The following is a 264,060-nucleotide window of genomic DNA, read 5'->3' on the forward strand; positions in this document are numbered from 1 at the left end:
TATGAGATACAGGACTCAGAGGGCAAAACTCACAAAATAAGAAAAACAGAATGTCTTAGAATTCTACTTAATGATGCTTATGTTTGGTTGGCTAGCTGTTTTAATTACAATTTCAAGTCTTACAGATACAGAAATTCTATTTTTTCTAGAACAAACATGCATATCCTTATAATATAATAGGGATGAAAACAAACATTCAATTTTAACTATTGAACCCTTTTACTTTTTGAGCTTAGCGGTCAACATTTTTTTTCTCTTCACAGCCTGGCATTCATCTGATTCATTAGTTTCTCCAATTTGATTGCTAGGGCCATGTTTCCTTTAATCTTCAATCTTCCTGACATGAATGCTATTGTTGGTTTTAGTTTCCCTAAAAAGAGAAAATGAGAGAGGAAAAATCAGCCATTAGTGCCCTTAGGGACGTATCGCTTCAAGAACATGCTTATAAAAAGAATCTCTGAGTTCTATAAACCTCTGAAACACAGAAATTTCTTTTATAGCATCTTTTTATCAGTATCTTGGGAATCCCAATTCCTAGATTTAGATGTTAACTATATCTTGTAGTATGAGAGATAATATAAAAGCAACAATCAACAAAAGATTACACCAAAAAGCAGAAGATGCAACATGCACAGTACACTAAAGAATAGATGGCCCTCAAATGAATTGTAGTAAACAAATACTATCTATTTTAGTTATTTTCCAATCTATTATAGTTCATTAAACTCTTAACATTTCAAGTTGAGTCAAAAAGTCAAATGGTATAAATGCATATAATTTTCTTAAGAAATGACATTAAAAGTATAGTGTATGGACACAGAAGTACGTCTTAGCAGTATTTTAACCACAGAAATGCCAGAATGTAAAATGGGGCATTAAAACAGAATTGTAGCTAATAACAACATATAATAAACAGGAGCTCCATGAAGGGAGGGAACATTGTTTTTATTTGCTACTCTCATTTCCCAATCTTTTCACTGTTAGGCTTCAGCTAAAAAACTGGCTCCTTGCTCTCTCACTCTGCAGTGAAACCCACCAGTCCACAGCCCCACTCATGCATACACAGCTTCCAATCAGCTTTACATAGCCTTGCTTGTTAAAGATGAATGGGCAGCAAATGGAGACCAGAAAAAAAAAAATCACCCCAAAACCAAAAACAAATCAAAGCAATTTGGGGGAAACAGAGACTGCAGGCATAGAAGAAACAGAAATGAAACAAATGAACAAATTAAAAGTTCTGTAATTCATGTCCTCATTGATAAGACAAGCTGTGACAATGTATCAACAACAGGATGCTAAGAAAAGGGGTGAGGAGGAGAAGCACAGGAAACGGGTATTGAAGAGCGAGGTAGTGGGAGAAGCAGGTGAAGGTGAATGGAATGGGGTAGAGTGAGGAGGAAGAAGGGGGCAGTAAGAGAAGAAAAAATAAGCTGAGAAAACATGAGTGAACTCTTGGAAATTAAGATTTTGATATATCCACAATATTAGAATGTAATAGAAAGGAGACACTTGCAATCTTCTGGTCACAGCAGTCTCTCTATTGCAAAATTCCCCCTCCCGCTATTACAAAAGGCTCTCTCTATGAACCAGCACCCCCCACCGCCACAATAATCTTTTGAAATAAAATTTTCCTTACTATATATACATATTTTTTTTTAAAGGAAAGAATAAGGCCCTAAATGTAAGGTGATTAAATCAGAGATTTAAGTTTTCTTCAGAAAGTGAGAACTGAGAAAACTGAGATAGCTATCAAAGAAATCATATAAGATACATTCCCAAAGAGCCCATCAAGTATCCAGGAAGATGAATGAAAAAAACCTTGTATCATTGTGAAATTTCAGAACACTACAGAGAAAGAGATCATTTTGATTCCAAAACTTTCAGAAAGGGGAGTGGTGGATACAAAAGATTAAGAATAGTATCAAATCCTCCATCGTAATCTTAGAAGGTGGAACAATGACTTCAATGACTTCATTTTCTGAGGGAAAATGAATTGCAACACAGAAATCTCTACCCAGACAAATAATCAATGTGTTGGGAGAATACAGGTAGTTTTAGATACTCACAAAAATTGCCTCTTATGTATCCTTTATAATGAAGCTACTGGAGAATGGGTGCCACCAAAATGAGGATGTAAACCAAGAAAAAAGAAAGGGATACAGGAAACAGGAGATTCAATGCAGGAGAGAGTTACAGAAATTTCTAGGATCACAGCTGTGTAGCAGACTTAATGAGCTATCTGTTTAGAACCCATTTCTTTTTCTTTTCTTTTCTTTTCTTTTTTTTTTTGGCTGCACCACACACCTTGCAGGATTCCTGACCAGGGATTGAACCTGGGGCCCCAGCACTGGAAGCATGGAGTCCTAACCACTGGACCACCAGGGAATTCCCCATGAGCTATCTGTTTGGATTGTAATAAGAAGACAAAGAGCTCCAGAAAAAAAGTACACTGACAGGTAATCTGACACAGGGAGAATGAATTCTTAAAACTCAAAAAAAAAATTAAATTAAACAGATTAAAAAATCCAGTTACAATGGGAAAAGGACCTGAATAGACATTTCTTCAAGGAATATACACGTATGACCAATAAGCACATGAAAAAAATGTTGAACAGCATTTGTCATTAGGGAAATGCAAATCAAAACGACAATGAGATATTACTTCATACTCACTAGGATTGCTATTGTAAAAAAACAAAAAACAAAAACAAGTGTTGGTGAGGGCAAGGATACAGATAAATAGAAACCCTCACACGTTGCTGGTAGGAATGTAAATGTTCGGGTGCTATGGAAAACATTTTCGCAGTTCTTCAAAGAGTTAAACGTAGAATTACCATATGACCCAGCAATAAAGAGAAATGAAAACATAAATCTACACAGAAACTTGGACACAAATGTTTATAGCAGCATTGTTTATAACAGCCAAACAAAATATCTTTCAACAGATAGTCATAAAAAGAAATGAAGTACTGACACATGCTACAACTTAGATGAACCTTGAAAACATTATGCTGAGTGACAAGAGCCACACACAAAAGGTCACATACTGAATGATTCCATTTACATAAACTATCCAGAATAGACAAATCCACAGAGAGAGAAAGCACATTAGCAGTTCCCATGGGAGGTGGGAAGCTGGAATGGGATGTTACTTAAATGGTATAGGGTGTTCTTCTGGGGTGATGAAAAAGTTTTGAAACTAAAGAGAAGTGGTGGTTGCATAGCATTGTGAATGCACTAAGTTAAATACCATTGAACTGTACACTTTACAAGGTTAATTGTATGTTATGTGAATTTCATCTCCATTTTTAAAGAAGAGAATTAAATACTGATACATGCTACATCAAGAATGAAACCTGAAAACAAGCTAAAAGAAGAAACATACTGCAAAGAAGCCAGTCACACAAAAAAATTCCATATATATGATTCTCTTCATATGAAAGTCCAGAATAGGGAAATCTACAGACACAGGAAGTAGCTTAGTGGTTGCTTAGGGCTAGGGGCAGGAGATGGGGGATATGGGATTAACAGTTAATGGGTCCTGGGTTTCTCTTTTTGAGGTGATGCAAATGTTCTAAAATCAACTGTGGTGATGGTTGCGAACATTTGTGAATATGCTAAAAAAACAGTCAATTGTTTACTTTAAATGGATGAATTACATGGTATGTGAATTATATATCAATAAAAAATTTAAAAAGCTATTGACATAGAACAATAAGTCAAATTGGTAATTAAAAATTTTCCCACAAAAAAATCCCAGGCCCAAGTAGCTTCACTGGTTAATTCATAGGATATAAAATTTACACAAAAGTCAAATGTATTTATGTATACTAGCAACGAATAATTAAAAAATAAAATTAACACAATAATTTCATTTACAGTAGCATTAAAAAAGAATGAAATACTTAGGGGAAAAGAGCATGAACCATAAAAGAAAAAAATGACACATTAGACTATCAAAACTAAAAACTTTTGTAACTCAAAAGATACCACTAAGAAAATGAAAAGATACGTCACAGACTGAGAGAAAATATTTTCAAGTCACATGCATCTGGAGTTTATAAAGAACTCTTACAACTTAATAATAAAAAGACAAGTCAATTTAAAAACAAGCAAAGGGCTTCCCTGGTGGCGCAGTGGTTAAGAATCCGCCTGACAATGCAGGGGACACGGATTCGAGCCCTGGTCTGGGAAGATCACACATGCCAAGGAGCAACTAAGCCCGTGCGCCACAATTACTGACCATGCGTGCCACAACTACCGTGTGCCAAGAGCCCGTGCTCCGCAACAAGAGAAGCCACTGCAGTGAGAAGCCCGCGTACCGCAACAAAGAGTAGCCCTCGCTTGCCACAACTAGAGAAAGCCCGCGCACAGCAACAAAGACCCAACACAGTCAAAAAGATAAAATAAATAAATAAATAAATAAATAAATAAATAAAAATGAGCAAAACATTTGAATAGACAGTTCATCAAATATAAACAGCTATTAAGCACATGGAAAGATGCCCAACATTATTAATCATTAAGAAAATGAAAATTCAAAGCACGAGATACCACCACACACCCGCTAGAATGGCTATGATAACAAAGACACTGCCATTTGTGACATCATGCATAAACCTGGAGGACATTATGCTGCATGAAATAAGCAAGACACAAGAAGGCAAAAACTGTATGGCCTCACTTATATGTGGAACCTAAAAAAGTCAAACCCACAGAGGCAGAGAGTAGAATGGTGTGATGTTGGTCTCAGGGTAAAACTTTCAGTTATAAGGTGAATAAGTTCTAGGGATCTAATGTTCAGCACGGTGACTATAGTTAATAATACTGTACTGTATACTTGAAATTTGCTGAAATTTGCTGAGAGTAAATCTTAAGTGTTCTCATGACAACAAAAAGAAGGTAACCATGCAAGGTGATGGATGTGTTAATTAGCTTGAGTATAGTAATTTCCTAGTGTATACAAATACCAAGTCATCATGTTATATACCTTAAATATATACAGTTTTTATTTATCAATTATACCTCAATAACACTGTAAAAAAATAAAAGGCACTAGTAAGTGCTGGTGAGGATTTGGAGAAACCTGAACATTTATACAATGCTGACAAGAATATAAAATTAGTGCAGCCACTTTAGCAAAGTTTGGTGGTTTATTAAAAAGTTACATATCAACTTACCACATGACCCAGCAATTAGACTCTTAGAAATCTACCCAACAGAAATGAAAATATATATCCACACAAATATGTGTATGAAAATATACACAGCAGCATTATTCATAATACCCCAAAACTTGAAACAACCCAAATATCCACCAGCTGGTGAGTGGATAAATATGAGGTATATCCATACAACGGAATACTACTCAGCAATAAAAAGGAACTGAACTACTGATACATGCTACCACATGATGGATGAATCTCAAAAGCCTTATGCTAAGTAAAAGAAGCCAAATACGAAAGACTATATACTTTATAATCCCATTTATATGAAATGTCCAGAAACAGCAAATCTATAGAGACAGACAGCAGGTTAGTGTCTGGCTGGCTGGGCAGTAAAAAAGGGGGATTGACTGCAAAGAGACAGAGAATTTTGGAGGGAGTGATAGAAATGTTCTCAAACTGGATTATAAGTGATGGTTGTACAACCCTATACATTTACTAAAAATCATATATACTTATAATGGGTAGATTTTATGGTATGTAAATTATACCTTAACAAAACTGTTCTAAAAAATAACTTTAAAACTACTAGTAAGAACAATTTTATATGTATGTGTATGTGTGTATATTTCTCTTCCCAATATATTAATCAGGTAATCTTGTACAATATATTTTCTTTCTATTATAATGCTTTACTATACAGTGGCCTCTACTGGCCAAAAAGAGAGATTTTGATTAGTTGACAGTAGTTGCTTTAATTTTTTAAATTTATAACATATCCACTCTATAGATTAGGTCACAGAAATGGCTATGGCTTCTTAAAAGAGAATGCTTAGGATATAAGGTCTAAATTGCGCCCATTCAAAGGAGAGTAGATGGGATAAAGAATAAGAATGAAAAGACATAAGAAGCAGAAGCAAAGTTATTTGCTCCCAATCTGAACTGCTGCTATAAAATAAACCTCATAAGGCACTTTCCTGGCGGTCCAGTGGTTAAGACTCTGCGCTTCCACTGCAAGAAGTGTGGGTTCGATCCCTGGTCAAGGAACTAAGATCCCACGTGCCACTTGGCATTGCCAAAATAAATAAATAAAATAAAATAAACCTTATAAGAATATATATATATATTTTAATCACTCATTTAGCTGACTGACCTCCCCTAGCCGATCCAGGAGCACATTCACAGAAAGATATAAATGGAAAGCCCCTTACAAGTTTATGCTACACAAATAAAACGTAAATTAAGGAGGTAACTTGATTCTTTCACCTTCGGAGGGCAAAATAGCATAATGATTTAGAAGTGTATGAGCTGGCGAGTTAGCTTGGATTCGAATTCTAACTCCAACATTGACTCACCCACCAAGTGACTCTGGGTTTATTATTTAATTAAGCAATACTTCAGTCTCCCTTTTTATAAAATAGAGAAAATCTTTTATCTCAAACCATTATTGGGAATATTGCTTAACTCAATAGTAATCATATACATATTAGCTAAAATTACTGTTATTTTCTGTTTGGAAATTGACAATAATTTTTTTATTTTTAAAGGTCTTTAAGTTCAAAATATTGCATATTTATAAGGTTCAAATTTACCAAACATTTATTTAGCATCCAAAGCACTATGTTTAAGCCCTACAGAGAAAGAGATTTTGAAACACTAAACAAACACTAAAGAAACTATTAAAATGATTAAAGAGGGGCTTCCCTGGTGGCGCAGTGGTTAAGAATCCGCCTGCCAATGCAGGGGACACAGGTTTGTGCCCTGGTCCAGGAAGATCCCGTGTGCCACAGAGAAACTAAGCCCATGCGCCCCAACTGCTGAGCCTATGCTCTAGAGCCCGTGTCACAACTACTGAGCCTGTGCTCTAGAGCCCGCGAGCCACAACTACTGAAGCCCGCATGCCTAGAGCTCGTGCTCCGCAACAAGAGAAGCCACTGCAATGAGAAGACTGTGCACCGCAACAAAGAGTAGGCCCTGCTCGCCGCAACTAGAGAAAGCCTGCACGCAGCAACAAAGACCCAAGTCAGCCAAAAATCAATCAATCAATATATTTATTTTAAAAAAATGATTAAAGTGATAACTATTCATTATCATTAAAAGATGTTGTAATGTACTAAGTACTTTTAATGTACTTTTAAGTACACTAGTACTTTTAAGTACTAAGTACTTATAATGTACTAAGTACTAAGTGAAAAAGGTTACCAAACAGCAGCAATGCTATAATCTTGTTTTTATAAGCACACTTATATATTTATATACATTCATAAAAATATATATATGACTTTAAACCAAAAATCAACTGATGGTTCTCTTTCAGTAGTACAATAAAAAATAATTTTATTTATTTTCTTTTTTCCTAAGCATATTTTCTAATTTTTGTACCATGAATATTTAGCACTACTGTTTAAAAAAAGGGGGGGAAAGTTGAAGAAACCTCAGTCATTAGTAACATCACACACAAACTGGCTCAGGTAGTATGTAGGCCATTAGCATCCTGGTTTAGAAATGGAAAGCGAGACTTACAGGGCACAGAATACACTATGATCTTCAATTTATGAAGATTAAAACAGAATAAAGAATAAATAATGTTTATAACTCATTAAATGAATCTTTAGGATCTTCAGATTAAAATGTTACAATACTTTTGTTTAAAGTGCTGCTTCTGGGACTTCCCTGGTGGTGCAGTGGTTAAGAATCCACCTGCCAATGCAGGGGACATGGGTTCGATCCCTGGTCTGGAAAGATCCCACATGCTGAGAAGCAACTAAGCTCGTGCGCCACAACTACTGAGCCTGCGCTCTAGAGCCCGCGAGCCACAACTACTGAGCCCACGTGCCACAACTACTGAAGCCCACACACCTAGAGCCCGAGCTCCGCAACAAGAGAAGCCACTGAAATGAGAAGCCCACCCACCACAACAAAGAGTAGCCCCCTGCTCTCCGCAACTAGAGAAAGCCTGGACGCAGCAATGAAGACCCAATACAGCCAAAAATAAATAAATTAAAAAAAAATTTTAAAGTGCTGCTTCTAATAAGTACATGTGTTAATTATCTTACCATCTGGAGTAGTGTTTTAAGAGTAGAAAATAGAAAAAAATTACCCTTAAAATTTTTCTGGCACATTTAGAGATACATGGGCAAAGCAGAAAATTATGCAGATGCTCTTCTTAGTGATGGATTCCACAGAAAGCAGGGTCACTGGGCCACGGGAGATGGCTGCAGTTTCCTATTACAATAGTTGGCAAGACTGAAGCACGATCTTACTCTTGATAAACAAGCTGCAGCTAAGTTCAGCACCTCTGGTAACCAAGGTGTTACTGGAAATGATATCTTAGTCCAACTAGTAGAAATGAAGCCTACCTAATAGAATTTTCCTTGAACAATCAGTAAACAAGTAAAGTTAAAACTCACCTGAAAACATTTTTACAAAATCATCAGTAGACATACTCATCACCACATCTGCCCGATCAGAGGGCTCTCCATATCCGACATTGCCACCCTTGCTTTTAAGATCAAGAAACCATGTTCCACCATCTTCACCTACACAGAAAAGAAAGATGTAGAAATCAATGTTAAAGAAGCCCTGTTTTTCTTAAAGTTAATAACTGTACAATTAGAATAATCATATATAATGCTGTTACCCAGGTTGAAATCCCCAGGCCTCTAACAAATTCAGCCAATATTTATTAAGTTCTTATTATGGGCCAGGCACTCGGCTAGGCTCTGAAGACTCCTCAATAACATGGTTCTTACAAAACAGGAAGTGGAGGGTGATGTGGAGTCAGGAAAGCCCAGCTGAGATTTAAAAGTTAAGTAAGAATTTGCTAGATGGGGGACTTCCGTGGTGGTCCAGTGGCTAAGACTCCGTGCTCCCAATGCAGGGGGCCCAGGTCTGATCCCTGGTCAGGGAACTAGATCCCACGTGCCGCAACTAGAGTTTACGTGCCTCAACTAAGAGTTCGCGTGCCACAACTAAGAGTTCACAACTAAGGATCCCACATGCTACAACTAAAGCTTCTGCATGTGGCAACGAAGATCCCACATGCCTCAACTAAGACCCAGTGCAGCCAAATAAATAAATAAATAAATAATATTTGCTCGATGAGGAACTGAAAAAAGGAACAGAAGGACTGGAATGTACAAAGAGAGTGGATGGTGGCCTCAGATGAGCCTGTTAGGCAGTCCAGATGCAGAGCACAGTAAGCCATGTAAAGGGTTCGCTGATTTCATCCATATGCCATGGAAGGAGAATGACATTAGGTTTGTATTTTAAATAGATCAGCCTAACAGCAGTGTAGAGAAGATATTGAAGAGGGATAAAGAGGATACAGAGGACAATTTAGGAAGGTACTGGGGTTGTTCAGGAGCTTGAGGATGTATGCCTGGGTCAGGATTGCAGCAGTGGAAATGGAAAAAAGTCCGCATATTTGAGAGAGAACTTCAAAGCAATATCACAAAACTAGGTAACTGATTGAATGAAGAGGAAAAGGTAGGGAGGGTGCAGAAGAATGATCTGCTTTGCTAGTTTTTGGCTTGGGAAGCTGGGTAAATATTGCTGTGTTTTTTACTGAGAGGACTACTGAAGAAGAGCAGATATAACAAGTAGTGCCAAAGGCAGGTATTGGGAATGGTGAGTTGTTACTGACATTTTCAGATTGAGGTACCTTTGTGACAGCCAAATGAAAATGTCAAATGAAGTCTGACTGGACTAGGAAGATAGATACATAAGGAATCAGCCCCTATGGTCACTAAAGCTATGTGAGGGGTTGGGGTTTTCCTAGACAAAGGCTGTAGAGTATAAAGAGTGCTAAGACAGTGACCTGAAGAATATCAACATTTAAGGAAAGGATGGAGAAGCATCTAGCACAGGAGACTGACAAGACATGATTACAGACACAGAAAAAAGCAATGGAGCGTTTCCAGAAGGAAAGAGAGGTCAACAGCATCAAATGTTGCAGAGTGGCGACAAGGTAAGAATGACAAATGCCCACTGGTGACACAGAAGCCACCGAGGACCTTGGTGAGAGCAAATTCAGCGGAATGCAGAAAAATGACACCAGAACAGAGTGAACTGTAGATGAAAATAAGTTTGGCTCTGAAAGGGAGAAGAAAGATGGGGGGTGGGGGCTGTGATTGGGAAGGTTGTTATTGCTGGGTTTTTTTAAAAGATAGAATAGACTTTGGGAATGTTAAAAAACCACTGGGAAGGAGGCTTCAGGATGAACAGGTGGAAGAGACAGCACACATTTCCTGAGGAGACCAGAGGAAATGGGATCTAGAACTTTGCTACTCAAAGTGTGATCCATGAACTGCAGTACTGTCATCACATCAGAAATGCAAACTTCAGATCCTACCTCAAACCTACTGAATCAGATTCTGCATTTTTAGCATGCCCAGCGGTGATCAGTATGGACATTAAAGCTTAGGATGCACGGATGTGGAGTTGAGCTCTGCCTGTTGGGAGAGGAGGAAGAGAGGTCAATGCCTACAACAGTTTGGTATCAGATGGCAGGAAGCTGAAGCAATTCCTGTCTGTAGGCTTCCCTTATCTCTGTGAAAGAGGAGGTCACTTTATCTGCTGAAACTGGCAGGGAAGTGGTGAAGGGAGAGATGGGAGATTTGAGGAACACTGAGAGGTTTAAAACAGTCACTGTGGAAAATGAGGCAATAAGCTGACCACAGAAACACAGAACTCTGACATTGGAGAGGAGCAGTGATGAATTTTTACTGGTACAGATTCACTGGGTGGTGTGATTCCACCCCCCACCCCCTGCCATTTCTCCAGCAAGACTTAGCAACCTGGATGCAAGTGTGGAGCAGCCAGAGAGTTTGATCATCCAGGACTAGGATTTTGAAAGCTGGTGACATAAGCACCAGGTCAGGAAGTTTAGGATACAGGTAAAAGAGTGATTGAAGCAATGGACCATGGGTTCTAAGAAAAGGAAGTAAAAACAGGAAGATGCAGATGGATTAAGATAAAATAGAGGTGACAAAGGATAAAAGAACTGATAATGTCAAAGTTTGCGTACAATGGGACTGTGGTAGCTAATTCTTAAAACTCTTGTTAACATGCATTAATACTAATGCATTTTTTTTTGAGAAGAAAAATACTGAGAGGTTTTAAAAGCTGACTGCATTCAGAGTGACCTGAATAATATCAAAGATAAAAAATGGCAAGGGAGTTCCCTGGCAGTCCAGTGCTTAGGACTCAGCACTTTCACTGCTGTGGGCCCCGGTTCAATCCCTTGTCAGGGAAGTAAGATACCATAAGCCCGTGGTGCAGCCAAAAAACAGGCAAGGTGCACATGGTTGATAAATGACTGTATTATACTATCTGTCATGATCCATATACCCTTCTAAATAGGATTTTCTCTCAATTACATACACTAAGGAGTTACTTAACACTGGAAGTATCTGTAAGGAAATTTTATTTTACATATGTCCATATGCACTGATATTAACTTAAAAATACAAATCAGTAGAACAGAGAAGAACTACAAAAACAAGTAGAAAACAGGTCTATCACTTATATGTGGAAATACCAGTTTAAAACAAATAGATATAATTATGGGTCAACATATATGAACCCCATGGTAACCACAAATCAGAAACTTAACAGATGGACAAAAACCAAAAAGAAAAGAACACAAAAATACAAACCAGTAGTTATTTGCTACTCTTAAATGTCTACATTCTCGGGTAAGGGTCTGGATATAGCCAACTATTCCAGGTTATTACTACTGGAGGCTGATATACTTTCAAGGGAAATATCCTACTTTGTTTCATAAAAGCTCCAGATTATCAGAAGTAACCCTTACCTGAGAGTTCAAACTGATAGATTGCTTGAGTGGCTTTAACAACATCATCACTGAGAGAGTCCTTAACAATTCTAAATGTTCCTTCCACAGCTCCAGAACGTGGTTTTGGTGATGGCTGCGCCTCCTCTTCTTTCAATTCTGGAAGAGCACCTATAAAATGTTATTGATATAAGTACCTTTAAAGCCTAGGCAATGTAAGGTCACACACAAAATTAATTAGCAAACAGACTTGCTACCAATTAGACCCATTTAACCAAAATGACCTTAAATACATTCAGTGGCATCTTAAAGCATAAGAGCATAAATCAAACTGATGGAATAACAGCCAAACACGTCAGTTACGATTATAAATGTAAATGGTTTATACTCTTCAAGTAAAAGACCACCTCTCAGATTAGCTTTTAAAAAACCCCACTAATTTATACAGTGTTTATAATAAACAGATTTAAACAATCTATTAGAGTTTTAGTGGTAACAATTAATCACTCCTTTATCATCGTCCCTGAGTTCCAAAACCAAATGAGAAAAGAAGACCGTGGAGTCAGAAAGATGGAGATCAGAATATCAACTGTGTAAATGAGTGGAAATGAATTGGCGACTGTAGCTTGAATCAACAGCCAAGTGAACTTCTCAATAACTTTACCTCTAAATTAAACATATTCACCTAGTCTTTTCATCCCTGGATTGAACCTGCCTCCTCCCATCAAGGAATGGAAATGCCTCTGTAAGTAAAGATCACGTGAAAACTGAGGATAGTCTACTCTGAAAGAAAGAAGGCTCAAAAGGGTCTAAACCACACTAACTCGTTTCTTCTCCCAATCTCAATCAGATTGGTCCCTCCCACTAGATGAAGAGGTAGGTCAAACCATGTATTAGTCTCATGAAGGCCCCACTACCTAGAAACGCAAGGTCAGGGGAATAGAGGTTGCAACATTTTAAATTTTGTAGTCACTTAAACCATTGGCCATAACCATTCAGCATATGATGAGCCAGGGGAGATCTGCAGTGCATAGGACAGTTCAAATCCCATAGCATGAAGCTGTCCCCCAATACCAACCTCTGTGTCTTTATTTATCCTCCTGGAATTATTTGTGGGCAGTTTGGCTGCCCCCAGAAACAGCTGAGAATAATTTGTTATTTAAACTAACTCAAAGGACAATCTGTACTCTAGGCTGAAGATTAACTCTCCATCTATCTCCCAGCTCAAATTATACCCAGCCATCTTGTCCAATATAACTCACCAAAGGTTATTAAATAAAATCTAACTGACAGCATAAAGATACTCCAGAGTACAACATAACCAATTCAAAAGTATCCTAAATTTATTGAATATAAACTGCCTTCCATTATGATGTTTCCAGACACAAATAAACAGTAAAACCCTTCTCACAAAGTTCAGCAGATATTAAAGATGAAATACTTAAGATCCAATGGAGCAAAGAATATATTATTATTATGGTATTTTGAAGCCAGTTTAAAAATTCAGATATGTATTTCAATATTTAATGCTGACAGTGTAGTGAGGGAGGTACTCATATAATGCCAATATTTATAATTCTGGAAGGAAGTTTCATAGTATGTATCAGGAACCCTCCCATTGCCTGATTATCCACTTTTAGTGATCCACTATAAGAAAATCCTGTAACATTTATAAAATGAAACAATTACAAACCACTAAAATAAATATTATGCATGTGATACAATACTAAGTTGCCAATTTCAAAAATTTGTTTTTGAAGACCTGGATAATATTCACAATATAATGTTAAGTAAAACGAAGTATATACAATTAAATATAATATGATCCAATCAGGTAAAGTATATATTTGTGGATATGAATTTTAAGTTATATTTTCAAAAAAATAAAAGAGACTGTAAAGAAATAAACCAAAATACAGACAGTATTTATACTTGGATGGTGGGTTACATGTGATTTAAAAAATTTTCTTTATGCTTTTCTGTACTAAGCTTTTCTATACAAATTATTTTAAAATGGTATCAAAATTGATTAAATTACATTACGAAATCTATTGGATGTGGCCAAAGTTATATTAAGGGGGTAAATGCACAGTCAAAATTATTTTATTATTTTTAAAGGAATAAAAATGAATATTAGCCTAACAAGCAAGAAAAGGAACAAAAACATGTGACCTCAAAGAAAGCAGAAAAGAGAAAATAATAAAGCAAAAATTTTTCAAGTAATGAATCAAATGGTTGCAGAATTTTGTGAATATATTAAAAATCACTTAACTACATACTTTAAAATGGTGAATTTTTGGTATATGTAAATTATACCTCAAAGCTGTTATAAAAAGAAATAATGAATCAGTAAAGAGAAAAGCAGTAGAATGAAAAATGAAATAAAATTTAAAATCTGGTTCTTTTGAGAAAAAACAATAAGATACAGTAAAATTGGGCAACTTTCTGGAAAATTTAATCAAAGAAAAAGGGAAAAAAAAACTTTAAAAAGAGAAAAGGGATAAAATAAATATGAAAAAATTTTAAATTATAAATGAATACTACATGTCAACCCTTAAATAAATTTTAAAACTTCAAATGGATAGTTCTGGTTTTTTTATTTTAGAAAAAGCCAATAATTGAATGACAAAATAAAAACATTTTCAAAGAAACAACTTCAGAAAAGACTCAAATAACTTAGTAGGTGAGATATGTCAAACCTTCAAGGAAAAGAACATAGAAAAAGGAAGTTACCCAATTGACTGCCATACTCAAAATATAACAAAAAATAAAATATAGAAAATATATAATAAAAATGTAGACATTAATCTAAATAACTGATAAAAAAATCTTAACCAGCATCTAATACCTTACTTATGGGTAAAATCTAAAGATTTTCCCTTTAAAATTAAGAATAAAATAAGAATATCTAAAATAAATAGTTTCAATAAATATTTCCAAATTCTTCTGGAAGTTCGAGTCAGTATATTAAGATATATGCCAGAAATAATCCTGTAAGATACTATTATTATATGTAGACAGTAAGTTTGGGCATTTAGGAAATTCAAGATAATTACTCAATGATAATTACATCAACTAACATTTATAGGGGACTTACTATATAAATTTCACAATATGATGCACTATCTATTATACTTAATCCACATGATACTCACATAAGGAAAGTGAGAGCTGAGAAAACTGTTTCAGAGAGCTGAAGTGACTTGTCCAAGGTCACAGATTTAAGTGACAGGGACAGGACTTGTACCCAGATCTGTCTTATCCCAAAGTCTATGCTTTCAGTAACTGTCTCTCTATTAGAAACTATTAGAAGTCTAAAACAAGACAAAAACTCATGAAGGTGACCAGATATAAAATAAATATAAAAAGTTAGTTTCCCCCTTCTTATTTATAATGTGTCTTGTTTCAGAAAGCATTTCAATATGTTTAATAAAATAAACACAATTCAAGACTAAAGTAAAAAGAAGTGAGTGAGGTTTTAAAATGGCAACTGGAATACTCAGTGACACACCTAAGGTTACATGGCAGTATGTGGCACAGCAGGAATTCCAACCCAGGCAGTCTGACTGGGTAATGCTTCCTCTACATTTTCTTCTATGTCTAACTATGTAATTTTATATAGCCAACATAAACGCTGGGCAGAGAACCAAGACCTAAACTCAGCAGAACTGGACCAAGCAGAGGCTGCTAAAAGTGAGGAAAGCAAAGACACAGGCTTCCTTCAAGTTTGTGGAGGCAGGAAATATATAGGAATGTATTTGGTTTTAGTAGGTATAATACCAGACAGAACTAAGTTTGTCATATAATAACTGCTGGAACTCCTACTTCAGGTGATGTGTCTATTAATCAATATATCATCTTTATCATCTGAGACGCCAAGGAGATGGCAGCAAAAACTTCAGTGTAGCCTTTAAAGACACTTGCCAAGAGATAAACTGCATCATTTATCACCTGAAATATTTAGACATAGCATGATGACTCTGCCCAAGAGAATAAAACTTTAGGAGACAACAAACAAACCAGTAATATATTTGAAAGGTACATTCAGTACACAACAAATATGGAAACTTTTGGGAAACAAATGAAACCAAGTTCCCCTAAAACAAGTTTACCAGGTTTATGATTAGTCTCTCTATCTAAAACTTTATTCCCTTTTTTTTAATGATATTTGTCTTTCTCAGTCAAGCAGTACTTTCTTTTTTCTTTTTTTAATTAATTTATTTTATTTATTTTATTTTTGGCTGCGTCGTTGGGTCTTTGTTGCTGTGCGCGGGCTTTTCTCTAGTTGTGGTGAGCAGGGGCTACTCTTTGTTGCGGTGCAGGGGCTTCTCATTGCAGTGGCTTCCCTTGTTGCAGAGCATGGGCTCTAGGCACGCGGGCTTCAGTAGTTGCAGCACACGGGCTCAGCAGTTGTGGCTCGTGAGCTCTAGAGTGCAGGCTCAGTAGTTGTGGCACATGGGTTTAGCTGCTCCTCGGCATGTGGGATGTTCCTGGACCAGGGCATGAACCTGTGTCCCCTGCATTGGCAGGCGGATTCTTAACCACTGTGCCACCAGGGAAGCCCCAAAACTTTATTCCCTTGCTTGTCTCCTCTGACCTTAGTGCCTTTCTTGTCCAGTCTGACCTCAATCCTATGCTAATTGAACACTAATCAACCAGAGTCAGATGACTAAAACTGCTGTTGTCGATAACATCATTGATGTACTAAAACTGCTGCTGTAGATTGCATCATTACTGTACAAACTCAGAGCAAGATGAATTAACAGGCCCCTGAGCCATGGACCACCTGGCCAGAGAATCATAAACCAGAGACATCATGACTCCCAAAACTATGATTAAGAAATGTCACAGAAATGTCACAAGAACTCCTTTACATGAAAACTAATATAAAACAAGGGCAGAAAGTCATATATAACTGGCTGAGATGAAAAAACAATAAAATAAAATGAAAAAGGAAATGGGAAACATGACAAACAAAAAGTATAATAGCAGAATTAAACATTAGGGGCAATATGGAAGAGAGATGAATGTGTCTAAAATCTTATCAGTAATACAGAGTACAAACTTGAAAAGGTCTCTCAGAATGCAGAAGAAAAGAACAAAAATATGGAAACAGTAACAAAAGATAGTGAAAACTACAGGGGAAAGGGACAGGGTAGCCAGACTAAGTGTTTCTGAGGGGAATCCAGAAAAACTGGAATAGAAGCAATTAAAACTATAACTAAAGAAAAAAAGAAAAAATAAACCGGAGGTTAAAAAAAAAGACTGAGTGAACTCCCTGTGTTGCAATGGGCAGGAAAAATCAATGAAGAGGGCTTCCCTGGTGGCCCAGTGGTTAAGAATCTGCCTGCCAATGCAGGGGACACGGGTTTGAGCCCTGGTTCGGGAAGATCCCACATGCCAAGGAGCAACTAAGCCCGTGCGCCACAACTACTGAGCCTGCGCTCTAGAGCCTGCAAACCACAACTACTGAGCCCGCGTGCCTAAAGTCCGTACTCTGCAACAAGAGAAGCCACCACAATGAGAAGCCCACGCACTGCAACGAAGAGTAGCCCCCACTCACCGCAACTAGAGAAAGCCCGTGCACAGCAATGAAGACCCAACACAGCCATAAATAAATAAATTTATTGAAAAAAATAATAATTACATATATGTTATACAAAACAAATACACAAAGCACGAATACCAGAAAAAGTACAAGGCTGTCAATATTTTCCTCCCCCTTTGGAAATGAGGGATACACATTGACCTCTGGGAGAGACACTGTGAAATCAACATACAATAGATCTGGATATGGATGTAAAAAATCACCTGGAAGAGTTAAGTTAGATCTCAGGCCAGAAATACTGAGCTACTACCTATATGAATATATTAATGTATCTACAGAAAATGTCAAGTAGAATTACAGTTGACTGAAACATCACTTCTCCACTTAATTTTTTGCACAGGGAAGAGAGGTTTTAGCCAAAGGAATTTGAGAATTCTGACCTCAAAGATGAGGGCATCCCGCCTGTAGAGATGGATATAGGGATTGCAGTCAATGCACCTGACATATTCTGATCCCAAAGACAAAAATCACTCCTATCAAAGCCTGATGTCAGTAAACATTTATCTTACATTCTGCTTATCTAACCCATCTTATTCTGAGTCCATGGTCATGAAACAATCTTCTGACTATGATTCTGTTCTCTATGTCATTATGCCCAGAGGGAGAGAACGAGCTGCTCACAGCAACTCCATGTTTAGTCCATGAGATGGCAACTCCTCATTATAAAATAAATTGGATTACTGGGGGGAAAATATGCTAATACTTCAAGTATTCAGGAGTTAGGAAATTAAGTTTACTGGTTAAGGATATGGCCTTTAGAATCAGAAAAATACGTATTTAAATTCTGGCTCTGCCACCTGCCAGCTCTGTGATCTCCAATGTAAAATGAGGACAATGATACCTGCCTTGTAGGATTGTAAGTATTAAATGAGACAATGCATGCAAAGTACTTAGCACAGTGTTTGCCATATAGTAGGTGCCCAATAAATATTTGTTGAAAAACAACATGAATGTATGTGATTGATAAGTGGTTCTTATTATTTAAATTTGGTATTTAAATGAGCTTAGTTTATACGCATCTTCCTCTAAAACATAGATCCAATCTTAGGGTACTGGGCAAAAATCTGGATTTCGGACTTGCCTATCTTGAAGATAGACTCTTCTAGACTTTGATAAGCTCTCTGACTAACTTCTGCCATTCTGTATGAGGCCTTTTGAGGAAAAGATTGACAGCCTTGTTTTTTTTGTTTTTGTTTTTGTTTTTTTTAATTATTATTTATTATTTATTTATCTATTCATGGCTGTGTTGGGTCTTCGTTTCTGTGCGAGGGCTTTCTCTAGTTGTGGCAAGCGGGGGCCACTCTTCATCACGGTGCGCGGGCCTCTCACTATCGCAGCCTCTCACTATCGCAGCCTCTCTTGTTGTGGAGCACAGGCTCCAGACGCGCAGGCTCAGTAATTGTGGCTCACGGGCCCAGCCGCTCCACGGCATGTGGGATCTTCCCAGACCAGGGCTCGAACCCGTGTCCCCTGCATTGGCAGGCAGATTCCCAACCACTGTGCCACCAGGGAAGCCCGACAGCCTTGTTTTAATACTCTGATATATCCATGTGGCAACCAAATCAAAGATCTAATCTTTAAAAACTTAAATTTTAAAAGGAGTTATCTCTAGGTGATGGGATTATGAGTGACCGTTTTCCCTTCTATATTTTTCAAATTTTCTATAATACAAAAGAAAAGTTGCCTTTTTTGTTACGTAATTTTTTGAAATTGCCTCCAAAAATTCGGACAAAGAAAAGATAAAGATAGAAAAGATAAGATTAAGCTAGAAATAAAGTTTGTCACCGAAATGCATTGTAGTAAGGTTCTATAGGTTTCCTAAAGGTACAGAAGAAATGTTTGCCTAAACTTTCTAGCCTCCACCTAAAGAATCTATGGTCACTAAGGAGATTCACAGAGTCTATAATATAAAAATAAGGTAAGGGCCCAGAAGAAGCACTGCTATTCTTGTTAATAAACCATGAGAGAGGTCTTCCCTGGCGGTCCAGCAGTTAAGACACTGCACTCTCACTGTGGGGGGCATGGGTTCGATCCCTGGCAGGGGAACTAGGATCAGTGCAGCCAAAAAAAAATAAACCACAAGAGAAATTCTTCTCATGGGGTTTCACTGTAGAGTGTTTCTTCTGACATCTTTCAGTAAGTTAGTGGCATCATGCCAGAACACAAAGATTAAAATGTAAACTCTGGACCAATTCAAGAAAGCTATTGTTTCTAAACTACAAAAACAAAACAAAGCAAAACCCAAACCTCCTTTGCAGGTAATTTCTCCCATAAAGTAGTCACACAGCACAAACTCTGAGAATGGTGTCAGATGTATTTTGATGTGACACATTTTTCCTCAAAATAAAGTATCAACACAAAACACCTAAAAACAATGCCAAGGAAAAGAAATAAAACCTTTAAAAAGGTGTATTTTAAAGACAACTTTTTTTTTAAATCAAATGAAAAGAATACATCAAAAACTTCTTACTGGTAGAAGGAAAAGACAACCTTCCCTGGTGGCACAGTGGTTGAGAATCCGCCTGCCAACTCAGGGGACACAGGTTTGAGCCCTGGTCCGGGAGGATCCCACATGCCGTGGAGCAACTGAGCCCGTGTGCCACGACTGTTGAGCCTGTGCTCTAGAGCCCGCGAGCCACAACTACTGAGCCCACATACCACAACTGCTGAAGCCTGCACGCCTGGAGCCCGTGCTCCGCAACGGGAGAAGCCGCTGCAATGAGAAGCCCGCGCACCGCAACGAGGAGTGGCCCCCACTCGCCGCAACTGGAGAAAGCCTGAGCACAGCAACAAAGACCCAATGCAGCCAAAGATAAATAAAAATAAATAAATTTATAAAAAAAAAATTCTTTGCTAGAATTAACTAAGACATTACTTGTCTAGTTTAAATTACAAAATAGGGAATTCCCTGGCGGTCCAGTGGTTAGGACTTGGCACTTCCACTGCCAGGGGCCCATGTTCTATCCCTGGTCAGGAAACTAAGATCCCACAAGCCTCATGGCACATCCAAAAAAAAAAAAAAGAAAAGAAGAAAACGCTTAAAAGCAGAAGGCAGAAATGTTCAATTCTACATTTTGGAAGAAATACATAAGTTAGTAACTTTATTTTCCTACAGAAAATATGGTCTACGTCTTACCATGTGTTTCCGGTTTCTTGGTAACTATAACTGGCTGTTCATCCAGGAAGAAATCTGGTAACAAAGGATGGCCTGAAAAGTTGACCCCAAAAATAATCAGGTTAATGTAACAACTTCAGTATATTAAGATTTTAACACCTGTTTAATAAACGTTACATTTTTATTTTATTGATCATTCTGGTGCTGTGGAAAAGACTCCCATGAGAAGTGTCAAACTATCTGACCTTCATTAAGCTAAAACACTTTTCCTGTAATCCAGTTATCCTCCTCGCCTTCAACAAATTTCATCTTTAAGATCCAACCAAAGAGTTGCCTGTTATGTTAAGCCCTTAACTGCTCTCCCAAGAGCTTTTGCCCCTTCTCACCTATCCATGAAACCCTTCTGTGCTACATCCCTCCAAAATGCTCTGGACTCATTTCCTACCTGGCACCCCAGAAAGAAGGGGGTTCTTCATTAAGAAGAACTTGTTTCCCATCTCTGTCAATGTGTGTCTGTCTTTCCCTCTCAGAAGATTAAAAAAACTAGAGGGCAGGAATGCACCAGTCTTTGTTATATCCTAACACTTAATCATAATTCCATACTCATATTAAGTTCTCAACACTTGATAGGATTTTTAATTTAAATCAAATTTAAAATTTTGTGCACAGTGACATTGTATCTTTAAAACCTAAAGTGATAATTACTTCAGTACTTATATAAATATTAACTACTGAGTACTATGATTGTACCATAAGCCAGGTACCGTGCCCAGCACATTATATACATTATTGCATTTAGTTCTCACAAAAATCCTGTGTAGAAATTATCCTTCCCTTATTTTAACCAATAAGAAAAGTGAGGCTCAGAGAAAACAGGTGACATGCCTAAGGCCGCCCAGCTAGTGAGCTGCTGAGCAGAAATGGGAACTGGGTTATCTCCTCCCAAACTCCACTTGTTCCTAATCACTATACAATATTGCTTCCCTCACAGGATTGCTATGAAGGCTAAACAGATACTGTATATAAAAGTGTTTTTTAAAACTGCAAAGAGCTATTTAATTCAATTCAGTTCAAACTGAAGAGACAGGGATGATACAAATAGAAACGTGGTTTCTGTCACCTAGAAGCTCAACCTAATGAATAATACTTAAAATACACTTTTGCACAAATAAATACGACTCCCATTTGGGGCTATATTGTCTATTATATAGTATACTTTATACATAAAGTAAAAATGCATTATCATCACCATCATCACCTACAGTTACAACAGTAAGAATTATTTTTGAACAAGGGGCCTTCTGAGAACTTCTCAAATACCCCCTGTACATGGGGTAGACCCTGTTCATTCACCTTCACCATTCATCATGAAGTTACTCTCAGACTGCACTTAAGAGACAACATTTGGAAAGCCCATAATCTTAAAGAGTTTTTGTAAAAAACTCACCACTGTATCATCTGTTACCATATCCTTGAAGGAAATCTTTACTGTGTGATTTTAAGGCCAACTTTAAAAACTAATTTTCATTTTTGGTTTCAAGATTTGGAAATGGTTAGAAGCTGATGTGACCTTCTCTATCTGTGCATCACTTAAAAAGCCTTCAACTCACTTCTATTTTCCCTTTCTCTTTTTTTCCAGTTGTGTTGGTCTGGGTTTTTCCTTTCACTAGGAGGACAGCTTTTAAAAGAGCATATTAATTTTATAATCACATAAACATGCACGCAAAACAGATGTATGTCCATTGCAGAAAATGTGGAAAAACACATCACCACTTTTGAAAACTATATGCATTACCTGGTGTAATGGCATAGACATCAAAATTTTTTATTCCTTCTTCTTTTAAGATATTTTCATCAATAATAAAGTTGCCAGTAAAACTTTTTGGCTTTTTGAAAATGCAATATGCAGCATCTGCAATGATATCAACTTTTCTACATTGGTTTTCGATACCAGATCCTCCCAGCATATCCATAGCAGCAGTGTGTATGGCTGTAGAGAAAACAAACATACACATACGTAACTCTAAATCGAGTAATAGGACTATGGGAGTAACAAGCAAGACAACTAATCTCTTTATAACTCAGGTGATAACAAAAAGGTCCAGAGAGCTTAAAGGATTTGAAAAATGTTTTACTGACATAACTGGGTAGACAACACATGTTCCTTGCTCTACACAACACTGCCTTATACAGTACTCCTTCATGAGACTCATGGCAAAATTCAATTAGATTTCTGATTAAGAATGCTCAAAGAATTTGCATACCATTCTTGAGAGACAAGAAAGCCAGTGAGGAATAACAGCAAGAGCACTGAGCTGTAAATCAGATGACTGACATTTTTATGCCAACTATGCCGTGACTTTCGGCAAGCTACTTTAACATCTTTCGGCCTCAGTTTCCTGTCTCTAAAATATGGAGCTCCTTTCCTAAGCTTATTTTCTCTTTTTCCTCTACTAGAATATAGAGACAGTTTTTCTTGTTCATCACTGTATCCCTAGTGCCTAAAACAATGACAAATATACCATAAACATTCAATAGATACTGGCTGGACATGGGGATCCCTTTTAAGTTCAGATACTACTTTCATTTATGAAATACTAGAAAATAAAGAGAATTAAAAGGAAGAAATTTTTTTTTTTGGCCACACCCTGCGGCATGCCAGATCTCAGTTCCCCGACCAGGGATCAAACCTGTACCCCCTCCAGTGGAAGCGTGGAGTCTTAACCACTGGACCGCCAGGGAAGTCCCAAGGAAGAATTTAAAAATTATCTATAATCTCCCTGCCCAGAGATAATTACCTTTTTTTAAAATAAATTTATTTATTTATTTGGTTTTAGTTTTGGCTGTGTTGGGTCTTCATTGCTATGTGCAGGCTTTCTCTAGTTGCGGCGAGCAGGGGCTACTCTTCATTGTGGTGCGTGGGCTTCTCATTGTGGTGGTTTCTCTTGTTGAGGAGCACAGGCTCCAGGCGAGCCAGCTTCAGTAGTTGTGGCACATGGGCTCAGCAGTTGTGGCTCGCGGGCTCTAGAGCGCAGGCTCAGTAGTTGTGGTGCACGGGCTTAGTTGCTCTGTGGCATGTGGGGTCTTCCTGGACCGGGGCTTGAACCCGTGTCCCCTGCACTGGCAGGCGGATTCTTAACCACTGCACCACCAGGGAAGCCCCTAATTTTTAAATTATATGTTTTTTATGAAGTAACTTGAAACTCTACCATTAATACTACATTATTAATTACACATTGTCACAGTTGTAAATAGTAACAACTCAATTTACATACGTATTTTAGCTTACATTTAAAGCAATGAAAGTCAATTTGTTTAAATGTACTTTAGGTGTCAGAGTTTCCAGTAATTTAGATAAACTCTCCATTCCACTATTAAACCATATTGAAATCATTACATACTGGAATAACTTATACAATTCAGTCCACAAGATGAAAAGTTTATAGCTTTTAAGAGCCACTGACCCTTTTCACTCATTCAAGAAATAGTTATTGAGCCTTACAAAAAAGCCAGGCACTATTGGAGGTACTGGGGACAGATGAGTGGACAAAACAGACAAAAAGTCCCGACTTTCATGGCAATTACATCCTAGCACACATCGCTCTTTCAAAGAGTGCACATTAACTTGGGGAATTTCCTAATAGCATTGAATTAGAAGATACTTCTCCATATTGTAACTAAAATGTCTTTACTAGGAATAATTTTTTTTACTTTACCAATAGCTCAAGAGCTCTGGCCTCACTCTTGACATGGTACCTTATTAATAAAAAATAGCAGGAACTTCCTTGGTGGCGCAGTGGTTAAGAATCCGCCTGCCAATGCAGGGGACACGGGTTCGATCCCTGGTCCGGGAAGATCCCACATGTCGCTGAGCAACTAAGCCCATGCGCCACAACTACTGAGCCTGTGCTCTAGAGCACACGAGCCACAACTACTGAGCCCGCATGCCACAACTACTGAAGCCCGTGCACCTGGAGCTTGTGCTCTGCAACAAGAGAAGCCACCACATGAGAAGCCCACGCACCACGACAAAGAGTAGCCCCCTGCTCGCCGCAACTAGAGAAAGCCCGCACGCAGCAACGAAGACCCAACCCAGCCAAAAAAAAAAAAAAAAAAAACAGCTAACATTTATTATGTGTGTCCTGTGCTGGGCATGCTGCTACATACTCTACGTACATTATCTGAATGAATTCCATGAGGTGTGTACTATTGTTATCCTCATTTTACAGATGACAGTACTCAGGCACAGAGGGGTTAAGGAACTTGTCCAAGGTTACAGGACCTAGAATTCAAACACGTGGCAGCTTTACTCCAGAGCCAGGCTCTTAGCCACCATGTGACTAATGGGCATACTTTGTTAACCAACAGTTTTGAGTTCAGTTATCATCTTACTCCCATAAACTGCAGAATTTTTCTGTAAATATTTCAATATAGTCTACAATAAGACTATATGTATACATACACACTCCAGTCTCACTGTAGACTATATGAATGGCATGCAAATTCTTAAAAATTATTAATTAAGAATACGTCATGTAAGTACATACATGTCATGCATGTGTGTGTGCATCCATACACACACACACAATGTAAGAACAAGGAATGGAATTCCCAAACAACCTACTGTTACTTTAATGACCTTTCTACGGAGGATACAAAGAAGGCACAAATAAACCCCCCAAATCAGGAAGTGAGCCAAATAGTTATTCCCAACAAAGTTTCTACGATGTGAACAGGCCAACCCAACAGGTTATAAAACTGACCATAAAAACAGATTAACAACATGATCAATCAAGTCAAATTCCCTGATGATTTCTGGCAAAAAAAAATATATATTCAAGATTTGTAATACACCCTGGATCACAAGAATCCTAAAAGTAGCCCTAAAACTTAAGTCTTATTAAGGAATAATTGGAAAAGTATCTGCTACCTTTTGAGTGGTTCTCCTGATTACAGCTTGTTTGTTTTTTTTTTAAAGATTTTTTTGATGAGGACCATTTTTTTAAAGTCTTTATTGAATTTGTTACAATATTGCCTCTGTTTTATGTTTTGGTTTTTTGGCCACGAGGCATGTGGGAATCTTAGCTCCCCGACCAGGGATCAAACCTGCACCCCCTGCATTGGAAGGCCAAGTCTTAACCACTGGACGGCCACGGAAGTCCCTGATTACAGCTCGTTTTATGTGAATAAAAGTATGTGAATAAATTTCTTTATGTTTTCTAAGTACAAGAAATAATTATGGCTTTTCTTTTTTTTAAAATTTATACGTATCCTCTCTACTTTATTCCCCTTAATTCAGTCTCCTCATTTGTAAAGTGTGGATAATAGCAATAATCTCACTGATCCACTGGGAAGGTCGGATGAGAGACCACAGGTAAAAACAAATACCATATGATTTCGCTCATATGTGCAATACAAAAAACAAGCAAACAACAAAATAAATGAGCAAATCAAACCAAATAAAAACAAACACGTAGACACTGAGAACAAAGTAGGGGTTATCATAGGGGAGGGAGAAATGGGTAAAGGGGAATCAACTGTATGGTGATGGAAACTAAATTTTTGGTGGTGAGAACACTGTAGTGTATACAGAAGTAGAAATATAATGTTTTTATACAGGAAACTTGTATAATGTTATAAACCAATGTTACCTCAATAAAATATAAATTAAAAACAAACAAACACATTAAGCCTCTTGGTTTTTGGGAGGGATCCAATGAATTTTTTTTTTTAAATCAGTCATCAATTTTATACACATCAGTGTATACATGTCAATCCCAATCGCCCAATTCAGCACACCACCATCCCCACCCTACCGCGGTTTTCCCCCCTTGGTGTCCATACGTTTGTTCTCTACATCTGTGTCTCAACTTCTGCCCTGCAAACCAGCTCATCTGTACCATTTTTCTAGGTTCCACATACATGCGTTAATATACGATATTTGTTTTTCTCTTTCTGACTTACTTCACTCTGTATGACAGTCTCTAGATCCATCCACGTCTCAACAAATGACTCAATTTCGTTCCTTTTTATGGCTGAGTAATATTCCATTGTATATATGTACCACATCTTCTTTATCCATTTGTCTGTCGATGGGCATTTAGGTTGCTTCCATGACCTGGCTATTGTAAACAGTGCTGCAATGAACATTGGGGTGTATGTGTCTTTTTGAATTACGGTTTTCTCTGGGTATATGCCCAGTAGTGGGATTGCTGGATCATATGGTAATTCTATTTTTAGTTTTTTAAGGAACCTCCATATTGTTCTCCATAGTGGCTGTATCAATTTACATTCCCACCAACAGTGCAAGAGGGTTCCCTTTTCTCCACACCCTCTCCAGCATTTGTTGTTTGTAGATTTTCTGATGATGCCCATTCTAACTGGTGTGAGGTGATACCTCATTGTAGTTTTGATTTGCATTTCTCTATTTTCTTTTTTTAAGTATTTTATTGTGGAGATAAATATATATTTTAACCATTTTTAACCACATGTATATACATTTTAACCATTCTTTTTGATGGCTTGGGTGCATTTTATTGGTTTTCAGGTTAACCTTTTTTTTTAAACATTTGGCTTAACTAGCCAAGAGTTTTGTTTTTAATTGATTTTTTTTTTTTTTTTTTAATTTTTGCCTGTGTTGGATCTTCGTTGTGGCATGCGGGATATTTCGTTGCGGTGTGCGAACTTCTCTCCACTTGCTGTGTGTGGGCTTCTCTCTACTTGTGGTGTGCAGGCTTCTCTCTAGTTGCAGCATGCGGGTTTTCTCTCTCTCGTTGTGGCACACGGGCTCCAGAGCACATGGGCTCTGTAGGTGAGGCGTGCAGGCTCAGTAGTTGTGGTGCACGGGCTTAGCTGCACCGTGGCATGTGGGATCTTAGTTCCCTGAGCAGGGCCTAAACCTGCGTCCCCTGCACTGGAAGGCAGATTCTTTACCAGTAGACCACCGGGGAAGTCCCAGATTAATGATCTTTAAGTGTACAGTTCTTTGGCATTAAGTACATTCACAATGTTGTGCCACTATTACTACCATTCATTCCCAGACTTTTCAAAATATCTTTTAAAAAATTTACTGGGTTGGCCAAAAAGTTCGTTCTGGTCTTTCCATAACATCTTAAATAAATTTGTTTATTATATTATAGACGTTTCAGGACTTCCCGGTGTTCCACCGCAATGAAAAAGATCCCGTATGCCTCAACGAAGATCCCACATGCTGCATCTAAGACCAGACACAGCCAAAAAATAAAAATAAAGAATATAAATTTTAAAAAATTATAGACGTTTCATGTGTTTAACATTTCGACTTCTGTATACACTATACTATGTTCACCATCAAAAGTTTACTTTCCATTCATCACCATATAGTTGATCCCCTTTACTTACTTCACCCTCCCCCTCCCCTTCCCCTCTGGTACCCACTACTCTGTTCTCTGTACCCACACACAAACGTACATTCTTTTTTTTTCTTTTTAATAAATTTATTTATTTATTTATTTTTGGCTGTGTTGGGTCTTCGTTGCTGCATGCGGGCTTTCTCTAGTTGCGGCGAGCTGGGGCTACTCTTCGTTGCGGTGCGCGGGCTTCTCATTGCGGTGGCTTCTCTCGCTGTGGAGCACCGGCTCTAGGCGCGTGGGCTTCAGTACTTGTAGCACGCAGGCTCAGTAGTTGTGGCTCGCAGGCTCTAGAGAGCACAGGCTCAGTAGTTGTGGCGCACGGGTTTAGTTGCTCCGTGGCATGTGGGATATTCCCGGACCAGGGCTCGAACCTGTGTCCCCTGCATTAGCAGGCAGATTCTTAACCACTGCGCCACCAGGGAAGCCCCACACGTACATTCTTGTATGTACTCACCGAACCAAAGATACCATTGATTATAAAGTGTACCACTGAGAGGGACTTCCCTGGTGGCACATTGGTTAAGAATCTGCCTGCCAATGCAGGGGACATGGGTTCGACCCCTGGTCTGGGAAGATCCCACATGCCTCAGAGCAACTAAGCCCATGCACCCATAACTACTGAGCCTGCGCTCTAGAGCCCATGAGCCACAACTACTGAGGCCATGCACTGCAACTACTGAAACCCATACACCTAGAGCCCGTGCCCTGCAATGAGAGAAGCCACCGCAATGAGAAGCCTGCGCACCGCAACAAAGAGTAGCCCCCGCTCACCGCAACTAGTGAAAGCCCGCGCGCAGCAACAAAGACCCAACGCAGCCTAAATAAATAAATAAATAAATAAATAACTTAAAAACAGTGTACCAATGAGGAAAAAAACCCTGCCAATTAAACTACAATATATCAACTGTAAGAGCAACCTGATATCAAAGATGTAAAAATATGAAAACATGGGCATCTCAGAATCAATGAAATATGGTATAAACTGCTTAACCTTGTTGGTATGTAGGTCCCTTGATAAACGGAAACCAGTTTTGGTTTCTAGTACCAAGAGAAGCCAGCTGCCACCTTGTCACCTTGACCTCCCTGGTTAGCTGAGTTCCCATGTCTACGTGTAATGTGGTCCAGGTGACAGAGGGCTGCAGCTATTCTGTGATGCTTTTGTTATCTTCCTCTCCACCGCCATTGCCAAGATCAGGAGCCACCAGTTCCAGACTCCCCACCCCAGCTCACATGAAACCTATCCAAAAGTGGACCTTTGGGACTTCCCTGGTGGTCCAGTGGCTAATACTCCGCACTCCCAGTGCAGGGGGCCTGGGTTCAATCCCTGGTCAGGGAACTAGATCCCACATGCTGCAACTAAAGGTCCAGCATGCCGCAACTAAAAAAAGATCCCACATGTTGCAATGAAGATCCCGCACGTGGTAATGAAGATCCCACGTGCAGCTACTAAGACCCAACACAGCCAAATAAATAAATATTAAAAAAAAAAAAGTGTACTTTCCTCTTCTACCACACTTGTTCTGACCAATCCAGATGCAAGACGCAGCAGGCGTTTTCAAGAGCAGCCCTCATCCCTCCTCCCCTCCCCACCCTCCACATCCGCAGAAACTATGAAATGGGTTTTGTAAAGAGAGAAAATTATATTTTTGAAGGTGACATAGTCGGGGGCCTGAGATCCTCATGTTGTGGAACTACTAAAGGCATGCTTTCTAGTCCCTTTTCTGGATGTGTTGAATTCACTGGTGTGAAAGTTCTAGACCCAGAAGGGGTAATGTAGCCAGTGTAGAGAAGGAACACAGAGCCAGAGAGGACGAACAGTGTGGACCAGGACACTGTTTTGATTGTAGATAATATATGTCACACTGTACTCATTTCATTAAGTGCAATAAATCTCCTCTTCCTGGAAGGGCAGTAATGTTGGGAGATTGCTTCTGGTTCCAGCAAGCATAAAGAAAGAACCACTCTACACAGTCCAGAAAGAAGAGATGTGTTTTTTAAATAGAGGCCTCCCAAATAGCCAGGAGCATGAACACCCTCTCAAATCCATTTTCATTGCCTCCATCATGAATAAAGCAATATTCTAGCTAGGTTTCCTGCCTCCTCTTTCCACAAACTTACAAGTCACCCTATATTCAGATGCCAAATTAAACTTCCTAAACCTCATCAACAAACCACCACTCTTCTTTTCCTTCTTATTATTGTTCTCTTGCTTCTAAAATTCTAAAGTGGCTCTCTGCTGAATAAATTCAAGCTCCTAAACCTGGCAATCAAGCCCCATGGGCTTAGTTTGTCCATCTTCCCCACAACCTCATACCCCCCCAACATCCAGGCCAATATGAACCCATTTGCAGATGCTCAAGTTCAGAGGGAAATAAGCAGCCCACACCCCATCATAGGTACACTATTTTAAACTCCTTGTAGTTCCACCAAACACATGGTATTTTCCCATACTGCAGGCTTTTTTGTTCCCTCTGCCAGGAATGCCTTGCCCAGTCTCCTTCTTGCTAACTCCAATATCCTCTTGCGGTCTCATTTCAATTGTTCCATTAGAAAACAACCTTTCCTAACCTTTAATCTGAAATACATGGCCCTCTTGCTACGTTTTAAAAGTATCCCGTACATAATTCATCATGCCGTGTATCATGTGGAACATGACCGTCAACTGAATTCACTATGCTATACAAATCTAGGACCCAAATGATACCAATGGTTCCAAGATGTCTAGTCAACCTAAAACGAACATCTCAAAGCTAAAGCAAAGTCTCAGCAGTCAGCTGATTTCTTCTTCCAATCCTGATACTGTCCTCCACATTCCCTGTCATACAATGTTCTCCCCCTTCCTTATATAAGCTTTGTTCAGAATGCCTATCTTGGACCTAGGTAGAAGGAAATCATAGTGCACATTCATTCATTCATAAAATACTTATTTAATGTCTACAATGACTGCAATAAAATGAACAAAACAGATACTGTCTCTACCTTCAAGAAGCTTTTCTAGCAAGAAAGACATTAAACAGGGACTTCCCTGGTGGTCCAGTGCTGAAGAATCCGCCTTCCAATGTAGGGGACGCGGGTTCGATCCCTGGTCAGGGAAATAAGATCCCACATGCTGCGGGGCAACTAGGCCCACGCACCACAACTACTGAGCTCATGTGCCTCAACAAAAAAGGCTGCGTGCCACAAACTACAGAGCCCACACGCTATGGAGCCCGCACCACAACCAGAGAGAGAAAACCCACACACCACAGCTAGAGAGAAGCCCGCACGCCGCAGCTAGAGAGAAGCCCACGCACCACAACTAGAGAGAAGCCCATGCACCTCAAAGAAAGATCCCTCATGCCTCAACGAAGATCCCGTATGCCACAATGAAGATCCTGCATGCCACAATGAAGACCCAACACAGCCCCCCAAAAAAAGACATTAAACAATTATAGTTACAAAATCAGCAATTTAATTTCAAATGTTATAAGTGATATGAAGGAGATGTCCAGATTACTAAATCCAGTGGTCAGTCCCCATCTTGTAAGAGCTATGAGCAGCATTTGACACAACTGATCCCTCCTCTTCTTCCTTGAAACACTTTCTCCAATTGGCTTTCAGGACATCATACTCTTTGATTTTCTTCCTACCTTACTCTCCTATGTGGATTTTTTCCTCTTCTTCCCAACCTCTTAACATTGCAATGGCCAATGATCCTTTCTCTTCTTCTATTCACTCTCTAGCTGACATCATCTAGCCTTGTGACTCTATATGCCATCTATATGCTGAAAATCCACAAACTTCCATCTCCAGCCTGGACCTCCCTCATGACCCCCGGACTTCCAAACCCAACTGCTTACTGACCATCTCCACTTGGATGCTCAATCACAATGCCCCAAACTGAATTTGTTCCCCAACCTCCCCTGTCTGTAGCATTCCCTCATCTCAGTTGACGGCAACTCCATTATTCCAGTTACTAAAGCCAAAATAATTTTGGAGTCATCCTTGACTCTTCTTTTTGTCTTATATCCTATATCTAATCCATCAGCACATCTTGTTGGTTCTAACTTCAAAAAATATCGGAATCTGACCACTCTCTGCCTCTGCTATCACCCTGGTCACAGCTACTATTATCTGTGCCTAGGTTACTCCAATAGCCTCCAAACTGGTCTCCCTGTTTCTCCTTTTGCCCTATGAGAATCTATTCTCAACAGAGCAGCCAAAGAGATTCTTTTACAAATTTAAAAGAATCGGGCCCCTCCTCTGCTCGAAACCTTGCAAAAGCTCCTCATTTCACTCATAGAGTAAAAACCCAAGTCTTGGCAAGAACCTTACAACGTCTGACCATTTCCTCATAAGCATCATCTCCTCACTTCCTACCACTCTCCCCTCACTCCAGCCACATTGGCCTTCTGCCTGCTCTTTCATCATTGCCAAGCAGGCGCACCTCAGAGGACCTTTCAAGGGCCTATGTCTTCTGTCTTCAATGCTTTTCCCTCAAATACCCCATTGACTAACACATCCCCAAGGCGAACTCCATCACCTCCTTACTTGAAGACTTCTACACTCAAATGTCACCTCAAAAAGGTCAAACCTTTCTACCCTATTTAAAATTGCAACTTTTCCTCCCCAACACCTGGGACTTCTAATCTCCCTTACCTTCTTCTACTTTTTCCATAGCATTATCACCTTCTAGCATATTATATAGTTTGTTATTCATTATGTTAAATGTCTATTGTGTCTCTCCCAACTATACTATAAGTTCCATAATGGCAGATATTCTTGTCCACTTTGTTCTCTGCTGTATCTTAAGCAACTAGAACAGAGCTTAGGACATAACAGGTGTCCAGGAAATATTTGCTGATGAGTAAAATCTCAAATTTTTAGCATTAGACTAGGCTTTTTCTCACTTTGTTACCCCAGAATCCCAAAGACCTAAAGGTTAGAGGAGTGGAGGCAAGGAAAGAAGGACAAAGTGTAAATGATGGCAACAAACTCTTCCATCTCTCGCATTAAGTGGTAAACTCTCTGAAGGTAAGGACTGCATCACATTCATCTTAGTACCCCCAGGTACCTTGTGCATAGTAGATACTTAATAAATTATCTGTTGAATACATAAGGAATAAATAGCGCAGAGAACTGTGCCTGGCATATAAAAATGTTTGGAAGATGAATGAATATAAAGCGTCAAGTAACATAATAGAGGTACCAAGAGGGAAAACACTATGCTCAGACTTTATCTCAGAGACCTCCCTTTCTAACTAACTGCCTGACTCTCACTATCTATCAACTTTAGTAACAGCAATGATTAAGGTAGGGGGAAGAGGTTGAGAAAGGATGAGAGAAGGAAAAGAAGTTGAAAAAAAAGAGGCACAATAAAGTGTGAGCTTTTAAACTTTTTTACTGTGATTCACAAGTAACACTTTTTATCAGCATGACTAAAAACACATAATACCTACACATATACACTCACAAACATATACCTATTTCATTTATATATGAAAAAAGTTTATGAAACAACACTGACTCTTACTATATGCAATGCTCTCTAATAGTTTCTATTTTATTCAATTAGAAATAAAATGAAACAACAACAAAATTCTGGCTGCTACCTAGTAGATTTCACAATCCACTAAATTGATTTCATGCCTCACTAAATTGATTTCGTGACTCACCAATGAGTCTTGACATGTAGTTTGAAAAATATTGTAGAAGCAGTTTTTTCACTCTCATCTTTGCCTCACTGCAACAAATATCACTCTCCAGAAAATCTTAAAAGAACTGTGTCTGCTACAATAACAAGGGAAACGAAGAAGCAGTAAATCGTGGTTCTGATCCCACAGTAGGTCAGGGCATAAAGAATCTTAGTCAAACTTCAGATGGAATTTTAAAAAATTGATTCCTCCTTAAAAAATTAAAAATAGAACTACCATATGATCCAGCAATTTCACTTCTGGGTATTTACCCAAAGAAAACAAAAACACTAATTCAAAAATATATATGCACACCAATGTTCACTGCAGCATTATTTACAATAACCCAGATATGGAAGCAACCTAAATGTCCATCCATGGATAAATGGATAAAGAAGATGTGGTGATACACACACACACACACACACACACACACACACACACACAATGGAACATTACTCAGCCATTAAATAAATTAAATCTTGCCATTTGTGACAACATGGATGGATCTAGAGAGTATTATGCTAAGTGAAATGTCAGACAAAGACAAATATCATATGGTCTCACTTATATGTGGAATCTGAAAAACAAAATAAACAAAACAAAATGAAAACAGACTGATAGATACAGAGCACAAACACATGGTTGCCAGAGGAGAGTGGGGTGAAGGGTGGGGAAAAATACGTGAAAGGGATTAAGAGGTACAACCTCCAGCTATAAAATAAATAAGCCACAGGAATGTAATATGCAGCGTAAAGAATATGGGCACTAATACTGTAATAACTTTGTACGGAGACAGATGGTTACTAGACTTATCGTGGTGATCATTTCACAATGTATGCAAATGTCAAATCACTATGCAGTACACCTGCAACTAACATAATATTGTACATCAACTATATTTCATTTAAAAAATGTTTTTGATTACTGGAGTTCTTATTAGAAAAGAAAGATAGTGACTAGAGAGCTGGCTGCAACGGCTAAATTTTCCTAAGAGTTGCATTAGCAACATATCCCAGGGCTCCATAAATTCTCACCCACAGCCCCTTGTTCTCCCAGCTTCAATACCATAGACCATTAGGTCTTTCACTCCTGCCTGGAGCTGAGGAAATCTCCTCACCTAGTACACAGCAGATGGGAAGCAAAAGAAATCCCTCATTTGTTTCTAAGCTACAACTCTGGGTACAATTCACACTGCTATATGAGGCAGTTCCATTCAAGAGTACCTCTAGGGCTATCATAATTTGCAAAAATACTGAATTAAGTGTTCTTCTAACAGACAGCAGTGTTTGTTTATTCTTCCTGTGTCTGTATATTGGATCCCCTTAGCTGCACTGCACTTTTTGTCTCTTCACTGCTCTACTCACCCTTAGATAATTTAAACAACGGCAACCTTGGCAGCAGGGGCAAGTGCAGTGGTCTCTGCCCCACGGGTGGGTAATACAGTAGATGTATCAGTTACTGAATCCATTTGGAGGCCTAAAGGAGAATTCTCCCTGGTCTCCTCACTGTTCAGCCTTAAGGGTAGGAAATACTTATCTCACCTGTTGAATCACTCAGGTGAGGGCCTCAGATCTCCATGGGCTGAGCTCCCTCCAGGAACTTCTGAGTATTAATTCTCCCTCCAATGCTCTCTACTGGCCCCATTCTGTCCTCTGGCCCAGAGGGGAATAACCCCCTTCAAGCTTCTCAGTTACTCCTCTTACAGAATCAATGTCTTGCTCATTCCTTCCATGTCCTGCCTGCCTGCCACCCCAACACCTGCTCCACTCCGGGGAGTTTGCTGGTCGTTGGAAAGGGTAGACAGAAAGGCCATAAGTTTCAACAGTCACCTTCTCAGAAACCCCCTGTACCCTCAAATAAGTGAAAATATTCCAGTCTGCAACCTGTATGTTTCAAGGAATAAAATGAAGAATACGAAGATACTTTCAAAGGGAATCCAAAATATCATTCATTCAAAAAACACCTAAGTGACCACTGAATGGAGGGCACTGTCCTAGGAGCAGACACACCAGTTTGACCCCTAAGGAGTTTCCTTGGAAAGGGGACACACTAATTTACATGTTGGAGTACTGATGTTAGTGCAACAAAGGTTCTGTTAAATACATAAAATGAAAAAGTGATTCCCACTACGTTTTCCCTTTATCATACTTTTGTGGGGTAGGATTGTCATTTAGATTTAAGATGAAAGTAGTTAAGGTTTTCACAGGCATTATCTATTAAATATATGAAAAAACGTATAATAGACATAGTTTGTCTTTTCTTTTACCTCCTTTAAGCTGTTCTGATATATAAGTGGAGAATAAGAACCCACAAGGACAAGCTTTCCCTTTCTGCCATTTTTACTGACTTTCCCTCATGTTTATACAACATATCCCCTAGCCTGCACCCATCAGCTTCCATCATACATTTAACTCTAAAGCTGCATACCCAGCCATATGCAGGTTGTTCTGTCACCTAAAGGGGATCTAGGCACTCTGTGAACTCAGAACTCATGTGAAAGTACAGAAAAGTTGGTTTTTCATAAAGGAAAAAGACAAAGTAGTAAGAATACCAGAAAGTAAAGAAGCATTTGCTGGGATGTGTGAGGAGAAAACAAAAGTATGAGAATCTGTAGAATTTTTTAAGGTACCAAAGATAGCGATGGAAAAAAGGTTAGGGAAACGCAGATGGCTTCCTGTTGGCTTTAATGAGACTCTTCAAGTGTTCCTGGGTTCAGTGTTTCTAGTACAGCAATCATGTAGTCATGTAGATCAAGTCAAGGCTAGAAGATGATTGAAAAGGGCCTTTTATGCACAATAAGAAGTTGAACTTTTTTCCCAACAGACTGAGGTTACCTTTGACCCCACCCCACCCAGCAAAGAGTGTCAAAGACAATAAATGAGAATCCAATAAATGGATTTTTTTGTAAGTACATACCTGTTTTAGGCCACAATGCATTGACTGCAATTTCACCTTTAAATTCTTCTGCCATTCCAAGCACACACAGAGACATACCATACTTAGCAATGGTGTAAGCTGAAAGAAACCACCAAGAATTTAATTAAGGAAGAAATTAATCTGTGAATTTAAATAACCAATTTCTTTCTATTTCTATTTCTTCCTTGATATATTTTTTCAGAATTATTTAATAATAATACATAACATAATTTTAATTTACTATTTTTAAAAGAAGTTTTTATAGAAGTAACTGTAGTTTTATGGAAATGGTTTTTATATATATCAGGGATGAACCACTTATACATACTTCCATCCTAATACTAGATTCAAATAAAAAAGACGGTAATAAACTTTCACTTCTCTTAATATTATGGGAGTAAGTTACATTATTGTTTCTTAATCTGTTTTTTTTCCTTTTCTTTTTTAAAAAAATGAAAGTGACCATTTAAAGGAAAACTACTACTAGTAAAACATAAAACAAAAGGTTGCAAATGCATTTAACCTAGTCAATTAAAACAGAACTCCTTTTAGTTTTGTTCTATGGGTTCCTACTTCAACTGCCTTCTTTTCCAAATTTTACTGAATTATGTTGAAATAAGGACTAAGTATCTGACACAACTATTTCAAAGGAGGCACCTATACATAAATCTTGTTATTTAGCATACTCACCTTAAATCACTAGTTTTCTGTGAAAGGTAAAGTATTCCATGGATCATTTTCACCAACTTTACTGAAGAATAAGTTACATACAATAAAACACACCCACTGGGACTTGAGAGAGCTTTCTAGGACAGGGATATCCATATCTCCATTTGAGTATTGGTTATACAGGTGTATACGTTTGTCAAAACTCATCAGACTGAACCATTAACATCTGTGCATTTTATTTAATGTAAATTATACCTCAATTTTTAAAATTAAAGATAAAAGATTAAGAATCTACTTACAAAATGCTATCGATTTCTGCATAGAAAATTTAATGTTGAACGCTATGTACAAATTGTGATTACATCATAGATACACTGGTTTAATACAAAACAAATTGACTAAACAAGCCATCCCCTCATCCTACCACCTACCACAGTGCTGTTTGAACCACAGTGGATTTAGGTTCAGCGGTGGGCTGAGATTGAGGATATGAGCAATTTTACTCTTTTTCAAATAAGGAATGCATGCTTTAGATCTGAAAGCAAAAGAAAACACAAGTCAAGTTACTAGCTTTCTAACAGCTTCATTACTTTCTTAAGTTATATTTTAAACTACTTCTACAGAGCAACTGAATTTGTTCAATAACCGGTAGGGTACTTCTGTTGGTTTCTTTTGTTATTGTTCCCCCACTTACCCGGAATGTAGATAGGAAAAGCAACTAATATTCATCCTTTGAAGCTATGCATAATGGCCTGACAATATGATCTGCTTGATGAAAATAATCAAATCCGTGGCACACTAGCCTTAAACCCAACTTAGATTATCTTCAACTACATCCTTCCAAGTCAGACAGACCTGGGTTCAAATCCTCTTTCTGCCCTTCATTGTGTGATCTGGGGCAAAATATATAGTATTCTAATTCTCAGTTTTCTCATTTGTAAATGTTGGTAATACCTGCTACTATCTAGGATTGACCAAGGGATTAAAATGAGATGAGATACTTAGAACAGTGCATATATTAAACATGAAATAAACAGCTGCTATTATTAGTATTACATATTCTGATTTTTTTTCACCTTAGTAGGTATAGTATTCCTACCACACTGGAACTGTAATTTAATAACATGAACTCCCAATACATTACCAAATTTAATTTGTACCAATATGCAATGCAATGTTCCTTTGCGGGCAATATTAAGTTGTTTGTTTTTTAAACCCTTTCAAAAAGGTAGATAATTTATTTTACAAAAGATACAGGTCCAATATTTGTAAATGTTTAATTATTAAGCTATAGTATACAGCTTAATAACATATTGTAGCTTAATAATTTTATAGTTTTTAGTTTTATTTCACATTCAATAACTTCTAGGACTTGAAACTAGTCCATTCTTCTTAAGTCTGTTTCTTTATTACCAATGTACAACATTCTTGTTACCATCTGCAATGTCTTTTTAAGTTTATAAACCAAAAACAATATCACTAAAGGGTTTTTGTACATATTGTTTTTCTGTTACAAAGGTGCTTCACTTTTATGGGGGTGAGGTAGAGAAGGGCAAACAATATTACAGCTGTTTGTCATTAGAACACTGAAGCTGCACATCAAAGCATCAACAGGAAACAACCTATTCCAAGCAATAAGACCATATTTCACACTCAAGGGAAGGAGTTCATCTCATTTACATTACAAACATGAGCTTCTCTGATCTATTAGACAAAACCTTTCCACCTGCACTTTGCTTGCCTAACCCTCAGTGTTACTAATCCTAATCAGGTACGTTTTCCACGGCAACATGCCCTATCTTACACATTATATTGAAAACTCTTAGCACCACGCTTAGATACTAATACCTTGAGCTTAATCAGATAGCTAAGTTTACTAGAAACTTACTGTATGCTAGGCACTGCACTTATTAGTTATCACCTTCACATGAATTATTTTACTTAATCAGGGTTGTAAGCTCCAAGGCCTATAGGGCATTTGAGTAAATGAATAAAGTGAGCTGGGTATAAGAAAGAGCAACGGTTCAGAAATACAATTGAGCCTTATTACTGAATTTCTATAAGCATTTAACATGATACAAACACATATAATACTGGAGATTATATATTTAATTAAAACTTAGAAATACAAATAAGGATCTGCATTCTACCTCCTGTCTTCCAACCCTTTTTCTTTAAACCAGTAGAACACAAGACATAGGCCAAAGGGCCCTGGGCACCAGGGATCAGGAAGCAGCTCCAGATCCTTGCTGAAATCTCCAAATAGGTCAGTTCTTTGGGCTTTCCCCTACTCTCTCCCTGAGGATGCTTCTCTGGCTTCCTTGAGAAAACAATCTGTACTTATCTTCCAGGAATGAAATGAGTGTCACTAAATAAAAAACAAAACAAAAATTTAAATGGAAATGTCTCATTATGAGTTTCTCTTTTATAACGTATGCCTTTCATAGAGGGCCAAAAACCTGACACCCTTTTTTTGGTTCAAAGGTCAATGTCAGGTCTTTCAATTGGCATTGTAAAATGCCTTTAACTGGGAACAATTTTATTTAAAAATAGCTGTTAGTAGGGACTTCCCTGGTGGCGCAGTGGTTAAGAATCCGCCTGCCAATGCAGGGGACACGGGTTCAAGCCCTGGTCCAGGAAGATCCCACATGCCGCAGAGCAACTAAGCCCCTGCGCCACAACTACTGAGCCCACGTGTCGCAACTACTGAAGCCCGTGCTCCTAGAGCCCATGCTCTGCAACAAGAGAAGCCACTGCAATGAAAAGCCCGTGCACGGCAACAAAGAGTAGGCCCCGCTCACCGCAACTAGAGAAAGCCCTTGCGCAGCAACAAAGACCCAATGCAGCCTAAATAAATAAATAAATAAATAAAATTTATTTTAAAAAAATAGCTGTTAACAAATATAGGAACTTTCAACAGTGAATAGAATCTTTGCTTTAAAAAAGGGTTTTATTTTAGGGTATCTATTCCTGAGATATTTGTAGATCTATTACTCCAACGTACTCATATTTAGTTTTTAGTACCTTAGTGCCCTACAGCTTATGTATTCCATTTGTAGTTCTTCAACTACACAAATAGTTTTCATTGATAAAGTTAATTTTAAAAGGTTAGTTCATTTTCCTATATCGGGATTTTCTGGTTTTGTTTTGAAACAAATCTACAAACAGGAGTGTAGTTTAGGCCATCACTTTCATTTTTGGAAAATGACCTTGGTATAGGAAAGGGGACAAATTATTCTTGACAAATGGGTTTTCCAAAGACATAATTTCACAAGGAATGAGCAATGAGAATCATATACTTGTGTTTCCATAAGTCATAATGTCAGCTAAAAAAGCCAATTCTTTGACCCAATCTTTGCTTGGGAACTGAGTTAGGAATTTTCTCTTGGGTGACAAAAAAGAATTGATTTCTTTCTAATCAAAAACAAAATCTCTACAACAATACACCACAACCAGACAACCTTGTCACAGAACCGACAATCACTTTGTATTCAACATGAGTAAAGCACTGAACAGTCTGTAGTTCAAACCACGGAAGTCTATTTAATTCTTAGAATTCATAATGGCCCGTTTTTAACTTTTTAGCAAGACCAATTCCTAGTGAACAACACAATGAACAAACTTAATTTCTATACCTCTGTGAAACACTTCTACATTAGTTTAGACTTGTATAAGTTTAAAGTTAACCCTGACCATCACAGCCACACTGTCTATACCACTTTTTTATTTTTTTATTTTGGGCTGCATTTGGTCTTTGTTGCTACGCGCGGACTTTCTCTAGTTGCAGCCAGCAGGGCTACTCTTCGTTGAGGTGTGCAGGCTTTGCATTGCGGTGGCTTCTCTTGTTGTGGAGCATGGGCTCTAGGCACACGGGCTTCAGAGTTGTAGTGCGTGGGCTCAGAAGCTGTGGCTCGCGGGCTCTAGAGCACAGGCTCAGTAGTTGTGGTGCACAGGCTTAGCTGCTCCACAGCACGTGGGATCTTCCAGGACCAGGTATCAAACCCGTGTCCCCTGTACTGGCAGGTGGATTTTTTTTTTAATTAATTAATTAATTAATTTTTTGGCTGCATTGGGTCTTCATTGCCGTGCGCAGGCATTCTCTAGTTGCGGCGAGCACGGGCTACTCTTTGCTGCGGTGTGCAGGCTTCTCACTGCGGTGGCTTCTTTTTGTTGTGGAGTACAGGTTCTAGGCACGCGGGCTGCAGTAGTTGTGGCTCGCGGGCTCAGTAGTTGTGGCTCGCGGGCTCTAGAGCACAGGCTCAGTAGTTGTGGCGCACGGGCTTAGTTGCTCAGCGGCATGTGCGATCTTCCTGGACCAGGGCTCGAACCTGTGTCCCCTGCATTGGCAGGCGGATTCTTAACCACTGCGCCACCAGGGAAGTCCTGATTACCACTTTTGATAAACCCACATTACATTTTCTAAAACATTTCTCAATCCTCAAGTCATTTCCTGATGTTCATGTCATAAGTATCCAGTCTAAAAAACGTTAATCACATCAAAATTATCCTGACACCATAAATAAATATAACTGGGTGGGTGGACTATTTATACCTGTGGCTTCATCATCTACAATAGAAACTGCCACAAATGATTTAAGTTTTTCATGCATCATGCCCTTCTAACCCTTAATTCAGCAGGAATAGTATTCCTGGTTAGGTTTATATTTTTAAACACTTATTTAAATGAGTATTTACATTCAATCAAAATTCTTTCACAAAGTTACCAGCTGTAAAATATTTTCATGCCCAGATAATTTCTTCTTGTAACACATAACTGCATCACACAGCAGCATTGCTTATTTTATTTGAAAATAAACACAAACCTATTGAAATGTTAGTCCTTTTTCTAGTTCATTATGTTTTTCACCACAATCTTTTCAATATGCTTGCCACAGATTTTACTATGGTTTGACTCTCTATGGTTTCCATTCAGGAGAAATATAGGTTACACATTGAATTTATAGAAATATGCCCCACATCTACAAAGAAGCAAGCTCTCAACCATTTTACTTGCACATATGGCCCTCTTGGCATATGTCTCATTTTCCCACTTCAGATAGACATGGGTATGAGAAATATTTTATTTTCTCCTTTAATATAAGAAGAAAAAGTGCAAGCACAATGATAAGTGGCAACTTTTTAGCCTGCCCTCAGCATCCAGAGACAATTGTACCCAGTCCCCATCTGATAACGCAGTTGATACTCTGCCACTGGGCTATGGTAGCTAACTGTTGCCATGTGGGAACGCTGTCTCTATGTGGCCAATGTTTCAAAAAAAGCCAGAAATCGGGATTTTTGTGTAAATCTCCTGATTTTTTTCATGTAGGCAACTAATGAAATTATGAATATAGGTAACTAATAAAAACAAAATGTTTAACACTGTCAGAGCCAAGTTTTGCAGATCCAAAAAAAACACACCCAAGGGCAAAGTTCAGAATTAAAGACAAATTTTACATTTAACCCTTATTACCAATCCTATGACATACTTCTCTATTATCCCCATTTTACAAATGAGAAAACAGACTCTGCAAGAGGTTAAGTTACTTGTACAAGGTCATGAAGATAGTGAGTCATGAAGGGTGGGGGGTGAGATTTGAATCCTCAAAGGAGTCTGCCTCCAAAGTCCAAGCTCCTAACCACCTGTTCTATGCAAACATATAAGGCAGATACACACAAGTACATATAAAGCAGATAAGAAAGTTCTGTGCTGATCTGTTCTTATATCCACATGAAAAATGGTAGAACCCGAAAGTAAATAAACAGATAAACAAATGGACAAATAAACAAGAGTGGACTAGGTCTGACCAATCCAGAACACAACAGGACTACATTTGCTCTCATTCTATATTTGATATTTTCCCTGACACTGCCCAAGATAGCATTAGCCTTTTTCAATTACATTAAAATGGGATTCATAATGAGCTTCTTGTTATTTACATAACTAAAACTCCAGTGTTTTTCAGAGGAAGAAGAGACTACTGCAGGTTTGCCAGAAGACTTGGTATGCATATATATATATATTTACTCATGCAAATGTTTGAAAATGTTTGAGCTATACTTTAGTCTTTATTAGATTCACAGAGAAAAGGCACTCTGAATAAAACTATTTAAAATACTATCTACTGACATGGAGCACTTTTAGGCCTTTATAAGGGTTGACTAGATTTTAAACTGTATTCCTAACCTATTCAAATCTGTTTACAACTAGTTCTCTGACAAAACACTGCAACACTCTCTCCCACAGGTCTTTAACTTACGTAAGATAGGTGCCTCTGGTGTTGACGTTCATCATCAAATCCACTTTCTTTGTAGGTGTTTCCAATGTGTTGGTCAAGCTAATAGCACTGGCATTATTCACCAAAATATCAATTCCTGTATTCAAATAATCAACTTCTTAGTAATGTCATTTAGACTTTAAAACAAAAAAAAATAAAAAACATTTACTCTATATAGTTGAAGCCCGAGTTCACAAACACTTCTTTTAGATAATATGACTGACCAATACACCAATGCAAGACTCAGTAGCTATGTCAAAACAGCACCCAAATGATTTTCACTGGCACATGGAGACCATCACCAGGGCTCCACAGGAAACTGCAAGGAAGCTTAGTCCTTAGTGGTTTGTAGCTCCCATCATTATCTGTTCTCTTACTTCCTGGTCTTCCCTCCTTGTCTCCAAGAACCTTAGGTCAATTTCCTTAAAGTTTCCCCCCCATCATCTTTCCAAGGCCTGTCTCCCTTCCAAGCACACCGGTCTCCCTCCTCTCGAAGGCCCTTACTTAAATGGAAGAGCTCCTTTCTGGTCTTGGGAACTGGGAAAAGAGAAATGACCTAGAGTTTAAATTCCAGGCAAATCATGAAAATAGATCAAGTTTGTTTTGGTAACTTATACACAAAATAAATTTAGAATAATGATTATTTCTGCATATCCTATCCAGTCCTTATCCATATGTAACATTTATGGTTACAAGCTTAAATAATGTTAAATGAAAATGGTAAAATACAAAAGCATCTCAAACACACTTCTGCATTTCTACATGGCCTTCACAATTCTTTTTCTTTAAATTGAAGTACAGCTGATTTACAATGTTGTGTTAATTTCTGCTGTACAGCAAAGTGACTCAGTTATAGATATATATACATTCTTTTTTATATTCTTTTCCATTAGTTTATCTCAGGATATTGAATATAGTTCCCTGTGCTATACAGTTGGACCTTGTTGTTTATACATTCTATTCAATATATGTAATACCTTGCATCTACTAACCCCAAACTCCCCATCCATCCCTCCCCCCTCCCCCTCCCCCTCGGCAACCACAGGTCTGTTCTCTATGTCTGTGAGTCTGTTTCTGTTTCGTAGATAAGTTCATTTGTGTCATATTTTAGATTCCACATATAAGTAATATCATATGGTATTTGTCTCTTTCTGACTTATTTCACTTAGTATGATCATCTCTAGTTGCATCCATGTTGCTGCCATAATTCTTTCTAAAGAGCATTTAATATTCTATCAAATATGACAATTTCTACTGCTGGGGTTAGACTGTTGCCATAAACGTCTTTTATTATCCTCTTAACTTTGCTTTGTCCCTCTCTCACAATATGTGGAAAATGGTTTAAATAAGGGTATTATACTTACAACATATTAGTCATAAGCTCCCTTTCTTCATTTATAGTAACATTATAAAATTCTGATCACGTCCTCATTCCTCAATTTCCATATTCTTTAGCATAGTGTTTTCACTACTAATGTTTTCTTAAAACGTGTCCTTAGAATAACTTTGGATTCAACTATATTACATTTTATAGCTTCATTATAACAAAACTCAAACTCAAGTAAATCACCTGTATATATTGGACAAGTTTCACGTCCTGTGACTACCAGCTTTCCAGAATAAACAAAATGATGATGGTTTGCCTTCACAAGTGGCAACGACCAGTGAGAGGAATTTTTAAATCCACAACATGCTTCTCAATTCACAAAATTAGATATTGCTCAATCTCATCACTAAGAGATAATCACTGAGGGGCTACTCTGTATAAGGCAGGCTGCTAGGGCCTAAGAGACAAGGAAGATAATATTCACTAAAGAAAAAGCCAGGTGGGAGCAAAGCAAATTGAGTGTGGGTCTGGGTGAGATGCTGGACTGATGGGTATGCAAACCACCTGTGTAGAATTACCCTAATTAAGGCGATGAAGCTAATGAGGGTTGATCCAATCAATGGATTCCTTGGGCAAATCCAACCTTTATTGACTTTTTCTCTCACTATGTGATAATAAGTGACAGCTATGTTAGCAGAGCAAACATCTGGGCCCAAAAGCAAAAGAAAGTAGATGAGGAATGAAGATATACTGATTGGGCAAACTGTATTTGACTTGCCTGTGATAAAGAGAAAAAAAAACTAGGTCCAATTAAGAGATATCTTAAAATTTCTGAACTCAGATGGGCCAAATTAAAATGGATCAGGGAACAATGGTGGGAAATGATACAGAAAAGGCATATATGTAGGCCTGCTGCAGAAAAAAAAGGTGGCAGGAAAGATTACATCTGTGGTTTATGAAATAGCGTAATTTATTCAAGGCCTGAAACACTCTGAAGATGAGGGAAGGCAAGGTGATAGGGAGTACCATGTGGCAGAGGCCCCCCAGGGCACAGGTCACAAAGCACCATCCACTGTGCAGGACTTTGTTAGGGATAATTCCCCAGCAGACAGAAATAGCAGGACAAAGGTAGAGTGTTCCCTAAAAGGCAGACTTCAAAGGCCTACAAAACTCCAAACCAGACCATATCAGTAGCAACCACAGTATGGAACTAAAACCAAACGAGCAAAAAATAAAGACTTGGGAGATCTCTGGAAAAAAAACACAGAGGAAAAAAAAAAGCAGGCTATGAATCATCTCATAAATGTGGCATACCTCCTGATTAGGAGACAACAGAAGCTGAGATGCTGAACAGAGCTCACTGAAGAATTAAGAATTAAGATTCTGCATTGTTATGCCAGAAAAGCAGAAGTTAATGGGCAAATGGAAAGCAAAACACTTTAAATACATCAAAGTGGATCCTAAGGAGGAGGGAAGGAAATGTTAGGATAGATTCCAAAATAAAGGTAACTCCACCACCAATTTCTAAATTTAGCAAGAAGATAGAAATATTTCAGGGCTTCCCTGGTGGCGCAGTGGTTAAGAATCCGCCTGCCAAGGCAGGGGACACGGGTTTGAGCCCTGGTCCAGGAAGATCCCACATGCCATGGAGCAACTAAACCCATGTGCCACAACTACTGAGCCTGCACTCTAGAGCCCGCGAGCCACAGCTACTGAGACCGCGTGCCACAACTACTAAAGCCCGCGTGCCTAGAGCCGGTGCTCCACAACTAGAGAAGCCATGGCAATGAGAAGCCCAGGCACTACATACAATGAAGAGTAGCCCCTGCTTGCTGCAAATAAAGAAAGCCCACGCACAGCTAAGACCCAACACAGCCAAAAATGAAATTAATTAATTAATTAATTAAAAAAAAAAAAAGAAGTGTTTCAGATGCCCATCTCAACAATAGGTAGCAAAATACATTGGGAGATTTTTTTCCCCAAAGATATGAAAAGCATACCTTCTTAACTGAAGATTTCTAGCAACTGAGCTAAGTTCTAGGACATGAAGGCCAAATCAATAATCTGGATCCACTGGCTTCTGAAGAAACAAAAACCAAGATTTGCTTTTGTCCTTATAGTTTTCTCTGTCTACTCCTGGAAAAGTAGATCACATGATAGACAAAGGTGAATTAATCCAACACTGAAGATGCTGAAGGAATGATACCAGGTTCAATGGAAGACAATCTAAGCTACAGTGGCTAAAAAAATGCAGAGCATCCATGCACCTGAGTGAACCTCCTTGGCTGGGACAAAATAGAGTTAGAAAATTGGAGAGGAGAGATTTCTGGGTCTTAATTCTTCCAAGAAAGAGATTTCAGTTTGGCTCTTTAAATTCTCTGTGGCAACAACAGGAGAAGAAATCAATTTGTGAGACTTCAGTTTATTCTGGAGGATCCCAACTCTGGAAAGTGGAGCTGCTTCACATTTTGACACGAACAAATTTTTGGACTATGCTGTTATTAGTACATAATGTGTAACTATTTCTGGTGAACCAGATTAGACAATGCAGCTAGAATTCAAGACGGGAAGTTAAAAGGCGGGTGAAAACTATTATATATAAGATGGATAAACAACAAGGTCCTACTGTATAGCGCAGGGAACTATAGTCAATATCCTGTGATAAACCATAATGGAAAAGAATATTAAAAAAAGAATGTATACATGTGTATAACTGAGTCACTTTGCTGGACAGCAGAGATTGGCACAACTTTGTAAATCAACTATACTTCAATTAAGAAAAATAAAATTAAAAAATAAAAATGAAAATAAAAGGGGGGACTTCCCTGGTGGCGCAGTGGTTAAGAATCCGCCTGCCAATGCAGGGGACACGGGTTCGATCCCTGGTCCAGGAAGACCCCACATGCCGTGAAGCAACTAAGGTTGTGCGCCACAACTACCGAGCCTGTGCTCTAGAGCCCGTGAGCCATAACCACTGAATCTCGCATGCTCTAGGGCGCAAATACTGAGCCCACGTGCTGCAACTACTGAAGCCCGTGTGCCTAGAGCCCGTGCTCCGCAACAAGAGAAGCCACTGCAATGAGAAGCCCGTGCACCACAACGAAGAGTAGCCCCCGCTCACCGCAACTAGAGAAAGCCCGCGTGCAGCAACGAAGACCCAACACAGCCAAAAAATAAATAAAAATTTTTTTTTAAAGTTTAAAAAATTAAATTAAAAAAATAAATAAATGGGGGGTGAATTTTGGGCCTATATAGTATGGTCTTGAGTATCTTTAACTAATGTCCATCTTGACTCATTTCAGAGGTTTCTTGGGACAATACCAGACAACAGCTGAACTGCTGATGTTCTCTAACAGAATTACAGGACAGAAATAAAGATAGAGAATGGCCTCAGACAAAGCTGGTAGCAGCTCTCCCCAATATTCTGATGATCTCATTCTCCAAGAAGGATAAACTTGCCCTCAGTTGATAAACCCAACGGATCAACAGAAAGAACTAAAACTGGATGAATACAGAGAAAGGAAAAGCTCCAGTCTTCCACCCTCACCCACCTTATCCCTTAATTCCTCCCTAAAAATGAATGGCTAAACTAATTAGGTTAAGTCCTAATTGGCACTAATTGCTCACTTTTACTAGTAGGTGAAGTCATTTTAGATAAAAGGTCCTGCACATGAATGTGGCTTCCTCTCCTTCCTCTTTCATATTTGCAGCCCGATCAGTAAGAAAACAAAAAACAAAAAAAAATACCCAGTAATTTTGCATTCTCTCTCCTCTTCTCTCATGGGCATTCACATTACTTTGGGAAAGGCTGCCAACCAGGAGTAAGATTTTGGATTTAAAGGAAGAGACCCCATTTGAGCCAAAGCTTTGTGCTCCAGTCCAGAATAACACAGCACTCCACACTGGGAGTTATAAGCATGAGCCTTGCTAACAATAAAGCATTAACCTTGTTTCCCATTGGCCAATATCCTTTGCATGTACATATAGTCTCTGGAATATTATAGGGAGAGAGTGGTAATAGGGCAGGATTTGGACATGGCTACGTGCCTTGCTATAATGCCATCAAAGTCTCAGTTCAACTCCCAACACTTGCCTTCTAGAAGCTTATGAACCAATTGGGGAGAAAAAAGAAATACTAAGATCTAAAGTCGTACAAGATGAGGATCAAAGGAATGTTTTCAGAATTCAGAGAAAGAAAAATGTACACTTCTGATTAGTTGGCATAAGTCAGGAAACTGGCTTCGTGAAGGAGATGAGATTAAAGCACAAAAAGGTAGGATTTCAAAAGACAAAGAAGGGAACATTTCAGGAAGGATCAGAGGTGGAGAAGTGGGCACTGGAGGAGCCTCAGGAATAGTAAGAGCAAAAGCTAAGAGACAAAAAAAATTCAAGGTAAGGAAATGGATGTAAACAATTTTGGCTGAAGGAGGGAGTTTACATAGGGGTGTAGAAGAAAGATGAAACCAAAACAAGTCTGTTAACAACAGAATGTGAAAGATCTTGAATGCCAACAGGTCATCTGCACTTTATTCAATTAATATTAAAAAGTCATCAAATGATGGTTACATGAACTGGGGAGAGACAAGTGGATGGGATCTGGGGAACCACTTGGCTAGATGTATGTTATTGTCAAGGTCTTAACTTTATTTTGGATGGTAAATTTGTTATACTATCCATAATGATTTTTAATAATTATTCAATTAGTCATCAGATGGTTTTAAGCTGTGCTTCTATATGAACAAATACCCATTTCTGGTTATACTCAAAAAGACTCAGTAAAAAATAATCAAAAGAAAATTAAATATAAAATTATAGTTACACCTATACTTTACCAATATTCAATAATTATTTCAGAATGAAGGCTCTACCTCCAAATTTCTCAACTGCTTTCTCCACTGCACTGCTGATTTGCTGTTCATCTCTCACATCAACAACACATGGCAAGGCCTTTCCTCCAGCTGCTTTGACTACAAAGGATAAACAAAGAAACATTAAAGCATTCAAATATTAAACCTTTCATCAATATCAAACCTCTGACACAAGAGTCAAAAGAAAAAAGTACCCCATTTTCAGAAAATCAGTATAAGTAACTATGTCTTATAACTACTAGCAACTCTGCCCTACAGTAGGACAGACTGATGAATCCATATCCAGCTGCAGACTAGCTAGGCCAACTCTATTAAAAAACCAAAAAGGAAGGTAATTAAAATGGGGAAGGTAATTTAAAAGACCTTTATTATGGAAAATTTCCAAAAATGTACAAAAATATAAAGAATATAAAGAATAGTATAATGAACTTTCATGAATCCATTTCCTATCTTCAATGGTTGATAATGTTTTGCCAGTCATTTAATTTGTTTATCTACCCCCAATTTCATTTTGTTTTTTGCTGGTGTATTTCAAAACAAACCTCAGGCATCATTTCACTCATAACTGCTTCATATGTATTCCCCTAGCATAACCACAATACTATTAACATAACTAACAAAACTAGCAATATCAACTGAAGCTGAAATTTAAGCCATTACTCCTGGCACAGTGCCTTGAATATAAGCACTCAATAGCTATTTGTGAACTGCAAGTATTAAAATAATGACTTGCGAATTATGCAGAGAACAAGTAACATGGAGCGCTTTTTCAAAGTGTTCACACCATCCACCTCTCAAATTCTTTCCTCTACTTCCACTCCTCTACTCTCTGCTCCCATCCAAGAACCACTGCCCTCATGAGACATGATATTTAACGGGAGTCTCTCCCATCACTTAAAAGTGCTGGGGAGAAAAATGGTTCCCAAACACTGCTCTAAGGTGACAAAATATTTCTTTAACCAGATAAAATTATTTTTAGGGTAGACTTCAGATAGATATAATTAAACTTTCCAGCAAATTCTCTATGTATTGAAACTCACTTTCTTCAGCAGCACTATAGATTGTGCCTGCAAGTTTGGGGTGTGCCTGGGCGGTCTTTGCAGCAATGACTATATTTGCTCCATCCTTTGCTGCTTTCAAAGCAATAGCTTTGCCAATGCCACGGCTCGCGCCTGTGATGAAGACAGTACATCCTGCTAGCTTCCTACAACAGAACAAATGTGACCTTATTAGAAAGCTCAATGTTTTTATTTACTTACCAGTTTCAGGAATTCATGCACATAGTCACAAAACATGTTTCCTCCTCTATCAAACTTTCTCTAAACCCTCCTCCCTCCCCATCTGATAGCTAATAACTCTACTTTACTCCTATTGTACAATGATTTACAAATTATTACAACTGCAGCGGCCAGATTTGCTGTGACTTGGCAAACAAAATCTGCTCAAATGAGACGTAAATCTTAAAGAGAAATGAGGAATTAATAAACTACATAAACGTATTTTTCCGACAGAAAAAGTGTTAACAAAGCTTATTCTTGAAAATTTTTTAAAAAGAGCTTATTTTTGAGTGGTGGGATTATGAATAAATTGTATCATATTCTTTATATTCTTCAGGATTTTTCAAGTTTTCTGCAATGAATACACACCACTTAAAAGGAATTATGTAAAAGCTAATAATTGTTTAACAGATGCTCATCATTGCTTATAATAGCTGGAGTGGAAACAACATAAATGTCCATCAACTGATGAATGGAAAAATAAAATGTGATATATACATAATACAATGGAATATATTCAGCAATAAAAAGGAATGAAATACTGATCTATGCTACATGGTTGAACCTTGAAAACATTATGCTAGTTGAAAGAGTCACAAAGGACCTCATATTGTATGATTCCATTTATATGAAATATCCAGAACAGGCAAACCTATAGAAACACAAGGATTAATGGTTGCCTAGGACTGGGGGTGGGGGATTTGGGGGTTGACAGCTGAGGGGTATGGGGTTTCTTTTTGGGATGATGAAAATATTTTAAAATTGATTGTGGTCATAGTTGCACAATTCTGTGAATATACTGAAAATATATAATATACCACTTAATTGTATACTTTAAATGGGTAAATTGTGTGGTGTGTGAATTACATCTCAGTAATACTGTTAAACAAACCAACCTAGAAAGCTGGCAAAGAACTCAGGGTATTGTTCAAAAGATCCTCTGATCCAAATGTACTTAGGAAAGTTCTCTGTGTCCATTAATTTTCTTATATCCACCAACCTTAAATTTTAACCTTCTAATTATTCAATTGTTAGATGAGAAGAAAACCTGTATAAAGTCAGATAACAGAGAGGGAAACCTACTTTCTTGTTTACTTTCTAAAGGCAAATAAAAAGCTTGTTTAAGGAGAAGAATGGAGAGGACAGCAAAAGTGACAATGACAAAGAGAAAAAGGGACAGTAACCAGAGACAGGGGTAACAGGTAAGTAGGCTTGTTAACAAAAGAACATAAAGCTCTTGCCAAGATCTGGAGGATTACACTCTAGAAGCAAATTAAGAGGTAAACGTGGGAGGATTTCAAAATAAGGAATAAATGGTTTAGCAAGAAAGAAGGGGAGTGGAGAAGTGAGGAAGGGACAGAGGTGTTAACTATTTTTAGTGAAATAGCAAACACACAAAAAGCATATAAACTAATGTGTATAGTTTAAAGAATAAGATAAATACCAAGAAATAGAAATAGAATATCACCAACGCCTTAGAAGCCACCTGTCTATTCCTCTCTAACTATCCTTCTTCCTCCCGACCCACAAAGTGACAACTACTTTATTTATTTTTATTTATTTATTTTTTATACAGCAGGTTCGTATTAGTTATCTATTTTATACATATTAGTGTATATATGTCAATCCCAATCTCCTAATTCATCCCACCACCATCACCCCGACTCCGCTTTCCCCCTTTGGTGTCTATATGTTTGTTCTCTACATCTGTGTCTCTTTATGCCTTGCAAACCAGTTCATCTGTAACATTTTTCTAGATTCCATGTATATGCGTTAATATACGATATTTGTTTTTCTCTTTCGGACTTCTTCACTCTGTATGACAGTCTCTAGGTCCAGCCACGTCTCTTCAAATGACCCAATTTTATTCTTTTTTATGGCTGAGTAATATTCCATTGTATATATGTACCACATTTTCTTTATCCATTCATCTGTCGATGGGCATTTAGGTTGCCTCCATGACCTGGCAAATTATAAACAGTGCTACAAAGAACATTGGGGCACATGTGTCTTTTTTTTTTTTAATGAGCTAACTTTTTGTTTTTAATAATTTCTTTCTCTATTTTTGGCTGTGTTGGGTCTCTGTTGCTGCGCGTGGGCTTTCTCTAGTTGCGGCGAGTGGGGCTACTCTTCGTTGCGGTGCGCGGGCTTCTCATTGCAGTGGCTTCTCTTGTTGCAGCGCATGGGCTCTAGGCACACGGGCTCAGTACTTGTGGCTCGCGGGCTTGGTTGCTCTGTGGCATGTGGGATCTTCCCAGACCAGGGATCGAACCCGTGTCCCCTGCATTGGCAGGCGGATTCTTAACCACTGCGCCACCAGGGAAGTCCTGCAAGTGTCTGGTGTTAGGGAGTGTTCTAATTTCATTCTTTTACATGTAGCTGTCTGGTTTTCCCAGCACCACTTATTGAAGAGGCTGTCTCTTCTCCGTTGCACATTCTTGCCTCCTTTGTCAAAGATAAGGTGACTATATGTGCGTGGGTTTATCTCTGGGCTTTCTATCCTGTTCCATTGATCTATATTTCTGTTTTTGTGCCAGTACCATACTGTCTTGATTACTGTAGCTTTGTAGTATAGTCTGAAGTAAGGGAGCCTGATGCCTCCAGCTCTGTTTTTCTTTCTCAAGATTACTTTGGCTATTCAGGGTCTTTTGTGTTTCCATACAAATTGTAAAATTTTTTGTTCTAGTTCTGTGAAAAATGTCATTGGTAGCTTGATAGGGATTTCACTGAATCTGTAGATTGCTTTGGGTAGTATAGTCATTTTCACAATATTCGTTCTTCCAATCCAAGAACATGGCATATCTCTCCATCTGTTTATGTCATCTTTGCTTTCTTTCATCAGTGTCTTATAGTTTTCTGAGTACAGGTCTTTTGCCTCCTTACAGGTAGGTTTATTCCTAGGTATTTTATTCTTTTTGTTGCAGTGGTGAATGGGATTGTTTCCGTAATTTCTCTTCTGATCTTTAGTTGTTAGTGTATAGGAATGCAAGAGATTTCTGTGCACTAATTTTGTATCCTGCAACCTTACCAAATTCATTGATTAGCTCTAGTAGTTTTCTGGTGGCACCTTTAGGGTTCTCTATGTATAGTATCATGTCATCAGCAAACAGTGACAGTTTTACACTTTCTTTTCCAACTTGGATTCCTTTTATTTCTTTTTTGTCTCTGATTGCTGTGGCTAGGACTTCCAAAACTATGTTGAATAATAGTGGTGAGAGTGGACATACTTGTCTTGTTCCTGATCTTAGAGGAAATGCTTTCAGTTTTTCACCATTGAGAATGATGTTTGCTCTGGGTTTGTCATATATGGCCTTTATTATGTTGAAGTAGGTTCCCTCTATGCCCACTTTCTGGAGAGTTTTTATCATAAATGGGTGTTGAATTTTGTCAAAAGCTTTTTCTGCATCTATTGAGATGATCATATGGTTTTTATTCTTCAATTTGTTAATATGGTTTATCACATTGATTGATTTGCATATATTGAAGAATCCTTGCATCCCTGGGATAAATCCCACTTGATCATAGTGTATGATCCTTTTAATGTGCTGTTGGATTCTGTTTGCTAGTATTTTGTTGAGGATTTTTGCATCTATATTCAACAGTGATATTGGTCTGTAATTTTCTTTTTTTGTAGTATCTTTGGCTGGCTTTGGTATCAGGATGATGGTGGCTTCATAGAATGAGTTTGGGAGTGTTCCTTCCTCTGCAATTTTTGGAAGAGTTTGAGAAGGATGGGTGTTAGCTCTTCTCTAAATGTTTGAGAGAATTCACCTGTGAAGCCATCTGGTCCTGGACTTTTGTTTGTTGAAGATTTTTAATCAGCTTCAATTTAATTACTTGTGATTGGTCTCTTCATATTTTCTATTTCTTCCTGGTTCAGTCTTGGACGGTTATACCTTTCTAAGAATTTGTCCATTTCTTCCAGGTTGTCCATTTTATTGGCATAGAGTTGCTTGTAGTAGTCTCTTAGGATGCTTTGTATTTCTGCGGTGTCTGTTGTAACTTCTCCTTTTTCAATTCTAAATTTATTGATTTGAGTCCTCTCCCTCTTTTTCTTGAAGAGTCTGGCTAAAGGTTTATCAATTTTGTTTATCTTCTCAAAGAATGAGCTTTTACTTTTATTGGTCTTTGCTACTGTTTTGTTTCTATTTCATTTATTTCTGCTCTGATATTTATGATTTCTTTCCTTCTACTAACTTTGGGTTTTGTTTGTTCTTCTTTCTCTAGTTCCTTTAGGTGTAAGGTTAGATTGTTTATTTGAGATTTTTCTTGTTCCTTGAGGTAGGATTGTAGTGCTATAAACTTCCCTCTGAGAACTGCCTTTGCTGCATTCCGTAGGTTTTCCATCATTGTGTTTTCACTGTCATTTGTCTCTAGGTATTTTTTGATTTCCTCTTTGATTTCTTCAGTGATCTCTTGGTTACTGAGTAACGTATTGTTTAGCCTCCAAGTGTTTGTGTTTTTTACGTTTTTTTCCCTGCAACTGATTTCTAATCTCATAGCGTTGTGGTCGGAAAAGATGCTTGATATGATTTCAATTTTATTAAATTTACCAAGGCTTGATTCGTGATCCAAGATGTGATCTATGCTGGAGAGTGTTCCATGTGCACTTGAGGAGAAACTGTAATTTGCTGTTTTCAGATGGAATGTCCTATAAATATCAATTAAATCTATCTGGTCTCTTGTGTCATTTAAAGCTTGTGTTTCCTTATTAATTTTCTGTCTGGATGATCTGTCCATTGGTGTGAGGTGTTAAAGTCCCCCAGTATTATTGTTACTGTCGATTTCCTCTTTTATAGCTGTTAGCATTTGCCTTATGTATTGAGGTGCTCCTATGTTGGGTGCACATATATAATTGTTATATCTTCTACTTGGATTGATCCCTTGATCGTTATGTAGTGTCCTTCCTCATTTCTTGTAACATTCTTTATTTTAAAGTCTATTTTATCTGATATGAGTATTGCTACTCCGGCTTTCTTTTGATTTCTATTTGCATGGAATATCTTTTTCCACCCCTCACTTTCAGTCTGTATGTGTCCCTAGGTCTGAAGTGGGTCTCTTGTAGACAGCATATATATGGGTCTTGTTTTTGTATCCATTAAGCAAGCCTGTGTCTTTTGGTTGGAGCATTTAATCCATTCACATTTAAGGTAACTATCGGTATGTATGTTCCTATTACCATTTTCTTAATTGCTTTGGGTTAGTTTTTGTAGGTCCTTTTCTTCTCTTGTTTCTTCCACTTAGAGAAGTTCCTTTAGCATCTGTTGTGAGCTGGTTTGGTGGTGCTGAATTCTCTTAGCTTTTTGCTTGTCTGTAAAGCTTTTGATTTCTCCATCGAATCTGAATGAGATCCTTGCCAGGTAGAGTATTCTTGGTTATAGGTTCTTCCCTTTCATCACTTTAAGTATATCATGCCCCTCCCTTCTGGCTTGTAGAGTTTCTGCTGAGAAATCAGCTGTTAACCTTATGGGAGTTCCCTTGTATGTTATTTGTCATTTTTCCCTTGTTGCTTTTAATAATTTTTCTTCGTCTTTAATTTTTATCAAGTTGATTACTACGTGCCTCAGTGTGTTTCTCCTTGGGTTTATCCTGCCTGGGACTCTCCATGCTTCCTGGACTTGGGTGGCTATTTTCTTTCCCATGTTAGGGAAGTTTTTGACTATAATCTCTTCAAATATTTTCTTGGGTCCTTTCTCTCTCTCTTCTCCTTCTGGGACCCCTACAATGCAAATGTTGGTGCATTTAATGTTGTCCCAGAGGTCTCTTAGGCAGTCTTCATTTCTTTTCATTCTTTTTTCTTTATTCTGTTCTGCAGCAGTGAATTCTACCATTCTGTCTTCCAGGTCACTTATCTGTTCTTCTGCCTCAGTTACTCTGCTATTGATTCCTTCTAGTGTATTTTTCATTTCAGTTATTGTATTGTTCATCTGTTTCTTCTTTAATTCTTCTAGGTGTTTGTTCTTTTAACTCTTCTAGGTCTTTGTTAAACATTTCTTGCACCTTCTCAATCTTTGCCTCCATTCTTTTTCCAAGGTTCTGGATCATCTTCACTATCATTATTCTGAATTCTTTTTCTGGAAGGTGGCCTATCTCCACTTCATTTAGTCTTTTTTTGGGGGGGGCGGTATCTTGTTCCTTCATCTGGTACCTAGTCCTCTGCCTTTTTATCTTGTCTTTCTGTGAATGTGGTTTTTTTCCCACAGGCTGCAGGACTGTAGTTCTTCTTGCTTATGCTGTCTGCCCTCTGGCGGATGAGGCTATCTAAGAGGGTTGTGCAAGCTTCCTGATGCGAGGGACTGGTGGTGGGTAGAGCTGGGTATTGCCCTGGCAGGCAGAGCTCAGTAAAACTTTGTCTGCTGATGGGTGCAGTTGAGTTCCCTCCCTGCTGGTTGTTCAGCCTGAGGCGACCCAGCACCGGAGCCCACAGGCTCCTTGGTGGGGCTAATGGCGCACTCCAGGAGGGCTCACGCCAAGGTGTACTTCCCAGAACTTCTACAGCTAGTGTCCTTGTCCCTGCAGTGAGTCACAGCTGCCCCCTGCCTCTGCAGGAGACCCTCCAAAACTAGCAGGTAGGTCTGGTTCAGTCTCCTACGGGGTCATTGCTCCTACCGCCGGGTCCTGCTGCGCACACTACTTTGTGTGCGCCCTCCAAGAGTGGAGTCTCTGTTCCCTCCAGTCCTGTCAAAGTCCTGTAATCAAATCCCACTAGCCTTCAAAGTCTGATTCTCTGGGAATTCCTCCTCTCGTTGCCAGACCCCCAGGTTGGGAAGCCTGACGTGGGGCTCAGAACCTTCACTCCAGTGGGTGGACTTCTGGGGTACAATTATTCTCCAGTTTGTGAGTCACCCACCCAGCAGTTATGGGATTTGATTTTATTGTGATTGCACCCTTCCTACCGTCTCATTGTGGCTCCTCCTTTGTCTTTGGATGTGGGGTATCTTTTTTGGTGATTTCCAGTGTCTTCCTGTTGATGCTTGTTCAGCAGGTAGTTGTGATTCCAGTGCTATCCCAAGAGGGAGTGAGCGCATATCCTTCTACTCCACCATCTTGAACCAATCTCCTCTCACAACTACTTTAAATATTATTACTCATTCCCTTGTTTTTTTACTATTCCTAACACCTATATATCTATGTCTAAGCCCAGGACTGAACCCGACCCTCCATCTGCTTTGTGCATAGTCCTAGAGCTAAGAATCGTTTTCACAGATGAACATTTATGATCAATTTGATGATAGGGAACACCAAATTTGAACCCCAATTAAGCAAAACATTATCTCCCTGTTATGGATTGAACTGTATTCACCAAAATACAATTGTACCTCCCTGTCATAGATTGAATTATATCTACCAAAATGTTAGGATATGTTGAAGTCCTAACCTCCAGTACCCCCGAATGAGACCTTATTTGGAAACAGGGTTGTTGCAGGTGTAATTAGTTATAATGAGGTCATACTGGAGTAGGGTGGATCCTTAATCCAATATGACTGGTGTCTCTTTAAGAGGAGGAAAGCCTACGTAAAGACAGACACACAGGGAGGATACCACATGATGACAGAGGCAGAGACGGGAATAAAGCAGCTACAAGCTAAGAACACAAGGACTGCCAGCTATCACCAGAAGCTAGGAAGAGGTAAGGAAGGATTCTACCCAGAATTTCAGAGCATGGTCCTGCTAACACCTGGACTTCATACTTCCAGCCTCCAGAACTTTAAGAAAATTAATTTGTTTAAAGCCACTCAATTGGTGGTATTTTGTTATGGCAGCTCTAGGAAACCAACACACTCTTCCTTCTCCCCAAAAAAGAATTTCATTCTTGTCACTAGTAGATACGTATTACAAAAAAAGTACTTATTTTGAGTTTCACCAATTAAAAAATACTGTGGAAATTGGTTTTCTCTCATTATACATACGTCTCTTATATGTGATGTTATAGATACATCTCTTACACCTACATAGTATCTCCAATTTTGCCTCTTGCCCAGGAAATCTAAAATATTTACTATCTGGCCCTTTACAGATAGAGTTTGCCTAACCATGATCTAAACAATAAACTGTTTAATTTTTGCCTAATGTTGAACTTTATATAATAGATTCATACAGTATATGTTATTCTATGACTTGCTTCTTTCACAAAACATGGTTTGGAGACTTACCCATATTTTGGTGCAAATAGTTACACTTATTTTAATTAATATACAATATTTCACATATGAACATACTATAAAGTATTTATTCATTCTACTGTTTATGGACTTTGGGGATGGTTTCCAGGGTTTTTTTTTTTTTCTATTATGAACAATGGTGCTAAAAATAATCTTGTACACTTTTTCCAGTCACATGTGCATGAGTTTCTCTAGGGCATTCACCTACGGGTGAAACTGCTGGATTACAGGACACAGTTGTAGATTAAACATGACCACAAATCCTTTGGCATCCCTTCCATCAAGAGAAGGTAGTATATTTTCCCCTTCCCCTTGAGTCTGGGTTCACCTTATGACTTTTTTGAGCAATAGAATATGATGAAATGATATTCTGGAATTTCCAAGCCCATGCTATAAAATGGCTGGTAGTTTCCACTTTCTCCTGAAGCCAAATGCTATGTTGTAAAGAAGAGAGACAGATTATCAACTGATGAGAGGCCATGGGAGAGAGGTCCTGGAGGGTAAGAGGTCATTTAGGACGTTTCAGCCCCAGCCAAGAACCCAGCTAAAAGCAGCCGTATGAATGACTTCAACTTATACTATATACAGCAGAACCCAGTCAACCCAGAGAACTGTAAATAATAATAAAGCATTGTCATTTCAAACAATTAAGTTTTAGGGTGGTTTGTTACAGCAATAGATAACTGAAACACATGCTGAAGTTCAACTTTCACAAATAATGCCAAACGTCCTTCAAAGTGGTTAATATTCCTACCAGCAGCAATATATGAGTACGAGTTCCTGCAGCTCCACACCTCCCCAACACTTGATGTCAGACATTTAAAATTTTTGACAATCTGGTAGATATGAAATAGTATCTCAGTATGCTTTTAATTTACATTTCCCTTATTACTAATAAGGGTGAATATATTTTCATATGTTAATAGTCACTATGTTCTTTCTTCTGTGTAATTCCTATTAATTTGTTTTGCTCATCTTTCTACATGGTTGACTTTTTTCCTAATGACTCATAGAAGTCTATAAGCTTTTTTTTTAAACTTATTTTATTTATTTATTTATTTATGGCTGTGTTGGGTCTTCGTTTCTGTGCGAGGGCTTTCTCTAATTGTGGCAAGCGGGGGCCACTCTTCATTGCGGTGCACGGGCCTTTCACTATCGTGGCCTCTCTTGTTGCGGAGCACAGGCTCCAGACGCGCAGGCTCAGTAATTGTGGCTCACGGGCCCAGTTGCTCCGCGGCATGTGGGATCTTCCCAGACCAGGGCTCGAACCCGTGTCCCCTGCATTGGCAGGCAGATTCTCAACCACTGCGCCACCAGGGAAGCCCTATAAGCTTTTAAAGATTTGCAATCTTTTCATTTGTGGCTTCCTTTTCACAATCATTATAGTATATTTTGATGAGCAGAAATTATTTTCATAGAGCAGAATTTATGAATCTTTTATTTTACAGCCAATGCTTTTGGGGTTAAGAAATCCATCTTTAACCACAATTGTATTAATTTGTCTTCCAAAAATTTTATGGTTTATCTTTTAAATTTTTGTCTTTAATCTACATAGAATGAATTTTTGTATATGAATTGAGGTAGGGATCCAACTACATTTTCCCCCATATGGTTAACCAACTGTCCCAGTCTGAAAAGTCCATTCCCACAGATCTTTAATGTCAGCTTTGTCATAAACTAAGTCTCCCTAAATATACAGTTCTAGGCTCTCTATTCTGCTCCATTTGGCTACATGGATTGCACTCTCTTAAATATAACAGCTTTCTTGGATATACTTGGACCTTTGCTTTTCCACATATATTTTAGAATCAGCTTATTTAATTGCACAAGCAAAATCAGTTGGGATTTTGACAGAAACTGTACTGAATCTATAATTCAACGTGGGAAGAACTGACATCTTTATGACACTGAGTGCTCCAATCCATGAACATGGTATTGCTCTCTATTTCACACCTGAAACTACACAGTGTCTCTCTGTAATCAAAGGTAATGTTAATTTTGACCATCCAACCATGGTGTTATCAATTTTTCCACTGTGTAATTACTATTCTTTCCCTTGCAACTAACAATCAACGCAAAGATGCTTAAAGACCATTTTTTAATTTTTATTATGATGTTTTCAAATATATTCAAAAATAGAGAAAATACTAAAATAAGCTCCCATTTTAATTTAACAATTCAACAATTATCAAAATTTGAAAGTGATAATCAGAAAGCCAATCTCAGAAGTCATATAATTTCACCTATAAATGCTTCAGTATGCATCTCTAACTTTTATATAACAATATCATTATCACAACTAAAAAAATTGACAATAATTCCTCAATATCAACTAGTACCTATCCATAAGCAAAGTTTAACAACTATCTCAAAAATGTCTTTTTACACTTGGTTTGATCAAATCAGGATCCTGTCAGGACTTCACATTGCATTAATTTGTTACAGACATACCTCGAGATATTATAAGTTCAGTTCCAAACCACTACAATAAAGTGAACATTGAAATAAAGCGAGTCACACAAATTTTTTGGTTTCCCAGTGCATATAAAAGTTATGTCTACACTGTACTCTGTTAAGTGTGCAATAGTACTATGTCTAAAAAAAATGTACATACCTTAAATAAAAAATACTTCATTGCTAAAAAATGCTAACCATCAAAGCACGGTTGCCACAAACTTTCAGTCTGTAAAACACACAATATCTGCAAAGCACAATAAAGGTTAAAAACAATAAAACTAGGTATGCCTGTATATCTTATAAGTCTCTTTTAATCTATAACAGCTCCCCTTTCCATTTTCTTTATGCCATTTATTGGCTGAAAAATATAGATCATTTGTCCTGTAGTATAGCCCATAGTCTGGATTTTGAACTTCTCATTTTTATTGCCATTGTACTGTATTTCTTGTTGATTTTTGCTTGTGTGCAGAAATCTAATTCTCCTCATTGACTTTTGTATCCTGAAAATTTGTCAAACTCTTATTAAATCTAATAATTTAGTTATACATTATTTTGGTTTTCTATGTAATCATATTATCTGCAAATAATGACAGCATTGTTTCTTTCAGTCCAATCCAAATATTTTTTCTTTCTTTCTCATGCCTTATTTACTAAAGAAAGATTGAAGGTTCCCAGATTGAAGGTCTGAGGTGCTATGCTAGAAGGAATAAAAGCCAAAGATATTAGTAAATTAAGTACAGAAATCTAAAAAAGTATTTATAATGATAATTATAATAATATAAATAATATAATAGATAATAGTATTTTGGAGATTAAAAAGATAGAATTAAAATATATTGTTACAATAACATAAGTTAAAAACTGAGTGACTGGAGTTCACCTTTTCTAGGTACTTGTATTGTTTGGGAAAATGGTAAAACTTTTTTACTTTAGACATTGGTAAGTTATATACATGTTAAACTTTCTAGGTTAAACACGATAAACAGAAATCCAAGACTTTAACAGTTTTTGTGACAAGAATGGGATCCTGACAGAGACATGGCTTTCTGGAAGAAAAAAGGACAAGAGCCCCCAGAGCCAGGTTAGGGGATAGAAAAAGACTCTAGTAGCACTCTCGCCCGTGGCTGAGGGGAGTAAGGATCCTCATCTGTTCTTTTGTTAAAGAAGCAGACCAACAAGAGGTAGGTACACTGTATACTATAAGACACAATGGTATTCAAATTACTACACTAATACCACTACCAATAATAAATCTACTAAGTAAAGTTCAAGATATCTTTGCACTCTTTTTTTTTCTTTTAAAGTTATACTTTTTTTTTGCATAGATGCTCCCCATTCTCCTCTATTTATTTATTTATTCATTTATTTGGTTGCGCTGGGTCTTAGTTGCGGCAGGCGGGCTCCTCTGCAGTGGCATGTGAACTCTTAGTTGCGGCATGCATGTGGGATCTAGTTCCCTGACCAGGGATCGAACCTGGGCCCCCTGCATTGGGAGCACGGAGTCTTATCCACTGCACCACCAGGGCAGTCCCTCTTTGCACTCTTGTCTTTAGAGCAAATCCCTCTAAGAGTGCACAAATTACTATGTTAAAATTATTCGTGCTGCAACTAAGAAGCGTGCATGCTGCAACGAAGATCCTGCGTGCTGCAACTAAGACCTGGCGCAGCCAAAATAAATAATAAATAGATAAATAGATAAGCAAATAAACAATCTTTAATTGGAGAGCTAAAAGTATCAAAAAGAATTGAATTATTTTTCTATGTATGTTTATGTGAAAAACTTGACATATAGTCAAGTTCCTCTGTTTATGGTAACATTCCATTTTAGCTTATCTCTTTCCCCTCATCTTTGATGAGGGATGTTGTAAAACATGTACATGGTTTAAAAGTCAAAACTTATAAATGTGTATATTCAAAGAAGTTCAATCCCTTGCCTATAAGTAACTAGATTCCTTAATTTCTAGCTTATCCTTCTCATATTTTTGTTTTGAAAAATATGCAAACACACACACATACATAAGACACATCGTGTGTGTGTGTGTATAATTTTCCCTTCTTTTTATACAAAAGGTAGTATGCATAGAGTGTTAAAATGATTTCTTTAAACGTGAGTATTTAGATGAAAATGTCCCAATTGTTGCTTTAAAAAGCCCTATCCCTAGCAGATGCAAAATATTATATACAGGATGGATAAACAACAAGGTCCTATATAGCACAGGGAACTATATTCAATATCCTGTGATAAACCATAATGGAAAAGAATATGAAAAAGAATGCATGTGTGTGATATATGTATAACTGAATTACTCTGCTATACAGCAGAAGTTAACACAACATTGTAAATAAGCTACACGTCAATAAAATAAATAAATAAAAACAAATTTTTTAAATAAATTAAAAAAAAGAAAGAAATGAGGAAGCAAAGAGAGAGAGAAAAAAAAAAGCTCTACCCCTTTGCCTTTGGTTTAGTTGGATTGATTCCCAGTAGGATAAAGGACATTTTCATGCTCAAGGTCTCAGGAATTGGCAGAAAGAAGGGCAAAGGCAGCTTTCCTCTTAACCTGAAGACCAGGCCGTACTACTAAGGAACTCCTCCATCTCTAAAGCATTAGAACCAGAGTATAGAAGGCAAGAAAGAAAAAAGGTTCCAAATTCCTCAGTACTATTGGTAGACGCCTAAAACTTGCTGAAGTAGAGTTAACCTACACTACAATTTACCAAAATTTTCTGGGACCTCAAAATCATGGTAAATGTGATGAAACTTTTAACTGTTTTACGAAAGAAAAACAATCACTTAAAATTCTGAAAAGAAATCCAAATGAGGCAGGAACTAGCTTTCCGAGATACTAAAGCATTTTATAAAACTAGAGAAATTAAAATAGTTTAGTACTGGTACATGAATAGACAGACCAACGTAACAGAATTTTAAAACAGACCCCTAGATATACAAAAATTCAGAGGTGGAATTTCTAATAGAAAGAAAAAAATAACTAGTCAGTCAATGGTGCTGGAACAACTGCACAGCCAGCCATCTGAACCAAAATAAGTGGGTTTCCTAACTCACTTCCTATGGCAAAATAGTATGCAAAACAGTATTTCATTTCAGGTAGATAAAAATCTGAGTGGGGAAAAAACCCCACAGAAATACTAAAAGAATACTTACAAATTAAAAAACAAAAAACTTAGTTTAAGATGGCCTTATAGCTTTGTCACAAAAACACAAAAACTTTAAAAGATTAGATTGAGGAGAATTCCCTGGCAGTCCAGTGGTTAGGACTCCGTGCTTTCACTGCCAAGGGCGCAGGTTCATCCCTGGTCGGGGAACTAAGATCCGCATGCCACAGGGTGCAGCCAAAAAAAAAAAAGAATAGACTGATAACTCTGACTCGATAAAAGGACATGTTTCTGCGTGATAAACAAATTGGATAATCAAACTCGATGCAATGAAAAAAACAGAGAAAAATATTTCTAACACATATGATATAGAACAAATATTTTTACACTAGAGAGCTTAGAGATCAATCAAAAACCTAACTGTGTAAGCCAGGCAAAGAAAAAGGTACACAGCTGGCTTTAAACCAGGATTTCTCAATCTCTACACTACTAAAGACATTTTGGACAAGATAATTCTTTGTTGAAGGGGGCTATCCTGTGCATTATGTTTACCAGCATCTCTGGACTCCACCTATTAGACACCAGTAGCAACCCCCCTCAACTGTGACAATCAAAAATGTTCCCAGATATTGCCAAATGTCCTATGGGGGTCAAAATTGCTCCTTGATGAGAACTGCTGCTTTAAACGTATAAAAAGATCCTCATCCTCACTCTTTGATACAAATTTTAACTATAATGAGGTGCCATTTTTTTCTCTAGTTAGATTTTTATTAACAGAACAAATATTTTTATTATCAAACATTTTGCTGTTTGCCAATGTGTTGGACTAGGAAATCTCATTCATCCTTTTGGATGTGCAATCTCTTTGGAGGGCTATTGGTATTAGCTATCAAAATTTTAATTACCTCTACCCTTTGATCCAACAGCTTCATTTCCAAGAATTTATCATATGGATACACTCAAATATGTGCAAACAGGTGAATACAAGGATAATCACTGCAGCAAGATGGAGTAACAAAAAACTAGAAATGATCTGGTATCCAATGACAGGGGGTTGGTTAAACAAACAGAACACCACGTAACCATTAAAAGGGAGGAAGATCAACATGTACTGAAAATATGTTCCAAGACATACTAGCTAAAAATACCAAGGCCCAGAAGGGACTTTGCTACTATTTTTTAAAGTGGGGTGTGTGCGTTTAGGACTGTGTACCCAAATATATTTATAAATGCACAGAATATATTTGGAAACCTACCAGAAAGTAAGTAGGAGGCTGAAAGTTAAGGATAAGGAAACTCAACCTTCTGAGCTGTTTAAGTGTTTTGGCAACGTACCTATATGTTTCAAGTAAATTACAGAACGGACTTGGCACTCAGCTCAAAACACCCATACAGTATAGAAACAAAACAAAATGAGACGGGGGTAGAGGAGTAGTTTAACTGGTATAGAGTTTGTTTCTCAAGTCGAAAAAGTTCTGCAAATTGGTCGCACAACAGTGCAAACATACTTAACACTACTCAACCGTACACTTAAAAATGGTTAAGATGGCAGATTTTTCCTTATGTGTATTTTACCACAACTAAATATCGTTTTAAAGTGAAAAAAAGTACCCCCAAAAGATACCCATACTTTAAGATTAGTTTAGTTTGTTACTCATTTGAAATCCCTTTTTAAACACCCCATTATTTTCTTCTTCCAGAATCGAGCATTCCGAATAAGTGGAGACTCATTAGGCGCACGAGTGTTCCAGTGACCTTTCACCTAGAACTCGCGGCCTTCGGCAAGGCACGCAGCTACTGCTAAACCCAAAGTGAGACCCGCCTTGGGGGCGGCGAGACACCTCACTCTGGATCCTTTACCTGTGGAAGAGACTGTAACATGACTGCCACCCTGAAGTACGCAACTCTGCGTTACTTTTCACAAGTTACCGCAGATTCGAGGAACACTGTGTCCGGCGCGGACCAGCGTTCCAGACCTCGCCGGACAGCTTCATTAACCCTCCCACCGCGGGGGCCGGGCCACCCATGCCATCCACTTCGCCCGGCGGGGTTTCTTCCCCGCGGCTCCCGATTCCCCTTACCCCGTGTTGGGCAACATGACTGTCGCACGTCGGAGTCGGTGGCCACTACGGCCTCAGTGAGCGGATACGAAGAGGGTGACTTCCTCCCCGCACTTAGCCCCGCCCCAGACCCCGACCCCCGGGGCGCCGCCCCGAGGCCTGCAGGGGAATTGGGCGCTCCAATTAACGGGAGGTGGCTGAGTGCGCCTGCGCACGCAGTGGGCCTCCGTGGCGCTCGGCGCTGGTTTCCGCCTCCCGCCTGCCTGGCCACTGGAAACCGACCCTACGCGCAAGCGCTGTGAGAGACAACTCCGCCCCGCCCCTCTTGCGAGGGCTCTGCGGTGACAATTGGTCTCCAGCGCGCGGCTAGAATGCTGGACGCGTCAGCTGCTGAGGACATCTTTTCCCGGCCTGTGAAGGGTTCCTCGCGGCGGCGCTGAGTTCCTTTGCCGGGTTGAGGGCGTGGGGGGCGTTTGAGTCGTGCACCAGGGACCTTGAGGGCTGAGGTGCGGCTTCTCAGCGGACTTTGGCTCTCGTTCCCCTCGCCGTCCACGCCGGCACCTGGACGCCTGCCCAGCTGCACGCGCGCCCTCTCGGAGACCCCTCTTAGGAACGCTTTTCCTGGGCAGATAAGCACTCTTCCGGCCGGCGGCGCATTTCGACTCTCCCCCGGAATCTGGACTAAAGCCGGCCGGACTATAGATAAACAGCTCTGTGGTGAGGAGCAGTTTCTGGATCAGAGATCTGCAATAGTCGCACCGAAGAACTGAGTTAACTCTGATTTTTCGACTCTTAGCCAGTATCTCAGCGAGGAAATTCCCAGACTCAGTGGTGGAATAAGATGAACTCTGGGAGCCGGTATTGCTTTTGGTAGTATACCTTGGACATAACTCAGCTACTCTAATGAACTAGAGACCGGCATAATATATTTAGGTAGACGTGAAGAAATTCTATTTTGAAGAGGTAGAGCAGGATGATGAGGTTATGTGAGTAGATAAAGAAAGTAACCTGGAAATAGGATATGTACTCTCTCTTTTATTACAAGACCTAAATGTCTCTATTTATTCATTTATATCACTTGCCAGTCTCATAGGCATTTGAATTTGAGGTCTGTGATATGGTCCTTAGAGACTCTGGAGGAATTTACTTATATTAGCACCGAGTGGGTGCTGGTCACTGGAGATACAGTGGGGCAAAAAAAGGCACGTTCTCTGCCTGTGTAGAAGGAACAAGGAGTAACCAATGTGTTTTTTTTTTTTTTCCTTAAAGGTTATCTTCATATTTATTTATTATTTGGCCGCACTGGCCGTCATAGGGGCTCTTAGTTCCCCGACCAGGGATCAAACCTGTGCCCCCTGCAGTGGAAGCCCAGATTCTTAACCACTGGACCGCCAGGGAAGTCCCCACTAATGTGTTCTTTAGACTGTTGTAAATGTTAGGTATTTTAGAGAGTGTTGATAGGGACTGTTAGATGAAAAAGCTTACTCTCCACTCATTCAAGAAAGTGAAGGCAACCTACAGAATGAAAGTATTTGCAAATCATATATCTGACAATGTCTAGTATCCAGAATCTATAAAGAACTTTTACAACTCAGCAACAAAAAGATGAACAACCCCCAATTTAAACGTGAGCAAAGGACCTCAATAGACATTTCTCCAAAGAAGATAAACGAACAAGGAAGCACATGAAAAGATGCCCAACAGCAATAGTTATTAGGGAAATACAAATCAAAACCACAGTGAGATTCCACTTTACACCCACTAGGATAGCTATAATAGAAAAGATGGAAAATACTAAGTGTTGGCCAAGATGTAGAGAAATTGGAACCCTCATACATTGCTGGTGGGAATGTAAAATGGCACAGTCACTTTGGAAAACAGTGTTGCAGTTTCCCCAAAGGTTAAAGTATGGTTACCAGCTACTGGGTATCTACCTACAAAAGAGCAATTCCACTCTTGAGTGTATAACCAAGAGAGAGGAAACTTCTTGAGAGTAACCACTAGATGGCACTGGTATCTTAAAATTCACAGTTATACAATACAAAATGTTAATTTATTAACAATATTGTGACGTTATAATCTGACTTGGATTAAGGCAAAAATAGCATGAGGTTCCTTATAGGACCCTCATAAAGGGGAAATAAGAGGAGGCATAAATTTTAAGTTCCTTAAAGAAAGTAATACTTTTTATCATTAGAACAAATTGTCATAAAATAGTCAAACTTATCTTCACTTTTTGTGACTAATAAAGTCTATCAAGGGACTTCCCTGGTGGTCCAGTGGTTAAGAATCCGCCTTCCAGTTTCGATCCCTGGTCAGGGAACTGAGATACCACATGCTGTGGGGCAACTAAGCCCTTTCGCCACAACTACTGAACCCAAGCACCACAACGAAAGATCCCGCATTGCCACAACAAAGATCTGGCGTGCCACAACTAAGACCTGACGCAGCCAAATAAATAAATAATAGATAAATAAATACAGTCTATCAAGTTTGGGACTTCCCTGGCGGTCCAGTGGTTAGGACTCTGCACTCTCACTGCCGAGGGTGGGGGTTTGATCCCTGGTCGGGGAACTAAGATCGCACAAGCCGCACGGCACAGCCAAAAAAAACCCTATCAAGTTTAATTCTCCAATTTTAAAAAGTGGTTTTCAAATACATAGGGGACTGAAAATGCCAACTTGAATTGAAATATCAAAGGATATGACACTGAAAACAAGTGTAATCTTACTGTCAAATTAGGACTCTTCTACCCCTGACCTTGCATAAGGGTATATTTTCTTAAAGTGTAGAATGCAGTGTAGAATTCAAATTTGTTGACCACAGCCAACATACATAAATTTCTCATCCAGACCCTGTACACGGTTTTCTATTTTATTTGAATCTATTATGTAGTACCCTGTTTTTTGTTTTTTAAAGTTGATCATAACCTACAAAGTTATTATTTCAGTGCCTCATTCTTGGATCATAACCTACCATTTGGAAAACACTGCTTTAGTGTGTTGTAATTTGCCGTTGTGATTTTTCAACTTGCTTTTTAAGATATTCTAGGCTTCTTCAGTCAAATATAAAATTACTAACTGCTGGTCAAAGGCCAGCAATCCAATGTGACTAACAGCAGATGCTTTCAAGCGCGTTGGAAGAGTCAGGGATCTGTTGAAACTTTCCATTCCTTTCACCCCAAGGGAAATCCTTGGGGTTTTGAGGGTATAGCAATTACTTCTGACATGGTACCAAATCTTCCCAATAGGACCCCTAACTGCACCTTTTATTGCTCAGTGAATTGTTGCCAGTCATTTAATTAGTAACTGTTGGATATTAACTTCATTGCTGTATTTTAATGTCTATATTTTTCTGATAATACAGTATTCCAATATCTAGAGAAAGTGAAAGTTTCTAATATCACCCTTCAGAGATAATCATTGTTAACAGTTCGGCATGCATCCTTTAAGACTTTGAAATTTTTATATAGATTTTGATTGATTTTAAAAAAGCATAGGGGAAATTATATATATTCTATTGTTTTGGAAACTTTTTTTGTTTTACTTAATGTATCATAAATATCTTTCCAAGTTTATACCCAAAAGTTCACCTTAACTTTTTTTTTTCATAGGTGTGTTACCAACCTGGGTCCTTGGACTCTTTAATCAATAGAAATTGATAAGAGGCCAGAGGAGAAATTCAGGCAAGGCTTTATTGGGAGTGAAAACAAGAAACAGGTGCCCTTGCTCACTCTCCAAGGAGGGCGGGCTGGTTCCTTAAATAGAGCGAGGGTAGGGGCAGATGGTGAATCGGGCAGGAGGGGCGGCTTAGGTGGTCTGCCCACCCCTGTGGTGGTGCTGTGTGCAGGGATCATGCGCAGTACCCTGCTTTTGCTCCAGGCACTTCACAAGTGGCAGTCGGTTTGTGGCCTTTTTGTAACATTGTCCATAATCATCCCACTGCCATGCATGCAGTTATTTTTAGTCCCTTATAGTCTTTGTATTCTGTTGTTGGATGAGACATTTGTCCAGTAAAGGGTCCCACATCCCAGTTCCCAGCCTATCTTAGGTGCATAGTTTTCTTTTACATGAATATACTCCATATTAATTTTACCATTTGTGATGGACATTTAAGGTGTTTCAATATTGTCTATATTATAAACAATATTGCAATAAAAGCCTTTGTGTGTACATCATTGTTCACCAGTCAATGCCTTGTTTAGCAGCTGGTGTTTTCTAGTTCTGGCAAATGTGAGGTCTGCTGGGAAAGGTTTTCTTTTCTTAAAGTTTTTTCTTTCTTAAAGAGACCACAGAATAGATTGCCTCTTTTCTTCTAATGTTATTTCTGGATGCGATGCTTGGAACAGCTGCATCTATCTTGCAACCACGAGTGGAACTAACCTTCCCCTTTCCATAGCTCCTTCAAGGGTGAACTTTCTCCTATAACATACATGAAAGAAAGTTTGAGGTTGGGGAGCAGTTGTCTCAGAACCCTCCTGAGTGTCCCACCTAGCTCTCTAATTCTCCCCCTGCTCAAAGGCACACTGTGGGTTTTCCTCACTTTGCAGCTTGGCCATCTTGTAGAATTCCAGGAAACAGTTCCCTCAGCAGACAACTGCTCCCTCTCATGAGTGCAAGTAGTGGAGTGGGTGTGTGGACCACGCCATATTCCACTTTTTTGCTCTGTTGGTTTGCTTTTTGGGTTTTTTTCCTTTTTAAAAAAATTTATTTTTGGCTGCGTTGGGTCTTTGTTGCTGCGTGTGGGCTTTCTCTAGTTGCGGCGAGCGGGGGCTACTCTTCGTTGTAGTGCATGGGCTTCTCATTGCGGTGGCTTCTCCTGTTGTGGAGCACAGGCTCTAGGCGCGTGGGCTTCCGTAGTTGTGGCACGTGGTCTCAGTAGTTGTGGCTTGCGGGCTCTAGAGCGCAGGCTCAGTAGTTGTGGCACATGGGCTTAGTTGCTCTGCAGCATGTGGGATCTTCCCGAACCAGGGCTCGAACCCGTGTCCCCTGCATTGGCAGGTGGATTCTTAACCACTGTGCCACCAGGGAAGCCCGTTGGTTTGTTTACTACACCATCCCCACACAACTCTTTGCCAAAGAGTTGAGGTTTATATGAGGGAATTACTATCTATCTATCTATCTATATATAAATAACAACTGCTATGTCAGAGAGTATCTGCCTACCCATTACACATTCTCCACTTCTTATTAACGGTATATCTCTATTATTAGAGCTGGCAGTATGCCCAGCAAAAGCAGTGCATCTCTCAAACCTCCCCTGCAACTAGGGGTGTCCATGTAACCAAATTATGGCTAATGAGGTAAGCAGAAGATGTTGGGGAGGACTTCTGGGAAAACTTCTTTAAAGGGCTTCCAGATATTTTGTGACCGTAAGACTGAAAGCCATATACTCATGTAATAGAACAAAAAGGAGACTGGATCTTTGATGAACATGGAGTGCCATAACAGCCCTGAAACCATTACTTCTAGGCTTCTTTTGCATGATAAATACATTTTTATCTAGTTTAAGGCACTGTTATTTTTGGTTTTCTGTTACATGCATCTGGACCTAACTCTTAAATGATACTTTGTCTCAAGGCAAAAGTATCAAAAGACTATAAACCACTGCAAGGGGTTCCCTCTTAAACACAGCCAAATCCCTAGCGTTGCTCCTCGTCTTCATATCTGCTTTTCTCCCTGAGAGTATCAGTTTTGTTCAAATTTCCTTCTTTAAAATTGTCTTTAATATCTCTACCCCCTTTCAGGAAATCCCATGCCCTGCTCAAAGGAGTTGGTCTCATATATTAAGATCCATCCTCTTTTCCTAAGCCAAACATTTTCCCAAGCATAAATTACCCATTCTATTTAGAATATGACTTTAGCAAGAGAGTCCACGGTGGGTGTAGGTGTTCCAAGTCCAATTCCCTTGGAGATATTTCGCCCTAATTCTTCCTGGGGTCCAGTAAGTGACTATTATGTCAAACACACCCACATCTCCCAAACTCAGGCATAAATTCGGAGACACAGTACTCTACTGTGAGTACACGTACTCTTTCCAAGCTGAGAAAGAGAAACATTTGATTCTTCTGTTATCAACATAGCTTCAACCCTGCTCACTATAAAGATAGCATTTTATGATTTAATATTGCAGAACAATACCAGTTTTTTTTAATCTTCTAGCTTTCAAACTGTGCCTACCAGGCATTTAAAAAAAAAAGACATTTGAAGTTAGCTTAAGAATCAGTCCCATAATTGAGCCATCTATCTCTTAATGGCCACTACTTTGCTACACAAATACCAAACTTTGGAATTACCCCATGTCTTTCCTCTATGCCAAATTAAATTCTTGTAGGTGTCATCCTCCTACTACCCTCTACTAAATTAAATTCTTGATTAAGATCTCATACTCCTACTGCTCCAGTAGAAGACAGGCTATATGAAGACTTATTATCCTCTGATACAAGTAATCCTCCACCTCTAAGGGGGGTGGGAAGGAGATTTGCTTTTCCAGTTACATGAGCAACATATTCACATAGAGAAGTCCTCCAGATTGTTCTTTTGTTTTGCTTTTCTGCTACTGACCTTTTGCTTGTTTGCCTGTTCAAGGTTGAATATTTGCCTGGTGCCCTGCAGGATCATATGATGTAAACATCTTTTAGAACGATACTGGGGAGGGAGAGCAGTAGTTCTATCCAGTCGTCTGGCATTGCAGGAACCTTTCCACTGACCTTGTAAACTATGATCAGATTTTTGCACAAGACTATTTCCACAAAGGGCAAATAAGTAAAAATAAAATAGATATACTCTAACCAATCCATCTGACTCCTTGTTAAGCAGTTATATCAAAAATTTTACGGGAAGGTTTCACTTAATGGCCAGAGCAAAGGCCTTGTTCTAGTCGCAAATAAAATTTATATATCCTATTAAAGATATGGTCTCAGATTCCTAAGAAGGGACTATTTTGTCCCATATAAGAACATTTACAATATTATAGGCATCTATAATATGTATCAACTTCATATATCTGTAGACAAATGGAATACCAAGGAAAGGCACATCAACTCTTATTATAGGAAGCTAACTTCAGTTCAGGGCACAAGAGTTATAGGTAACAGGTTCTTGGAAAGGGGGGAAAAAAGGACTTGTCCTTTTTCTTCTGCTATCCTACTCACAGCTATTCCTCCACCTCCGCTTCTTTGAAAACATTGGGGTGAATCACACATTAGTTAACTGGTTAGGAATAGGTAAGTTAAGGGAGAATCATGATAAGGGCTGGTGAAAGACAGTATTCAAGGCTGCTTGAGAAGAGTGGAAATATTTAATCAAAGTCATTAATTGTTACAAAACTTCCAGGGAAGTGAACAAAAATGAACAAAAATGAACCTAAACCAGAGAAGAAATTTCAAGTATAATGAAACTAGGAAACTGACACAACCCTACCAAAAACTATGAAGAATACCTTCCAATTTGTATCCAAATTAAGGAAAGCAGTGAGATTTGACAAGCATTTCTTCTAAGTAATAACTCAGTGCCATTTTTTAGAAAGTAAATGAGATTGTCCTAAAAGTCCAGCAGTAATCTGAAATTTGAAGAAATGAGGACTGGTGACTTGGGTGGACCAGGAAAAAGTTAAGAACGCCACCCTTGGGAGGTCTATTCCAAGATGGTAAAGAAGGTAGAACAGAAGAAGAGACAATATGACATACATTTTGGTTTTCCAGGACTCAGTTTCCTGACCCATAACTGAAACTTGGAAGTTAGGGGCTGCTGAAGGGTTAACAATGACCTGCAAGACAGGTGTGCAATTGTTGACCAAAGTAAACTGAGCAGAGTAAATAAACACTGATTATAAGATAAAAATCCTACAACAGGCTGGGTCTCTCCAAAACACTCAAACTAAAAAAAGATTTTTTTTCTTTTAAATCTTATTTCCAGTAGAAATGAGCACGTCTCATACTCAGATCTTGGTTTCTAACCCTATACTCCAATAAAAGGAACCAGGGTTCCTTGGAGAAATGACTCATTTTAGGACTGGGGCAGAAAATATACAAGATGATCCTGGAGCATCTTGTAGTGCCAGAAAGTAAGGGAGTACTCAAAACAGACCAATAAACAAACCCAAAACAAAACACCCCACATTGATGGAGGTATGTCAAAGGAGTACAAAAGTCAACTGAAAGATCTCTCAATGACTAAAACTGAAACACTTTGAGCAACAAAATAAAGTGGTACTGGATTATAAAGTATAAAATAAATATCCATGAGTTGATAGTGATATAATTATATGATTGAATTAAAAATGAGGAGAAATGACAGAATTCCTGTACAGAAGAATGCCGAATAATTTCTGTAAATAACAGCCTCCTCAAGGAGGTACAGAATAACTCTCCATTCCTTAAGTGTGGGCTGTACATAGTGACTTCTTTCCAAAGAGTACAGTATGAAAAGGGGAAAAAAATAACTTTACAGTGAAGAAAGCTGATAAACACCAACTCAGTCAGGTGATCAAAGTCAACATCAACTGTGATAAGCCATGTTGATAATATGTATCCTTGGTACGATATGATGAAATGGTACTTTTTCTCTATAAACCTCCCCAAAACCTATAAATAACTCTAGTCTAATTGTGAGGAAAATATAAGACAAATTGCAACTGAAGGACATTCTACAAAATACCTAACCAGTACTCCTCAAAACTGTCAAGGTCATCAAAAACAAGGAAAGTCTGAGAAACTGTCACAGCTAAGAGGATCCTAAGGGGATATGATGACTAAATGTAATGTGGTATCTTGGATGGGATCCTGGAACAGAAAAACAATATTAGGTAAAAACTAATGATATCTTAATAAAGTATGGATGATAGTTAATAACAATATATGAATATTGGTTCATTAATTGTAACAAATGTATCCTACTAATGTAAGATGTTAACCATAGAAACTGGGTGTAGGGCATATAAGAAGTCTCTGTACTATCTTCACAATTTTTCTGTAAATCTAAAACTGCTCTAAACAATAAAGCTTAAATAAGAACCTGCTGTATAAAAAAATAAATAAAATAAAATTCAAAAATTCAAAAAAAAATAAAGCTTATTTTAAAATTTTTAAACCTTATAATAATGCTACATAAATTTTTAAAAACCCACCATTTTAAATTATTGGGTTAATTGGAAGAAAATACGGATATCCCTAAGGCAATGGTTCTTAATGGAACTTGCATCCCAGGGAATATTTGTGAATGTCTGGAAACATTCTTAGTTGTCACATTTGTGTGGGGGATGTTATTGGCATCTAGTGAATAGAGTCCAGGGATGCCACTAAACATGCTATAATACACAGAACAGTACATCCCATCCTCCCGAGAATATCCCATCCAAAATGTGCTGAGGTTGAAAAATGCTGCCCTAATTGATGAGGTTTGGGGACCTATATCAATGCTGACAGAAACAGGCTAGATTTTGTGTGTGTGTGTGTGTGTGTGTGTGTGTGTGTGTGTGTATAAGATACATTCAAAATATGTATGATATATATGTAAATCATGAGATAAAAATAAACATCTGTGAAACCATCACCCAGCTAAAGGACTGAAAATGATGAGTCATGTGCTTCTCTGGATTCCATCTCCCTGCCTCCTCCCGAGAAGTAACCATTCAGTTTTGTGTTTATCTTTCCCTTGTCATCTTTTATAAAATTGTGTGTGTGTGTGTACACAATATATTGGTTAGCTTTGCTTGGTTGTGCTTCCTTTTTAACTTTATAGAAATGGTATCTTAGTATATATAGTTTTCTCAGATTTACTTTTTTTTGTTATTTTTTGGGTTTTTTTGGCCACGCTGCGTAGCATGTGGAATCTTAGTTCCCCAACCAGGTATTGAACCTGCGCCCCCAGAGTGTAGAGTCTTAATCACTGGACTGCCAGGGAAGTCCCTGATTTGCTTTTTCATTCAGTATTTTGTTTTGATTTATCCATATCATTGCCTATTGTAGTTTATTCATTTTTCACTGCTGTATACTATTCCATTGTGTGACTATGCCACAATTTATTTGCCCATCTCTCTTGTTGATGGACATTTGGGTTATTTGCGTTATCATGTTTATTATTTAGAACAGTGGTGCTATGAATATTCTTTCATATGTCTCCTAGTGCACCTTTCAAGTTTCTCTAGGTTATGTACATATAGGAGTGGAATTACTAAAGTGTGGATGTCTTTAAATTGAAATTATGTTTAAGAACTCATTTTCTATCCTGAAGTCATAAAGATAGTCTCCTAAATGTTATTCTAAAAGCTTAAAAATTTTGCCTTTCCTTTTTGAGTCACCTGGAGCTGCTCATTGTATGTGGGTATGAGGTTGATATCTATTGATATATTTGTAATGAGGTAGAGATAAACTTCCACTCTTTTCCCCATTGATCTAAATGCCTTCTGTGTCCTACATCAAGTTTTAATATATGCCCACATCTGTTCCATTAAATAATTCGTCTATCCCTATGGCAATACTACATTTTTCTTGATTATTTGACTTTATAAATTTTAAGATTTGGTGAGGCAAATCCTCTCACACTGTTATTCTTCAAGATTGTCTTATTCTAGAAATCATTTCATCAAATTCCTGGGAATACTGTTTGGGATTGCTTTGAATCCATAGATCACTTTGGGAAACTATATCTTTACAATTTAGTGTCTTCTACTCCATACATGGTACGTCACTTCTTTAGGCTGGGTCTTTCCTAATACAGTTTTGTCTTTCTTTCCATAAGGTATTACAGATATTGGTTAGATCTATTCCTCAGTACCTTTTATTTTTGTTTTTATACAAAATTTAATGGCATCCTTTGTGTGTGTGAGTGATAAAATGTACAAAACACAAATTTTATCATTTTAACTATTTTTAAGTGTATAGTTCTGTGGCAATGGGATTACCATTTCTAAGTGATATTTTCTTTTTTTTCTTTCTTTTTTTTTTTTGGCCATGCCACTCAGCTTGCAGTATCTTAGTTCCCTGACCAGGGATCAAACCCGTGCCCCCTGCAGTGGAAGCGTGGAGTCCTAACCACTGGATCTCTAGGGAATTCCCTCTAAGTGATATTTTCTAATTGTTGTTGCTGGTATGTAAAATGCAACTGATTTTCATGTACTCATACCTAGACTGCTTACTAAACTCATTAATTTTAACAATTTTGACATACTTTTGGATTTTTCTATATAATTATATCAATTGCAAATAATGGGAATTTGCTTTCTCCTTTCCAATATTCACATCTTTTACTTCTGTTTCTTGTCTTACTGTACAGGAACTATGGTATAATACTGAATAGAAACTTAAGCAAAAGGCCCAAAACATAAATAAAAAAAGATTGATACATTTTATTTTGTTAAAATTAAGAGATTTTGTTCAGCAGAAGACACTATAAAGAAAATGAAAAGAGAAGCCACATTCTGGAAGAAGATATCTACTATAGTTATTACCAGGGACACCTAAAAACCAATAAGTAAACAACAATAGTCAAATGGAAAAAAATAGGCAAAATACATTACAGATATTACACTGAAGAAGATTCATGATTGGCCAGTAAAATATGACATGATATTCAATTGTATTAATAATTAGAAAATGAAAATTTAGGGCACACAAGGCATTTTTAAACTCACTGGCAAAATTTTAAAATTGTACAATACCAATTGAGAGTATGAGCAATTGGAGCTCTCAAACACTTGATAATAGTGGTAGAGAAAATTGATAAAATCACATTGGAAACAAAGTAAAGATGAAGATTAGCAAGTTCCATGACTCTGCAATTCCACTCCTGAACGTACAACCTAGCCTGTAGGACCTAGAGAAATCTCTGTAAGTGCCTCAGGAGATAGGTACAAGAATATTCAGAGAAAAAGTATTTATAATAGCACAATGACAACAAGGAGAAACTAGAAACCACTCAAATATCAATCACGAGAATGGATAAATTGTGGCATATTCTCATAGAGAAATACTGCACAGCACTGAAAATTAATGAACTACATGGAATTGATCACAGAATCATAATATTGAGTGAAAAAACAAATGGCAGAAGAATATTAAAATATTCAACCATTTATATAAAGTTCTTATGGTTTAGGAATTTGCACAAATGTCTTAAAACTATAAAGAAAGCAAGGGTATAGGATTACCACTCTTTACACTGGGGTGGGAGAGATTAGAAATGGGATTAGAAAAGGACATAAAGGGACCTTCAATTTTGCCTTTGAAATCAATTTCTCAAGTTCTCCTTGGTGGTCATTTTATTATTATGCTTAATAATTTATGTATTAAATTATTTTGAAAAAAATTTAGACATTCAGAAAAATTGTAAAATTTCTACAGAGCATTCCTGAATACCCTCTGTCCAGCTTCCCCTAATGTTAATCTCTTGTATAACCAGAATACAATTATCAGAACTAAGAAATTAAATCACTCAATACTATTAAATAAACTACAGACTTTATTCGTGTGGTAGGCAGAATTCTAGAGGTTTTTCCCTCCAACAATATTCCCATTCCCTGGTTTTGTAAACACTAATTGTGGGTACTGCTTGGAAGGGATTTTGCAGATGTAATTAAAGTTCCACATTAGCTGACTTTAGAAAATGGAGATTACCTGACCCAGATAACAGCCCTTAAAAGCAGAAGCTTTCTCTGGCTGATGGCAGAAGAGGAAGGCAGAAGGAGAAGTCAGGGAGATTCAAAATATGAGAAGGACTAGCCTCACCAGTGCTGCTTTGAAAACGGAGGGGGCCACCTAAGAAGGAACACAGGTAGCCTCAAGAATCCCTGGCTGACAGCCAGCAAGGAAACAGGGATCTTGGATCTACATTCATGAGGAACTGGATTCTTACAACAACATGAAAGAGCTTGGAAGCTGACTTTTCCCAGACAGTCCAGATAAAAGCCTCAGCTGGCCAATTCCTTAACTTTGGCATTGTGAGACTAAGGAGAGACCCAGTCAAGCTTCTGATCTGTGGGCTTCTGATCTACAGAATTTTGAGATAACAAATGTGTATTCTTTTAAGCTTCTAAGTTTGCACATGGTAATTTGTTACACAACAACAGAAAACAAATATCATTTGTATTTTATCCATTTATCCACTAATGTCCCTTTTCTGTTGCAGGATCTCACATTGCATTTAGTTGTCAGTGTCTCATTAGTAACCTCCAATCTAACATTTCATCAGTCTTTGTCTTTCATGATACTGACAATCTTGAAGAGTGCAACAAACAAAAAATATTTTGTTGAATTTCAAGTTTGTCTAGTGTTTTCTTGGGATTAGATTGAGTTATGTATTTTTGGCCAAAATACCATAGGAGCAATGTAACCTTGTCAGTGCAGTCTATCAGGAGTTCATGTCAACATGTCATATTACTGTTAATTTTAACCTTGATTGCTTAGCTAAGATGGTATCTGCTGGGTTTCTTTACTGCAAAATTACTATTTTTCTCTTTATAATTAATAAATATCTCAGGGGAGATACTTTGAGACTATGCCATCCTATTCTTAAAATTTTGCTTACTAATTTTAGCAACCATTGGTGGATCTTGTCTGCAGCAATTATTCTAATGATGGTTTTCTATTTCCCATATTCTGTCTATGCGTGTTAATTAGAATTCATCTGTAAGGAAGAGCTATCCCTTTTCCTTCACTTATTTGTTTCTTCAACTATTTATTTGTATAAGTATTGGCTCATGGTTATTTTACCTTATGGGTTATACAATACTATTGTTACTTATTTTGTTGCTCAAACTATTTCCCTTTTGGTCACTGGGAGATATTTCAGTAGACTCCTGTGCCCTTTTGGCATGTCCCTATCATTTTATAAGTACTTCTTTACTTTTTAGTGCCTCAAGATACTCTAGGCTCATTTAGTATTTTTGCTTCTGCAGCCCTGGAAACAATGACTTCTCTGAGGAGTCCTGGTTCTTTTTACTGGGGAACAGTATTTAGAAACTAAAATGTGGGCATAAGTTAATGACGTGTCATTGTTCAGCCTTCTCAGCAGGTAAAGCTTGGAAATATAAGTATATATACCTACCCATGCCTACACACACATCTATGTTTAATTGTGCTATATTGTATGTTATAGAATAGAACCAGTCCTCTGTGAGGAGGACCTTCTTATCTTAATAAGAGTGGAGGGAAAGGTGCCCAACCAAATGTGGGTACTTAGCAGAATATTCAAAGTATTTTGTGAAAAGGTGTTGAGAGAAGGCATACCTTACTTGCCAGTAGTCTACTGATCTGAACCCTGACAGAGTCACTCCCCCTCCACTATACCCACCAAGTAGTTGAAAGGTGAAACGAGAATATAAACCACTGATATCTAGCCCTCTAGCTGAATCAAAAGCAAAAAAAAAAAAAAAAATTCAATAATTCACAGGTAAGTGGAGAGGAGATTTATGATCTCTCAATGACTCACACTATTCTTTAGTAAATTTAAGATCAGAATAGAACTACCATCACTCAAAAATAAGGTACCCTTCCCTGTCCTACACAGACAAGGAAAAACAATTCTAGCAGAAACCCATGCCAAAAACAACAATCACAAATGAAGTAGAAGAATATAATATGTGAAAACATAAGAACTGTACTTTTAAAGAAGAACAAACATGGATAAGAGGAAACCTTTGGGCAAAATACTTCTTTGCCCTATTTAGGTAATTAAACAAGGATTCCATGAAACATGAGATTTTAAAATATAGGTAAGACGTAGGTAAAACATTCTCTGACATAAATTGTAGCAATGTTTTTTGGGGGCTGTCTCTCAAGACAAAAGAAATAAAAGCAAAAATAAACAAATCAAACTTATAAACTTTTGCACAGCAAAGGAAACCATAAACAAAACAAAAAGACAACACACAGAATGGAAGAAAGTATTTGAAAACCATGCGACTGGCAAGGGATTAATTTCCAAAATATACAAACAGCTCAAACAGCTCAATATCAAAAAAACAAACAACCCAATTAAAAAATGAGCAGAAGACCTAAACAGACATTTCTCTAAAGAAGACATACAGATGGTCGACAGGCACATGAAAAGATGCTCAACTTCGCTAATTACTAGAGAATGCAAATCAAAACTACAATGAGGTATCACCTCACACCGGTCAGAATGGCCATCATTAAAAAGTCTACAAATAATAAATGCTGGAGAGGGTGTGGAGAAAAGGGAACCCTCCTACACTGTTGGTGGGAATGTAAACTGGTACAGCCACTATGGAAAACAGTATGGAGTTTCCTCAAAAAATTAAGACTAGAACTACCATATGATCCAGCAATCCCACTCCTGGGCATATATCCAGAGAAAACTCTAATTCAAAAAGGTACACACACCCCAATGCCAAGACATGGAAGCAACCTAAATGTCCATCAACAGATGAATGGATAAAGAAGATGCAGTATATATACACAATGGAATATTACTCAGCCATAAAAAATGAAATAATGCCATTTGCAGCAACATGCATGGACCTAGAGATTATCATACTAAGTGAAGTAAATCAGAAAGAGAAAGACAAATATCATATGATATCACTTATATGGGGAATCTAAAAAAAAATGATACAAATGAACTTTTTTATGAATCAGAAACAAACTCACAGACATAGAAAACAAACCTATGGTTACCAAAGAGGAAAGGAGAAGGGATAAATTAGGAGTTTGGGATTAACAGATACATACTACTATATATAAAACAGATGAACACAAGGGCCTACTGTATCGCATAGGGAAGTATATTCAGTACCTTGTAATAACCTATAATGGAAAAGAATCTGAAAAAGAATATATATATATTTTATATATATGTATAGAATATATATGTGTGTGTATCTGAATCACTTTTCTGTACACTAGAAACTAACACAATATTGTAAATCAACTATACTTCAATTAAACAAATGTAAATATGGGACTTCCCTGGCAGTCCAGTGGTTAAGACTCTATTCTTCCACTGCAGGGGGATGGGTTCAATCCTGTTTGAGGAACTAAAGATCCCCACATGCCGCATGGCATGGCCAAAAAAAAAAATGTATGTATGTAAGACAATAATGAGATGAAAAAAGAAAAAATCTGGCAGAGCTAGTGAAAGAATAAAGAGAAAAATTAAATTATATAATTTTAAAACACATTAAAAATAGTAAGGAATCAAATTAATACTATAGAAATCTGAGTTATGGTTGGAAAGAATAGGCTTGAGAAAATCATACAAAAGATTAAGGGAAAAAAAATATGACATTAAATAAAAATAAGGAAACGATCAATCAGAGACCAATAAAGAACTAGTTAGTAATGCTAAGGAAGAAAATAGAACAAGTTTAACACAAATTGAATACAGTAAATCATTTCCAAATTAAAAGAAAGATTGTCTCTGCAAGGTACAACCTGTTTCATGTATTCATTTAATAAGATACTGGCTACTAAGTGCTAGGCATTGTTCTAGTTGCTAAGAATACATCTGCAAACAAACACACACGGATATCACTGCTTTAACTGATTTTACATTTTAGCGAAGGGAGATGAACAATAAATAAAATGAGTAAGTTATATATGTTAGAGTATGGAGAAAAATAAAGCAGGGAGGAGGAGAGATAGTAGGGTGGGTATGCATGATTTCCCATTCCAAATAGAGTGGTCAGGAAAGGTCTTAGTGGGAAAGTGACATGTGAGGAAGGATAGGAAGGAGCAAACCATGTGGGGAAAAGCATTCCAGGAAGAGGGAACAGAAGGTACAAAGGGCTCTGAGATGGGAACCTGACTGGTCCCAACTAGGAACTACCAATCTGATGTTCAAGGAAGAGTTCGAGGCTAGAGAAAAAAATTTGGTAATCATCAGGCTATAGATGGTATTTAAAACCCTGAAACTGTATCAAGAGAGTAAGTATAGTAAGAGAAGGTCAAAGACTGAGCCTTGAAAGTATCTGAATGCCATGAGTTCAGAACCAGGAAAGAAGATGGGAGTGGCCATAGAAGTACAAAAACATAACAAAAATGCAGTGTCCTGTGAACCAAGTGAAGAAAGTGTATCAAGGAGGAGGGAATTGTCAACTTCTGCGGATGGTTTGACTTAGATGGGGTCTGAGAATTGCCCATAAGATTGTTTCTAGAAAAATTAATAATGATTCAAAATAAGACATATCCTAAATAAGTATCTAAATTTCAAAGATGAAGAAAAACTTTTCCAAGTGTCTGCCCAAAGAAATAGTTTATACAGAAGGAAAAAAACTGGCTTCAGTCTTTTCCACCATAGTTTAATGATGCTGAAGGAGAGATGGGCTATAGCTATAGAGTTTTCTGGGGAGTGACTCAATAGTTCTTCATCCACTTAAGTTTTACCTTAGATAAGTAATAGAATATGTAAGGACTCAGGAAACAGATAACCCAAGATCCCGTCTAAAAAAAATCTTGAAAATTTATTCTACTAACTGAAAGATGAATTTAAAAACACAACACTGTCAGTTATGTCTAAATAAGTGTGATTATTTATAAAATTTAATGTGGATTATGACTCCATAGAAAATTTACATAATGTGAAAATAATAATCCCCTGGCAAAACTGACTATAAAGAAGGGAGAGAGTTAGTGGAGGGCTATTTTCTTTCATTTCTCAGAGTGGAGTACATTGAATTGAATACATTTTTGCTTCTGAAGTTGATGATTTAAGTATATTATTTAAAGATAATCACTAGAACTAAAACTAGGTCTTCTAATTTACCAGAGGAAGTTGCCAGGATTCTGATACCAAAACTGTACAGAGAGACCACAAAAAACTCTAAAGTGATCCCATTTATTAATAGAGATATTAAAACTGTAATAAAAAATATTAGCAAAACAAATGTACCAATGTATTTTTTTACATGTACCTTGACAGAGTAGAGTTTATTCTGTGAATGCAAGAATGGCTTGAAATGAAGACATTTATGACAATAATTTGCTGCATTAAATGAAATAAGGAGAAAAGCTACACCATTATCTCACAATCATATACCCCATTACCAAGATAATTTCAAATGCCAAAATTCAACATCTACTTGATGTGTTAAATTGAATATCTACCTGATGAAATTCTTAGAAAGCTGGAAATGTCACTGAGCCAAACTTGGGTCTGCGGGCCCACATGCAGTAAAGCCAATCTACCGACACTAGGTTGTGGTGAAGGAAAGTGAAGCGTTTATTGCAGGGCGCCAAGCAAGGAATTTAGGACAGCTAGTGCTCAAAACACCTGAGCTCCCCAATGGGTTTCAGCAAGGCATTTTTAAAGGCAAGGTGAGGGCTGGGGGTGGTCGCAGGGTCTGTGATCAGCTCGTGCACATTCTCTGATTGGTTGATGGTGAGGTAACAGGGCAGTGTCACAGGGGCCAACATTATCAATCCTTATGTGCCAGTAGGTCTGGGGGCTATGCTCATGATCATCAAGTAGTCAATTTCTTCCATTTGATGGTGGTTTTAGCATCTGTAAAACAACTCAGGAAATGTGCGTCAGATACTATTTTTTTTTTGGCCGCTCGGCTTGCGGGATCTCAGTTCCCCAACCAGGGATTGAACCCCGGCCACTGCAGTGAAAGCCCCGAATCCTAACCACTAGGTCACCAGGGAACTCCCCAAACACTATTATCTGGGTACTTCAGAGAGGAGCTAAAGCAGAGGATATGCGGGAGGGGTCTGTCCTAGGAAGGCCCCGTAGTGTCCTGCTCGGTTACAGAGACAGAAGAAAAGCTTCCTCTTGGTGCTAGTATACATTTTTTTTTTAATCAATTTTTATCGGAGTATAGTTGCTTTGGTGCTAGTATACTTCTACATCAATACTTTGTTGGTAATCTCCCTTTTTATTTTTTAATGTTTAATTTTTTTTTGGCCATGCCTTGCTGCATGCGGGATCTTAGTTCCCCAGCCAGGGATCCACACTCCCTGCAGTGGAAGCGCAGAGTCTTAACCACTGGAGTGCCAGGGAAGTCCCTCTCCCTTTTTATTAAAAGGAGAGCTAGACCTCTGGTCCAGAACCTTCAGTAGATAATAGTATCTAGGTAGAATTTAATAACATTTCCTGTTTTCACTGTATTTGTTTTTATTTATGACAGCTCTTATGGCAAGTGATCATGGTTTTTCCATTTATGATAGTGATATAAAAGAAAATAATTTTAAAATAAAAATATTGAGGTAAAAAAGTGAGGTGATTTAAAGAAAAATGTTAAGTAAACAAGAGTGAAGATGGTACATGGATAGAGTAAGAATTATGGAACTGGTATTGGAATGACTCAAGTTTGAGAACTGTTTCAGGCAAATGTTTCTTAAATAGGCCTGTGAATACATTCATGGAGGTCTGAGGGTTTTCTGCAACAATGTTTCAATTTGTCACATTTGTGTTTATAACATCTAAAACATCGTATAATGATACTCCAGATCAGGTGGATAACTACACTACTTTCACAACAAAGTACTACCATGTGAATTTAGTGCCAATGTTCGTATTTCTATTTGCTTTCCTACCCATTAGTGCCACTTTAGTTGTCTTGGGCTAATGAGAAAAGAGCAGAGAGGCTTGATATCTAGATGATGCATTTGATTCAGATAGAGGGCAAATACCATGGCATGCTAAGAAATGAAGGTACATAGAAAGTTATTGATACAACTGAGTCTGCCACATCGCCTACTGTCGTGAAGTTGTATCTATGCTGGTATCCAGCTAATATACAAAGTTTTGGCCCTACTAGTAGTTTAAGGACATTAATTTTGAATGGTTGATACCCAATTAGTGCCAGTTACTAAATATGTTGAGCATCTCCCATATCACTGGCCAAAGAACCTCTGCTGCAGGAGTCAGCACTATAGTCACATTGTGAACAAGGATTTTTTTTTTAATAGTCAAACGATTTTGTCTTCTGAAATTAATAACTGTTAACTTGGATTTCTGTAGGCTTTGGAATTTTTACATTTAACTTTAAAATCTATTTTGTTTACTGTTGGGTAAGAATCTAGTCTAATGTTTCTAAATATTTAACTGTCATTATAATAAAACTAAGTCAATGCTATTTTAGTCAATGCAACTATTTCAATCAATGGTTAGAAAATTATTTTAAGTCAACTACTTATCTTCTTTTCTTTAAAAGCAGTCCAGGGCTTCCCCAGTGGCGCAGTGGTTGAGAATCTGCCTGCCAATGCAGGGCACAAGGGCTCGAGCCCTGGTCTGGGAAGATCCCACATGCCACGGAGCAACTAGGCCCGTGAGCCACAACTACTGAGCCTGCGCGTCTGGAGCCTGTGCTCCGCAACAAGAGAGGCCGCGACAGTGAGAGGCCCGCGCACTGCGATGAAGAGTGGCCCCCACTTGCCGCAACTAGAGAAAGCCCTCACACAGAAACGAAGACCCAACACAGCCAAAAATAAATAAATAAATAAATAAATAAATTAAATTAAATTAAAAAAGCAGTCCAGATGTGTAAATTACAAGGTTACATGAATGCATCCTTTTCAAAAAAAAATCTGTAGATTTCAATGTATGTAAATTTTACCTAAAAGAAAATAATTGAATGGAATGGTGGAGAGTGGGTGATGTTATAGATGAAAAAAGAATGTCAGAATATTGATGTAGAAAGTCCTAGAGTAAGACTATTAGAAAACAAGTGAGAAGAAAGAAAACTTCATAGACACTTAAGTTGCTCATGAGAAAAATGGACGATGAAGCAACAATGTGAAGAGGGGACAAGGCAAAAATTCTGTTATCAGTTCTCCGAAGTAGATGCCTGAGAGTAACTGTGGAAAAGTACATTCTGTGGGTTCAGGTTAGGAGAAAAAAAGTTATTAGGAATATAGTCTGCCTTGGGTTTAGCAAGAAACACATGCTTGAAGCTAAGGGGTAGTAGGGTTAGGGGTTGCAAAATAAACAGCTTTTGGTCAAGTAGTGGTTACAGAAGAATCTTAGCCCTTTACATCAAGGACAAAGTTTGGTTCCCATACTATCAGTGGCAACAGCACCAGCTAGAAATGCAAATTACTGGGCCCCACCCCTGAAGCAGAAACAATCAATTTCTGTTTAACAAGCCCTCCAGCTGATTCTGATGCATGTTAAAGTTTGAGAACTACTGCTCTACACTGATAATTTTAAAATTATCAGTGATTGGTAGTTGGGGATCATTAAACAATTCCATTTATTTTTATGTTTAAAATTTTCCACAATAAAAGATTAAAAAACTCAAAAAGAGAATATATTCATATATTACTTGTAAAATTAAAAAGTTAAAAATTGAACATAAAAGCCACTTCCCTGGCGGTCCAGTGGTTAAGACTGTGTGCTTCCAATGCAGGGGACACGGGCTCAATCCCTGGTCGGGGAACTAAGGTCCCACATGCCACATGGCTAAGAGATAAAAATTAAACAAACAAAAAACTAGACTAAAAAAAAAAAATTGAACATAAGGGAATTCCCTGGGGGGGTCCAATGGTTAGGACTCAGCGTTTTCACTGCCATGGGACTGGGTCTGATCCCTGGTTGGGGAACTAAGATCCCGCAAGCCACGTGGCACGGCCAAAAAAAGAAAAAAATTGAACTTAAAATCTAAAATTGTGGTAAAGAACCATTGAAAAAATTTTTCCAATACTCTGTGGGTTAATGCTTTTGTAAAAATACAATAAAAATAACTAAAAACTGAAATAAAAAAACAAAAACAGAATATTAATCCAATTTTATTATTAGATTCAAGAAAAATATTTCTGTCAAATTGCTATGAAAGTTTCTAGACTCTTATTCTCATATTCCATTCTTACCTTGTTAGGGACTAGTTAACAATTTATAAACCAGCACCTTTTCACAGTCCTCACCAAACAAATGATTCTTGAATTATGTTCTCAAGGAATTCTGATGCTTTGTAAGCTCATAATAGTAATATGAAATAATAATTATTAATAAGTATAAACTTACTGAGCACTTACCATGTGCTAAACACTGTTTTAAGTGTTTTTCATGAATTGATCTGTTTAAACCTTCCCTAAAAGATATTAGAAAAGTACTATTATTATCCCCTCTTCAGGAAGCTGAAGCACAGAGAAGTTGGGTAATTTGTCCCAGTTCACACTTTTAGTGAAGTGCTGGTTTATAAACTTTTTGGTTTTGTTTTTAAAGTTTTGTTTAAAAAAATTCTGACAAATCAGGAAATGGGGGTTTAGGAGTGGTGGTGATGCACAAGAGGGAAGCCTTGGGGTGGGGACAGGGGATTGTCAGGGGTAGGTGGCAGCAGTGTCTACTTCACCCCCAACCTGTGTGTCCTCTAAAGGGTCTATCCAATGTAGGAGGAGATGTCTATCTCATCAGAGTTCATTAATATTGAACTCAAAGTGATCCTGACCATCACTGAGGATCTTGGCATCATTCTCACCTGACACAAGTGTGATGCCAAGCCCTTGGTGCCAAAATGGCCTGATCTGGCCACATAATGTAGGTAGGTGTCAGAATCCTCAGGAATGTTGTCATTAAAGGCAATGTTCACCTGCTCAGTGTCCATGCGTCAGCTGAATAGGTTGGTAGCCACAAGAATTCATCATTGAGAATCTTTAAACTGTTGATACCGGGAAAGCCACTCCTTCCAGGGGTGGTAATGGCTGGGATGGGACGTTCTGCTCCACTGTGAGCTTGGCCAGGGCAATGCAATGCTGCACAGACTTCACAAAGATTTAAGATTCTAAACTAGCTAGTCTGGCTCTAGACCACTCTTTACCATACAGTACTATTCATTTCAGAGGTGTTCCTTAACCTAACTCAAACAGTGCTCCTTTCTAGTTCTTTGTTGTAGCGAATAGAATTTCCTCTCTTTTTGTGAGCATGGGGGGGAGGGTCCTCAGTTTGAAATCAGGCAGGATCAAATATACTTAAGCATCTCTGAAGAGGTATGTTGTCCTCTATTTCTAAGAGATCTACTTCCAAGCGGGGCCAAGGAAACTCCTAGGTGAGAACACACCCTCAGGGTAGAGAGTAGAGTGTACCAGTCTTAAGGACAAAAGGTCAGTGCTTAAGGGGAATGATGATTCTTAAAAGAGGGTAGTGATTATCATGCAGATTGTTCTCCGGCCTTGTCCCAGACTCATGCCTAAATCTTAAAGGATTTTCTGAGAATGAAAATGGAAAGGGCTGTTTTATTAAAAACTTTGAGAGACGTTGGGACCTCGGTGATACAAAAATTACTCTTGAAAATCCACTGCTCAATGTCCATGCCTCAGCTGAGCAACTGGGCTGGCAACTGCTACTATAGGACAGTGACGAGAGACAGCATCTTCAGTGCAAACGTTGGAGTGCCCTGAACCAAGCACTGGTCATGCTAGCAGCTTTACATGGAAATGATTACATCAGGGCCAGGAACAGGCTGAGGAAGACGGACATAACTCATGGTGGCAGAGAGGTCAGTGAGTATGCAGGAAACACTTTCAACTCTACTCAATCAGTTGGGAAGGACTCTGAAGGAAGGCTCATCATACAACAGACTGGGAAGACTCAGTGTGTGTCAGCTATTATAACCTAGTCTGCCTACTAAGTTGATGATAGAGCCTGAAAAATATGAATTATACACCTACACATTTTTCTTAAGCCTTTGAAGTTACTGCTTAACTACTGAACAAATAACATGTATTAAGGGAACACTTTGCAATATTTCTTTATTTTTATTGTTTTATTTTGAAATAATTATAGATTCACAATAAGTTTTAAAAGAAGTACAAAGAGGTCCCATGTACGCTTCACCCAGTTTCCCACAATGTGTAACGTCTTAATAACTGTAACAAAACCAGGAAATTGACACTGGTACAATCCACAAATCTTACTCAGATTTTGCTAGTTTTATATGCACTTGTGTCTAAAGGTCTGTGCAATTTTATCATGTGTAGATTTGTATAACCCACCCCACAAGCTACAGACCTGCTCCATCACCACAAACATCCCCCCTTGCTACTCCCTTATAGTCACACTCATCTCCTTCTCGCTCCATATCCAACCCCCCCGCCCCCCATTTCCTAACACCTGGCAACCGCTAATCTGTTTTCCATCTCTGTCATTTTGTCATTTTGAGACTGTCATATAAATGCAATCATATGGTTTGTAGCCTTTTGAGTTTAGCTTTTTTCACTCAGTATAATTTCATATGTTTGTGTCTTAGCATATATATGTTAACAATTATGATTTTATATTTATCAGGGGATAAAATGATATTAAAATGTCCACCTCCCAGATTCATCAAATGGCTGGTCTTATTTCTGACTTATATTGGCATCTCTGTATTATTTTTCTGTCTTAAGAAGTCTTACCTATAAACATGAATAGGGTAATAATGCTGGTTAAATGTTAACTACCACTGCATATTGCAATGCCTTAAGGGAAATGTTCAAAGGTTACATTTTGCCCAAACATAATAATGGAGGGGGAAGGGGTGTCTCTTATCAGATGAAGGTGTTTCAGGGGAATTTCTTAGAATAAAAAAAAAAAAAGAAAAAATATTAGAATAAAAACACAGGAAGGTTAAATGCTAGAAAATTTATAAACTAAATTATTGTAACTGTCTTACTTTTCAAAAGTATAGAGCAATTAGCAAATAAAGAATGTGTTATCCTCTTTACCATCAAGAAGCCAGTATACAGAACATAAAGCTCTCATGCAAAGCCAGGTCATGTGGGTGATATCTGATCATTCCAGAAACTCAGAAACTTCTGCTGACATTATAGAAGGCCACGGTTTTCCAATGCCATATGGATTATGGGGATAGCTAGGGTTCTAAAAGTGTCGTAGCATAACTAAATTCCATACTATCTACTGTTTTTGAATCAGAGAAACTCACAAACCTGTGGAGCTGAATCCATAAGAAGTCTTTTAAACTTACGACCAAGAGGCAGGGGAAAGGGCAGGGTTTCACCTTGTTTTCTGTCCTGAGTAGTTTTCTGATTATCTAGGCTTCTGTTGTAAAACTGGATGTTAAGTGTTTAGGAAATGCCATACAGTTCTATTCATTTTAGTCAGGTATACTTTACACTGGAGACTTTTCAGAGTTATTGTTAGTAACATGGACAGTGAGTTTGAGATAGACAACGTTTATTTTTTAATATTGAAATTTATTAGTTATCTTAAGGCATTGGCTAAGAGAAATAGAACTTTTTAAAAAAATAAAGAGTAAATTGGGGGCTTCCCTGGTGGCGCAGCGGTTGAGAATCTGCCTGCCAATGCAGGGGACACGGGTTCGAGCCCTGGTCTGGGAGGATCCCACGTGCCGCGGAGCAACTGGGCCCATGAGCCACAACTGCTGAGCCTGCGCGTCTGGAGCCTGTGCGCCGCAAGGAGAGAGGCCGCGACGGTGAGAGGTCCACGCACCGCGATGAAGAGTGGCCCCCGCTCGCCGCAGCTGGAGGAAGCCCTCGCACAGAAACGAAGACCCAACACAGCCAAAAATAAATAAATAAATAAATAAATAAAAAATAAAGAGTAAATTGGTTCAGCTTTTTGGGAATCATTTTGGCAATATTTATGAAATCTGAAAATGCTTATGCCCTTTGTTCTGCAATTCTGCTTCTAGCAATCTATTCCTCAGATATATGTGTGCAAAGATGTTCATACATTCATGACATTCTTTGCAATACTGTTAATTATTTTGAGTAATTAGAAACTGTAAATTTCCACTATTTTGGAAAAGGTTAAATAAAATTATGGCACATGAAACTATGAAATACTATGCAGTATTAAAAAGAGTTAAGTAGATGAAAAGTACTGACATGAAAATAAAATCTCCAGGATTTTTACGTGAGAAAAGCAAAAACCGCTGAGGGTCTTGGAAGGATGCACACACAATTGTTACACTGGTTATCGTGGGCAGTGGGTGGCTTGTGAAAAAAAATAATTATAACTTTTTAATATTTAATATTGTTTGAATTTTCCAAATGAGCATGTATGCATATTATTACTTGTGTAGCTTAAAAAAAAAAAATTAAGGAAATTTCATCAACAGAATATATTCCCAAAACAACAATAGCAAGACCACATCAGCTACTTATCTTGCTGATATTTTTAATATCCATCTAGCAATGTAGGTTGGCAATGTTTACAACTGCAATTAGTATTTAGATTTAACATACAAAACAAAATATATTTGACCTTTTGGAAAGTGGGATTTAGGTTAGATACAGTATTTTAAAAATGATCTCTCTGAATAAGATACCTGAGCTGTTTGAAAACTGTTTTGCCAATAAATACATAATAAATAAACTAAGAGAGAAATCCATGCAACCGCAAAGGCTGGGACCTGATTTTCTTGGATAGCCCTGCAGTGCTTGGCACAGAGTAAGTAATAAATATTAAGTGAATGATGGATGAATCGACAGTTTAAATCTTTTAGGTAGCACCCACTTTTAAAAAGCGGGATAGTAGCAAGGATAGATGATTGAGCTTCTCGTTACTGGCTTTTCAAATGAGGATGAGAGGGAGCGGCCCCCTCTTTCTACTCAGAAGGTTAAGAATTTGGTGGAGGACAGCGTTTAGTGGCTCACGTTTTGGCGATCTCTGAATTGAAAAATCATTCAATTTCGGAACCAAACTGAATATAAAAGGGAAAAAAAGCGAGTTGCCACTAGTTATGTGCTTATAATTTTGCTCAGACTAAGAGGAAAGGGCTTTAGCGGGTGTGAAACTGTAGGCAAATCATTCTATTCATGTCTAAATTTTCATCTGAAAAACGAGAATAAGCACTCCCTCGTAGGTTTTTGTTGTTGTTTTACAGGGAGAATGTGGAAACTTTTATAAAATGCTAGCAATACAGTGGTCATTCCATATCCTGAGATGAATATTTCCCATAAATTCGATCCCAGACAGTCGAGGTCGAAAAGCACTCAGAGACTAAAACTATATAAAAATGCAAATATTCTCAAGTTCGGGGCAGTCTCTTTCCCCTATTTCATCTTCATCCCAACCACACCTATCGAGCCGGTGAGGGTCACCGGGCGGGTGACTGGCGCTTCCTGGGGCTGCAAGGCCTGGGGCTCCGAAGACCACAGCCCGCGCCGGGCCTCCCTGCTCCGGGCCGAGCCGCCAACAGCCTTGCCCACCCGGGGCAATTCCGTGGCGGTTCTGGGGCCCTCGCGGGACACTCCTACCTACTCTCCGGAGTCGGGTCCCCAACGCTTTTCCCGCCGGTAGAGGGAGGTGTCCAAGCTAGGCCGCCCCGGGCGGAGAAGCCGGAAGGCCGGCGGAGCCCGCGGGAGCGCGGGTGGGGCAGCGAAGCGGGAAGCACAAGGCGCGCGCTCCCGTGAGCGCAGGAGGGAGGCGGGGGCGGGGCGCGCGCGCCGGGGCGGGGCACCCGGAGGCGGAGTCTCAGGGCGGCCGCAGGAAGAGGGCGCCCTGGAGCCGAGCCGGAGGGCGGCTGTGGGCGGGGCCCAGGGAGGGCGTCGACGCTGAGGGGCGGGGTGAGGCGAGGCGGGGACGCGCTCGGGGGGGTGGGGAAGGCGGGGGCACGGCGGTGGCGGGAGCGTCCCTGGTCTCCGCCCCTGCTTTCCACTCTCTTTCCACCTTCGACCGGCCGGAGCTCCGGAGAAGCACAGCCTGCCGGTACTCGGAGCCGCCCTGCTGCCGCTGCCTCCTCCCTCCGTTCGCGGTGGGCCCGTCAGTCTCCGCACTGTGCGCTCCTCCGTGTGGGCCATGGATGGGTAAGTGCTCGGCGGCCACCGGGCTGCGCTTGCCCGCTTCTTCTCGGCTCTCGGTCGGACGCGTCGGAGCGGGGGAGCCGGGTGCGGCGCCGGCGGCCCGAGGAGCGGCCCGGGCCGAGCCGGACGGCGGGGCTTCCGGGCGCCTCCTCGGGGAGTCCCGAGTCCCGGAGGGGCGGTCCGCCGCAGCCTCTCCTTCCCCCTCGCGGCGCCCCCGTAATGTCCGCTTCTTCACACCCTCGCCCAAGGAAGCGGAGGAAAGCCCGGTGCAGCCCGCGGGTGCCGAGGTCCGCCCTCTGCCCGAGAGTCAGGGGAGCCCGGCCCGGCCTCCAGACACTTCCTCTCAGAAAATGGTGCGCGGCGCTGGGGGGAGGCGGAGGCGGCGCTCGGGGCGGGCGTCCTCCCGCTCGGAGAGTTGCTGTTTACCGGGGAGGTGGGGCGGGCGCTGGAGCTTCCTCTGGCGGGGAGGCGAGTGGCCGCGGAGTGGCGGACGGCGAGGGCACGCGCGGGTACACGTCTGGACGGCGACCCGGTCCCGGAGCCGGGGTCCCACGCGGTCTCCGGGCTTGTGCTGGGAGCTCTGTTAACGATTACCGTACACCGGGCGTCTGGACTCGGTGACCAGGGACGCGTGCCCCTACCAAACCCCCGCCCCCCAAGAAACTTGTGAATTCCCTGCGATGTGTGCAAAATATTGCATAAGTGCGATTTTCGGAGAGCTTTGAAACGCTTTAAAAGTGAATGAGGTCTGTGGCCAAAATAAAGATTTAGGATCACCGATATAAATGTTTCTCTGGGGACCCAGGATTATGGGGTGGGACCAGACAGATATTTGAGTGATTAAGAAAACAACTAGATTAGGATCTTGGTTAATTAGTTGAAGGTCGTAGTCTATGTGCATCAAGATCCAAAAAAAAACCACCTCTATTAGAGCCTGCAAATCCACTTATTTATTTTCATTATGCACTTGAGATTTTGTTTGGCCTTTTACTTGATTTTGATGACAAGATTTCTGTAGACCTCTTGGTTGTGGAGTATACGGAACTTGCTTGAACAGTAAAGCCGCGTACATGTTGCCGTATAGTTGATTGTAATTATCCTGTGTAAAGACGATGGAATGTTCGAACAATTTTTGCCTTCATTAGATTTCGTTTATCCTAGTTTTATAATAAGCCTATATGATAATATATTGGATTAACTCATTTGAATGTACATTGCACACTGTTACAGACGTTAGACAAAGTGCTATTTTAGATTTCATTTGTGGTGGTGATGTTCTCCAAAGTATTTTAAAAATTTAATTGAATCTGTTTTTATTGTTTAATTGAGGCTTCTCTGAGAGCATTGTTGAAAACTCATTTCACACCACCTTTTTCAATTACACTTTACATGTGTGCAGAATTTTGCTATCTTAATTATTTGTATAATTATGCCAATATTTCAGTTGAGAAAGGCTGTGGAAGTAGTATTTCACTATATGTAGTGAATTGTCTTGACTAGTGGTTTGACTTGAGATATGGAAGCAGACTAGCTTTTTGTATTGGAAAAGTTATAGTGATAAGAAAGAGGACTCTTGGCTTATGCATCTTGACTGTTAAACTCTTGGGCAACTGTGAAGTGCAGACTTACTCTTTCAGATAGTGTTTAAGAAGTTAACTTTCTCTTCACCCTAAATGTGGTTTGAAAGCTAGGAATGAGTTTATTGGTTTAAATATGTGGGGCAGTAAGACATACTGGAAGGTAAGTTCATTTGGAAGTTCAAGTAGCAGCATGATTTACTCTTTGCATCGGGACCAATATCGTAGTACATATTACACAATCTAATTTTTTATGCACAAATGTCAGTTATCACATTTAAATTTCAAACAAAATTTAAGTTTCAAAAGAAAAACTTTTAACTCTACATGGTTATTGTTTAAAACAGTTAAATTTGCATCATTAAACAAACTTGTTTACTTTTATTAAGTAATGATGACATAGGTTATTAACAATATATAGAATTTTATTATAGCTTTCTCTTAGGAGATATGGAGACAAACTTAATTGAAGACGGTTTTTTGGGGAGTTGGAAGAGATGGATTTTTGCTTGGCAGAACTATGTGGGTTTTTTACATCTTGGTGTTAAGGGATATGGTTTTGAACACAGTGAGTTTATGCTTTTAGGAGGCTACTTAAATTTCTACATTCTTCCATAGCCTGAAAAAGGTCCTTTTTCATTATTTTGGATAGTTAAAAAAACAAACCACCAGTCAACATATCTTTCTAGTTCCACCTCAAATCCCAACTGTCTTTTGTGTGTGTGTGTGTGTTCATTTCCTCCTGAGATAATTGATACTTAAACACAGTTTTGATGTGGTAGAATTTTTTTTAAAGCAAATCTTTGAAAATTTTGATGTCTGAAGTTTGATGTTTGTGTTCTTAATTCTGAGAGACTGTCTTAGCTATATATTGGTGAGCCCTTTGGGTGGTAGATGCAAATTTGCAAGTTACCGTCTATTTCTGTAAAATCCACTCACTGGTTTTGTTTCATTTAAAACTTTAAATATGATAATTCATACCAGTGATTTAAAAGAATAAACTTTGGTGATTTAAAGTTTTGGTTTGGGTTTGTTAAATAGAGGTAAATGGATAAACACGTACCAAAAGAGAATTTATTATTTGTTTCTTACATTGCTATTAAAGCTTTGCTTTTACACTCTGCTGTTGCTAGACTGTCCCATCACTTTTCTTTGTATTAACATTTCACAACTCATCACATTCTTATTTTTATTATTTGTTATTATAATGCTTTTTCTTTTTTTCTTTATCTTATTATCTCTGTCTTTTTAAAGCTTGTTCTCTAACTTTGTTTTCCATTTTCTCTTTTTACTTTTTCCATACAGTGTTGTTACAGATCTTATAGCAGTCGGTTTAAAGGTAGGAATCTTTTAATATCCTTTCATAAGCATTTTTAAATCTTAGTTTTGGCATTTTTTTCCAATGGTGAAATCATCTCACCTGTTCATAAAATTATCTGTTTTATTGTATGATAATAATCTTTCATTTTTATTTAGCTCCAACATAAGTAGACCTGTAGCTAATTTTGGATTTTATGTGTTTATAAAGAGTGGTTACAATATTATCTTGTTTATATAAAATGTGAACAAAATGTTTAGACCAAAATTTCGCTTTAACTATCAGGGTATTTATTTGCTTTTGTTGTTTTAGCAGTTACATGTAACCTAGGCTCTGATTTATTTTCCTGTCATGTCCTTTCTTTTATCTTGTCTTGGATGCATTTATGAGTAATAAAGTAATAATAGCAGCTAAAGTTTCTTCAATTCCTATTATATGCAAGATGCTTTACATATATTTCACTAATAATTGAAACAGTTCTTCAAGGTAGGTATTAATATTCCCATTTTAGAGATGAAAAAATAGGTTCAGAAAGTTTGTGTTCAAGGTGTGGTGCACCAGAGTTCAAACCCATGTCTTTCTGGTTCCAAACCTGACCTTATTTTTCATTGTACCTCGCTGCCAGCAATGAGGATACTGTCTAAAAGGTGAACAGCGGGAGAGCTGGATAATTAATATTTTACAGTAATGATTCTTCTGAGTTATAAGTCATTTCACTTTTGTCAAAGTCTTCTCATTTACTGGATTCTAAAATACAAATCGAGTTCATCAATATGAGGCTTTTAAAATATAAATGGAAGTTTTAAGATTTCTTTTAGCAATTTGGTATTTGATGCAGCTGAGTTGAGAATCTAGTTCTAGAGACCACGTACAGTTCATATTACTGTAGAAAATGGAAATAATTCATGTGTATATTATATGTATTTTATGTAAAGTTGTTTTGATGCTTTCTGTCCATCATCTCTAGCTAACAGTTTCAACACTTCTGCATGTGGTTTTATTGGATCTGATGGTGGTGCTCATATTCCTACAACATCTTAAAATATAAGCATAAAGATAGCAGAGTTTTAGACTAACAATAGGATGTTCAAGATTAGCTTAATTGGGGACTACTGCTTATACTGTCTTTTGAAGTTGGATGGAGTTAGCTTGCTTTGGCAAACTTCGAACATATTTTATGAGTTGTAAATAAATGGAGAAACCTCTTTTGGTGGGATATACTTTTTCTTTTTGGTAGATACTTATGTTAATTTCTCATTTGGGAATGATACTCATAGATTAGAAACTGCATGCTTATGTCTTGGATCCCTTTTGGCGTCTCCGTAGGGGCCTGTGAGGGAAGGGATATTTAAAGTGAGAGTTGTTTTGGTCTTACCAGAAATGTAATTTGTGATTCTAGAGTTTATCTGGGAAAAATGAATACATGAAACATTTAAAAAACTTACATTTGGGAGTTGAGGAGTTATGCTTGAAGGACTGTCATGCCTGTTTTATTTTGGGGAAAAATATATCTTGATGATAGATAAGAGAAAAATGTAAATGTAAGGCTCAGGAACTAGATTTGAATACGCAATTAGGATCTCTGACTACCTGTGTTGCAGCAAGCACTTTGGAAACAAAGATCAGATCCTACTCTGAAGAAAGGATAAGCTGATTAGTTGATTCACTTGGCAATACTGGAAATGTCTGTAAAATTATTCATTATATGAAGAAAATTCTCATAAGATTGTTCTGCTTCAAAGCTTGGATCCCATCCAAGGAAGTTTAGTTACCAAGTAATAGGCCAATAAGGCTCATATTTCCTCTAGATTGTATAAGCCAAAATTAGCGAATTTAAATAAATTCTTCAAGAATGTCACTTATTTTCTTTTATTTGCTGTCTGAGTATAATGATACAAGAAATAGTTTTAGTCAGTGCAAGAGTGGATTTCAGGTTATGCTCCATCAGTTGCTTTCCCGGATGCAGAAAGTAATATGGATTTTATTTTAGAGAATTGAAAATACCCTTAAATATGAAGTCCATTACCTTAGTGAAAGAAAACTGAATTGTTTTTAGAGATTAAGTGACTCACTAGAATATGTCATGAGGGCAGGGATTTTTGATATTTCCTTCACTACTGTGTTTCCAGTGTCTGGCACATAGTAAGCTCTCAGAAATGCTTGATGAATGAATGGATGCCAAATTCTCACACAATCAATTAGGTGGCAAACTTATACTGGAGCCAAGCCTTCTGATTTTGCTAGTGTTTCTTCTAATAGGTATATACCATGGTGAGAGAGAATTAAATTCTTTTTTTAGATTAGAATTTTCTTGAAGATGGATAAACATTTTCAGGCAACTTAGGGCTGTGCTGTATTTGAGATTTATTTATACCTAGTTGTATACCTTGGATGTTCTTTGCAGGGTATCAGTTTTTGAGCCTTGCCTAAATTAGGCAAAAAATTAGCTTTTGGTACTTCTCATAAAATATTTGTTTTATTTCCATATGTTATTTTGTATTCTGAAATGCTTTTAAAAACAGCGAGAAGTAATTGCTGTTCTTAATTTTCAATTCTTTTAAATAAAGAACGAACCAGGTGATGATGATTGATGCTGGGCATGTTTCAAGAACTTTATTATACCAGATAAATCAAAGCATCAGCATTGTGGGTAACATAGCTTTTTGTGTGTGTAACTAAGTGTATTTTAAATTTCTAGTTCATACTTTAATTATTACTAGCTAGTGTATCTTAAACTCAAATATTTCTCACATTCCTGGATAATTTTTCAGAATACTGTAGTGGCCATTAAATGATTTTTTAAAATGATCTTCCATATTAAATATATTTTAGGCATTTTCTAGTTTACCTTTCTATTTTAAATGATTAGATGAGTATAGAAAAACCTACAAATTTAGGAAGGACTATAATTGGCTTCTAATAATTATCATGCCTGTCACTATATAGGAAAAAACACTACAGTGTATTTAAATTAATTTTGAAGATTGATTTTCTATTGCTCCACCAGGAGTTAGCAGACTACAGCCTGTGGACCAAATCCAGCTTGGCACCTGTTTTTGTAAATAGTTTTAGTGAAACACAGCCATGCTCATTTGTTTCCATATTGTCTGGATACTTTAACGATACAATGACAGAAGGGTTATAACAGGGACCATATGACCGCAAATTCTAAAATATTTACTTTCTGACCCTTTGCAGAAAAAATGCACCTACTGCTTGCTGTGTTTGAACTACAGAAAAGGCGTTTGCCAGAAATCTTTTTTTTTTTTTTTTAAACTGAGCAGTAACTTACATAGAGTGAAATGCACAGGTCTTAAGGGTACAGTGCAATAAATTTTGACAAATGTATCCCCGTTTCCTGTTGCCCTTTTCTAGACCCAGTCTAGGCAACTCTTTTGATTTCTGTCATCACAGATTAATTTTGCGTGCTTGATTTTCATATAAGTGAAATAAATATTCATACTCCATATATACAGCATAAGCTCTTTGATGCCTGGCTTTTACTCAGCAAAATGGATTTTTAGATTTATCTATGTTCTGTGTATCAGTAGTTCTTTCTTATTTATTAACTAGAGTATTCCATTGTGTGAATATATCACAATATTTAAAAATCCATTCTCATGTTGGTGGGCATTTGGGTTCTTTTCAGATTTGAGCTATTATGAATAAAGCGACTGTAAACATTTGTGTATGTCTCTGGGTAAATGTGTGTTTCATTGTACACTATGCTTAGGAGTAAAATTGGATATGTGTATGTTTAACTTGGTTATTTTTTAAAATGTACCACTTTACACTTAGAGCCGCTTTGTATTCGAGTTCAGGTTGCCCCACATCCTTGCCAACACTTTACTGTTAGGCATTCTAGTGAGTATAACTAGAATGCCTAGTAGCATCTCATTATAGTTTTAATTTCCATTGACCTGATGACTGATGGTGGTGTGTACCGTTTCATGTGCTTATTAGCCATTCACTTACCTTCTTTTATGAATGTTAACTTTTTTGCCTATTCTTTTAAAGTGGGTTTCTTGTAGACAACTTTATCGTTAGGTTTTTTGTTGTTTTTTTTAAATCCACTCTGAGCAATCTTTTAATTGGTGTATGTAGGCCATTACCATTCACATTTCAAGGGATGATTAATTTAGTTAATAAGTACCTTGTTCATAACTGTTTGTATTCATTGGCTTGTTCTTTGTTTTTATCTTCTCCCTCTCATTTTTTTTGCCTTCTCTGGTTTTAATTGAGCATTTTATATGATTCCATTTATTTCCTCTGTTAGCATCTTATACCTCTTTAAAAAAATTTTTTTAATGGTTGCAGTATACATTTACAGCTCATTTTATGTCCACCTTCAAATAATGCTATGCTGCTTCATGTATAGTGCATGTACCTTAAACAAAGCATTCCCAATTTCTCCTTCCTGTCCCTTAGGACACTGTTATCCTTCATTTTACTTAACCATATGCAGTAATCACCCAATACATTGTTACTATTATTACTTTAAATAAACAGGCTTTTTAGATCAATTAAGAAGTATAAAATACCTTCATTTATTCCTTCTCCAACAGTCTTCCTTTCCTTATGTAGATCTGAGTTCTGATCTATATAATTTTTCTTCTCCCCAAAGACCTTCTTTTAACATTTTTTGTAGGGCAGGTCTACTGATAATACACTTCCTTGGTTTTTGTCTGAAGAAGTCTTTATTTCTCCTTTACTTTTGAAGGATGCTTTTCATGTAGAATTCTAGGTTGGTGGGGTTTTTTTTTCTCCATTAACTCTTTAAATATTCCACTCTACTTTCTTCCTGCTTCCATGGTTTCTGATGAGAAAGAAACCTCTGTAATTCTTATCCTTAGTCCTCTGTAGGTAAAGAGGTTTTTTTTCCTCAAGATTTTCTCTTTGTTTTTGGTTTTCTGCAGTTTGAATGATCTGCTGAAGTGCATATTTTTGGTATTATTCTACTTGGTGGTCTCTGAGATCCTGGGTTTGTGGTTTGGTTTCTATCATTGATTATGGAAAGCTCTTGGTCATTCATTACTTTGAAATGTTTTTTTCTACTTCACTCTCTCTTCTTCTCTTTCTTTCTTTTTTTTTTCCAATTCTTTTTTCTCTTTGCATTTCTGTTTGGGAAGTTCCTGTTGAAATGTCTTCAAGCTCATAATTCTTTCTTCAGCCATGTCCAGTCTGTTGACGAGAGTTTGTATAAGACTGGTAGTATTTTTTCCTTAAATGTTTGATAGAATTCATCAGTGTAGCTATTTGTGGGTGCATTTTCTTTGCAGGAAGGTTTTTAATTATGAAGTCAGTTTTAAAAAATAGGTATTGTGCTGTTCAGATTTTTTTTCTTTCATTGCATCACACGAAATTTGGTGTGCTGGGTTTTAATTTTCACTCAGTTCAAAGTATTTTCTACTCTTAGTGTGATTTCTCTTTTTACCTATGATTATTTATAAGCGTGATTTAATTTCTAAATATTTGGGGGTTTTCAAAGCCAAATCTTGGGATTTCTTTCTATTTCTAATTTTTTAATTTTTATTTTTATTGAAATTTATTTAATTAATTAATTTATTTATGGCTGCGTTGGGTCTTCGTTGCTATGCTAGTTGCGGTGAGTGGGGGCTACTCTTCGTCCTGGTGTGCAGGCTTCTCATTGCAGTGGCTTCTCGTTGCGGAGCACGGGCTCTAGGTGTGTGGGCTTCAGTAGTTGTGGCACACGGGCTCAGTAGTTGTGGTGCACGGACTTAGTTGCTCCGCAGCATGTGGGATCTTCCCAGATCAGGGCTCGAACCCATGTCCCCTGCATTGGCAGGCGGATTCTTAACCACTGCCACCAGGGAAGTCCCTTTCTATTTTTTTAAATGCTACTTTGATTAGAGAACATGCTGTATACCATTTCACCTCTTTACATTTTCTGAGATTTGTTTTAATGTCAAGCTATAGTCTGTCTTTATGAATGTTCTATGTACACTTGAAAAAAATGTCTAATTTATTTTTGTTGGGTGTAGTGCCTTATAAATGTCAATAGAATAAACTGGTTGACGTTTCAAGTCCTCTCTAACTTTCCTGATTTTCTTTCTATTCTGTTAATTACTGAAAGAGGAGAAGAATATTGGAATTTCCATCTGTAGTTGTGTTTTTTTAATTTCTTTTTGTAGTTCTGTCAGTTTTTGCTTTATATATTTTAAAGCTCAGTTATTAGATGCATTCACATTTAGGAATGTTATATTTTCTTGATGAATTAACCTTTAAAAAAATCATTTGTAATATATATCTTTATCTAGTAATAGTTCCTGTCCTGAAATCTACTTTGTGTGATAGTAATGTAGTCATTCTAGTCATTCCAATTTTCTTATGATTAGTAGTTGTGGGGTATATCTTTTTTCTGTTCCTTTTCCTTTTCTTTTAATCTGTCTGTGTTTTAAGATAGGTTAAAGGATGGATGAGCCAAAGAGATAACAAATAGCAAGATGGTAGGCTTAAATCTACTTGAAGGATTAGGTTCCAAAGGACTGGCTTCTCTTGCTTTCTCTTTGTTTACTCTGATAAAAGTGAGCTACCTTATGGAGAGGCCCATTTACAGAATGAATCCTGCCAGCAACCACTTGAGTGAGCTTGGAAGTGGGACCTCCATTTCCTCTATTGAGCCTTGAGATGATTGCAGCCTGTGAGAGACTTTGGGCCAGAGGACCTAACTAAGCCATGCCCAGGTTCCTGACTCTCAGAAATGGAGTTTAAAAATACTTGTTTTTATAAGTTGCTAGATTTTGGGGTAATTTGTTATGCATCCATTCATAACTAATACAACTACCTAACTCAAAGTAGTGAATAAATACTGAAAAATGAATAATAAAATAGCTTATTCATGTCCAAGTAAGATCATGTAAGTGCAAATACTTTTTTGGTTGTAAATCACTGCATATGACTTTTTTATATGACCACATTCTTTCTCTCTCTCTAATAGCTTACCATAATTTACACATACTTTGATTTTTCCTTTTTAAAGGTTTTGTTTTTTCGTAGTATACTAATGTGGTGAATTTCATTGATATCTTAGTTTTTTAAAACTTTAGTACAAACTTACAGAAAGTTTGTAGAATAGTATAAAAACTTATATAACCATTACCCAGGTAATTCACATTTGCCCCATTTGTTTTATTATTCATTTATATAGTGTTTCTCTCTTTTTCTTTATACATATGTGTATGTTACTTTCTGTAGATATACACATATCTCTCTATATTCTTTTTTCACTTTCTGAATCATCATTTGGTTAGCATGATTGTCAGCCCAGCTTCTCCACTATATTAAGTTACTAATTTTCCCTTCATAATTAATAGCTTGTCAAGGAGATTCCTTGAAACTTCATTGATACATTATTTTACTTTATTCTTTAACCCCTAAATACTTTAGAGTGTATTGCCTAAAAATAAAGACATTTTACATTACTGTAGCATAATTAGCAAAATCTGGAAGTTAATCTAAAATGTTTCCTCAGTCTTTTTGATTCATGATATTGATGTTTTAAAAGAATATAGGCATGTTATTATGTAGGATATCCCTTACTTTGAGTTTATCTGTTTCTTATAAGTAAATTTAGGTTATGTATTTTTGCAGGAATACCACAGAAGTCATGTTATAGTCTCAGTGTATTTTATCAGAAGGCAGAGGATGCTGATTTGTCCTATAACTTGTAATGTTAACTTTGATCACTTGGTTAAAGCTGTATTTGCCAGGTTTTCTGTTGTAAATTTACTGTTTTTCTCTTTGCAACTAGTAAGTATTTTGTGGAGTAGTACTTTAAGGCCATGCTAATATTATTTTAATTCTCAAATTTTAACCTACTAGTTTTAGCATCTATGTGATGCTTCTTGCCTTAATTCGTTATTATAATGATAGTTGCAAAGAGGTGATTTTCTAATTTTATTTTTGGAATCAAGATTTCATTCACTAGCTGCTTAAAATGAACTGATTAACTTTCATTCTTTTGCTGTTTTGTGGAACAACTTTTTTTTTCAAAGTTTAGTTGATCTCACCTGCAAAGTCATCTGGACCTGGGTTGGTAGTGGGGGATAGGGATGTCGTTGTCTATTACTTCACTATCTTTAATTCTTATGGTCAATTCAGGTTTTTTATTCCTCTCACAGTAATTTTAGGATTTGGATTTGCTCTTTTGCTTTATTTTTTTTCTTTTTTGAGTTAATAATTAACTCATATATTTTAAAATCTGTTTTCTCATAAATGTATTTACAACTATAAACTTATCTTAAAGTACTAAAGCTGGATCCCACAAGTTTTGGATTTGTGTTTTCATTTTTATTATATCTAAGTATTTTTATATTTTACTTATGATTCTTTAAAAATTTCCTTTATTTATTTATTTATTTTTGAAGTATAGTTGAGTTACGATGTTGTGTTAGTTTCTGGTATACAGCAAAGTGATTCAGTTACATATATATGTTTATTTATATATATGTATATATATTCTCTTTTTCAGATTCTTTTCCATTATAGTTTATTACAGATACTGAATATAGTTCCCTGTGCTCTACAGTAGGGCCTTTTGTTTATCTGTTTTATATATAGTAATTTGTATCTGCCAATCCCAAACTCCTAATTTACGCCTCCCTCCTCTTTCCCCTTTGGTAACCATAAGTTTGTTTTCTATGTCTGTGAGTCTGTTTCTGTTTCTTAAATTAGTTCATTTGTATCATTTTTTAGATTCCACATGTAAGTGATATCATATGATATTTGTCTTTTTCTGACTTCGTTTTAGTATGATAATCCCTAGGTCCATCCATGTTACTGCAAATGGCATTATTTCATTCTTTTTTATGGTTGAGTAATATTCCTATGTATATATATCACAACTTCTTTATCCATTCATCTGTTGATGGACATTTAGGTTGCTTCCACATCTTGGCTCTTGTAAATAGTGTTGCTAGGAACATTGGGGTGCATGTATCTTTCCGAAGTTTCCTTTTTAACTCCAGGATTATTTAGTGGCTTTAAAAGTTTAGTTCCCAAACATTAGCCACTCTTTTTAATTTTGTTTCTAATTTTATTGCAGAGAACATAGTATGTTCAGTATATTCCTTTGGAACATATTGAGACTTCTTTTATGAACTAATATGGGAGTTGGCAAACTATGGCCCAAGGGCTAAATAGGGCTCACTGCCATCTGTTTTTATACATCCTGCAATCTAAAATGGTCTTTATACTTCTAAATGCTTGAAAGAAATCCAACGATTAATACTTTGTAACAGGTGAAAAATAGATGAGATTCAAATCTCAGTGTCTGTAATTAAAGTTTTATTGAAACACAGCCATGCTCATTCATTTTCACATTGTCTGTGACTGCTTTTGTGAGTTATGACAGAGACTGTATGGCCCACCAAGTTTAAAATCCCTTACTATTTGGCCCTTTACATATAAAGTTTGCCAACCTGATACAATGTCTGTTTTTATAAATGTTTATTCTTAGCTGGATGTCTGGTTCTGCATTCAGTGTATCTATTAGTTCAAGTTATTGATTGTATTTTTTTTTTCTGGTCATATTTTTTATGTTTGGTCTATTACTTTCTAAGAGAAATGTATTAAAATTTCAATTCAACTGTTGATTTATCTTTTTCCCTGACATTTCATCAAGGTTTTTCTCTCATTATTTTGGTTCCTGAAATCCACATATCCCTTCAGCTTCTACAGCTCCTCCATGGTTGATTTTGGAGATGGGAGTTAGCAATTCATGTTAGCTTCAGGCTTCAGACCAACCTATTTATTACTTAGTACAGGAAGTACAAAGGACGGTGGTAGCTTCAGGCTTCAGACCAACTCATTCTAGTTTCAGGCTTCAGACCCACCTATTTATTACCTAGTACAGTGAGTACAAAGGACTATCACCTAGATATGTTATTGTGAAATTTTAGAGTTCCACTGATGAAGAGATGATTCAGAAAGCTTCCGGGGAGGTTGGGGCAGAAAACAAGTCAACTTCAAAGAAATGAATGTCAGACTGGCATCTTACCAGCCCTACTATATGCTAGATGAAAATGGTGAATCTTTTCCTAATTTTCTTAGGAAAAAAAATTTTTAACCCAGAATTCTTTGCTATCAAATGATTAATTATGAGGATAGAATTTTCTGACATGCATGGACCCAGAAAGTTTACCTTGGTGTTTACCATCATTTAGGTAGTTGTTTAAGGTTGTACTCCAGCAAAATAATAATGTGAACTAAGGACAAGGAAGACAGAAGTTCAGGAAAAAGTTGAGCCAACCCAGATGAAAAGTGAAAAGAAGACTTAAGTTAATAGCTGTTCAGAAGTCCTAGAGAGCAGTCATTCTAGATTGAAGCAGGAGAAAAGAGGGTTTTAGGAGGGAGATCTTAGGAAGAAAAATGAGGACTACATAGAATGAGTGGTGCCATGAAGAGTTTGGGGAAAATATGATGATATAATAAAGGATAATAGTGTGAGGAAAATAAAGACAGTTTAAAAATGTCACGGAAAGCAAAAATGAATGAATGAATAAATAAAAATGTCTAATTATGAACCAAATTAGAATGTAGCATGATGTTAAGAAATTGGTAGAGTATAATAAAGAATGCATTTGATCTTGATTCTAAGAATAGTCTTTTTCAAGTGGTTCTAAGGTTGTGACATTAGACGCATAGAGTAAAAAGTGAAGTGTTCCAGGATTATGTTTCCTTGAACAATATTTATATTGTAATAAAAGTGTAAATGCTGTGTATTGATTTTCAACTTTGAGTCAACCTTTGGACAGGACAGGAATGGACAAAGCCCAGAATGCTATTGTTGGAGGGCAGAATGTAACAAGCATACCAATAAAAGTAAAAATGAAGCTGGCAGAGGGAGGGAGGGAGGGAACAGATTACTAACCCCAAAAGCTCTCTTTTGGAGAATCAAGAGGTAATGTCAAGTTGACAAAACAAGCAGTAAAGATACACGTGTAGTATTTAAAGTTCAAAGATACTTACACAAGAATTAAAATTAAGAGCATATATTTCAAACATTGAGAGAACAGAAGAAGGAATTATAAGAGGTAAACTAAGTTTTCATATTAGAAGTCAGCCAGTTTATTTTTAAAGTTGATAACTTAAAAGTAGTGGTATAAGCATATTATCTAATGTTGTGGTGGCAACCATTAGAATAAGAACTGTTTAAAGATTCTGTTTGGGTGGAGAGATTTGCTTTTATCATATAGACTATTTTGTAAAATTTGTTACAGTACACGTATTTGATAAAAATAAAAATTAAATTCATGAATAAAAGTTAAAAGGACAGAAGTAATTCACCAAAAAATAAATTCAACTGTGTGTTTAGGGAGATCTCTCATTCACATTGTTGTCCCCCTTCTTGTCTTTTCCCCAAAGATAACAATTTTATTAGTTTTTTCTTTACCCTTCTAGTACCTTTTTAATGCAAATACAGGCAACTGTACATATTTTTTCTTCCTCTTCTAATATAAAAGACAGCATATTTCTATGCACTGTTCTGCACTTTTTTTTCTCCAAAACATAGGAAATCTTCATTCAAGAGAGGACTCCTGTGAGTCCTGAGGAGTTGTATAGCAGTTTTAGGTGAAAGACGAAATAGCCACATCCATAACTAGTCATAGATTTCAAGATCTCTCTTAATTATTGATAGGATAAGTAGGCAGAACATCAACATTCTGTTCACCAGTACTGCTTTTGCCTCCCTCTCCCAGATTAAAAAACTGCATTTTATCCCTATCCTGCTGGGTATCAGTATATAAGAAGTCATTTTAAAAGGAAACTTTGCATATCTATTATAATATTAGACTAATTTTACAGAAGAAAAAAACCTGTGGTGTTAACTGTAACATGATACCTTAGGTCAAACCTAATACCCTAGTGACAGGGGCTGGATTCAAACAAAGGTTTGTTTCCAAAACCAATGCTCTGTTTTTTACCCCTTGGTGTCAGTTGGTTTTAGGAAAACTGATATTCCAGATAGTATTTGGTTAATAAGCTCCATTATTTTTGGATGTTGGTTTGTTCTGGGATAAAAATAGTATACCACTGTGTTAGAGATGGAAGCATAGCTTACAGTCTGCTAAAGCAGTGAAATATACTTGTAGTTTCACTAAGGTGAAGAGATTAGAGTACAACCCTGTTTTGTTTTGTTTTTTAATTAATTAATTAATTTTAGGCTGGGTTGGGTCTTTGTTGCTGCGCACGGGCTTTCTCTAGATGCGGTGAGTGGGGGCTACTCTTCATTGCAGTGCACGGGCTTCTCATTGCAGTGGCTTCTATTGTTGCGGAGCACGGGCTCTAGGTGCGCAGACTTCAGTAGCTGCGGCACACAGGCTCAGTAGGTGTGGCTCGTGGGCTCCAGAGCGCAGACTCAGTAGTTGTGGTGCACAGGCTTAGTTGCTCCGCGGCATGTGGGATCTTCCCGGACCAGGGCTCGAACCCGGGTCCCCTGCATTGGCAGGCGGATTCTTAACCACTGCGCCACCAGGGAAGTCCCACAACCCTGTTTTTGTGATGCGTTGGAATTCCATCCATTGAGACCCATAGCCATTCAGTCTGCTCTTTCTCAACTAAAGTAGCATGAAAACTAGCCTATGTTCATACAGTGTGGCTATTATAAAATTCAGAGGTGCCTTCAGATCATTAAATGGTGCAAGAAGGAATTTTAAATTAAAAAAAATTTTAAACATTTTTGCTATGATAGATATGTTCCATAGAATTGACCAAAAATTCCCATGAAATATATTTGATTGAAAGACCCAGGTATGGAGCTTAAAACAAATGTTGGCAAAATTTTTAAAGTTCATTTTTTTTTCAAAATGAAAATAGCCCATTTCCCTTTGATTAATGTTTAAATGCGACAAGTGTAAAGGAGAAGGTAAAAGCTAGAAATAATAATTCCTGCTAAAATTTAGGTGAGTTTGCTTTTAGACCTTTTCATATATGCTCACAGTATATGTGCATATTTATTATTAATTTGCTTTACAAAAATGGAAACATAATACATGTTATAACTAATTTATATGGCTTTCAAAATGAACAATATCTTGTGAGTTTATATCAGGTTGATAAGTCTGGTCCTTTATCATTTTAGTAACCGTCTAGTATTTCATTGCATGGATCTGTTGTAACTCATGTAACTAATCTCTTATTATGAACATAGTGGTGGTTTAATATTTTAATAGTTTAGTATAGCAGTTAAAAGCATGGACTCTGAAATTGGCCTGCCTGGGTTTGAATCCTGACCCCAACTCTTTATTTGTAGTGTAATTTATATAAGCTACTTAACTCATTTACGCCTTATTTTTCTCATTCACAAAATGTTAATAGGCTTTCCAACTCTGTGTTATGAGAATCTAAAAAATTGTTAGGATTTGTTTATGAATGTGTGAGAAGAGGGAAGTTTCAATGATAGGCTTAATAAAAGAATTTGTAAGTTTATATGTATTTCAGAAAATAGGTGTCAATATAATATTAGGGCAGTAAGTTATTAAGTATGACAACTAACCAAAACCCAGACCTTGTCATTATTATGGGACATAGCTATACTTTCCAGAATTCAGGTGATCACAGGACATCTTTGTTAGAAATAACATTTATTTATAAGCAGTTTTATGACCAGAATTGTGTCTTTTTCTGCAGCTGTATTGGAAGAGGATGTTTTATCCTTGTCTTACAGAGATTTTTTTCACAAGCAGTTCAATAGTGCCTGTGGTTTCAAAGTTAAGCACTAATATTCTATTAGTTACAACCTTGAGGGGAAAAAAGAGAGTTGAAAGAGGTTTAGAACTTAAAATGTGGAAAGGAAAAGGATAGAACTAGTATTTTTAATGAATGAGGTATGAGATGTAATATTTTGAACCAACACTGATCACCATAATATTGCTCAGTGCTTAGCATTTTATGACCATTTGATAGTTCATTGATTCTAAGGCCCCCCCTTTTTTTTTCCGTATTAACATTTCTGACATCAGGGTGCATCTTAGCGTTGATAATGTACTACAGTTTGGTTGACAGCACTTTTTCTTTCTGGATATTAGATAAAATTATGGAGTCTTACACTTGAAGCCTTCTTAGATTACATGAAATATGTTTGATAAAGCACATAGAACAGTACGGGCACATATTAAGCAGTCAGTATTAGCTATCTTTGTATTTGTTTATTTTGTTCTTGTAAAGGATGATTACATGTACATATCTTCATGTACAGTTCTAATATAAAATGTCTAGATGTGGAATAAATGAATCAAAGGATTGGCATAAGATATTGAGAGGAAATTTGTTTATTAGACTGGAGAGCAACAGGTATGTCAGGTGAAAAATAAACCAGACCTAGATTTTAATTGTACCACCTACCCTCTCTGACCTACGTCGAATAATATAACCTCTGATTCTTTGAGGGATGATAATACCTACTTTGCAGAGTTGTGAGAATTGGAGAATACGTATAGTAAAATCTTTAAAATATCTGTTCACTGACTATAGGACAGAATATTTTACATTTAGGCCTATTTGGGATATCCAGGACATCTTTGACTTCTTTTTCTCTCACTCCATGTCTAATTATTAGCAAACCTTTCTAAGTGTATTCATAATTCAACCACTCTCCCCAGTAACACTCCCTTTGCCCCTCATCTGGATTATCACCTTAGCTTCCTACTGGAGTCTCTGCATCTTTCTCTGCTTCATTACAAACTATTCTCAACACTGCAGCCAGAGTGATCAGTTAAAAAGTAAATCAGGGCTTCCCTGGTGGCGCAGTGGTTAAGAATCTGCCTGCTAATGCAGGGGGCCCGGGTTCGAGCCCTGGTCTGGGAAGATCCCATATGCCGCGGAGCAACTAAGCCCGTGCGCCACAACTACTGAGCCTGTGCTCTAGAGCCCTTGAGCCACAACTACTGAGCCCGTGTGCTGCAACTACTGAAGCCTGCGCACCTAGGGCCTGTGCACCGCAACAAGATAAGCCACAGCAATGAGAAGCCTGCGCACTGCAACAAAGAGTAGCCCCTGCTCTCCACAACTAGAGATAGCCTGCGCGCAGCAATGAAGACCCAACCCAGCCAAAAATAAATAAATAAGATAAATTAAAAAAAAGTAAATCAGATCATGTCACTCCTTTGTTCACAACTCTTTGTCCCTCGTTTCACTCAGTAACATTTTTTAGAATGGCTTTCAAGGCACCACATGCTATGACATACCCTCCTTGTCTCTTTAGTTTTCTTCTCTCCTTGCTCACACTCTTTCAGTCACAGTTGGCCTCGTCACTGTTTTCTAGAACATGCAAGGCATTCTATCTCAGTTTCCTCGGCCTACAATTTCTTCCCTCAGATACCTATATAGCTTGCTCCTTACCTCCTTAAGACTACACTTAAGTGTCACTTGCTCTTAAATCTTTCCTTGACCACTCTACTTAAAAATCGCAGTTCTCCTCTTTACCCCTCGTTGCTCCTTATCCTGCTTTTTAAAAAGCATTATGACTTTAAAACATACTACACAATTTTCTTAATTTGATTGTTATGTGTTTCCTTCTGCAAGACTGTAAACTCCACATGATAAGGGCAGGAATTTTTGTCTGTTCACTGGGATTTTCCCCAGTGCTTAAAGACCCTGGCATATAGTTTGGTGCTCAGTAAATATTTGTTGGATCTGTTGAGTGAATGAATATTGCTAAAACACTTTTACATATTGAAGTCAATGTGTATGATCTATGCCTATATAGTAGGAACTAAATAAATATTCAAATGAATGGCATTTTGATTAGACGTCATGAATTAGAAGGCTTTTGGAGGAATAATTTTGCTAGTCATTAAAAAAAGTGTTACTATTTATTGCTAAGATGTTCATATAAAATGAAGACAATAAAAACCATTTTATTGAAACTGTGTCATAAATGAGATTGTAAACATTGTCACAGCTGTATATTTGAAGAATTTACCCCATCTTTACCACCTTGTTTATTCTCATTGTCTTAAAATCTCAACAGTGGCAGCTTTGGAAAGGAAAATGTCACAAACAATTTGGTAACTATTCTTTTTTTAGGGTAACTGTTCTTTAAGAAATATGTTTAGAGATAATCACACTCACTTAGTAGATGAGAGTGTTGATGGGGCCACAGAGTTTGTGGGGATATGATCTCCAAGTCATATGTGAGGCTTTGGGGTTTGGGTGTGTTTAGAGCAATAGGAGCTGTGAAGGTGAATGTTAACAAAAACCTAAATGTTAAAAAAAAAAACTTGGAGTTATCACGTACTGCCTCACAATTACTCTGAAACCCTTACTGAATATTCAGTTTATTCCCTTGTGTTTATAATTATTACTCTTTTTTAAGCAAAAAAGTTTTGAACACAGATTCCACTTCATTATTAGCTCCTGTAGAGGGGGATATAAAGGTGAGTCATCAGCAAGTGTATATAGTATGGTGAGACTCTACATAATACTATGTTTTTCTGTTTATGGAAAAACATAGTAACAGAGCAGGATCAACATGAGTTTTCTGTTCTGTGAAGTGTTTACAAAGGGTCACTAGACCTTTTGCTAGAAATTTTACAGAGGGGGCTACCTTACCTTTAAGGTAGGACTTGAATATTAATTTCAGTATTTAAGATTCTTTTATTTAAAAAAAAAAATCTGGAAAATTGTGAAGTTTTTTTTGATAGCTCCTTTTTTATGGTCATAGTATCTTGATAGACTAAAACAAATGATGTATTATTCTTGAATTTCATGTGCATTTTAGGTATGGTCTCAAGTTTAACCATGAGTTAATGGTTTATTTTCAGAATCTTCCTTACATGTTATTTTACTGGCTGTTTCTCAGTTGTGTGGATTGCCTTTTATTATATTAATAATCTCACTTTAATGCTAAATAAAACCACTTCCCATCAAATTTGATAATAAAACACTTTATTTGTGCTGCTTAATTACAGTATTCTTTTGCTTTGTTGGCCCAGTGTATTTAATTATTCTTTAGCAGGAGAGAGCTTCAGTAATTGATACTTGAGGCAGTGAAGCTGACTGGTGTATTGACTTAGCCAGAGAGCTAACAAGTCCACAGAACAACTGTTGCACTTATGTAAATTTACTGTGTGTTTCTAAGGAGACTGTTGATCCAGTATTGTTCATGCCCCACCCCCACCCCATGATGTCTTCATGATTTGGTTTGTTAAAGCCTTTTTGTTTAATGTTAATTTGTTTACCTGTGGTACAGAGTCTTTTTTCTTTCACTTTTTAACAATTTCCTTCTGTTGATCATCTATAGTCACTCATCCAAATAAGCTTTCCATCATTTATTTTTTAGAGTCTTCATTCTGCTTATCTTCCATCTATCTCTTAAACTATAATCTCTTATCATAGCCGTTAGACCTTTTGAGAGTGAGGTGGAATAAAATATGCCCCTTTGGCATGTTGATTATTTTGAATTAAAAATACTTAATAAACAGCCAGGGACTTCCCTGGTGGTCCAGTGGCTAAGACTCCGTGCTCCCAATGCAGGGGGCCCGGCTTCAATCCCTGGTCAGGGAACTAGATCCCACATGCCGCAACTAAACATCGCGCATGCCGCAACTAAAAGATCCTGCATACCTGCAAGTAAAAGATCGTGCATGCTGCAACTAAAGATCCCAACGTGCTGCAACTAAGACCCGGCGCAGCCAAATAAATATATAAATAAATAAATATTAAAAAAAAAAAAAAGAGGAAAGAAACAGCTGGTGCAAGAAGGACACTGACCCTCCTTGGTCCCCCTGAAAGTAGGAAATAAATCTCTCATGTGAAAGTATCCTCCTTATACTAGGAGAGTAGAAGGCATCCTTATCACCAGAGATAGGAAATTCAAGGCAGAGAAGGGTGACTAAACAAACTTTGTTACTTCTTTATTAATTTGCTACCCCAAGCCCCAGACCCTTTGTTTTGTCAAATCTTCACAAATAATTGTTTCTTTGTCTAAAAGGTATAAAAACTGCATGCTTTTGTCACTTCTTGGAGTCTCATATCTTTATGAGCTCCTGTATATATGAAATTAAATTTTGTTTTTTCTCCTGTTATTCTGTCTCATGTCAGCTTAATTATTAGACCAGCCAAAGAACCTAAAAGGGAAGAAGGCAAAAGTTTTCCTCCCCTACTAGACACTCAGTTTTACCTAGGTCTGCATTGCTTTTCCTTGACTATAATGGAAAATTACTTTTCACACACTTAGGATATAACTATTAAGCATAATTTTCAGAAATACTTTTTGTTTTATATTGAAGTAGTCTGTAATTATAGGCAGTGTTGTGTTTTCAGGAGAAAGAATTTATGTCTAGGAAAGAAAAGTTTTTTTTTTTTTTTTTAAAGAAGGGAATCTTTAACAGAACTGATTGTGTTTTTCTCACTTTTTACAAAGCTTACAAAGTAATATGACTCTTGGGATTTGAACTTTATAATATTTAAAAACCTTTATTTTCTGTAATTTGAAAATGAATCCTTGGGGGAAAAAAGCTTAGCCAGTAAATTTTGATTATCAGAATATTTTTTTTATGACTGCATTTTCAAATGTAAGCTCTTTTTTCTCTTTTGTTTATCATATCCTGAAATTATTAGGGTCAAAAAGTTACCAGTTTTTTTAAAGTATCATAATTATTTGAGATGTGTGTTGTTTATTCTGTATGTTAAATGGTAAACCCCATCTCTGATATGAAACAATTTCTAGATGTGAAACTTTTGGATCAAATATTTTAATTTTTCTTATTGCGTAATAAGACAATAAAAATAAAAATAGGCATTCCAGCACTTCACTGGATACTATAGGGTTTGCGTTATTCATGCATTATTTTAGGCATATTCTTTTTGAAAGCTCTTCCTGTTACTATTGAAAGATCTAGTAGAATTATCAGACTTAAATGATTTTAGTTTGAAGACTCTAATGTTAACCATTTCCTTATTATAATAGTTTATATTTTGTGTGGAAACATTGAATGTGACAGTTAAGATGTTGCATTAATTTACTTAGTATGCCATATAAATTTAAGTTAGTTTTTCCAGTTTTTCTATGTTTGACTATTTGATCATATTTTTAGACTAAATTTTTCTTTTACAGTTAGAAATCCAAATGGTAATTTAGAGGTGAAGAATAAAGTTTTAAAAAAATCCGTTAAATGAATAGTTTTATTATATTTGCTCTACTGATTCATCATTTTTCCATGAGAGGAATTAGGCCAACTGCGAAGTTAGGGAACACAGTCCACGAAAGACTCCCCTCACTTCTGACAGAATTTGTAAGTTCTGGGGGTTTCCAAAACCACCCTCTGGTCCCACAATTTGCTAGAAGAACTTACAGAACTCACTGAAAGCTTTTGTACTCTTCATTACTGGTTATTACAGGGAAAGGATATAGATTTGAATCAGCCAAGGGAAGGAACACATAGGGCAGAAGTCTGGGGAAGTATCAAACACAGAGCTTCCTTTGTCTTCTCCCTATGGTGTCAGGACACATTACTTTCCCAGCATCAGTGTGTGACAGTACTCATGGAGTCAAACCGGGATGCTTACCGTGCTTTGGTGATTACATTTTTATTGAGGGGCTCCTTTATGTAAGCATACTTGATTGCTCTTGAGGCTGATCTTAGTTAAGTCTCCTCCAGCCCCTCCAGGCGTGTGGTCCACCCTGACTCTAGGACTGTCTGGTGACCCAAAGCCCCTCGAGTTAAAAAAAAAAAAAAAGACACTTTCTCAGGCATGACCTTACAGGGGTTTAGAGATTACCTCCCAGAAGGAGAGGGCAAAAGCCAGACCTCTCTTTGAACAGGGTTAAATTCTTTACTTCTACAGACTGTGAGCCAAACTCTGAGTAGTATTAAAATGTCCAGAGCTAGAGTCATGTGCCAACTCTAACAATATTTGAAAGACCTCTATAGAAGTAAAAATGCTTCTTATTAGTCACTTGTAGTGTAGTAGGAACTTGAAGTTACAGTATACTGTTAAGCAGAAATTTGAGATTTCTTGCAGTTTTACCATCTTTTACCTTCACTCAAAAAGAAAAAAATTGTCTCTTTTACTTCTTAATATTTATTCTATGGATAGAATATAAAATATGGAAAATGCTATATTCTAAATTAATACAGCATAACTTATGGTATCAATAAATTACAAGTGATGCTAATATTTAGTAATAGGGGAATAGTTAGTATGCAATTATAGATTTTAAGAATCCATTAAAAATAATTATGATGGAGACTGTAACAAGGTGACAAAAGCTTATCAAGGATTACAGAGAGGAACATAGATTCATATTATAACTTTGTACAGTGCATATTAAGATAAAACAGAACTATCAAAATGAAAAATGATCTAGCTAATTAACATCTACAGGTCTTTTCCTGAGATAATTGGATAAGTATGCAAAGATGCTTAAATGAGGATGGTTATAGTGAAAAATTTGACCTCCTTTTTCTCTATAAACAAATATCATCAGTGTTCTGCAGGAAAAGTTCTAATGCCCACATGCTTTATTCTTCCTCATTCTCAAAGGTTAATCATAAATGGGACTTTATTAAATCTCTTTTGCAATCCTGTACATTTTGATTTTATTAAAATCCAGTCTTTTATCAATTCATCTGACAGAAGGAAATTTCCTTTTTGTTAGTATCAAAAAGTTTTTTTGTTTCTAAAACTTTAGAAAGTTTCCTTTATTGAAAGAATATCTTTCACATTTAGGAGATTGCTGTTCAATACTAATTACATTGCATACATATAACTATTGGCATATATAGCTTTTGAAGAGGATTGAGTAATGAATCATTAGTATTTATTTGCCACTGTTTAATGAGAGGTGTGTATATTAGAAATATCAATCCTCGGAGCAACCTATGAGTATGGGTACCATTATGACCCTCATTTTGCAGGTGAACAAACTGAGCCTTAGAGAGGTTAAATAATATGTAGTATAATATAAAGGTAAGTTTGTGGAGCATTTTCAAACCTAGATCTGGTCTGCTCCAGAAGACTACATTTGAAACTGCTCTACTATTACGCTTCTGTGTTCATTACAGCATCTGTTTATAGTAGTTCTCAGTTGGCTACACGTTAGAGCTTTGGAAATACAGGTGCTCAAACCTCAGCCCAGAGCTACTGATTAAGAATCTGTGGGGTAGGACCTGGTATATAGTATTTATTTTAAACTTGGATATGTGATTGTAGTCTATAGCCAAGGCAGAGAGCCATTATATTGTACCTGACACTATGCTATAGGGCATGGGGGAATATAATGAAGTATAAGGCACAATAATAGACCTCAAAGTAGCTGGGAAAAAACTGTGTACATATTTGACAAAATGTGTGATATTGATAGTTATATACATAGGAAGAATATATTATGTTAAGTGTACTAAAACCTAGAATCTTGCACATTTTAATGTTGAAAGACAATCAAAATTCAGTTCAATCTCTTCACTTTGGGGTTGAAAAATTTTCCAGATGTGGTATTAATTATCTCTGACCAGTAGGTAGGACTGGATATGTTGTGAAGAGACAGTGTTTGAGGCAGGAGAATAGCATAAAAAGTAGCCGAAATAAAGATGATGTATTTGGGGAAAATTACAAGACAGGAGTGTTATTGTGAGTAGGAGGTCCAGATTAGAAGGAGCTTTTAATCACCATCACAATACATTTAGACTTGATTCAATAAGCAACAAGGAATAATTTCACTTTAATAGTTGATTGGAGATGTATTTGTTAGGAAATTAGGTAACAGAGTTTATTGAATGAGATAGAAACAGAAAGAACCATGAGTAACTCATTTCTCCTCATATTGAAACTGAAATGGCATGTGTACATTAAGAAGACCACAACTTTTTGGATTCTTAGCTGGCAAGCCTTGTCTGGGGCAGACCTGTGTTAACAGTTTAACACCTTCTCTAGATGCCTTTTAAGTAATCTCGTGTAACTCCAAGAAAGTGCTTTCCTGAAAATTTGTTCTTTCCAGCTTTTTGATAATGAAATTATAGAGTAAGAGTTGGTTCCTCTCAGCAGGTAACTTCTTTGGAGGGTGGAAATAGTTTTGCACTTTTGGTTCTCTTATTCTCTCTTTGAAACATCTGACTTTTGTGACACTTTTATTCTTGTTTTTCACAGATCTGTCTTTTAACTCCTTTGGTAGAATTCTCATTTGTCTCTCCCTTGAGCTGTTGTATCGCTTTGTATTTTGTTTAGGAGAGACTATAATATTTTCCTAAAAACTTTTTTCATTTTACAAAGAACCATTTACTCATAACATAAAGTTGTGTCATTTTTCTGTTATATGTTATCTTTTGATTCCTTCCTTTTCTTTATGTATAGATTCCCATAAGGAACTCCTGTGGTTGTTCTTTGAATGTTGTTTGTTTTTGGAGGGACACCTTCTGGACCACCATTGTATAGAAGGAGAGTGTGAGAGATGAGCTCTGAGAATGAGCTGTGGTAATTGACAGCTTGACCAGTCTTTTCCTATCCACTCTTGAGGGTTGAACACAGTGATGATGGTAATGACTATTCTAGGCTGGCAACAAGTCTTTCAAGTCAGTAGGAAGCCTCTGGCTCAGAATGATGTTATCTCTTCATAGTTGTGTTTTGTTTTATTTTTAACTTTTTATTTTGAAAAAATTAGAGATTCACAGCAAGCTGTAAAGGTACTACAGAGAGGTCTTGTGTACCTTTCACAGTTTCCCCCAATCGTTACCTCTTACATACTTACACTATCAAAATAAGGGCATTGGGTTCCTGTGCATTTCTTCTGTTTGTTTTGTTACTAAAACACTGTGCCAAGCCCTGAGAGGGTTGCATCCCCCCCCACCCCGGTGTGTAACACATCTTGTGTCTCTGTAGCCTCCAGCAACTCGTATCTTTTGAACAAATCCACTTTGGCATGGGGACAACTCAGAATGCAGTTGACAAAACTGACTCTGAAGCAGGCACTATTTGAGCACGCCCCTGTAGAATACTTGTTTGCAACTTGCTGACCTCCGCTGAAGCACGTGCGTGTGTGGGCATGTGCACGTGTGTATGTGGGCTGAGCCCTGGTGGGTCTAGAAACTCTACTCGCCTCCCAAAAGCCATTCGATCCTAGGAGAAGCCCCCACTGGCCAAACTACACAGATCTGGAGGGCCTTGGGTGGACCCCAGAGGCAGGCTCGCAGTTGGAAACCAGGCGCGCTGTCGTGCTGTTGCTGGGGTCCTGAGCGCTGCCGTTCACCCCAGAGCCGACGCGGCCTTCCAGGCAGGCGCAGCCTGGCATTTGCCTCCCTGCTGCAGCCAGCTCCTGGGCTCTGCGGGATGGGCTCCGCGGCCACACGGCCACCTGCCTTCCCTGGCTCACTTTTCTACGCACAGAGGGGAGGCGTGTGCGGGCGTGAGGTGCGCCTCGGTTTATAATGTGGCTGCAGCGCCCTCACTTCCCGGCCTCAGGTGAGATGTTGATTTATTATTGCTGAGTAACTTCTCGTGATAGAAACCAAATTTCTTTTAATATATTACATATGGATGTACATACTCATGCGAAATATATGTACTTCGAGGGGATCTATTTATGTTCCATTGGGGGTCATTCTTTCCTATGAGGAGTCTCACCCGCTGCTTTGTGTGTTTGGTTAGATTCCTGGCACGTTTTGTTTCCTGTTGTTTAGTAAAGATGCTCTTTCTGGGGAAAAAAACCCAAAACAATAACAGGGTGGGATAGGGAGGGTGGGAGGGAGATGCAAGAGGGAAGAGATATGGGGATATATGTATATGTATAGCTGTTTCACTTTGTTATACAGCAGAAACTAATACCATTGTAAAGCAGTTATACTCCAATAAAGATGTTTAAAATAATAATAATAAATAAAATTTTAAAAATTTATTTAAAGGAAACAACAACAAAAAACAAGGGCATTGACATTGATACAATGCCTGTGTATAGTTTTGTTTCATTTTATTGCATGTGTAGGTTCATGTAATTCTCACCACAGAACTAATCCATCACCGCAAAGATCTCCCTCATGGTACCCTTTTATAGTCATACTATCTCTCCCAAGCTTCTCTGCCCCCTGGCAACTACTAGTCGGTTTTCCATCTTTATAATTTTGTTATTGTGAGAGAGTTATATAAATGAAATCATAGAACATGTGAGTTTTTGTGTTGAGCATGTGATCTTTTGAGATTGCTCTTTATGTTTAGTTTTTTAAGAAACCACTAAACTTTTCAGAGTGGCTGTACCATTTTACGTTCCTTTCAACAGTGTATGAGACATCCAGTTTCTTCCACATCCCTCACCTGCATTTGGCATTGTCACTATTTTTTATTTTAACTGTTCTGATAAGTATGTGGTGATGTCATGCTCTTAATTTTTATTTGAAGTGATCTCTGTGGTTTTGATTTGCATTTCCTTAGTGACTCACGATGTTGTGCATCTTTTCATGTGCTTATTGTCTGTATACTTTCTTGGAGAAATGTCTGTTCAGATCCTTTGCCTATTTTTAAATTGCATTATTTTGTCTTTTTATTATTGAGTTATAAGAGATTACGTTCTGGGTACCAGTCCCTCGTCAGATAATAGATTTGCAAATATTTTCTCCCATTTTCTGGCTTGTCTTTTCATTTTCTTGATGGTGTCCTTTGAAGTACAAAAGTTTTTATTTTTTATGAAGTTCAATTTATTTATTTTTATTAATCTATTTTTTTTCTTTTGTCACTTGTGCTTTTGTTACCAAGGAACCATTTCCTAACCCAAAGCCGCAAAGATTTACTTTTATGTTTCCTTTTAAGAGTTTTATAGTTTTACATTTATGTATACACCCTTCTTGAGTTAATTTTTGCATATGGTGTGAGAAAGGGGTCCAATTTTCATCTTTTGCAAGTAGGTACATAGTTTAGATATATAATTTAGTTTTGACTACTTTTTGAACTCTATATAAATGCAACAAAGTAGTATGTATTATTTTGTGATGGGTTTCTTAATGTGAGATTTTTGTATGTTATTGTGTAGAGCAGTAGTTGATTCTCGTTGCTGTAAATCATTGAATGAATTTACAAAGATTTGTTCATTCTATAGTTGATGACATTTGATTGTTTCCAGTTTGGTTACTAGAAATAATGCTGCTGAGAACATTCTCATATGTATAGGTGCACATAGCAGGCAATCTCTTGAGTGTATGCATAGGAATAGAATAAAAGAGATCCTAGGATATTTATATATTCAACTTTAGTATATTGAATCAATTGTACCAATTTACACTCCCACTAGCAACATATAACAGTTCTCTCACTTCACATTCTTATCAAAACTTGATATTGTCAGCCCTTTTAATATGTTTATATTTCATTGTGGTTTTAATTTGCATTCCCCGATGACCATTGAGGTTGAGCATCTTTTCATACGTTTATTGGGTGTGGTATTAGTCATTTAGATATGGTTTAGAAAAACATTTCTTGTGTACTTACAAAGTTGGTGGCTATTATGGAACTATACAGTTGTGTTTTTATTCTGGGAATCAGGCTGAAAGAGCAGCTTCTATTTGGGATATGCTCCTCTTGTTTCAGAGGGGAAAAGGAAGAAAAACGGCAGAAACTAATTCTTTCAAAAGTTCTGCTTGGATTTAGGTCATGTAGGTCATGTCCATACATACTCCATAGGCCAAAGCATAGCACAAAACTGTGCTCAAGGTCAGTGGGTCAGGGAGGTATCCTCCACTCAGAGGCATTGCAAGTCACATGGCCATAGATGGGGATGAATGGTTCTTTCACAGGAAAAGAAGGACACAAATACTCTGGAACAGTAATAAAGTATACCACTTTACTTGTGAGGTGCCTGTTCAACTCTCTTGTCATTTTCTGTTACCTTGATTTTTTTCACATCAATTCCTAGTGGGGTACCCCCCCGCCAGCCTTTCTTCTTTTTCTTAGTAAGTTCTGGGTATACAATCTTTGTTGGTTATATGTACTGCAGTATTTTCTCCCATTCTATGACTTGCCTTTTTAATCTCCTAATGATGTCTTTTGTTAATAAAATTCTTTTTTTAAAAATTGAGATATAATTGATAAATAACATTATGTTTCAGATCTACAACATAATGATTCAATATTTGTATATATTGTAAATAAAAATTATAACTTCATTTTTGTGTAGTTTATCAGTTATTTTAAATAATTGTGTTCCTTGTTTAAGAAATCTTTCCCTACCACAAGATTATGAAGATGCTTTTTTCTGTTATCTCCTAGAGTCTTTATTGTTTTGTCTTTTACGTTTGAATCTGCAGTCCACCTAGAATTAATATTTAGTTGACATTTTAACATACTCCTGCAAGTCTAGAAAAGAGCTCAAGTGATCTCTAAGTTCGTCCGTCCGTCCTTCCTTCCTTCCTTCCTTCCTTCCTTGCTGCGTTGGGTCTTTGTTGCTGCGTGCAGGCTTTCTCTAGTTGTGGTGAGCGGGGGCTACTCTTCGTTGTGGTGCAGTGGCTTCTCTTGTTGCGGAGCACGGGCTCTAGGCACACGGGCTTCAGTAGTTGTGGCGCACGGGCTTAGTTGCTCCTCAGCATGTGGGATCTTCCCGGACCAGGGATCGAACCCATGTGCCCTGCATTGGCAGGCGGATTCTTAACCACTGCGCTACCAGGGAAGTCCCTCTAAGTGGTTTCTAAGACCAAATTAATTCAGTTTACATGTAGAAAATTGATACTTGATATTGACACTACACTCATATGTGTCGAAAATATATCTATTAGTAACACATAGTTTATCAAATTCCTCATATATAAAAACATGTTGGGCATGTTTAAATTTTTACTACATTTAAAACTGCAAAAATTCACCTTTCCGTATCCACTGGCAGGCAGCTATACAAAGTCTGTCTTTGTCTGCCAATATCTGTATTTCACATATTACCTGTATTTCACATATTCTCAGGAAGACCTTTGCTTTTAGTGAGGTCATAATCCAAGTCTTTCTGGAATTTGAGATTTTCAATTTTATTTCCTCTCACGTGCGCACTTAGTTCCTTTCTCTTATTCCAAACTGTCTCTATAAACTTACGGGTGAAAGACCAAAGGGAGTAATTTCTGGATGTTTAATACAGGAATTGTTTAAATAATTGTATTTATATTACGCAAACACATTGGTGGTTTGCTTTTCTTCAGCAAAGGCTGAGGTTGTTCCCTGCAGGAGTGGTCCTTACTCCTAAACATTAAATATCTGTCGGAGCACTGTTGATGTTATAACTTTTGTAGGATAGTTTGGGGATTAGGTTTTATCATCTAGTAGACTGAAATATTTGTTCTTAAAAGTTGACCGAGCTTGGGAATTCTCTGGTGGTCCAGTGGTTAGGACTCCATGCTTCCACTGCGGGGGCCCGGGGTTTGATCCCTGGTTGGGGAGCTAAGATGTTACAAGCCGCATGGCACCGCCAAAAAAAAATTGACTGAGAGCTGAACAAACTACCATTTGAAATAGGTTGTTTTTAAATTTATACACGGTGTTTATTGTACTTCCTAGGTATAAACATTTTAATCTTGGTAAAAGACCTTATGGTTTTACAATGAAAAGGCTAGACTGACTTGTCTTTCAGCTTTGACAGTTCAACTCTGGAATTGGTCAAAACTCTTACCTGAAAAAAAGTCTAAATTACTTAAACAGTAGCTGTTTAAGAAATAGTACACATTAAAGATCATTTTAAGGATTAATGAATGAAAAAAATCACTTACTTAAAGGATTTGACCAATATAGAAATAAATTGCATCTTTGTGTTCAACTTTTAAAAATACACATCTATGAAAAAGTCAGGGAGTGCTACACAAATTATTTGCACGCAAATACTTAAAAATATACTACAGGACTTCCCTGGTGACTCAGTGGTTAAGAATCCACCTGCCAATGCAGGGGACATGAGTTCGAGCCCTAGTCTGGGAAGATCCCACATGCTGCGGAGCAGCTAAGCCCGTGCATCACAACCACTGAGCCTGTGCTCTAGAGCCCATGAGCCACAACTACTGAAGCCCGCGCCTAGAGCCCATGCTCCGCAACAAGAGAAGCTACCACAGTGAGAAGCCTGCGCACTGAAGTGAAGAGTAGTCCCCACACCGCAACTAGAGGAAGCCCACGCGCAGCAGCGAAGGCCCAACGCAGCCAAAAAAAAAAAGTCATCAGTCCTTTATAAAAATATATATATACTACAAAACTTAACATACCAAAATGTATTTAAAATATACTAAATATACTTAAAAATATACTACAAAAACACTGTCAGGATTCAACCCCTAAATATGGTTTTGATACTTCAGTTGTAACATCTCGGAGAATTGAGTTTGATTCAAAAGGGTTGTGGGATTATGCCCCCAATTATGTGATGGCAGTTCTCTTTTTTATAACAGTCATGTGGATGTTCAATAATTTTTGTTTACTATTAAGTTCACTTACAACCTTTAGATTTTATGATTCTTGAGGACTTCCCCTTAAGTGCCTTGATATTCAGATTAAGTAATATTAGCTTTTAATATTTTTAGTAGTAAATATGGACCATTATCCAAGACTTGTTTTATTAACAGAATATTGCTCTTGCTTTTCAGCGGGGATCTGATGAGCTTCTTTCTTCCGACGTCGTTAACGGACCTTTTACCATGAACAATTCCACTCGTTCTGCAGGTGTGTATGGTGAGTTTTCATTTTTTCAAAATCTGAGATGTTGTCTTTCTCTGGGTTTCAAAAATTTTTTTTTCACCATGTTCTTATTTCGCTCATCTTATAAACATGGAGTGCTATTATTTATAACAAAAACTAAAATTTGTGGCAGTGAAGTTCATATAGATGAAATTACTAGTTACAGCACTCTTAAATTTTAAGCATTAATTTGGATTTGATTAGATAATTCCTTTTTTGACTGACATTCTTTGTTACATAGTTGTGATAAAATTATCAGTAAGTTGGTGATCTAGAACTATTGAGTAAAAGAGCTAGATTTAAAAACTTGTGTTGAATGATGATGGATTTAGAGTAGAAGTATTAAAACTATAAGTTCACATGATTTTAAAAATAAATGTTCTTGAAATTTAAGGACTGTAAAATGAATTGGAGGAGTGCAGTACTTGAGAGAGAGTGAGCAGTTAGGAGGCTATTGCTATATAGGAAATCCTAGTAAGGGGGGAGAATTTGTACTATAGCAGTAGTAGTTGTGATGGAGAGAATTAGAGAACTTAACAGAAGGTGAAATAATTGATGGTAATTGGTGATTAATCGAATGTTTGAATAAGGAATTCCATTGATGATTTGTAGGTTTAGACTTAGATAATTGGATAGCTGAATTGTGGTGCCTTCATTTATATTAGAAAGTACAGGAAGAACAGGGTTGGACAATATGGCAGGTTCAGTTTTTTTTGGCCACATGGCATGTGGGATCTTAGTTCCCCGACCAGGGATCGAACCCGCACCCCCTGCATAGGAAGCACAGAGTCTTAACCACTGGACCGCCAGGGAAGTCCCCAGATTTTTATATATTGATTTGAGGATGCTCTAGGGATATCCAGATGGAAGTGTGAGATAGGTAGTGGGTTCTGGTCTCAACATCATAAAGAGAAATTTGGAAGTCAATATCATATACACTTAACAACTGAAGCCATGAGAGTGGAGAGTCTCAGAAAAGGTGAGATTTTTATCCAGATGTTTTGGTGTTATAGGGAGTTAGGGAATGAGTAGACCTCACTTTCCAGACCCTGAGTTACATGATGTTTGGGAGAGTGAACAGCCTTTATGTGAAGACCCTATAAGAGAAGTGAACCAGGTTCAGTTAAGACAAAAGATGTAAAGAAAATCCAGTGAAGAGATTAAGAATGTTTGGGAATTGGTCAGCCATGGTACATTGCTCTAGAAGACTAAATGGAAGGATTTTGTAGGCAGGACAGCAGCAGGGGGTTTGTTCATGTGGAAGTGTGAACAGGGTACTTAGAGCAGGAGATTAAAGCGGCTTTCTCAAAATTGACCTGGTGTCAGAATCACCCGGAGGGCTTGTTAAAGCACAGTTGCAGAGTCCATCCTCAGAATTTCTAATTCAGTAGATCTGGAGTGGGTCCTGAGAATTTGCATTTCCACAAGTTCGCAGGTAATGATGATGCTGCCATTTGAGGAACCACACTTTAAGAGAACCTGCTGAATGAAGGAAATGCTAGAAATCTGAAGTTCCTAAATCTGATTATCCTCTTGATCTGGTAGGCTTTTAAGAAAATTTCGGCCCTTACTCCTAGAGTTAACAGTACATCTAGGGTGGGACCCATGTGTTTGTTCTTTTTTTTATAAATTTATTTATTTTTTAATTTATTTTTGGGTGCATTGGGTCTTCGTTGCTGCGCATGGGTTTCTCTAGTTGCAGCGAGCGGGGTTAGTTGCGGTGCACGGGCTTCTCGTTGTGGTGGCCTCTCCTGCTGCAGAGTACGGGCTCTAGACACGTGGGCTTCAGCAGTTGTGGCACTCAGGCTCAGTAGTTGTAGCTCACGGGCTCCAGAGCGCAGGCTCAGTAGTTGTGGCGCACGGGCTTAGTTGCTCCGCAGCGTGTGGGATCTTCCTGGATCAGGGCTCGAACCTGTGTCCCCTGCATTGGCAGGAGGATTCTTAACCACTGTGCCACCAGGGAAGCCCTTGTTCTTATTTTTAAAACTGAGGTCAGTTTGTTTGGTCATGTTTACAAACTACTGGGATGGATGACCAGAAAGACTGACATCCTGGTTGATTGATTACTTAGGAAAAGAAGTATGAGCTGTGAGTTTAGCTGGCATCAGTAGTCTGCTGTGTTTTGCTTTTATGTTTTCAATTTCTTCTTGTATCCCATTCCATTCTAGGTTCAGTGTTTTTCTTCTTAAAGCACATCCTCTTTAGTAACTATTTCAGCAAAACTCTATAAATGGTAACCTCTTAGACTGACTAAAAATGTCTTTTTTGATATTACTATTGAATGGTAGTTAGCTATTTAGAATTCCAGGTTGACAGTTATTTTCTCTCAGTACTTTGAAGGTACTGTTTTATTATTCTTTTGGCATCTGTTGTTGAGAAGTATTTTGTCAGTCTAGCTTATTATTTTGTAGATAGTATTAGTTCTCTGTAGTTGTTTTAACATTTTTCTCTTTAATTTTGTTCTGTGGTTTCTCTAGCTGTGTCTAGGTGTGGATCACTAGTTCTCAACCCTGGATGTTCACTAAAATAGCTTGGGAAGCTTTGAAGAAAATACAGATAACTTGACCTACTCCACACCGATTCCAAAATTACAGGAGGGGGAAGGGGGACCTAGGCACTGTTTTTAATTTGTTTCTAAAGTTTCTTAGGTGATACATGTAAGGTGCAGCCAGGGTTGAAGACCATTGCTGCAGACTTACTTTCATTTATTCTGTCTAGGAGTGACCCTACTTTCCAAAGAATTGTTTCCTTTTGGAACTCCAGTTAGACATGTATAGGACCACCTCATTTAGTCCTGCAATTGTTTTAACCTCTTACATTTACTGTCACCTTTTTCTCATTAAGGTCCTGTATTTTGGATAATTTCCTTGAAATGGTTTTCTGATTCACTCATTATTTGTTCAGCTTTGTCTAATATGCTGTTTAATCCTTCTATTGAGTAATTGATTTCAAGGCATATATTTTTCATTTTTCTCTGTTTTGATTCATTTTTAAAGATCTAGTTTTGTTGTTATTTAGAAAAACGGTATCGTGTTCTTATGGTTTCTATTGCTTTTTTCCCCTAATTTTTTAATTATTTAAAACAAAATTTTTATAGTCTCAGATTTTACAATTATGGAGTTCTTGGGGGTGCTAATATTACTGGGTTTTGTGTCTGCTAGTATTTGCTTATGGTATATTATTTTTCCTTGATTCATAATTTTTGGTTGTGAGGTAATCTTTAGCTGAATTATTTTTTTCTTCTGTGAGAATCTTCAGGGAAGTTTTGTGTTTGCTCTGCTAGACTTGCTAGGGTATCACCAGCACCTAACATGTCCTAATGTATATGTTAATTTATTGCTTTGGGGATTCCTACCAGAAGGGAAGAGAGAATTAAAAATCCAGACATTTACATTCAAATCCATGAACAGAGATAGACTTCCTTGTTAAATACCTGTGATACGTGGAAAATTTCTAATTTTAGTTTGCCTTTTATGAGGGGATGGCCTGCTGAAGGGTTTGCCTGTTGATACCTAAAAACTTTTCTTTTTTTAGGTCACCTATACATTAAAAATACTTCTGTAATATTTGATTCAGTATTTGCAATTCTCTAAAAGCTTCAAAAACTAAAGATTTTGGTACTCCATTCCTTGACTTCTTTTATAAATATTTCTAATTGATTTTAAACAAATTGTGTCAGAAAGTTTTTAGGGTTCGTTTATAAACAAGTTAAATCCCTTTGTAAGTTACTTAAGTAGTTCTTCAAAGACACAAATAATTTAAAAAATCACATTGATAATGCATAGCTAAAAGAAAGCCATGTATTGTGTTGAAAGATCTTTTTTGTATTCAGTATAGTCTTCATCACAAAATTTTTGTAGTTCAGTTAATCTAAATGTGGATTTTAAAATATTTGTAAAATTTGACGACTATAATTTTTCTTTCTATCTGTAGAATATTGCTTGTTTGGTGTAACAAGTTATGTGTGCACCAAATCGATTGCAGATACATATCTACTTCATGGGACTGTCAGAACACTGTTTTTGCCATGACATCTTGCTGCACCAAAATTTATATTTGTATTTTTACCCCAAAGAAGTTTTATTTTTAGTTGAGTTTTTTAAACTGAATTTCCATTAGTGTCACACATTTCACTTTTGATAGAATGACTTCCCAAAAACTTTCCTTTTATTCCATTGAAAGTATTTAATATTATACCATTATTGGGTAATAACTGATTTTCTAATGTTAGCAGATGATGATAAAACTGATGTAATTTAACTGTTTGCAAAGTTCTGTTAGTGGTGTCAACATATTAACACCTGACACTTTATTGTTTACACATGGAGAAGAAACTTTGCAAATTAATTCAGAATTACAGATTTATGGATTTACTATAAGATATAAAATGGAATGATTATAAACAGAATTGTATTTCGTGTGTAACTGGCCTGTAATTCCCACATTTTCCACAGACTGGCAGCCTGGCAGCCAAATGAATAGCATAGGTAGCAGGTTGAATACTGATGGAAGGAGTTAGGAGCTATCCTTAGCTACTTGTGTCCCACTGCATTTCTTCTCTTGTTTTAAAATTTTTTTTAAAATTTTAAAAAATTTTTAAAAATTTCTTTTCAAATTGTTTTCTTTTTTTTTTCTCTTTGGCTATGTTGGGTCTTTGTTGCTGCATGCGGGTTTTCTCTAGCTGTGGCAAGCAGAGGCTACTCTTCATTGCGGTGTGCGGGCTTCTCATTGCAGGGGCTTCTCTTGTTGCAGAGCACAGGCTCTAGGCACACAGGCTTCAGTAATTGCAGCATGCGGGCTCAGTAGTTGCCGCGCGCGGGCTTTAGGGCATGTGGGCTTCAGTAGTTGTGGCACGTGGGCTCAGTAGTTGTGGCCTGCGGGCTCTAGAGTGCAGGCCCAGTAGTTGTGGCTCATGGGCTTAGCTGCTCTGCGGCATGTGGGATCTTCCCAGACCAGGGCTCAAACCCATGTCCCCTGCATTGGCAGGCAGATTCTTAACCACTGCGCCACCAGGGAAGTCCCCACTGCCACTGCATTTCTTTTCTTTTTTCTTCCTTCCTTCCTTCCTTCCTTCCTCCCTTCCTTCCTCCCTCCCTCCCTCCCTTCTTCCCTTCTTTCCTTTTTAAATCAAAGACTCTGTGTGTTGTCTGTGAAAAAGTCATGAAGAGATTCCGTCTCACTGGTTAACATTGGTTAACATTCAGATTTAATCACTGTACATGTGGTTTATAAACTACTAGAGGAGACCATGGCAAAAACTGGAAGTTAAAAAAATCAATTGGATCTACTAAGCCTATTCTAGCTTATTTCAATGCAACTGTTAATAATTTTTTTTCAAAAGAGAAGATGTTAAACTGTACAGGTTGCTAGAACAATGATGCCAAATTGTGACTGTCCCAGGCAAACTGGTCGTTCTGCTTAGATATTAATATTCCTTAAGAATGTCTCTTAGCCTATAATGGACATATGAACTTTAAATTATTTTGTGTAGTTCTAAAACAGCCCCTCATTCCCCATTCTTTCCCCACAAGATCTTAGGGATTCTGAAATGTTGATCTTTTTGTATAATTATTTTTCCATCTGGGAATATGGCATGTGAGTCCATGGTTTTAGGTCTTATTTTATGTCCTTTGGTAATTATGAAAATGTTTTATACTTTTCTACATAAATCATATGCTTTTCCTCCTAAATTTAATCTTAGGAATTACGGCAGAGATTGTTTGTTGGGTACCCCAATACTTTCTATTTTCTTTAGCAACAGAGCTCTAATTTTTATCTGGGCACATTGCCACCCAGATTAAATGACTGCTTTTCCAGTCTTCCTTATAGCTAGGTGTGGTCATGTGATTTTAAGTGCTGTCTAACGAGATATAAGTGGAAGTGTTACTTCTGGGGCATCTCTGCATGTTTTTTTCCTCTTTCATCTTGCTGCCTGTAGGAGTTCTAGCTTCCATCTGTGAGAAAAGTGCTCCAGAAACCTGCCCTTGAATCTATTGGTGAATATTAAGCCACACATACCTTACCAGTAGGGGTGGTATATCAGCTCTAGCATAAAGGCTATTCTAAACCCACCCTAACAAGACTTAAAAACAAGCTCCAAAACAATTACCTGATCTTAAAGTAACTTAACTTTTTTCCAGAAAGGAGACTGGCACTTTAAAGGAATAAAACAATTCCAGTGCTCACAATGTTGAGCATTCAATCAAAAATTGCAACCCATAGCTAGGAGAAAAATCAGTCAACAGAAACACACCTAGAAAATAACAGATGATGAAGTTAGCAGATTTGTACTTTGGAACAGTTATTAAAGTATGTGAAAGGATTTAAAGGAAAATATCAACATAACAGGGAGAAAATGAAAGCTAAAAATCAAATAGAACTTCTAGAGATAAAATTATAATATCTAAAAAAAATGGCATGGCTGTAACAGCACTAATATTCTGTAAAAGAAATGATCAGTGAATTTAAAGACACCAATAGAAACTAAAGCACATAGACCAAAAAAAAAAAAAAAAAAGACTGAAAAAGAAATGAACAGAGCCTTAATAACCTGTAGAACAAAATTAAGTGATCTAAACATATGTATAATTGAAGTTCCAGAAAAAAAGTTGGGGGTGGGGAAACATATATCTGAAGAAATAATGACTGAAAATACTCCAGATATGGTGGAAACTGTAAAGCCACATATCCAAGAAGTTCGGTGAACCACAGGCAGGATAAACACAGTGAAAACCACACCAAATCTCCTCATAATCAAATTGCTGAAAACCAGGAATGCAGAACAAATCTTAAAAGTAGCCAGAGGAAAAAAGTCACATTTATTCAGAGAAACAAAGATAAGAGTAATGAGAGAGTGCTTGTCTGAAACTGTGCAAACCAGAAGACAATGGAGCAACATCTTTAAAGTACTGAAGATAAATACAATGAAACTGAAATTCTATATCCAGTTAAAATATTTTTCAAAAATAAAGTTAAAATAAAGCCTTCTTTGAGGCACACAAGAGCTGAGCGCATTTGTTAGTAACAGACTTACATTTTATGAAATGGAAAAGGAAATTCCTCAGACTTGAGGAAAATGATACCAGGTGGAAACTTGGGTCTACACAAAGTGGTAAATATGTGGATATGTGACTTTTCTTTCTCATTTTTTTGGTTAATTTAAAAGATAATTGAGGGATTCTGGGAAGATGGTAGAGTAAGAAGCACCAGGAGTCTGTCTTTCCACCTAGACAACAATTGTACTGGCAGAATCTGTCTATAGCTAATTTGGAACTCTGGAGTCTTTTGAAGGCTTGCAAGTTCCAGGGGAAGACTTGGAAGGTAAATTGTGGTTAATTTTGGTCAATTTTAGCTCTTAGCGCAGTAGCAGCTACCCATCCCTCACCCTCAGTCACATGGCAGGCAACTGTGTGGTTCCAGAGCAGCTTACAAATAGGAGCCAGGGTAGGCAAAAAGGACCTTGTCCTTCAACTTCAAGGGGTCTGTGCTCTGATTGCTGATTGCTTCTTCTGATCATGCAGGTACAGACAAAGAGGTAGGCAGCCATTGTTCTTGCATCTCCCCCTATTGTTGCAAGCCAGCACGCCCCACTCCCAATATATGTGACTTCCAGAGCATGTGAAGGGCTGGTGCTTTCCACACCCTCCTCCCCTTCATTTTCCCTTTTTTCCCCTTTTGGGAGCCAAATATTGAAGACTAGGACATTAAAAAACAGCTGCATCTACAGGGAAAATTAGAATGTGATAGCGCATGCCCAGGAAAAGGCTCAGAAGACACCTGGGAAGAACTTAAATTTACACCTCAAGCTGATCCTTGGCGTAAACACAGTCTAAAACAATCAGAAACAATAAAAACAATAACACAAATGAGAAAACCCTTAGAAAGGGGAAGAATCTGATTTCCAGAGTTACCACATTCCCAAATTTGATGAAAAACATGAATATAAACATCCAAGAAGCTTAATGAACTCCAAGTAAGATGAATTCAATGAGACCCACACTGAGACAGCTTTATAATCAAACTTTGAAAAGTCAGACAAAGAGAGAATCCTGAAAGTATCAAGAGAGAATCAACTTATCACATACAGGGGATCCTCAATAAGAATATGACCAGATTTCTCTTTGGGAACTTTGGACAGAAGTCAGTGGGCCAATATATTCAAAGTGCTAAAAGAATAAAACTGTCAACCAAGTATCCTATGTTTGGTAAATTTTTCTTTCAAAAGTGAGAGAGAAATTCCCAGATGAGCAAAAACTGAAGGATTTTATTACCACTAGATCTGCCCTGCAAGAAATATTCAAAGGAGTCCTTTAGGGTGAAATGAAAGGACACCAGACAGTAGCTCACAGCCATATGAAGAAATAAAGATCTCATATGAAGAAATAAAGATCTCAGTGAAGGCCCTTATAAAAGCCAATATTATTCTAACAATGGTTTGTTATCTACTTTTTGTTTTCTGCAGATTTAAGGGGCTAATACATTTTTTAAAAATTATTAATCTAAAAGCTACCAAGTGACTTGGTTTGTAACTCCACATTTTGTTTTCTAAATAATTTAGGAGACTCATGCATTAAAGAATTGTTAGTTTGTGTTTCTGGGCACACATTGTATAAAGATGTAATTTTGTGATAATAACGGAAAGGGGTGGGGACAGAGCTGTAAAGGAGCAGAGTTTTTGTATGTTATTGAAGTTAAGCTGGTCTAAATTCAAATTAAAGTGTTATAACTTTAGGATGTTAAATGTAATCCCCATGGTAACCACAAAGAAAATAGCTATATGATATGCACGAAAGGAAATAAGAAAGAATACTTAGAGTAGTCAGAATCTTAGAGACAGAATAGAATGGTGGTTGCTAGGGGCTGGAAGAAGGGAGGAATAGGGAACTACTTTTTAATGGGTATAGAGTTTCTGTTTTACAAGGTGAAAAGTGCTATGGAGATAGATGGTGGTGATAGTTACACATTATGAATGTGTTTAACACCACTGAATTCTACGTTTAAAAATAGTTAAGATAGCGAATTTTATGTTATGTGTATTATATACCACAGTAAAAAATTATTTGAAAAAAAAGTATAGAATGCTCTCTATGGAAAGCTCCATAAGACACAATAAGTGAATAAAATAAGATACAAAAAGAAAAAAAGGCAATTGACTATTTAAAGCAAGATAATATTAATATATTTGGGGAGTTATAGCATATGTGAAAAGTATAATATATGATAGTAACACAAAGGATATGATAAGGGAAATAGACATATACTTTGAAAAGTTCTTACATAATACCTAGGTGTTATAATATTATTTTAAGGTAGACTGGGGTAAGTTAAAGATATGAATTGTCAATTTAACCCCAGAGCAGTCGCTTAAAAAAAAGTAAACAAAAAAAGTAAAGATTATAATTAAAAAGCAGAGATTATCTGCCATTTATGTGCATTTTTTTTTTTTTTTTAATGGGACTATGGTTTTATTTTTTTTAAAAAATTTTATATGCTCCAAATATTTTAGTTGGAAATTTTCACTAGAAGTAGGAAAACAAAAAACAGTAAGCAACAGCAGCACGAATACATAATGCATATTTTAACTGTGGATACATTAAATGTATGTTAATGTAATACTTCCATAACATGATAGCTCATATTGTGTTAAAAAAAAAATAATACAAGGAGGTGATACTAGAGAACTATGGAATCCTGTATTCTGTGGCAGAAGGGGTATCCTTATGGGAGTCAGAAAAGGAGCCCTGGAAGGTGCAGAGAGAAAAGTGACAAGCAATCTAAAACTAGCATATAAGCCAGCTGTGGGTTTTTAAAAAATGGCATTAAAATTAATCTCCCACTTTAATGAACATCAGAGAATTCCCAGGGGGATTGATTGTAAAGGCAGGAATGTAAATTTTATTGTGGGGTTTTAGCCAGTGACTCTCACCTCACTCTACTGTATGCAAACAAATAAGGGAAAGTCTTCACTCATGATCTGGACCTTAATCAGCATCAAACAATTCACAGTAGCCAGAAACCCTATAAATGCAGCAAAGTAGACAAGCCTTTAACTAAGTCTCAAAGCCTAGATAACATGAGAAAATTCATAGTGGAAAAGAACCATACAAATTTAAGGATTATGAAAAATCCTTTAACAGAGTTTAAGTTTTAGTAACCATCAAAGAGTTCAAAATGGAGAGAAACTCCAAGTGTAATAAATGCTACAAGGTCTTTAGGTTATCACTTACCCATTAGTAAGGCCCACACTGGAGAGAAACCCTTTAAATGGGATCAAAATGAGAATTTCTTAGGTAGTGATTCATTGTTTAATTCAGCATCAAAACTTCCATAAGAAAGAGAAACTTCATGAATATACTGAATGTGCAATGGCACATTGAATAGTATTCAACCAGAGGGGTAGACCCAAATGCTGAAGTAGACAGGTGCTTAGAGGTGCCTTCCCAACCACCCTAAATAAAACAGCACCCCTCTCGAGTCACACTAGCCCCATGCCCTGCTTTATTCTTCCTAGCACTCATCACTCACCAAGCTACACATTTATTTCTTAAAATGTGTTAACTTCCTCCACTAAAAAACAAACTCCGGTGTTTTACAAAGCTATATACTCAGTGCCTAGGATAAAACCTAGCATGTAATAGGCACGTAATAGTTGTTGATGAGTGAATTATAGTAATTATAATACTTTCCTTATGTGGAGTATTTGGTATCCTGAAGTTAATCCATTCTAAATGGAACAGAACTTACATAGCAGGCTTTAACACATACAAAAATGTACTGCCCATTGTTTTGTTAATACATCACAGTAAAAAGCATTGTAACTGGGCTTCCCTGGTGGTGCAGTGGCCGAGAGTCTGCCTGCCAATGCAGGGGACACGGGCCCGAGCCCTGGTCCGGGAGGATCCCACATGCCGCGGAGCGGCCGGGCCCGTGAGCCACAACCGCTGAGCCCGCACGCCTGGAGCCTGTGCTCCGCAAAAAGAGAGGCCGCGGTGGTGAGAGGCCCGCGCATCACGATGAAGAGTGGCCCCCGCTTGCCGCAACTAGAGAAAGCCTAGTTAGTGTGATGCTGAAAGAAGTTTAAAATTTGTTTTGCATTTGTTGTATTCCATTCTTGTTCTTTCAGGGGTCCTTCGCACACAGATACATACTTTTTCAAAATTTTTTCTCCTACTTCTCGGAAATCCAAAGGTTCTTTGTGTGTAGCGTAGCTTGCTCCAGAAACACCAGTATCCACTTCATGATTTTCTGGCTGTTGATCTGCACAATGCTTCAATCCCCAGTAACACATTTCTCCACTGTACATCATAGCCAGCAAATGAATGTCACTAAATATTCCTTCACTCAGTAATTTAGCTGTGTCTAGGTCTTGGAAAGAAACTCCTTCATTTAACTGGATGGGACACCGAAAATTCAGCATCTGTAGCAAGTAACTGATTCCATCAACAAGGTACTTTTTAAGCAAGCTAGATTTTCTTGTGAGCCATTCTCTCCTTTTGGTCAGAGAATGACAATACATGTAGAGTAGGGCTCCTCGTCTCCAAGAGAGACATTCCAGGAGTTCATCCCCAAGCAAATCGCAGTGTTTCGGATGCATATTATTTTCTTTAACCAAAATTTCTGGTTCTGAAAGAAAACTGATCAACTCTTTTACTTTTTGTGAAGAATCTTCAGGAAAATCTTCATCTACTAGCTTGTTCTCCTCAAAATACGTCATGTCCAAAATAGCCTGTGTGTAAAGTTCAAGAAGATTTGATGGATTTGAACATTCTTTGTCTTCTCCACACAGAAGTTTCAATTTTTCTAGAGCTGCAGAGGCCCGAATTAAAAAGTGATCATCTTCGCCGGCGGCTTCACTGAGTTGTTGTATGTGGGCCTGAGCCAGGTCCCCGAGCTCCTCCACTCGCCTCACCACACTGGAGCCTGAGGCCGCCATGGCCACAACGGGCCTATGTGCATGTTTTATGTGTGACATATTATGTTTTCTTGATAAATTGATCCCTTTATCATTATGAAATGTCTCTCTTTATCCCTGGTGATATTCCTTTTCCTGAAGTCTACTTTGTCTGATATTAGTACAGCCACTCCAGCTTTCTTGTGATTAGGGTTTACATATTTATGTTTTTTCATCCTTTTACTTTTAACCTGGATTTTATATTTTAAATGGGTTTCTTATTCACACCTTATAATTGTTTTGCTTTTATCCAGACCATAATCTCTGCCTTTCAATTGGAATCTTTATGCCAGTTTCACTTAATATAATTATTGATGTAGTTGGGTTTAAGTCTTTTTTTTTGGCCATGCGGTATGCAGGATCTTAGTTCCCCAGCCAGGGATTGTATCCGCACCCCACTAAGTCTTCCATCTTGCTATTTATTTCCTATTTGTCCCGTATATTTTGTTCTGTTTTTCCTTTGTTTCCTGGCTTTCTTTAGATTATTTTTTATATTCCATTTTATTTGTCATTTATTACTTTGTATTCCATTTATTTATATTTCTTAATAAATATATGTATCCTAAATATATATATTCACCTAATTACAGAGCTTCAGAATACATAAAGTAAAACTAATAGAACTAAACAGAGAAATAGACAAATCCACAATTACAGCTGGAGATTTCAACACTCCTCTTTCAGTAATTGATAGTGTAGTAGATAAAAATCAATAAGGATCCAGAGCAGGCATTAGCAAACTCTGCCCTGTGGGCCAGATCCATTCCATTGCCCATTTTTGTATTGCCCATGAGCTAAGATTGATTTTTACATTTTTGTTTAAAAAAACATTTATTTATGTATTTATTTATGTATGTATGTATGTATTTCGCTCTGCCTGGTCTTTGTTGCGGCATGCAGGATCTTTGTTGCAGCACACGGGATCTTTAGTTGCAGCACGCGAACTCTTAGTTGCAGCATGTGGGATCTAGTTCCCTGACCAGGGATCAAACCCAGGCCCCCTACATTGGGAGCGCAGAGTCTTAGCCTCTGGACCACCAGGGAAGTCCTGATTTTTACATTTTAAATGGTGAAAAGCACAAAGAATATTTTCTGATACATGAAAATTTTCTGATACATGAAAATTTTCTGATACATGAAACTTATATGAAATTAAATTTCACTGTCTATATATAAAACTTTATTTGAACACAGTCATACTTATTTATTGGCTTGGCCAAAAAGTTCGTTCAGGTTTTTCTGCAAGATGTCATCTATGGCTGCTTTCATGTTACAACTGCAGAGATGAATAGTTGGTTCAGAGCCTGTATGGCCCACAAAGTCTAAAATATTTACGTGTCCCTTTAGAAGAAGTTTGTAGATCACCTAATATAGAAGTTTTCAACACTATCAACCAGCTTGACCTCGTTGACATATGGAACAGTCTCCCGCACACCATCAGCATACATATTCTTTTCAAGTTCACATGAAATGGTCAGCAAGGTAAAAACTGTATGCTGGGTCCTTGAGTCTCAGTAAATATGAATGCATTAAAATTATGCATTAGAATTGTATTAGCAGTTTTAAGAAATGATCCTCAAATATGTGAGAAAAAAATCTCCAGTTGCTTGGAAAAAGAAAGTAACACTTAATCCATGGATCACATAAGAAGTCACAAGGGAAATTAGAAGATATTTTGAAGTGAATTAATATGAAAACACAACTTACTAAAGTTTGTAGGGTTCAGCTAGAGCTGTTCTTAGAAGGAAATTTACAGCTTTAAATATTTTATTAGAAAAAAGTCTACAATGAATGATCTAAGCTTCTAAGTGTAGTATAAGAAGAGCAAATTAAACCCCAAGTAAATAGAAAAGAAAATATTAAATATGAAAACAAAAGTTAATGACATAGAAAATGAGGATTAATGAAACCAATAGCTGTTTTTTTAATAGATCAATAAAATTAATAAACCTCTAGGTAGGTTTATTAAAAAAAAGAAATTACCAATATCAAGAACTATCCTGTAGACATTAAAAAGATATTGTTATGGACTGAATGTTTGTGTACCCCCAAAATTCATATGTTTAAGCCCTAACCCCCAGTGTGATGATATTTGGAGATGGGGCCTTTGGAGTGGGGCCCTCACTGGGATTAATGTCTTTATAAGAAGAGATGCCAAAGAGCTTGCTTTTTCCCTCCACCCCTGCCATGTGAGGACCATGTGAAAAGGTGGCTGTCTATAAGCCAGGAAGAATCCTCACTAGAAAGTGACCACGCTGACCCTTGATTTTGGACTTCTAGTCTCCAGAACTGTGAAAAAGTAAATTTGTATTGTTTAAGCCACTCTGTCTATCGTATTTTGTTATGGTGTCCTGAGCAGGCTAAGATAGATATCAAGTGAATATTGTGAACAATTTTAAGCCAATAAGTTTGACAGTTTAGATGAAGTGGACCAATTCCTTGAAAAACACAGGTGCAAAAGAAATAGAAAACCTAAATAGCCCTGTACTTGTTTTAAAAATCAAATTGATAATGAAAAAGTCCAGGTTCAATGGTTTTTTGTGGTCATATGGGTTATTTGTCAAAGGTTGTCATACTCTGCATTTAAAATGCAGGTGGATTTTACTATACCTAAAGAATACCCTAATAAAGTTGAATTTTTAAAAAGATCCATATTTCTAGGATAGTTTTCTTGGTAGATCCCTTCAGTTTTGAGATGGGAATATATGAATTTTTAAAAAGCCTCTTCCACTTATCCCTTTGGAACATAATTAATATGTAGTAGGCATTCAGGACTTTTCATTATATTCAAAAAATACAAGATTTATGCAAGCTAAGTATTTTGAATGCTTATTTTCATAATACAATTTTGGGAAAGTCTGTGATGTATCCTTTTGTACAGGGAATAATTTGTCAAAGTTATGTATTCAGTGCATTGCAATTTTCTTGTTTCCTCATTTATTAAATTATAATTCCATATAATTGCTTATATGCATTTTTCATTTTTAGATTGTTATATTTATCAAGTCTTTAGATATAACCTTTTTTGGGTCATCTAGATGAGTAGTTCTTAGGCTTTTAGATTCCACAGAATAATAAAATTTTCAATTAATTTTGAGCAATGTCAATTTTGCAAAGTAAGAACATCAAGAGAAAAAAATCCACTGTTGTCCACAATCATTATTTTAGCACCAAAAAAGTAGAAAGAACGTACTTTCCAGGTAAAATAAGCCCTCCTAAGAAAATGAAGACATAGATTATTGATCACTTTGTACTAGGCATTGCACCTAGCATTTAAATGTTATCATATTTAATTTTCTAAATACTCATACTACATTTTCCAAATTCTGTTATTATACTCATTTTATCCGAGAAGAATCTCAGGCTCAGTTATGTCAGAACAAGATGTCTGATTTCATAGCCCATACTCTGAACGTAGCGCAGGCACTTTTATAATGCAGAACAATTAACAACCTAAAATGGTGATATATTTGCATAATTCTTGATAAAAATTTGTCACCATAGGTCTTTATTTGATAGTTCAGTGCAAGCTCAAATAGCTTGTGTAGGTATTCATTTTTTCTCACACATAGTTTTACGGAGATTATGAACACCTCAGTTAAAGAAACAACCTTCTTAATGTTCATTCATTCATTTTGGAATATTCTGGGTAAACTTACAAAAGCCTTTGGCCTTTAGTATGTTTTTCTAGTCTTTAACACTTTGTGCTGCTTAAGAACGCACAAGGTGGTGGTATTGTTGTCTAGCCATCTAGGCTTACAGGGAGGGAGGGTGCAGAAAGGCACTTCATGCTTGGCTTTCACTCCTGTCCAGGAGGTGATATTTGGCATTTAATCTAGTGACAGTATTATCATTATAATCCTCATAAACCTGCACATACTCTGAAAATTTATTGTCACTGTCAGGTTGCTTACTTTTTTCTACGAATGGTAAGACACTTTGAGATTTTTGTGGTTAAGAAAATTACCTTTAAACTTAAGTTTGAATAATGCTTTTATCACTTGCTAGCTGTGTACAAAAATTATTTAATCTCTGAACCTGTCTCTTCATCTGTTAAAATTAATAATATTTAACTTAGTATATTTTTGTCAACTCCAGTGAAGCAGTGTAAATGAAAGCAACGTGAAAACTAGAAACTAATGGACATTTTAGGTAGCTGGAATCCTGTCAGGGTTTTTAGAGCAGGATAAAGACATGATACATCTGTTTAGATTGATATGATGTTGGAGCTGAGTGGAAGTGGGGGAGGGGTGAAACTAGAGGAAGGGAGAGTAGAAGGGGCCAAGATCATAGGTGAAGTGACATTGAGAGTGGAGATGAAAATGGAATCAGTCATCTTGGAGGGAAAAATCAGTATTTCATGATGATTAATGAGAAAGGAGAAGGAACCTCTTGCCTCCCAGATTAATTTCCAACAAATATTTGCCGATTATTTTCCACACTCTCCTAGGCATTTGTTATACACAGGCACAGACCTGTAAGGACCTCTAGGAATTGATGGTATTTGGGTCCAGGTAGGATGTTGCCTGCATTCATGAACATAGAGAATTTGGGAGCAAGTGCTGGTTTTGGTATTAAGTCACCCTATTTACCTGTAAGCAAGTTGAGTTCTGTGCCACAGCTATGGGTACACAATACTGCCATATAATTTTTATGTGGTCCTCATGAAATTTGTTTATTTAGGATCACACACCTGATTGTAAAGTTCCACTAGTGTTTAGAAAAATGATAATCTTAGGTGTTTGGAAAGATTATATTTTCCTCCTAATACTGCTAAGTATTTTAGTATTAAAAAAACAACACTGTAATGAAACTTTTGGCTTTCAGATAATTTGCATTCAGTCTTACTTGGTGTTATTTCTGGGAGAAAAACATTTCTGAATCTTATGTACATAAATTTGAGTACTCGTTACAGGCTTGTCAGTTCTAGTTATTGTCACTGTTAAAACATAGGCTTTAAATAAAATTTGGCTGTAAACTGGCATAATGGATTTCTTAATTTTACAGCAGTGGTTCTCAAACTTTAGGTTGCTTCAGAATCATCTGGAGAGCTTGTTAAAACACAGTTGCTGGGATGTTTCTGATTCAGTAGGTCTGAGGTAGGGCTAAACATTTGCATTTCCAGAAAGGTGATGATGCTTATATTAAGAACTGCCTGTATCATAAGGAATAAGATTATCCTAGGAAACCACAGTTTAGGTTCTAAAAGCACTTTAAAAAATAGATTGGTAAAAATTATATGATGCCTAAGAAATAAACTTATTTTCATAAACATGCGTCTCAAATCCAAATCCTCGTAGGGTGTGATAAATATAAAATTTTTATTACTGTCTTTCCTAAAAGTTATTATTCTTATTTGTTTAATTAGTAATAGGACAAATTAGAAAAATACCTTTAAAAATACATTAAAGATATTATAAATATTGTTCTCTATTCACAACAAATAGTTGACTATTTAGAGGTTTTGATACCTCTAAATATGTAATTCATTTACCCAGCACTTTTCCTTGAAGTTAAAAATCAGAGTTCAATTTAAAAAAAAATATAATACCTGCAGTGAAAAATCAACCCATTCATTGAAAGGTGGATGGTTTTGTTTTCCACTGTCTTCTACTCTTCTCCCATCAGCCCTGTAGTTCCTGAATTTCAAAACCTGAAACTCTTGGAATATCAAATGTCAAATGTGATGATATGGTTAATGTAATATGTCAACCCAAATTAGTTTCAGTAATTTTTTTAAAAATCTTATATTTTTTAGCTAATGGGAATGACAACAAGAAATTTAAAGGAGATAGACCTCCCTGTTCGCCTTCCCGTGTTCTCCATCTTCGCAAAATTCCAAGTGATGTCACCGAAGCAGAGGTCATATCATTAGGTCTACCATTTGGCAAAGTAACTAATCTTTTGATGTTGAAAGGAAAAAGCCAGGTATGTAAGTTTTAAAGATTGACCCACAGTTATTATCTCTGGGTGTTAGTGATAAAATGATTTTTAGGGGAATTACCTGGCAGTCCAGTGGTAAGGACTCCATACTTTCACTGCCAGGGGTGCCGGTTCAATCCCTGGTGGGGGAACTTAGATCTCACAAGCCGCAAGGTGTGGCCAAAAAAAAAAAGAGATTTTTATTTTCTTGAACATTTTTTTTTTCCCCTAAATTTCATTCTATTTAAATAGTTTTTAAAATAGAACTTTTTAATGACAGGAAGCAACAAACAAAAATGTTAATATAGGAAACAGGATTATCTCTTATTCATTGACTTGTTAACAAACATATTTTATATTCTTAATTACAAAATGGTTTATGAAAATATCCTGTGATTATCAGAAGAGATTGGATTGATTACCATCAGAGATTGGATAATGATGTCTGATTCAGACTCCTCTATCTTTAGTAAACTATTTAACATCCCTGTTTAATGCAGATGAGGTTATTAAGAACTGGAGAAGTTAAATAATACGTCTTAGTATTCAGCCCTTGTGTTTACACATTTTTCTTACATCTTTTGGAGATAGTGCACGCACTTGGATCTTTTTATCACAGATGCCACTATTGAGAATAGTATGGTTTGCACGGTTTGAAAGGGCCAACATGACCGTGTCTAATGGCTGTGAAATGTCTAACTGCCATGTGTTATGTACATTATCGTGTTTCGTGTAGTGTATCCTATGTTTTATGTCAAATAGCTCTGAGAGGCAGCAGGCAATGTCACACTTTCCTTTGTTTCTGCAGTTGGTTCTAGGTTTATATTTATCTGTAGTGCTAATTGACTGTTATGTTAATTGCTTGTCTTTTGATCATAAATCCTGTTTAGAAAATATCTTGTTAGTAATTACTTCAGCAGGAGATTCTGATGTGAGTCACTAGTAGTACTTGTAAGCATAATCTTTCCCATGGTTCTTGTAGGTGGAGTGTTGAGGACAGAGTAGGGGTTATTTTCACCAGCCTTTCTGTGGGTAGTGACTTTCGGTTTTCTCTCCACCCTACATTATGAAAATTGATCCCTTTGGATGCTTTGGGAAAACATAAATAATTCTTTTACTGGACTCCATGTGGGAAAATTTATTTTTACATATGAATTTTTTGAATTTTTAGGTTGTATATACATTTAGGAAAAAATTTCTGTGATAAGAATCATATTCCAAAGATATTGTTCAGCTTTTCCTTTGTGTGACTGATGTTAGACATTGCAGGAGTTTAGAAACATTTAGAAAGGAGTTTGCAGGAAGAGACTCTCCCCATATAATGAATATTATTAGAATACAGTTTACAAATTCTTTGTTGAAAAGATGATTAAAAACCAGATAGTTAGGAAATATTGCCATTGCTATTTTTGTTACCTTGATCATTTTTATCCACTTCTCTTAGAAATATTAGAAAAAGTGTATTATTGATACAATTGGATAGCAACTTTAAAGTGTGTCGTGGACATCTGTACCTTTTAGACAGTATAAATGACTCGAAGTCTGTTTTATTCCTCGAAGATAGTGATTTGGATCAGGGGTTCTTCCTGCATTTTAAATTTGAGATGTTCTTATAGGTAGTTCTGAGGGCTCAGAATGCTTAGTAGATGTCTATATTTTATCTTCTTAACCATTAAGATAGGGTGATAAAACCTGCCACCTTAAAGGTCTGTAAGTTTCCTATTCCTGTCATAAGTTAATTGGAGTCCTGACAGCTAGGAGAAGCTTTATACAGAATAAGGCATAAATACCAAGGAGCATTTTCCATCTCAGTTCTTCTTGTGTTAGTCTTCAAATAGCTAATATTAGTACAGTGATTACCAATATCCAAAAAAGGTCACTTGAATGACCCAAAGCAATATTGACTTAATGTAGGAAGTTTTCACATTTCCCTAATTTGTACAATTGAGCCTTTGCACCTGAATGCTCTAATTGTATTCATAAATGGCTGTTTTATAAAAAGGTAAAGAAGAGCAAATCATTATGCCGCATCTCTGTTTGAGAATTTTTTAGGAAGAAACTGAAAGCATCTATTTATAGTAGTGATGCACACGTTTATTTTTGCCTTTTTAATTATTTCTAGTTTTTTGAAGAAACAAGAAGAAAACCAAAAACCACATAAAATCATTTAATCAACTGGCAATTTCCCAATCCCAAATGTTTATTGAACCCAACTTTTTTCAAATATGTTTTCAATTACTGTCAATAATACACTTTGAAACAAGTCTTTTCATCCCCTTGGGGGCAATGTGATTTCTCTTGAGAATACATGAGTTTAGAGCAAGCTGGAATGACAAAGTAGTTCTTAGCTGCCTTTCAAAAACATGAGCTTTCACTTTACTTTCTTGTGTTTATTGCAGGCTTTCTTAGAAATGGCTTCTGAGGAAGCTGCTGTTACTATGGTGAATTATTACACTCCTGTTACTCCTCACCTTCGAAGCCAGCCTGTTTTTATTCAGTATTCCAATCACAGAGAACTTAAGACTGACAATCTACCTAATCAAGCTGTAAGTATTAAAGGCATTTCTAAAAATAGCTATAAGAACCATGATATAATAACTTAAATTTAATTTTCTATTTTTCAGAGGAAAAATAATCATGTGTTTTTCTTCATCTTAGAATGCTCTACTGGTAAAGATTGTTTATGTAAATTCTTACCCAAAGACTTAAGAATAAGAAAGCACTGCCATTTGGAAGTAAGTTTGAAGATATGGTGTTAGAAATGGCAGATATTTAGTTTTCCCTTGAAACTGTTTTCATGAGTGGAAAAAAACATACATTGTTAATGTCTCTCTTAAAAATCTCAGATCTGAAAGGAACTGTAGAAGTCAGTCCTTTTCTTTTTACAGAATATGTAACAAAGGCATTGAGAAGTTGAGTGATGCTTCTATTGTGATGTTAAGTAACTGAACTTAAGATGTTAATAAGAATTTGTATAGATATGTTCATTAAATGATTTTTGACTCTCCAAGATGAATGTGGAATATAGAATATGAACATTTCTTACCTCATTTTCCAGTTTTTATTTTGATATAATTCATGTTCAAACTTCTGTGTCTCTCCAGGTTGATTTTTAAGTAGCTAAAATAGTAATTTGAAGTAACTTCAGGGTAGGAAAAATTTATCCACAAAGCAAGTACATCTTAAGAAAGAGGTTTTTTAAATTATGTTGAGAGCAATTTGGCCGTGATACTCTTGCTCTAGGCAAAAGAACTCCTTCAGCTCTTTGACTCTGTGTTGAAAGTCATTATAATGCAAGCTGCTGAATTTATAGTTTTCCACATTTTTAAAAACAGTGACATTTCCTGCACACAATCCTTAACTTATCCAAGAGATATTAATGGCCTATAATAAACTATCTAAACTTAAGAGTAAATGAAATGTTAGATATTTTTAAATAGTATAATTTTTTTTAATGAAAAATTGCCTTGTAAATAGGATACATGCTCATGGTAAAACATTCAAACAATCCAGAAAAATAAAAAATAAACAAAACAATCCAGTTACCCAGATATAACTAATTAACTAACATTTTGCTAACATTTCACTGTGTACCCCTTCTCTATTCAGGTTATTATCTATGTGTATAATTTTATACCAATGGAATCCTAATAGTTTGAAAACTACTGAAAACTGTTTTTTCTCTACAATATGTCAGGGATGTTGTTTCATGACAACAAATACAGAATTACTTCATACTTTTTATTTTATTTTTTTTACTTCATAATTTTTAAATGACTGCATAATACTCTCTTCAAAAGGGCAGCCATAATTTATCCCGTTTCTTTTCTTTTTTTAGCTTAACATCTTTATTGGAGTATAATTGCTTTACAATGTTGTGTTAGTTTCTGCTGTATAACAAAGTGAATCAGATATATGTATACACATATCCTATCCCCATATCCCCTCCCTCTTGCGTCTCCCTCCCACCCTCCCTATCCCACCCCTCTAGGTGGTCACAGAGCACCGAGCTGATATCCCTGTCCTGTGCTATCCAGTTTCTTGTTGTTAGATTGAGATTGTTTGCTATGTTATGCTCTTACAAATAGTACTATAGCAGCATTCTTACATATCTTGGCACACATGCAGCATTATCTTATTTATGTTCCTGGCAACAAAATTGCTGGGACTAAGCCTATGCATGTTTTATGTTTCAATATATGTTGCATGATTGCTTTCTCTAAAGCTTATTTGCTGATTTAGGGTGCCACTGATAATATATGAGCAAGCAGTTTTCCTGTCCGTCTATGTTAATATGCTAGTTAACAAATTGTATCTTATTGTTTGCTCTCTTTAATAACTTGTGAAGTATTTATAGTGATTTCTGTTAATGCAGTTTTTCCCCCATTTTTTCAATTGTGGTAAAATATATATAACGTAAAATTTACCACTTTAACCATTTTTAAGTGTATGGCTCAGTGGCATTAAGTACATTTTCATTGTGCAACCCATCACCACCACCCATCTCCAGAACTTTTTCATCTTCCCAAACTGAAACTCCATACCTGTTATACACTTACTCCTCATTTCCCCTACCCCGACCCTGGCAGCCACCACTCTATATACTTTCTGTCTCGAATTTTGTCTGCTAATGCAATTTAAAAATATTTTTATATAATAGTCAAATCTCTGAAGTTGTATTATGGTCTCTGACATGGGTGCCATACTCATAAAAACCCAGTATAGCAAGATTAAAAACATTTTTTTTACCTATGTTTTCTTATACTTTCATGTTTTGGTTTTTATTTGTAGTGTTTAAATCTGTTTTGTTAAGAATATTTTGTGGGTGGAGAGTGAGACTTTGGTCTTTATCTTACTCCCAGTGACCAGTTTCTCTTTTGTTGTAGTTGAATAACCCATTTATCAATATTATCCACTCATGGGACTTTCCTGGCAGTCCAGTGGTTAAGACTTTGCCTTCTAATGCAAAGGGTGTGGGTTCAATCCCTGGTCGGGGAGCTGAGATCCCACATGCCTCGTGCCAAAAAACATAAAACAGAAGCACTATTGTAACAAATTCAATGAAGACTTTTTAAAAAATGATCCACATCAAAAAAAATCTTAAAAAAAAAAAAAATCCACTCTTGTGAAACTTGTCTTTTGTCATGGTCTAGTTTTCCATACACAGACTGTGCATACTTAACAACACGCATATATACACTTGTTAGACACGACTACACATTCTGCTTGCGTGACCCCCATCTACCTTCATGTGTGTGTGGCTCACATGGTATGCAGTCCATGTCTAATCTAGACTACCTTTTGGATTCTGTTCTGTTCCATTCCTAATTCCGTGTCCCTAAGGCTTAATATGTTGTAGGGCAAGGCCCTATTCTTTACCCTCTCTTTTTAGAAATTAAATGGATAATATGTTTTATTTATTTCTCAGGATATATTAGAATAATTTTGATAACTCCTAACCCCAAAAGACACAGTTAGAATTGGGTTGATTTTATAGATTTACTTGTAGATAATTAACATGTCTGTATTGCTAACTGATCCTTTTGAGGAGGAAGTTATATTTTATTTCCTATCTTTCAGAAGAATTTTTAATTCTCCTTCATGTAAGTCATGCAGTTTTCTCATTAATGTTATTCCTAAATATGTTAAAGTCTTGAAGACGAAATAAACAATTTAATAAAACTCTTAAAGACTGGATTATTCCAAAGGGAAACAGTGAGAAATCCCAGTTGCTTGGCAACCAAAGCCAGCCCAAATGACCTAGTTTATTCTTAGATAGCCTTGATTTCTTCCCAATACCCTTTCCATTTTGTTACTTTTGTCCATTTTTTGCACTGGTGTTTGATAAAATAATATTTTTCTTTTATTCAGAGTCCTACACCAAAGCTGAAGTCAAAATTGAAGGTCCTGTTTGCATATATAAAATGTACCAGATGTTTTTTTATTCAGACAGCCCTCAGAAACTGATAAATTACTGTTTCATTCTCTTCTCTTTGAATAGCAAGATATCCCAAAACATGCACATAACTTCTTTTCCAGCTTATGGACATACTTGGCAGAGGGTCAGGTGAATATCAAGTATCTTTGTCCCTTGGTTTAAGCTAAAATTATAGCTAAAAAATTTAGATCCTATTTTGAGGTACAGCATTTGAGGAGTGGTTGTATTAATAGGAGTCATTTTTGTATAGACAGTTTTTCTTGACCTTGTGGGTGGAAGTTTATAAATTTGCAAAGAGATGACCATGGAAGGATTTTCCCTTAAAAAATTTCCCAAAAAATCATCCAACTGAATGAACAGTTAAGATCTGTGAATTTTGTTGTATATTCATTTCCATCTCAATTTTAGAAATGTCTTCTTCACATTATCCAGGCATGTTTAAATTTTACATGAAGTGTATATACCTCCCCCACCTCAATAAAATATTTGTTGATTTTTCCATCATACTACTGCTATTTCCTTTACTACTAGTTAATGTAACCATTCCGGAGGGTTTGTTGCTGAAACATTTAAAACTATCCCATAATAAGAATTCTGCTGCCTCATAATGTTTAGTATCAGATACACAGAAAATATGTCTTCTGTGTATCTGAAATATCTCTTCATATTAAGAAGACATTTCTTTTTTTCCCGCTCACTTTTCTGTTGTCCTCAGTGGAAAGTATGCCTCCACTTTCATTTTTTTTTACTTAAATATTTTTGCCTAATTAAAAATTGAAACTATAGAGTTACTTATTAAATAAATCTTTTTCTCAGATTTTTATTGTCAAAAGAATTTTTTTGCATGCCTGCTATGCAGAGACTTTTGTACTCAGTGCTCTGTGAAGTACTAATGCAAAGTATATTGACAACTCTAGAATGATTAGGACAATATATACCATGGCTTCTCATGTTTCTCCACTGTGGTATCTTCTGTGCCAAAGAGGAAAGAGTGAAGGAAGAGAAACAACAACAGTAGCAACAATAACAGTAATATAGCAGCAGTAAGCATATATATAGAATTGTTTAATAAAAAGGATTGATAGAATGATTGATGGGTAATGAAGTAAAGTCAGTGAGGTTGGGAATTCCCTGACGGTCCAGTGGTTAGGACTCTGCACTTTCACTGCTGAGGGCCTAGGTTTGATCCCTGGTCGGCGAACTAAGATCCCACAAGCCACGCAGCGCGGCCGTAAAAAAGTTAGTGAGGTTAAGTTTACTTTCAGTTATGCAGGCTTAGTTTTGATAAGATTTAATCATCCTGATACAAGAAGAAAAGGCACCATTATTCCATTGAGAGCCTCACTATGATGATTTTTCCTAGACATTATAAAGTTGTGATGTCCAGTATGGTAGCTGCTAGCTAAATGTGGCTAAATTTAAATAAATTAAAAAATAAAAAATTCAGTTCCTCAGCTGCACTAGGTACATTTGGAGTGCTCACTAGCCACTTGTGGTTAGTACTGTCATATTGCATACTGTAGATGTTGAACATTTCCATTATCACAGGAAATTCTGTTGGACAGCACTGTTGGTCTTCCATGTCTCTACTTAACCTTTCTTTTTTCTGTGTGTGTGTGCACGCAATACAGTTATAATAACTACTTTAATGTTCGTTTCTGCTAACTCTAATCCCTGTGTTAATTCTGAGTCTTTTTTGAATGACCTCCCAGCATCATCATTGCCTATTTAAAGGCTCAAAGTGGAAATGTGAGCCAGTTTTCAAATTTGAAAGCAGTACAACCCTTTTTTCCAAATAAAATCTTATTGGGGAGCCCAGTATAAAATAGATAAACTGCCATGTCTGAAGCAGAATTAGGATGCTCAGTATTCCACACACTTGGCTTTACGAGAACATAGTTTTGAAAGCTAATGATATAAAATATTCAAATAATTCATAATATTGTTCTCAAAGATGATTTGGAAACAGCATTTGGTAGTTTGTGTTTTACTTGATACATAAAAGTCTGTATATGACATAAAAATGCTGTTAAAAGGTAAAAAAAAAATGTATATAAAAGTGGAAGTTGTTCAACTCTTAAGCATACAGAAAGTAAAAGACTGCCACTTTTCCAGAAAGATACTTATTTTAATGTTATTTTTCATAGCAAAATGTTGGAAAGCTACTCATCTCACATTAGAAAGGTGGTATAATAAAAAGTAAATTAAAAATTAAAGTCATGAAAACAGAACAAATGTTCATATAAAAAACAAAGTACTGTGACAAAGTACTGTGTTCTTTAAAATTGCAAGTGAGTACAATATGTAGAAATGAAAGAATGTGCATTAAAGTGGTAGGATTTTTTCATTTTGTGGCACAAACATTTTACTAATTATCACCATTCTTAGGAAATTATAAGTACGGAACAAAAGACTGATGAAAACTTGCATTTAATTTCAATAATCATTAACCGTGCTTTTTTTCTCCTCAATTTTCTCCTCTTTCACCTACTTTATTTTTTAAATAATTGTTTTAAATTTTGAGACAGTCACAAAATTTAAAAAGAGTTACAGATATATACAAAGAACTGTTGATTCCTTGAGGCATTTGGGAATAAATTGTTAATCTGGTCTGTGTTCATTGGCCAAACTTTTAGTGTGCATTTCCTTCAAAGAAGAATATTCTTCTACACAACCAGAAAACAGTGGTCAAAATCAGGAAATTAACATTTGATGCATTACTTCCCTCCAATCCTCAGTCCCCGTTCAAGTTTTTCCAGTTGTCCCAATAATGTTTATTCCAGCAAAATAAGCATTATTCATAATCACATGTTCCATTTAGAAATCACATCTTCTAGTATCCTTTTATCTGAAACAGTTACAGGTTTTTTTTAACTTTCATAACCTTGACACTTTCGAAAATTATGGGCTACTTATCTTTTAGGTTGTCCCTCAATTTGAGTTTGTCTGATGTTTCCTTGTGATTAGATTCAGTGTATGTAGCTTTGACAGGAATGTCACAGAAGTAATGCTCTTTTTTTCTCGTTGCATCATATCAGGGGGCACATAACTTCAATTTGTTGCATTACTGATGGTGTGCTCTTTGATCACTTGATTTGGCTGGTGTTTGCCTGGCTTCTCCACTGTAAAGTTGTGACTTACGAAGGGGGAAAGAAGAGTGGGGGAAGGTACTTTAAGGCAGTGTAAATATACTGTTCCTTATCAACTGTCAATTTATATCAGCCTATGTATTTAATGTTTCCCATTTCATTTGATGGGTTTTTATTTGTTACGGTCATTATTTTGGTTCTCAAATTGTCCTATATTCGGCCGTGGGAGCCCCTTCCAGCTGTCTTCTGTGTCCTTTTGGCTTGTTCCCATCATTCTTTGAAAACTTCTTTGCATTCTGGTACAAAACAGCAGCAAAACCCCCACAAAACCAGAAAAGTTACACACTCATCTTGTGCTTTCCTTGCTCCAGCTTTAGAGCTAGACATTTTTTAGAGCACCTGCTTCCTTTTAGTGGAGCATGATATTAAGAAACTTTCTTGCCTGCCCCGCTTGGATTCTAACATCTCATGCCAGGCTGCCCCTCCATTGAACTACTTTCTTAGTCCATTCAGGTCCCCATGGACCGACCTCCTCTTCACCCTGCTTAGATTATTTTTACTACATGTGGACCCCTTCTTAACTCTCCCTGGGTTCTGACAGTCCTGGCTAGGCTACTCTCCTCTGGATGCCTTTCTTACCCGTCTCATGCTCCCTAGGTTCTGACAGCCAGCAGTGAGCTACCCACTCACAGATACCTTCCTTACTTGTTTGGGCTCCGGTTTCCCTTACCAGGTGGACCTACCACATGGATGCGCTCCTTTCGTTGCTCAGGCTCTGATGCTCCGTGCCAGGATGCCTTTGTACAGGGATGCCGTCCTTGCCCCACTCTGAACCACCACAGCTCCTCTCTTCCTCCGTATTTACGCCTATCATATGCCACCCAAAGGCTTTAGAACTCGGTTGTTCAGGGAGGAAAAAAGAAGACGGGGACTTCAGTGATTTTTTTAAAGTGGCCTCTAATGTTACTTTCACACTGTCTTTTTTCCTATTGTCATTTAAAAATTAGGAAATAAAAGTTCTATCCAAATTTTCTTCTTTTTTGGCCATGGTTTTGTTTTCATTTCTTCAAGTAAATTTAAGAACTTTCTTAAATTTTGTGTCATTGTGATAAGAAGGCAAGACTTTTGATTTTTGACTGATTACAATTTTAGGATATATGCATCCAGAGAAAGTAGATATGTATATTTTTATTTAACTCTATTACTTCATATTACTTTACATCAACTAATTTTAAGGATTATATAATGCTTCTGTGTAACCACAAGTTCTCATTTTGGATTGTTAAATAGAGAGCCCAAGCTGCACTGCAGGCTGTCAGTGCTGTCCAGTCAGGAAGTCTGGCCCTTCCTGGAGCTCCTGCTAATGAAGGCACAGTCCTACCTGGGCAGAGCCCTGTGCTCCGAATAATTATTGAAAACCTCTTTTATCCTGTTACCCTGGAAGTTCTTCATCAGGTAAGGAGGAACATTCTTATGAAAGGAGAGTCAAATATGACCTCTGTAACTTTGGATGTTTTATGTCTTTAGTTTTTCAGGTTGTTGATTTTGGTTAATGTATTTGTTTAAATAATAAAAAAAAAAACTTCAGCATCCTGTTTCATGCAAGAAATAGTATCAATTAGAGATAGTTTTTTGAAAGCCTCCATCTTCTAACTTAAATACTTGATTTAAAAAGGTATGTAAGAATTCAATTGTTTTATACCTAAGCTTGAAAATGAACAAAGCACAGACTCCTATGAAAAACACCGGTAGTAGTTGTTCCTCAGAAAGTAACATCAATATAGAAAACAGCTAATCTATTTCTATTGACTCCTCCCTACACTTGAGTATTTTTATTTTAAAAACTCTGAAAGGAAAATATGAGTAACTTAAATAAGGAAGTATCATGTTAAATACTGACTGAGTCTCAACATAGCTTTCATAGACTACCCATTACTATGTCTAAACTGTCTTGATAAGAGGCAGTGTACCACATCATGGCCTACTGTGAAGATATAGAATTTAAGAACTGGAAGATCGATCACCTAGTTACATAATTTTGTATTGAATAAAACTGAGGCTCAGATACTTGATGAGTTGAATATTGTAAAGAGTAATTGAAGAACCAGTTAGAACTCAAGTCCCCTAATGTCAACTCCAGTATTCCATTTCATTATACTTGACAACCTAAGTATAAAAATTATTTTAAAACACTAAAACATATTATATGCTTATTTTCATATTTATTTATTTATTTATGGCTGCGTTGGGTCTTTGTTGCTGCGTGCAGGCTTTCTCTAGTTGCAGCGAGTGGGGGGCTACTCTTTGTTGTGGTGCATGGGCTTCTCATTGCGGTTGCTTCTCTTGTTGCGGAGCACGGGCTCTAGGCGCACAGGCTTCAGTAGTTGTGGCACACGGGCTTCAGTAGTTGTGGCTTGTGGGTTTTAGAGCACAGGCTCAGTAGTTGTGGTGCACGGGCTTAGTTGCTCGTTATGGCTTGTGGGATATTCCCGGACCAGCGATCGAACCTGTGTCCCCTGCATTGGCAGGTGGATTCTTAACCACGGTGCCAGCAGGGAAGTCCCTATTTTCATATTTATATCTCATTATATATTAAACAGCATGATCTCAGGCCAGTCTAGACTCATTTAACTGCTTTCCAAACCTTTGGATTTGTACTACTGAATGAAGAGTCATAGGGGTGTGTGTGTGCATGTGTATTTAAGAATTGAAATGTATCCTATACCTATTCTCACATTTTACAAATAAGGGTGCTGGGGACCTTAGAAGTTGTTATTTTTCCCACAGTCATTGTACCAATTGGTGATAGAACTCAGATATATTTCCTAATATGGTTCATGTGCTATGCATGTAAATATCAAAATATACCATTTATTATGCCTACTTTATTCCCTGTGATAGTTTCCTGAGTACCATTTTCTAAATATGTGCATTTGTGAAGCATGTCCCATGGAGGGTTTTAGCAGTGGTATCCGTAGCCACCGTTGTTCCCTAAAAGTGTTCAGCAGTTACTTAAGTGATTGGTTTCTTTGTTCTTTTCTACTGTTTATCCCACAAAATGGCATTGAACCCTCTGTGATCCATCAGCATTTTTTGTTTGCTTTTGCTACTGTGGCACTGTAGCTACTGCTAACTTCTACTGCTTTACAAAAGATGTTATTGCACCTGTGGCTCAACATTGCCATCAGTCAGCAGTGAATTTAGTCAAGGTTGTGTGGTCCTGTCTTGCCATTCCATTTATCATTTCCCTCAGACCAGTAACAAACCTTGTTTCTCTCCCAAAAGATCATGGGTCCTTCAGGTGAAGAGAGGTAATTGAGAGTCTTCAATAGTAACCATGGGGATAGGACTCTCAGCCCTTTAGTTATGGCACTCTCCTGTTTAATCCTTCTTCACATTGCTGTTGGAAAACACCAAAACTTCTTAGCAAGGCACTTAAGGCCCCATATGCAGACCTCTCCCCATCTCTTTAACCTCACTTCCTAACTCTTCTGTTTATTTAGCACCCTAGCTTTTCTGGCCCTTTGACCCTCTCCCCCTCCCCCCCTCTTATTTCTGTCCTTGTCCATTTCTCTCTTCTATTTCATAGGCCTGGAACACTCTTTACCGAGATAGCCACTTAGCTGAATCTACATCATTCCATTTGCAGCTCAAATTCACCTCCTCAGAGAGTCTTTCTCTAATTACATTAATTAAGCCCTCTCCCCCTGACACTCTATTCCATTAGCCAACTAAAATGTAGTATAGCATAATGATTAAGGATACAGTATCTGGAGCTGGTTTGAATCCTAGCTCTACCAGTTACTACCTCTATAACCTTGGACAAGTAACTTACTCCCTCTGTGTCTTTTTCTTATTTATATAATGGGGATGAAGGTGGTATCTATTTTATACCTTCATTGTGTGGATCATGTGGGTTAATGCATTTAAAGCACTTAGAACAGTGCCTGTTACATAGTAAGTGCTCAAGAAATGTTAGCTGTACTTATCAGATGCTAGTAAATTGCATTGTAAGAAACTGATCCTTGCTCTTGTGGTCTTGTGGGTAAGATGTAATTTCATAAGTAATAGCATAACATGTGATAAATATTGTGATTGGAAAATACATGGAAGTGTGGAGTTGGTTGCACATGTTATAATTAATTAGCAAGTAGAGTTGACATTAGCTAAACTGCTCTCTAACATCTATGGAAGCTAGTGTTTTTCCTTTAGCTCATGGTGAGGCGATTAATAATGACTGAGATGGGAGTGGTGCTATTTCAAATGAGATAGGTTAGGGGAAGTGTTTACAGTATGATGACATTTGAACAGAAGCTTGAAAGATGTGAGGGTGTTAAGTTATGTGTATATACGGTAGAACAATGATCCAGTCAGAAAGAACAGCAAGTGCAAAGTCCCTAAAATGGAAGTGTGCTTAATGTGTTCAAATATCAGAAAAAAGACTATATCATTGGAGTGTAAAAAATAGGAAAGCCATAAATGATAGGCTCAGAGAAGGTGTTAAGACTAGATGATGCAAAGCCTTTATAATCTTTACACTGAGTAAAATAGGAAGCCATGGAGGATTTTGAGTAGAGGAGGGAGATGATAGGTTTAATGTTCTTGTTGCTATGTTAAGAATAAACTGTAGGCATAAGTGGAGGCTCTTATCATAGTCCAGATGAGAGATGGTGGTGACCCAGGTGGGGACGTGGGCACTGCACATGGTGATTAAGTATATATTTGGAATGATTTGCTGATGGGTTTAGTAGATGTGGGTTATGGAGAGAAAGAGAGTAATCAAGAATGCCTTCCAGATTGTGGATGTGAGCCTCTGGTAAAATAGAGCTATCTTATACTAAGATAGTAAAGACTGAGGGCAAAAAGATTTAGGGCAGGGGTGGGAGGAAAGGGAGGAATCAAGAGTGTGTTTTGGACATGTTAAATTTGAGATACCTGTTAGACATCCAAGTGGGAGATGTTGAAGAGACAATTGGGAAATAAGTCTGGATTGGGCATAAGAATTCACGCTGGAGAATTGGTAATCATTTGCATGTGAGTGGTAATTAAGGCCATTGGATTGGATGGCATCACTTAGAGAGTATTTGTAGATAAAGAAGGCATTCATCAACTGTTCCATTACATAAACTCAACCCAGCATTCTAAAAAATGTCTTTGTGCACTGAAGGAGTAGGTACAAAAACTATTATAAACAAATTGTGGCCAATGTGCTTGCTATTTTAAAAAGCTCTAATATAAATAATTCTTTTTACAAGTGAATACTGGTGAACATTTTCAGTTTCTGGCAAGCCCTCTTTATAAACATCACCCTGAAGATTAATTTTATCAGAATTTGATCTTTAGTATTTTATTAGTCCCATTTTAAAGTCTGAAAAGATTAAATTGCACAAGAAATGTCAAGAGTTGAGTCTATGTGTTTCTTATGTTTATGACAGCAAAGTAAATATATTAGGAAATAGTCAAAGACCTTGTAATCTATAAAAATATATATTAAACTTTCCTAAACATTGATCTTTTGAGACCAAATCTATTTAAAAATGAGTATTTTGATAATTATAAAAAGTTGTTAAAAACCACACTTCAGGCATTCCTGAATTCCCCAATGTTGGTGCTCACTTACTTTATTCAAAAAGTATCAGATTGGGGACTTCCCTGATGGCACAGTCGTTAAGAATCCGCCTGCCAGTGCAAGGGACATGGGTTCGGGCCCTGGGCCAGGAAGATCCCACATGCCACGGAGCAACTAAGCCCGTGCACCACAACTACTGAGCCTGCGCTCTAGAGCCCGCAAGCCACAACTACTGAGCCCGCGTGCCACAGCTACTGAAGCCCACGTGCCTAGAGTCCGTGCTCCGCAACAAGAGAAGCCACCACAATGAGAAGCCCGCGCACCGCAACAAAGAGTAGCCCCCGCTCACCGCAACTAGAGAAAGCCCGCGCACAGCAACGAAGACCCAATGCAGCCAAAAATAAATTAAAAAAAAAAAAAAGTATCAGATTGATCTTTGCAGCTACTCTTTCAGTAAATACAATCCAGGGGGCTCTAGAGAGCTATCCGTGGTTAGCCAGTTGAGTTCATTCATATTCTCTTGGCACATTCAGATGAAAATTACACAGCCAAACACGTCTGTCAGGGAGGATATGCTTCAGGTTGTTGTTCAAGTTAAATGAGGGAAAGGAATCGAACTGTTAACAAAATCTGAAGGTTAAGTGGATATTAACTAGGTTCTATAGCATAATACAGTATAAAATCCCAAATTTTAGAGCAAATTATATGCTCTTGTTACTTCATTAACAAGATATTTTACATCAAAAATGTTTATCATTTTAAAAATTGCATATTGCCATAATTCTTCAGTCAGGTCTCAGAGTATAATTTGTTGTCAATTAATAATAAGCATTTACTCTGTGCCTCTTATATGCCAGGAATTGTACTCAATGATAGAGAAATGATTAAGACAAGGTATATACCTTCAAGGAGCTTTCAGTCTAATTAAAGGAGACATATATAAACAAATGTATAGACCAACGTAAATAAAACAGCTAGATAAATATTTGTATGAGGCCAAGAGGGGATATTAATATTTGGTACTAGAGAATGAACTCTATTGAGATTTGGGTAAGGCTAAGAATTTTCTGGTGGCATTATTCCCTGAGCTGAGTTTTGAAAAAGATAAATGAAAATTTACTAGGTATTAGGTAAAGAGTTACAGGAAACGGGAAAAGCCACATGTATAGGCATGGAAGTCTGAAACCACTTAGTGTATCTGGAGAACTACTATAGACAGTTCCCTATTGTTGATGTAAATAGCGTGGTATAAAAAGTGTCAGGAAATGAGGTTGGAGAGGTACACCAGGGAGAGATTGTGTATGTTATACCAAAGAGCTTGGATTTTACCATGTAGGTAATGGGGAGATAGTGAGGAATTTAAGCAGGGAAAAGTATAATCTGACTTGTACTTTAGAACACTACTTGTGTCTGCAGTATGAAGGAGGGAGGTTAGGCAGTTATTATATCTCCTTTTATATATATACATACACATTTTTTTTTACATACACATTTTTAATTAAGTCTGTTATTACTTTATCAGGTGAAAAAAAAAACCAAACCTCAATTGATGCACTTACAATATATAGATTGATGTGTGTGCGTGCATGTAACACCATAGTATCACCAAGGATGGAAATTAAGAAAACATAATACCTTTTCCCAAGAGTGCTTATACCTATATCTTAAAGAAAGATACAACATAAAATCTTTGACAGCTGAGAAGAAAGCAAATTTGGTATTCTTCTATAAACTTTAAGAATAGTATCTAGGACATGAGGGTGTACTGAGGAAATAACCTGTTATAAGACCAAAGTTTTCATTAAAAGAACAAAACAAAAAATTTCCTAGTGTTTTTCAAATTACAGTTATAATGAGGGGTTAAGGTCTCAAAGTTCTAAACCCTGAAATATGACCATAATGAAATCAACTACATTTTATTAAAAGTTTTAAATTTCAATAAAGAGCCTTCAGACTATCGAACTTTTAAGAAATGGCATTTTCTGGTGATTCCTTCCAAGACAAATTGGTTCCACAAATCTTGTTGATCTTCTTATCTCTTATAAGAAATGTTTAACTCTAAGCTAATAATATGTTAAAGCATATCTTGCCAAAAATGAGTATTTGGACTGTAGGATAGTTATTTTATTTTGGAGGGTGGTAAAATACACATAAATTTTATCATTTTAACTTTTTTAAATTGTACAGTTCAGTGACATTAGGTACATTTATATTTTTTTGCAACGATCACAAAATAGCAGGTATCTCTAGAAATGTTTTCATCTTCCCGTTGAAACTCCTGTACCTATTAAACAGTAACTCCCCACCCCATTCCTCCCTTCGCTCAGCCCGTGGCAACCACCATTCTTCCTCCTGTCTGTGAATTTGCCTACTCTAGGTTCCTCATATAAGCGGGATCACGCATCATTTGTTATTTTGAGACTGGCTTATTTCCCTTAACACAGTGTCTTCAGGGTTCATCCATGTTGTAGCATGTGTCAGTATTTCCTTCGTTCTTAAGGCTGAATAATATTCCATTGTACGGATACACCACATTTTGTTTATTCATTCATCTGTGGATGGATACTTGAGTTGCTTCCATCTTTTGGCTATTGCAAATAATGCTGCTATGAACATAGGTGTTCAAATATCTCTTTGAGTCTCTGCTTTCAATTCTTTTAGGTATATACTGAGAAATGGAATTGTTGGATCATATGGTAATTTTATTCTTAATTTTTTTTGAAGAATCCCCATACAGTTTTCCATAGCCACTGCACCATTTTACATTTCCACCAATAGTGCACAGGGGTTCCACTTCCTCCACATCTTCCCCAACACTTAATCTTTTCTGTTTGTTTGTTTTGGATTTTTTAATAGTACCTGTCCTAATGGGGGGGTGAAGTGGTATTTTGTTGTAGTTTTTATTTGCATTTTGATGATTAGTGATGTTGAGCATCTTTTCTTTCTTTTTTTTTTTTTTTGACCACACCATGTGGCTTGCAGGATCTTAGTTCCCTGGCCAGAGGTCGAACCTGTGCCCTTGACAGTCCTAACCACTGGACCGCCAGGGAGTTCCCATTGAGCATCTTTCATGTGCTTGTTGCTATTGATTATCTTCTTTGGAGAAAGGTCTATTCAAATCCTTTGCCTGTTTTTAAAATTGGGTTTTTGTTGTTGTTGAGTTGTAGGAGTTTTTTTTATATTTCTGTATATTAACCCCTTATCAGATAAATGATTTGCAAATATTGTCTCCCATTTTGTGGGTTGCCTTTTCAACTGTGTTGATAGTCTTTTGATGAACATAAGTGTCCATTTTGATGTAGTTGAATTTATTTTTTCTTTTGTTGCCTGTGCTCTAGGATAATTATTCTTTTTTTTAAAGATTTATTTATTATTTATTTATTTATTTTTGGCTGTATTGGGTCTTAGCTGCGGCATGTGGGATCTTCATTGAGGCGTGCGGGATCTTCGTTGCGGCATGCAGGCTTCTCTCTAATTGTAGCATGTGGGTTTTCTCTTCTCTAGTTGTGGCGCACAGGCTCCAGCGCGTGTGGGCTCTGTGGTTGTGGTGCAGGGGTTCCAGAGCACATGGGCTCTGTAGTTTGTGGCATGCAGGCTCTTTAGTTGAGACACGTGAGCTCAGTAGTTGTGGCACGCGGGCTTAGTTGCCCCACAGCATGTGGTATCTTAGTTCCCCCACAGCATGCGGTATCTTAGTTCCCCGACCGGGGATCAAACCCACGTCCCCTGCATTGGAAGGCAGATTCTTTTTTTAAAAAAATATATTTATTTATTTTTGGCTGTGTTGGGTCTTTGTTGCTGCGCATGGGCGTTCTCTGTTTGCGGCGAGCAGGGGCTACTCTTTGTTGCGGTGCAAGAGCTTCTCTTGTTGTGGAGCATGGGCTGTAGGTGCACAGGCTTCAGTAGTTTTGGCTCACGGGCTCAGTAGTTGTGGCTTGTGGGCTCTAGAGTGTAAGCTCAGTAGTTGTGGCGCACGGGCTTAGTTGCTCCTCAGCATGTGGGGTCTTCCCAGACCAGGGCTCGAACCCATGTCCCCTGCATTGGCAGGCGGATTCTTTACCACTGGATCACCAGGGAAGTCCCTAGGATAGTTATTCTTGATCATTCTTTCTGATAATTAAAAAGCAGGATAATTTGCCTATTAAGGAGACACATACATAGTATTTGATAACAGCAAATTCTTACCAACATAGGGAATACTTAACGTTTTTATCCTTAGAAGCAGAAGGGCAAGTTTCTGGCTCATTAAAATCCAGATTTAAAATGGGATGTCAGAGGAAAGCAAAATGCATTGTAGTAACCCTGGCCCTGAACTTGTGGTGGGGAAGTATAACAAGTGTTGTAAGAGCATTGGTAACCAGGGGTCTGTCAGGAAACCTTCCCCCAACTCTGTTTATTCCACTTCTCTAAAGACTCTTTAGAGACACCTTCCTTGAGCACCCTTGCGCCTTCCCAACTTGGATTCCAGTTCACTCTCATCCCTTTCCCTTTTATTTTTAAAACAAAACACTTTTTTATGACCAGACATTGCTATTTATTGGCTTATTTGTTTATCGTCTGTCTTTCCTTATGAGAGCAGAGACTCGTTTCTTTCTTTGAGGATTTTCCAGGTATTTTTTTTCTGTTATTGATTTTTAGTTTAAATCTATAATTGTTTGAGAATATGCACTGTATGATTTCTATTATTTTATATTTGTTAAAGTGTGTTTTATGGCTCAGAATGTGTCTATCTTGGTCAATGTTTCATGCAAAATTCAGAATGTGTATTCTCTTATTGGGTGCACTGTTCTATAAATGTCAATTAGATCCAGTTGATTGATGATGCTATTCAGTTCAGCTCTATCCTTACTGATTTTCTGACTTCTGGATCTGTCAATTAGTGATAGAGCGGTGTTAAAGTCTCCAGCTACAATAGTGTTTTTATAGTCCAGCAGCTTTTTTTCTTAAGTATTTTGATTCTTTTTCATTAAGCACATACATATTAAGGGTTGTTATGTCTTCTTGGATAAATGACCCCTATTATTATTATATACCCTCCCTCTTTATCCCTGATAATTTTTCTTCAAAAGTCAGCTTTCTCTAAAATTACTATAGCTGTACCAGCTTTTCTTAAAAATTAGTGTTAGCATGGTGTATCTTTCTCTCCCTTTAGCTTGAGTCTTTATATTTAAAGTGGGTTTCTCATGAATAACCTGGAGGTGGGTTTTGTTTGTGCTTTTTAAAAAGCCCACTCTGACAAGTATGTATTTTAATTAGCATATTTAGAACATTCACATTTAAAGTGATTTTTTATATAGTTGGACTTATATCTGCCAGGTTGGTAACTGTTTCCTACTTGTTTGTTGTTTCTTCCCCCTTCTCTTTCTGCCTTTTTTAGGTTTTTTTTTCCTGTTTCACATTTTGTTTTCTACTAGAATTCTTCAGAGCATTTTTAGTTCACAAAAATCTTGAGCAGAATATATATACCTCCTTACCGCCACAGACGTACACAGTTTCCCCTATTATTAACATTAGTATGGTACTATTGTTTAAAATTGATGAGCCCATATTGAGACTCTTGTTACTGTTTTGTTCACTGCTGAGTTTCTAGAGCTTAGAACACTGCTCTATGAGTATTTGATGAATTAATAGAGCATTGAACATTTTGTTGTTCATTTTGTTGAATATTTTATAGTTTTCCTGTCTATAAAAATTTCAAGAAGTAGATGCTGATTCTCAGGCTGAAATAGTTGATCTGTATGACTCTTCCACTTCCAGGTATATGCTTTGTAACACCAACATCGCACAGCATTAATTAATTCCTGTTGTAACCTCCTGATTCAGTATTGTGCCATTTATGACATACTATAAAATAGGTTAAATATTTAGTGCCTGTTATGTGTCAGGCACTGTTTTAAGCCATGCATGAGTGTTGAAACATGGACATCTTAGGCTTGATTTAAGTAATTTTGGTACCAGTAGTTTTAATAGAGGAAATTATTTTCATTTAAAACTGGGATTCATGAATCAAGTTGTATTTATAAAGATATGTTAGCAAATTTTTTTCCTTAAATTTAACCTAATGTGAACTTTTTTCCAGATATTTTCTAAATTTGGCACAGTCTTAAAGATTATCACCTTTACAAAGAATAATCAGTTTCAAGCCTTGCTTCAGTATGCTGACCCGTTGAATGCACATTATGCCAAAATGGTAATTATGATCTTTTTTTCATTTTTCAATTGTTAATCAGTCACTTCAGTGATACCAAAGAAAGCCATCATGTCTTCTCCTTTGCTGTAGTTTACCATGTGTTTTTTTTTGAAAATTGTAATAAAATATACATACTAAAATTTACCATTTTTAAAAGTACTGTTCCATATGCTCTTCTTACAGTCTAAAAATTACTTCTTTCTTCATATGAAATGGTTTCAAATCACCTATCATTTCTCAGATTTCTGGGACTCATTTCTGTTTGTCATATTTAAAGTCTAGAGTTGAGCACAGTACTCCTGATATAATCTGACTAATAAAGTAGGATTATCTTTACCCTAGTGCCTCATTTACTTCTATTAAGTGAGCCAAAGATTGATTGATTTCAATATTTTTGCAACTATATTCACTGTTGAATCTCATTGAGCTCTAAATTGCTAAAGACATTAAATCTTAGGAAATATGCTGCCTTCAATTCATATTGTCTTCTTGTTAGTACATGAGGGCTTGTTTGACAGGATGTAAAACTTCACATTCAGTTTGGTTACATTTGACCCATCTCCTATTGAGATCTATCCCTAACTCTAATTGTATCTTGTATTGGTATCTGAATTATTTCTAATTTTTTTCCAAAGATAGGGACTAAGGTGTATAGTACTTTTGTGTATCACAAAGTGTCTAGCTCTTGATTAGGAATAACATTTATATGTGCTGTACCCTCTACCCACATATATTATTTTGTACCTTTATGATGGCATACTGGTCAATAACTATTATGATAAGTCAGGGGTTTTTGTATATTTGTATGTTTTTGTTTTATTGATATTTTTTATGTTTTGGTTTCTGGTATCTATTTTTATAAATTGAAGTGTTTGTGGAAGTCATAAGTGGCTATAAATATCCCTTTGGTAAGTCTTTATTATTTTCAAAGGAGGGATTGCTGATTTTTGGTCTTGTATCTGATCTGACTCAAAACTTCCCTCAAGTTTATTACTCAAAGAAAATAAACTTACAAGAAAATCAATAAGTGGTAGATAATATTTCACATATTGTGGTTCTGACAGGTACCATTTACAAAGGCTTTATTTCATTTTAACCTATATAAATTACACTAAAACGAATTAAGATGAAATGTAAAATTTAAATATCTTTAAACATTTAAAAAATAATCATAATAATAGTACAATGTACAATAACGTATAATAGTTTTCTAAGCTTGTACATTTCTCCTCTTCCATTTGCTCTTATCATAGACAAGATAGGGATTATTATCCTTACTTTACAGATGAAAAAACTGAGAAATAGAGATTTTCATTTTCTCTCTTAGGCTCACACAGTTAGTGATAGAGGTAAAAGTAAACACAGGTCTTTGGCTTTTAGTTTAGTCCTCTTTGCTTTATGCCTGATTGCCACTCTATCAAAGTAGAGGCTACTTGATTTATTATTGTTATTATCTTGCAAAACATCAGTCCCTTTCTTACATGCTTTAGGCTCTGGATGGCCAGAATATCTATAATGCATGCTGCACTCTGCGTATTGACTTCTCCAAGCTTACCAGCCTTAATGTGAAATATAATAATGACAAAAGCAGAGACTTCACTCGCTTAGACCTTCCTACTGGTGATGGCCAGCCATCCCTTGAACCCCCTATGGCTTTTGGTGAGTAGTTCTATTTTGGGTCACAGAACAAGCTTTCTGAAGTTAAAAGTTTCATTTATTAATCCATATATGTCAGGTGGTTTCTTCTTGGATTCTCTCAGGATTTCTAAAGAAAAGCGAGAATCATGGAACAAAAATGTGTTCATTAATTGAATCTTAATATTAGTAGATTCTATTAGTTGGCAAAAACAAGTGGATACCTGAAATTGAATTTATTTTCTAACATTAACATTACTCGTTCTTTATAAACCATACAACCATTTGCTTGAAATTAATAGTCTTATATATTACCACTGGTTTAAATAAGTTGATTTATAGGGTTGGCCAAAAAGTTCCTTTGGTTTCTAAGTACAAATAAAAGACACATTTTTCATTTTCACCAAGAACTTTATTGAACAACATATTCACCCTTTTGTTCCACTACCTTCTGCCATTTTTCAGGCAACTTCATAATTCTATCTTCCCACAACTTTTTATCTTTTTGAGCAAAGAACTGTTCCAGGTGCCTTTTACAGTCTTCCCGGAAATGAAAATTTTTTCCGTTAAGAGAATTTTGTAAAGACTGAAATAAATGGAAATCCGAAGGTGCAATGTCTGGTGAATACAGCGGGTGAATCAGAACTTCCCAGCCAAGCTGTAACAGTTTTTGTCTGGTCATCAAAGAAACATGTGGTCTTATGTTATCCTGATGGAAGATTACACATTTTCTCTTGACTAATTCTGGACGCTTTTTGTTGAGTGCTGCTTTCAGTTGGTCTAATTGGGAGCAGTACTTGTTAGAATTAATCATTTGGTTTTCCTGAAGGAGCTAATTAAAATAGAGGACTCCCTTCCAATCCCACCATATACACAACATCCCCTTTTTTGGATGAAGACCGGCCTTTGGTGTGGTTGGTGGTGGTTCATTTCGCTTGCCCCACAATCTCTTCCGTTTCACATTATTGTACAATATCCACTTTTCATTGTCTGTCACAATTTTTTTTGAAAACAAAACGTTTTCATTACGTTTAAGTAGAGAAGCACATGCGGAAATACAGTCAAGAAGGTTTTTTTCCACTTATGTGGAACCCTAACATCAAAGCGATGAACGTAACCAAGCTGGTGCAAATGATTTTCAGTGCTTGATTTGGATATTTTGAGTATGTCGGCTGTCTCCCACATGGTATAACGTTGATTGTTCTCAATTAATGTCTCAATTTGATCGCTATCAACTCAACTGGTCTACCCAACTGTGGAGCATTGTCTAGCAAGAAATCTCCAGCACGAAACTTTGCAAACCACTTTTGACATGTTTGATCAGTCACAACACCTTCTCTACACACTGCACAGATCTTTTTGTGTGTTTCAGTTGCATTTTTACCTTTCTTGAAATAATAAAGTATAATATGCTGAAAATGTTGCTTTTTTTCTTCCATCTTCAATATTAAAATGGCTACCCAAAAATTCACCAATTTTGATAAGTTTTTTAAAAAATGCACGCTGGTCTGACAGCTGTCACAATACAATCTAACAAAACTGTTTCAAATGAAGTTAAGACAACTAAGTGCTACTAAAGGCATCTTACAGAAAAAACCGAGCGAACCTTTTGGCCAGCCCAATATAACCAGCAAAATATCGGTGTAAGTGGTCTTGAGAGAAATACTTTTCCTTTTTTAAGTAGTGATACTTTAAAACAAGGACCTAAATTAGTAGTATGTTCTTCCTTTATTCAAAGAAGAGGATTTACAATTTTTTGTTTTTGTTTTTTAAACATCAGAACTTTTCATCTTTACCCTGAGTTTGTGTGAAGTTGCATTTTTGCACTAATAAAAGTAGTCTTCTGCATTACTCATGCAAATGTTGCTTTGGAGAGCTTCCTTCTTTTATTTAAAATTAGTTCTCAGCATTATTTTGAAAGATTTGATTAAAATAGATTTGGAAGCTTTGAAATAAAATGACAAAAGTTCAAAAAAAAATTAGTTCTCAGTAATTTAAACTTTTAAAATAAACCTTTATGTAAAGGGAAAAGTAGTGGAGAGCCTACTTGGATATATCATTAGGTTAATATACTTTTTGGTTTTGCAACTCTCAAAGTGTGGTTTATTATTTAGATAAAGTATTTTAATTTTATTACCCTTTATGATTGATTTTTCTTTCCCAGATGACACCATAAAATATTAGTTGAGACTTTAAGTGATATTTAGTTTATCTTCATTTTATAGGTGAGAAAAAAGAATCCTTAGCCAAATTGTTGTCCAAAATTTTCTAGAAAACAGATGGTAAATTTAGTGTAAAAGCTTTTTGTTGTTTATAACTGAAAAAGTCAAGTGGATTGTTCAGTTCATGTTCCTAAATTGTTAAAGTTTCTGTTTTAGTCTGAACAAATTTTTGTGTTTTATACAGTTGGGCTTCCATATCTACAGGTTTGGAATCTGTGGATTCAACCAACTGCAGATCAAAAATATTTGGGGGAAAAAAATTCCATAATGTTCCAAAAAGCAAAACTTGAATTTACCTTGTACCAGCAACTGTTTTACATAGCATTACAGTGTATTTACACCTATCTACGTAGCATTTACAACATGCTAGGTATTACAAGCAATCTAGAGATGATTCAAAGTATGCAGGAGTATGTGCAGAGATTATATGCAAATACTGTACAATTTTATATAAGGGACTTGAGCATCCTTGAATTTTGGTGTCTACAGGGTGGGGGGTTGGGGAGTGTGCTGGAACCAATCCCTTGTGGATACTGAGGGACGACTGTATTTGTTATTAGCCCCTACTCATATGTACAATTTGGGAGAGCCAAAGGTCTTTGTTATTACCATTTTAATAACAAATGATAGAAATTGGGGCTATCACTCAAGTTTGCCAAAACTTAGCTATCAAATGCAGAACTGCACATATTTCAGTAATTGAATACATACTGTTGGTATAATTAATGTTCTGCATTGTGGAAGGAGGACATTTTAAAAATACAATTAAAAATTTGGGTTTCTGAATATAAAATAATCAGAATGTTACCATCCTTTTTTTATTGTATTAATAAATCCTTTGTCGTTGCAGAGTAGTGTCTACATTCTAAGATAAATAATTCATCAAACAGAGAACAGTACTTTTTTATGTGTTGTGTGAAAGTTTACTCTGCCTCTCACAAATATTTGAACAGTTCACTATTCCCTCTTTTTTCTCTTGGCTTCAGAAACACCACACTTCCATGACTTTTTTCCTTACCTCACTGGCTGTTCTTTCTTTTCTTTCTTTTAAAGATTACCGTTTAAAGGTCTTAGGGCTAAGTTGTGAGCATTCTGTCCCTCTTTTTAGAGATATATATTATACCTATAGAAAAGCTTGTAAAACACGTGAATACAGTTTTAAATACCCATGTAATTACTACCCAGATTAAGAAATAGAATGTTTACACATACTGAAGAAGCACTGTTTGTACCCCTCTCATTTACTGTGTTCCCACTCTCCCTGCTCCAAGATAATTTTCTTTTGTGATTCATCCATGTTCACATATGTGGCTATCGCTTATTCATTGTCAATACTGTCAAGTGTATAGATTCCCATTGTATGAATATACCACAGTTTGTTTATCTATTCTACTGTTGATAGACATTTGGGTTATTTTAGTTTGAGGCTATTATGGACAGTGCTGCTGTGAAATTTTCTTGATTACCAATGAGGTTGAACTTAACTTTAATTTATTTATTGGCCATTCTCCTTTATGAATTTTCTGTTAATACTTTTGCCTGTTTTTGTGTTTGTCTTTTCTTGTTTATTTGTGGGAATTCTTTATATATCCTAGACACTAGTCCTTTGTTGGTATTATGTGTTGCAAATAATTTCTCTCAGTTTTGGCTTATTGGTTCGTTGTCTCCATGGTATTTTTTTTTTTTATATAAATTTATTTATTTATTTATTTTTGGCTGTGTTGGGTCTTCATTTCTGTGTGAGGGCTTTCTCCAGTTGCGGCGAGCGGGGGCCACTCTTCATCGCGGTGCGCAGGCCTCTCACTATCGCGGCCTCTCTTGTTGCGGAGCACAAGCTCCAGAGGCGCAGGCTCAGTAGTTGTGGCTCACGGGCCTAGTTGCTCCGCGGCATGTGGGATCTTCCCAGACCAGGGCTCGAACCCGTGTCCCCTGCATTGGCAGGCAGATTCTCAACCACTGCGCCACCAGGGAAGCCCCCTCCATGGTATTTTTATGTAGTCAAATTTATTTGCCATTTCCTTTATATTTGTGTTTTTGTGTCATGTTTAAGAAATCCTTTATTACGTTGACGTTATAAATACTTATATTTTAAAGTTGATAGTATTTTAGTAACTTTTTATTGAAATACTTTAAGTTGCAAGAATAGTTCAAAGAATTCCCTAATATCCTTCAGATTCCCCAGTTATTAACATCATGCCACATTTACTTTATCATCTGTTTATATGTGTGTGTGAGTGTGTGTGTGGTGGTGGTGTTTTTTTCCTCTGAATCATTGGAGAATAAGTTGCAGGCATGGTGTCCCTTTTAAATACTCACTGTATATTTTCCAGGAACAAAGACATTCTTACCTAAATACCGTTATCAAAATCAGGACATTAACATTCACACAATACTATTATCTAATCCATAGACCTTTTAAAATTTTTGCCAGTTGTGAAAATAATGTTCTTCATACGAAAATTTTGCTCAGTATCAGGTTAATTTATTTGTCATGTCTCTTGGGAGTCCTTTAATTTGGAACATTTCCTCATTCTTTGTCTTTTATGACCTTTAAATTTTAGAAGAGTTCAGGGTTGGGTATATAATAGAATTTCTCCCAACATGCGTGTCTGGTTTTTTGGCTGAAATAAAGTTGTGTCTTTCTCATTTCATTACATCAGGAGACACATAATGCCAGTTTATCCTATTCCTGGTGATATTAACCTTGATCACTTAAGGTGGTTTCTGCCAAGTTTCTTCCCTGTAAAGTTACTGTTTTTCTCTTTGTAATTAACAACATATCCTTGTAAGGAGGGTATGTTGAGACTATAAAAATAGCCTGTTTCTTATGACTTTTCACCCTTTAGTTTTAACATCCATTGCTTAAATTAGTTGTTACCCTGGTAGTTGTTGCTATATTGGTGATTTGCTAATTCTGTCATTCCTTCTCATTTATTAGCTGAGATTTTATTATAAAGAACTTTTTTCTTACCACCACTCCATTCATTCATTCATTCATTTTTATTACATAAATTCGTGTGAATTTAAGGTTTATAATGTGCTACTTTGATGTATTTATATATTGTAATATTCAGTTGTAGTGATATTTATCACATTACACAGTTTTAGTATAATATTGTTGTCTGTATTCATTATACAGTACATTAGCTCTCTGTGGCTTATTTACTATTCATTGTATTTATTTTTTCATGTTAGTATGAACTTGCAGGTTCTTATTTTATTCTATGGGTATTAATTTCATAGTATCATTTTTCATTTTATGTTCAAACTCTCCCAGATCTGGCCAGTGGGAGCCCTTTCACACTAGCTTCTGTGGCCTTTTGACATATCTTCATCATTGTTTGAACACTTCCTTACTTTCTGGCAGAAGAGATTTCAGATCGTCTTTACTTTCCCTGCCTTAACACTGCAGTCAGCCATTACTCCGGTGAGCCCTGGTTCCTTTTAGTAGGAAATAGTATTTGGAAATCAGTATCAAGGCATTATATGTGTTTATTGCTAATAGGGTGTCACTGCTTCTAGGAACTTTAAATGGACATGACTAGGATATATGTGTATGTGTACTTCATAAATATATTTCTCTGTGTGTGTGCGTGTGTGTGTTTGTGTTTAAAAAAAACCACAAGTTTTAACTGATAACTCCAATTCCAGTTCAGCACCCTTTTTTTCATATTGGTGATTCCCTTCTTCAAGAATGAGAAATCTAGTTTCCATTAGCCTCAACATATTTACTTATTTGCTCACTCCTATAATACACAAAAAGTAGTTTCAGAATTAACACATACCATTAACTTGAGGTTAATATATGCATGAGTAGTTTTCTGAGCATGGTTCCATTGGTCTATTTATCTGTCTTTCTTTTTGTCATTACCACAAGTCTCAATATCTGATAGTGTTAAGTCTCTTCACTTATTCTTCAAGAGTATCTTGGCAATTCTTGACCATTTACACTTAGGAATTTTAGGATCAGCTTTTCAAGTCCTCAAAGGGGGAAAAAAGCACTATTAGGGTTTTGATTGGATTATATTGACTTTATAAATCACTTAGAAGATAATTGACATCTTTACAATAGAGTCTTCCAGTCTTTGAATATTGTACATATCTCCATTCATTTGTATATTCTTTAGTGTCTTTGAGTAAAGTTTGGTGACTTTTCCCCATAAAGGTTTGCATATGTTTTGTTAGAATTATTCCTAAGAGCCATACTTTTTAGATTCTAATTCTAGACCAATCTTTATGATCCGTGTAACTTTGGGCAAATTGCTTAACTGCTCTGTACTTTTGTCTCTTTATATGTGAAATGAACATAATAATAGTACTTAACAGGTAAGAGTTGTGATGAGTATTAAATGTGCTAATATATGTAAAGAGCTTAGAATGGTGCCCTGTAAGTTTTAGCCATCACTGTTATTTGGTTTTTAAACTGTTGCTAATATACAAATGCAGTGTTGTTGTTTCTTGATTTCATATTCAGCAACCTTGATAAACTCTTATTTCTTTCTCTAACTACTCTAATTTTTCTCGTACTTTAGTAAGATGCACTGAACTTCTAAAATTTACATAGAAATGGAAAAGTATCTAAAATAGTGAAAGGAAATAAATGCAAGGCTTAATATAAAGCTGCAGTAGTCAAACCAGTTTGATAGTGTTGAAAGGTTAGATATATAAAATTAATGGAACAGCATATAGAGTCTAGAAATCGACCCACATGTATGTAGTGAGTTGATTTTGAGCAAAATTGCCAGTGTAAAAATTCAATAGGGAAAGGAAAATCTTTCAACAAGTAGTTTTTGGACAGGTGGATATCCATATTGGAAAAAGAATAAACATTGATCCGTATCTCACACCATACTGACACATTGACTTGAAATGGATCTTAGATCTATATGTAAAACTTAAACCTATAAAACTCCTGGAATAAAACATGGGAGAGGGGACTTCCCTGGCGGTCCACTGGTTAAGACTCCGAGCTTCCACTGCAGGGGGTGTGGGTTCGATCCCTGTTCAGGGAACTAAGATCCCACATGCCATGCTGTGTGGCACGGCCAAAACAAAACATACAAATAAATCTTATATTAAAAAAAAAACTTAGAAAATCTTTGTAACCTTGGGATATGCAAAAGTTTCTTAGGTAAAACACAAAAAGCACAAACCATAAAAGGAAATAATTTATATATTGTACATACATCAACATTTAAAAATTTCACTGATTGAAAGGTACCATCAAGAAAACCAAAAGGTAAGCTGTAGACTTGAAGAAAATATTTGCAACACATATATATAAGACAAATTCGTTATATCAAGTTATATAAAGAACTCTTATAGCTCAGTAATAAGAAAACAAACTATTAAAAAATGGCCAAAAGATTTGACAAGATATTTTACAAAAGATGGTATATGAATGGCAGTAAACACGTGAAAAGGTGCTCAACATCTCTAGTCATCAGGGAAATGGAAATTAAATTACTGTAAGATGATATTACATACCCATTAGAACAGCTAGAGTTAAAAAGTTTCCTGTACCAAGGATGTGGAGCATCTTTTACCAGCATACTGTGTTGATGGCAATGTAAAATTTAGGAAACTCTTTGGTAAAGAGTTTGCCAGTTACTTAAGTTAAATGTGCACCTACAATATGACCTAGTCATTTACCCAAGAGAAGTGAAAAAGTTAGTGTCCACACAAATACCTGTATGCAAACGTTCATAGCAATTCTATTTGTAATGGCCAAAATCTGGAAATATTCTATTAACAGGTGAATGGATAAACAAAATGTAGTTTATCGATGCGATGAAATACTATTCAGCAATAAAAAGGAATAAATTGTTAAGGACAACAGGCTTATGTTGAATGAAAGAAGCCAGACAAAACATTATTATGAATGAAAGAAGCCATATAAAAAAGAACACCTGGTATATGATTCTGTTTATATATAATTCTATAAAATGCAAACTAATCTTTAGTGACAGAAAGCAGATCAGTTGCCTTTTGTACTTGTACAGTTTATTGTATGTAAATTAGAAAAGAGAAATAAGTCATATCATTTCAGTCTAATGCTGAAAGGTTCCCATTTCTTTCAGAGTAAATGCCCACATCCTTACATTGGATTTCAAGCCCCATACCATCCACTCCAATTTTACTCTTTTGACATATCTCCTTTGATGTTCTCCCCTTGCTCCTTTTGCCCACCAAACTGACATCCCTCTAAAACATGTTAGGTATGTTCCCACCTCCAGATTGTTCCACTAGTTATTCCCTCTTCCTGGAGGGCTTTTCTCCCAGATACCCTCAGATTTTGCTCCTGCTGCCTTCTTTGACCTACCCTGACCAGCCTTCCCTCAGTACTCCTGATTTCTTCCTGTTCTATTTTTTTAGTAGTATTTATCACCTTCTTACGTATGCAGTTAACTTGTTTACTGTGTTTATTGTTTAATTATGTTTTCATCAGTCAAAATAAGCTTCACCAAGGTAGTTTTTTTTCTTCTCTACTTAGTTTGCTGATATTTGTTTCTGACACAAAATAGACCCAAAAAATATTTGTTGAATTAATGTTTATTATTTGGTTTTTCCCACTACTGTTTTCGAAGTTTAACACTGTTTTGTATTTTCATCTAGGATTTTTAACTTTCATACTTATTTTACCAAAATATAGAGTTAATCGATACCTGTAATCTTTTCTTATATAATACAAGAACTTTAGGACACTTTAACTCCTTTTACCTTCTCTTACCTCCTCCTAACTCAAGATATTATTATGTTTAAAACTTTTTAGATTTTAACATTTCAATTTGTTAGTATTATTTTATACAATCAGTGTTCATTTAGATTAAGCCATATATAACTCTCTTAAGGCCTTTCATTTCTTCTTGCAACTCAGATATGCCATCTGGGATTGCTTACCTTCTGCCGGAAGGATATCCTTTAGTATTCACTTAAGGGGAAGGTCTGTGTTAACATGTTTGAAGTGTTCATTTCCTCAGAAATGTCTTTATTTTGTTGTCAGTTTTAAAAGATATATAGAGTTCTAGGTTGACAGGTTTTTTGGGTTTTTTTTCCAGTGTATTAGAGAAATCAGTACACAGTAGTCTGGTTTTCATTGTTGCTCTTGGAAGGTCAGCTGTCAACCTAATTACTGCTGTTTTCTCTCTGGCTATTCTTTAGATTTTTTTTTTCATCTTTGATGTCTGTAGTTTCAGTATGATGTGTCTGTTTAAGGATTTATTTTTTCTACCTGGAGCTCAAAAAGCTTCTTGATTTGGTGGATTGTTGTCTTTTACTGGTTCTAGAAATGATCTTCTCATATATTTCTCCTTCACTCTGTTTCTTTTCTTACTTTCTGGAATTTTGATTAGACCTGTTCTACTCTCTTACTCCAAGTATCTCAACCTTTCATATTTTCTATTTCTTTATGTCTCTGAGCTGCATCCTAAATAATTCCTTAGGGACTTTCATTTTACTAATGGTCTCTTCACCTTTGTCTAATCTGTTGTTAAATTTGGCTGATAATTTTAGATTTCAGTAATTGTGCTTTTTATTTCTAGAAATTTTATTGATTCTTGGTTCTTTTTTTTTTTTTTTAAAGTATCTTCCCTACAGATATTTTTCAGCATGGCTTTTATTTCTTCAAACATACTATTTAAAATCAAATAAAATAAAATCTGATAATTCCAATATCTGAAATCTTTGCAATTATTTTTCTGCAATTAGGTATTTCTTTTTCTACTTTCTTTTTTTCTTTTTGAGTTTCTCATTTTACTTGGGGAATTGTGAGAGTTCTTTGAGGCTTAGTATCAAGATGGTATGTTCCTCCAGAAAGAATTTGCTTGTCTGCCTCAGTAAAGGATCTGTGTTTGGGACCATTTCAATCTAAATCTATAATTTTATTAATCTTCCCTTGAACTCCTAAGAAATGTGAATTTGGGCTGCAAATTTGCATGAAAGCTTGCTTTTTTAACTTTTCAGGAACTTTTTTGTCTCTTATCTGTTAGACACCAAGGCAACTTTCCTTGCAATCTTCTGAAGGTAGGAGGAGTAGGTAATGGGATGGGTTATTTTAGGCTTACACGTCTAGATTAATGCCATGGAGGTCCCCTGTTGACTTCCTTCCTTGGGCTGACCCTGGGATTTGTATCTTGTCTATTATACATGAGGCTGATAAAACCTAGCTGTTTCACAGAGTTTGGTTTTTGGCCTGGTTTATTCCTAATCATTTTGTTAGCGCTTAGATTTTTTTTTTTTTTAAGATCTTTTTACTCTTCCTTTGGGCATATCTACAGTAAGGTTGGTCTGTATTATTTAGTCTGCTACTGTACCAACATTTTTGAAAAACAAAATAATTGTGCTTTTTTTACATAGTACATACTCTTTGTAATATTTTAAATGGCTCTGTATTTTGTCTAGTGACTCATAATTTATATAATAATTCTCCAACTTAGACATTAAGCTTGTTTCTTTAGGGCTTTCCTATTATAAATAACACTGGTAAACTGATTTCATAGGTAAAAATGTTATCTCTTCATTTGTATTACCTTAATTGCTGTTGTGGTAGTACCTTTTCCAAATGTAAAATATGTATTCTTAGTTATGCAAATCTTAAACCTTTTTCTTAAAAGTTTGTGTAAACCATTGCCTAACTGGTTGCTTTGCTAAAATGTTTCTGTTTCTGCTTATTTGAGGAATGTAGATTTACAGAAACTTTACAAATGATTCTTTTGTCGAGTATTAACAAATGTTCTTGTTAATCATATTTTACTTGGAAACAATTATTTAAAATTTAGCCCTGGTAATTGTTTGCCAATTCTTTCATTTTTTGCTATTTAATGTTCAGTGAGTGTTATCTCAAGAATTTTCCTCATTTCTCTAAAACCTACTACAAGTTTTCTGCCTCATACCCCCCACCCCATAGCCATTTGTATTAGTCTCTTTGTTTTAAAAGTACATCCCTTGCCCTTCCCAGAAATCTCAGTGGTTTACAGCAATTAACATTCATTCCTCTCACATGACTGACACTTAAACAGCTGCAAATCAGCTTTTGCAAACTTCCTTCACATGTCTTTTTGATGGAGGGTCCAGGCTGAAGGTGTCACTACATTTGAGACATGGCATTCTTGTGGCAGAGAGTAAAAAAATAAGAGAGCTGGTGTAAACCCATAATGCCTCTTAAAGCTTCTGCATAGAGGCAGTTTATGTCCTGTCTGTCCGTGTGTTCCTATCACATGACTGAGTGCAGTGGGTGTTGCATAGAAATGTATGCTCCTCCCACAGGAGACACTGCAAGTCACATGACTGACCAGAGTTACATGGAAGGGTCAAGTGAATACTTGGCAACAGTAATACAATCTACCATATCTCTTCTTATTTTTTTAAATATATTTTAAAATTTATTTATTTATTTATGGCTGCGCTGGGTCTTCGTTGCTGCGCGCGGGCTTTCTCTAGTTGCGGCGAGCAGGGGCTACTCTTCATTGCAGTCCGTGGGCTTCTCATCGTGGTGACTTCTCTTGTTGCGGAGCACGAGCCCTAGGCGCTTGGGCTTCAGTAGTTGTGGCTTGGAGGCTCTAGAGCGCAGGCTCAGTAGTTGCGGCGCATGGGCTTAGTTGCTCCGCAGCATGTGAGATCTTCCTGGACCAGGGCTCGAACCCGTGTCCCCTGCATTGGCAGGTGGATTCTTAACCACTGCGCCACCAGGGAAGCCCTACCATATCTCTTCCTATATTTAATTTTCTAGTGTAAATTTTCACGATAACTCATACCTGTACTGAAGCCTCTCTGATAAGTCTTCCTTTATGCCTTAAATATAGTTATTTCTGTTATGAAAGTGAATCATTTTACCTATCATCTTTTTTTTAACTTTTTATTTTATATTGGAGTATAGTTGATTAACAATGTTTTGTTAGTTTCCAGTGTACAGCAAAGTGATTCAGTTATACATATACATGTATCTATTCTTTTTCAAATTCTTTTCCCATTTAGGTTGTTACATAATACTGAGCAGAGTTCCCTGTGCTATACAATAGGTCCATGTTGGTTATCCATTTTAAATATAGCAGTGTGTACATGTCAATCCCAAATTCACTAATTATCCCTCCCCCCCACCCTTCCCCACTGGTAACCATAAGTTCTTTCTCTAAGTCTGTGAGTCTGTTTCTGTTTTCATTTTACCTATGATCTTGAGCCTACTTGAATGTAAGTTTAGCAAGGGCAGAGATTTTTGTCTGCTTTATTCATTGCTTCCTCAGCACTAGAAGAATGCTTGCCTCCTAATGTGCTTTCAATAAATATATGTTTCCCTTCTTATTTCATCACTTACTCTGTCAGTTATTCTCATTTTCTGTGTCTTCATTTATTGTTGGTTCTCGCTGCTAGCTCTGTCCCTGAAGTCTCTCAATGACTGTATTTTCTTGAATTATTTTAATCACAGCTACATATTTAATAAATTCTGTTAAATAATTATCTTTAATGAAGAGAATAAACTTATATGATCTTTTAACTCCTCTGGAAAATGTAGCCTACATACTTCTTCCTATAAATATGCATATCAGCCTATCATTAGGGTAAAAAACCCCAAAACCTTCCCTTTGACTCTTACAGTGCAGCTTCTCACTGTTGCTCTAAAACTATTGTTTACCTTTTACATTTCTCACTCTCTTTGACTTTTATGGAAGGCCCCCTCCCCTAAAACTCTATGTCTCTAGATCCTGAGGGACTGTAATTCATTATAATTCACTGTTTTGTTTTGCTTTCTAAGGTTGTTCTCTTTTTCTCTTTTCCTTAGAATGTTCCTCTTGCTTCCTCTACCACTTAAGTGTACTAATACTCCCAGGTTCTATTTTTAGCTTTCTTCATTTCTTGCCTTGTGCCCTTTTTAGCGGAGCTCTCATTCATATGGCTTTCACATTTATTTCTATATAGATGAGTTACAAATCTGTGTCTTGTAATAGTTAGAAATTCTGCGTTTGCCCCCTCATTTCCACTTGTGGCATTCCCATTTGAGTGTCTTACTATCACCTCAACCTTAACTTGTCCCAAACCAAATTGTTTTCCTACTAGTACTGAGTCCTCCATTGGAACTAACTCTTGTTTTTATTGATGGTTCACAGTCGCCAGGCTTCTAAAAGGAGAGGGAATACCAGCCTTTGTTTAGCATCCAGTGCACACTAAGCACTGCTTTTCACTTACTGAATGTCCAGCTCAAGTTTTACCTCCTGAGAGACCTTCAAACAATCATAGTGATCCTTTGCAATCCCTTCTTCTTAGACCACTTGCAGTATATTTGCATTTAAACCCCTAGATCCTCAGCATGTGAATCTCCTGTAATTCATACTTTTAGTTTGTAAAGCCTCTCAAAGGCAAGGATTTTTATTTCATATTTCTTTTTGTCAGCACAGTACCCCCCAGGTACAGTACAATTTAATAAGTATTTGATGATTTTTGCATAGAAACAATGCTCTAAATAAGGAAAAGAATATCAACTTAAATAACAAAACTAAACTAAAACTAAATAGCAAACTAATAACTCAAAATTAAATAATATTTTAGCTGTACTCTTGAACCTTGAACCCAGTTGAAAGGGGTTAGCTTCTGAAAGTGGCAGAGGCTCTTTACTTACCATTAAGGATCACCTGTTGAACAAATCTTTACTCTGTAACAGAATCTCTTTATCAGTAATACACCTTCATATAGCCATTTTATATTGCTATGATAACCATATTTATAGAAGGTAGTATATTTATTTTAGCTTCTCTTCCCCGTTAGGTGCACCAGGAATAATTTCCTCACCATATGCAGGGGCTGCTGGATTTGCCCCAGCCATTGGATTTCCTCAAGCTACAGGTGACTAACTCTAAAGTTGAATTTGAAATGATTTCTTAATGATGGTCTATATTTTCCAGGAACTTATCAAAATGAAAAATATTACCATATTTGAAGGATTTATAATAAAAGCATTAGGTGTTTCAATCATGGAAGTGGCTCATGTACAATATATGATGCACAGCTTCCTTGTGTTTATAAATAATTCTCTCTGGTTCCATTCTCAACTCCAAAATTCCCTTGTATATTCTGCATCATTTATACTTGCCATTGGCACAGATAACTATAGGTTGACTGTATTAAATAATCTCTGATTTGCCTTTTTTTGGTTATTACACAAAATATATAACTGCTTGCTTATAAGCTTATCAATTACATGTTAAACAGACTTGTGTCTTATTTATCTTTGTGTCCTTAAATGCCTTTGATGGCATTTAATACATAGTATGCAGTCAGCAAACATTTGAATTAATAAACATTTACTGTTAAACTTATTTGTAAATCCTCTTTTTTTGTTTTTTTGATTAATGGGTTTAGAAGATTACCGTAGAGGGTATGCATGCTGTTTTATTTCAGAAAAAAAATATTTTTTTTCTTTAAGTAATAGAAATAATTAAGAGATAGCAATCGGTTAATACTTTGATAATGACTCTCTGACTCTTTTCCAAATAGTAAACAAAATGAATTTGATCATAGCTTAAGGAGGAGAAAAAAATACTTTATGGTTTTATTGCTGGTGCTTAACGAATACACTTGAGGTTGGTGATTAGAAAGAAGAGTGGCTTAGTGTTAAGCCTAGTCTACACAGTACCTTTTTACAGCTTCCAGCTGATTTATGAATATAACTATTTTAAATTGCAACATAGTTGCTTTCTGGCAATAATCTTTGTATCCTACCTTTCTAATTCTGGGAATTTTAACTACTCTCTTAACTGGAGAGGATGAAGTTAACTAAAAAGAAAAGAGTGATTTAAAAGGTTGAGGTTCATTTAAGTTTTAGGTTTTTGGTGGTTTTAAGACATCTTAACGTATGTTTAATTAAGTGAGTAATTCTACCTATCTCATTAAAATGAAGGCATTATACATTGTTTTTATGTGTTTGAAGCTCCCAAAAGTTTAATTTTTATACATTTGGAGGTAGTGATATATGGTTTCCCTCATTTTAGTTATTTCTTTCTACACACTGTATGTATAAAACACTGTAGTAGATGTTAAGAAAGAGAAAAAATGTGTAAAGAGGGCTCCTGAGTTGATAAGACTTTTAAGGTGTAGCAGGGGGATGTACATATACACATACACACATGTATATACCCTACAGTGTAGCTAAGGTGTAGTGTTGGCGGTATATAATAGTCTTAAGGAAGTTATTCAAAAGTTGCAGGGGCATGGGAAGAGGTCATGCAAAAGACTACTGAGTATAGTTTTCATGGAAAAGCATCCACCCTAAGAAGGTGATCTGTACGGTTTTAAAATTCAGCAAGATGATGGTAGTAATAACTTTCCTTAGATTGTCAAGCAGAATAGTATGATTGTAAACTATATTGCAATTTAATTACATAATTTGTGATAAACTGGCCAGACTCTGTCTATTATAAGGAATTTTGAGCTTAAAGAATCAATAAATTAAAGAACTGGTTCATTTTATATCAACTAGAGATTTTATCTTAGATAATTTTTAAGCTGAGAATACAAATAGTGGGACCTTCTGAGGAAGTGTAGTGTTTTAGGTATAGTATATAGTGTCAATATTCCAGTATTGTAGAACTTGCAGTAGTTCTGAAATATCTGGGGGAGTAGAGAGCTCTGAAAATTCTTGCTGCAAAAGAATATTGAATTCTAGAAATTTGTTCTTGATGGTAATAATGTTTTACAAGGTTACAAAATGTTTTTTCCCCATGCAGAATGTATGTATATAATTCACCTGTTTTAGATATACAACTCAGTGATTTTTAATAAATTTACAGAGTTGTGCAGCCATTACCACAGTCCAATTTTAGAACATGCATTACTACCTAGCATGCATATATGTGACTTCTGCTGAAGGACTTTTTACAAAAATATGTATCTGGTTTTATGGTAGAAGTCAATATGAAAATAACATCTACTTCAGAGAAATGTGCTGGAATATATTTATTTCAAGAAATAGAAGGAGTACTTGTAGTTATAGACCCTTTGAAAAACCTAATGGCTTTTAAGACCAGGGAATTTGGTTGCTCTGCAAAGCACTGTATAAATAATAAAGTACTAAGTATGATAGTATCAGTGAATAAAGAGCTCTACTTCCAGACAGACTCTGGAGGGGAGAAAACTGACCTTTGTTATCCTTATGGTAGCTTTGAAACATTTTCTTCTCTATTTTTGCTTTTGTCTTCATTTATTTACTTAAGTTGTATTAAGTGTTGTAATTCTCCAGATAACTAGAATATGAAATGCTTTTGATGTTTTGAAAAGGTCTGTCAGTCCCAGCTGGACTAGGTCCCGGAGCTCTTGGTCCTCTCACAATCACCTCCTCTGCTGTCACTGGAAGGATGGCCATTCCTGGGGCTGGTGGTATACCGGGAAATTCTGTTCTACTTGTCACCAATCTTAATCCTGATGTGAGTTGAAAAGTATTATATGTAAAAAGTCTTTCAGGAGGAGGTATTGTAGCTTCTGACCTAGAGTTAAATTCAATGAAAATGTTTATTTTAAGAATTTTTATTAAAATTCATCACTAGTATATATAGAAGCAGCATGTAAAAAGTCAGTGCTTTGAACAAGTAAACTTACTTAAAATTTTTACTTAGACACTGATATTTTGTGTTATCCTTTTCAAACAGCTTATTACACCACATGGACTTTTTATCCTATTTGGTAAGTAATTTTTTTTTTTTTGCTGTTTTTTATATCATCTATGATGTGAATTGAGCATATTGCATCAGTCAGTAATATTTATTACCGCTTTGTGCCTACTAGTGTGTTTGACACTGAGGATAGAATAGCAAGGAAGACTTAGTAAGTGATTACAGTTAGAACAAAGTTTTATAAAAAGGGAAATAGAGATTGTAATAGGAACATACAGCTGGGAGACCTAACCTAGCTGAGGGAATCAAAGATGATGTACCAGTAGAAATGATAGTTAAGCTGACTTGTGAAAAATGAGGACACATTAGCCAGGCAGAAAGGGAGGGCAAATGTCCTTTCACAGATAGTAGCAGTGAGAGACAGAACTCGTGGAACATAGAAATGAAGGAAGCTCAATGGAGAGTGTAAGGGAGAGACATGTTGAAGCTGGGCAGATGGATAGGGGCAAGGTCATTAAGAGCTTTGTAAGCTATATTAAAGAGCTTCGTTTTTAACTTAAGAACAGTGGGAATCCATTGACTAGTTTTAAACAGGAGAGAGGCATAATGAGATGTTGATTTTAAAAATAATCCCCTAACTTCCCAATAGTGTGCCTCTCTCAGTTAAAAAAAATATTTAGCATGTACTCCTAATCTATATATGATTAATTATTCATAAATTTCATCCATCTTTTACTACACTCTTTAGCATAATATGTACAAACAGAAATATAAGAGCAATGAAGTGATATTTAATATTTTAAAGATTTTTCTTATGACACTTTTTAAAATAAAAATCTATTAACATTTAGTGAGAAGTATGATTTAATATGCTTCATTATTTTCAAAAACCTTTTTCATTTTGATTCAGTATCCCAAGAACTGATTCTAAATTCACTTTATTTTAGTACTTGATCTTAATGGTTGTCATAAATGAAAAAGATACCTCATAAAGATATGCAAGGGAATTCTCTGGCGGTCCAGTGGTTAGGACTCAGTGCTTTCACTGCCAGGTCCTGAGTTCAGTCCCTGGTCTGGGAACTGAGAATCCCGCAAGCTGCGTGGGCACGGCCAAAAAAAAAAAAAAAAAAGGCGATTTGAATGGAAGTGTTTCATTGTTGCTGTACTAAATAATTATGATACTAATTTTTCAGTCTAATCCACTAAATTTTGTTGTACTTTACCTAGAAAAGTTCCATTTTTCCTCTTGTTAAATTAGTTGATCTTGAAAACTGTTACATTAGCATAAGAGGGTTAAAACTCACTAGTACTCTTCATGTGGAAGAATTTTTAAGAGGATGGAAAATTGTTTCAAATTTTTTGAGTGGGTAATAGGTTTTTTTAACAGCGTTTTTGAGTTATAATTTACAGCCATTACAATTCTGTGACTTCAGATGTACAATTCAGTGATTTTTAGTAAATTTACAGAGTTGTGCAGCCATTACCACAGTCCAATTTTAGAACATCTCTATCACCCCACGGAGAAGCTTTATACTCATTTGCAGTTACTATAAAAGTTTTTATTCATGACACATTTATGTAATTTTCCTTAACAAAATCATTTATTAATGCTAAATTTTCATATGTCTCTTTAATAGCCAGAGCACATTTCTTTCCAAAAGTAGTTAATTTCTCACTCCTTTAGAAAAATATCACCCTCAGGTTGAAGAACAAATTGTGTGTTATTTTTTACGGAGTATCTATTTCAGCCACTTGTCATTTCTGAAAAGGACAGCAAATTTGGAATACTTGGCTTTTTTTTTTTTTTTAATTTTAAAACTACCATTCATCTCGTAAGTTTAGTTGCTCTTAGGGGCTTGCCCACAAGATAACCAATACTCCTTTGTGTGCCTTGAAGATTGTCATAGTCATTCTCTCATCCTATTACAAAGTATGGTAATGATGCTACTGTTTAAAGATCTTATTCTTATGATATTGGTGATACCCTGTTCCACATAAATTGCAATATATTTTAATACACTAAATTTAAAAAAATGAGAGAATGCCCTTCATACTGTAGAAACTTCTGTGTATAATTTCTTCTATATGTTGAAAATTAGTAAAATGTAGTTTTTCATACTGGTTTATATAAACAAATCAGGATAAGTAAAAGTTTATTTTCCTCCCACACCCCAGTGAATCATTTTGCTTGCTTTTGGGGATGTGGGACCCACTTTGGGGAACACTAGCATAGAAAAAATGGATGTAATGAGATCAGTTAGGAGGCTATGATGATAGTCCAGATGTGAAATGGTGATAATAGATTCGATGGTAGTGAGGACGGGAAGAAGTGGACAAATGTGAGAGATATTTAAGCCATAGAATCAATGAGTGCTGGTAGTTGACTGGATGTAAGTGTCTAAGGAAAGGGGTAAGTCAAAAGATGACTCCCAGATGTCTGACTGGAGCAAATACGTGCATGATGGTACTGTTTATCAACAGAGTTAGTGAACACAGGAGGGTGCAGGAAAGAGCAGGTGGGACATCCAGGTGAAAGGGGATACTGGATTAATAAATCTGGAACATAGAAGAGATACAAATTTGGGAGCCTATGTATGAAATTGCCCAGGGAAAGCATATAGTATGAGAAAAGAAGCTTTCTTTAAATATGTTAGTAAAGTTAATTGAACATTACACAATCAGCATTAAAACATTGTTTTGTTTTGTCTTTTTAATTAGGAGTATATGGTGATGTACATCGAGTGAAGATAATGTTTAATAAGAAAGAAAATGCATTGGTTCAGATGGCAGATGCAAATCAAGCTCAGCTAGGTACTAATGATTAATAATAATAATGATAACCTGCCCCTTTTGTATGTGAATTTTCCTATAAAATAAACTTATGGCTAGTAGGAAGAGTACCTCCTTATGTTAATAGCTGCATTATTTGGATCTGCTTATATTTTAAGATTTTAAAATATTTATTATTCTTTGAAGTTCATTTATCTATTTGAATATATTGTTGATGTTTAGAGCTTTGACTCTAGGGTTTTTCCATTAGCTTTAAACTAATAAACATGACTTGTTTTCTTTCATTTTATTTGTTTGTTTGCTTGTTTATTCTCCTTTCAAATTAAGTTTTCTAGAACTGTTGCATGGCATAACCGTTTGGGAATACTTCATACTGATGGTGCAAGAAAGTGTCATTCTGCAATCTGGCCGTTTATTATTATAGTGGCTGTTGAAATATTACTACTCAGATTTTTTATTAAAAAAAGCTTTACTTGAGATTAAAAATAGATAGCTAGTGGGAAGCAGCCACACAGCACAGGGAGATCAGCTCGGTGCTTTGTGACCACCTAGAGGGGTGGGATAGGGAGGGTGGGAGGGAGGGAGACGCAAGAAGAAAGAGATATGGGGATATGTGTATATGTATAGCTGATTCACTTTGTTAGACAGCAGAAACTAACATACCATTGTAAAGCAGTTAATACTCCAATAAAGATGTTAAAAAAATAAAATTTACTTGAGATTAAGCTAATTTATTCAATAATCATTTCCTGAGCATGTGGTATGTTTCAGGCATTCTGGAACTTCCTAGCACTCTGCTAGGAAAATAGTTACTTTTTGTTATATTGCTTTTCTTTCATTACAGAAAAACAGAGTCATGTAATACATTTTCGTATATAAGAGTTTTTAAATTTAAAGCCATTTAAGCCCTCAAATTGACAGTATAATTTTAAATGACTAAATAAAAATTATGATAGACAGTTTTACAGAGACTCTATCTTAATACCCAGACTTTCCTTATTTTCTTCTTATGCACCAGCAATGAACCATCTGAGTGGTCAGAGACTTTATGGGAAAGTGCTTCGTGCTACACTGTCCAAACATCAAGCAGTTCAGCTTCCTCGAGAGGGACAAGAAGACCAAGGTCTGACTAAGGATTTTAGCAATAGTCCTTTGCATCGCTTTAAAAAGCCTGGCTCTAAAAACTTCCAGAATATTTTTCCACCATCAGCTACTCTGCATCTTTCCAACATCCCGTATGTATCTAATTAGTTACTATTCATTTAGATGATTAATAATCTACAGTATATGGTTTGGGGAGGTAAAAACTGAAATTCTTCTAACGTAGCAGTTGTCCTATTCACTAATTTCTCGTAAGATGATTTATTTGCCATCATGCCTTAAGAAGTTTATATCTAACCATACACTGTGAAAGTGAAAGATAGCAATGTTTTAAATTTTTCTTTCCAAACAGAGAATTAGCAACTAAGTTACCTTTCAGTTATAGAATGGCAAAAATCTGTGCAGAAATATTCCATTGGTGTATACTTATTCATCCTTTTGTGTAAGTAAAGACCCTTTAGTGACCAGCATAGCAAAATCAAATAATTTATGTATCTAAGAATTTGGTAAAACGGAATTCTCTATTTTTACCTACAAGCTGCAAAGCCATATATATATGTAAAAGCTAAAAATTTTCTTGTAACCACTCTGTATTTAACCAGTGTTGTAGCGGACTTGTTCTTTAGTCATCATCTAACTTAGAGATCGACAAGCTATAGCCTAGGGGCCAAATCCATCTGTTTTTGTTAAGGCCCATGAGCTAAGATTGGTTTTTACATTTTCAAGTGGTTAGGGAAAAACAAAAGAAAAATTTTTTGTGATTTGAGACAATTACATAAAATTAAAATTTCACCTTCCATAAATAAAGTTTTATGGAACACAACCATATTTATTCATTTATGTGTTAGCTATAGCTGCTTTTGAGCTATAACAACAAAGCTGAATAGTTACAACAGAGGCTGTATGGCCATCAAAGCCTAAGAAATTTACTGTATGGCCCTTTATAGAAAGCACCTGGCAACCCCAGTTTTAATTCTTGAAATCCTTGACCTACAAAGGGGGCAGTTTTAACTTTTTTTTTTTTTTTTAATAAATAAATTTAGTTAGTTAGTTACTTTTTGGCTGTGTTGGGTCTTCGTTGCTGTGCACGGGCTTTCTCTAGTTGTGGCGAGCAGGGGCTACTCTTTGTTGTGGTGTGCGGGCTTCTCATTGCAGTGGCTTCTGTTTGTTGCGGAGCACGGGCCCAGTAGTTGTGGTGCATGGGCTTAGTTGCTCTGCGGCATGTGGGATCTTCCCAGACCAGGGCTCGAACCTGTGTCCCCTGCATTGGCAGGCGGATTCTTAACCACTGCGCCACCAGGGAAGTGCCAAGGTGGCAATTTTATATAACTTAATCTAATACATGAAGAGGGATAAGCTTTGGGAAGGAAGGGTAAAAGCTGTGGGGTATAGTTGTGTGTGAGCACGTGTGTGAAAAGTTAAAGACTGAGGGAATGGAGAAGGGTACAGTTCTGGAATATTTCTGAGAATGAGAATGGGATTTGAGTAGGAAGAGAAAATAATTATTCAAAATGCTGTTGAATGCCCAGGCTCCTAGCTAGTCTCCAATTAGGCTATATGGAGAAACCTTGAATCCGAATTGGGCAATGGCTCAAACCTCATGCCAGCCAGGCAACTGGAAGAGTCACTTGAGAAAAAAATCTAGAAATTTAGCACCTCATCACTACAGAGTCAGGGAGAGAGGCAACATATTTAAATACTAAAGCAGGCTCCCTCTTAAATACATTTATCCAGGAGCTGGTCTCAAGTTGCAACCTGCATCGGACATGTAGGTAGAAGAGAGAAAGGATGTTAATACTTTTTTTAACCATCTGCCAAGTCTGGGCACTGTGGTGGTGTTTTACGTGTGTTACCTCATTTAATCTCCATAATAACCTTCTTTTAAAATTGTGGTTAAATACATAACCTAAGTTTTACCATTTTAACCGTTTTTGAGTGTACATTCATAGTGTGCAACCATCACTTATATCCATCTGCAGATCCTTGTCATCATCTCAAACTGAAGCTCTGTACCCATTAAACAATGTCTCCTTGTTTCTGTCTACCCCCAGTCCCTGGTAACCACTATTCTACATTCTGTCTCTAGCAATTTATCCATAATAGCATTTGGAGTAAAGGTCGTTAGTTTCATTTTAACAATGAAAGTGAGAGGCTCAGATTAAGTAACTTACTCAAGAGTGACATACCAGGTGAATGAAAAATAGAATGTGAACTTATATCTGTCTCCTTGCAGAGCCAATTATTGTTCTATAACACCATCCTTGCTGGGAGTTGTGAGATGAGGAAGAGTCTACTTTTAGTCAGTTGACTCTCATGTGATAGACCACTGTATTAGTTATCTACTACTGCGTAATAGATCACCCCAAAACTTAACAGCTTAACGCAATAGTAGATGTTCATTATCTCAAATTGTTACTGTAAGTCAGGAATCCAGAAGTGGCTTAGCTGGGTGGTTTTGGCTGAATCTCTCATAAGGTTGCATCTGAAGGCTTAACTGGGGCTAGAGAATCCACTTCCAAAGTGGCTCACCGTATGCTTAGTTGTTGACAGGAGGCCTCAGTTCCTTGCCACAAGGAGCTCTCCATAGGGCTGCTTGATTGTCCACGTGAAATAGCAGCTGGTTTCTTCCAAAGCTAGTGATTCAAGAGAGGGCAAGGTGGAAATCTCAGTGTCTCTCAGCCTCAGAAGTCACATGTATCATTTCTACAATACCCTGAGGGTTACAGAGGACATCCTTATTAGATAAGGGAGGGGAGTACCAAAAGTGTGAATACTAGGAGGCAAGAGTAGTTGGGGGCTATCTTAGAACCTGGTTACCACATACACATGTTCATAATTACCCTGAAAGTAATTGAAAATCTACTGGCCTAGTAGTGGAAAACGCTGGACCATAGAAGACAAGTCAGAGCTAGGGAAGTATCTTTGGAAGTACTAGAGTTAATTGTGGGTAATAATCCCATTGAAAGAATAAATATAGAAAGATTTTATTGTTCTTTATATACTGCCCATGTCCTGTGCAAAAGATCTGAGACAAAATTCCATCGTTTGAGAACATGTATGCATCAACCTTGAACATCTTTCAGGGCACTTGCAAATCATGTCTTCATTGCGTGGCTTTATGCTCTTTGAAATGTGAAGTATTCTGGAGACTTGATGATTTCAGGAGTTAATCTTTGCATCATTTGAAAATTAGGGATAAGATAGTTGACTCTCTCTGTAATGTTTTCACAGCCCCTCTGTTACAGTAGATGATCTGAAGAACCTTTTCACAGAAGCCGGATGTTCAGTGAAGGCTTTTAAATTCTTTCAGTAAGTCCATGCTTTTAAGAAATATATTAACATTATTTAATATGATCTGCAAATGTTTAAGGTAGTTTAATGAAGTCTTCTAGGGCTGGGGAAGAGGTTTGTAGGCAAAATTAATTCTATATGCTTTTTCTATTTCTTCTACCATTTTCAGGAAAGATCGCAAAATGGCACTCATTCAGTTGGGATCTGTGGAAGAAGCAATCCAGGCTCTCATTGAACTTCATAACCATGACCTTGGAGAAAATCACCACCTCAGAGTTTCCTTCTCAAAATCTACAATCTAACTTTTCTGTGAATTTTTCTCCTAAGACTGGACCATAATTTCAGTAAAACCTTCAGACATAGACTGAAGCAGCTCGAGACCAATTCTGCCTCTTTCACAAAAATAACTCTTCCTGAGTTTGATATTCAAGTATATTCAAAAAATCATACGATGTTCTCTTTTCCCTTTCTCCCCTCTGCCAATACGTCATCAGAGGCGTGTTTTTCCTTTGTACCATAGTTTCTAAAATGAAAATAATCTTCAGGAAAAAAGAATCAGGAAAAAAAAATTTTTCAATAATTCAATTCCCTTTATTAAATTGGATTTCAAGAGGACAGTCTTTCTTTTCGTTTGGGTCCAGATCAGCCTTATACAACATTTCTAAACTCCTTTGTAGTTTGAAAAATTTAAACATACAGACTTTTAAAATTACTTGACATAAGTAATTTAAATTACCTACAACCAAGTTTTTAACTGTATGATTCAGAAGTTTGACTCCTCTAGGAAACTGTGTTCCCTTGTAAGTTACATCAGTTATTTGGCATATACTGATACTTACTATACATAAACAAATTGGGTTGTATTGGAAGCAAATTTATAAATCTGCGTGTTTTCTTTCAATTTTTTTTTTCCACTGTAAGACACTCCTTTGCATATCTTTAACTTTTTAAGACTATTTGGAGAATGAAGTGTCTCAACTATCTCCAGGGAAATTAAGTAGAATCCAACCAGGATCTATTAAGATGTCAGAATAATTAATAATTTTATTAGGAAAAATCATGTTTTAAATTTCAAAATGACACTTGCCTAATAATATATGATCTTGGAAAATTTAAAAAGAAAAATAATCCTACTTATAAACTACTTTTTTATAGTTGTTTTCAGAAAAAAGTTTACAGTCTTAAGGAAAATATTCAGGTCTATCATATGGTTTGACAGATTTTTTAAAAGTTATTTTTGGTAAAGTCTTCTTTTAGAAAAAAATCAATCTCAAGGGTTTTTTGTACCACTATAATCTCTAATACTTATTCAGAATTACTGTGTATTTACTTAATTTCCTATTATGTGCCTTATTATGTGCTTATGATATAATAGGTTAGACTTTTATCTAAGTATCTTGAAAGCTATATTGTGGGCTTGGTGAGCATTTGTTTTTTCTTTCCCTGTTTTGGTAAGGATTTTAAAGTTTTTTTCATTGCAATTTTAAGTGATTTTCAATAACTAATAGTTTCTATTCAAATTTTTTGGTGCTTTGGTGTAGAGATGGGGTGAGGAAGGGTTAAACGGTTTTGGGAATAACTCAGTGCACACCTGTAGGCCTCTTCATATTGTGACCAATAGTGGTCATTGCCAGTTATAGCATACCAATTTGGGGCTATAACATGCAGTCTCAGTTCTGGATCTTGTCTGATCTTTATCACGCATTAGAATTTGTCTCAGGAGTACTTGGTTTTTGTCGTATACTCAAGTGAGAACTTGCTTTTCTTTGTTAATGTAACTTCATTACTGAGTGCCCACATATATGGAGTATGAGAAGGTGGATTCTTTCTCATACTCTGTCCCTCTTTTTAGTTGAATGTGAGAGTACATGTTAATGTTGCTTCAGTGATTGTATAATGTAAAATTGTTTCTTTTTAGTTAGATACTTTGCTTTTGTTAATTATTCCTTCAGTGCTTGATCGGATTTTTTTAAAGCAGAATTTGTTAAAAGGGTCATTTTTGTCCACCCATTTTACACTTTTCAGATTCTCAGAGTGGCTCATCTCACCTTTTAAAAGAATATTTCAATTTCTTTGCTATATTCCAGACATTAATTTGAACACAGGAAGAAATTTTATAAAAAATTGGAGACTACAAAAGATAATTGTTAAAAAGCAGAATTCACTCAACGCTGAGCAACAATTAGTTGGTAGAATACAAAGGAGGACACTATATTGAGATCTTTCAAATGGATCAGTTTTAATATTAGCTGATAGGTGTAATCATTTATCTAATTTTTATTTTTTCACTTATGAAATATATTTTTACCAAAACACTGAGTAAGAGGGAAGGGGAAAAAACAATTTTAAGAAATCTCCCCAAATTGCTTCATTTTTTTCCTTCCATACAGGCACTATTATAATTTTCAATGGCATGTTAAATTGGTTTTTTTTTAGTTAGGAATTATTGTGTAGTTTTAATTCATGATTCCTATAACAGTCAGTGTAAGTGTAGCAGAAGTGTAGCAGAAGGGAGATCACAATGGTATTGAATGTAATTTTGAAGTAGGGAATGGCCTTTATATTTGAGAGAGAACATTTGAATCCTTTTCAGGGATTTGTGCGCACGTATGTGTGTGTGTGTATAGATAAGTGTATATACATACACTTTTCTAGTGTCGTACATACATATGCACATTACATACATCTTAATTTATTGACAAAGAACATTAATCAAATTAAGCTTTGGAAAAGGTGAGATATTCTTGTTTAAAATAGTGTGTTTGCAACCATCAATTTGTGTCTAAAATTAGCTGTAGCACATGGATGTTGTCCATATTGGGCTATTTGCTCTTTGAATTATAGAGGTCTACAGTATTTGTGTTGGTATAGTTTCTGTAAAAAGATTTAAAAATATCAGGGCAGTGGAAAAACTAGATCTTTGTATTTTTCATTTTGGCATGCATTTAGTTGATATCTTCTGAGCAATGTTTATTTTGCTGTTGAGCTGTCATAGTATCCTATTTTTAAGTTTATTTACTTAATTTTAAGGAGTATTGTCTTATTTTTGGAGGTGTCTGACTTTGACACAAAATATGTATATTCAGGACTTCATTAAAAAATAGCAGTACACGTTTAACAGTAGCAATTTATGCCAGAAAGTTCTACTTTGAGATTTAAATAACTTGCATAGCAGTAAATTGTGTTTCCTGTGAGATACAACTAGAAAAATAACCTTAATAATTTGATAACTTACAAGAGAGTATCAGAATTACCTAATAGCTCCTGCAGAATGCCATAAATTTGTTGTTTAAGGCTAAATATTGTAATGTTAATTTGTAGTCATGTTTCTGATTTTGCTGAAAGTTGCAAATCTCACAGTTTTTAGAGGCACAATTTTTGCCTGCTTATTCCTTATGGAAGCAATGCCTTTTTTTGGCTCCACCTAGGATGGTGATTAAAAGTAACTTCAGTTGATTAAAAGTAACTCTCATGAATGTCTCTGATCAGTTTTATATAAACTTTTAAAAGCTTCCGTGTCATTAGGCAGCAAAGGTTATACATTTATATTAACATATAATTCCTCTTCTGTTTCCACTAAGTATTTTTGGACAAAAGATGACAAGCTCAAAAGTATGTGTTTTTCCCCCCAGTGAGTCACTTAAAAGCCCTGTTTGCCAAACTATCAGCCTATCTCTTAGAAAACCTAGTGTGTACTGCTATTTTTAAAACCAAAAAGACAGCATGACTATGCGTAAAAGCATTTTTCTTAACTTTTCCTTTGTCTTGATCTATTGTTAACAAGAATAAAACTGCCAGACTTAAAATATTCTACTATTGTGCTAAAAGAAATACAATTTAGATTGCACAGAACTTTTTCTTTGAAGAAAATATAACTCAGCTGTCTTTTAAGAGCTGTGTTATTGTCTACAAGACTATTTGCAGTCTTTTTTCAGAGCAAATTTTAACAGCTAGTTGTGAATGATTTAAAAAATAGAAAATTACTAAAATGTTAGTTTTGGGGGTTTTATAGAGGGAGAAAAACAAAACAGGACCAAAGGTTATGTGCCTTCTTCAGTAGTCTTAATTGATCTTTTCTTCCTATTTGAGACTAAGGTAGTATCAGTATTCTGGTTTTCAGGAAATACATACTATAGTTTTAAAAGAATGTTGTCCCACACACCATCCGTTCAAGCAAACAGTTGTAACTGTAAAATGAAGTCTCAGTTACACTTTTTGCCTTCATCACATAATATTCATTATATAGCATTGAGCAGGTCCAAGAACAGAGCTGCTCTTAATCTTTGTGGTAGTCATCTTAGTTTCTGTAACCTGAGGCATATGTTCCAAAGAACAGGGATATTTTTCTGGTCCAGTGACCTTGGTGATAATAGTCATGATTGAAAGCTGCTCATGGCAAGCTTAAATCAGCACTGTAAACAGATTTTTGTTGTTGTTGTTGTTACATTATTTTTAATTCTTTAATCTATGTAGTAGTTGTAATAACAAATATTTAAATAGCTATTTTTGATGTCATTAAAAAAAATCATACTCTAGCCTTTTTTCCCCCTTACCATTGTTACCCAGATCTTTAAAAAATTCATCCCACATCCAAAAAGTACTAATTATAAAGATTGCTGACCAAGCAAAGTTTTGCATCAAAATGTCACCTCATTGCTCTGACCAAAGACTGACTGTTTTGGTTTTGACTCCTTTCTGTTAAGCATTTCTTTTCCCAAGCTCCTTTCTGAAAGAAGATCCAGTGCAAAGCGGCCTTTACTTTCTATTTCCTATCGGCGAATAGACTACTTAGAGAAAATGGGAGTTTAAATGTGAACAGAATGGATTAGGACAACATGGGTTTTATGGGCATTTTCAGTACTGTATTTAAGAAAAAAAAAAAAATAGCACAGCTAGGAGCCTCTGACATTGTCTCGTGTTTTATGTGGTCTGTTCATAAAATTCCCTTTTTCAGTTTATAAGAATGTTCATCTAACAGAAGAAAATGCTGTAAATATTTGTAACAACATTTTTTAAAACCAGGCCAAAAAAGAAAAAGAAAAAAAAAACGGTTTTTGGGAACAAGTTAACATATAAAGTGGTTTTATATAAAACATCAATTGTCTTGTATATTTTGATAAGCAGCAGTACCAGCTTTCATTTGTAACACAGTTTGTGGCATTGGAAGAAAAGGATTCTGTGATTATTGAAGTGAATTATGTTATAAATGCGAAGAGAAGATAAAATATTAAAAAACATATTTTCTAAGTGCGTAGTGCATGGTTAATTCAAGCTTCTGTACACTACAATATATTCCATTTTTGTTCAGTTTGTATATTTGCTGACTATTACTTGATATCTCTAATCTCTTTCCTAACAAGTATAGCATTGTAGCATGCCTTTTAATAAATGTCATGACATCTGTACTCTCTTAAAAATATTTCTGTGTTCTTGTCTGTACTTTGGGTTTCCCCTTGTCTTACCTGTAATTCTAATGATGTCATATTTTCTTTGTCATAGCCATCCATCTAAACTTGTTATAGTGAGAGCATAGCAAGCACATATTCATACCACTTTAAAAACTGAAAAACCTGAAGTCTACTAATCACCTGTCTTTTAGTTAAGGAACAGTTCTCATTTTGAGAAACAGAATGCTTTTCTAACCGTCCTACAAACAGCTTCTTCAGGGGCACGCCCCCTTTGTACAAGTACATGTTGGCACATTTGCATGAGTGCTGTCTTTCGCTCTCTCTCTGCATCTCTCTCTCTCTCTCTCACACACACACACACACACACACACAGTATATGTGCAATGCCAAAGAAGAGTTGGAACATTTTTTCCAGTTCAGTTTTTGACTTCCCTAGGGGATGAGTATACATAAATTTTGAGACATTTTGAGGTGTGACCTCAAACCAAGTTTGTGTTTTTTTTGATTAAAGGGTAACACAGTTACCAGCTGCCTATATATTGCTTTTCCATAGGCAAATGTTTTATTCCTAGGTTCTTTGAAGCGTTATTGGATTGTAGGAGTCTAAGCAGTCATTTATTTTAATCTTTTATTCTAGGATCTTTTTTTTTTAATGTTTATTTATTTGCGTAGGGTCTTAGTTGCCGCACGTGGAATCTTACCTCGTGGTTCGTGGGCTCTTTGTTGCTGCGTGCGGGCTTCTCTAGTTGCGGCACATGGGCTTCTCTCTAGTTGTGGTGCACGGGCTCTAGAGCACAGGGGCTCAGTAGTTGTGGCACGCGGGCTTAGTTGCCCCACAGCATGTGGGATCTTACTTCCCTGACCAGGGATCGAACCCATGTCCCCTGCATTGGAAGATGGTTTCTTAACCACTGGACCACCAGGGAAGTCCCTATTCTAGCATCTTTTTACAAGTGGGAATTTTTTCTTGGGGCTGGGGGTGGGATTTATTTTTAATGGAATAGAAAACTAGGTAACTACTGCTGATCTTTGCTGGCTCATCCAAAATCTATTGTCTCCGTGAACGTAACTAGATCAATTTTTTTTTTTAAGATCTAGAGGCATTTTTATCAGGAAAAGAAAATAACCCTATGGCCAAATAGGTTTTTATAAACTTGCTTGACCATGGAATGCTTATTTACACAGCAGAGGCTTGTAACCATCATTAACAGTCACAAAGTTTTGAGCATAAATGGATCTAAGAGGCTACCTAGTTCAATTTCCACCTTTTAAAGATAAGCGGCTCAGAGAAGGAAGTGACTTGCCCAAGGCCACAAGCCACTTAATGGCAGAGTCTGGACTAGAGCCCAGGTCTCCTTAACATTATCCAGTACTCTCCATCGCACCCTGGTGTTGCAGTTCTGTCCTGCCAAGTGCTGTGAGGGTCGTGTTCTTGAAGGTCTGTACATGGGGTTGGGGCGTTTATATACTCTTCTGAGAACTGCCAAAACCAATTTAAAGGCATTGCCTAAGTGCTGGGGGTGTTTTTTTCTGCTGAAGAGTAAAAATGCCTACCTACTTCTGAAAACTTTAAAAGTGTAATTTCAAGTTGCAAATTTGAGAAAGCTAACTCTTAAAAAAGGTAGTTACTACAGTATATATATTAGTTTGCTAGGGCTGACATAATAAAGTGCCACAGACTGGGCACCTTAAACAACAGAAATGTGTTCTCTTACAGTTGCAGAGGTTAGAAGTCCAAGATCAAGGTGTCACCAGGGTTGATTTCTTCTGAGACCTCTTTCCTTGACTTGTAGATGGCCATCTTCTCGCAGTACCTTCACATGATCTTTCTTCTGTATGTGTCTGTGTCCTAATCTCTTTTTATAAGGACACCATTCATATTGGATTAGGGCCCACCCATCTGATCTCATTTTACCTCAATTACCTCTTTAAAGGCTCTGTCTCCAAATACAGTTACATTCTGAGATACTGGGACTAAGAATTTTGACAGGAGGTAATTCAGCCCTTAACACTGTTTAGTGAAAATTATTCCTTCAGCTCACCAAGTACTGATTGTACCAGAACTGAGCTTTGTGCTGGGAAAGATAATGAAAAGTTAGGGATATGGTGATTTACCTTTTAGAACTGTGTGATCTAGTGGAAATGTCAGCCTAAATCCATAAATCAAATAGTCTTGAACTCTTGCTTTCAATGGAAAGCCCCCCAAATGGATCATGAGGCCTCTCTCTCTAGGCCATTCTAATCAGAATACACATGGCTAAAGCTATCCTACAGCTAATCATGAATATGTAGGAACACATACCCTGCAATAATTATCTCTAAGAAATGTCATTTCAGAGCAATGATCATTTCTAAGACATATGCCATTACTTGAAGAACAGTTGCAGAAATAATCAAAGAGGGTACTGTCAAACAAGCAGTACCCAATTTTTAATGCCCAACATTTGTAGGTAATTAAACTGGGATGCTATGTTAGGAATAGTTAAGAGTATTAAACCCGCTTTGTTTACTGTTTGTGTGATCCTACATCAATGAATTTTTTTCTATTGTCTACTTCCAATGGAAATTCTTCACTATATGTTTCTATCAAAACAATTTATGTTGAACTTATAAAATTCTATAACAGTTTTCTTGGAATTATTGCATTTGTAATCATTGGGTTCGGATGTAGAACTCCTACCTCTGCTATTATAAAAAAGTATAATTGCGTAGGAAAAGTTAATGAGTCTAATGTTCCATGAAGATCCCTTTATCTATTTTCTTTCATTCCTATGTTTGTTCTAAGGACATAGGGTAACAGGAAAAACTCATTGGTTTTGTTGGAATAAATTGCCCACAGTTCAGTTAAGTAAGCACCTATATCCTTGTTCTATGCCTAAAATTATGGAATTATCTAAGTCCTTGATCCTACAGAAAACAAGTGTCAAATTCTAACCTGTTAAGAGATTGTCTTTAGCCAAATGAAAGCCGGTATTAGTTATATAAATGTTAGACAAAGTACACGTTAAGGCAACAGGCACTATGAGAGAGAAAGAAATTTCATAAGGATGTATTTTTATAGTGGAATACTTGATACAAGTGAACACAATAAAGCTACATAAAACCTACAGGGAAGAATCTCACAGATGTGATGTTGAACAAAGGAAGCCATACACAGAAGAATGTGTAATGTATAATTCTATTTACATCAAGTTCAGAAATAGGGTAGTGGTTACCTTTGGGAAGGAGGTAATTGAGGGCTTGAGGAGAGGTTTCTGGTTTGTGGTTAATGTTTTATTTCTTAACCTTTGTACCAGTTACCCAGGAGTGTTTACTTTCTGATAATTCATTGAGCTTGTACACTTAGGATTTGTGCATTTATCTGTGTATTATACTTCAATTAAAAGGATTTTGAAAAATGATTGTAATTGAGCAAGGAACTGTAAACCATTCTCCTAGCTTCTTAAATCAGCTGATTATTCTACTCAGTAAGTAAGGCCATGTTATAAAGTACTCAAGATACCATGCACTGAGTTTCATCATGGCACTCTCCCGCATATCTGTATATTGCATTTCTCTGACCACGGCATACCTATGGGAAAAATGTTTCTCTGACAAAACAAAAATCACACACCGTGTTTTCAAGTAAATTTTACCATTTTGAGTGGTTTTACACCCCACTAGCTTCAGAAAAGATTTCATTAATACATTTTAGTTTTGTTTTTGCAAATATAAGCCTGATCTGGTAGGTTGTTTGATATCTAACCCCTTATGCATTTTCATCAAGAAAAGCCAGAAAAACCTACCTAGCTCTCTGGCATCCTACGAGGAGACTTTATACAAAAGGCTTAGCAGAACTTCTTGTCATTAAGATTCTTAAATATATACTAGTTAGTATAGTAGGATGGAGCCCCGTGTTCCCAATACGCAACTGCAACTAGTGGCAAATCTTGTTTCATCGACTCTTCATCCACTCCCTGGATTATTTTGAAACAAATCCTAGTCTTCATATAATTTCATCTCTAAATATTTCAGTATTTATAAATCCATACATTGCAATTGTTGATACAATCTTTTAATATATAGCTTTCCTTTCCATCCTTTTTTCCCCTTGCAACTTATTTGTTGAAGAAATTGAACTATTTGTTTTGTGAAAATTCTAACGATCTGGATTTCTCTGATTATGTCCCCATGATATTATTTCTTTAATAGGTCTCCCCACCTCAAATTTTCTGTAAATTGGGAGCTGCTGCTTTCCTTACCTCCTGCCTGCCTCCCTCTTTTTTTTTGGCAAGAATATTTCATAGATGGCACTGGGCACTTATATAATGTGGCTTTTCTTGTGATGGTAGTAGCCATTGCTGATCATTGCATAGGTCAATTAATATTTAGGGATTGCAAAATGGCAAAGTTCTGTCTTTTTGTGTGATTTATTTGGATTACTTCTATGTAATAAGAGAAACTTCCCAATATCAACTATTTGGTTACTCTGAGGTACGTACAATCTCTATAGGAAAGACAAGATAAATGCTTGATTCTTTCACTTGCCTGTTTTTGAAATAATTACTTTGTTTCCTATCATGCTCCAAAAATTTGTTTACCTTGGTTTTTTTAAACTTGTGTTTTTATGGAAAATTTCAAACATTTTTAAAAGTAGAAAGATTAGCACAATGAAACTCATGTTCCTGTCACCTAAATTATGCATTCATATTCAGTGTTTTATCTTCTATAACCGTACTCATTCTGTCTTTCTATTTGGAAAATTATTGACTTAATTCATTTTACACAGTAGTTTTCAAACTGGTAAAAAGTTGTATATAATATTTAAAATTTTCTGCCTTGGGACTTCCCTGGTGGCACAGTGGTTAAGAATCCGCCTGCCAATGCAGGGGACACGGGTTCGAGCCCTGGTCCAGGCAGATCCCATATGCTGCAGAGCAACTAAGCCCGTGCACCACAACTACTGAGCCTGTGCTGTAGAGCCTACGAGCCACAACTACTGAAGCCCGCGTGCCTAGAGCCCATGCTCCGAAACAAGAGAAGCCACCGCAATGAGAAGCCCGCGCACTGCAATGAAGTGTGTCCCCAATCAATGCAACTAGGGGAAGCCTGCTTGCAGCAACAAAGACCCAACGCAGCCATAAATCAATAAATATCCTTCTTAAAAAAAAAATTTATGCCTAATTGGTAATTATAGCCATTTTTAATTGCTGGCTTTTTCTGCTGTGCCTTTTTTTTTTCTTCAGTCATCTTGCCAGAATAATTTTTAAGAAGCTGCTTTTCAGTTGTTTTGATCCCCCAAGTAAGTTTATTTTTTAGTTCATTAATTTTTGTTTTAAATGCTGTCTTTGGATTTATTGATATGTTGTGGTTCTTCTGCAAAAGACTTTTGGTGTGTTAATCATAGCTGTCTGCTTTGATTGCCTTGTTTATCCTAAGGATTTCCACTGCATATCTATCCCTTATGACAAAAACAATAAATATGGGCTTGAGAGTGAAATAAAACTAGATAGGAATAAAAACTTACTTGAAAAAAAAAAGTTTAGGATTGTCCCAATGATTCTCTCTCTCCCATACCTTTTATTCCTGTACTGCCTTTGTGTAGGCTGATTTGATAGACAAATATGTTCACTAGAGGGTCCAAAGTAGTAAAAGTTATTCTAACCACGCCATCAAGTGTGTAAAGCACTGGTATGTCATTTCCTGCAGCATGATACTAGCTTACAAACTAATTCTAAAGAATTTACCTGATTCATTGACAACTAGTGTTTCTAAACATCTCTGAATATGGTGCGGTGGCTCTCAGTCCCAGATTTTCCAGAACAGGCATAGAGTCTCTGTATTTTCAGATCATGCTTCCAGTTTTTTGTTTTTTTCGAAAACATAGTTCTTAGAGCTACAGAAACAACTATTAAATAGCGTGCTTGGCGTGTGACAAAGGCAGCTCACTTCTAGACTAATCTATAAATTCTCACAAAGGCAGAAAGATAAAAGAGATTACAGGGTTCTAATGATAACCCCTATTCACTAAGCAAGCATAGTCTCTCCTTAAAGCACCCCTGCAGAGACCAGTATACAGTAGATTATCTGTTGAATAAATAAAGGTTTGCATTTCCTTACAGCTGGTAGGAGCTTCTGGTGGAAGCAGCCTCCCATTTTTTTCCCTTGGCAGTCCCCATCCTTCACCCGTGAAGTAAAACCACTGAGACCATTATAGATAGAACCTTGGTGCTTCTGGTGACTTTGTAGACAGAAAACTGGTTATTATAGACCAATACTTTGTCTAAACCAAGCTGCTGGCTGGTCATTGAAATACACAGGGAGCTGAGTGAATACAGAAGGAGATGGGGGCCCTGCCTCAACCTACAAAAACACCTACTCTCCACCTCCACTTGAGGGCTTTGGGAATTTGGTGACAAACTCCAATAAAGTGTATGTATTCACAGATTTCTACCCTTACTGGAACTATTGCCTCTGAACTATCCATTTTCAGGGTAGCCATAACTTGTTCTATCATGACCCCTAAAAGCATAGATTTCCCAGATATGGTCAATCCGAAGGAAGCCAAAATATTCCCTTGCATAATGTATTCATTTGCTAGAGCTGCCATTACAAAGTACCACAAACTGGGTGGCTTAAACAGCAGAAATTTATTTCCTCAAAGTTCTGGAAGTTAGATGTCTGAGATCAAAGTTGTCGGCAGGTTTGCTTTCTTCTCTGTGTGTGTCCTAATCTCTTATAAGGACACCAGTCATACTGGATTAGGGCCCACCCATGTGACCTCATTTTACCTCAGTTACCTCTTTAAAGGCTCTATCTCCAAATACAGTCACATTCTGAGGAACTGGGGGCTAGGACTTCAACAGAAGAATTTTGAGGGGACGCAGTTCAGCTGATAGCACACATTTTTCCCTGAGGAGCTCATGGCACTGCTAAGAATCTTCAGGACCTTAGCAGCAAGACTCTGAGAAAAGCTGTCTATTCTTTAATCTCATTGACTGGGGCCTGTGCTCTTTGTGCAGGAAAAAGAGAACTGACATTGCAGATGTTTGAAAAGCAAAATTCTTAAATTGTTAAAAACATAAGTCTTATACCAAAGATAGCATGAGTTTAAGTTTTATTTAACTCATTAATGAAGGAGATGGCAGAATGACAGAGCTGGATAGAAAAGAATTAGAAGAACTAGGTTTCATATAATTAGTAGGGAAAGGAATTCTGAAATGAGATTTCTAATTTAAATATAAAACCAGTTAATCTTCTGCAGCAATTAAACCATATAACATTTGAGGTTCTCTTCTCTTCCAGATACTTAAAAACAAAACAAAACAAAACATCCTTAACAGTTTTCTACAAGTTAACCTCTAACATTATAGGATTGTTAGTCACCTAATCATCATTTGGTATTATTTCAAAGTTTTATTTTTCTTGCATGAATAAAGTCATCACTCAGAATCTAATACATATTGTCATTTATCCTGAGTCTCCTTGAACAACTTTGCCAGCCATGGACCTTAAGAGACGCAGTTCTAAAGATTGGCTTCTGGCATGACAGCATGAGGGGCTCCGCTGACCTGCTCCCCAGTAATATTGGTGAAAATTTAAAAAAACAAAATGGTTTAAGGACTCTGGAAATGGTCCTAAAGATAAACAGCACACAAAGAAACATGTATTCAAGAACATCTACAAAAACTTAGTAAGAAAGGTCAGAGTCTATGGTATTTGAACCAAGATGGCTTCCTCTCTCCCCGGTCCCAGCTCCCAGGCAGACAGCTGCAGCCAAGAACATCTCCCGGCACGCGGAGGATTTTCTTCCTGGGAGCTGCAGAACAACAGCTTTTCTCATCTTACCCGCAGCCATCTGTTGCTGAGACTAAGTCCCGAGTGTGGTCAAGAGGTGAGGGCTTTGTTCTTCCACCCAGCCCCTAATCATGGAGTGGAGGCTTGTTCTCAGATGGGGCATGTTGAGAATACTGGGGCCTGTCACTTTTGCCCTGGCTACATCAGGACAGAATTTACCTGTCCATTTAAGGAGACTTGACTTTATCTTGCACACAGTGGAGAACCATGAAAGTGCTTTAACTTGTGTTGTCAGTATGGCAGCCACTAGTCACATGTGGCTTACTGAGCACTTGAAATGTGGCTAGTCCAAACTGAGAAGTGCTGTAAGTAGAAAATAGACCCTGGATTTGAAGACTTGGTACAAAAGAAAGAATGTTAAATATTTTATTAATAATGTTTCGTATTTATTACATGCTGAAATAATACTTTGGTATATTGTGTTAAATAAAATATATTATTGAAATTAATTTCATCTGTCTTTTAAAATGTGACTGCTAGACTGTTGTAAATTACATGCGAGGTTCAAATTTGTGGCCTATAGTTATATTTCTATTGGACAGTGCTGCTTTAACTCACTGGATGAAGACAGAAGAAGGTCAAGAGCATGATTTCTGAATCCAGACTGTCTGGGTTCAGAAGAGCTGTGCAAAGATCCTGGGCAAATTTCTTAGTTTCTTGGTATATTAATTTGCTAAGGCTGCCATAACAAAATACAACAGACTGGGTGGTTTAAACAACAGAAATTTATTTCCTTATAGTTCTGGAGGCTGGAAGTCCAATACCAAGTTTTCAGCAAATTTTGTTTCTTCGGAGGCCTCTCCCCTTGCTTGCAGATGGTCATTTTCTTGCAGTGTCCTCACATGGCCTTTCCTCTGTGCTCATGCATCCCTGGTGCCTCTTCCTCTTCTAAGGGCACCAGTCATATTGGATTAGGGCCCCATTCTTATGACCTCATTTAACCGTAATTACCTCCTAAAGGCTTATCTCCAAATATAGTCACATTGGAAGTTAGGGCTTCAACCTATGAATTTGGGGGGACACAATTCAGTCCATTACACTTGACGTTTTGGTTGCCTCTCTATAAAATGGGGATGATAATAATACCTTTCTTATAAAGTTATTGTGAGGAATAAATGAGTTACTATACATAAAGTACTTAGAACAGTGCCTGAACATATTAAATGTTATCCAAAATCCATCTTTTTTTTTTTTTTTTTCAAAAGCGATCTATTATTGAAGTCATTTGTTCAACCAGGTCCTCGATCACATGATTGACCTTCATCTTCCTGTAAGGAAATATGATCCACACCCTCCCACTAAACCAGAAATTTGAATTAAACAGGATGCTGTCAACCAGATGGAGCCTCTGCAGACAGCTATTCCTTATCCCCCTACCAGTGTCTTTTTTCAGCACTATTTTTTCCATTTACAGCAGTTTTTCTCAACTCTTCTTTATCCTCCTTTGATAAACAGGCAAATCTCATGCTCCCCTTTAGGGTTATTAGAAAGTTTATAATAATGTTACCATCATAGCTAAAAACAAATAAAGCAATAGCAATTTTTAAGAACAAATGTATATTGGTTTTTTTTAAAAATCCATGTTTTTTAACCTTATTAAGGTGGTTATCAATGTGAGCACTGAGTGTACAGTACAGCTCCCCATAAAAGCGTTGCGTCTTATGCAGTGTGGAAGACAAAGCATTTTCTAAGTCAAGTCTGCGCCTGCTTGGTTTGCATAGCCAGAGGTGCACAAATCAGCTTAGCAAGTGTACAGTGTTGGCAATGATATAACGGCACACAAATCGCTTCTCTTCTCTGTGATAAACTGGGAACTACTTTAGCCCTAAATTCTCCAGTATGCTTTTCTAAATGTTCTCTTATGTAACTGACTCAAACTTGTGTTCATTTCAACCCTTCTTGAGAATTTTCCTGGCAAAGACTGAATATCACGAAGGAAGAGTTTTCCCCCGGAGTTTCCCAAAGGAAATTTGGGTCTACCCCTGACATGAGGAAAAGTTATCCTGAATTTATCCTGCAGCTGGACTGGAGGGGGTTGGAATTTGTTTTTCTTGGAAGCCAATCTCAAAATCCTTGTCCTTTAGAACATCATCAAGATGAGAAAATGAAAAGACATTTCAATATCAACTTGAATCTAGAAATGGATTTTTGTTATAAATGCTTACAGGAACAAGCAAGTTTGGTGTTTGACCCTTTATAATTCAGATTCAATGTCTTCAGGGCTTCAATTCTATATTCCAAGCAAAACAAGCTCAACTGCAAAGTTAGGCTTTTTCGAAAATTTTGCAAAAGTTAGCCTCGCCCTAAAGTAGGGTAATAGTTTCTAAATTTAGCCAAGTGAATATTTCTTTGGCCACCCACAAACTTCAGTATGGAACTGAAGAAATTTGTACAAATTTGGCACCGTCATTCAGATATTCACAAAAAAGGCCAATAAACCAGTCGTTTTCTATCCACCCCCTGATTGCCTTGATGGCAACCTGCCAGCGACTCTAAAACTTACTGCAGCCACACCCATTGTTTGTCCCTTTTTTCCTCTTTCCCTCCTGTGACCAGGTTCTCATCCCCTCCTACCTCCCCAGAGATCTCACTCTATCCACCATCCATTATCTGTATCCATTGGCTCGTCTCTCCTGCTTCTTCCATCTCATCTGCTTCACTGGATTTTCCTGTCAGCCTTTTAAACATTCTCAACTCTCTCCAATCTTAAAACAAGGAAATAAAACCCCTGATGCTCCTTTGCCTACCATTCTACATCTCATCTTCCCCTTCACAGCCAAACTTCTAAACAGAATGGTCTCTGCTTCTTCATCTTCCTACACTCATCAAAGCCCCCTCTCTTGTGCATGGGAAGGACTCAAAATCAGAACTTGCTTTAAAATAAAAACCTACACTCCCCTTCAAACAGAGAATACTGACTTTGTGTTTGCACAGATGGTACCAAACATGCAGTATAGATGTTTGCTGAGCGCCATCTTGGTCCCGCAGCTTGTTCTGAATGCTTTCTCATTCCATGTTCTCCACGGGCCTGTCACCCTAAAGTGTCACACTTGAATCTCTGTATTTTGTATTAGGAAGTGAGTTTTTTAAAAATAAAAATATTTTCTATGTTTCCCCCTATTCTGAGAGTCTGACATGCTCCCTTCCCACCCCCTGGTTGATAATCACTGATCTAAAGAGAGTAAACATTTAGGGAAATAATAATTCCTTCTTTCTTCTAAGTAGACTATGGACCCAGACTTTCTGCACCAGTAGCAATGACATCCCCAGGAAGTATAGATGATTAGAATGCAAACACAGCCTTGCAGTTAGGGCTTCTGAATGCCAGGTGACCTTTACTCTCACAGTGGAAAGGTCATTGTCATGTTTCTCTTTTAATTTGTGACTAAGAGTGAATGTCATTACCCACCATCTCTTGCTCAGAAGAGATTACCAGCCACTATGTAAATAACGCAGCTACAAGTAATTCTATTTCCCAAGATTGCAGACCTTTAAAGGGAGGTGATCCTTTATTTAAGGAACAACAGAGATAAAACCTGGAGAGGTATCGACCTTGGTGAAACCAAGACGAATATGAACATACCTTCTGGCTCCAAACTCAGGAAATTATTGGCCTTTCATTCAGTACACGGTAAAGTACTTACTATGTGAGGTCCTGGGGTCACAAGGTCGAATAAGACAAGGCTCCTTGCCCCGGTTAGAGGGAGAGAAGTAACTGAGCAGGCATTTATTAAGCACTGTAAGAAAGTATTTATAAAACACCAGCAGAGCACAGTGGAAGGGAAAGGAGCCAGAGTGAAGTCTGGGCAGGGTCTTGAATGATGTAATAGTCAAGAGAGTGTAGGTGATGCTGTGATAACAGATAAACCCTAAAAATTCACAGCTTCCAACAATAAATAAAAGTTCATCTCTATGAACCAGGCAACCATCCTCCATCTTGTAGTTATACCATCTAAAACATGGCCTCCAAAGTCTCCTCAGCAGGGAAAAAGCAATGATCCTTAAAAGCCCTGGTTCTTCATCGTTTTTTTTTTTTTTGGCCAGCACACACAGCATGTGGGAGCTTAGTTCCCCAATGAGGGATCGAATCCACGCCCCCTGCATTGGAAGCGCAGAGTCTTAACCACTGGACCACCAGGGAAGTCCCAAGGTCCTGGTTCTTAAATGCCCCACTGCTTGTCTGAGAAGTGACACATGGGACATACTCATATCATATTATGCAATATTGTTCATGAGATATTTATATCATTTTATGCATTATTATTGCATGCGTCATACTCGTACTGAAACAGTATTTGTTGTTGATCTGAAATTCAAATTTAACTGGGTATCCTGTATTTTTATTTGCTAAATCTGGGCATCAGTGAAGGAAAGATTTGCCGACATTTTGTAAACGGTTGCCACTCCCAGGATGGATGGGCCCTGAGCACCAGCCTGACATTTTTAGCTGCACAATCGTCACAGGCCACAACGGCTCTTGCTGGCACATAAGTTCAGAGCCTGGACAGTGGCCAGAAGGCCACAGCTGTTGGAAGAAACGCAGGGCTGCGGGTGTGGGCGGGAGAGCCGTCTCTGCCCTGACAGTCCTTCAGGAGTTCTTCCCAGGGCCAAGCCTCCCACACACCTGGCCTGGAAGCTTACATGGGCTTCTAGGGTCAAAGCTGGTCCCACCTGGTCTGTTGCAGAAGGGGAGAGGAGACACAGAAGGTGCTGTGTCTGTCCAAATGTCCTGGCAGTCACCCAACCCTGCACCCTCCATACGAACTACCATCAAAGGCACAGGGTCCATCTCCCAGGCTCCAGCATCCAGGCCCAGCCCCCAGTGCCCCAGAACACGGGCAGGTTTCAGAGCAGCCGCTGGCAGGCCCGACGCTGTATTTGCAGAGTCTGGGGCAAGAGTAAACATATCTCATATTGAATAATACGTCTTCCTACAAAATTGAAAAATATGGGAACAGCTCTGACTTTTATATGGCTGAAAGTTGGCAGACTGTTAAGGTGACAGAATTTAATTATTACTGCACATATCTGGGTGTTCTGTTGAGTAGCCAGTGAGTGAAGTTTGGATGAGTAATCAAATAAAGACATACACAATTTATAAGATTTGTATATGTATATGTACCCCATAAAAATATTTTTCTATTCATTTCAGCAAAATTATGTTGACATACTAAAGATTTTCACATAATTTGTACTGTTATGACAGTAAACATCCAAAGCAGAAGTTGGCAAACTTTTTCTATGGAGGACCAGATAGTAAAAATTTTAGGTTTTTGTGGGCCATACGGTTTCTGTGAAAATTACTCAGCTCTGCCACTATATCATGAAAGCAGCCATAGACAACCTGTAGATGACGAGCGTAGCTGTGTGCCAATAAAACTTTATTTACAAAACAAAAACAGATGGTGGGATCTATTTAATTCTGCAGCATTAAAAATACAATGTAGGAGTTCCCTGGTGGTGCAGTGGTTAAGAATCCGCCTGCCAATGCAGGGGACATGGGTTCGAGCCCTGGTCCAGGAAGATCCCACATGCCACAGAGCAACTAGGCCTGTGCGCCACAACTGCTGAGCCTGCTCTCTAGAGCCCGCGAGCCACAACTACTGAGCCCACGTGCCACAACTACTGAAGCCCGTGCACCTAGAGCCCATGCTCCGCAACAAGAGAGGCCACCGCAATGAGAAGCCCGTGCACCGCAACAAAGAGTAGCCCCCGCTCGCCACAACTAGAGAAAGCCTGTGCACAGCAATGAAGACCCAATGCAGCCAAATAAATAAATAAATTTATTTTTAAAAAATACAATGTAATTGTGTTCACAGGGTACAAATTTTGAATATATTTTATCAAAAACAGTAAATCAAAATAAAAAATTCAAATTATTTTAGTATTTACAATTTAAGAAGTTGTTTTCTAGGGACTTCTCTGAGGGTCCAGTGGTTAGGACTCCGCACTTCCACTGCAGGCGGCTTGGTTTGTATCCTTAGTCAGGGAACTAAGATCCCACATGCTACGAGGCACAGCCAAAAAAAAAAAAAAGTTGTCTTCTAAAATAGTCAAAATCCTCTGTTAAAATGAAGAGTAAAATACACATTATGATGGGTTAATATCAACATTTGAAGTCAAAATCATTTAAATAAAGCTGACTTTTAATTTAATTTTGTAAAGATTTGATTAAGTCTATAAAATCTAAAAAATAAATCTATAAACTTAAAACTGTTCACAGTTCTAGCCTTTAATACTCATTTAGCTGCCAACAGTAAAGAACTGGGATCATGCATCATATGCATTAGATGTAGACCAATATATTTACAAATTTAAAAGTCATATGAATTGTTTTTTTTTAAATTTAATTTATTTTTGGCTGCGCTGGGTCTTTGTTGCTGCGCGCGGGCTTTCTCTAGTTGCGGCAAGCGGGGGCTACCCTTCATTGGGGTGTGCAGGCTTCTCATTGCGGTGGCTCCTCTTGTTGCGGAGCTCAGGCTCTAGGTGCGTGGGCTTCAGTAGTTGTGGCACATGGGCTCAGTAGTTGTGGCTCGCGGGCTCTAGAGAGCAGGCTCAGTAGTTGTGGTGCACGGGCTTAGTTGCTCCACGGCATGTGGGAATTTCCCCCCGGATCAGGGCTCGAATCTGTGTCCCCTGCATTGGCAGGCGGATTCTTAACCACTGCGCCACCAGGGAAGTCCAAGTCACTTTATTTTTCAATAGGGCCAAGGGACCTGGTGGCGGAAACAGCCTGTGCCCACTGTCACCCATGTTGAGGGGGAGCTGGGACCACAGAGCTGGCCTCCCTCCCCAGACACCTGCCCGCACAGCTGGGGAAGCAGCAGTCTCTTCTTGGATCCAAGTCTGGCCTCAGGCAGGGGCTGGGCAGAGAGGGCTGTTGGAGGGTCACAACCACCGCCAGGCCATTCTTGTCACCACCGTGTCCTTACTCTCCTGCCCTGCTCAGGCCTGCTGGTGTCGGGTCTGGGTGAGGGGCAGCACCAGTGTGTGGCACAGGACTCTAGAGCGGGTGGTAGGGGAAAAGATCTCTCCCTGGGGTCTGGCTCCCAGGCCAGGGGAGATGAGCGTGACAGTGCACTTGTGAGGCTTTCCTGAGGGCAAGGTTCCAACAGCAGCCTGACAGGCCCCCTCCCCACTCCAGTGGGCGTGGCCGAAGCTACAGCCTTGATCCCATCCTACCCCATCCCCCAACAGACGAAGTCAAATAAATGAGTTGATTGACAAAAAAAAGACAGAAAGAAAGAAAGAAAAACAGATAGAGACACTCAGCACTACTGGAAAATGATATTTCATCATGAAAGAATCTGTTACATCCGTACTATCACAGAGAAGGGATTTAATAAGTTAATTAATCTGTCTTCTCTCTCCTTTATGTACTTTCAGTTCTCAATCCTCCCTACCCTTTGAAGTATCTACCTCTGAGGTCAGGAGTGATATAATGAGAAACTTTCTGGGTATTTCTGGGTATTTGGAAGCTGACACCTCTTGTTTCAAGAATGTGGGGCAGGGATTTCCCAAGTGATGCAGTGGTTAAGAATCCGCCTGCCAATGCAGGGAACACGGGTTCCATCCCTGGTCCGGGAAGATCCCACACGCCGCGGAGCAACTAAGCCCGTGCGCCACAACTACTGAAGCCTATGCTCTAGAGCCCACGAGCCACAACTACTGAAGCCCGTGCGCCTAGAGCCCCTGCTCTGCAACAAGAGGGGCCACCCCAATGAGAAGCCCGCGCACCCCAACGAAGAGTAGCCCCCGCTGGCCGCAACTAGACAAAGCCCGTGCTCAGCAATGAAGACCCAACGCAGCCAAAAATAAATTAAAAAAAAAAAAAGAATGTGGGGCAAGAGATGTGGAGAAACATTTCCTGAGTCTGGGTGGGGTTGATCATGGGGGTGGATGTTTAGAGTTACAGGTTGCTTATGACAATGCTAAGAGGAAAAGGCTGAGCGATTTTTAATAAATTAATGTTGAGGTTTTTCCTGTCTTTCTTTTCTTCTTTATAATTTTTCTCTATTAAAATATTTCACTTTCCCAGGCGGCTGCCCAAGGTGGCAGAGGGTCAGGTCCTGGTGCTAATGGCCCCAGCCGTCTCCCTGAGCAGGTGGTCGCCCATCGAGGTCAAGCAAGTACTGCAGGGCTGAGAGGTGGTGGACATGCCCTGTGAGGGCACCGACATTTCTGGCAATTTCTACAGAAGCAAGGTAAGATTCCTGACCTTCCTCTGCAAGCTGATGAATGCTAACTAACGTGCAGCCGCCTCAGCTCCCGAGTCCCTTGCTGCACCTTTTGGATGGTGCATGGAAGGCTTTCCCCAAAACCAAGTGATGCCAAGCTGCCCTGAGCCCTCAAGGTGTTTGATGGGACCCCACTGCCCTATGGCCCGAAAAATCAAAGCGTGGTTCCTGCCGCCCTCAAGGCCATGCGCGTGAAGCTTGTGTGAAAGTGTGCCTCCCTGGGGTGCCTGGCTCGCGGCGTTGGCAGTGGCAGCAGCCCCTGGAGGAGAAGAGGAAGGAGAAGGCCAAGGTCGGTTACAGGAAGGAAGGACAGCTCACGAGGCTACGGAAACAGGCTGAAAAGAACGTGGAGAAGAAAACTGACAAATACGCAGACGTCCTCAAGACTTTCAGATTCCTGGTCTGAGCCTAATGAAGACTGTTTATTCCTCAAAGGAAAAAAAAGAAAAAGTTCCATAATTCACCCATATGACTTTCATAATCAGATGATGAACCAGAAAGTGCTATTTTGTGCATTAATAAAAGTAATTCTTAAGAATATGGCTGTAATTGGCAGGACCCTCTGAAAAGTGGGGTTCAGGGTGGCGCTCTTCTTGCTACAATTTAAGAGCATCCTGGTTTGGAGACACTTCCTGGGGAAGGCCTTTGAGAGCACCGTAGGCTTAGGGCTGGACATTAGCAGGATTTTCCTTTCAATTTCTGACTCTCTTCTCCGAGTATCTGTGGCAAACCAGATATCTCCAACCCTTAGGAAATTTCTTTGCAGTTATTTTTTGGTTTTTTGGGTTTTTTTCAGAGAAAAGCCCTCTTCTGTCTGTCTTGTGTTCTCCTTTGGGTCCCTGTTTTCATCTGTTGAAAATCTACCCATCTTTTAGGGTCTAGTTTGAAGGCTTCCTCCTTAATGATATCTTTCTTGATCTGGGCAGCTGGAAGGCCCCTTATCTGAGGCATCATAGGCCTTTGTTTAAGACAAACAAATGCTTCTTAGAAACTAGGTTGATCTAGAAGCCATAGTCCTTCCTACATCTTGGTGGAAGCTACAAATGTAGTATGTGGTTTAAGGAAGACAAGGAGCCTCCTTGCCTGGAACCTCCCCTTTTAGGCCACTCTAAACAGGTCCTGGGAGTCAGCCTGAGGTGACTTCAGGCTCATTACTTCTGGGTGAGGTGGAGAGCTGGTCTCCAGAAAGCCATTTCTAGTGTATTCTGGAGTCATCATGTTCTAAAAGACCAGAGGTAAGTGCAATGGACTGTATGCAACAGTGTAAAATGTAATGGGTAGGCATTTAAGGTCGTACACTTGAGTTATACAAGATGTGAGTCTGTTCCAAGGGTTTACTATTAGGACCTGTGGGAAAAGATCCACTTGATTCGACACTGGTCAGACTATTCCTCAAGTATAGTGCTCAGTTTGGGGCATAAATAACTCTTTAGGTAGATGTAGCTTAAAACAACAACAACAGGGACTTCCCTGGCGGTCCGGTGGTTAAGACTTCGCCTTCCAATGTGGGGTGGGTGTGAGTTCAATCCCTGGTCAGGGAACTAAGGTTCCCACATGCCTCATGGCCAAAAAACCAAAACATAAAAAACAGAAGCAATATTGTAACTAATTCAATAAAGACTTAAAACAACAACAACAACAACAGTAAAACAAAAAGTAGTTACCCAGAATGATGACACTCAAAGACACGTCCTAGAATGCCACATGGAGAGGGAGTCCAGCTCAAATAAGCTTCGATTTGTGAAAAGGCATATCAGTTAAGTTGAGAAGGGAGGGATTCTGAACAGCCAGCGTGCTCACAACTTACAGTCACACCTACTGTTTTTGCTGCCTGGCACCATTTAGCCTTCTGATGAAACATTACCCTGTGTTTCCATCGTGAACCCCTCCTTCCCAGCTCAGTCCCTGGGGTTTGGGTGAGGCTGACCCCACACTCAGGCTGAGCCCTGGCAGCTCTAGGTTAATTATTGATCCTATCCAGGACTATGGTGTGTTTGGTTTACTATAGGCACCTGTCCCCAGGGAGAAATAGGCTTCAGGCTTTTGTGTCACTTCTGGGAAAGAGCTTTCTCTCTCCACTGGATTTGAAGCTGAGAGTATGTAAGAACTGCTTTGCGGCAGCCATCATATAGTCATGAGGGGAAAACCCGAAGAACAGAGCAAGCAGAGCTAAGAAGAAGAAACTGGATTCCAGGGGCACTGTTTGTGTTTGGTCAAGTCACACCTTAAGTCAGATATGTCAGTGAACCTCTTAGGTTATGGGAGCCAATAAATTCCAGTTTTGCTTTCAACATTTTGCATCATATGAAGTCACGTGAACCAAAAGTCTCCTAAGTAGCACACAGCAGGGAAATGAAGCAGAGGGACCCAGGAAAGAGGAATTTTGACAGCAGCTGGTGAGCTGGTAATATGGAGAGCTAGTCTGTTTGAGCAGGTGCAGGTGGCTTGATTTCGATGATGCGTGGCACCTGTGTTTTAGGCGAGCATCTAAGGTTTGTGGCCTGTCAGCCTAATATTGTGCCTGTTATTGGCAAATTATATTTAAGAAGTAGCTACCATGATGAGAAAGAATAATTTGATTTAAAAATTACCCGTGAGTGCTTAAGGTTTATTCCACAAACCTGCCAGAGAAAATCAAAGCATAAGAAATCTTTTGAACTGGCTAATACATGCTTCATTTTCCATTACCCACTTTGGCACAGATTCAAAGTTTCTCAGTCATATCCATTTTAAACACCACTGTGCAAACAAGTCAGAACAATGTGGGGTGTCATCAGAGTCTAGGAGACAGTCACCTGGGGATAGATCATCTAGGAGCCACCAAGTCCTTGAAAGAACAGGAAATGAGACATGTAGGGAGATGACTAATCTGAAGATTGTCTACATTGGCTTCTTCCAAGGATGCACAGCTGAACCAAATATTAATATCCACTGGCAACCTAGGACAGACAGTGACTGACTCCAATCTTTCCTTCCTTTCTCAAATATGTAGAATACTTACCAGGTACCAGGAGTTTTACCAGATACAGGGATAGCTGGTTAATACAGCACTCACGTGGCCTTGAGCAACTTACAGTCTAATGGGAAGGACAGACAATTAAATGCTGCAAGTGACTTATAGGGCGACTTTTTTTTTAAAATTAATTTATTTATTTATTTATTTTTGGCTGTGTTGGGTCTTCATTTCTGTGTGAGGGCTTTCTCTAGTTGTGGCAAGCGGGGGCCACTCTTCATCGCGTTGTGCGGGCCTCTCACTATCGCGGCCTCTCTTGTTGCGGAGCACAGGCTCCAGACGCGCAGGCTCAGTAGTTGTGGCTCACGGGCCTAGTTGCTCCGCGGCATGTGGGATCTTCCCAGACCAGGGCTCGAACCCGTGTCCCCTGCATTGGCAGGCAGATTCTCAACCACTGCACCACCAGGGAAGCCCCACGACTTTGGAAGTAGAAATGTATACTTAATATTTGTGTATTTCACTGTATGTAAATTATACCTCAGTTTTAAAAAACAGAAATTAAAAAAAAAGAATCACTTAAAAGTGGTACTGGAAATCCAGGCAGGGTATTATCAGAGCACCAAAATAGAGATGACTTGTGGAAGATATAAAGCAGATGTCAGATTAATAAAACCATGAAAGAGCCAATGCACCTCCAACCCATGAAAGCAGAAAGAGGCTCTTCAAAAAAGTGAACTTTCTAATTAGAACACCAGAATAACCTCAAGTTCAGAGACAGCAGGGACAGGGAGAAGGAACTGGTATGATGGTGAACTGGTAATTAATTCATGAGCCACAAACATCTGCACCCATTTTCTGCCTTAGAAGTGGTGGGTCCTATTTTTTCCCCAAGTGAAAATTTTGAGTAAAGCTTATTGCTTATCAAATAAAATGAGATTTATGATACATGAGTCTTCCATAGAAGGCCCTGGAGTCAGAGAGAGTAGCCATTGCGCACTTTCCCGCTCCCACCCTCAAAACCATTAGAGCTAGGACCACTGTAACCAAATCTCCATTTACTCCTAAGAAAGCAGGGATTCTCACATGGCCTGGGGAAATATATCCAAACTACTAATTCTAAACAGATGAGACTCTCATGTAAAAAAATAACGGGCAATTGAAAATCATGAAACAAATGAGGAAAACCAGCAGAAGTGTCATCCAATGCTACAAATAAATGAACAAACTCCTGATGAAAGAGTTAATCAGGAAAGAAAAGAACTTTAAAATATGATAGTTGGTATACTCAGAGGAAGTCAAGAAGTTATCACATTTACAGAAATAAAAGCATTCTATAAAAAGAAAGAGTTCTTGGAAATTAAAATTATGATTGATGAAATTTAAAAAAAAATTTCAACAGATGGACTGAAGAGCAGAATAGGTATGAATGAAGATCAAATTAGTGAACAGGAAGATTGTGTTAGGGCAGTCTCCCATATTCAGTGAATAAAGGCAAAGAAGATGATGAGAATAAGATAAATACTGAGCCATGGAGGCTACAGGCAAGCTTTTAGAAATTGCCTACCATACATTCCAGAAGAGATAAATAGAAAGAACTGAGAGAACTAAACAATCAAAGAATTAAAGAAAAAATGTCTCTGCTGAAGAAAGGCTCAAATCTACAAATTGAAAGGGCCCAATGAGTGCTGGGCAAGAATGATGAATGATGAAATTTCTGAATTCCAAGGATAGACAGAAAATCCCCAAAGCTTAGGTTGTCATGGGAGACACATCACCTGGAAGGAATTGGTAATCAAATTAGCCTGTGGTTCTCATCTGTAATACTAATACAGAAGACAAAATTCTGAGGAAAAATTATTCTGAATCCAGATTCTAGACACCATGACCCTATCATTTAATTATTTTGAATTCAGAATTCTCAACTCAGTTAATCTTTAAGTCAATGATGAGAGCAAAATCAAGATATATTTGGACATGCAAGGATTCTGAAAGTTTATCATCCAGGAATAGTTTCTGAAAGAGATACGATGTACCAGAAGATGAAGAAGAGGAGGAGGGGGAAGAAGAGGAGGAGGGGGAGGAAGGGGAGGAGGAAGAGGAGGGGGAGGGGGAGAAGGCAAAAGAAGGGGAGGAGGAGGGGGGAGGAGGAGGGGGAAGAGAAGGAGGGGGAGGAGGAAGAGGGTGAAACAGGAAGACGTAGGGCACAAAAACCAGCAGTTAGTAAAGAAACCAGTAAAACCTGCAGCTAAGTCCACTGCAAAACAATTGAATACACTATTTCTAATTTGAAGATTGCACTATTTACCAAGGTCAGTGATATGAGGCTTCACTGTTGGCTGGTATTTATCAAGCAGAGTGTAGCTCCATCAGCCTTCACAGCTGCTGTGGGCTTCCTCAGCAATTGTGTCAGTCATGGTTAGAGGCGCCCCACTTCTCCTCAGGGCTGTGGGTGGCTGCAAGGGTCTTCAGGCTGATTCTAGGTCCGGAAATGGGCTGTCAGCAGGCTTCCTTTTGGGGTTTGTGGAACAAACAGACCAACAGCTGAGGCTTCCTCAAGTGAGGCAGGTGACTGTGTGTGTGTGTGTGTGTGTGTGTGTGTGTGTGAGAGAGAGAGAGAGAGAGAGAGAGAGAGAGAGAGAGAGGGAGAGAATTGGGTGACAGAGCCCCAGTCTCGCTTGGTGTTGCCCCTGCCTCCTGAGATCAGGGGGAGGATGGTTGAATTCTATGCCAGCTGCTCCCTGAACTTCAATTGGAGTGCCTGAAGTTTGCTTCCAAATCCAAATCTTCCGCCCCTCCAGCTTCTGCTGGTGGGATCACAGGATGTCTGAGTCCCGTCAGAGCGCCCTTGCCAGTGCAAAATGAGGAGGGAGGGCCTGCTCTACTGAGCCATCACTTCCCACCCATGTTTGCTTTGCTTTTCTGAGAACGCTGGTGTCCTGGATGGGTGACACGTCAGACAGCACAGCTTCTAGCACAGCCATGTACAGCAGCCGATAGTCTACTTGTAACCCACGCTCCACAAACTAACTCCAGGTAGGGTGTTTGGTTTGTGTGTGTGTTCTGGAGGAGGGAGAGGCATGCTGAGGAAGGCAGAATAATCCTGCTGTTTCTCACATGGCAACAAAGTGTCTGAGAGTCATTGAGCTTTTAAGAATGATAAGTCTGGGGCTTCCCTGGTGGCGCAGTGGTTAAGAATCCGCCTGCCAATACAGGGGACACGGGTTCGAGCCCTGGTCAGGGAAGATCTCACATGCCGCAGAGCAACTAAGCCCGTGTGCCACAACTACTGAGCCTGCGCTCTAGAGCCCACGTGCCGCAACTACTGAAGCCCATGTGCCTAGAGCCCGTGCTCCACAAGAGAAGCCAATGAGAAGCCCGCACACCGCAACGAAGAGTAGCCCCCACTCGCTACAACTAGAGAAAGCCCACGCACAGCAACAAAGGCCCAAGACAGCCAAAAATAAAAAAAAATTAAAACAAACAAACAAACAAACAAAAAACACAGTGATGGTGGCTTTAAGAATGGTAAGTCTACCAGTACTTGACTTATAGACAATCATCAGCAGGGCATTTCTCCATAGAGACAGGTCCCTGTTATCAATCGGACAAATCTGCTTGACAGGACGACTCCATTCCGGAAGGGTCAATGTGGCCCATTTCAGGCGGCCTTGCGGTGTTCTCAGATGTCACGTCAGCTAGGGATAGATGTGTGTGACAAATGTGTGTGAGCGTGGAGTGTGGTGTTACAGAGGGACTGACTTTTATCTGTTTCAAACTATTTTTCAACCAACATCATTCAAAGGCTTCAAACATTTAAATCATTCCTGGTAATGCAAACTTCAGGCAATAAGTTCAACACCGGAGTATATCCAACTCATCAGAATTAGACATTCAAACCATTCCCGGAATACCCACAGATAAGCAGTTTATTTACAATTTGCAAGCCCGCTAGTAGTATGCCCAAGCCAGCCTCTGGGAAAAGCAGTACGTCATTTCTGGTCAGGAGTGTGATGATCAAGCAAGGGACTTTTCCAGGAAAGTTCCAGGGTATATGGTATCCAGCCTCCCTGTCCCTCTTCTCCTTCTGGCTTTATATTTTATCCAGATGAGAACCCACCAGGCAAACCCCAAACTTTACATTGTAAGCAGACACACTGAAGAGCTGCCTGGGGGAAAACGCTAGAGATACTAGGCCAGTGTTCATTTTCTATTTTCCTGCCCTCCTCATCCCCACACCCCTGGCTGCCTCATAGCCCATTCAGGGATCTCTAGGAATCCCATCCATTTGTGTCTCGGGGGTTGGGGGATGGGGCTTTCCAAGGGACCTTTCCTATAATTCTGATTTCCCAGGATCCAAAATTGATTTGGGGAGCCCTACATGTTAGTGCCTGCCTGAAATAAAAATTGGTACTTACATTTTTTTCTCATTGATTTTTAAAATCATTTAAATCATGTTTAAATGTACAGTTCAGCGGCATACATTCACCTTGTTTTGCAACCATCAGCACGACCCACCCACAGAGTTTTTTCATCTTGCAAAATTGAAACTCTCTACTCATTAAACATCAACTTCCCATTCCCCTCTCCCCCAAGCCCCTGGCAACCACACTTCTACTTTCTGTCTCTATGAATTTGACTACTCTAAGTAACTCACATAAGTGGACACTTACAGTACTTATCCTATTTTTTTTTTTTTTTTTTTGGCCATGAGGCTTGTGGGATTTTGGTTCCCTGACCAAGGATAGAACCCAGGACCCTAGGCAGAGAGAGGGCGGAGTCCTAAACCCTGGACTGCCAGGGAATTTCCAGTACTTGTCCTTTTTTAACTGGCTTATTTCACTTAGCGTAATGCCCTCAAGGTTCATCCACAGTATAGCATGTGTCAGAATTTACTTCCTTTTAAAGGCTGAATAATATTCCATTGTATGGCTCTACCACATTTTGTTTATCCATTCATCCTTTGATGGATATTTGGGTTGTTTCCACCCTCTGGCTCTTGTGAATAATGCTGTTGTGAGCATGGGTGTTCTTTGTTGTCACTGAATGTTTTGATTGTGTAGCAAGACGCATTAAGATGGACTTCAATATTTCTTAACCTTTGATGACGGGAAACAGGAACAAATCGGGAAGCTCTCTGGATTATGTATACCTGCTTGATGTCCTTTAAGATCACTTCCACGATATTGGTCAGTAATCTCAATATTTTAGGTAGGTTTTAAATATTTTGTCTAATCACATGAAGGCTCACTGATGAGTAAATTACTATAAAAAAACTTTTTAAAAAGTTAGAAGTTATTTTTTTAAGTGTGGAAAATGGTAATTTTTCTGGAGAGCCAGGAAACTGGCAATTTGGTGGCCCGAAGCCTGAAGAAGCAGATTGTAGTGAACAATATGTACACAGATGAGGAAAATAAAATGCTTTGAACTGGTAAAAAGTGTACTATGCATTTTTTTCCCAACAATTCCTACATAGTGGTTCTGGAGTAAATCTGAAAATATTATAAAACCTGCACAGGGCCTTCCCTGGCAGTCCAGTGGTTAAGAGTCTGTGCTTCCACTGCAGGGTGTGCAGGTTTGATCCCTGGTGGGGGAACCAAGATCCCGCATACCGCACAGCGCAGCCAAGAAAACAAAACAAAACAAAACAAAAAACCCCTAAAAATCTGAACATTGTGTTAATAAGTACAAATAGTAACTTGAAGTGTGCATATAATTTAAAACAATTTTAAATTACATGTATTTTAATTTTTTTTTACCCTACCTCCCATCTCTTTTAGTGGACATTTTTGTGGAGGCCACGTGGCAAATCTAATCCAATGCAATTCTCAAAGCTATCTGGTTCACTGATGGCATTCGCTCCTGTTTGAAAGCACTTCTGCATACTTAATTGGGTGTATGTGTGTATCTCTGGCCATTTTACTGGGATTTGGGAAGCAGGGGAGAGAGATCTTTCAGGGTTTATGATGCCATCTTGAAACCAAAAGTCAATTTTTTCTTAGATGAAGTTATTAAAATCTTGATATCATGGAAAAAAAGAGCTCTCTCTAAATTCTCTTTTAGAAGATATTTGTGTATTGGCCGTGCTCTCTTAAAAGAAGAACATTTTTCTTAAGCTAAATATTTTCTCAGCAATAATCTCATTGCTCCAAATTTAACACTGGTTCAATATTCTCTTTTAATTCTAGTGACAAATACTGATGAGGAGATAATTTTTCATTCTGTGATTCCATGAACTCACCATTGGGTAGGATGTAGTTTTTTTTTTTTTTTTTTTGCAAAAAAATATTTGTTTGAAAGCAAAAAATGAGCCAATAAAAAGAACTGATGAAAGTCACACAATCTAATGTAGAATATGAGTATAATGTATTTAAAAATTTTTTAAATTTAAAAAACATGGTTCATGCAAACATAAAATGAAAACTTAAAAAAAAAAAAGAAAAAAAAAAAGAAAACTTATCTAAGATTTTATTTAACCAATTCATGAGGGACTCAGCAAGATGTTGACTTTAAAGGAGAACTAGTAAGATAATAAGGTTTAAAGGAAAATTTGAAGAACATATATGTATATATATTAGATATATTTCAGAAATTAATTTGCTAATAGATGCAAAACTGGGTAACTGATCTAATTAGGTTTATCTTATTTTTTATCTGGCAGAAATCACCCGTATCTCTACTGGAAAAATTAACTTGCATTGCTATGGACAAGAATCTTTTGCATTATCATCAACTTTCTGCAAGTTAACTTTACCCCTACAGAGTTATAAATAGCCTAGTCAATAGAAAGTCCATCAAAGGTGCACAACCCTCTAGAATCAATCTCCAGAAGGGCTACTACACAGCACCCAGCACCCCACTGAAAAGACACCCAGTAATCTCTTTTGCCCATTTCCAAGTTTTGGATATTTTTCCCTGACATCACCAATTAAAAAAAAAAAACTTATACACATATATACACAAATGTATTTAAACTTATTTATTTTTCAGGGGAGCATGGCAGAGAAGGAGAGGTATAGGTTGGCTTAAAAATGTCTCGAATGTATTTTTGTTGAAACAGTGACATGATTTCAAAGTTCATGGAGAGCGGAGCTTAACAAAGAAACTGTCTAAATAATAGGAGATAGTTTGCAGTACTTGCACTGTCCATCTCCTACTCCCCAAAGCAGGCTCTTATCTTTGCTGAGCAAAAAATAATTAGCAAGAAAGCCTGCTGCAAAAGGGCCTAGGAAGTGTATTTTTAACGACTTCTTTTTAAGGCTGCACAACAAGTTGAGCCCTTATATGGGCGTGTGCACGGGTGGTTAGGGTTAGAGTGGGCTCAAGGCACAGAGAGAAAGCAAGTGAGGATATGGGTGAAGGAGTGGGGGGCTCTGCTCTTGGGGAGCCCTACAGACATCCCGAGCTGAAAGCCTTCAACCTGGAACTTATTTTTTCTCCCCCTGCAGCCTCTCTACCCTAACTTGCCACAATTCCCTTTGTGTTTCTGTCTCAGTGACTCCTGCCGCCATCAACCCAGTTGCCCAAACCAAAAGTTTCGGTGACATCTGTAATTTCTCTTTCCTTGTCCACCACAGTCCACTGGCCATAAAATCCAGTGGATTCCACCCAATACCACTGTCATTTGCCACTTCTCTCCACACTCATTGTCAATGCCCTGCTCCTGGACGTGTCCTCTCTTGTCTGGAACCCTGAAGCAGCTGCAGGCAGTCTCCCTGCCTCCTCAGACCCAATCCCAATCCCACAGAGCCGACCCTGGGAGCCTTTCCTGATGAGGTCGCGCTGCTGAAAACCCCGTGACAGCTTCTGAGCAACCTCCTTGACTTGGTTTATGAAGTCTTCTTTATTTCCGCAGCTCACTGCCGCTCTCCAGCCTTCCGTTCCAATCTGAGGAGGTCCTGCTCGCCATTGCTAGAATACACTCTAGTCTGTCTCTTTGTCCACGCCTCTCACCGCTTAGATTCCTCTCCCGCGCCCTTCTCACTCTCAGGTCTTCGCTTACTTCTTCCTGAAGCCTCCCTGACGCCCCAAGCTGAGTGTCCTCGGAGCAGCAGGAAGTCCTGCCAGCTCTCGCGCCCCAGACGGTCTTGTCGCCTGGTCAAGCCTGTCGCCCCTAGGTGGCCTGGGCCGGCGGCTTCTCGCCCTTGGAGCTCCAGCCACCTCACCCGGCTCGCTTTCAGCTCCTGGAAGACTCCCGCTCCTTCTGCCCCTCATCCCTCTTCCTTTGCCACCCCGGGGGTGCCTCCCTGAGCTCCCGACCGCCTTGGATCCCGCGATCGTTCCACACGCTTAGAGCACGGGGGACGTTTCCTTCTGGCACAGTCCGGGACTCTACGTTCAGCTGTGTCACTAAGCCGGACCCGCAGCGTGTCCCCGGGCCCCCCGCGTGCCCGTCGCGCAGCAGGTGGCACGGCCAGGTGAAGCCGCGAGTGGCTGAACGAGCGTCTGCCGCGGCGCGCGGGCCTGGCGGGGAGGAAGGGCCCGCGCGCCGCCGCCGCCGCTGCCGCTCCCCGGGACCCCGCGGAGCCCTCAGCTCTCTAGCTTGGCGCCGGAAGCGGCCCGCCCGGCCCCCTCCCCGGGGCGCCCGCCGCCTTATCTCGGCGCCTTGGGGCCGCAGGAGGAGTCGCGGGCGCGCCGGGAGGGAGGCGGCGGCGGCGGCGGCATGGCCCGAGGGCCCCGGGGCGCCGGCTTCCCGCCTGGGCGCCTGCTGCCGCTCCTGCAGCTGCTCAGCCTGGCACTCGGCGTGCCCCGGGCGCCGGGCGCGGACGGTGAGTGCAGGCGGGGAGCAGGCGCGGCGCGGGAGCGGGGAGCGGCGGCCCGAACGACGCCGGGCGCGCCCCGGACGCTCCCCCGCCCCTGGGCCGGGCTGGCGCGGAGCCCGGTAGCGGGGCGCAGGTGGGGGATCGGAGGGCGGGGCTCCGAGAAGCGGGAGGGCCTCCCGGGCGGGCTTCCCCGCCTCCGGCCCGGTCCGGGGCTGCGGAAGACAAGTGCGCAGCGGCCCTGCCCGCGCCCCCGGGGGACCTGGCGCGAGTGGGTACCGGGCGCGAGCGAGGGGGGCCCCCCAGGAGAGCCGCGCCCGGCGCGCGAGGGCGTGGAAGGGCGTTCCGCCTGCACTGTCACGCTTCCGGCCCGGCTGTGGCTTTTCCGCGACGAATTCTTGACCCGGAGCAGTTGTCTTTCTACCTTTTAATTTTTTCCCTTTGATGAAGAAGCAGATGCTAATACGGTGAGGAAGAAGTGTAAGGAAGTTTATGGGAATAAAGCAATCATTAAGCCATTCATTCAACAGATGAATGGTCCTTGAATAGTTTCCCTGTGAAGGATGTGAGGTCCTGTGCTGGTCCTCACTGAGCTCATATTCTGCAGAAGACAGACAAGCAAATAAGCCATTTCTAGGCAGCTGGAGTAGTTTTTATTCCCCTTGCAGAACGCAGTGTTGAACGTGGTACGAGTTACGCAGAGGATTCAGACATGGAGGGGAGGTGGCATTTACTCAAATAACTGTAATAAAGGCAGAACGCCATCAGTGCTCTGAAGAGGTGGGTGGTCAGAGGAGGGAAAGACCACTTCTGACCAAGGGAATCTGGTGGCCTCATGGATGAGGTGACCTTTGAACTGGGCCAACAACGATTGGTAATATTTGGATATGGGAAGAGGAGGAAAAGGCATCCCAACTCATAGCAGAGGGCACAGTCAGCTCTCCACGAATATGTGTAGAATGAATGAATTCCAGGTGGAGGGGACAAGGTGAGGAACCACACGAAGGCACGAAAGCATGGGGGCTGTGTTTCAGTTTGACTGGTGTGTAGGAGGTGCGTGGGAAATAGGGGCAGAAAAGCAGATTGGATTTAACCAGAAGGCAGAGTGTTGTGATCGGCAGACCAAGGCATTTAGACTTAGTTGTTCCTGGGCAGTGAGTAGCCATTGGAAATCACTGCAGCTTTTAGTACAGGGAGTGATGTAAATACTGGTATAAGAAAAGCTTCTAGCTTCCCTCATAAAATGAAACGCTCCTGTAGTGGATGGCAAATTCTATGTAAGGAGGTATGAGGGGACTTTGTGGCTCAGACTCCTGTTCCCCTCAATTCTCTTTACCTTGGGACTTTTACCATCACTGGACGGTGTTTTTCTTGACAGCCGAACCTTCTGGAGTGGCCATTTTAATACATCAGATGCTCTGGTGGGCTTTCTAGCTTCCTTCTCTAACTTGGTCTCCCACGGCAGTGTGCATAAAAGCTTGCAGGTGCTTGGAGCCTATTTCAGAATCTTTGTGTTAAGACTGTAGCCTAGGAAACTGTCCACTGGGGTCCCATTGGCTTGCTGGCCTGAGATGGTTGAACAAAGTAACTACCTAAGGCCATCCATCTGCAACTGCTTAATGGCTGTGGGGTGAATTTTGGGAAATGGAAGCCGGGGTTGCCTGGTTGAGCCTCCTCTCCTTACGCAGGCATTTTCCCATCATTTACAACCATGTAGAACCTGGTTTGATTAAGGGCAGGTTTCCTTGCAGTGGTCAATGTGGGAACTGACTGGATGCTTAGGGCCATTGAGGAAGTTGTAATATCTGTTCTAGAAGTTCTGAGGCCAGAAGACTGGCCCCACAGTCATGACAGCGGGAGATGAGGACTGCATGTAGGTGATAAGGTGGAAAGGGAACTAGAAGGACTTAATGACAGATGTTAAGGTGCAAGGGAACAGAAGAGGGAAGATGGAACACTAAGGGTTTAGGACTGGGTGACTTGGGTTATGTGGGTCTATGGGAGGAGAAAAAAAGATTTTGGAAGAAAGATGCCTAGTTGTTTTGGAGATCCTGAATCCTCTCTTTTGGAGAGATGAAACCAGCAGGGAGTTGAGACTGTGGACAGTAAGTGTGTGCAAATGATGGAGACTCGATGGTCACTTGAAGCCTTGAGGTTGATAAGAGTAAGAGGACCAAGGACAGATTCCTGGAAAGACTAAGTTCAGATGGTAGATGCACATGGAGGAGAAAGAGCAGTGGCCACATAGATCGGAGGAAGACCGGGCTAGTAGAGCATCAAGGAAACCAGGGGAAGGGGAGCCAAGTGAGTGGAGACTGAGAACCAGGCTTTGGATGTGGTGACTCTGTCAGTGGAAGCCAGAGCTAGCAGAGCAGTGAAGGTGAGAGCCAGATGCAGAGGGCTCAAGTGAGTGCAGGCCTTTGGTTGCAGAGTAGGTATTCTTTAAAGAAGATAGAAGGAAAGAGAAGATAGCATTCAGTTGGGCTGGCCAGGTCAGTGCAAGAAATTTTTTTGCTGGGGGCAGTGGTAAAGCAGACTCCGGCACGAATGAGGGGAATTATTGGGTAGAGGGAGAAACTGAAAATGGAAAAATAAAGGAGATATTTATTGGAGCAGGTCAAAAAGCAAAGTTGGTCTACAAGTGGGAAAGTTCGATAGGGAGAGGGGAGGGAAGGGGAAGAATGGAGAACAACTCTTCCCTTCCCCCACAGCTAGCTACTTAGTGCTGTTCATTTTTCAAAAGCAGCCCAATTGTCCTCCCTCCTGGAAGCCCCTGTGTACCGTATTACACGGGCCACTACACACTTACTTATATACATACATATTTATAAGGTACCCTTGCTCTATACACTTACACCATATTGCAATGTAATTGTTTACTAGACTAAGAGCTCCTTGTGAGTAGGGACTGTGGCTTGTATTAGGAATCTGGTATGGAAATAAACGAAGACCACTCAAATGAGAACAGGCAAAGGCTGTTCATTCAGAGCTTGCTCTAGCAAAGAGTCAGCGATCATCATTTACATTTGTCAGAGACTCACAGGCAGGCCGGGGAGTGTAAAATCTTTACAGTGGAACAGAAAGGAAGGTTTCAGGTATGCCTGGGTTGGCTGGAGGATGTTGCCATGAGGAAGCTGGAGATAGCTTCTCTCTGACAGCAGGTATCTCGTGTGATTGGTTAGGGGAGTGTATTTGGCTTTCTCTGATTGGTCCTAAGTTTGAAGCGTGGGCAAAAATTATGGAAGCTGTCCAATATTGATTAAATCCTGACCACTTGGGACTTATTGCTACAGAGGTTGTGGTTTGACTTCCTAGACCGATGGCTGCAGATTGTGGGTCAGAGTTCTATTTTTATGTGTGGTCAGGGGTTGTCCATTTGTATATTCAGTCTCTCACGGTAACATTGCTGAATTACATTTAATTGTTATCCAAGACGTTTTCAGGGAGGAGAGAGTGGAGGAGCCAAAGTCAGGTGGCCTGAGTGTGAGGGAAGTGTGAAGTGATAGTTGGTAGAGCAGGAGGGTGTTGGTGGGCGGGCACGGTGCCAAGCCCTAGGGGAACAGAGAGGTTAGGAATGGGCCAGGAGGGTTGGAACCAGTCAGTCCTGTTTCTTAAACTTTTCCTGGCATTGCTCTGAGTCTGGGAGTGGCTGGGGTTTGGGAAGGCCAGAGTGTGGGCAGAGGGCGGGCAGAGGCCTTGAGAGGCTTGGGGAGCGATGGTGGAGAGGGTTGGGGAAGTTGTTAGTGTGTAAAGTGCACCTGACTTCCTGAATCGTGCGTTCCGTGGGCTTGGTCTTCACTCCGTCATCATGAATCACAGCAGCGTACTCCCTGTTCAGAGTGAGGAAGAGGAGGAAAGAGGGGAAACGGAGCGGGTGCGTGGTTTTGGAGTGACTTACAGTTGCTCAAAGTACTGGAGCAGGATTAGAGCCAGTGAAGACGATCCCCGCCATGGCCTGTGTTCCCCCTCCAAGGACTTGGCCCTGGGCACATCCTCAGCTTCTGGTCAAATCCTAAAATGGGCTCCTAGGTCTCTGCAGCCAAAGGTGGCAAGAGGCCTATTGGCCTTAGCTCTGCAGAGGAGACAGGGGGGTTGAATTGCATGGATCTTAAAAAAAAAAGGTATTCAGCTTGCTCGAGAATGTGAGGCAGCCTGTTCACGTGTGACATTCAGGACATAAACCTAGGGTGTGGCTGCTTTGCTCAGAGCTCAAAAGCATGGACACTGGGCTGCTCGGCATGGGTTGGTTCCTAGTCTGGAGGCCAGGTGTGGGACCCCCTCTGCAAGTTGGTCTTGGTCAAACAGGACAATGGTCAGAAGAGGGCAAAAGAGCAAAAGCAGCTGTGGGCTGATAACCGTTTTACACAAGGAAAGGTTCTGGGTTCCTGATGGGGGATGGCAGCCCTGGGTTGGGGAGGAGAAGGGGACTGGATGATGGGTCCCATTGCCCCACAAGGATTATACTGCTTGAAAGAGTAGAGTGCTCTCTGTCTTGGCAGATTTTTATTTTATTTTAAAAATATTTTATTTATTTATTTATTTATTTTCTTTTTGGATGCATCGTGTCAGTTGCGGCATGCGGGATCTTTCGTTGTGGCGCAGGCTCCTCGTTGTGGCGCGTGGGCTTCTCTCTAGTTGTGGCACGCAGGCTCAGTAGTTGTGGCACAGGCTTAGTTGCCCCACTGCATGTGGGATCTTAGTTCCCCGACCAGGGATGGAACCCGCGTCCCCTGCATTGGAAGGCGGATTCTTTACCACTGGACCACCAGGGAAGTCCTTTGGCAGATTTTTAAAGCACAGGCTATGTTTTTGTTTTTGTTTTTTTCTGTGAGGGATGTTGGAGAGGAGGTCTCTCAGGTTCCTTCTGTCTCTGGAATTCGATGCCGTCTCTTACAAGCAATGCAATTTTCCATAGTATTGCAGAAGACTTGGGAATACTTTCTCTTCCTGAGCTTTGTGCCCCTTTGCTTATTTCCTCAGGTCATTGGATCTGTTTCCACATGTCTCCACGAGTTTGAGAGACAGGATCTCAGAAAGGTTGTGCAGTGGGCTTGTTTGGTCTGACCGTGAATGGCTGGGGATGAGATTAAGATTTGAATTCAAGCACTCTATTTGTGCTTTTAACACTTCCTTCTTCCCTTGACAGTGGACAAAAGCTCTTCACTGTTTTCTCACAGTTCAGCTGCTGTTATTTCAAGAGTGCATGTAACTTGTTGCTTGAGTACTGAAATACAGAGCGAGAGGAGCAGTCTCAGGCTGGCAGCCTCCACTCCATCCGGACGGATGTCGAGGTTTACGTGGTGTGCGGGGGAGGGGAGGGAGGGGTGAGCAGGGCTGAAAGGGTGAGGAAGCTGAATTTCCAACTTCTGAGTCAGGTATGACCCAGAAGGCTGGGAGGATGTGGAGGAAGCAGGGAGTGATCATGGAAATGAAGGTATTATGGTTCCCAGAATATCAGCCCCATGCATAGTTGGGCATCTGTCCACACAGCAATGTTGCTTTGGGTTTTTGCATCAATGCAGCTCTCCATCACTCTCTTCATTAGTATAATTGGGAGCTGGCTAGCTGTTAGTACCTTCATTTACTCATTAACAAAGAGCTGTTGAGTGGTTGTATTAATAATGTCTCACATTCTAATTGCTTTATGCGTATTAACTCATTTACTCTTTAATCCTCAAAACAACCATACAAGGTAGGTTTATTATCATCCTCATATTACAGATTTACAGGAAACTGAGGCACAGAGATTATCAAGGATTACCCAGCTAGCAAGTGGCCAAGCTAGGATTGTAGCCCAAGTGATCTCTCTCTCTCTCAACCCTGCTCTGAACCAGTGTGTCTCCTACCAGGCACTGCATCATGCATGACTTGTTTCTAACAACAATAACAATATCTATGGAAAGAGACATAAATATTCATGTAAATTAGCTCTTTGTCTAGTGCTTTGAGCTCATACAGCATTTATATTTCTCATTTAATCTTCGCAACACGATCTCCGTCTTACAGATTAAAACCAGAGCTCTGACAGTTTCATTTGCCTCCGATCACATAATTAGGGAGCAAGAGAGAAGACTCCAACCGAGGTTGAGACACCAAAACCTGTCTGGTCCTCTCATTGTTGGATGTGGTTTTAGCTGGCTTAGTCACTACAGGGTAGAGAAAGGAAGTGAATCTAGGGTGGCAACCCTCAGCTGGGGGACACAATAATAGTAACAAAGAGTACTTGTCAGGCTTTTCCTCCTAGATTTTTGGAGTCCGCACTCTCCTGTTTCTCTGCCAGTAATTCTAGGCATCCCTAGGGCAAGGGGAAGAGGGGGATCCCTCGCCCCTGTAGTAGTCCCCTCAGTTACTGTGTGGCAGCTACCTCTCTGCTCTCCTGAGCAGAATCTGCTGAAGACAGAAGTCAAGTCATCCTTGACATGGATGTGAAGCTGCTGCCTGACACAGTTCCCACCCCCAGGTTATAAGGAAGGCACAGTGGTCTTGACACAGGCCTGGAAAATTCTTCCCCATTGGGTTATTCTCTCTGTCACGTTGGTCCCATAGCTATGCTGTGCCTCAGTCTAGACTTGGTGAAAGATGTCTTCGGTATTACCTTTTCTTCCCCCAGGATTCTGACGCAAGTCCTTGAGATTGAGGGAGACTTTCAGTGTTGCTGGTACTGTGGTGCATCTGGGAGCTTCTTAGAAATGCAGATTTCCAGGCCCCACCCACACCTACTGAATCAAACTCTCTGGGGATTCTGTTTTAACAAGCTCTCCAAGTAGGATGATCAACTGTCTTGGTTTGCACCGAACTGAGGGGTTTCCTGGGACAGGGGACTTTCAGTATTAAAACTGGGTTGAATTGGTTACTCTGTCTCCAGTGAGTCTGTGTGTTTGTGTGTGTGTATGTGTGTGTGTGTGTGTGAGAGAGAGAGAGAGAGAGAGACAACAGATGTTTATTGTTGTTTTAAGTTGCTAAGTTTTGGAGTAATTCATTATGTAGCAGTAAAAAACTATAAACTAGAAAGGAATAAATATGTAATTAATGTCTGCAAAATTTAACGTTGTTGCAAAATTGCTTTGTAGACTAGTTGTATACATTTATGCTCTTCTCCAGCGATTCTTTCTTTCTTTCTTTCTTTATTTGTTTATTTATTTTTGGCTGTGTTGGTTCTTCGTTTCTGTGTGAGGGCTTTCTCCAGTTGTGGCGAGCGGGGGCCACTCTTCATCGCGGTGCGCGGGCCTCTCACTGTCGCGGCCTCTCGTTGCGGAGCACAGCTCCAGACGCGCAGGCTCAGTAGTTGTGGCACACGGGCTTAGTTGTTCCACGGCATGTGGGATCTTCCCGGACCAGGGCTCAAACCCGTGTCCCTTGCATCGACAGGCAGACTCTCAACCACTGTGCCACCAGGGAAGCCCTCCAGTGATTCTTAACTGAGCTTTTGACCAATGGACACTATTGTGTGGTCAGAAGCAGCCCCCAACCCCACCCCAGCCCCTGCCTTTCCTTGCATTTTTTTTTTTAAAATTTATTATTTATTTATTTATTTATTTATTTATGGCTGTGTTGGGTCTTCGTTTCTGTGCGAGGGCTTTCTCTGGTTGTGGCAAGCGGGGGCCACTCTTCATCGCGGTGCGCGGGCCTCTCACTATCGCGGCCTCTCTTGTTGCGGAGCACAAGCTCCAGACGCGCAGGCTCAGTAGTTGTGGCTCACGGGCCTAGTTGCTCTGCGGCATGTGGGATCTTCCCAGACCAGGGCACGAACCCGTGTGCCCTGCGTTATCAGGCAGATTCTCAACCACTGCGCCACCAGGGAAGCTCCTTTTCCTTGTATTGAGGTTGTGCTTCCTACCCACCCCCCCCTTTTTTTTTTCCCAGAAGACAACTTTGTCTCTCAAGCAATTAGAACTCAGAGGGCCTCCCTACTAGGCCCTGCAGACTGGGCTACTCATGGCTGAACAAGAAGCTTCAGCTGAGGTCCTTCTACCTCTGTAAACCACTTTCTCTTCTGCGGGTGGTCTGGGAAGCCTTTGGTAGACAGGCACACATCTTGTCTTTTTCGCCAGTATGGGAAACAAACATTTATTGAGCCAAACATGACAGGTACTGTCCTTGGGGCTACACTTATGCTAAATTATTCCTAATGGATCATTAAAACAGGTACCCTAAGAATGAAGTGTCAGAACATTAGAGGGAAAGGACTTCAGGGGCCCTTGAATCCCTGCTACTCAAAATGTAGTCCACATGGCAGCTTGTTAGAAATGCAAAATATAGGGTCTCACCCCAGACCAACTCAATCAGAGCCTGTGCTTTAACAAGATCAGAGCCTGTGGGTGGTACTACTCTGCTTCTTAATATTTCGTGTTTATTAGATTCTCTCAACAGTTACATTAAGTAATCATTTTCTATCTAATGTAAGTTTCTGGAACTGGATGGATATAAAAATGCTGCCATCTTTATAAAGATAAATATTCCATATAGGAAAAAAATCAAACATCATTTTATTGTTTATTTCATTAGCATAGTGTTTGTATCAATAGAAAAAAAGAATACAGATACATACATATATATGTATAACCGAATCACTTTGCTGTACACCTGAAACTAACATAATACTGTAAATCAACTATACTTCAAAAAAAAAGTTTAGTGTTTATATCTATTATTGTACTACCCACACACGCTGGGGTGAGTGTTCATCATTATATGGTTGACCACAGCTGGGTTTGTGGAGGTGACCCAGGACCCATTATTTAGAAGGTATTTCCAGGATTTTGGTTGCATGTGATTATGGATTGACAGTGTCCTTATGGTACTGTTTTAAAATGTTGTGTATTAAAATGTTAAAATGGTTAAATAGATTTACCCCATATTGGTGGACATTTCGTATGGGGACCCATTCTCCCTTCAGCTCTGTCTGTTGCCCCTATAATCAGGAGCCTTCCTGGTCTGTTTTCTCCAGGTTGTAAAACTCTATCTTATGCCAGGGTGAGTTAGGGGATCTGAGCATCTAACTACTCCTCCATATTTTCAACTTGTTCCTTAACTCTCAGCCCCTACCCTTTATGCTTGCCTTCTGGGGTGCTAAGTGACTCCATTCCTGAGCCTTTCAAGTCGGCTTTTATTTACGTTTTAAATTTTGTTTTAATTTCCCCTCCCTCCCACCCTCCCTTCCTTCCTTCCTTCCTTTCCTTCCTTCCTTCCTTCCTTGGCTTTTACTTCTTCCTCTCAGGCAGTTCCCATATGTCCATCTCTTTCATCTTCTGAAATATTGTCAACATCCTTGTCTGCTGACATCTTCTCTCCCAGGGTTTGTACCTTTCTGGTCCTTGATTTCATTTTTAAATTTTTGGGTGAGGGTTGCAAGTGTATTAAATCTGCTGTGTTTAACTGGAAGTCTTTAATTTGTAATTTAAAAGAAATTGTTATGTATTTTTTGTTACAAGCTCTTTCTTATTCCTAATGTTGTATGTTTGTATATACCCTTTTTTCCTTCACTGGTCTTGAGTTTTGACTACTGGTCTTTATGATGCACTGACTTTGGCAAAAGTTTTTTGTTTTTCCAATGAATTTGAATATATTTTCTAATTCTTTAACATCTTTTTAATCTTTGCTGAGTCCTAACCACCCCCCTCATAAACCCCTATTTTGTTTTTTCCTTTTTTTCAAGCTTCTTGTATTAAAATTTTAGTTTCCCCCATCCCCCCAGCTGCCTGCTTTTCTTTCTCTCTTTTAAAATATAAAAACATGTCAAACTCAGATTTTCTGGTGTAGATAAGCTTTTATGTCCGGTATTAAACATTTCAATGTTGATATCCTCTTTGCCCCAAGAATTATTTAGGAGAGTGTTCTGTAGTTTCCAAGTAGGTTTTCTTTTGGGAATGCAAGTCTTATGTTTTATTTTTTAGTTTTATTACATTATTACATGGTAGTCAGTATGACCTCTATAATTTCTACTTTTTTGAGACTTGTTGCATTTTTCTTTATGGTCTGGGATATAATAAATTTTGTAAATATCCTATGGTTAATTTAGTATTAGTGATAAGCATGGCTTGTCTCACTTTTGTGTTATATTTTGTTTAAAAAAAAAAAGCAAGCGTGGTTAAGAGAATTTATATATATCCCTTTCTCAGTTGGTTTCATGCCTAGAGCGGCCGGAGAGCTAAGTCTTTATTACCTGGGTGGTAATGGGGCCAAGACTAAGATGAAATTCCATGCTGATATGTTCTCCTTACTAGGCCACTCCTGATATTACAGACACTGGGAGTGTAACACAGTATCCCACATAGCCTCGGGTAGAAATTCTTGTTTGATCTTGGGCCATGTATCACCATCTGGTAGATTTGAATGTTTCAGGAATTTTAGCCCCAAACATTTTTGCTGCTTATCTAAATAATTGGGATCTGGTCATCCTGCTGGGAGCTGGCTGTTATCTCACTGACATTTTAAACACATTCACCACTGTTACCCTAAAAGGAAAATGGATAGGGCAATAGATGAGTTCTTCTCCCTTCCATTTGCTTTTTAAGTTGTAGGCAGTAGGACTGCAGTTTCCTTTATCCAGTTGGTCAATAAAAATACACTGAATGTTTATACTATGCCATAATGATGTACGGGCAAATGACATAATCCCTGTCCTTGAGAAGCTCGTTCATAATAGCAAGCTGGGAAGACAGAGGTGGAATAGAATATACTGACAAATTAATATGGTTGATATGGAAATGTACAAGTGTTAGGGGAGCACAGAGGAAGATTTAATTTTCCTCAAGAATGGAGGAATGTGGAAGACCTCAGGGAGAGTGTGATGATTAAACTGGGTCTTGAAATAAGAATAGGTGCTAGTTGGACAGAGAAGGAAAGATAGGCATTCTAGACGAAGGGAACATCGTGACTATGGCATGACAAAAGACAGTGGCTAGCATGTATGTATGGGAAAGAGTAGTTGGCCTCTTGCCTGGAGAACACTGTGTGTATTTGGGTTTGGGAGCAGTGAGGCTGCAGGAGTTAGTCTGGGGTTAGACGGATAAGAGCCTTGATTGCCAGGTAGAGGGATTTGCACTTTACTCCATGGGCAATGGGTAACCATTGCAGGTTTCTAAGGATGGGATAAGGTCTACCCTTCGTAATTTTGGTATTCAAATTTTGGGTCTCCATTTTAACTGTTTATTGCCCAAAATGTGACTCACCTAGAGTAGGTGATTGAAATGTTCTTTTCCTGATATATATAATTTATGATTCAGCTTTAGATGTCTGTGCCACTTGCCATGAACATGCTACCTGCTTGCAAAGAGGAGGGAAGAAGATGTGTGTTTGCAAATACGGATTTGTGGGCAATGGGAGGACTCAGTGTATTGGTAAGTTCTGAATCCTGGGTTAAGTTGAAAAGTTGAGTCAAGAAACAAGATTCTCTAGAGTTAAAGAGTTGATGTCCTTGGGAGGAAAACATTATTTTGTTCATGTGTTTTTATTACAAGAAGTTTTGTCAATTATAATAAGTCTTTGTTTTAGTGTTGAGATGTATCCTTTCTCTAGCGTTTCCAAGGAATTATCCCTCATGTTAGAGGTCATTGAACTTGAATCTCTGGAAACTCTCTGACCTAACACAGATTTGAAATCTGTTTAACTTAACTCGAGTGAGTATTGCATTTTTTAATTTCTCTAGTTGTTTTGATAGGAAACTATTTAGTACCATGGGGAAAAACAAAACACAGTTGCCAACTTTTTGACTGATTGGTGAAATACTGTTGCTTTGAGTCTCATGTCTACCAGAATCCATCCTCCAAATTTTTTGTAGTTGTGACCCTTTAGGGTCTTGGATGACTTAAAGAAATACAGAGACGTTTAGGCTAGAAACATCTGGGATAATTTTTTGTCTCATAGCATTCACCATGCCATGAGAGTCAGACAATACCCAGGTTCAAGCCCCATTCAGAGAGAGGGAGAGTTTCATAGTAACTTTGTAGTAGTGAATGTTAAGATAATCACAGTTTCCTGCCAGCAACCATGTTACCTGCAGTAAAAATATGGATAGTTTTGCCTTGTAGCTGTGGATTGACAGTATATACGGCCTTGTTGTGGTATCTTTGTTTTTGTTTTGTTTTGTTTTTCCTCCCTAAAGAAAAATGGCAATTAAGTCCTGAGTTAAAAAAGTCATCTTCTACTTCACAGGTACACGTTTTCACAATCACACACCATTGCCCGTTCCTGCAGGCTGGAGTTGGGCCTTCTTGACCCTTCTCTCTTTAGAATTCTGCCCATAAGATTCTTCCCCCACTGCTTACGAGCAGGTGCTTGGAAATGAAGTTGGGATTGGGGAGCACGGACAAGCCTTTTCTACTCCTTCCCCTACTGAAGTCCTCCTTTCATGAAAGCTCACTGCAATCTTGATTATTCTTTGACTTCTGAACAATAGAAACTTCTCTGAATGGGTGGAGGGGGCTTTATTAATTTATGTGGTACTTGCTCCCAAACACTAGACACGGCATATCCCAGTACTTGGCCTGATGAGACCATGCCGTAGGTTACAGGTAAGATCATAGGTGTGCCAGAGGTGCTATAACATGGTATTACGTCTAGGGACCTAAGAATTCTAGAATCCCATACAAACACAGATGTCCCTTCTGATGAAGTCTGCAGGGAAGATACGCCTCAGAAACAATGGCAAAGGACAGGAATATTCCATCTTATGCACAGGTGGACATGTATCTGAAACTCCCGTGCCCTGCTCAGTAAGCTGGGCTGATTGGACACTTGGCCTGGCAATGCCTTGAGGGTCTGTTCTGCTAGTCTGAGCTCTCATGCAGATCTTACCACAGACGGTTTTAATGATGAATAGTGTTCCAGGTTTAATTAAATTAAAAAAAAGATAATATAAGAAAAATGAAAAAAGAAAAACCCCACCAGATTTTGAGTGGGGCTGGCGGGGGGCAGGGGTGTTGGCTCTTGAGTTAGCAGGAATGGAGTGCAATTGTGGGAGGTGACTGAACTGCTTTGAGGGAACCAGTAGTGGAATAAAACACTAAATAACAGACAAGAAAACTCCAGTTCATAAGTTGATGATATCCCCCCCGCCAAAAAACTAGCTGGTTAGATCAGCTCTCAAAGGATGCAAAAGAAATTGGTCACAGGAGTTTCCTCTGATGGTAGAGGCTAGGGCAGAGTCAGCAAACTGGAGCTTGGGGGCCAGACTTCACTGCCGCCTGTTTTTCATTGCTAATTTGTTTACCGATTGTCTGGGACTGCTTTTGTGCTCCAAAGTATGGATGAGCAGTTGCAATTGGAGACCTATGACTGGCCTTCGACAGAAAAAGTTTGCTGACCCCTGGGCTGGAGGACAGAGATGGGAGGGAGGTTTACTTTCATTTTACATTGATGGTCAAATTGTTGAATTAGAAATGCTCGGGGCAGGTTCTGTGGTCTCATCAAGCATCCCATGTTCCAGCCCCTCCTCACTGGGTGATTTACATTATTTATATGGATCGCTGACGGTTAGCAGGAGCTGCTCCTGCCTCAATATTAGCCCTGCCCCTGGATGAGGCTTGAGCACTAATTCCATTGTGTCTCCTGGTAACTCAGAAGTAACAAATTTTCCAGTTAATCATTGGATGTAAAATCATCCTACTCTGGTTTTCGTTAAAAAAAAAAAAGCAAGAGAATGGTTGGGCTGGAAAAGTGGGATTCTGTTGGATTTGTTTCCCCAGGCCTATGACAAGATCTTTTTAAGTGTGGAGAAGTTCAAAAAGCATTCCCCTCTCCCAAGCTTCAAATAAGATGGACTATCAGATTGAGATGTTGTGTTTCTCTTGTGGTTTTGTAATACACCTGGCGCGAGACTACGAGGGGCCCGTGTCCTGTAGTCTGAGAAGCACAGTGAGAGGAGAAGAGGCTGGGGAAATAGATCTTTCTGCTGTTGTCACAGAATATTGATTCTCAAGTCCATAACACAGGAGAACAGTCTGGGTGGTTGATCGTGGTGTGGATTGCCAGCCCTTTCTGTGCGTTGTCTCAATGTATCAACAGATAAAAACGAGTGCCAGTTCGGAGCCACTGTGGTCTGTGGGAACCACACATCTTGTCACAATACACTCGGAGGCTTTTATTGCATTTGCCTAGAAGGATATCGAGCCACAAACAACAACAAGACGTTCATCCCCAATGACGGCACCTTTTGCACAGGTACTCGGGAAGGGGGCTGCAGTGATGGCAACATGGTGATGGCAGGACGGTGCCTGGTACCTGGGATGTGGAAGAGGGCGAGGGTGGGGACAGGACACAGTGTGATTTAAGGGAGGGACTCTCCTTTTTCTATGAGGGAAATTTGGACTTGGACTAAATATTAGTTAATATTAGGGAATTATTGTTCCCTTTGTTAGAGGGAATAACTGTACTGGGGTATTTAGGATAATATTCTTATTTTGGGAGCTGCATGCTGAAGTACCTAAGGGTGTTATTATGAACTATCTAGTGTTATTTTATCTGTAAGGTACTTTAAATGGCAAAATGCGAACGATTGTTGAATCTTGGGGGTAGGGGTGGGACTAGAGGAGACTGTAATATTCTTTTTCTTGTTCTGTGTGTTTGAAAAGTTTTATAACAAACAACAAGGGGGGGCTCTCCGAGATGGTGTGCCATCTGCAGTTTCCTTGAAGTGACTCTGGTACCCGCCAGCTCTGTGCACACTGCCCAGGGGGTGGGCCCTGTGACGCAGCAGCATGCTGCACCTGTTAGAGACGTGGGCTTGTCTCCTGGAGGAATAAGTTGAGTGAGGAGTGAATAAGTCGAGCTTTTAGGACCTCAGTAGCTTTGAAGGTCAGATTTTGGGCATATGTTGGTCAAATACAAGGGGTGGGCAAAACCCTCCTAATTTTCAGTAGCTCCTGTATTATCTGAACTCTATTTATAGCCTGTCATGATAATATAGCTCTTAGGTTTTCTAAGAAAATCTTTGAACAGTAATGAAGAGGAAAGGCAGGAAAAAACTCCTGGTTCTAAGATGGCTTTGCATAGTCTTAATGACTCTCCTTAAAAGCTTTGTGATATTTAAAGGTTTAGGGGAGAAAAAAAGAGAGGAGAGCATTTTTTATCTTTGTACCCACCAGGAACCACAGGTTTTGATGCTCCGATTCATTCTCCCTCTTGACCTGTACCAAGGTAAAAATCCCTCAAAGGGAACATTTGATTTGTTCTTGGCATGAATGAACACATTCCCTCAAAGAAAACATTTTACAATATCTTGTTGTTTTAGGTAGCAAATTACTTGTTACATGATTGCAGAAGTGCAGTGTTGCAGAATTAAATTAGGTGCCTTAAAAAAAAAAAATGATACTAATTAAAAAAAAAAACCTCGGGACTGGTGGTCCAGCGGTTAACACTGTGCTCCCAGCTCAGGGGGCCCGGTTCGATTCCCGGTCAGGGAACTAGATCCCGCATGCTGCAGTTAAGAGCCCACATGCCGCAAGGAAGATCCTGCTCAGGGCAACGGAGATCCCGTGTGCCACAACTAAGACCTGGCGCGGCCAAATAAAGAAATAAATATTTAAAAAAAACCAGAACAACCCTTACAAGACGATGATCTGGTGTTCAGTTCATTCAATATATTTACATTTTTCATGCACTTCCTATGTGCCAAGGCTATGCTAGTGGGAGGTGACGGCAGACAGCTAATTTCGTATAAAGTGTTAGTCATAGGTAAGTAAAGGGCGCTTTCCAGAATCCAGAATCTGTGGGGGCACTTACGCTGGAAGTGGGTGAGAGATTGGAGGACGTGATACCTGAAATTGTGTTTTCAAGGCTGTGGGAGTTTGACAGGAAAAACTTTTATAACTGTATATATCAGTATAGTTTCCAAGAATGCTTTCTGTTTTTAAAAAGGTAGGAAGAAGAAGAAGAAGAAGAAAGAAATATTTTATGCAAGATCCAAATAGATGTCAGCCTAGGAAGAACCAATCTTCCTGGAATAAAATCCTGATCTAGGCTCTGCTTCTATTTATTCTACTCCTTGTAATTACTTAGTGACCTTCCCCTTTAAAAAAAAAAAAATTGAGATATAGTTCACAAACCATAAAATCTACCCTTTTGAAGGGTACAATTCAGTTGTTTTCGGTATAATTCACAAAGTTGTGCAATAATCTCCACTATCTAATTTTAGAACATCTCAACACCAAAAAGAAGTCCCATATCCATTGGCAGTTATTCCCATGACCTTTTTTTTTTTTGAGGTCCCCATTTATCACTTTGTAAAAGCTGATTGATGACTTTTCCTGATGACACTGAGTTTCTTCCATAATCACAGTTGCCACAGAAACATCAGTGTCTTTATTTTTTTTTATTTTTTTTTTTAAGAGTATGAAGAGGTAAGTTTTCCTCACTCTCTTTTAATTAATTATTTATTTATTTTTGGCTGTATTGGGTCTTCGTCTCTGTGCGAGGGCTTTCTCTAGTTGTGGCAAGCGGGGGCCACTCTTCATCACGGTGCGCAGGCCTGTCACTATCGTGGCCTCTTTTGTTGCAGAGCACAGGCTCCAGACGCGCAGGCTCAGTAGTTGTGGCTCACGGGCCTAGTTGCTCCGCGGCATGTGGGATCTTCCCAGACCAGGGCTCGAACCCGTGTCCCCTGCATTGACAGGCAGATTCTCAACCACTGCACCACCAGGGAAGCCCATCAGTGTCTTTAGGTGGGGCAGAAGCTTAGCAAGTTTTGGGGTATCAGCAGTTATCCAGTGCTTGCCTGGAACCAGAAGATTGTGAATCCTAGTTCTTGAATTCTGAGAAATCCTGGAACCTGGTGTTTATTGTACTCTGCAGAATTCAAGTCAAGTTCAGGTGCTTGTTGAAGTAGGCCTCTGGATGTCACCGCGTATAGATGAGGAATGAGTTGCAGGGGTTCTAGTGCTGGAGAACCTGCAGATATTCTGGCCCCCAGGCTGCCCCTGGAATGACTCCTGGCAATCGTGGAAACTTTGCTATGAGCCATAATCCAGGGGAAGAAGCTCTGTGGTACTTGTGGTGTGAGGGCATTCCAAAATGCCAGAGGCCTTGACAAAGGTGCCATTGTCCCTCTTTGGGAGTGATGGGGCCATGCCTGGGTTCCTCCTGCAGTTTATCATCTCCCACACTTTACTCTTGCCTTTTCCCTGCCTTTTGACTTGAGTGGGTCAAGAGTAAGTGGAGACGGACTTCCCTGGTGGTCCAGTGGGTTGGAATCCGTGCTCCCAATGCAGGGGGCCCTGGTTCGGTCCCTGGTCGGGGAACTAGATCCCACATGCATGCCGCAACTGAGAAGCCCGCACACCGCAATTAAGATCCTGCATGCCGCAACTAAGACCCGGTGCAGCCCAAATAAATAAATTTAAAAAAAAAGAGTGAGTGGAGAGATATGAGACTGATGTGAAAATAAGGCTCAGGGCTGTCATCTCCCCACCAGCATGACTCCAAATAGGCATGGCCCTGGTGTGTGTGCCAAATAGGCGTAGACCCCAGTGTTCAGGGTCTGCTGAAAACTGCAAAATACTCTTTCTGTGCCTTTGAATTCCTCAGCTCTTGGGAATCCATCTTGACTCTATTGACAACAGCAACATTCTTTTTCATAAGCTCACTTCCTGCAGTATAAGGGCCTAATGCCATTTCTTCTAGAGAAATGTAACAGCACTTCAGCTTTGGCTGAGAAATGAGGAAAATGGGGGTTGGGTGTGTGTGGGGGGGAAAGAACCTGGAGGGAGTGAATGCTTTGCTTTGCCATTCGTCATTTCCTGGAACCTGCTGCCCCAAATCTGTATCCCATAGGTCTGCCCATGGTGAAGTAAACACCTTCATTCCTACACGTAAATCACTACCACAACTGAGACCAGCGTAGTCTGTTGGTGTCTCTCCCAGGTCAGGAGCCTTGTTTTCCATGTGAGCCTTTGCCCACAAGCTTCTCAGGTGCCCTGTTGTTTCGGGTCCCGGAGCAGCCTGCTGTGGTCTCAGACACAAATGCTCAGCCCCATCGAGATGCTGCTTGCTCGACGCAGGCTGCGCTCACTAGCCTTGCAGCCATCCTGAGATTTCTCCCAGTGCTGTCTCCAACAGAACTTTGCTGCCCAAATCCCTGTCCTTTGTTTTAGCTGGATTTATTCCTAGAGTCATGTTTTACCACTCTGGAAGAAAGAAGAAGCAAGGAAGGATAAATCCAAGGGAAAAATCACACTGGGGACGTGTTGCTTGCCACTGCCCAGAGCAGTGCTCATAGCCACTAGCTCCTTGCCTTACTCCCTGTGGAACCCCCTGCCTCCTGCTTAGGTCTCCAACTGTGGTGGGTGATGGCCTCAGACCCCTGCTACTGCCCCAGTGCCTTGGAAGGAGAGGCCAAAGATTCTCAATCAAAAGATGGTTGAAACAAAGCTCCATCCCCCTCAAATGCCAGAGGCCTTGACTAAGGCACCATTGTCACTCTTGGGGAGTGATAGGGCCATGCCTGAGCTCCCCCTACAGGTTAACATCTCCCACCCTTTACTCTTGCCTCTTACTTGCTCAAGCCCCAGGATATAGATAACCCAGGTTCTTTCCAAAGGCCCTGTCGAGTATAGTAAAATATAAACACAGGGTTCTTTTTTACTCTATTAAAGTTTTGGGAGGAGTAATAGGGACAGGAGCTGGGCTTAAGTTTATTTTTGAACTATCTGTAAAGTAGGCTTTCCTAAGCAAACTATCAATATTAGCAAGATTGTGAAGGAAATGCTTAGCCCTTTAAGTTCAGGCTCTTTGCTCATGGCCAACGCATCTCTGAGCATGAATATGGGTTTTTTTAAAAAAAATATTTATTTATTTATTTTGGCTGTGCCAGGTCTTAGTTGCACGGCACGTGGGATCTTTAGCTGCGGCATGTGGGATCTACCGACCAGGGATCGAACCTGGGACCCCTGCATTGGGAACCCGGTGTCTTACCCCCTGGACCACCAGGGAAGTCCCCAAGAATATGGTTTGAAAATGGTTTTCCACTTATTCAGCTACTGCTTTTGCAAAAGTTATGTGTCAAAAAAGGATGGAGCTGTTACCCTAGGATGAAGCTCTGGAAGGGAGTCTGGGTGAATGGGTCATTTACTTCTTTTTTTTTAAATTGAAGTATAGTTGATTTACAATGTTGTGTTAGTTTCAGGTGTACAGCAAAGTGATTCAGTTATATATATATGTGTGTGTATATATATATATATATATATATATATATATAACTTTATATATATATATTCTTTTCCCTTATAGGTTATTACAAAATATTGAGTATAGTTCCCTGTGCTGTACAGTAAGTCCTTGCTGGTTATCTATTTTATATGCAGTAGTGTATATATGATAATCCCAAACTCCTAATTTATCCCTCCTCCGCACTTTCCATCATTTACTTCTGATTATAATGATCCAAAATTGTTCTTGCCAAAAGGAGACAGAAGAATAAGTCATTATTTTCCCCCAGAGAAGGAATATAGCTTTATTTTGTCCATTTATTAAAAAAAATACTTATGTAGAAAAGTCAAGCAATTATGGACACATATAAAGGAGAAAGAAAAAAAAATTACCTAATATTAACCCAGAGTCAACAACTCGTTTTTTTTTTTTTTTTGGCTGTGTTGCGTCTTCATTGCTGTGCGTGGGCTTTCTCTAGTTGTGGTGAGCAGGGGCTACTCTTTGTTTCAGTGCGTGGGCTTCTCATTGCGGTGGCTTCTCTTGTTGCAGAGCACGGGCTCTAGGCACGTTGGCTTCAGTAGTTGCAGCACGTGGGCTCAGTAGTTGTGGCGCACGGGCTTAGTTGCTCTGCGGCATGTGGGATCTTCCAGGACCAGGGATAGAACCCGTGTCCCCTGCATTGGCAGGCGGATTCTTAAGCACTGAGCCACCAGGGAAGTCCCTGAATGGAATTTATTACATGGCTGTACCATGTTACTTAACTCATTATTTTTTCCCCTATTGTGATTGTTTTTCTGTTTTTTGCCATTATAAGAAATGCTCTAATGAACATTTTTGTACTTACATTCTTACAAGTAATTATCTCCTTTTTATAAATTCCGAAAAATAATTTCTATGTCAAAGGGATACCTACACATTTTACATTTTGATACATAGTGCCAGACTGTATTCCAGAAAGTTCATACCAATAATCTCTCACTAATCATTTCATGAAGGTCTTCATTTCTTCACATCCTTGCCAACACTGGATAATATCAATAAATGATATGAATTTAACAGTTCTGATTTTAAATGGGTGTTTGTGTTCCTCTAATGTGGCTTCTTAAGATGTAGGTTTCTGAGCTGAACTTGGCATTTGAGGAGGGAAGGTGGCCTCTGTCTTAGAGCATTTAGATCTAGTGCAACAAGCCATGTGGCCACTCCCCTGATTCCAGCCAAGAATCCCGTGACAGTGAGTGTATGCATGTGCACGCTCATTGCTCATGGTCAGGGTCAGGGTTATGAAGGAGTGGCTTGTGCTCCAGGGAGAACTGAGTCAGTAGAGAGGCGAGGTCCACTCATTTATTAGCTAACACGTATTGAGGATCAAAGTTCAGCCAGGCACTGTGCTAAGTGCTTTCCACGTTTTATTTAATCTCTGCAAAAAGACCTACTATAATTAACTTCATTTTACAGAAGTGATTTGGAAAGGTCAAGGAACAGGTATTAGTACAACTAGTAAGCAGCAGAATCAGTTCTCAAACCTGGGTCTGTTTGACGTTCAAATCCATGAAAAGACTTTAAATATAGAACACCAGGGCCCTGGCACGAGGTCAGAGTGTCCTGCTCGGTTTTGCTACTTTCTACCAAGGAGTTGTTCTGGCTGTGGGTAAAATTAAATAATCCTATATATAGAATGGGCCATAGGGAATTTTCTCCCTTGATTAGTTAAGTATGTTAATAAGGTTGCTCAGAACATTTTTTTCTTCACAAGCAAACATGTTGTAACCTTGGACACCCCATGGAATCTACCACTACGTGGAGAAGCTGTTCTGATGAATTTAACGTGTTTATCCAGCCCAGATTCTAGAAGTTTATTTATTTATTTTTAAAATTTATTTATTTATTTAATTTGTTTTTGGCTGTGTCAGGTCTTAGTTGCAGCAGGCAGGATCTTTGTTGAGGCATTTGGGATCTTTCGTTGCAGTGTGCAGGCTTCTCTCTAGTTGCAGTGTGTGGGTTTTCTCTTCTCTAGTTGTGGCCTGCAAGTTCCATAGTGCGTGGGCTCTGTAGTTTGCGGCACACAGGCTCTCTCGCTGAGGCATGTGAGCTCAGTAGTTGTGGCGCACGAGCTTAGTTGCCCCGCGGCACGTGGGATCCTAGTTCCCCGACGAGGGATCGAACGCCGCGTCCTCTGCATTGGAAGGTGGATTCTTCACCACTGGACCACCAGGGAAGTCCCTCTAGAAGTTTAGAAAAGGGCTGGTTTGTGAGCATTAGGAGGTAGCAGGGGATTAAAAGTCAAAATCGTGTCATACTCATCTCAGTGATACAGGGTAGATACATCTAGACATCCTTAAGGCAATTGATATCTTTGACAATCTCTGTCGACAAGATAGAGAATTGTTGATTGGATGATGGTACAATTAGACTGTAAAGGGAGAAAAGGTGTGGCATAGTAGTTAAGAATAAGGTCTGAGAAGCCAGATGTCTGGCTTCTTATCCTGGCTTTTGCATTGCTTAGCCTGTGCGACTTCAGTCCAGTTAACCATTCTATGCTTCAGTTACTTCGTCTGTAAAATGGGGATAATAATAGCATCAACCTCCCAGAGTTATTGTGAGGATTGAATAAGATGGAAAATAATCAGTAATAAATAATGAAGTGTTTAGAACAGTGCCTGGCATGTGCAAGATGACATGCAGGAGTTATTGTTATTAACAATCATTATAACAATTATTGTTATTAGGCTGTTGAATGATTTGTACACAAAGCAAACTGATTAATGCCTATAGTGACTCATACAGAGCTAATCAGTATCTAGAAACTCCAAGTCTTTTCCATACCACTGCATCTTTGCCTTATAATACTTGGACCCCTTATTTTTAGCAGTCTACTGAAAAATTCATTTTTCCCACTCACTATCTTTGAGGAGTCTGAGGCAGGTGGGCAGGCTGGAATATGGCTTCTGTGTTAAAAGGTATATACATAAACGCATTTTACAAATTCCTCAGTGGAATAAAAAAATCTTGATAAGCTAAAATGATGGGTCCAATCTAGGAACACATGTTAGATCCTGCAGTGTTGAAATCATTTCTAAAGTTTGTACTAGATTGAGATTGATTTTATTTTATATTACTTTTAAGAATCCTTTCTTAACAATTACCCAAACCTCCATGATTCTGTTATCAACAATTGTTTGTTTTACTGGTTTCATTTCTTACCACTCTTTGTTGTGTTTTATGATGTCTTCCCCTTTCTTGACATTATTTATTCTGATGTTTTTCACTGGCTCGAGTATTTTCTCAAAATCTTTTTCAGAAAGGAAATGTCAGTAGTGTAGTTCTTGAGATCACTCATGTTCTAAAATGTCATTCCTTTGCTTAAATATAGCACGATGTTTTGCTCTCTTTTCCTTAGAACTCTGTAAATATTACTCCAGTGCTATCTAGCATTTAGTGTTTCAGACAAGAAGTCCTGGGTCAGATTGGTTCTCTTTTCCTCATAAATTACCATTCCTTTCTCTCAGGAGGTTTATAGATTTTTCTCTTTTTCCATGAGATTCAGAATGACTCATTTTTCAACATTCATGCCTGTCACCTTAAAAGGCTATTTGGATTTGAATACATAAGCTGAGAGATTTTTCTCTTGATTACTCCATTCTCTTCTGTAATTCCTTTTAAATAGATATTGAATATTTTGGGTCTGTCCTTGTATCATTTTTTTGTCCCATAGTTTCTATCTTATATAATTAATATTTCTATGTTTTTTGGAGAATTCCTCAGGTTGAAATTTGTGAATTTATTGTCTAGCAGTGACCAACCTATTATTCAATGCCTCCATTGAGTTTTTATTTTTGGCATTCATATTTTGTTTTTAATTTCCAAGACTTCATTGTTTTCTCAGAACCTCCCCTCTTTTTCATTAATATGGTATCCTCTTAACCTTGTTTGGGCTTCACAGTCTCTTCGTATGTCAAGAGTGTCTTGGTTATTTCTTACTGCATAACCCCACTCCTCCCACCCCACCACTACCCCAAATTTAGCGGTTTAAAACAACAATTTATAATTTGTCACAATTCCATGGCTAGGTGGTTTTGTAATGTGTAGACATAGTCAGCTGGTGGCTGGGCGAGGCTGGGCTGCGCTGGCAGATGAAAGAAGGCCTCTCTCAGGTCTTCCCTGGCAGCCCAGTGGTTAAGACTCTGCGCTTCCCCTGCAGGGGACGAGGGTTCGATCCCTGGTCGGGGAACTAAGATCCAGCATGCCGCCCGGTACAGGCAAAAAAAGACGGCCTCTCTCACACATGGCTCTGGCCTTGATGCTGGCTGTTCACCAGGCCACTTTAGTTCTCCTCCATGTGGCCTCTGTCTTCACATGTCATCTCATCTTTAGGGCCTCTCTGAGTGCCCTCTCTCCCAAGCACAGATTTTCTTCAGCATGGACACTGGATTCTAAAAGAGGGAAAGAGGGGGACTTCCCTGATGGTCCAGTGGTTAAGACTTTGCCTTCCAATGCAGGGAGTGCAGGTTCAATCCCTGGTCAGGAAGCTAAGATCCCACATGCCTCACGCCCAAAATACCAAAACATAAAACAGAAGCGATATTGCAACAAATTCAATAAAGACCTTAAAAGTGGTCCACATAAAAAAAAAAAATCTTAAAAGTAAGTAAGTAAATAAATAAATAATGAGGGAAAAAGGAAGCTACCAGCCGTCTTCTCAGGCTGGGTCCAGAGCAGGCACTGTGTTACTTCTGCCGAGTTCTATTGGCCAAAGCAAGTCTCAAGACCAGCTCAAGGGGAGGGGAAATGGATTGCATTCTTGATGGGCGGAGAAGCATGCAAGAAAGCAAGGAGAGGAATTGTTGACAGCTATCTCTGGAGCTGATCTCCCACAGAGTTCCCAAAGTTTGCTGCCCTAAAGATGTAGGTTGATCAGAATTGGTAACTTGGGTCTCCTCCAGCAACGGAATGAATTACTGGTTCCCAGACAACAATCAGGAAGTGATGAGGTGTTCCTTGGTCCAAAACCAGAAAACAAACAAACCAATATAAAGAATGTAGTGGATTTTAATAAAATCACACTAAACAATTTAAAAGGATTCTGAGATTATATTCTTCCTTTTTTTGGGGGGGGGGTTGTTAAAATATTCTTTTTTTAAATGAAATCATAGTGCTAGTTTTTTTTAAAAAAAGTGTTCACTGGCAAAATAGAATATTGGCCACCTTATATCAGTCCCTCCAAAGTGACTGGGCTTTGAAATCCCAGAGTCTGGGAACAACCAGGCTTTCTTCATTCACGATGCCCCCCTGTCCTCTGCCCCCCCCCGATGGTTCTTGCAAATGTCCTGGAAAAAGTCCCCTTTTACTTAAGGTACTTTTCTTTCTCTAAATGAAATTGGTGTGTGTGTGGCTCTGATGGAGTTTCTAAAGTTTTAAATTTTGTTCACTTAGCCAGGTCTGGGGGGAAAAGACTGCTAACTGGCAGAGAGATTTCTTTTTCAGCCTCTGAATTATTGTGTGGTTTTTACTCCTGGAACTGCTACCAACGGCAATCTTCAGTCAAGGGGAAAAGTCGGCTATAAGGAGCATGTCTTATCCTTCTTGAAGGCTGTTTTGAGCCCTTCTAATCTTGGTAAAATTAGCTAGACCCTTCTGAGTTATCTTCTTTACTTCTTGCTGCATCGTCCTATGCTCATGAGCTGGAAAGCATTTTTCACTCTGGTCTAAATTGTTTTGTATTCGGAGTTCTGCTTCAGATATTTTAGTATGAGGTTGAGGCTATCCTTATTTTATAGTAATTGAGTTTTTTTAGCATACTTTTTTGGGTTCATTTTGTTGGGTTGTTAGTGAGTTGGTGATACTTGTTGGTTTTTATAAATTTTCAGAATACATTGACAAATATTTATTGAGCACCTCTTGGTGCCTATGATGTGAAGGATACAGGAGAAGAACTCTTAAGGAGTAAAATAAAATTCATGATACAATTACAAACAAATGCATTCACTTATAAGTGTAGATTGGGAATGTGAGAAGTGGCTGTCACAATGTCCCCCCACTTTTTTTCTTTTTCTGTCCCTTGTTATATTCGGGATGGGTCTCAAGACATAGATGAGTGTGAGGTTTCCGGCCGGTGCAGGCATGGAGGACGGTGCGTGAACACTCATGGGAGCTTTGAATGCTACTGTATGGATGGATACTTGCCAAAGGGTGGGCCTGAGCCTTTCCATCCGACCAGAGATGCCACGTCGTGCACAGGTGGGTTTTTGCCATAGAATGCAGCATCCGAAGGTGAGAGTCTGTTGGTGGTGACTTTCTCCTGCTCTGAGCCTAAGTCTGTGGGTCTGTGTTGGGGATGTGTGTTGGATCTGTTCCTTTGTACATGTATAACCTATGAAATAAAATAACAGTCAAGATAGAAGGGGCTATATTAAAAAAGCTAAAATTAGTATGCTTCGGGGATTTTGAGTAGTTAATAGATATTCAGATATTAACCATTATGTTAGATAGTAAACAGAGCTGATCTGGTAAGAGCCACCATCTCAAAAGTGACCAGGGAAGTTATAAAGGCCTATATATCTTAAGGTATTGTGCAATTCAGGTGTTTTACTTTGTTGGGCTAGGCTCCTCCTCTTTAGTTAGTATGAATTAGTGAGGGTTGATTGCCAAATCCTTTCAGTTTTGTGCATGTATAGATGCTATTACCTGTGGAAGGCCAGAAGAATGAATAGAGACACTCATTGGAAACATGCCCAGAAGTCATGTGGAAATGAACCAGCCTATTTAAAATATGGCTCGGGTGTGTATAGGTGAGGGGAGAGGGCATGGGGTAGAGGTGGAGAGAGATTATGAATTTTGAAAATTCACATTCATATAGTAATGAGTTTGACGTTAATTTGTTTTCAGAAATAGACTGTGGCACCGCTCCTGAGGTCCCAGATGGCTATATCATAGGAAATTATACCTCTAGGCTTGGCAGCCAGGTTCGTTATGCTTGCAAAGAAGGATTCTTCAGTGGCCCAGAAGATACAGTTTCAAGCTGCACAGCCTTGGGCACATGGGAATCCCCAAAATTAAATTGCCAAGGTGAGTTTTCCAAAGGTCCAGCTTCCCAGCTTATACCGTCTTGAGATTGTTTTCGTATTTCTCTCTAAATCTCTCTTTGGGGTACTGAATGAATTAAATAAATTCAATAAATTCCTATTGTTTCTAATAGGTTTTCAGTTGATTCTCTTGATATTTACAGGAATAATATTTTATCATCTGCAAATAATGATAATTCCATCTTTTGTTTTTCTATGTTTATAAAAGTTATATTTTTCTCTTGACTGACCACTTAGCTTGTGTTTTCAGAACAAAAATTTAGTAGTAGTATTGACTTTGAATATTCTTTTCTTATTCCTGACTCTCATGGGAGTGGTTTGAGTGTTTCATTATTCATTCATGATCTTGGCTTTTTGATGTTACATACATCTACTTATATTCTTATGTACACTGAGAGAGTGCTGTGAGCCAAGTGCTGTTCTAAGCATATATATATATATATATATATGTATATATATATATACATATATATACATATATAGACTCATTCAATTATAATATCCCTGTGAGTGTGTGCTATTATTATCACATTTTACAGATGGGAAAACTGAGGCATGGAGAAGTTCAGTAATTTGTTTGAGGTTATCCAACTAGTGATGGAGCTGAAATTTGAACTTAGAATTCTAGTTTCTGAGATTGTGTGCTTAATCACTCTGGTATACTGCTTCCATTTTTGTGATGATGTTGGCTTTTGGTTTTTTTCTACTTTTGGCTTTCTCTCTCTTCATCATTTCACCAGTTTTTGACTATATGTACATAATATTGAGGAAGCCTTCATCTATTCCCATTTTACTGGGATTTAAAAAAAAATCAGAAATGAGTTATTTTATCACGTCTTTTAGGCATGTATTAAGGTGATCATATATATTTTTTCTCCTTTTAACCAGTTATATACTGGCTTATATTTCCTGATCAATACTAGTTGCTGGAATGGATTCTTCTGGGTCTTTGGTGTTTTTTTTCTTTTAATCGGGATTATATTTGCTAAATTTTACTTAGAAGTCTTGCATTGATATTCATAAGTTAGATTGGTCTATTTTCCTTTTCTATGCCGTCTTTGTTGGTTTTGGTATTAAGGTTATTCTAAATTTTGAGAAAAGAATGTGAAAACATTTCCTTCTTTCTCTATTCTCTGGAATACTATAAATAGGATTTTTAAAGATTTCACCTAGAAAACCATCTGGATGTGGCACTTAGGGAGAGGCAGTCCTTGGGATAGTTAAAAAAAAAATTAATACTTACTGGTCCTGTTTAAGTTTCCTATTCTTGTTGATATCCATTTTGGTAATTTACATATTCTAAGAAAAATCATCTATTTCAAGTTTATTTTCAAATTTATTTGTAGAGAGAAGTGTAAGGCACTCACGTTTTTGATTTTCTGTATATAGTTATTTTATAATAGTGAAATACTGGAAACAATTTCAAATGTCTGTTGATAAGGAAATTGGTTAAATAAATCATAGCATGTACATAAAGTGGATATTTTGTAGCCAATAAAAATTATGTTGGGAAGAATCTTTATTGACATAGGTAAGTATTAACAGTATACTACTGAGTTACAAACTGTATGAATAACATGATCTTAACTTTGAAAAATGTACATGTAAATGTTTCATATGTACATGTATGTTTATGAAAAAGTTTAGAAAGCTATATATCAAAACGTTAACCATGGTAGTTTCCACTGGGAGGAATCCTGGATGATTTTTTTTTTTTTTAATAAATTTATTTATTTGTTTTTTACTTTTGGCTGCGTTGGGCCTTCATTGCTGTGCGGCTCTATGCACCAGCTCTAGGCACCCAGGCTTCAGTAGTTGTGGCACGGCGGGCTCAGCAGTTGTAGCTCGAGGGCTCTAGAGCGCAGTCAGTAGTTGTGGCGCACGGGCCCAGTTGCTCTGCGGCATGTGGGAATCTTCCTTGACCAGGGCTCGAACCCATGTCCCCTGCATTGGCAGGCGGATTCTTAACCACTGCACCACCAGGGAAGTCCTGGATGATTTTTATATTTTATATACTTTCTGTATTGAAGGAATTTTTTTTAATGTATTAGAAAAAGTAACAAAGTTGTTTCCATTTTGGAAAAAAGAAAAAATAAAAGTTTTCAGTGAGTTTATTGCATAGCTAAGAAACCTCAGTGATGCACTTGGCTAAGTTAATCCTTTTGATATTCTGATTTGCAATTCAGGCTTTAAACACATTCTGATAATTATCATCCTGGGGGTTAAGAAATTCTAAACGTACAATTGAGTTCTAACATTATCTTTCCGTGGATCAATTAAAATACAGAACTTAGATTAAAATGTGCCATAATGCATTTCAAAGAACCCCCTAGAGATTTATATAAGAAACTCCATATAAGACAATTTGTATTACTTTGAAAATCAGTAGTCATCCGGATTATTGTACTGAGAATGTAGAAAGTTAATTTAGAGGAGAGTGCTTGTTCCATTTCCCAAAGAACTGTCATTTAGCAGGTCTTCACTTCTTTTTTCCCTCCTGTAATAACTGTTCCCTTCGCCTGCTGACACCCTCCCCCCTCTTCCTCCCCCGTTTCACCACATGGCCACCGGCTTCTCCTGGCTGTGCCTGCTTCTCTCTAAGCACAGCCCTTCTTATTTATCCCTCATTCTTCTCTGGGGTTCCAGAAGCTGGGCTATGTGCCAGCCGGCACTGTATTTTTAGCTCAGCGTTATGAAGCCACAGGAATTGGGAATTCCACTAAAAAACACGAGCAAACTGTGAACTTGGATGCTGAGGAACAGGTACTTTTGAAAGGAGCAGCCGTGCGTTCCAGACGGCAGCGTGTGTGTCCGATAACGGACTTCCCCACCAGAGAAGGTACAGCTGGCGGCTCCTGTTGTTTGCCTTCTCCCAATTACCGTGTCCCTGGAGGCTCTGCTGCTGCCTTGGGGGAGGGGCATTGCGACACAAGTTCCCCACCTGAGCAGGCCTCAGAAGTGGATGTTGGAAGTGAGGATGAAATCTTCCAAAATGGGTAGGAATTTGTGGAAACATCCATCACACATTTCCATCCACTCTCTGGAAAAGACACAATCTCTAGCTTGCGTTTCCTGTTATTTTGCTATTATTATTACTTTTTAAAACATTTTTCTGCTGAACATTTTATTTTTTTAATTTATTTATTTTTGGCTGTGTTGGGTCCTCGTTGCTGTGCACGGGCTTTCTCTAGTTGCGGCGAGTGGGGGCTACTCTTCGTTGCGGTGCGCGGGCTTCTCATTGCGGTGGCTTCTCTTGTTGTGGAGCACGGTCTCTAGGTGGCAGGCTTTGGTAGTTGCGGCACACGGGCTCAGTAGTTGTGGCTTGCGGGCTCTAGAGCGCAGACTCAGTAGTTGTGGCACACGGGCTTAGCTGCTCTGCGGGATCTTCCCGGACCAGGGATCGAACCTGTGTCCCCTGCATTGGCAGAATTCTTAACTACTGCGCCACCAGGGAAGTCCCTTATTATTATTATTTTTTTGATTTTCAGAGAAGGTGCCAGTTGTAAGTGACAGCTTAAAGAATTTGAGTTTTTATAATTCAACCAAGCCAGGAGCAAGGTGAGGGAATCACTTTAACTGTGTTATCATTAGCAACAAATCCAGAGTCTGGCATACTTGTTAGATCCTGTGACTAGGTAAGTCTGGAGTCTGGGAGCAGAGTAAAGACAGGTACACCATGAACTATTCTATAAGGGTGAACTCCTAAGTATCATGTGAGAAGAATGGGTAAAGACTAAGAGAGTTCAGGTGGGGAGATTGGGTGGTTCATGGAAGGGGTGGCATTTGTGTTCTTCCCTTTGGTAGTTTGCCTCCCATGGAAGGGTCCAGTGATGAATGGTTTGCAGTGTAGGCAGACCAGTTGAGGGTTCCGGGACTATCTGTCTTCCAGATTTTCTTCCCATCCTTTTTGGGGCCTTATCTTCCCTTCGGGCTGGGAATTTTCACCAGCAGTGTGTCTGGCACTGAATAGTCCCTTTAAGAATCCGCTTCCACGCTTACTTCTTCTTCTTAAAACCTTTCTAAAAACAGTGAAATGGCCACTGCACTTAGAATAAAATCCAAACTCCTAACCATGGATTTTGGAGCCAACAGGGGTTTGTCCTTTTTGGCTTTTATACAGGTTACGTCTCCCATCATTCTCTCCCAACCAGTATGTCAATCTCTTATCAGCTTCAGGGCCTTTTCTCTCTACTTGAAATAATTGCCAACCTGTTTTAAAAATTGTTATTGTGGTAAAATACACATAATAGAAAGTTTACCATTTTAACCATGTTTAAGTGTACAATTCCATGGTATTAAGTGCATTCACAATGTTGTGCAATTAACACTGCTGTCCATTTCCAGAACATTTTCATCATCTCAAAACAGAAACTCTGTACCCATTAAACAAGAACTCCCCATTCCCTCCTCCCTCTAGCCCCTGGTAACCTCTGTTCTACTTTCTGTCTCTGTGAATTTGTATTGTAGGTACCTCATATATGTGAACTCATACAATACTAGTCTTTTTTATATCTGGCTTATTTGACTGAGCATAATATTTTCAAGGTTCATCCATGTTATAGCATGTATCAGAACTTCATTCCTTTTTTTTCCTTTCAATTTTATTGAGATATAATTGACACACAGCACTGTGTAAGTTTAAGGTGTGCAGCATAATGATTTGACTCACATACATCATGAAATGATTATGACAATGAGTTTAGTGAGCATTCATCATCTCATATAGATACAACATTAAAGAAATAAAAAAATGATATTTTTTTCCTTTTGATGAGAACTCTTGGGATTTACTCTCAACAATTTTCATATGTCATGTTGTACATTTCTTCCCTAGTACTCATTTATCTTATGAGTGGGAGTTTGTACCTTTTGAAGAATATCATTCCTTTTTCAGGCTGAATAATTTTCTACTGTATGTGTACACCACATTTTATTTATTCATTCGTCTGTTGAGGGAGGCTACCTGCTTTCTGCACAGGAAGCTCCTTCTCATCTTTCAAGTTTCAGCTGAAATGTCATCTCTGACATTCTCTTGCTTAGTACACAACACGTCAGTATATTATTTATCATTATTTTCATGGTTTTTATCAGTCTGCCCTACTGGGCTGTAAATCTGGGAGCTCAGTGACCATGTAGTTTTCTTCAGTATCATCTCTTCAGCACCTGGCACAGTGCCTGGCATACCTAAGGCCTGTAGAAGCACCGTGAGTCACCCCCAAAAGGTGGCCCAGATGATGGCAGACATAGTGGAATTGGCTTCCGGACTGCGTCCCAGCTTGTCCTGTGGCTGAGCCTTGCTGAAACCCTGGCTTCCTCTTTTGTTTCCCCCCTCCAGCTTCATGTCCTGTCCTGATTCCACACCTTCTTACTCTGTCTTCTGCACCTTCATGCTTGCTTCTCACCTGGCATGACATTTCTATGCTGTGATAAACCAAAAACAAGGCCCTGGGGCTGACTCTTGGTTTCCCCATATCCACGCATGTGGCCCTTGCAGGATGGATGGCCCAACCCTGTGGATTGATTTCAGAGGCAGAGTTTCTTCTTTGAGTTGGTTAACAAGGGTGGGACGTGGTTTCTTAAGTCCACTCATAGCAGAGCCTGATTCTCTAGAGGTGACCAGCACTTGAAGGTTTACAAGGTTCTCCATAAACATTGTGTAATTTGCTCTTTAAAAATGCCTTCTGAGGTGATTAATAGGTTGGCATTATTTCCCATTTCACAAATATTCCATTTACGACCAATAATGGGTATTATTCCCATTAAGAACCAGAGCAAGGAAGTGGCTTACCTTATGTCACTAGCTTATGTATCAAGTTGAGAACCCAAAGCACTTTTCCAGAAGGCAAATTCCATATAGAAGTAGCCTTCGTGAGCCCTGGAGGTGGGAGGCAATGATGAAAAGCTCCATCCAGAAGGATATTTGTTGTTGCTGAGTCAGCTCTTCATCTTTTAAGATTTTCTTAGTGGAGCCAAATCTCCTCTCTGCATAGTTGGGGAGGGTTTGAAAAGGCTTTGACAAAAGTTGGAATGCAAATGAGTGCATTCAGAGGAGGAGTGGCAGACAAGGTTCACTGTACTGCTGCCTCTGAATTTTTAGTAGTGTCTGAGGGTTCTGGGACCACATCCGTGCTTAGCAGGGAAGAGTGCTGTGATTGGCTCCTGATATCCACCTGGGTGAGGGAGGTTGGCCTAGCAGCACACTCACCTTGTGTTTAGCATCTGTGTTCCAGGTGATGGGAGTTTTCTCCTTTGAAATCGATTTTCTGGTACCTTACCACATACTGGTCTTTAAAAACTGTCTTGACCTGCTGCATGCAACAAATCTCTTGTGTGACCCTTTTGCCAAGTAAATGCCATTAAACATGTCACTTACAAATGGTTGGAGCCACTTGCGTGTGCAAAATGAATGATGACATTGGTTATAAGACTCAGGGTGATGAAACATGAGCTTTAGAATCAGAAAGTCTTGTGTGAGTTTTGGCTGAGCTGCTTACTGGTTCCATCACCACCTCTAAATTTCTGTAAACTCAAGTTTCCTTCTGTAGAAGGGGAGAAAATTGTTGTCACCCTATAAAGTTATTATGAAGATTTAATGACATAATGATAAAAAGCACTTGGCATTGTGCTTGATGCGGAGTAGCTGCTGGATAAATGTTTGCCATCATAATAAGAGAGTCATAACCTAGTGCGGAGTGGCAGGTAATGTTTCTAACGAAAATTCAAGGTCTTTCTGAAACTTCCCTAAGTGGGAAGGTCTAAAATTTTTTAGCTTTCACTTTGCCTTATTTATTTATTTTTTAAATAGAAATCCATTTTTAATTTATTTATTTTATTTATTTATTTATTTTTGGCTGCATTGGGTCTTCATTGCTGCACGCGGGCTTTCTCTAGTTGCGGCGAGCGGGGGCTACTTTTCGTTGCGGTGCACGGGCTTCTCATTGTGGTGGCTCCTCTTTGTTGTGGAGCACGGGCACTAGGCGCGTGGGTTTCAGTAGTTGTGGCACATGGGCTTCAGTAGTTGTGGCTCGTGGGCTTTAGAGCGCAGGCTCAGTAGTTGTGGCGCACGGGCTTAGTTGCTCTGCGGCATGTGGGATCTTCCCAGACCAGGGATCGAACCCGTGTCTCCTGCATTGGCAGGCGGATTCTTAAGCACTGTGCCACCAGGAAAGCCCTGTTTATTGGTTTTTGATTCAAATACTCTATTTACAGCTAGAACATTAAAATGAAGAGTTTTAATGTTATTTTTTTTTAAAAAGAAAAATTCCTATGCAGCTCAAAGCATCAAAAACCATTTCACCTCTATGAATGGAAGATCTTTTTAAGAGACATGCTGATAAACTCTTGTTTTTTTCTTCCAGCACTCACTCTTTTACCTACCCTATCACCTCCTCTGCAGTTTCTGAAGTGTTCAGATTCTAGCTGTTTCCATATTAGACACTATTTGTTGACAGTAAGTGTTTTAATGTGAAATGGAAAATTTTCTTTTTCCTCCAAATGATCTATGAATACGATCTGAAGGAAATGTATTATTAGTTGAGGTTAAAGTTCATGGGAAACTAGAATAAAAAAATCCATCAAAAAGTAATTTTTTTCTTTCTACTGTCTTAAGGGCAAGTACACTTTTTGTTACTAAGGGGCTTAGTTACAACCGTTAATAAGCTATCGACACTTTTGAAAATGTGCTTCAGGGAATGCTATAACCCTCCCATTTCCTTTTGATGACTGTGATAACATTGTCTAAATTCAAGTAGCCACATATTGCAATGTTAGATTCCAACGCCAACATCAGTGATGTACGTCATTTAATGCCCAAGTGATCCTGGATTGAAGGTCTAACTAAATTTGGCCAACTCAGAACATGCCATTAAGTGCGTGAAACTTTGTCATAAGGTTACGCTTTCAGCCTTATTCCTTAGGCCATATTTCTTACATATAAACTTCACCAAAATTAATGTTCCTAATAACTCACATGACTACAGGGGATATTCTAAAGATATAGAATATAGACACAGCCCACAAAGAGCTTACTGTTAAGAGGGGAAGAGAACATTTTTACAAATGAAGAAAGTATAGGTATAAATGCTGAATTATCCGATCTAGAACATGAATGTAGTGTAGACTCTGGTATTCATCTGCCTAGACTGTGGCCTTTACCACCTACCGTGTTGCACTAAATTCCAGGTGTTACATAAACCTTCTGATCTGATCCTAAGGCACAATAGAGACTTCTTCCTATTATTGTTGGGTAAAGATGCACACTGGCTTTAATGTGATTTTCTTCCATTTTCGTACTTGTATCTGCCCTTTTACTGGAGTTTTTCATCTAGTAGTTTATTTTTCTGGGAAGATCTTTTTTTCTTCCCTTTGGTCAATATCAATAGGTGGAATAGGTCAATCATTTATTCCCCCAGCATTTGGCAAAATGTCTGTCTCAATTTGTAGACATTATTGGTCATTATTTTTTCTTTCTCAGCTTGGTAGTTTCTGGTCTCTAAATCAGTCTTAGATTAAGCCTTATTTTACTCTGTTATTTCTGTCATCAATCACATTATTGTGCTGATATGTGTAATAAATAGCAGTCATTGGTGATACAGTCAGTTGTTGATTAGACACCATAAATTGCCTATACCTTTCATCAAACAGATTTCCTTCTGGAATATTTTCTTGGGTAGAATTTTAAAACTAGCAGTGAGGATAAACATTTTTACCTTCAAGATATGAAACAGAGTTACAGTATCAATGTGGTCCTTGAAACTGGCACAACACATTTCCCCCCAGGGAGACAGACCTATTTTGAAGTTGATTATTTGAATAAAATCACAGATAATAGGATACTAAGGAAAAATTCCCAGCCATGTTCATAATTAGTTGACTGTATTCCTGATGCAGATCCAAACGTTGTTAATAATGTAATTAGCCAGAGAAACGTGTGCTTTAATGAACACCCCTATGCATATGCAATACAAAATTTGTGCTGCTTATTTTTTTTTTCTTTCCTTTGGATGTTAACTGTTTTTAAATGGCTTCTTTCCTTGTGATAGTGATATTTTTATTACCTATTGCAGTCTCTGTTGGATTGATTTTTGAATATGTCTTAATAGGGATCACCTGCTTTCTTGGGTACCATTTGGTTTGAGTAGAAGTGGCAGTGGCTGCCATCTCTCTTACACATGGTGGGAATATCTGTGATGGGCTTATGTTCCAGGCAAAACCTGGGCCAGACCCCCATATCATAGGGTTAAACATCAGTACCAAGAAGGCTTCAGGGCAAATACAGTGGCAGGGGAAGTCCATTTCCAGCAGCTCTCTTCTCTGGGAAAGTTCTCGGAGACAAGATTGGGACAGAGGGAGTTGTCATAGGACCCTTCCAGACTGATTTAAATGCTTTTTCATGCAACCTTTTCTTCTGAGGTTTTAGCTGAACTATAAGATCAGTCCCAGTCAGAGCCTAGAGTGGACCCCTTCAGTGTGAAGCTGCCCAGATATAATGGACCTGGACTTTGGGGTCACAAAAACCATGGTTTGAATACTGGCTCTGCCTTTTTTTTTTTTTTTTTTTGGTTGCATTGGGTCTTTGTTGCTGCGCACAGGCTTTCTCTAGTTGTGGCGAGCGCGGGCTACTCTTCATTGCAGTGTGCAGGCTTCTCATTGTGGTGGCTTCTCTTGTTGCAGAGCATGGGCTCTAGGCACGTGGGCTTCAGTAGTTGTGGCACATGGGCTCAGTAGTTGTGGCTTGCAGGCTCTAGACCGCAGGCTCAGTAGTTGCGGCAGATGAGCTTATTTGCTCTGCGGCATGTGAGATCTTCCTGGACCAGGGCTCGAACCTGTGTCCCCTGCATTGCCAAGTGGATTCCTAACCACTGCGCCACCAGGGAAGTCCCGAGGCTCTGTCTTTTAGTAGTGGTGTAATTTTTGAATGTGACAGACTCTTAGGACCTCCATTTTTGTATCTATAAACTACATGAGAAAAACCCATCTACCTTGCAGTAGGGTTTTCTGTGAGAAATAAATAAGATAGTGTATATCTAATAGACTACCTTGTGTTTAGTAGGATTTTGATGCATGCTATTATGATTAAAATTATTGCAGTTTAAACAGCTTTCCCAGAATTCACTGGTACAAGACTGATACGTATTAGTTTTTGTGGGTCTTTTTCTCAGCTTTCATCTACTTGGTGTCTGGTAGCTATGAGTTACCTCTTTTGGATAAAAAATATAGAGATAATGTGTTCCTGTCTTGTTATTTATACTTACAATTTACTGATGTGTGTTTCCTTCCTCAGGGGTTGTGATCATATCGAAGTAACGCATATTGCATCTTGAACAATGATAAAGTAGTAGCAAGCTACCAGTGAACAACTATTTATAATTTACCATGTAAAAACTACTATTGTAAGTAGGCATTGTGGGGAAGCAAGAGATTATAAGATAAAGATTCTGCCCTTTAGGAACTGTCTGTATATTTGGGAAGACATAGTCATTAAAACAAACCCACAAAATCCTCAAGGAGGAAATAAAGGTCAGATGAATAGGATAGATAAGTATTCTTGATTCTACTTCTTCTCTCACTCTCACATCCAGTCTATCACCAAGAACCTTGTTCTGCTTCCAGGATGCATCTCGAATCCATCCACTTCTTTCCATCTCCGCCATCACCTCTCAAGTGCATCCAAGACCTCATCTCTCTTTCTGCTGGGCTACTGCTCTAGACACTAACCAACCTCTCCTTTTACTCCTGTTCTCCCATCCCTTATCCACCCAACAGTCAAAATGGTCTTTTAAAAATCTAAGTCAGATTATTTCATTCCCTCGCTTAAAATCCTCCAATGGCATTCCACTGCTTTTAACGAACACCCAGGCTCTTTCCTAAGGCTTACAAGGCCCTCTGTGACCTGGCTCTGCTCTTCTCTGCACCTTCATCTCATGCCACTCTCCCTCTTGCTAACTGTGCTCCAGCCAACAGGTTGCATTTCCCTTTCTGGAGCATATCAAGAGCTTTCTCGCCTCAGGGTCTTTGCATTGGCTATTTCATTTGATTGAAATGTTCTTCCTCTGGTCCTGGACATGACTGGTTCATTCTCATCCTTCAGGTCCCAACTCTGATGTTACCTCCTCAGAGAGCTTGAACCATTCCTGACCACTCTATTTAAAAAGTCTTTCCTATCCTATCACGTTATCTTTCCTCCTACATAATATTCACTACAATCTGCAATTACCTTGTTGATTTATATTTTGTCTAATTATTCTCTCCCTAAGTTCTGCGAGGGCAGTGATCTTTTCCATTTTGTTGTCTGCTGTAGTGACTAGCATAGTGTCTGGCATGTACTAGGTGCTCAGTAAATATATGAATGAATGAACAAATGAACATAGGCCACGAAAGTTCAGAGGAAGAAGGGATCCCTCCATTAGTCATGGAGCAGATTCATCACTGGGAAGGATTTTGCTAGGTCTGAGGGAGATAGAGTGTACCTCGAGGAGAGAGAGGATGAGCAAGGTGGAAGGGGATAGAAAGGGGGCATATACTGTAGGTTTTCAGAGATGGAGCTGCTCTTGAGAGGCAGTGGGTGTAGGAGAAGGAATCTGAAGGATGTGGATTCTGCTTCTAGCCATCACATGACTACCTATGCGACTTTGGATGTTTTATTTAACCATGTTGAGCCATTTTACCTGTAAAATGGGGGAAATAATCTCTACCATGGAGGGTTACTGTAAGAAGTAATGATATATACTTGGGGCCCTATCGGGATGCATATGATGCTAAATGGTAGCTATTCATCCCAATATTTAATTTAGATTCTCAGCTGCGGGTGTGCATACAAATCAAATTTGCAGCTTTGTAGAAAAGTGGATGCCAAGAACCCAACTCAGTACTACTCATTCAGAAGAGTTATCTCTGGGTGAGGGTGGGGATGTGTGTGTGAGACTCCAGCATGGGTGATTTTTCAGAAGCTCCCCAGGTGATTCAGATTGTATAGCTATTGTTTAGAACCATGTGTTTAATCCAAGCCACGCCGGAATCCTCTCTAAATATCTCCTGCCAAGGGACTGTCCAACTCGAATAGCTCTGTGATGGGAACTCACAGAGTTGGGTCCAGATTGCCTACCACTGGACATCTACCTGAGTCCCTAGAGAACAGGCTATTGATTTCTTATCTACCCCCAAGTTAATATTAATTTTAAAAAATCTTGGGACTTCCCTGGTGGTGCAGTGGTTAAGAATCCGCCTGCCAATGCAGGGGACACGGGTTCGATCCCTGGTCCCTGAAGATCCCACATGCCGGGGAGCAACTAAGCCCATGCGCCACGACTACTGAGCCTATACTCTAGAGCCTGCTCACTGCAACTAGAGAAAGCCTGCGTGCAGCAACGAAGACCCAACACAGCCAAAAAAAAAAATCTTGTTGTCCCAGCTAAAGCCACCATGCCTTCCATTATTCTTGGTGATGTCCAATATAGAAGCCAATTTAGTTATCTTCTGTACTCTTATTCCTTTAGTATCTATGCTTCTCCCCTAATCCGACTATCTGTCACCAGGTTCCCTCCCATATCTCTCCAATGTGCTGTTTAGAATTCCAGCTTCAAGGTCCATAGACCTACATAAACCTATACCCTCAATCTATTCACTGCTGATCCCTCTAATTTCCTGCTCTAACTGAACCCTGGCTTAAACTAGAAGTTTTTGATGTCAACAATCACTGGGCAGTCTTAGGAAACATTAACCACCTGTTCGGTTGGTTGCTCATGTACACGCAAATATACTCATGTCTTGGAATGTTTTGGGCCAGTAAACATGTCTAAAGGTTTGATGTTGGGAAAACATTCTGAGGGCCAAGGGGTCTTGTCTTGTGTCTGGTCAACATGTATGAGAAGGGAACAAATTCCTATGAGCAAACATGGGACTTGAGAGATAGATAGGGTTGCAGGATTTATTTAATGACCACCTCATTCTGGTCCCATAACTGCTCAGGATTTGCATCTGCACTGACCAGAGCCTAACTCTTTTTTGAAAAATCTCAGAGCCAAATGACTGGTCAGGTGGGTTGAGCTGTTATATTGAGAGTCTTATGATAACTCCCATGACAGCAGATGAAACCCTGCTCCGAGGGGCCTCCCTCAGGGAAGTAACTCTGGGGTTCTAGAACAGACCAAACATCCATGAGGGGTTGGAGAAGAGTACAATTACAGTAAATCCACCAATTCTGTATCAGAAGCTCATTTAAGAGAAGCCACATATTTCTAATGCCATGAATGGTTAATGGGGAGTTGGGAACAGATCATAACATTTTCTCTGTTTTTGTATGCTTTATCTCCATAAATGGACTCATGTTTTAAAAGTCTGGATATCAAGAGTGCTTAATTTTCTTGGCTTTCTGCAGATGGGGGAGAAAACTAAAAATCAGAATGAAGGCCAAAAGTTATGTATTTTTCTTTTTGGACTTAGGTATAACTGGATTACATTTGTAATTATTATCACTTCTTTACTTTATATTTTATATTTATTACATTTTCTTGAATAAAATTGTGTCTATGAGCTCCCCACTGCTGTATGGGAAATTTAGCATGTTTTCTTTCTTCTCTTCACCTCGCTGCTCAGATTTTATTGAAATAGTTTGGAATTTAATTTGCAAATTAGTAATTTTTTCACATTGTTCAGCTTTTAGTTCTAGAATCCTTTACTGCTAGTTCTATCCAGCTCTACAGTCACACTTAAATGATTATGGAGACTTACCTGTACATCCTGCTTGTTTCATTGCTCACTAGTGTTTCTTCTAAAGCCCTGTCCTTCTCCTTTCTTAGGGAAGTTATTCTGATTCATTTTTTTTGTTGGTCTGAGGTTATTTTTAATTTTTTTTCCAGAAAAATATACGTATAGATTTTTAAAAAATTGTAAATATCTGAAAATGACTCTTTTATTCTTATATGAAGTAGAGTTTGGCTGGGTCTAAAATGGTAATGTCATAATCTTTGTCCTTCAGATTGTTTTCTGTAAATATTCCAGTGTCTTCTGGTAGTCAGAGTTGCAGAGAAGAAATTTCATGTCAATTTTATAATTCCAGGTTTGTCTCCCTCTATGCAACTGATTTTTTTTCTTTGAAAGGTGCATATATATTGAATGTTTAGGCTATAAATACTTTTCCCCATTAATTTGCTTTAAAAAGTTCAGAGATTTTGTATATATTTCATTTACTCTTCAGTTAGCAAAAAAAAAACCCAACAAAACTATATTTGCATTATTATCTACTCAGGAGTTAATGATCTGAAGATACATACTAAAAGATACCAGAAAATCTT

At 38.2% G+C, this 264,060-nt stretch overlaps 4 protein-coding genes across 13 annotated transcripts in view; 2 read left to right on the plus strand and 2 right to left on the minus strand.

Moving 5' to 3' along the window:
- Window positions 1-200: 200 nt before the first annotated feature.
- HSDL2 (hydroxysteroid dehydrogenase like 2) lies at window positions 201-94,081 on the minus strand. Of its 5 annotated transcripts, none has more exons than XM_082469215.1 (11): window positions 93,991-94,081; window positions 50,846-51,009; window positions 49,806-49,904; window positions 43,593-43,707; window positions 37,767-37,870; window positions 36,667-36,765; window positions 22,480-22,674; window positions 20,706-20,777; window positions 11,983-12,132; window positions 8,576-8,704; window positions 201-370 (listed from the first exon to the last, which is right to left on the minus strand). In XM_082469215.1, exons 4-11 carry the CDS (start codon window positions 43,625-43,627, stop codon window positions 258-260), a joined length of 897 nt encoding a protein of 298 aa, XP_082325341.1. In that variant the 5' UTR covers window positions 43,628-43,707; window positions 49,806-49,904; window positions 50,846-51,009; window positions 93,991-94,081; the 3' UTR covers window positions 201-257. The 5 variants fall into 5 exon arrangements, with proteins under 5 accessions (XP_082325341.1, XP_082325340.1, XP_082325339.1 ...); XM_082469214.1 differs by lacking the exon at window positions 93,991-94,081 and adding an exon at window positions 66,897-67,037 and having other exon boundaries at window positions 11,983-12,120; XM_082469213.1 differs by lacking the exon at window positions 93,991-94,081 and adding an exon at window positions 66,897-67,037.
- Window positions 94,082-94,224: 143 nt separating this feature from the next.
- On the plus strand, window positions 94,225-195,765 carry PTBP3 (polypyrimidine tract binding protein 3). 6 transcript variants are annotated; one of them, XM_082469178.1, is made up of 15 exons: window positions 94,405-94,539; window positions 97,419-97,452; window positions 125,979-126,063; window positions 143,778-143,947; window positions 146,341-146,487; window positions 154,259-154,423; window positions 164,617-164,727; window positions 166,218-166,386; window positions 180,339-180,416; window positions 182,847-182,992; window positions 183,215-183,248; window positions 185,897-185,989; window positions 186,987-187,203; window positions 190,301-190,378; window positions 190,530-195,765. In XM_082469178.1, the coding sequence occupies exons 1-15, from the start codon at window positions 94,532-94,534 to the stop codon at window positions 190,660-190,662; spliced, it is 1,668 nt and encodes a 555-aa protein (XP_082325304.1). In that variant the 5' UTR covers window positions 94,405-94,531; the 3' UTR covers window positions 190,663-195,765. The 6 variants fall into 6 exon arrangements, with proteins under 6 accessions (XP_082325307.1, XP_082325304.1, XP_082325305.1 ...); XM_082469179.1 differs by having other exon boundaries at window positions 125,979-126,054; XM_082469181.1 differs by lacking the exon at window positions 97,419-97,452 and having other exon boundaries at window positions 94,225-94,539.
- LOC309664175 (RAB7A-interacting MON1-CCZ1 complex subunit 1) lies at window positions 137,120-138,008 on the minus strand (the record flags this gene model as incomplete). The annotated part of the gene is made up of 1 exon (XM_082469243.1): window positions 137,120-138,008. The coding sequence occupies exon 1, from the start codon at window positions 137,999-138,001 to the stop codon at window positions 137,120-137,122; it is 882 nt and encodes a 293-aa protein (XP_082325369.1). The 5' UTR covers window positions 138,002-138,008.
- A 25,658-nt stretch (window positions 195,766-221,423) lies between the features above and the next one.
- The window catches only part of SUSD1 (sushi domain containing 1), a 136,766-nt gene continuing 94,129 nt past the window's right edge, over window positions 221,424-264,060 (plus strand). Inside the window, exons 1-5 of the mRNA XM_082469272.1 lie at window positions 221,424-223,559; window positions 234,776-234,889; window positions 237,555-237,710; window positions 248,772-248,924; window positions 249,573-249,752. Of these exons, the coding sequence (XP_082325398.1) occupies window positions 223,454-223,559; window positions 234,776-234,889; window positions 237,555-237,710; window positions 248,772-248,924; window positions 249,573-249,752 (709 nt within the window). The 5' untranslated portion in view covers window positions 221,424-223,453. The remainder of the gene's footprint in view (window positions 223,560-234,775; window positions 234,890-237,554; window positions 237,711-248,771; window positions 248,925-249,572; window positions 249,753-264,060) is intronic.

The sequence above is a fragment of the Balaenoptera physalus genome (genome assembly GCF_965194825.1).
Source record: "Balaenoptera physalus genome assembly, chromosome: 7".
NCBI lineage: Eukaryota > Metazoa > Chordata > Mammalia > Artiodactyla > Balaenopteridae > Balaenoptera > Balaenoptera physalus.

What these genes read in the sequence shown, in the direction of transcription:
- HSDL2 (XM_082469213.1), bottom strand. An exon ending in CTATCAGTTTGAACTCTCAG is followed by an intron (nt 8,705 to 11,982) that starts GTAAGGGTTACT and finishes TTTTCTGTGTAG; the next exon opens with GTGAAGATGGTGGAACATGG. An exon ending in TTTTGTAAAAATGTTTTCAG is followed by an intron (nt 371 to 8,575) that starts GTGAGTTTTAAC and finishes TTCTCTTTTTAG; the next exon opens with GGAAACTAAAACCAACAATA.
- PTBP3 (XM_082469178.1), top strand. An exon ending in TCGTTCTGCAGGTGTGTATG is followed by an intron (nt 126,064 to 143,777) that starts GTGAGTTTTCAT and finishes TATATTTTTTAG; the next exon opens with CTAATGGGAATGACAACAAG. An exon ending in TGAACCCCCTATGGCTTTTG is followed by an intron (nt 166,387 to 180,338) that starts GTGAGTAGTTCT and finishes CTTCCCCGTTAG; the next exon opens with GTGCACCAGGAATAATTTCC.